Source organism: Cuculus canorus, chromosome 2 (assembly GCF_017976375.1).
Source record: "Cuculus canorus isolate bCucCan1 chromosome 2, bCucCan1.pri, whole genome shotgun sequence".
Lineage (NCBI taxonomy): Eukaryota > Metazoa > Chordata > Aves > Cuculiformes > Cuculidae > Cuculus > Cuculus canorus.
In genome coordinates this window covers 112,961,466-113,249,823 of record NC_071402.1, presented here as the reverse complement: position 1 = coordinate 113,249,823, position 288,358 = coordinate 112,961,466, and the positions used below count along the sequence as shown (strand labels likewise).

General features: G+C 39.8%; 3 protein-coding genes across 6 annotated transcripts; 1 reads left to right on the top strand and 2 right to left on the bottom strand.

The window, feature by feature from the left end:
- Positions 1-35,148: 35,148 nt before the first annotated feature.
- On the bottom strand, positions 35,149-39,701 carry EIF1B (eukaryotic translation initiation factor 1B). The gene is made up of 4 exons (XM_009571765.2): positions 39,544-39,701; positions 36,734-36,897; positions 36,144-36,245; positions 35,149-35,531 (listed from the first exon to the last, which is right to left on the bottom strand). The coding sequence occupies exons 1-4, from the start codon at positions 39,572-39,574 to the stop codon at positions 35,487-35,489; spliced, it is 342 nt and encodes a 113-aa protein (XP_009570060.1). The 5' UTR covers positions 39,575-39,701; the 3' UTR covers positions 35,149-35,486.
- Positions 39,702-53,482: 13,781 nt separating this feature from the next.
- On the top strand, positions 53,483-55,773 carry LOC104068841 (uncharacterized). Its single transcript, XM_009571766.2, has 2 exons — positions 53,483-53,732; positions 55,435-55,773. Exons 1-2 carry the CDS (start codon positions 53,483-53,485, stop codon positions 55,611-55,613), a joined length of 429 nt encoding a protein of 142 aa, XP_009570061.2. The 3' UTR covers positions 55,614-55,773.
- Positions 55,774-58,701: 2,928 nt separating this feature from the next.
- Positions 58,702-279,839, bottom strand: MYRIP (myosin VIIA and Rab interacting protein). 4 transcript variants are annotated; one of them, XM_054059793.1, is made up of 18 exons: positions 279,730-279,839; positions 262,888-263,037; positions 174,059-174,280; positions 112,473-112,609; positions 110,708-110,788; positions 110,013-110,110; positions 109,601-109,681; positions 107,958-108,107; positions 94,903-95,080; positions 90,393-91,042; positions 82,253-82,492; positions 73,234-73,284; positions 68,167-68,361; positions 63,329-63,490; positions 61,552-61,656; positions 61,396-61,456; positions 60,658-60,776; positions 58,702-60,150 (listed from the first exon to the last, which is right to left on the bottom strand). In XM_054059793.1, exons 2-18 carry the CDS (start codon positions 262,995-262,997, stop codon positions 60,118-60,120), a joined length of 2,673 nt encoding a protein of 890 aa, XP_053915768.1. In that variant the 5' UTR covers positions 262,998-263,037; positions 279,730-279,839; the 3' UTR covers positions 58,702-60,117. The 4 variants fall into 4 exon arrangements, with proteins under 4 accessions (XP_053915768.1, XP_053915767.1, XP_053915771.1 ...); XM_054059792.1 differs by lacking the exon at positions 279,730-279,839 and adding an exon at positions 277,904-278,177; XM_054059796.1 differs by lacking the exons at positions 61,552-61,656; positions 279,730-279,839 and adding an exon at positions 277,904-278,177.
- Positions 279,840-288,358: the final 8,519 nt, after the last annotated feature.

The following is a 288,358-nucleotide window of genomic DNA, read 5'->3' as shown; positions in this document are numbered from 1 at the left end:
TTTTTTTAATGTTGTTTAGACAAGAGAACTATACTCTGGAGGAGACTGTTGCATTTGTAAACGCAGCTTTGAAATGCTTTCACTGTAACAGATGACGCCGTGTATCACAAACATCAAAAGTACAATATTCTTTTTGTACTTGGCTGAAACTAATGAAATCTTTAAAATGCTATGGGGCATATCCACGTAGAAATATATTTGCCCTGAAACTGCAAGTCTGTAGAGCTTTCATATGCACATCTCATGCCAAGCCCTTCTGTCATGAAAAGCGGGTACCAGCATTTGTGCGTAAGCATGAGTGTGTGTTTGTGTGCTATGCTGGAGGGAAATGTCAATTCACACTTCTTAGTTTTCATATGACTTCGATAAACTCTTATGATCTCCTGCTCTTCCCTGTTAGTAAGTTGTCACAGAAAAGATATTTATTCAGTGCCAAATATAATTTCATTTTTGTGTCTTAAGGACATGTTTGTTGTTAATTTAAGGAGGAGTTTTATCATTCATCAGAGCTAGAATTTTGAGTTAGTATAAATTAGCTTAGAGCTTCTAAGATCTGTGGAAATGCAGTGCAACAGATCCGTGGCTCTTCAGTGTATGAATGCAGTGATGGAAAACTTATATTACGCGACGTAAAAAGAGAAAGAGCAAGAGAGGGGAGAGAGAAGAGTGAGGGAGAGAAGTTTTTTCCTAAGAGGCAAAAATTAATTTCCCAGTGTTCAAGATCTGGAAATAAGGAAATACTTGCATAATATTGAGTACCTGATTTTGAAAAAAAAAGTAGTTAGGAGAGTCCATCCTCATTCAGTAACTGGCTGAGGAAAGCAGATGCACAACATCTTGAGCTAGTAACTGAGAGGGCCTTTCTGGAAATATTCCCTTCAGATTAGCCAGAATGGAAATATAGCTCAGTCTCCAACTGCTTCTTCAGCTGTGAATCTTGTTACGATCCCTCTCACACTGAAAAATCTGTCACTGAGACCAGAGTAAGTCAACTTTTTTTATACTGCTCCACTGAAGCTATTTCCCTGGCTTACCTGAAGTCCAATTTTCAGGTGAATCTAAACAAATTTAGAGTTTCAGAAGAGTTATACAAAACTAAGTTCAGTGTTGTTTCCTCTTAAAATTAGGCCCTGCTGATGAATTGCATTTTGAGATTGTAAGTAGAGCTGAGAAGTACTGTACGATATTTTATTTGGAAGAGCCACTCTGTAGTAACTAAAATCTACTATAAGGAGGCATCGGCAAAAATAAATTTCCCATTAAATTTTCAAACCCAAATAAGATTCAACACTCTTGAATGTGTCATTCCATCATTTCTAAAATGTAAAAATTGCTGGGTTTCCAAATCAAAAAGTTTTCATCTTGAAATGTAAGGTACTTCAAACTTAAAACTTGCAAAATTAATATTTATTCAGTTGGCCTACACTGTCATTTTACTTTGGTTTTAAGTTCATTAAAAACTTTTAAGAGTTGAAGTTTCACCTGATTTGTGTCAGGAACATTTTTGTTCACCAATAAGCTTTTGTAGAAGGGGCTTACTTCTTCCTCTATTGCTGTAATGATTAGCTCATCTGTTCAAATAAAACTCAGAGCTTGCCTCATCTGTTGGAAATTTATGAATTGACGAAGCTCTCCTAATACTTCTTATGCATCTATCTTCCCTTCCAGTGCATTAGAGAAAAGGGAGAGGGCTCCATTATAAATACAACCAATTTGTCTCCTAGGCATTAAAGAAAAGCAGTAAAATTCAGAGTTGTTTGGCCGGTTTCACTCTTTGCTTACCCCCTCAGCTCTGTCTATTGGCAGATCCTCTGAGTAGCAGGTGGTACTGGTAAAATGTGCTCTCCATATGTTCTCCTGTAAACTGGGCCCAGCAGAGTGATAGCTACGTTTCTAAGCATTTGGCTTTGACCCGTCCTGCATCCATCCCCAGTTGTATAATTTCCTATGTAATTGCAAGGCGATAGTATGTAGCCTTGAGATCATTTTAGATGGAGCAGCCTCCTTGTTCCTGAGATGATGTTTCCATATTTATGTGGCCAGTATTCGTACTCTTCATTTTAAGCAATTGCCTTGTTACTATGCCCTGATGAGCCTTTCCTGTTGCCATTGTAGCCTTGAAACTGCAAGTGCTGCAGGCAGTAAGCAGCAGGGTTTGATTAATCCAAATTCCATTTTCACATTATTGAACAAGGATGGAGCAAAAGGAATGCTCTGCAACTGAGTGTCAAATATAGTTAGAAATATTGCAGCTATGGGGATGATAATATGGGTCATGCAGTAATTATTTTGAGCCAGGAATATATAGTAAGACCATATCAGAAATTTGTCAGAGAGCATTGCTTTAACTCATGGTTATATAAAAGCTCAGCGAGAAGGCCAGACTGCAAGGGAAGTCGCTTTTTGTCCATTGTTATATTAAAAATGTAATTTTCACCAAATCTATGTCAAGCTACAGGCTGTTAACACAACAGAGAGGACCGATAAATTTGGTGCAGAGCTCGGTATCAGAAGATCACTCAGTCTTCAGGCAAACAGGAAAACACTCAACTGCTGGCCATGAAGTACAGCCTTGGAGTAAAAATAAGACTAATACCCAGAAATAATGATGACCTTCAGAAATAACAATGGCAGCTTCATCCCTGCCTTTATTCCCATTTGCTACAGATTCATATGTGTTTGTGCTTTTGGTTTGTGATTCTTTGCTACATCAGTTTAATTCTGGATCTAATATTCTTCTAGATCTTTCTCTGTTGCCAGTATTGTAGCCTCATGCTTCCCATCTGCTCTTATGAGAAGTGAGGAGGTTTTGTTAGTGCCATTTCACAGGTGGCTATGAGGAGGGTGCTATTTCAAGAGGTAGCAAGATAATAAATGCACATGTGAAATAGAGAACAAAGTTTTATTTCTCTGATACATAAATTCCATGAATTTCCTCGTTTCCACGGAGTAAAGATCAAGTTATTTACTGGTATTGTCTGTGTCTTAAACATTGTCTGAGTGCAGGGCTGCAGTGCACCTGAGGGTATTTTCTGTAGCTCCTGGTCCAATGAGGGTGGCTGTCCTGCCACCACCACCACCTGATGACTTTCCTTTTCTTTCCTACCCACTACTTTATATCTCTTTCTAAGTTATCTTACTTTTTTTTTTTTTTTTTTCTTAGCACTGTGGTGTATCAGATCGAATCTGAGTTGTGTTTTTGCTCATCTAGCAACCTTGGCTGTGTTCAGGGTGTCAAATTGTGATCTGAGCAGACTGGGATCTGGTTTTGCAACTTAGGGAAGTTGGGACTCGGAGTGCATGTGAATATCTGGTTTGTTAGTTTGGCTGTGTCCAAAATAAACACTACATTTGAATTTACCCTGGGTGATTTGTCAGGCTCCGATTTGTGGATGGCCCTCCCTCTTTGACTGGGCAGGTTGGGTCAGCGGGCCTGAACACTAGTGGTGTTGGGAGTGAGCCCTGACACATGGGTAGGAAGAAAACAGTAGAAATAAATTCCAAACAACAACATTAATTTCAGCACAGTTCTGTCTAGAAATTGACTGGACTGAAATCCTGTTACGAAAATGCTTCAGTTCAGTCTTTAAACTTATGTATTTCCTGTGAAAACACTTGTTTATTTGGGACCCGTAGATTGTCCCAGAATTTTAACTAACTGTTGGAATGTCAAAATTGTTTTAAAATATGCTCTTTCATAAAACCTTTTCCCATTGACCATCTGCAGGGTAATTCTCTAAGCATAAACAAGAGCATGATGTGATTCTTCTTGCAAACTCATATCAAGGAATGTAAACAAAAGTTTGCCAAGTGTTCTACGCTGGCAGAGGAGCTCTTTGAAGAGAGAGCCATTTGATACAGTTCTCATAAGCACTGCTAAAGTCAAGCGCAGGCTAGACTAGTGTACACTCAGTTGTCAGGGCTGCATGCCTTGGATGTGAGTTTTGGACTGTACCAAGAAGGGTCTGGCAGAAAATGAGAGTGCAAGGGGCAGGGCAGATATGTTTGAGGAGCTGTTTCTGGAGGTCTACTCGGAGCAGGTCACACTCTTTTGGAGTGGAGCTAGGGCTGGCATTATGGATGAGAGCCCAGCTGTGCCTCAGGACCAGAAGATTGGCCAAGTCTTGTTTTGCACACTAGATGAGACTCAGCTGGTGCTGTCTTAGCCATCATGGCTAGTGCTGTGATTCTTCCTGTAACATTTTTCTTGCGATAAACAAGTAGAATAAACAAGTACATTGTGCAAAGAGGCTTGGGAATGCTGGGCAACTTTGGCCTTCATCACAGCAGCAGAGAGAGTAAGAAGCTGTTTTTCAGGGATAATATGTTGGCCTGAGTTTCCTTGTGTTTCCTGGCAGTATGCTTGGCAAAGGCACCCCACACTGCTAATTGGCTCCCCATCTATAAGTGGCCCAGCTTTCAATAACAGATTCCCCTTGTGCCAGCGCTTTACTAGGCTACCATCTGCATGGACTGGGGCATGGAACAGCATTGGTTGAGTACAGTTATTTCCTTTAGGCTTTATGTTCAGTTACTGCTGCCCATCAACTAAGTCAGGCATCAGCTTGCGCACTTATGAGTAATCACAGCACAGATCAGCAGCCAGCTTGTCTCTTTTTTACAGTATGACTTTTAAGTGTCTTATTTTCCTGTTGTTGGTAACTCCTTTTACCATTAATGGATTTTACAGCACATACTTTGCTTTGATCTGTACTGCAAGAGGGAGAATGAAGAAACTTTTAATAGGCACTGATATTGCTTGCTGTGTAGTGTATTTTATGGTTTTGCAATCTCTTCCTCTCATTCTTCAGCCCAGATTCAATATTAAAGCATCTGCTTATGTAGGGCAGGAATCCTGCTGAGTGATTGCCAGCAATCAGAACATTCAAACTCACATTGCTGTGCATGTGCACAGAAAGATCATGTCACACTTCTGCAGACGAACAGAACATCAGTATTTCTAGTAGTCTGCATCTACATCTCAGCAATAATGTTCCTTTAGCACAGGATTCGCTTGCTGCCTTTTTTTCCCCCCTATCTACCTGTGGAACTTCCTCAAGCATTTAAAACAAAACCCAAAGCAATGTCAGCTATGTGGGGACAGCAAGCACATGCGAGTGCTCAAGAGCAGTCAGCCTCCCTGAGGCTTATCAGTCTTGGTTGATTGCTGCTCCACATCACCATCACTGCCACAGTGCATTTCTTCCTCGAGGATTCGCTGAGTCCGAGCTGCTGCCTTTCCAGCCAAACGGCTCGTTTTTATCTGTCAGTTTTGGTGGCTTACAGTGACTCCCCTTAGCCACGGTATGATCATATGAATTGTTACTGGCAGGAAGGATGGGATAAGCGGGATAAGCAGGTTAAGGAGGGCAGGGGGTAATCTCTTACTGGCTGCAGTTGTAACTGGGAGAACAAGCTAAACCAGACCTTCGACAGTAGGTATCAAGGAACAAACCAGGGCTCTTAATTCATAAACATGGGCATGTATCAAATAGGAGTCCTGCATGCCTTCATGCACAGCTTGCTTTCCCACAGAATATGGAAGGAGGGCAACAATTAGTTGATGATGAATGCACCTCAAAAGCGACACACTTGTATTAAAACTGAACATATTCACTTTCCTGCCTTGTAGAAGCCTGGAAGTGTGCTGTGAGGGCTCACATTCAGTGGAATTTTCCACTGAGTTTATATACATATACATGCTGTATACTGCTGTGTTGCTGGCAAAACAGATGCAGGTATTACAGAACAAATGGCTTCCTTGATGCTCTAACAGTCAGTGAAAAAAATAAGGTGAAGTGATAAGAAATGTCTTATAAAGCCTGGCTATTGACAATGTTGTAAAATAGCATATGGTCTGGGAGTGAATGGCAGGGTATCACAAAAAACTATTTATCTGAGACCCCACTCATCAAGTTGAAATGGTATTTTTTTTTTTTTATTTCAATTTATTTTAAATTTTGTAGTCATTAGAATTGATATAATAGCAGTAAACACCACCACCTTCACCATCTGTGATGCTGTCAGCAGAGCGGCACTTGAATCTTGTATTTTTCTCTGTGCCAACCATCTGCAGATCTTTAACCTAGTGCAAGAGAAGTCACCTGAAGCTATCTGAGTATACTGGAGCATGATGTGCACTGTGTGGGAAACTGACTCCAGGTTAACACTAACCTACCTGACTGTCTTGTTCAAAACTCAGAGCTGTTAAAGAAAAATGGTCACCACAAGTACCCCTTCCTGTTTCAGTTGTGTTTTATGAATGAGAATTTCATTTAGGTTCCTGGCACCATGGAGATGTTAGGAACTGTGAAACCCAAGTACCTCCTTGCAGATTAATGCACATGTACACCAGACGGGGGAAGACAGACAGCACAATCCCTGTCCTTGCTTTTTGTCTGAAAAAATGGTTCCATAGTTAACGTGTTGGCTCTGATAATATCAATTTAATTTTATTTCTCAGGCATTACACAGCAAATCTGAGCCCACAGCCTGGAACATAGATTCCACCGGGCAGGTAGGCACATCTTAGAGTATTGCACCAGCTATATCATTTCTCCAGGCCTAGCACTTACATAATCAGAAGGTAAACTGGAATGAAAGGAGAAACTTTTGTATGAACTTACGGTGCATGTACGTCTTCCCACTTTTTTCTAAGTGCATGCAAAGATATCCACATACTTGCTTTATCATTAGGATCTCACAGACAGACCATCACTCGTACAGAGCTGGATAACTATTTACGGGGAACATCCAGGCTCTTCTAGGATGCTACTTATACCCTGCTCGGTAAGCCAGTCTCCAATTTGACTCTAGTCATATGCGAGCTTGCCGGTCTGAGAAGTAGTAATACAAAAGTGATACTTGTGAAATGATGTATCTGCTTTCTTGTGTCCAAAATTTGGCACAGGAAGGCAATTTAAAACTTGAGTGTCTTAAGAGAAGCCTACCTTCTAAAGCTACCTTGCACACAGAAAAGAAAGCAGACAGAAGGGAGCTCAACCCTTCTGTCTCCTGGTAATATAAACTTCACGTCTGAAGAAAGCTTTATCTTCCTTACAAAGGTCAGATTAACTAAAAAAGTGAAGTTTTAGTTTCTTAGATGAAGTTTCCTAGCAGAGTGCTTCAAACAGTGCATTTTTCTGTTCTATAATAGTCCATGTCTCTAAGCCCTAGCTCCCCCTCCCACTTTGCTACAGATATTGACTTTGTTTGGTGGATAAGAAATTGGTTGGATTGTCGTATTCAGAGAGTAGTGGTCAATGGCTCTATGTCCAGATGGATATAAGTGACAAGTGGTGTCCCTCAGGGGTCCATATGAGGAGCAGTGCTGTTTAATATCTTCATCAGTGATATTGACAGTGAGATTGAGTGCACCCTCAGCAAGTTTGCCTATGACACGAAGCTGACTGGTGCAGCTGCCACACTGGAAGGATGGGAGGTCATCCAGAGGGACCTGGATAGGTTGGAGAAGTAGGCCTCTGCGAACCTCATGAGGTTCAACAAGGCTAAGTGCAAGGTCCTACACCTGGGTTGGGGCAATCCGCGGTTTCAGTACAGGACGGGGGGTCATGTGATTGAGAGCAGCCCTGCAGAGAAGGACTTGGGGGTGCTGGTTGATGAGAAGCTCAAAGTGAGCCAGCAAGGTGCACTCGCAGCCCAGAAGGCCAAACGTATCCTGGGCTGCATCAAAAGAAGCGTGGTCAGCAGGGCGAGGAAGGTGATTCTCCCCCTCTATTCCTCTCTTGTGAGACCTCATCTGGAGTATTGTGTCCAGTTCTGGAATCCTCAACATAAGAAGGGTACAGAGCTGTTGGACTGCGTCCCGAGGAGGGCTACAAGGTATGATCAGAGGGCTGGAGCACGTCCCATACAAGGACAGGCTGACACAGTTGGGTTTGTTCAGCTTGGAGAAGAGAAGGCTCCGAGGAGAACTTATAGCAAACTTCCAGTACCTTAAGGGTCTACAAGAAAGCTGGGGAGGGACTCTTTACAAAGGCTTGTAGTGATAAGACTAGGGGGAATGGCTATAAATTGGAGAGGGGATTTATACTAGACATAAGGAGGAATTTCTTCACGATTAGGGTGTTGAGGCACTGGCACAGGTTGCCCAGGGAAGTTGTGGATGCCCCATCCCTGGAGGTGTTCAAGGCCAAGTTGGATGAGGTCTTGGGTTGCCTGATCTGGTGGGAGATGTCCTTGCCCCTGGAGGGTGGTTGGAATTATATGGTCTTTAAGGTTCCTTCCAACCCAAACCTTTCTATGATTCTATGAAAAAGCATGCTCTGCTTTTTCCTTATTGTTACCTTTATCAGCATTTTAATGCTTACTTTAAGTTCATTTTTCCTGCATTCCTTGCTGATAGCTGAAAAGATGATGCATCGTAAACACCAAAATCTCTGCTGCTAAGAGCTACTTTTGCATACTGAGTTTTATATGTGCAAAATCATGAGAGTGATCTACAGATTATAATATGTGAAAAGGAAAAGGAGTTTTCATTCCTTTATCTGTATTCTGTTTGCCCATTTTTGTGGTTTTTTGGGACAGAGAAAGGGTGTTTGGGTTCTTTTCCTGATGTCATGGACCAGGAATATTTTTAATAAGAAAACTTAAAAGTTCAGACAATTCTTAGACACCAAAGTAGGGCTTTAATTAGTATCTATACATATAATTTTTAGAGATTTTTTACATAATCTATATAGCTATCTCACATAATGCAGATACATATATTTTATTATGCATCTATCTATCTGTATATATGTATACCATAAGGCAGGCTGTGAAAATGTTATGAATCGGCAATGCTTGATATTCCATGCTGTGATTAGAAATGTAAACCAAAAAAGCTGTCAGATACTGTTTCGGTCTACCAGAATCAGTCTGTTGTTAATGCAGATCTCCCTACATTCAATCATCTTGAAGAGGCTCTTAAATTTTTTCTTTCAGCCATTCTTCAGTTAATTCCTTTGTATGATGAATGGCAATAGAGCCTTTAGCCCTCCTACAAAGAGCTGGTAATTCTGATGCCATGTTCAAGGTCTACAGCTTGCAGTTAATACGTGTAGAAAAGTATGATGTATAATGGCACAGATATGCAAGTACATCTGCAGGTATTATAGGAGCACAGATGAGCCAAAGGAAGAGTAATAGAATTTGACAAATGACAGAAGTGCCGCTGCATGAGTATATCCATCTCTAGGCTTTTTGCTATGTATTACTATGAGGGAAACAATCAGTGGAATAAAATACCCCTTGGATGAGTGTAATTTGGTAACAATTTGCAATGATGATAATGTGCTTTCCTAATTCAAAGACATTTGACAGAGATATCTTGACATTTTCATTACAGGAACTGTCAGAAATAATCTGGAAGAGGAGAAGAGTCTTATTGGAAAGTGCCTTCTTATCTTCAGTAACCTAATAATCTATAGTAGTAGGGTTGAATAATTTTTTATGATACAGCCTTTAATCATCTATCAATTACTACTTTTAATTACAGCTGAGCTGCTGAGATGTATAGAGACCTTCCTAGAGACAAAATGAACAGCTATAGCTCTTCTCTAAGTAGTGCACTATTGCCCAAGAGACAGCAATTCTGTTTCTCCAACACCACCTTCTTATGAATGAACTCATTGTGTTGAGCTCATTAGATGTAATGCAAAGATCTGGATTTGTCATAACACATATCCATGACAAACTGAATGAAGGTTACAACAGATGATTTTCTGGCTTTTCTACTTCACAGCTACTTGACTTTGCCCTTCAATGTCCCTAATCGGCTGCCTACACTAACAGCTCTAGATATACTTTCTAGATAATTATGAACGTCTACATAGTCCAGGATTTTTTTTTAAAACAATCAACCTGATACTGTTTGAGTCTCTGCCCCAGCGAGAAGGCAACACCTTGCCTGGGAGCCATGAAGGTCTGCTCAGGGCGAGGAGATCCTGGTGCTGAGCATTACCTCCCTCAGAAGCACCGTCCAGGTTGTCACATGTATATTGATCACTTGAACCATTTTGGATGGGTAAATACAAGTACACAACATTAATGCCAACAAGCTAAAATTTCATACTTATAGCCCACCAGCCACCTCAAGAAGACGCAGTTCTCCCTTCATTTCATACAACAAATTTGCTGTGTTCCCTGAAGGCCACCATGTCTTGCTGCTCCTCCATGGCCCTGTTTTCTGTGGGAGGGGTAACTTCAGAGTTCTTGTCTGTTAATAGCACAACACCAGCTTTACTGACCCTATGGGCTAGTACTGCAAGAGTCCAGCTGTTTATAAGAAGCAAGTAAATCAAAACTCAGTGTACTTCACATCAAATGAAACCTCCTTTTGTTCCACACTTTTCTCTATGTGTAGGGCTCTTCAGTCTTAAACAAAGATGCATAGAATGACCCTGCAAATAAGATCAGTGTAATTCAGATAATGAAATTAATCTATCAAGCCCTGGCTTTGTTTGTCACTTACCATCGCTGTAGTTTCTTTTTATCTTCAATTTTTTCTCCCCTTCATTATTTGTTATAAAGAGCTTTATTTAGAAGAAGAAATAGAAAGAAGATTTTATGCTTCCATTACTTAATGACGGACTTCTATCCTGGGGGAAAAATGGGCAAGAAGGATTCTAATGGCAGAGCGAAGTGAATTAAAGACCAAAAAATGCCTTAAATTTGGCTGATAGTTTATGACCTGATTTGCATAACTAGTTTTAATGACAGAGACTTCTTTCCTGCTTCTTTGTTAGGTTTGGGTTTTTTCCATCTCAAATTTAATTGCTTGTGTATTAATTTTCACAATTCTGGAGCCAGCATCCCTATAAGATCTAATTTAAGGACCGTATTTCCTTTTTGGAAAATAAAAGACTATTTCACAAAAAGAAGGAAAAATCAAGAACAAAGGCATCTTTGAAATAATATGCATATTTCTTCTCAGAACATCATTTCTTTTCTAGGGCTTCTTAGGATGGGGTACTCTCTTTTCAGGAGAATTACCTGAATACAATTTTCAGATGCTCACCAGGAAGCACCAAAGGCCAAAAGAGGCACAACAGCATTGCTCAAGCTTGCCTAAGTGGACCTGATACACAAGGGGTATCACTCGGTGGAGGGAATTTTACCCTGCTCCACTGCCTCACTGGCTGGTGTTCTATTGAAAGAGCCAGATAGCCTGCACACAGCTCTACTGTAGTAGCAACTAAATTATATGTGATCAGAGACGTCTTAATATATTGTATATGCAGTGTAGATACAGAATTGTATTTCCCAAACAAATAATTTTAGGCATAAGAGTCAGGTGCCAAAAAGTTCCTAACCTGGTTTTAGCAGTGTACGCTGTGTGCACTGCACTGCTGAGCTAATGCAAAAGAGCCATGCAGATGGCATAATGGGTTACCCACGTGAAAGTGGACCTACAAACACTGCACCATTGATTGACAAAGCTGCTGAGCACCATGTGAATGAGAACGTGGAAGACACAGGATTATTGCCAAGAGAGAGATCTGCTTTAATTCTCTGAGCAACGAGTACATCTACTACCAGTGAAGAACAGGGCTTGGGGCAAACTGCAGGTCTGCTGTACTTGTTGCCAAGCCTTTGCCCTTCCCCACTGCAAGATGGCAAGTGGGGCAAACTAGCTGGAGGGCTCAGCTGAAGGATAAACATCCTCTTTTCACCAAAGACAAGACAACAGTATTTACATCATATTTGACGTCACTTCCAAAATTTTCTCAACAATGTCTTTCCCATTTCTTCTTTATTTCTTCCCATTTTTACTAATAAAATTGTGCCAAATTTCCCTCATAAATGACTCCTGTGTATCTCGGTCTTCATTTTGTTACCTTCTTCCGTATAATTACAGCATCCAGCCTCCCTTCCCTCTTCTGGAAAAAATTAAAAGTAAAAATCACAAAAATCTTCCAAAAGTGAATATTTAAAAAAACCTTATTACTATAGAATGAAGCACATGTAAGACAAAGAAAGAATTGTAGGAAATGCACATTGCTTCTTAAAGATACTCTTAATGGAAAGAGAGAGTAGCTTATGGATGCTGGAGTGCTGGACCCTTTTGATTGCCAGAAAGGCATAGGACATGCCAGAAAGTGCTCAGTGGTGCTTGAAAAGAATGAGGAATTCTGTGTGATGAAGAGCCCTCATGGAGCTGCAGACATGTTAGAGCTGAAAGAAATGGAGTGTGGAGGCTTTTAGTTTCCAGCTGGTAAAAGCAGTGTCCACATGTAAACAGAGCTCTGAATCCAGCTGTGTTATGGACGAACCAGGGGTGATCACTTCTTTTCCTAAGGCTGCTTTCTCCTTGATTCCTAATTACTTCACTGGTGTAAAACAACCTGACTACATCACAGTTAATAAAGTGGTGCCTATTTGTACTGTAGTAGGCAATTTGCGTTAGCCTGAAACTAGTTTTTTTTTGTCAGGGAAGGCTTACCTCTTTCCCCAGCACTAATGGTAGCTGTGAAGTATTAGACACCTGAAGCACAAGGTGCTTGCACATCCTGTTACACCATGGGAGAACTTGTAAGTAAAAAAAGAGCAGAACAGGTCCCAGGACCCAAAGACATAAAATATGTTGCACCTGAGTCAAAGGAGGAAAAAACAAAAAGTATGATTCACAGTGCTAATCTTGGCTGGCAGGGCCTCTTCTGCTCTGCTGAGAAGCTACCTCAGAGAATGGTCTTCTGTGTGCCATTTGAAATCAAATCCAAGAGCAAATGCATGTTCCTGATAAGTGAAACCACTACACGTCTGGAAAGAGAATGAAAGCTAGTGACCTTTTAGTAATTTGTTTTCTGTGAGACTTAAAGAAGCTCCTGTTCTACCCTATAAAAATGTCTCTTGGTGGTTCTGGACTAAGGCCACTCCTTAACACAGACAGGAAAATATTATTTTCTCAAAATACTAGAGAAACTCCCTCCAGGATCAGATATTCACAAGAGAGTCCCTTCCAGAAAGCAACAAATTCCCTACTAAACACTTTTCTGAGTTTTATGGACACATTAGACTTTGGATGCTGCTGCTTCCATTTCTACTTCTATGTCCTGCTGGTTGGCCCAAACCCCCAGGGGTCTTGGCTCTGTTGTGTCACAGCTCTCCTTGCAGTAAACCCCAGCAAGAACTGGGACACTGCAGACCATACGTGTGTACCAAGATAGGTTGAGAGATGACTTATTTTTAGGTTGATCCATTATTTTCTGACAGTAACTGAGTGGAAATTCACACTCAAAAGTTAATCTTGAAAGGATGACTTTTTTTTGCAGAGCTGTGAAGACTGACTCACTCCTGCCATCCCTTCAGTCTCCAGCGTATGATGCAGAAGTGAAGTAGGAGAAGAAAGTGAATGTTGTCTTGCTTTTACGGTGATAGAAACATGGGCTGGTTTGTGACTTGGCTCTTTTCCTGAAAGTTTCTAGCATGAGATGGGAGACTGCAAGTAGCAAATCACAAATAGGTGGCTCCCAGCACATAGAACAGAAAGGTAGAGTATTTCTTGCTTTTACTTTCAGACAACTGCCCAAAATACATTGAGACCATAGAGTTCCCAAGGAAGAAAAAGAAAGACGACATCAACTGACTTTCACATGATCTTATACTAAATTTAGCATAGACTTACAAACATTACCATAAGAAAACTTTAGTCAAAGCATGTATACATAGATCCACCTTCTCCAAAAAACTCTTTTTCTCTCTTTAACTTTCCTGTAAATGCCACACCTGAGCTCCGCTGCCAAACGAATGCATCTGCTGGTGGAAACGCTCCCAGTTTTTTTAACTCATGTCTCACAGTGCAAGTGCCATTACTTCATTGAGACACCACATTGAAGCAACGCAACTGAAAGGAATACAGTTGCGTTGGAAAGTAGCTGCGTTTATCGCCATGAAAATGGGAGGAGCTGCATTATTCAGGCAATGGAGGGAGGCAAAGCAATTTAAAAGAGCTATTTGGAAGGGTTGATGCTTTTCTTTGCTTAGGTAACCTATTATTTTCACATCTACATACCAAAAAGGCAATTTTAATCTCTGACTGCAGGAAGAAAATTTGCTGGTGATGTGTGGAAATACTGTAGGTAATATTGGAAACAAAGAGCATTCTAACACAAATGCAAAAGGTATGAAACATGTCATGTTAAGGAATTTCTCCAAAAAAACATTAATAATGCTTTGCACATGAAAACGGGGTCCTTGAAAATTTTTCATCGGAAAAGTTTGGTTTAAAGTACAAGCCAATTATTCATAAAGGTTGTTACGCAGTGCAAAGTTTTCATAAAGTGTATTCTGGCAAAATGTATGGCCTTTCATCAAGAAGCAAAACCCAGATGAAATATACTTTTGTGTATTTTTCTGAAAACTAAGAGGTTGCTTTTGGAAACATGATGCCCAGTAGCTGTACATTTAAGGCCATCGATTCCATTTTTGTGTTCTGAGTAGGGTTATATCACCAGACTGAATCTTTCATTTACACTCCCGCAAGAAATAAGGTGGAAATGCAGGAAAGCTTAACAAACCTGCCCCAGAAAAAAAACAAGAACAATGTTTCAAGGATGACTTTCTTCTCATTAGAAATTCAATGAGTCGGAAGCATGTATACAGTAAGTAAATGAGGAATACAGCCACACAAGAGATGGTACACAAAAGCAAGCGATTATATCTTCTGTTACTTCACATTATAAACTCAACAGAAGGCCACCTCAACCTTTTCTAGAGTCACTCACCCAGCTAGGCTTCTCCAGTTCCAAATGGCAAACTTCATGGAAGACTTGGGTGCATCTCTGTAAGGGAATGTCAGTGTAAACAAGCATTTGTTTCTCTGGTGCTTGAAGCAAAGGCAACAAACAGAGGGGCTCGTTATGGAAATGTTACATCTAGGCAGTAAAATATTGCTCAGTGTAGAAAAATACAAACCAATAGGTTTCAGGAAGAAAAATGTTTGTTGCAAGGTATTCCAGTGGGAGGAGAAATGCACTAAAAGCAAGTGATATTAGAAATAAATGGGATGTAAACTGTGTGGTTATGTACTCCAGAAGAAATCCTAGCTTGGAGTGGCTGACAAAGACTACAAAGGGCTGTTGAGGATGATGATGAGTAAGAAGTCTGAAGAAATGAGGACTGAACTCTTATTTGAGGAATTGTAAAAAGCTAACAAGAAAATGAACACAAGAACTAAACTAAATCAGTGGCAAATCTGTGGAGAAAACAGTGATATCCTCAGGATTTCCCCTTTGCTAGTAGATACCTTCGAATAGGCAAAGGTCTCCAACTTCTTTACAGTGTTAGTAAACCATCCCAACCTACAGCCGCATGGTTGCTCTGGATTTAGCAGCTACCCTGTTTCACTGGGCTGTGGAGAAGACCCTGGTCCACTCCTGAAAAAAATACCTTGTTTTTTTTTAATGGTATTATAATACACTTGAACTCAGATCAACCATGGACTGACTATGTCTCATTTGTCCAGATGTATTTAAAGAGAGATTTCAAAATGCCAACAGAATTTAGTAAATTCTAAACAGTAGTGAAAGAATGCTCTTGAAAAGCATTTCAATGGCATGGCCTAAGAAGAGATTGAACAAGAGCAAGACCCTATGGTCAGTGAGGAAATACTGGGAAAAATACAATCTGAATTATGCATATAATATCAGATATCAATAAAGTACTGTACGACATAGTCCAGAGTGAGAAAAGAAATAAGAGCCTTCACTCTCTCACAGTGCCAAGATGTCCACTGCCATAGTAAAATGAAAGTGAGAAACAGATGCTAAAGTAGTGAGAAAAAACCATTCAGACAGCTTTCCTGTCAATACCATACAGTCTTTCCAAAAAGTCTGAGCAAATGGCTTGAATAAAATTAATAATCAGTTTTGATCAGAGGATGTTGCCATATTGTCTATCTATTTACGTATTTGCACACACTCACAGACAGCAATAGGGTATTAGTCAATGTTTTTATTCCTAATGTGTCTTATTTTTTTCTGGATTATGAAAGAGAAGTTAATATTTGATCTTATATCAATAATTCTCCCTATACTAAACATATAAAGGTTATTCTGGAAAACACATCCTGGCATGGTCACTATCTTACTGGAACGGTTTGTAGGAGAATTTCACTAGGTACCTAAAGAATTTCACTGCAGCTATGTGAATATGTGAATATACTAATGCCAAACCCTGTTATAGTTATTGTCATAGATGATGCTATGGACTGCATTTGAAATACCTGACTTACAAATTTAATGTGATTTCTTTAGGACTCTGTTTCACCATCATAGTAACTGATGGCATTGATTTCTTCCATCTGCCCCTGCTTATCTTAAGCTCATTCATTTTGCTTGCCTTATTGATTTTCATGTTCACTTCATACATTATCTCACCAGAAACTGGTAATGAATCAATGTGGCCTCCTAAAGATATGTTCTGTTAAAACCTTTTGGAAAGAGCCACTTACAGCCATCTATATTAAAATGCACTAAGCAGCTATTGTACACATATAAACAAGAGAAGACATCCTTGTCTCCACCCTACTCCTGAATGGAAAACCTGTACAGTCTTTCTATTGAATGCATGTATTTTTAAACACTTGCCATGATAATATGGACTTAAAAGGAAAACATTGGAGCAAGCTGAAGATACTTCAGTTGGAGTCCTTCAGCTTAAGTAATCATTTTCCAACCTTCTGCCCATAGGTTGTACGAATTCCTCTCAACTCCTTCTTTTCCCATAACTAATAATACTGGAAGCCCTTCAGAGCAGACACTAGTTCTCGTTCTCTGCTTACATAGCCCATAATGCACAGTTGTTATCAGAAAGAGTCCCATTAACAAGAAAGGGATATGGATACAGCTTTCTGCTATACAGAGACAGGTCTAGCTGAGGAAGGAAGACTTGTACTTGAAACTGCTCTTTGAAACTAGTCAGAATACTAACACAGGAATCTAATTTCCACTTTGAAGTGTTTTAAATTGGTACATGAGGTAAACATAACAACATCACAAATACCTTAAACTAACTGGCACCTCAGTGACAGAAAACAGTATGTTAAATTCAGGGATTTCTCCGAAGAGATTTCACGAGTTAAAAATTTACTTGTCTGAACAAAAGTAAATGATATGTGTGTATTCATTTTGGAGCACTCCAACATGAGAGCCAACACAATTTTTTTAGCATTTATATACAAAATGTAGAGTAATTACTGACAATAGTTGTGTGCCTTACTTACACAACTATCACACAAACTGTATCCTGTTCCACACTGAGACTGGGTTTGAGCAGAGACTTGTCACAGAGGCCCCAGGGCCATATAGAGCAGGTCAGAGGGACCTGAAGTCCCGGCTTTGTGTCAATCATCTGCTTTTCCCAAGGGATATTGTGCCAGCTGTATCATCTTTGGTTGTTCTGGCTATCCACTACAGGACTTCTTGCAGGGATTAAAAGTCAGTTTCTGTGACTGCATTTTCTGAGCAGCCTCCTGTGACTCAGAGTGTTTGGAAAGACTTTAAGGCTTGATTTGCAAAGGTTGAGAGCTCTCTCATTCTTATCTAATTCACTCAGGGCTAGACAGCTAAAGACTTTTCGTAACCCTGAAGAAATCATGAATGCATCAGTAACAAACTTGCACGACTTGCTTTCCTAGAAATCAGCAGCGTCTTAGTGTTTCACTGCCTCTTCCTGCTTGTGCTCTTCATCAGCACGTGCCATCCTAAACATGGACAGACAGATTAAAATTCATGATGAAGTATACAGAAAACAAACTGCCAGAGCTGAACTGAACATGTGAAACCTGTATGCAAACCCTTTGGAAACAAAGATCTGTGTAACTCTTCTGCCAGGATTTGGTTATGTAAGGTGCTGCTAAACTTCCCAACTCCCACAACACGCCTTTAAGTAGCATCCCTTGAGATCCTCAACAGGCACTTGGGAAGCTGGATCACATTGTCTGGGCTGAACAAATCCTCCCCACTCACGACGACCACCTGGAAGTCCTTGCTAGACTGCAAATCTCAAAGGGGTTCTTGAGCAAGGAATATAAATTCACTCAAAAATTAATTCATTAAAGCAGAAGGACTAAAACTCTTATTTCAAAGCAATATCAGGTAAACAAAAGAATAAAAATCTCCTATACTTATTTGCCTTTACAAGCCATTTTGACTTTAAAAAAGCCCAACCACCCAACCAACCAAACACCTCCCACTGCCCAAAACCCAACCAACCAAAAAAAAAACAAACCTCAAGAGGCACAACAAGGCTTACCAACATTGCAATTAAACTGTGACTTGACAACATTTGGCTTTGTTAGCTCTGCTGTGGCTAAATGAACAAATGGCTTATGTGATATTAAAAGATTTTTTTTTATCAGCTCAGAAGCCCTTCCCCATTTACAAGGCAGAGCATGTGGAGCATTTGCCTTTGTTTTGTTTGAGTGTTTCTGTTTTTCAAAGTCACAGTAAAGCTTTAACCAGTCAGCCCTACAGTAATATCTCTGGACCAGCTATCACCATGCTTCACAACTATGAGAGTAATTCAATAAGTATCTCTTTTATACAGTGCTGCAGGGAAATTTCAAGGACTCAACAGCTCCAGAGAACCCACACCAAAAACCCTAACATGTGAAATCTGACGTCATTCACACCCTGCATCTGCAGCAAATCGCTGCCAATAGTCAGTGACTACTTTAAAATATTCTCACAGTACTTAGAGATAGTTTTAGGAGGCTTAAATTAAAAGATCTCAGTTAAGAATTAGTCTGTGAAGGTCTCTTCGGTTATTGTTTTGGTGTGCTTACAATTTTGAGTTGTACAGGGTGCTCCACAGTGACCTGTGGACAGTGGCAGGTCTGTGAGATAACTCCTCCCTAAACAAGTCCCTCCACTGTGCTCTGGCATAATCCCATTTCTGCCTGACTGAGCTCCTGAGAAGCATAGTTTTTACTGCCATCTAAAGCCTGCATAATCTCCTGCTGGTACAGTGTATTAGACTAATGCCATTAGATTATTTGATTCTCCTGAAGCTACTTATCCACAGGAGTACACCTGCTTCATCGCAACCTGCCTGCTACATTGCAGGATTTAGCCAGTTAAATCCTGATTAGCTCTTCCCAGTGTCACCCAGTAGCCTGTTGTTCCCATAAATGTCAATGTCATGTATGACCACCAGCAAGTGCAGCTGGGCTAAATACACCAACTGCATTTTCTGAGACACCAGAGCCTGGAGGCTGGTTTTGCTGTTTTCTGGATCCAGTAGATGATGTTTCTTGCAGCAACAAGGAGCATCCAGGAGATGGGCTAGGAGAGGCTCAGCTCTAAGATAGCCTGTGGGTGTTTGCTTTGGGCAGTCCAGCTGTCAGTAGCACCTGCTGCCAAGCCTGGTGACCTGTCCCAGACCTTAATGGAGGTCTCATGCCTGAAGAACCCATGGGAGGATATTAAGAGTATTGCCACAGCTGTGTGGCACCTACTTCTTGCTGGCCTGGGCTGTAGGTTACACAATCCACAGGGCAACACCGTTGAGAGACCCTGACATCTGCTCAACACGCACATTTGAAGGGGCAAAGAAAATGTAATCAGGTACAGCCACCAAGGATGGTGGACCACAAAACCCTCAGCTTTGGCAAAGAGGAGGAATGGGTTCAGGTATGCAAAATATTGGCAACTGAATTCAGTCTGCCTGGATGGGACTGCCCAGGCACAGCAGTGTCCTTTAACTAGAGACCCCAAGTGCTTATTTCAGCCTTGTTTGCCAACACAACAGATTTACATGGCACTTAATCTCATTCTAATTGACCAGAACTGCTGATTTCGTTATAATTAAATTACAGTCTAATTTTACTTAGCTATAACTGATAGAGCACAAAGCTACAGAAATTAAACCACAACAAAAGGAAACTGCACTGTTAACACCGGCGTGAATATTAGATCGGAATTAGGCTGAAGATATGTGGCAGCAGACCACCATCACAGCCACTACTATTTATAGAAATGAATACTTCGGGACCAAAGGAATCTAAAATATTTTTTCTACTGTGTTTTTTTTTCTACATATGTCACACTAAATTAGAATTTGAATTTCAATTAAATGGGCAAAAGATGAGATTGTTGGATGACAGTCATTGTAGGCTCAGCTTTTCCAGATATGTTGATTGGATACTTGCTGTTGGGTTTGCTGGTGGGGCTGAAGTCAATACTTTTAATGACCATTTTCATACTGTCACATCTCTTCCCTCTTGCCAGGCCAACTATTTTATTAAGCATGTTGTAGAAAAATCAGCACATCGTGCAGATAAAAATCAAAGATGTTCATTGTGCAATTCCTAGAACTAGATCATTCAGTTCCCTTTCCACTTTAATCTTCTCTCTCTTTTGTATTAATGAACCTGAAATGGAAGTGGCTTTTTACATTCTTTGGCATTGTAGTGAAAGACACCATCACTTCAGCCCGTGCAAAAGCATGAGAAAAAAAACTCTGTTTAAGACTGGAAAGCAAATTCCTGGAGATTTCAGTTGTCATGACATGTTCTCCGTAGAGCATACACTTAACTAAAATAATTGTACATATGTATTTCCAAAAACTACTTCTCGTGGGGAACTGAAAAATTATATCAACTTATCTCCATACATAACAGGGACCACGGACTGCACCAGCAGTGTTAGCACTGGGGAATACTCCCTCTAAGTTCCATCCTTTCTGCTTTCTCTGCCACTGGCCCATAACTTCAAGCCTACATGGTGAAGTAAAGTTTAACACATGCCAATGACCGATATCTTTGTCCTTGTGGTACTGCAGTGGTGATAAGAGCACTACAGCTTTCACCTGGAAATAAATCCATAAGGGCAACTTCATCAGCTTCAACCATTGCTGAATTTAACTCATGGTAAAATGTGCACCTTTGCTCTTCTCTAGCATTTTTTTTTTTTTGAAGGGCAGGGTAGTTCACAAGCAGTTGTTTTCCCATTGATAAAACATACAATTTTCAACAACGAAGCTAAAATCCCAGGTATGCAGTGATATATGTGGCTAGGTCTTCTCAGGACAGCTAAAATGTAGAGTGATGCTTTGTTGGTTAGACTGAAAAAAACACCAAGAAGAAACCTCTTTTGGTCATTAGCCCTCCAGACTTCGGCCATGTTCCTCCAAAAGCCAGGCCATGGCAGGAGTGACTTCAGCCCAAGAGCTGAAGACTGGAAGCTGCAGGCATGTGCCATAAGATATATTCTCTTTTCACTAACCAACCCACGCAAGGTTAATGTGCAAAGAACTATTAATCTTCCTACAAACAGATAATTTTTCAGTTCATTAAACATTACTGCTGAACTACCAGGAGCTCTTCCTCAATTACTCACCTCTGAGAAAAGTGGCTCACAACGAAGTAGGAGCACAAAGAGATATTAAACTTTCTACTCCAACGAAATCTCACGCTGTGCAGGGTAATTTCTGTTATTATTTGCTTTCTTTGGTGGGAGTGGATAGAGGGACTGAGTGTGTCTACAGTGACGAGTTTTGTTAGAGCTGAAGAGATACATATTCATACAATCAAGCAAGCATCCATTTATGTTCCCAGAATTTGTGTGATGGGCAGAGCAGACCAGCCTCTTCCTTCAAACCCCTTCCATCATCTTGCTTGACTCTCACCCACCAGGAATATAAAAGAGCCAACCCTCTGCCTTTTCACCCAGCTCCGTTATTCCCTAGGAGACGTCTCTTGCAGACATGCAGGCCCTTTGCCTGAAGCCAGAGTCTGAATTTCAGGCCCTGGTACAGCACTGCAGCACTAGCAGGAGGTCACTTACGCACTCTGCTTTTGCTGCTGGAGAAGCACAGGAGGGTCAGGATCAAGGTTTGAAGGAGGCAGTAAGGAGAAGGCAATCAGATGAATACTGTGTTTCAGCAGATCCTTTCATAACACTCTAAAGGAAGGAGGAAAAGTTTCTAATAAGGCTGCTGTTTCTGTTAAGAGGAGAAGACATCGGGAATAAGTTGGGGAGGGATGACTGGTGCTGGTTAAGAAAGGACAAGTATCTTAGAAATTTGATAAAATGCAAAGGTACCTTTGAAAAATTTTAGGCCCTGTCAATCTGGGCTATGCATCCAGTTTTACTTGTAAAAAGTATTTGCTCAAAAATCTAAGTGATTTATGACTTTCAGATCTATCCCAAGGACACAACCCCCAGTAGAACTCCCTCTCATGACTCCAAGACAACTACCAGTGTCACAAAACCTCAGTTTTTCATTCAAACCAACAACTGACAGACCTAAGTACTTCTCTTACAAATAAGTTGATCAAGGAATTAATTTCCAACTAGGTCTCAATCGTCTAGGCCTCAGAATTACCCTTCTATTATGCAATACAAGTCAATCCAGGTCTTCAGGTGGGAGCAAAGTGCTTTAGTGCTGCTTTTTCCCCAGATGTCAAAATTGTTGTATGACTGCCATTCAGGAGAAAGGAATAATATTTAGATTTGTGTTCCTAGCTATGAATCCAGTTTTGAAACGCTTAGTCTTCATTCTGCATTCCAGAGGGCTGACAGTAAAATCATGTAGAGATGACATCTTGCTGAATTCAGTGAATAGACTCCAAAAGACCAGTTGATCCTGGTTTCTATGCTTTTCAGCATCATAACTTTCCCCAAAGGACACTCCTTTTCACGGTACCTGTTCACCAGGCTTGTTAGTGTCATGCAACAGTAAGATCCTGACTTCAAGAGAGCTGCAGAGTCCAAATTACAGCTGGTCTCTTTGCTGGGAATTTCTGTTAACTAAGTTGAAACCAGCCAGATCTTACCTAGCTAATGAGCAGCTAAGAGATCCACACTTCCAGTGAGGGACGGAGCTCACCTGTTTTAGGTAGTACATACTTGACTTCAGCAATGAAAGAGGGAGCTTACACAAAATGTTTAGATTGCTAAATTAGCTGAAATCTGGCCATCCCAAAATGTAACAGGACTTTTTTAAGTCCTTCCATTAAACTGACCCAAGCTAACCTATATAAACGTAATTCCAATCCCAAAAAGGTAATTGTTTTCTTACTGATATCTAGGCTGATGGGCTCGGTCCCTAAGTCTTATGAGAAGTCTTTGCCTGCAGCACTGTGCAATTCTCAAGTAATACTTACAGTTTTAATCTAGACCAGGAATGAAATTGTTAAGGATTACACTCTAATCTACCTGACCTACAAACTATTTGGTTTGGGATTCTGTATCTCGTGATCAATAAATTCCAGAATTAAGTGATATGTCTGCATATCCTTGCTTCCTAGGGAACATTTATGCTTCCCAAACAAAGAAGTCATTTCCAGTCTTCTGATTTTCTGAAAGAGGAGGCAAGGAGAGGATTAGTATAGCTTTGGGTCAAATAAAGAAGTACAGTTAGGAGCTTACAGTTCCACAGCAATCAGCACTCAAGCCGAGAGACTAGGAGACTCACAGGAGCCTGTCCTTAACCAATATTGGCAGTTCCCAAAAGGTGGCTGGTCATACGGGCCACAAGCATTTCTGAATGTCAAAGCCATCAGTGAAGTCAGTGAGAGAAGACTGACCCCTGAACCAGGATTTTGCTCATGCTTAACTTGCCACCTCTTAAATCACTCTTGGAAACAGCTAGGGACCATCTAAGGCCAATGCCATCAAACCCTGTAGTTTCAAAATTCTATTCTTAATCCCACATCCAATACCTACTTTCAAGCTACTTGGAGAGAACAGACACTATCTTGTGATGTTGTATGGTGTGTAGTATCACAGGTTCCTGGTCTGTGGGGTAACTCCCATCACTGTAATTAGTATGTTAATTCTGAGTAATAGTGACTGACAGTTTCAGTGGCACCATATCATTAGTAGATCTGTCTCGATCCTGAAATCACAGCTTCAGTTTCCTGTCTTTATCAGTAGTCCATTTTTTTCCACAGTACCAGTTTTAAGCTGTCAGTTACTTCCATGTCCTTTTTCTTTTTCCCTTTTCTCTTCTCTCTTTCTTTTTCTTTTTTCAAGTTACCGTTTTTAGCACCTTGTGCCGGGAGAGGTCAGTGCTCCTGCTGCAGGAACAATTGCCCGCTGGCCACGCTTGTGCAGCCATCATTATTCTGCAGAACTAAGTGTCCATGGTGTAACAGCATGCAGTAGGCTATGATTGCCACATCTGGGAGTGATGTTAATCAGAATGACCTGAACCACTACGCAAGTTCACAAGCCCCAAAAGGAAGAGGCAATAGGACATCTCAACCAGAAAAGTAAATTCCCGTTCTTCACGGATAACATTTCCATCAGCAGCTGAAACTTTCCACATATTTATAACCTTAGTGGAATTAATGTAGGCACAATACGGGGGAAAAAATAATTCAGTAGTGTCTTACACTGGACAAATACTATCAATTTATTTATTTGAAAGATTACCCACAGGGTATCAGGAAGTCCCCCCTCACGTAAGATGATGTTGTTAGGCTATGTTTTGAATGAGAGCTTGTTCTGCAATAGAACTGCATGGATGACAGCAGGGAGGCCTCCAGACTCAAGCTATTTGCTTCTGCTAGCTGTGGTTTGAGAGCTTACCAATAGTGAGATCAAGGCCTTCAGCAGCCATGAGCCCTCACAGCTGCAGGGTAGGACATTATTGTCATGGAGAGTACTCTCTGGTCTATGGGGGTTGAACCAGTCGACGTGCCAGAGATGGGTCAATTTCTGTTCTTCTCTCCCTGGGCTTGGGCTATACTCCTGCACACCAGCCTCAGCAAAGAAGGAGAAAACGTCTGTTCATCTTCAGGATCTCATTTGAAACGCCTCAGCCCAGAGCAGGTGACAAGTCAGAGAACCTGCAGCAGAGAGAGAGATGCAATGGACTTCACGTTGAGCTGGTCCAATGGCTGCAGCAAAAGCCATGGCTGCTTCCTTGAGCAAGGAATAGGCAGTGAATAGCCTAGTCCCTTCCTGCATGTCATGGACCCCAAAATACACGCAGGGTCTCTGTATCAGCCTGGAAGGGCTAACTTCTCCCCACACTCCCAAACCTGGTCTCTCACTGACGTCATTGCAGCTGTATCTGATTGGTTTTGTTAAAAAGTGAGGCTGACTGAAATGAGCTATAACATCATGGTGCGTACCACCACCAGACCTCAAGAGCATCAAATGCTGACACTAACACTGCCTGCTGAGCAAGTCCACGAGCATCTAAAATTCCCAAGTGAAGGCGTCAGCAACCCTGCTTTGACCAGAAAGTCATACACACTTTATTTTAGGAAAACAGGTTTTAAATTACCAACACATTTCTCTGAAGCCATAACGTGGCACATGTCTGTGCTATTTTCCAGTGTAGCACTGGTTGCAATCCAATGCCCATGAATTAGGCTCTCACTCGGTGCAATTCACCTCCCCATTATAACTGGCTCCAGAGTTTCAGAAACTCTGATCTCGCGGACACAGTGTACTTTCTAACCTTGTAATCTCATAAGTCATTGCACTGTTGCTGAAGCTTTGTTGTTGAAATAAAAAGGAAGGTTAATATACAAAAAGGAGGTTTCAGTTTTGCAAAGCTCCCTTTATTCACCTGAATCCTGTTAAGGTCAGAAGAAAGACTGCTTCTGACTCATAACAGCATTTGAATCAAGTTCTGAATTAGAAATGACGCTTTTTACAATTTCAGCTCAGGAAAGAAGTAGCTTCCTGAAAGATCATGTGGTGGCAACTTTCATCCTTTCTTAGCAAAAGTCCTAGAAGTGCTTTCCAACACTTACCAACATTTTCTGTTCTCTGATAGTTTTAATAAAAGCCAGCTATAAGTTTTGCTCCTACAGTTGTTAAAAATGAGGTTTAGCCTTTCTTTATGAACAAAATACCCACTGAAATCCCAAGTGCTGTGAGTGTTCGAGGAGCTCCTTAGAGTCTTGGAAACTACAGTGGACCCAGACATTATCCATACTCAGATCTTCCCAAACACAAAGTTCTAATCTCTAGAGGGGCCTTCCCTGACTTTTGCCACAGTTTTGAACAGTTTCTTTAACACCAGTTCCCTACAACATTTTTCTACAGGCAGCCGAGCCCAGCGTTGCAGTCACTCCCACTGCCCCCACACAGACATGCACCAAGCTCCTGTCCTCCACCTTGTTCCAGTAGATCCAACACCAGCACTTCTCCGAGCCTGCAAATTCAGAGAACTAAATGGACACGTGGTGACTCTTTAACCCCCAAAAGCAAGTAATTTCCTGCCAATTCACCTCCCAGAATTGGCTCACTGTCAGAGGGACAATGCTAGCTGGTAGAAACTGTGGAGAATGTACATAGGAAGGTCTGACTCTTTCCCCGACACCTTGTTGTTAGCTTTCATCTTCTAGGAAGCCATAGCTGTCACCTCCTGCCTCTCCCAATAGATTTCTTTCTTCTCTCTGAAGTGGTGTATTGGGACGGTCTTCCTTAACACCTCTTGCACAGGGCTCTGCAGTAAGCATTAGGTATGAGTCAATGATGTGCAGCCACAGTAGGAAAGGGGCAAATCCAAGGACAGATTTCAGATTCTCCCCCTCTTAGGCAGAAGACATTTGGGGGTACAGTTTCACACACGTGGGTTATGCCTGCAACCACCTGGGAATTTTACCAAATTTCCCCCTCTGCATTCCCACATCACTTTATAGTAATTTTTCCTGGCTTCAGTGTCATTATTTTCAGCATACACTGTCTTCCAGTGACATCTAGGGACACAGACTGGAAATAGCAAGCTGGCCATTTACATAAGTATGGTTTTAAAACAATTCAAGCTGATAAAACCGGTTTGTTTCATGGATAGCAATTACTTACCAATTATTTAATTGGAAATTACCACTGTTCAATTATTTAATTGCCTCTGAAAAAAAAAAAAAAAGAACTACCCTACCCTGCCCCAAGAAACTTAAAAAACACCTTCTTGTGGCAGAATTTGTATTTTTAAAAATCTTTTATTGTAATCTCCCAATACCTATTTGTAAAACTTCAATTATGCAACAGACACAAAGCTATAGACCTTCAACAAGCAAGTGGCTGGAAGGACAATTGCAATTAAATCAGGGGAAGAGCATCTCCTATGTTTTGCAGGCTTGATGCATCATACTCCCCAGGGCCTATTCCTCTGCTCATGTGCACTAGCATCAATTTCATAAAGTGACAACAGAGATATGGTACTGATTGACATAACATTTCACTGTTACAAAGAATGCAAGCAAGATGAAGACATCTCATTAGTAAAAGCAAAGGGCAAGAAAAGGGAAAATGTCATCATGAGGACAAAATCACTTCAGGGTCAAAAGAACAAGCAAGTTGCTTCCTGTAGGAGTATCTATCTACTATTTACTCATCACTATACTCGTTATATTTGCATGTCAGTTCTCTGGTCACCAATTGAAGAGTCGCTCTGCTTGGTATTTCACCTGCATAGGCCAATATGTGCTTTGACCTAGAGATCTTACCTGCAGGCCAGGACACAACTGATGGATGCAGTCAGTAGAACAGAGGGAATGGGGTCTCCATCTAGATGGCTTTGTAGGCTGGCTTGGTGTCAGACCTGAGTCTACTGTGTTTTGTTCCTGTATGAACGAAGTCAAAGTAGCAGCAAGTCTTCCCACTGCGCTTTTATTTCTTTATTGGAGTGGCAGGCAGGCTTCCTCCAGAGCGTAGGCAGGAACAGTAAAAAATGATTAGACAGAAAACACACTGTGTGCCTTCATAATACTTCACATCAAAGTTGCAGAAATGTATAGGCTGGCTCTTTTAAAACAGACTTTGTGTGACTGTACAATCTATATCTGCTCTGGATTTCTCCTGTAAATTTAGACTAATTCTTCACCACACATGAGAACGAAAGAACCCCATGCTAATTTATGCCTGGACCTTTGGAGAACCCTCAAAAATACCACGTCTTTGATGGTAGGAGGAAAGATAAAACATATTTGCAGAAGACAATATCAAGTGCTTATACATGTACCAGGGGCTTGTACATCCAAAATCAAAATATTTAATTCTGTTCATATGGAAAAACAGTGTGGAAAAGTTTGGGACAGAGGCAAACAGGTGTTTTTCCAAGATAATTTGGTCTGAGCACACAGACCTGTGCCAACTAAGGCCCAAATTTCATTGAACATGCAAAAACTGTCCAAAAGTAAAGGTCAAGTAAACTTTTGAAAGATAGAAGATGCTTTGCCAGTATCAGCTCTACAAGATGTCATCCTGAAAACATAATCAGTCCATTTCTATTAACTTCTGGGCAATCTCAGCAGCCAGAACCACCAGCACAGCTGGGCAGTGATGCACAGCTCGCACGTTCCCGGTGTCCACAAGAGCAGCACCAGTTGCAGCAGGCATTCTGAAAGCTCACACAACCTGTGCTGCTCCTTCTGCAAGGGAACTTGGGAGAAAACACTGCTTCACGGACGATTTAGGGCACTGAAATAAACACAGCAAGAACTCTTCTGGACAGGAAAGGTAACATAAGGGAGGCTTCAACTTTAATAATGTCTTTGCAGAAATATAACACCCAAATCATAAGCTTGGAAGATTCTCACATTGCCTCCTTATTTTTCAGCTCAGCACTGCTTTTAAAGCATTTCCAATACTTTCCCCCTGAAAACATACCTTAGCAACATGAATATTAGTAGCCTGAAATCAGAGACAGTTAATAAGATACTAGAAACTATGAGGGGATTAGAGATCTTCTATAATTTAGGTGACTGGGGAAAGGGTGCTCACAGAGTACAGAGAGCTAAGAATAGAGCCTAGACACAAACATTTCCAAGTAACACATCACCACCTTCTTTGCTTAACAGCCTGTAGAGCCTCGAGACAACTACATAAGTAGTATTACTGTTTTAAGCATATTTCTTCTGCATTCCTAATGCCTGTGGTCTCATCCAGCAATATGCAGCTGTTAGCAATGGGATGCTTTTGCTTTTCTGTACAAAATAGTGTCCTCGGATGCTCATTTGTTTCTTTCTGAATTGTCCTCTGTCTGAATGTTGACCTTGATGATTTCTGAAACTTTACAGGTTTGCTTGTTTGGTTTTTTTCCCCTGCAAATCTCTACAGTTGAAAAAGCAATTTTCCCTGCTCAGAGGGTCCTGAAGCTGTCAGGATACTCCTTTAATCAGACAGACAAAAAGTAATGAAAGGACTGCAGGGACAGACCCACAGCAGATGTCCATTTCTGTATGGTCAGATGACACCACATGATCAGAGTGCTCTGGTACTTTGAATTTATTGTCAGAGATCCAGCTGTGTTATCACTTTGAACTGCTATGAGAACCAGCTAAGACCTGGAAATCACACAGCTGCTCCTGTGCAGTGCAAACTGCAATGCAGCAGATGCTGCCATATCCAGACTTGCTGCAGGTGGAGGCAACCTGAAAGACGCTGCATTGCTCTACTTGGAAGCAAGACGCAGATATCACCTTCCCTCTCTCATTGTCTGCAGAAACCATTCTGTCTTCCATAGTGTGACTGAAGGATGATCTAGTTTCAGTGTCACTTAAGCCAGGACTGGAATTGACTTCTACTAGCAGGAGAAACAATACAATTTGCTGACCCAAACATGTATTCCCTCAGCATCTTTTAAAAACAGCATGCAAGGCAAGGGGAAGACTCCAGGCCCAGCCATTTTCAAATACAGCACTGTTCATGATATTTTTTATGATGTAAAACCACTATCAGATGATCAGAAAGTTCATCCATGCCACTGCAAAATCTTAAGGAAAGGGAAAGAGAGAAAGAGAGAAAGAGAGAAAGAGAGAAAGAGAGAAAGAGAGAAAGAGAGAAAGAGAGAAAGAGAGAGAGAAAGAAAGAGAGAAAGAGAAAGAAAGAAAGAAAGAAAGAAAGAAAGAAAGAAAGAAAGAAAGAAAGAAAGAAAGAAAGAAAGAAAGAAAGAAAGAAAGAAAGAAAGAAAGAAAACTCTTCTTTTCAGAATTCCCTATAACCTTTTTCATACTGACATCAATTATCTTGAACAATGCATAGATTAATTTACACATTACCAAGTGTTACCAAGTACAAATGTGTTGATAGCACCTACATCTGTTCTGGCATCTCTTGAGGTGTAGCCCATCATTCATCAGGAGGCAACTCCACCAATACAGTACCTAACTTTGTCAGAAAGCAGCTAAAGACTGCTTCCTCTACAATAGAGCTACTCTTCAGTAGATTTTGTTTCAGCAGGACTCTTGGGAAGACACCACTTCTAACCTTTCTTAACTCAGAACTATTCTCTGATTACACATCAATGCATTTGTCATCTTCCCGGTCTACCTAAAAGAGCAACCTTCCAGTTAAATTTGTGGGACAGGCTACCAAAACAGCTGCAGCGCCACCTCTTCTATGAGGTTAGTTGTCCCATCACAATATCTAAGGCTTGTCAGCCTATACTGCAGGAATAGCACCGTTTCCCTCTCCAGTTGAGAGAGTGACCATAAACACATCTGACAGCTAAATCCTGTGTTTCAGGAGCATAATCAGCCTACTTGCAACCACATCTGCAGAATTCAGCTACTCATAACTTGGAGAACAGATTCTGGATCATGGTTTTTTTTCAGCAAAATCATAGCAAAGATATTTTAAAATGGGAAAAAGCGTTTATTATATACACAAATACTTTTAATCACACCCCAAATTAATTTCAGAAATGTGCCGTGATTTCACAGATGCAAGACATTCTAAAATAGCTGAGATCAAACTTGAGCAGACAATACTGACTTCATCTTAAAACACTGTGCATTTTGCTTATTCATGACCCTCTTCTACCCAAAATAGCCAATATCACAATCTTGTTTTAGAGCTATGCTATCTCAGTACAAGATACAATATTTTTAAATTGGTCAGTACAGATCATGGCGGAAATCTAAAAGAAGAAATGTAACATTTCCTGAAGAAAACAAAGCTGATTATAAGAGGATCATGTACATTGCTACTAAATTACACTACTTCAATCTTCAACAAGTAACTCTCCTTTATAATAGCATAAAATTCCATTTGTTTTAGAAAGGCATACATAAAATAACATTGATACATTTTATTTCAAAAGACTTTGTAGTCTCGACTCTCTAGCAATACTCCAGTACAGGTTAAGACTTGTTCGTAAAGAGATCAATCACAGGAATGCCAAGTACAAATCCTCTTTTGAGTTTTTTTTTTTAATGTAAACTGGAAACAGCAGGCATGGAGCATCTGTACAGCAATCATAAAACAACCACGTAATTTTCTCTACTTCATCTCAAGAGCTTTTGATCTGGCAACTGAAAAATAACTTACATGTTGCTGTGCATGGGGGACACCTTCCTAACTAAACTGAGTAGGGATGTACTGGGAGTCATAGGAGGAAGGCAGATTCTTGATATTTAAATACACATGACCCTTTAAGAGGGTTCATTTCCCTAGTGGCAGCAGCACACTTAGAGGAATGCTCAGTGACACTGACAACCACTGAACACACCAAAAGTGACAGTAGCCTCTACTGTGTGCTAAAGTAATCTATAAAAAAGGCCTCCCACATTCTTTAACTGTCTCAATACCGATCTTGGACATAATGTCACATAATAAGAGAAATTACTGAGCCACTTTAAACATGGGTGTTACACATGGATCCTGAACACTACGGCCTTCCAGGAAGATTAAGGACAAGTTAATTGCTGACTGGAACTCAAGGTACATCTGCCCTATACTGTAAAATTAGAGTAGTACACTCTGTAACAGTGTGTAACATTAGATAACATCTTGCAAAAACTATGAACAGGGTATCACACTACAGAAGGGCTATCTGGCAGACCTGTAAAAACATATGCATCTTTAGGGCAACTGCATAACAATTATAAGCAGGATGGCAGAACAGGACAAAATGCTGAGGTCTGCTTAATTATTTATTTCAAATATTTAAAACTTAAGTCTCAACAACCCTTCACAGTTTTAAATTTTATAATGGCCCTAGATATATTTAGAAACCTAAATGCCAAGCTCTCAAGGAAGTTCAATTAGGATTCTTAAAAAAATACAGAAACAGCAATAACAATTTCATAGAGGTCTTCCAGACCATGAGAATCTTAAGTTAATGAAAACAGACTTCATACATGAACTTATTTCTTAAGGTGGTTTTGTTTGTGGGGTTCTCCCCTTCCTCCCTCAAAAAGTTCTCAAGAACAAAATGCTTTTCATGTAGGCTGTGAAAGAAGCTAGTGCACGAAGTAAGGTTTAAGCAAAGCCACTGAACCAGTGAATAGAATGCACACACAATCTAGGCACTTACTTTTCAAAGGTCCTTTCACTTGAGAAAATTACTCCTCATCTGTCCATAGTTGTGCTCTTTGTGCTTATCTCAAACACATGGTCAGATTTAGCAGACCACAGGTGAAGGTCGAGGGTGATAATTCACACAAGAGGAAGTAGGCAGCCAACAGACTTGAATTACTAAATCTCATCTTCTACAAGTAAGAACTGCTACCAGTGTTTGGGAAGTGATGGTTTCATTATTCATAACTCCATTAAGCGTAATAAATGTAGGTTCTGAACACACAATTCAATGACTTTATTTATGCATTACCTTACTCCAGCATATTAACTAAAACAGTCAGCTACAGCAGCTTAATATAACTATGCACAGCAAGGCTGTGAATTTGAAACAGCAGTTCCTACATCCAATTGCAGTTTGTGATTAAGCCTAGATTATCACTAAGAAGGCAATCCTAATTTGGAGATCTGAAGGACACAGACTTCACAATGTTCCAACTAAAAGAAGCCACCACTCCTTGCAGTCTGAGCTTGCTCAGTCTCAAGTCCTACCAGTGGGTTTTAGAAGCATTTTCTATTATTAGCTCCCCTTCACTGCCTTGGTAATCTTAGGCCACATACTTTATCATCATTTAACCTATTTTGGAAGGAATGGAAAGATTGAAACCTGCCTTCACTATTCATCACAGTCATTAAAACAGTTCTTTCCCAAAGTCTTTAATGTTTTTCAGCATTTTTGAAACACAGATGCATATTCCAAACAGGCTGAGCACTGACAAAGAAGTTTCAGCGTAAGATGACAAATATTAAATCGTGAAAGCCTTTCCTCTAGAACATGCAGAGAGGCTTTGGCTTCTAACAGGGCTAGTTACAACCTTATGAAGACTCTGTTCTAGTTAAAACAGTTTAAAGACACAAAATTCTGCTTTCCTTCTAGAAAGATTTGTTTGTTGCCACAACAAATCTCATCTATTTAAACTTCAGACGTGTTACTTCTTATTCCCTCTCTTTTTAAATTTGCCCTTCAAATGTCAAACACAAACAAGTCCACTAGAGCATAAAATCTAAGCCACAAATCAACCACGAGGTTCCTCCTGTCAGAAAGGGCTTTCAAATGAGAAAACCAAACGTTTATCTTATTTATTCTAAGCAGAATGACTATGGAGAAATGACTCAGGCTTAAGCAGTAAAAGTTAATGGAATGCCATCTAAAATGAAGACTGACTCAGAAACACATGAGACTTGCTAATCATTTGTTAATCTCCAATTCAATAAGCCACTAGAAGTACTCATGTAATACCAGTGAAACAGGAGAAGGTACTGCTTGTTTTTCCCCTAGGGCAGGAGAACAAGTTTTAAATGAGAACATCAGTTTTCCTGGCATTTGATAAAATGAAAATCACTGTTATGTACCCCCAAATTAATTAGTTTAGCCTCTATGAATCAGGACTAGGTAAGCTTGCAGTACTATGATTTTATTCTGCTAATGTGCAAGACTTGCATAACTTCGGATTTTCATTCTGTGTGCTGGTATTCCACGTTCTGCAGCATGCTTTCTCTCCTCCTCCTCCCAAACACATTATACCTTTACAGTATACAATCTTCTGGAACACTGTTTTTCTGGAACAGTTAAGATCTGTAATACCAGGCAGAATTTGTGGAGACTGAGAAACTGGACACTGAATTCTTACAGGTGGAATTGTCTAGACCAGACAGAGAAAAAAACGTCATACGAATGCTCTGTAGTGCTCCATTGTTGTTAGTGCCATAGAGGTTCATATCTGAATTCAGAAATCTTAAAAGGTTCATGAGTTAAAAACGAGCAATTCTGTATAGAAATGCAGGTCTGAACAGGAAACAAATTACAGGCACAGGTGATATTAAGTAAAAAGTTTTCCACATTTTTGTTGTTTGCTTAGGTAGTCATCAATTCTTTTTTTCTAAGTATTAATAAGTCTTAGCAGTAAAGAAATCTCTTTTTTCCTTTCCAGAAAATATGTGACATTATAAGAAGTTTTTTTAGCATTTCCCATTATTCTTATGGTTTCTCAGCTCAGCATGTTTTGAATTATTTCCGAGAGAATTTCTGTGTCTATCTCAAGGTAAGAACAGATCTGCATGTTTCACCAGATAATGTCATTTCCTTCTGTAAAGAGACATGTCTTAAAAGTAGAATTCCAAATACCTACAGCCAACTAGAACTTTATGAAAACCATGGTGGAAAAAAACTGTTATAACTTCAGATAACACTGGTGAACTGCCCATTAGGAAAGCAGACTATCAGCTTTCTGTAGTAACACCCAAACCCCACTGCAAACCCCTCCATATTAACTGTTAACCACAGCAAAACTTTTTACACCAGAAAAAAAAAAGGTTAGTGTAGAGCCTGTTCCCTTCCTTACTTCTGCAGCTAATCCTACCAGGTAATTAAAACATTCTGTGCACAAACATTAATACACAGTGGTGGCAGAAGCCAACTTGGTATCCTTCATCTTCACTCAGTTACAGACAAGATACAAAACCCCAGGCACTTCATTCAAATGTTTTGGGAGTACTATGCAAGACCTAGATGTTTAACATGTTCACAGTAATAGCAGCCTGAAGGAGTTCAGCTTATTTTAGTCTTCCTAAGTTTAACACCGCTATTTCATAGTCACTGCAGTAAGTTTTAGAGAAGATCAAGTTACTCCTTGGCAAACAAGTTGTTTTACCATGCTGCTACTAAGATACATCTACACAGGACTTGAAAGCTCTACTCTTACAGCTACAGGCTAAGATCGCATCAAGCAAATCTACTGATTAATTAACTAATCCATCACCATGTAGATTTTCTAGTTTACTCAATAAGCAGTGAGCTACTCTTGCCACAAAACAATTTAGCCATTCTTTAGAAAGCTACTTAAAACTTAAGCTAAAGCATTTCAGATATCCCAAAAAATATATGAATAAACTTTTATTTTCAAGCAACAACACACTACTTTTATACAACCCACACACTTAAGTCGGGTGTAGTAGTAAACTGAACAATCAAGACTAAAACATTTCCACTGGAAATGTGCTTAAGTTCGCAAGTGTCTTCATTACCACCTTACTGAAGTTTTTTTATGTGTTTCTAATTTACACACTACATGTTTCATCCACCCATGCAAGTCTGAATCAAATTTTAAGTGTTCAGGTAACAGGGAAGTCCATTCACTGCAGAGATTCATTTTCCACAGAAAAGGCAGGCTAAGCAAGACAAAATACTGCAGGGTTCTTCATCAGACTACGTGTATTTTAGAAACCATGAACTTTCAGCTGTTCTTCCTTAACAATGCCAATCTAAAGGAGAAAAGAAACATAGTTTAGTAAAGCTTACATGCTTAGGATATTGGTGATATCAAGTTACCACAATCTTATACTTTAATCAAAGAAACCGAAATACAGAATATACTCAATAAAGCAGTTTTCTAGTTACTAGAATAGTAGTTTTATAGTTACTAGTTTCCAGAATGGTTCTGGACCAAGCAGAACTGACTACACAAGAAAGATAATCTTATCAGACATCTGACTTGTTCTGTAGTCCTAGCACTTCTTCTTTGACAGTGAGAGGTCTCTGCACCATGATTTGCATCAGTAAGCTAGTGGTGTAATAGCTTCTTCCTTCTATAGTGTTTCCAGTCTCAAAATCATGGTTTGCATCAAACAATTTTACAAATTAAGAACTCATGTTGCACTGCCGGAGAACAAGTGGTGTGTTGTAGCAGGGTAAATGCATCCTACAGTGCCTTGATTCTTACCAGAGGTTCACTCATCCTGCAAGCATCATTTTGCTTTTTGGCTGAAAATACAAAGGAACTCTAGTGGACACCTTTAGCTTGTTAATTTCCATTAGTGTCACCTGTCACCCTACTGCTTCTAAAGAGGTTTAGATATTTATCTGCAGCCCCTCACCTCCAAGAGAAACTGGCATATGTTCTTCCTCTGGTCACCTTGAAGCTGGATTACTTCACCGTATTCAGGATGTTCAATCACAGTACCATTACAAGCAAATTTCTAGAAAGAGACACGTTCATATTGTAAGACATCTGATGTACATTATGATTTTACTTACTAAGTTTTTTCAGCTTTCAACTCCATGCTATTTTAAAATAAATATTTTCATCCTGGTGAAACTGAACATCTCTATTTTCAACAGCAATCCAGCTATGACAGAAGCAGGAATGCTAAAACAGTTCTGCTTTGAACTGGTATTATTCTTCACATCAACAAAGCCAGGTATCTGTGAAACTTTAATGAAACATTCAGAATATAGTTTATTTACTTCCTTACAGGAAAGGAATGTTTAACTTTTCAGCAAAAAATCAGTGTCACTAGATACTGACAGAAATTTTGAGAAAGACAGAGAAAGGGATCAACCTCAATACGAAAGTGATGTGCACTGGCAAGAACAAAATAAAACAAATATTCTGTTACTTAGTATTAAAAATGATGATACTCCTTTATATAATATCTTTACAATCAAATCAAATCAGCAACTTCACCTTTTTGAAAGCCTTCACAAGTTTCTTCTTGTCATAATCATCTGCAATTCCCTGAACAGTTGTTAGTGTTTTTCGTCCGTTTCGTTGCTGGATCCTTATATGAATGTAATCCTCAGTCCCTGCCGGGAGTAAGTCGTCACCCTTTGTTGCATCAGCAAAGGGGTCTGCAGGAGGAAAAAGATTCATGTAATTCCCACAATGGAGAATACCCAAGCTGAAAACTGACAAGTAAGTTTCTCACTGCACAAAGAGCTTTATTCAGGGGACAAGTATATGAGTATAAACAGTTTTCAGCTGAAGTATCAATTTACTTCAGTATTTCTTGGAAACTGTAAATCCTGAAGCTCGGAATCCTTAAGCTCAGAACCTGAAAACCTGGTTCCAAGAGAACATCAAGTGCATATAAGCTTTAGACAGCCACATGCATTTTAAGTGAAACACAAAAGTTGAATCTTTTATCGGATCAGCTGATAAGTACAGACAAATTAAAAAGCTTTCATACACACACTCCGTTACAGGTCCAGAACAGAAGAGTTATACAGTGACAACCATGACGCTACCAGCACATAAAGATATGAATGGAATTCTTGGCTACTAACGTAAACAAAACAGGGCAACAGACAGTAGCAGATGTCAGAGGCTGTCTGCAAACTAGCACCCCTCTGCCAGTCAGTACTTTTAGGCAAAAATCGCAACAACATAAAATTGAGGCTTTGACTATAGAAAGGTCATTCCTCACATTCTTCAAAGGATAATTGTATCTAGCACAGGTGAAACAAGAAGGCATTAAGAAATTATGTTATTCTCTGTTCTCCACAAAAACATATTTAACACTCAATCTATCAAGAAATCAGTTAGCCCTACAAGTTTCCTAATCAGTAGTTCCAAACAAATCTTGAGGTATGAAGTATACTTTAAGTATATATTTTTAATAAATCACAAGTAACATCTTGATACTAATCAAAATCATATGGAAGATGTCAATATTCAGAAAGCACAGGTTCCAACACCCACGCAAGGTACAATTACCCAAGCTTCTATCCAAAACTCAAACCTAAAAACAGTTATCAAGTGTTGTCATCCACTCAAAACAAATGCTCCAAGAGTAAAACTTCACCAGAAATAGGAACAGAAGTAGTTCAGCTGCAGACAGAATGACCCTTGTAGAAACAAGAATGACAAGAACTGAAAAAAAAAAAAGCACTGAAAGTATTATGAGGATGCAAGCACCACAGGAAGGAAGTACAGCCCTGGGAAGCTTAACTGGCTTTCTACCAAGGCATTTGCTAAATTATGCTGAACTTCACAGCTTGTGGGGTAACTAATAGAAATTTCAGTCAACAAAAAGGTGAGAGAAAAAAGGTAACTCGGGCATGGAAGATCACTTGACAGTGTTCAGGAGTCTAGGGTGGAGATATGACACTGCTGTAGATGTTAATATTGAATTACTTCAAACAAATCCTTTGGGCAGCACTCTCCTAAGCACAGGCAAGTTTATGGTGCTAGGCCATCATTCTGCACCTTCCTTATCTATAGGCAACAGAAGTGAGCAAGTTTAATACATTATACAATAACATTGTCCAGGCTTCCGGTCTCAGTTTTGTCTCTAATCTTCTGTACGTACAAGCCGTACGAGGAGGTTATGTTAGCCGCAGTCAGCCCTCAAACTGAAGGTGGAGAACCATGGCCCAGCAGTGTAAACTTCCCTGCAAAGACAAGAGGAACGACCCACAACTGGTACAGCTCAATCTATAGGTACAATAACCTCTTGCAGGGCATATATTGGGCTGTGGACATTGGTATGGCTAAGATGAGGCAGCAAATCAACGGGCAATTGGAATTGTGATGATTTACTTCCTAGTAGAGGATATAAAACCTAGACTCTCTAGATCACACAAAGATCACAACTTCAGGACTACTGAGTTGACGGAAAAGCCTGGTTTGGGGTGCTACTGGACAAAGCGCAGTATGGGCTGCCAAGAGCACTGCACACAACAGCACTGGTGAGGCCACACCTCAAATACAGAGTTCAGTTTGGGGCCCCTCACTGCAAGAGAGACACTGAGGTCCTGGAACTTGTCCACAGAAGAGCAACAGAGCTGGTTAAGGGGCTGGAGAACAAGACTTATGAGGAGCAGCTGAGAGAACTGGGGTTGTTTAGCCTGGAGAAGAGAAGGCTGAGGGGAGACCTTATCACTGTCTACAACTACCTGAAAGGAAGTTGCAGAGAGGTGGTGTCAGTCTCTCCTCCCCCAAGTGACAGGTGACAGGGCGAGGGGGAATGGTCTCAAGTTGTGCCAGGGGAGGTTTAGATTGGATATTAGGAAAAAATTATTCACTGGAAAGGTTATCAGGCACTGGCACAGGCTGCTCTGGGAGGTGGTTGAGTCACCATCCCTGGCGGCGTTTAAAAGACGAGCAGGTGAGGTGCTCAGGTATATGGTTTAGTGGCGGACAGGTACGGTTGGATTCGATGATCTTTTCCAACCAAACGATTCTACGATCTCCTACGTGAGGAATAATGAGAGCAAGCGGAGCGGGAGCCGCCTCTCCCACCCGCCGCCTCCCTGCTGCAGCCTCAGGGCACGTCCCGAGCCCGGTGCCGCGGGGAGGACAAGGACGAGCGGGCAGAGCCGCCTTTACAGCGCTGGGCACGGCAACAGCCGCTCGGGGCTCTCGGGAAGACGGAGGAGAGGGAGTGGGGGGATGCCGGGGCAGCAGCACGGAGAGCGGGCGATGCCGAGGGGCGAGGAAAGGACTGCGGGGAAGGAGGGTGGATCCCTGCGGCACACGGCGGTGCCGGCTCTTACCGAAGGATTGGAGGTTCTGGATAGAGGACATGCGACTCTGCGGCGGGAGGCTGGAGCTGCGGGGAAAAACCGGGCTCTCGCGTGTCGGGCTCCGCAGTGGCGGCGGGGGCGGGATCGGGGCGGGGTAACGAAAGCGGAGGGAAGGGGAGGGGGAGAGGGAGGCAGAGACAGAGGAAGGAGTAAAACGAGGCGAAAACGCCAAGATGAATGGAGGAGAGGTGACAGCCGCCGCCCCCGGGGCCGTTACCGGGCGCCGCTCGGCCGGGCACGTGACGAGGGTCACGTGCTGCCCCGCGGGGGTCATCATTGAAGGGGTTGGGTTGGAAGGGGCTTTAAAGCCCATCCAGTCCCAACCCAGCGCTGAAGGCAGGGGTACCTCCCGTCAGACCAGGCTGCTCAAAGCCCCGTCCAGCCTGGCCTTGGACACCTCGGGCACGTGGTGTGAATGTTGGGGCTGTCCTGTGCAGGGTGGGAGATGGACTCGATGGTACTTGAGGGTCCTGTCCGACTCAGGTCGTTCTGTGATTCTGAGACCTCCAGGGATGGGGATCCACAGCTTCCCTGGGCAGCCTGTGCCAGTGCCTCGCCACCGTCATGGTGAAGAATTTCTTCCCAATGAGAAATATAAATCTTCCCCTCTCCAGTTTAAAGTCATTCCTACTCATCCTGTCGCTCCATTCTCTTGTAAAACGTCCCTCCCCAGCTTTCCCGTAGCCTCTTCAGGTACTGGAAGGTCGATATAAGATCTCATCGGAGCCTTCTCCAGGCTGAACAACCCCAGCTCTCTCAGCCTGTCCCCATAATAGAAGTGCTCCAGCCTTCTGATCGTTTTATGGCCCTCCTCTGGACCTGCTCCAACAGTTCCATATCCTTCTCATGCTGGAGATTTCAGAACTGGATACAATACTCCAGTTGGTGTCTTACAAGAGCAGAATAAAGGGGGAGAATCACCTGCGCCTCTCGGCCGTGTGACACAGAGAGACCCACTGGGCTGAGGGTCTGCAGTGTCCACAGTGCCAGCACAGCACTGGGGCAGCAACTGGTGGATATGGGCGTATTCAGGGCAGACTGTGTTTGCGCCTCCCTGCCTTCCCCAAGGAGGGGTGACAGGCAGCTGGAAATGGCCAGCTCAGGAGCCTGGCTCCCCACAGGGGGTAGGGAAGAAGCAATACCGTCGAGTGTCTGAAGTGTTCTCCAAGCTGTCTGTCTAGCTTGGTTGCCTGCCCCAGGCTGCAGGGACAGCACCTTACTTGTGTGCCTCTGGTTTGGGTGGCCCTGTTTCCTGGGGTCTGTCTGCATGTTCCCAAGCTAATTGGCATTCCAAGTTGACTCCGAAGGAAGTGGGAGAATGCTTCCCTTTGCCACTCAAAAACATTAGGAAAAAAATCATCCCTTTGGCTTACCTCACTGGACGAAACTCTGCTCAACGCGCATGAATGTATTGGGGCCAGTTAGCACCCCACAAACTGCCTGCATCTCCTGTTTTGTTCGGGGGTCTGCATGCACACCCATCCTTTCAGGTGTGTGCAGCCAGCCAGGCAGAGCTGCTACATTCCCAGGGACCACCATGGCTGGCCAGCTGTGTTCCATTCCGGACACACCAGATACTGCCATCTGCATGGGGATTCTACATTCATTCGACAGCTGCCCACTCACTGTCACTCCTTTATGTTTGGGGAGGAGATCGTTGAATCGTAGAATGATTTGGCTTGGAAGGAACCTTAAAGATCACCAAGTTCCACACCTTCTGCTAGATCGGGTTGCTCAAAGCCTCATCCAACCTGGCCTTGCACACCTCCAGGGATGGGGCATCCATGACTTCTCTGGGCAACCCGTGCCAGTGCCTCACTGTCTTCACAGTAAAGAATTCTTCCTAATATCTAATCTAAAGCGTCCCTCTTTCAGCTTAAAACTATTACCCTTCGTCCTATCACTGTGCTCCTTGATAAACAGGAAAGTGTTATTGGGACTGCAATTGTAAGGGTTTACCTTTAAAAAGGTATGCTTGTGTTACAAAGCTTGCTAGTCCTTGGGAGGTGATTAATGGCTTTGCAGATGTACAATAACCTAGTTGCATTGGCACCACTACTACAGCCTATATTTCTTTTTTTTTTTTTTTTTTTTTTTTTTTTGGCTTTTATACTAAGCTTCAGCCTCTTAAATCAACGGGAAGTTTCTCTTCTGTGATCCAAGCCCTGGATCAGCACTGCAGTAGTTTTATGAATGTCAGCATGCATTGGCCTAAGAAAGTTTCTGGTCCTAGCACTTTGCAAAAAAGCTTTTGTTTTTCCCCTGGGGAAAGCAAGGCCATTTGCCATAGTACAAAACCTCCACTTACCCTTTGCTACTGTAGCTGGTGGAGACTTTCACTGCAGTGTGGGCTGTAGAGACGAGAGCTGTCTAACTTGTTCCTAAGCAGCTGCAAAATGCGCTATTGGGACAGGAATGGGAGGATGGGGAGATGATAATTACAGAGCTTAAGCCTGCTTCAGTCACAGAGGCATGCCAAAATGTGTGGATAAAGAATGAAGAGCTAGACACTGAGACACCTTCTGGGGAGATTGAGCAAGCTCAGGACACCCATCTTCAGGGATGTGTCCCTATGATGTCTCCAGCACCTCTCTCAGAACACTTGCATTACTACTAATGTAGGGAATTTTTGTCTCTGATATATTTTTGCAAACTCTACATCTCTGTGCAAAATTTTCTCTCCCATCATCATCCCATTAAACTTTTTCCCTGCAGCAGAGCAGGCCTGTCATCTCTTTTTTTTCCCTCAGTGACTGGGGTTTGTTACCTTGGCTGGGCCAGTACTGCTCTCTGTGGGACATTGTGATGAGCCAAAGTAGCAAAGGGATTCCAGCCAAAAAATAAGATCAAAGTTTAAAACCTCAGATCCACTCCATATGTATAATCCTGCTACAGTTGTGCTGGGGCAACTGAAGAGGGCAGAGGCTGGGGACAGGCCTGGCTATGGGTGAGTCTTCACACATGAAACCCAAGTCCAGTTCTGCAAGTTTAGATGAGTTCCCTGCTCACTGTGGCGGTTCTTGCACTTACTTTGAGTCTTCATGCATTTAAAATAATTTTGTGCTTCTAGTACTCACTGTAGGGTTATCCTGGGACTATGAGCTTGTTGGGCATCTATGGGATTTATTATACAGTTTACAGCCAAATGAGATGTGGTGTCTGGGAAAAAACAAAGCTCCTTTATAAGCTTTATAAGAAGATGTGACTTTGTTGTCCGTAAAATGAAACCACAATGAACATTTCTTAAGTGCACACCTTGACAACTGCAAAGGGAAAAGAAACAAATTCTAATTGCACAGTTTGGCATGCATTGGGCAGCAACTGAAACAAAAGCGGTGTCCAGCAAACTTTTTATTCCCTTGGCTGCCTGCCACAATAGCCACATCTGTTGGCATGACATCTCTGTGGGGCTGTGTCAATGCCAAGAGCTCTCCCTCTGCTGTCCTCCTTAGAGGGATCTGCAGGTCTACATGTTGTGTCCATCACTTAGGTTTGACACAAATTCTGTCTGTGCCACCGCCTTGCACCAAACTTTGGTCACTGTGGGCAGAGACAGGTGGTATCCTGCTGAAGATGTTCTTCTCTTGCTTTTGCCTCTTGACAGCTCTCCTGAGGTCCTCTGCCTCAAGAGTTCTTCCCATAGCTCTTGAGTAGCCACTTATGGCAGTAGACCCATGAAAGCTGTTTGCGAGGACTTACTGGTTGTGAGGACGTCCAGCCACTTATGGCAGTAGACCCATGAAAGCTGTTTGCGAGGACTTACTGGTTGTGAGGACGTCCAGCCACTTATGGCAGTAGACCCATGAAAGCTGTTTGTGAGGACTTACTGGTTGTGAGGAAGTCCAGCCACGGCAGACTGTGGAAAGGTGGGCCAAGCAGACATGGCACAGCAGCAAACAAAAAAGGTAGAAGCAGTTAAAATAGATGTAAAAACAAAGTGTAAGCAAGAGATGAAGTTGGCTTAGGCTGTTAAATTTTGGATTACACCTGATTGCCCTAGAGCTGAGGCTAGAATTAAACTAATTTGCTAATATCTATTACACATCAAGGTTTAAGCAATGGATTGGGAATAAGACTTTTGCCTATCCATGACTAATGTATAGCCTGGCAACAATTGTGCCAGAAAAGAACAACATCATCTCTAATGATCTTGATCATAGCTTCAAGCTATTAAAGTGTAATAGTTGCAAAACCTGGTTATGAATAGCAATTAGAATCATAGAATCATAGAATCACTAGGTTGGAAGGGACCCCACTGGATCATGGAGTCCAACCATTCCTAACACTCCCTAAACGATGCCCCTCAGCACCTCATTGACCCATCCCTTAAACACCTCCAGGGAAGGTGACTCAACCACCTCCCTGGGCAGCCTCTGCCAGTGCCCAATGACCCTTTCCACGAAAAATTTTTTCCTGATGTCCAGCCTGAACCTCCCCCGGCAGAGATTGAGGCCGTTCCCCCTTGTCCTGTCCCCTGTCACTTGGGAGAAGAGGCCAGCTCCCTCCACTCCACAACCTCCTTTCAGGTGGTTGTAGAGAGCAATAAGGTCACCCCTCAGCTTCCTCTTCTCCAGGCTAAACAACCCCAGCTCTCCCAGCCGCTCCTTGTAAGACTTGTTCTCCAGCCCCCTCACCAGCTTTGTTGCTCTTCTCTGGACACGCTCCAGGGCCTCAGCATCCTTCTTGTGCCCCAAGTGCAGGACCCGGCATTTGGCCTTGTTAAACCTCATGCCATTGGCCTCAGCCCAGCAGTCCAGCCTGTTCAGATCCCTTTGCAGAGCCTCCCTACCCTCCAGCAGATCCACACTTCTACCCAACTTAGTGTCATCTGCAAACTTGCTAAGGGTGCACTCAATGCCTTCATCCAGATCATTGATAAAGACATTGAACAGAGCTGGACCCAGTACTGAGCCCTGAGGAACCCCACTTGTGACTGGCCTCCAGCTGGAGTTAACTCCATTTACCACCACTCTCTGGGCCCGGCCATCCAACCAGTTTTCAACCCAGGAGAGTGTGCGCCTGTCCAGGCCAAAGGCAGACAGTTTCTGAAGCAGAATGCTGAGAGAAACTGTGTCAAAGGCTTTTCTGAAGTCCAAGAAGACTACATTCACAGCATTTCCCTCATCCAGTAGTCGAGTCACTTTGTCATAGAAGGCGATCAGGTTAGTTTGGCAAGATCTGCCTTTCATGAACGCGTTTTGACTGGGCCTGATCACCCGATTCTCTTGCATGTGCTTCATGATAGCACTCAAGATTACCTGCTCCATGACTTTCCCTGGCACTGAGGTGAGACTGACAGGCCTGTAGTTCCCTGGATCCTCCCTGCAACCCTTCTTGTAGATGGGCGCAACATTAGCCAGCCTCCAGTCCAGTGGAACTTCCCCAGTCAGCCAGGACCGCTGGAAGACGATGGAAAGGGGTTTGGAAAGGACATCTGCCACCTCCTTTAATACTCTTGAGTGGATCCCATCCGGCCCGATAGACTTGTGGGTGTCTAGCTGGACAAGCAAGTCTCTAACCACCTCCTCTTGGATCATGGGAGCTTCATTCTGCTCCTCTAACTCCTGGGTTTCTACACAGGGGGAACAACTTCCCTTACTATTAAAGACTGAGGCAAAGAAGACATTAAATACCTCAGCCTTGTCTTCATCCCTTGTCACTGATGTTCCTTCTGCATCCAATAGGGACTGAATAGTCTCCCTAGTCCTCCTTTTCTTGTTAATGTATTTATAGAAAGATTTTTTTATTATCTTTCACAGACTTAGCCGGTTTGATTTTCTAGAGATCACCTTGCTTGCCTTTTACTATATTTCAGTTAATCTATAAAGGTCTATGTGAATCATTAGAGGTTATTTATGACTGGATAAGCTGCAGGGATTAAAACCAGGGACTCACTCACGTGCAGATGAAAAATAGGACATTTTAAAGACCTAAAGTAACCTTTTGTAAAAATTGGCACTCTAGTGCAGAACTGCACCTTCACTGGGTACCCTCAGAAGTTCTTTGGCTGCCCTGTAGGAGGAAGACCTAATCCAGACTGGTGGGAGAAGCTTTGTTCTTCCAGAAAATTGCTGTGTTGGTAACATGGGCTGGGAATGCCATGAAAAAGACTTGCATCAGGTAAAAAAATGTCACTTACGTGGCAGGGGATAAAAGTCTGCTTTAATTTAGGATTCGGAATGACATCTGTCTTTTCTGTGTGCATGCAGAAGGCTGCCTTCAGCTGCTTTCAATCCCCTCTTAATAACTACAATGAACTACTTTATTTCCATTTCCTACGCAATTCTAATATATACTACTATTATTTTCATGTTCGGCACCATAATATTTTAATTTTTATTCCTTAGGAATGTCTACAAAGTCAAAAGATCTGTGAATTTAATTAAGAATTACTCCAGTAGGCTGATTCTACCTGGTCCTGCCTTACTGGAACATGGCAGGCACACGTGCTCACTGTCCTCTGCAACAGGTATGGAAACATGTGACAATTACTGCTTGAAGCACCCAGTGTTCAAAGAGCAGTTTAAGTTGCCTGAGAAAGTGATTGTGCATGAAATGTGCAAATAGCATGTAGCAGGACTGATTTGCATCCAGTATTCCAGCAATGCAGCTGCTCTATACACAAATTCTGCCTGACTCCAATGCTAGAAGCATGCCTTTGCTGGCCTAATTTTGACATCCTGAAAATCAAGTGCTGGAATAATGTGCTGGATGCTTGAGAAACAAGCAAATGTATTTCCATTCTTAATTTTTTTTCCTTGAACTCTAATCTTCCTTGCCTCTGCTTCATGGCTCTGCCTACAATATCCCAGCTGTGTTTGGAAGCTGTGCATCCTGAACTGCTGTGCAGAAGACTGACTGGTGGCTTTCTAGCAGGGAGGAAGAGTAACAAAAGTTTCAGCAGAAATCTTGCCTCTGTTGGCACTGTCAGCAGAATAGTTATGAATATGGCTGTAAGGATGCCAAGCTTTACGCTCATCTTTCCATCTGGGCTCTAATTTTGCTGCAAAGCTTCCACAGAGTGCTGAGGAAGGGTTTGGAGATAATGGCTGATGGCCTGAGCTGCCCAGCTGCTAAAGTTGTTTCAGAAAGCATGTACTAACTGGAAGAAGTGGGCAAGCCTGGAACTGTGCTGGTGGTAGACACCCAGATATGCAGTCTAAGACAAAAATCTGGGTTGTAGGCAGTTTGGTTTAGCTTCACTACATGGTCGGATTTAAAGAAATATGTGCTTTTGCTTGAAATCTGTGGGGGTTCATTCCTTGCTCAGCAATGGTTGAAAGTAAGAAGGTAATTTCCATGTTAACCACTAGATGGTCCTGTTTCTCAAAGAAAAAAAAATAATTCCAAATTAAAGCCAGTCCTGGCTTTGCTCTGAACCTGAATGTTAGTAGAGAACGGCGTCAGTGTAAAGCTACACGTAATTAACAGTCTTGTCTAGTTGCTTGAATTGACGTGGTTTTCTTAGTAGATTTGAATACAACTACTCATCAGTCCTCCAAACTCAATTGGTGCATACAGGGCCTCTTATCACAGATTTCCTAGTTAATACCAGTTAAGAATTTACAGCTCCAGACAGCACAGATGTGTTATCATTATTTCTTATTCAAGGACAAGCAAAACCAGAACAGCATTATATGTTTCATTTCATACACAAAAGTCATGCTCAACTCCAGTACGGAAGGCTGGGCAGACTCACAGCTGAGGCAGAGGTTCAACACAATGGTGCTTGCAAACTATTCACACGCTGGTATGTGAAACAATGAGGGTGGTGGGCTGGAAAAAATATATTTTAGGTTTCTCCACCCAACTGCATCACATGCCTTTGCTCTGGTGGTTTTCATGTTCTGTTTGTGGAGGGCTCCTAACAGCAAAAGAAATACAGCAAAAAAAAACCCCAAACAAACAGAACTTCGGGATTAGTTATAGGAGCCAGCTACATGGTAGAATTTGACATAAAAATTGTATTTCACTGCTGATCTCTGGTGCTGTCTTCCTGAAGACTATTCCTCTGGCAGGATCCCTCGTCCTCCTGGGTCACTCCAGACTCCTCCAGGAGGTACCTTCCCATTGCCACCATTCATCTTCCTCACCATTTTTTTTCCCAAGAACCTATCTCTCCTTAGCCTTGGGAAGTTGCTTTCCTTCCCACAGGCTATCACACCTATGTATCTGCTACATTCTAAGAAGCTTCATCCCACAGTACCTCCTTGGTCAACTGTCTCACCGAGACACTGAGACATTCCACCTAACAGCAGGCTGAGCCCCACTCTTGGTTCCTATAACTTACACAGGAATTTTACATGCAAGAGTCCTTGGTCATGTGTGAGGCAGGGGAGTGATGGAGTCCTGAGACCCTCCCATGAGCCGTCCACACAGAATGTGTGGGATGTGCCCAGCCTCTCACTCAAACACAGAAAAGGATGGAGGTTTTAACATGCAAACCTCTGCCCCTTCACTACAGACCAAGTTATCCTCTAAATGAGCTTCCTGGTTCACTCTTTCATGACCCCCTTTTCCCCAACAGCTCTTTCACAGTTCCTTCCAAGGCCGAGTGGCTTTCATGTTTCTGTGTTGTATGAGCTCACCTGCTTTCCTCAGCCAAAGCATAAGCCTTACTGTGAATGGGATAACAAAACAAAATAAAATTGCATCTGCCTGAAAAGACCCTGAGAAGTCAGGATGATTTCTGTGAAGCTTGTACTATGTACCTGTGTACATAGTACTCTGGTAGCAAAGTTGTGATCAGGTGGAAAGAAATCATAACTTACAGTCAATGAGGATGGAGTAAAACAGTGCTCTGATAGGAGAAATGCCTGATGAGGCTCATTTAAACAGACTGTCACATAGTTTATTTGTCTTCATTGCTTAGAGCGTTTTGTAGTAGCCTTTCACGAAGGTAGAATGACTGAAAACAAAAATGAAAAAATAAGTACTTGAAACTGGCAAGTGATTTGCGCAGAACCAATCCACGGACCTGGTCCTTCTTGCAGCACGCTGAGAGCTGTGAAGGCCTTGGCATGTTATTTTGTGGATGCTGAGAATTTACAGGTGTTCAAGAAGCAACTATGAAATAAAAAGGAATCCATTAAGGGCTTCCTACATTTGGCTTTGGAAGCCTCTGGACCACAAATCTCAGGGACCTGGGAGAATATTCCTGTGGGAAATGTCAAAATATGCTGACCTGGTTTTAGCCTCTTCCCTAAATCATCTCTGCTAGCCCCTGTCAAAACCAACATGCTGCAGTGGGTGGACCTCAGGCCTGAATGGAGGCAGCTGATTGTATGAGGGTATTTTAAATGCCGCCTCTGCTAACAACAATTGTTTTTTGTATGGCATATTATTTTGAAGATAAAATTTACCCCTAAGCAAACCACGTTAACACAAAGATGTTGCACAGTTTTATTTTATAAGGTAACTTCCCTGTAGGTGTCAATTGGTGAAAATGATCTGTGCTATTGAGAGGTCCACGTTGCAGTGCCAGCAAGACTAGAAAGAGTAAATAGGATAAAAATGGCTTTTACTTCCATTGAAGATGATAGGATCACTTAGCAAAACAGCAAAAAAAGACAGGGTCCTGCATATCCTGGAGAGAAAATGCCCTCACTCCAGCAATTGCCCACTAGAGATTGAGGAAGGATACCCACATTTTCTGGTCAAAATCAGTGTGAAGAACATAAGGGAAAAGATATATGATGCAAAACCATGAATGGTTCTTCTTACTGAAAGATACCCTCTCCATGCATACGCACAAAATTAGCACAGCTAAAACACAGACACACCCTGGTTCTTGGATGCAGATTGATTTTTAGGTAGGGAGCGTTTGCACAGTTCAAAGGGAACACGCTAAAAGGTGGTTGCAGAAGAAAGCATGTTATATTCGTTATTGATTGTGTTAGCTGTAGAAAGACCTTCTGTACTATCATGGACTTGAAGTGCTCTTCATATTTTGCTATTGTAATCCTGAGTAGTCTGATTAAACTTTTAAAAACTTGGATGAGGAGGACCTTTATTTTAGCTACTACTAGGTGAAAATTGGAGAATGGAAGACTGTATTTCAAGCTTCTTTACTATTGGTGCACAAACACAGGCCCATAGAGCAAACTATTACAAATAAATGAGAAATGTATTCTAATCTCCACAATTAGTGATCATATTCCTCACAGTGGTGGTGGTGTCATCTACTCAATGCCTGGGTACTGAGTGAGGGCAGGACCAGGCAAGATTTCAATCATGCTACCTTGTACAAATACCTCACAAGTTGCCTCTAGGAAAAAAATAGTGCAATTTCTTTTGGAAGGTGGCTGCAGTGATATAATGTAATTTATACTTTGAGGCTTTCCTAGCTGAAAGCATCTTTATAGGAAAACTAAACAACAGATTTAGTATTGAACTTCCACTTCATCCTAATGGAATTGTAGTATTTCCTATCTAGTCTCAGCTTACAGACCGGGTCATGCCTCAGAGACTTCTCTTCTCAGCACAGCTTTAAAAATTGTTTCTTCAGGTAATCGGTCTCACCAGGAGCTGAGCACAACCCTGTGTCTGCACTGATCTCTGCGAGACAGTCTGCAGTCTCCTGGCAGCCCAGTAACACTTCACATCTCAGCCTCTCTGCAGGATGGTGCCAAAGGAGTGGAACACCCACCAGTTCAACTGCTGCTCCTCTGCAAACCTGCACGGTAAACACTGTCTTAGCTATTAAAGCAGCAAGATCTATAACAGTAGGACTGTGATGACACAGTAGGCAAGAAGCAGTATTAAAAATAACTGCACAGAAGAGATGCCTATGGTAGAAATAAAATATTGCTGGAGATAGCAACCTCATGCAGACAAAATTTTCTCTGTCACAAAACTGGTAAGCGTCTGCTTAAGCACACTGCTGAATCACAACTGATTTCATCAGCTGCTTGGGTGCTTTGTTGCATTATGGCCTAAAACATACACGTGGGTGAGCTGGCTCCAGCTGTGGGTTAGGGGATGAGAGCTGCCATCAAGTAAGATCCCAAGTGAAAAGAGGAGGCGGGACAGCAGCAAGAAGAGCAAGGACTGGGAAGGGATGCATGGCCTGGCTGTGCCAACTTGCTGGCCCTGAGGGCTTCCTAATGTCCATCTCTTCTTTCTCCTCACACCTCATCCCCAGGTTTTGCCCCCCCACAGACATGTCCTTCAAACAGAGCATCTCAGCCAGGAGGTGTGGAGATCTGGGCTCTCCCATGTGGAAAGCGTGGCAGGTGGTACTGCTCTGGTTTGCCCATGTCCCCGCATCAAGAGAGAGAGGGACATGGCAGCAGCCCCCTCCCCTTTGCTCTCCTGGTGGGCTGGGGGTCTCAGCCAGGTGTCCTGCCAGGTCCCCCCCCCGGCACCATCTTCAGCTCCTTCTCCCTGCCCTGATCGATTGCTTTCTAATAGAGTCACAGGTCTCTTCTCCTCCCTTTGTAAATTTAAATATTGCTCACTAATACTGCTGACGTCCTCCTGGCCCACCTCTTGACTCCCCCTCCCCTTCAAGCCCACTTGCCTCCAATACAAAAGGCACAAGCCCCCAGCAGTCACTCCACTTCTGCTTGTAGCTGTGGCTACCTGAGGAACAGCTTTGGTGCAAACAGGTGAGTACCTTCCTCTGTCTGCTTCAGCGCTTGTCCTGACTTTCTTGCTGGATTTCCCTTTTTATTTCGGGCTTTGGCTTTTCTACCATAAACAGCTGAGCTCTGTGCTCAGTAACTTCTCACCAGTTTCTGCAGTAAAGACCACGCTGGGGCACTGTGGCTGAACCCACTGCTTTTGTGAGGCAGATCTAAAGATACTACTGTATCTTTAGTAATGGCTTTAAGGTGGTCCAACTTTCTTCTCTGATATCATGGAAATTGCCAGCCCACTGTCACAGATATTGCTCATCCAGAATTTAGGGACTCTTTCTCTTAGGGACCAAGCAGAAGTGGCAAGTTGACCAAGTTGGCAGTGGTGCTGACTTCTTGCTGAGGTCCAGGAGAATGATTATCCCTGAAACTTTTAATTGTGTCAAGTTTTGTTGAAACTAGTAAGGTTTTAAAACTTTTGGAGATCATTTAGTGGTTGGAAATGGGGGGCACATACAGACTGACTGTATGAGGTCTTGTTTTTTTTTTGATTTTCCCTTTGGAACAAAGCTGCAGAGCTGTGGACTAAGGCAGGTCTGGACATGAGGCGATCACAGACCATGTCCAAGCCCCATTATTCATCAGGGCTAAAGGAAAAGGTCTGTGAGTGCATAACCATGATTTTTTTGCTTATCCTGGAGTTAGAAATGTTCAGCATCATGCTTGGTCAACTTTGTGGCATTATCTGTGCCTCAGTCTCTTCCCATACAAGCAGGGTTGAGACAAGTAGCAGGAGGAAAAATTAGGGAGGATCGAAGGTACTGAGCCCCTTCATTATTTAGGGGTGGCATGTTACTTACTGAGGTGCAGTGGGAGCTATGTGCATCAAAGAACTCCTAGCCAGGTCAAGAGTATGAGCATAAAGTTCAATAAATAACAGCACTCTAGAAGGTGACTGGAATGGCTGACGTGAGCACAGGACCAGCTGGTAGAGACTGAGACGCAGCACTGTTTAGGAAAAAGGTTGTGCTAAAAGCTTTTCACTTTGGTTTTGTCTTTCATCAACAATGGGCTCAAGGCAAGCTGTTCCTTTTTGTCACTCAGTTCCCAGACAAACAAGACACAAAACCAGACAGCAAGTAAACTGGAAAATCTGTCAGCAACCCTGTAAGCACTCTGGAGAGATTGATCAAAACAGCTTCTTTTTGTCTAACTGAACTCAAGGCTTTGCTAAGCATGGAGCAATGAGAGGTACGCACCAGCTGAAAGCAAAGGCAGAATTCATCCCATGTAGTTTTATGTGCTAAAATCATTTAGGTCTGATTGTTCACTGCAGGGGCGAGGAAAACTTTCACTGCATTCAAGGGTTTAAGGAGCTTTAGATTTTGCATTTTAATGAAAAGCACAACCAGATTCTCCATGTGCTTTTGTTGTCTGTGAAGTGTGCTTGGGAACATCTTGCATCAGATTTTTGTTCCTGCTTTACTCCTGTTGAAGCGCAGTGCTTAGGCAGCAACAAGGGAAAAATCCCTCCCTTACACGGGGAGAAGCCTCTGTTTAGGTGTAGATGAGAGGGTTTCCTATAGCTCTGTAGCTGTATAGCTACTGTAAGTGATGCTTAAGCAAACAGGGCTCTGTATGCAGAGGCGCCAGGCTGCCTAATACAAAGGCAGACCTTGCGTGTTAGAATGTACCTAGCATGACAGCTTGCAGAGCTGCTGTGAGGAAGCTTGTCCAAAATGCTAGAGACAAGGTAACACTGAGACGGGGATACTTCACCTCCTGGATGCGATTTTCCAACTCAGCACCTTCTGTTCTGTATAGCCCTTCTCTCAGGGGTATTTCTCATCTGCTTGGGTCTGGACGCATTTACAGGTCAGGACATCTAACAGTGGAAACTGTAACTGGAAACAGTACATCTGCATGCTGGCTATGAAAGGATGAGCGAACAAGGGAGGAGCGTTCCCTTTCAGTAAGCCTTTCTAATGCATGTAGTTGTAAAACGATTGTATAAAATGCAGATGTTAGACATATTTTACAAGTGAGGAAGGGATGATGAGGTAGTGGCTAAAACACACTTTGGTGGCCAATACCAATGGTCATAGAGAGGCCCACACAAAGACAGTGGCAAGCTCAAGGCCAGGACACCCATGTCCTGTGAAGCTGTGCCAGGGGCTTTCATTGTCAGTGAGGAAACAATCAAGTTGCAAGACTTACCTCCATACATGGCTCATTGCATAGCCTTTGTCTTCAAACAAAAATACTCGCGACATCCCCAGCATCAGTGTTTCACAGAACTTAGTCACGAAATGGCTCTGATGGTTAGGAACATGCTGTCACAATTGACACCTTCTTTTACCTTGAGAACTCTAACTCATATGTGTTCCCCATGTTCACTTTTCTCCTCTCAGCCTTCCCACCACTGTTCCATCATGCGGCACCTGATCTCGTGGACACCACGTGCCCAGTGGTCACCCAGGCACTTAAAGCTGGTGGCTGTCTATGTGCTGGTGCTCTTGGTATCATTCAGCTTTGCTTCAGGACAGAGCAGACCATTTAAACATCAGATAGACAACAGAAGTAAGTATGAGTCTCACCTGGTGTAATGCGATGGATTCCCATAGGGTGAGCCCGCAGTCTCTGGTGCATTTGAGGGATAAAGGTCAGGCTGTCAGGCAAAATTCAGCAGCAAATCCATGTGGGTGTTTCTATGGTAAAATGGAGGTGTAGGGCCCTGTACTTTCAATTACAGTTGTAAGAGCATATACATAATTTAATTTCTTTCTCACAGCTCTTAATTAGTCAATCAAAATAGTATAATTTTTGATAAAATATTGAGGAGACACAAACATACAAAAGACTGACAATGTGAGGCAGTATACATTGAATATTTAAACATAAAATTTTCAGCTGTGTTCTGTGTAGTCCTGGAGTGGTTCACAATTACTTCTAGAATAATAAAAAAGCAAGGGCTAGAAGGCTAACTTTGCTTTACAGGCGTCTTCGTTTCTGTCTGGAACCGTGACTTGTCTGAAAGGTAAAATACAATTGGTTGAAGTGTTTCCATTTGGAGATGCTGTGAAGAACTGTGGCTGGCCAGGTGAAGGACAATACCATATTTCCCAAGTAAAAGCTAACACACAGTCCAAAAAATTTTTGAGAAAATATTTTTTGGGAGATCTCATCAGCCTTTGCTCCTTGCTGGAAGATAATTGTGGAAGAGCGGTAGGTGTGGGGAGTAAGGTGCATGAGGTTGCAGTGGCACACCTTACCCCTTTCAAAGAGAACTAGGGATATGGGGAGCATCAGTTTTTAGAGTAGCCATGTGAAAAAAATGAAATTACTTGGGCTGTGGTGGGCAGGAGGGTTGTTAAATACTGTGTGGAAAGACTTAGAAGATTTACTTAATGCAGAAATTCACAGCCAAAGTGGATTTCTTATTTTCTGTTTAAGCATCAAAATGCACAGGAGAAAATCCCGCTGCCTTGCCCAAGACTTGGATGATATCTAATATACTTAAATAAACATTCCCGTTCCTGACATTCACCTGGATTTAAAATGTTTTGGCATTTCCTTGGAGTGGCAACATCTCCAGCACTTTGTAGATTTTCCCTGTTCCTATATGTTAGTCTTTTAACATACAACTATACCCTTCTCCACACCTGCTTTAGAACTAAACTAGACTGTGAAAATAAGTCAAGCATAACTGTACTTCAGATGCATTAAAAGAAAAAAAAAATCTATGAGAAAAGCCTTCAAAGTGAACAAGAATTAGCTTTTTATGTTTACCTTTCACGCAGGAACCCCCTCTGCAATCCAGTGGATTTGTTAGCCTGCAGAAATACCATACCTGGTGCACACAGCAGAAATGGAGATTGAACAGTAGCACCCTCTGGACTTTATCTAAGAGAGGACAGTTTAAAAGTGGTGGTACAGGGAGCTACTATGGCCTTTCTGCATGTAGGCTTCATTGTAACCTCTTCCAAGGTTCAGATCGGTTTTAAATCATGCTGTGCCCTTCTGAACTTACGGGGACTTTGGCTTATGTTTGAATTGCATGTTGAAGCCCAGACGCATGAAAATTAATTTTGCATCTTCCTTTGGGCTTTACACATGGCAGGTGACCCTCAAAGGCACCAGAAAGCTGTGCGTCTGGCTGCAGCCTTTCCCCCCTTTCTTTGTCGCTGGGCTACAAATAAGGCATCTAACACCCTCAGTATGTTCAGGAAATGCTGCCTTTAAGTATGGTGGTGGATGCTTCCCTGACTGCTTTGAATTTCAGGTCCTGAGATTGATCCTTTTTGGTACGTGGGCCGTGGTGTTCGCCCTATCGGTCGGTTTGGGAAGAGGCAGATGAGAAGCAGCCGTGGCAGCCTGAGGCCTGTGAGCAGGCACCTGGATTTCATCTTGAATGCTTTGTGGGAACAAGAAGTGTCAGACACAGGAGACAATGACTGGTGATCCCTCTTCCTCGAAGTGGTGACTTAATATCAATTCTTTTAATTGTGCCCTCCCCTGCACCTCAGACCTCTGGTTCTGCTTTGGTCTAGAAATCCCTTGCTGCTCTTTCTGCTGCTTCTGCAAGTTTCTTCAAAAAGAAACATATCCAGGGTGCAGGTAAAAGACAATGCATGGACACTAGCACTGAGTGCCACCATAGCTTATAAAAATATTTCTTTGTCTTATATCCCCACCGATCTCCTGGTGCTGTTCACTGTAAAGTTAGGGTCACCCCCAAACCACGCAGCTTTTGTGCTGGGATTTAAACTCTGTAGTGTTAAGTGTATTGTGAAACTTTCCTGACGCATTTCAAAATCGATGGCTGTTGACATGTAAAAATAAAGAACAATGGTTGGAAGAAAGAAAAAAGGCTCTCACTAATTTCTAATGTACCTGCATTAATGGCATGAATGCTGGTGCTCTGTGTGTAGTTTTTTTATAGAAGGTTAATATCCATACCTTGAATGTATCTCTGAACTACCCACTGCCTCTTTATGATTCATCCTGTACTGCTGGAGAGATATTAATAAACAAAAAGGAGCTCCTATCAAAGATTAGTATTTTCTCCCTACTGAAGGAAAAAAAATAAAAAAAATTGGCTAATTAAACTCTTCAGAGTAGTTTTGTGCCTACTGCATGGAATCATGCACCATTATCCCAAAGGTGTAAGGGCCTTAACTAGCTGATTCTGTTTAAAACAATGTAGTTGTTTGTAAGTACCTCGCCTGATCAAGCTGAAGTCATTCTTTGAGGGTCACAAGCAATATACCATCTACTACATTAGTTCACATCAATAAGCTTGCGGTTGTGGCTCAATACTCATGTTTGCCATGGAAATTAAATTTGTCTCATTAATTTTATAAGACGTGTTATTTAAAGTATGTTTAATCTTGATTAATAACCATAACCAGCAATAATATTTGAATGCAGTTTAATCTATGGCTGGTATCCAAAAAAGATAGTTTACAATTTAGCTGAAGACTGATGGTTAAATCCAGGCCATGAATCATTCTGGAAAAGACAAATTAGAATGAGCTTGCTTTTCTAATTGTGCTTTGTTAAAATTTAATAGTTGACTTAGTCCTTGCAGATAATTTAACCCTTTTTTTCTCTCTGTGAATGGTCTGTCAGCAAGGGGTGGATTTTTATGACAATAAGGTAGTTACTCCTATTTATAGTACAACATGTAACACCCAAAGTGATACTTAAAACATGCTAGTTTAAATGAAAGCCTCCACGGGTGGCAAAATATGCTGATAAAGAAATGTTTTGACCAGAATTCATAGCACGTGACTCTGGAACTACAAGTAAGATTGTCAGCAAGGTTCATGCTCAGTCTGTTTTGTAGAGATTCCACTGAGAGTTACAGAAATTCTGCCTGAGAAATTGTTTGAGGTGGTCTCTCACCTAACAGACTTGACAGTTTGAAGAAGACTACTGATCAAATGTTCCTAACAGGATTCTTCCTACCCAAACCCCAGCAGAAAAAATCTGAGTTGAGTGTGTTCCTCCCCTCAAGTAAACCAAGGTAATTCTGCAGAGCTGTGAGTCTCCGAGGTTTAACAGGTCATTTGTGGACAGACAGTACCCGAGCTGTACGCGTGGCAGCGTGTTCTGCACACTTCCTGGCCAAAGCACACAAATCCAAACAACAGAGAAGAACTTTTGTGTTTTCTTTATGAATCAAGTCCTTGAAAAGGCATTCTTTTCATAAATTGCTTTTACTCTTTTATAATTTCTCTTGACAATAATTCTCGGTGAGTATGCAGATAACAACAACAAGGCAAGCTTAATATTCACTCAGACTTAATCAAATAGATCATATAGTCTTCATTTTACCCATCAAAATATTTTCATTTATAAAAATTAATCTAAATATAAATATTAACACTAAAGATTGAAATCACTCGATGACAAAATAATTCTTTGTGTGCTGTAACATATGCTTTTATGATTTTTTTGAAAACAGTAAATTATATCTTTGCACGTATTTGGCACAATAAACATTTGTAAAAATTCAAATGCCTTATAGCAGGTGGGATTGTTTCTTTTTTTTTTTCTTTTTTTTTTTTTTGCAATGCCTACACAGTACACATTTTTCTGTCAAAGAAGACTGAATATTTTAACATTGTAACACGATAATAGTTGTTTTTCATGCCTCTTAAGGAAAACAACCTATTCCAAACTTTGTTGGTTTGTTTAAATCACACTAACAGAACAAAAGCCAAAGAGTTATTCTATTAAAATTAGTCATTTCTGTATTGATGTTACATACACAATATTAGTTATTATTAATTAGACGAATATGTAGACCAACCACCGTTAATGACATTTCATAACACGCATACCTGCATAAACCAGAACCTGGGAATGTACCGTATACATACAAGAGAACAGCCAAGGAAGGGGGAGGAGACCGGATAACAAAAAAATTACTAGGCATCCTACTCTGTTTAATCTCCTTTACTGGACTGCATATATAAATAAAATCTATTTGTTTTATATATATATTTCTATATTAAACAGAGTGGGCCAAATTCTGCCCTCATATCTGTGCAAACCAATTCCAGAGAAGTTGTATTGTGTGAGAGTAAAAGAAAGGCATAATTTCACACAGAATAAATACATTGGGTCAGATCGTGGACAGATAGCAATTCCTCATAGGGGTGAAGCAACACTTATATATTCTAGCTGGGAAGATGGTTGTATTTATTCCAATGGTTCCTTACATGCAGCTGGACAAGAGTTTACTGACAAACTTGACGTCAAATGTGTGTGGCAGGCTTGGAGCTGGCACTGTTTTTCCAGCCGTTCCACCCAAGCTTCCCCACCCGCCCCCCTAAATCCAGCTGAGTCAGGAAATCTGCCCAGTGTTGCTCATATTTGCCCAACCATATACATTTCATGGCCTGGTGTCACAGGGGACTGCTTTGCTGTCGCATGACAGATAACTTGCAGCACTGTGCTGGTGGGTGTTTGCTGGGAGGGCAGGGAAAGGAGCAGCTCTCTCCCTTCCTGGTACCCACTGCTTTCAGGGAGCTTACACTCCTTAACGCTGAGGTGGAACTTGCCAGCCCATGGCCTTGTTCGTAGCACGTTTCACATCAACCTAGTCCGCATTTGGGTACCTGCTCTGCACTTTGTGTGGAAGATAAGGGATTCACTGGCTTATCACCTCCTCTACCTAACCTCCTTTGTATTCTTCAGAGCAAAAAGTACCATAAATTGACAAGGTCTTCCCTAAACAGGGTGAGACGTACACCCTGTAAGCAGCATCTTCCCTTCTGGGCATCTGCTTGAGGGCATTCTGGTTTGGCTCGCCTTTCAAAAGTCTCAAGAAACGCAGGAAGAAATTTTACTATTCACAATCCAATTCAGAGTGGTCTAATGGTAGTGGGGTGCGCATGGCACCAGTGCCAGGCCCCAGCTATTCCATATCAGCTACAGACTAATAAAGGAAGAAACATCTGGGCTACATTTTCCCTTTCCTCAGAAAAGCCAGGGAAGTGCAGAAGGGAATCTCTTGCAGGTTGCAGCCACTCTATAACCAGCCAGTCAGCAGAGGTTTCATCCACAATGCTTTTACATTCTTTTTCCAGTCTTAAAGATTTGTTCAGAACTGATTCTGAACTACAGCATGGTTGGACACTACCAAGCAGACAATGCTACTAAGAACAAGACATACAAAGGTGTGGGTTTTACAGCAGCATTGAGATATTTCCAAACACCAGGATCGTAACTCAGCAGACACGTGGTCCACATGTGCTGCCACCAGTTAACAGTTCAGCATGACACCCATGTTCCCCCTGCTGCCAAGAACAGAATACCTAGTTTTGGAGCTAGAACATTAACTCTGCCAAGTGTACCCTCAGTGAACAGAGAAACCTTTGCGCATCTCCTCCTACAAACCCTGTCAGAACTTCCACTGACTCACTAGGAGCAGAGCTAGGTACACTGATTCTCCACTCCCACCATGCAGCTGAAAAGCAGCATATACTGCACAGAGTTGTTCTTATTGCTTGACAAGATGGATGTCTACGTGAATGGTAGGAGGCCAGCAAATATGTATCACAGGTCTGCTTTGTTCTGTCTTTTTGCACAGAATATTGGCCTATAATTATGATTGACTCAGTCTACAAAAACATACTGAAGTTTAAAGACAACATACTTTAGTACAATCAATGGGGAGAAAAAGTGCATCTTAAAATGTGGAGCCTTGCTTTTGAAACTCAGCATCCTTTCAAGAGTCTTCTGAGAACTTTAAGGCAGAGTTTCCTATAGCAAACCACAATGCTGAAGACTTGGACAGCTTTCTCAGTGAGGTATCCAAACGAAGCCCTATAACTGAGGCATTGTGGGTTCTTGAGTGTCCATTTTCAGCTGGACAAACACAATGGCTGTTAAGTAAAGGCACTCTAGTGTACAGCCTTAGGCAGTGTGTTATTGGCAGTAGGGAATTGTAGGTTTAGTACATCACAGCAGATCCTATAGCAGGTTCCTAGAACAGAGAGGGACAGGAAATAAAAAACATGAGTAAACCATGAAACAAGCTTGCTGAAGCTGCTAGGGAGTCAGGCTCTTTCCTTTCTCACCTCCCCGCCTATTTTCCACATACTTAGCGGCAGACAGCATCAGGACTGTCAGCTTTTTAACTTGTCCTTCTGCCGCTGCTCTAGAAGAAATGATTGACAGCTGTGTGACGAAGCCCATTTGTTCAAACCCTGCAGAGCCTATGCATGGCCTATCTATGGAGACATGACAGTCAGAGCGCATTCACACAGACTGACATTCAGAACTGCACAGCAGCTACACTTTGGCATATGGTCAGACAGCTTCCAAGGATACTGGTCATGTTTGTTCAGAGCTGCCTCAGTGGTCCGTATTCTTTTAATTCAAACTACTAGAGAAGTTTTGTGAAGATGCTGAAATATAGCTCCTTATACAGATACCGCTCTCTATTTTCTGCTTTTAACAGTAGTTTTAAAAACATTTGTTATGAGTTTACCATTAAGTCCTTGGCAGTGCTTTTCCTCTCTTTAGTTCTTTGTGTTAGAGATCCTTGAAGCATGAAGTTTCTGTTAAATGTTCTGACAGTGGTAACTGGAGAACCATCTATTTTTTCACCTGGGAAAAATACAAAATCAAGACATTTTTCACATAACAGATGGAAGCAGATGTAACTATACTCCTGAAGAATTCCAGCTTCTAGAGAAATAAAACCTCCCCTAAGATATAAAAGAACGGCTGGATTTAATTTAAATGAAAACCAGCAGGCTGTGATACTCCAAATTTATTAAAGTTTACAGCCACGTCAATCAATGGAATTACACAAGAGTAAAACAAGAGGAATGCAAGGTGAAGCAGGCCCTAGAATTGTCAGATTCACATGAAATCATGTGACGCCGGCTTTCAGAAAGCAATGGTAGGTTGTGGAGTGTGGCAACTGGCTTTTGGTAGTTAAACACTGTGACAGCCGAGTGGCAGTACCACTGCTGCAGGACAAGTATTCAGCATTTCTCATTTGCTTTTCCCAGCCTTCTGCTTCTGCTCCTATTAATTTGCCACTGTCACAACTTCCATGGAAGGAGAAAGTGGTGATGCTTTTTAATGTGACAAATGGGTATTTAATGTAAAGCAAGTAAAATGGGAAATGGAGAGACTTCCCCTACTTTGCTGAACTGCACATTATAGTGAAGCTCATAGAGACTCTCTGTCTATAACGTATGTAACAACTTAAGTGCACCTTTTATCGGTGGAGCTGGAAGTTTTCTCCTCTGCTGTCTTGATGTGTCTATTGTATGCATCTGTAAACAACACATGTGCGTTACTCAACTTCAGCAAAGAAAAAGAGGCAAGATCTCCCCAATGTATTTTTGAATACTACATAATGTTCTGGCACCTGGTTTGTTTGCTTTTGATCCCGTTTCCTTGTCAAGCGAACACATGGAGCCACGTTCAAGCCTGCAACAGTGAGAGCTGATATTCTGCTCTCAATATCTGAAATCTTTAAAGAAAATAAAAGAGACAGACAGACAGATGGGGAGGGGGAAAAAGAAGTTTTAAAATTACTGTAGACGCCACTACTAAAATATAGCCCCCCACTCAAACTATCTTTAATCTGAAAATATAAACAAATGGCTAACTTCTTCAGCAATTTTGACACTCTCCTGTATTCTTTACTCCTGATGTTTAAAAGGGACTTAATTTATGAGTAAAGATGGAGTAAAAGAACAATCCAATCTACTCTGTGACTCTAAGAAAGAGGCATTTCCCTTTGAGGAAAATAAGAGAAAGGAGGAGAGAAAACCCTGCCTGCCATCTCCTAGTTACCTTTAGTTGCACAGTCCCAACTTCATTCAAGCTGTGTTTTTCAAAGGCTACACTGAAAGAATGACTTTGTGGGAAACATCTTGGAATTCAAAATTAATATCATGCACATGCAAAGTACCTCCTCCATCACAAAATCTAAACATATCATCTTAAATATTTATAATTTACCTGCATAAGTATGTTAAACACAAAAATACATAAATGCAGCTACATGCTATATAAAAACATTCAATGGAAAACAAATTGCTATGAAAAACAAAAAAACAAGAAAGCAAACATCTGTTGGCGAAGTAGGCTGACCCTGAGACTAGCAGAAAATATGTCAAAGAAATCAGACATATAACCCATCTCCTGATTCATGACGACACCTGAAGCTGTTTACACTGGTTAAGACCTTTCAGTTGGCCTCCTTGTCATCGTCCTTGAATAGCTGAAGCCTCTCTCTTCTTCACCTCTCACCCCCATGAACATATTGACCATAAAATAATGACCAAAGCCAACAGAATGTCACTGCCACTTTGCCGCCTAGTGTAGCAATGCACTTCTGACATCAGATCTTAGCTCAGTCCTAAATTAAGCATGATACCGCTACGTAAAATAACCAGTTACTTCCCATTAAAGCCTGGCAGAGCAGGTCAGAGTGCCTTGGTTGATACAGACTGCTCAGTGAGATCACTGGCAAAGAGTTGCTTGCAGTGTTATCCCCTTGAAGTCCGGCAGTGTTACCTTGTTCAGCTTCTAGCAGCAGATCACAATGTTCTTTTCTGAGCCCCAGACCTTCTGGAGCCTGCTAGAGACTAGATAGTAGCCCACAGGAGCAATTGCCTTTTGGCCAGGATGTGTGCTGCTTAGCGGCTAAACACCCAAGGCAGGCATGGAAGTACTAGACTCTGTTTGGCTCAGCGGTTGGCTGTCTTTGGCCTTTTTCCGTAGAACAGTACTAACACTGGCTTATTTTATAAAGTATCTTACCATCTGCTGATTAGATAAACTGTCTAAGACTGTATTTGCAGTCTGACAATAGCCATGTGTGTGACACAGAGCATACTGGGTGAGCTGCCTGGGAGCAAAACACAGGTTCGGTATTAATACTGTACTAAGAGGCTGTTGCACTCTTACGTCCGAAAACAAGCTGGGGGAGAGAAACAAACAAATACAGCACATCTGTCTGTGCCAAATTATGCATCTCAGTTAGGCTTTGCTCGACACCTATGATGCAGTCAGCATCCTTGGATCATGAGTTCACTGTGGTACAAGAGAATATTGAAAGTGAATGTGCAAACAAAAGGTAAGCTCTAGGTAAGACAGCATGAAAACTTCAGGTAGGGAAGAGCTGCTGTCCTTACCTGAAGCTCTGCGTGATGAACCTGAGCGGCTGCTGTGGCCACCTGATCCTCCAGGTCTGCCAGCTCAGATTCTTCTGTGACACTGTTGATTTTGCGTGCGGCGTCCTCCAAGTTGGTCAGCTGCCCCTCCAGCCCATACACCGTGCCAGCTGTCAGGTACACCTGCAGGGCCAGAGCAGGGAAAGCTGTCAGTGATTTCTGTTCTGTGGGCACGGAGGTTTGAGCAGGCTGCATCTTTCACAATGCCTTTGAGATTCTTTCCTTGCTAATCCAGTTCAGGGAAACCTACCCGGCAGAGGAAAGTCATGGGAGAATAATCTGAAAACACACATCCGTGAAGAGAAGGAAGGCGAGAGGTGGCTGAACTCCGAAGTTCATAAGTGCTACAATTGTATTCCTAAAGAGATTTGTTCCACATTCACAACCAAAAAAAAAAACCTCCTGAAAAGTTTGCTTTTTTATTTTTGCTACTCAATTGCATAACCCCCCCCTCAAAGTCTACAAGGGGAAGCCAACACATCGCATCTTATATGAGGCTGTGATTATTGAAACACTCCTAATGCCTTCTGGCAATCAAAACTCCGTAAGAATAACTTTTCAGTAGCATATAGTTAACTTCTTATAGACTAATTGTGCTTACATGTACAACAGTTTTCCATCCCATCCTGCTCTCATGTAAAGATACAGCAGCTAAAACCTTCCTGCCTCCTCACCCTTGGAGTCAACCTGTGGAGGATCAATAGACATATCTGGGCCACACAACAGAGAATAACAGACTTTATAATTTAGAGATCTTCCCTAAAATCAAATAACTTGCAATATTTTGACCCACTTAACAATACCTCTGATGGCTGCAGGTAAAGGTTTGATTTCCTAGTCAGTTCCTCGGAGCATAAATTAATGATACACTGTGTTTTATGTTTTTATTTTATTTCACAAAGAAATCTAAGGTACATGGCCAGATGTAGGGTGCTAGTTTATATAAAAAACGTAATTTTTGAGCATTAGCTTTTGATACCTGTGATTAAAATTGCGCAGACCTATGCACAATACTGTACCTTCTGCCTGTTTACTAGATATCCAAGAGATGATTTCCGTGAGACTGGTAACAGCACAGTGGAAATGAAATATATATTCTCATTTTCCCCATTTGCAGCCTCATCCACTGTAATAGCAGTAAAGACTGTGGTGCTAAAAAATTAGCATGAATTGAACATATTCTGTGGCTGACTTAATGGTTCAAGGGACAAGCAAACAGGAGCTGAACCAAATCCTTGAGCAGATACCTTCATTTCAGACCTGTTTTCTCCTCAAGTCATTTTATCTGTTCACAATTCCTAGATCATGCAGTCCTCTGACATAACAGGCATGAAAATAATGTCTGGCCATTCTGTGACTATGGATCAAAAGTGATGGAGAATAACTAGATTAAGATTTAAGTACGTGTTTATCTTTCATTTTTTAAATTATTGTTTCTTAATTGCTTTTTCAATTGTCTTTTTCCTTTGTTCCAGTTGTTTCAAACCATAAATGTATATATTTTTTTCATGTATGTGACTTTGCTAAGAAACAAATTCACTATTCATCTTACATGAACTGCATCTTGTAAGACCACAGTCTAACTGCAGGCATGAAATCTTTGAAAAATATACCTAGAAAAAATAAGTGATCTGATTTATCATCTTTGCTGAAGTACTTCGAGACACAACTGGGCCAGAGAGTTAATGTGCTGATTCAAATAGAAATGCTTCTACTTCTGTAGGTTTTAATTATTCTTTCAATTCATTTAAATGATACAACTTTGTAGTGCGACATACCACAGCCATTTCCAATTAAAGGGTGATTTTTGCAATTTCCTTATCACATCTAAAAGCTCAGAGAAAGAACAAAAAAAGGAACACTATGAACAGAAACATTGTTAGAAAGTTAAAAAAAAAAAAGATGCATTTAAATGCTGCATCAAAATTCTCTGTACAACAAGTTGTACTCTTCAAGAGGGGGAAGAAAATTGAACTGATAGAAAAACATGGGGAGGGAAGGTCATAAATGTTTTTGTAAATCAATTAGCACTTGCATTTGTTTTGGAACATTTTCCAGCTAGGTATAAAGAAAAGACTTTTCTAAAGAATATTCTCTTTACCTGAACAACTGTTGTGCTTCCATAAAGCAGTGGGTGCTTGTGGGTTTCCACTAAATTATGCCCTTACACATACATTCACATTCAGATTGTGGAGACTTATTTTACTACCATTTAGTTACAGACAGCTTTCACTAAAACCCAGCAAAATTTGTGCTGGTACAGGTGGCCCTAAATTTTCCCTACTGACGCATGCACAGTCCCCAAAATGTTAGAGAGCAAAAATGAATGAAGTGTCTATATGTGAGGTCCCATACAAAAACATGAGATTTTGCCTGTAACTGTTATTATTTAACAAATTAAGAAAATAAACGATGATCATCTTCAAAATAGTTCCCTTCTGAGTTAACACACAGCTGCATATGATGTTGCCAACGCTCAAAGCAATTTTGCACATCATTTTCTGAAAGGCTGTTGAAAATCTCCATCATTTTTTGCTTTCCTATCTTCCACCAACAGAAAATGGGTTCCTTTGAGCACTGACTTGATCTTTGACATCTCTTTGCCATAAGCCTCAGTGAAAGCCTAATTGAAAAGTTCTGCCATGGATTTCTTCAGTTTCACAAGAAATTTGATGTTGACTTGTTGTTCAGTCTGACACACTGACATTTTCTGACCAAGGGTAAGAAAACATCTGTATTTGAACACGTGTCCGCTCATATTGAGAGAAGCAATTGAGTTGAGCCGTGTTTCACCACAAGAGGCTAGAACATGTTCTATAACCATCTCTTTGTCTCTCCCCTTCCCGTCTTGGTTTCCGAGCTATAGAGCTAGTCTCATTTTTTAATTTTTTTTTTTTGTGTGTTGGACCTCATATACCCAGATCCTCTTCCAAAATTTGCTGCAAAGAGGATACACTGCATGCAGATATGCTGCCAGTTTCACTGGGAAAAGTTATGAGTTCCTAGATTTTTAATGGCTTTTTAGCTCTGCTATGGTGGTGAAATCTTGAAACCATGAGTTTTGCCATTTTCTTCAAATTCTGTGTGGAGCAAAGATGTAGTGTAGGGGCACAGTAAGGCTGAGCTGGATACCTCATGAATTATGCAGGGAATTGAGAGAAGCTAGACGAGGGATATGCTGCAAAGAGGGTAACACCATAGTACAAAATACTCTGCCTCAGTGCCCAGTCTCCACTCAGTGAGAAATGCTTGGCCCAAATGAATGACTAGGGGTCGTGGCACTACAGATGCCAAAACTCCACAAGGACAGGAGAGGTTGTTGCGAGTGTAACTGGGGAAAAAAATACACCTCAGATAGTTTACCACACAGTTCTCCACAGAAAAAATGCAGAAGAAACTGTCCCCCAATTGCTCTCTGTTCTTCTGAGGAATTTCTTGGTTCTTCTAAAGACATGGTCCAGCCTGGACTTGGATTTTTGTTCTATATTCACTCGCCTGACAAATGCATTCTGTGGTGCATGGACCTAGGATGCTCCAGTGTTTCACAGGGGAGAAAAATCTCCACTTACCCTTTTCTACTATTAAAAAAAAAAATATTCAAACTCAACTAGAAGTTGTCATGGGCATGCACATGTCATATAAGAATGAAACTGATATCATGGTACGCAGCATGAGGAAAGCACTTTGCTTGCCAAAGCTCAAGTTGTACCCCTGAGAGCAGCAACTGCTATGGGAAGCCTTTACCGTTCTGGAGAGGGTGATCTCTAAACTACTACATGTCCAGCACCTTGTGGACACATTCTCCTGTTCTGCCCTCCCAGGTCCACTGGGGAGGACTCCCAAGTCTAGTTCGGTTGTTTGCCCTGAGTTCCCTTCTCAGAAAGGAGGAGCAGGAACACCTCAGCTGGCACAGCAGGATGACTGGAAAGGCTGAGCGGAGGTGGGAAAGAGAGGTCTGGAGCTCAGGTTACGATCAGGAGCTCGTTGGGAAAGAGTGAAGGTGCTCTGATGAGAGTTGGTGGGTATCCTATTGGTGTGGGCAGGAGGAAAGGTCTGAGATGGAAAAGGTTTTGGAGCAGTTGAGGTTAGGAAGGGTAGGATCTAGTTTGGGAACCTCTGAAGCTAAGCAGGGCTGGGAGATCTGAACTCAGAAAATGAGTAATGAGAGGGACTGGGAAGTTGTGGGATTGGTAGGAGGGCTCTGGAGTCAGATAGGCACAGTGGCAGGAATGATTTGCATTGCCACAAATTATGTCCCCTCAGTCCCTATCCCCGGGGCTGTTGTGAAAGTGTGCTTCTGTGAAAGAAAATCATTTTACCCTCCAAAAGAGATTCTGTCTTTGAAAATTTTGTGGGGGCTAAACAAAAACAGGTTCTATTTTCTAGAATCAATCAGGATGTTGTAACGGGACAGCTGAGATTCCTTGAAGATCTTTAAAAGCTCTTAATGAACGGAAAAATCACCGAAATGTAATCAGTTAAACATGGGAAGAAGAGAAAATCGAAAGTTGCAAGTGTACCAACTCCATTAAGTGAATGCATCCAAATTTCCAAAGAGTACTGATTTCCCTCTATGAATCAGCATTATACTTTTCCTTGCAGTTTTAAATTACTCATTAATACAAAAAAACCCAACACAACAACACGGCTGAGTACCCCTTTGAAATAGTATTTTTGTTCTTTTTGAGTATTTAATAACCCCAAGTTAACTCTGAACATCCACTGACATTGGCTATGTGCTTACCCTTTCCAGCTGGCACACACACATGACACTTCCACATACTAATTCATGTTCTTACATTTTCTTCCAGTGTGGTGAGCTGCTCGTCGAGTCTGATGGGGTCCATCCCCAGTGGGAATGTCCCTCTTCCTCTGTCCTGAACATCAGTTGGGAAATCACACGGACCAGTGGATTCTGCTATCAGTTCTTCAGTGGCATTGATGACTTTCAGGACCTCTGTAGATATGTTGCAGAGAGAGACAGCAGAGTACTTCTGTTTTGTTACAAGAGTAGACAGAAAACAACAGCATTAAATTAGCACAGAGGGGTAATACGTAAAATCACCTTGCCAAGAGCTGTAGCTTTCAGCCATGCTAAAACAGCGTACCTGGCTAATCTACTTCTCTTTTTCTCCCTCTCTTTTTCACATATGTACAACGATAGGCAAAATAACACACACATGCAATTCTTCCACAACACCTTTGGACAGACAGTCCAAATCTTATCACCAGGGAGCATACAAACATCCAGTTTTAAAATCCAAGAGCTCTAGATAAGGCTATTTTTGCAATAGCATTTTAAACAGGTTTTAAAACACAAACTTCCTTTTTGGGTACTGTGAAACAGATGTGGAATCATATGTCTCCATATCGACTGGAGCTATCACAATGTAGCTGCAAAGTCAGAAAGCAATCTTCAGCAGCCCTATCAGGATGGCAGCTTACAAAGATATTTGCTGTGAAATATATGATAGCTCCAAAAAAGAAAGGTTGAGCTATAAGCATGTAAACACTTTTATGCTGATTTTTTTTTTAAATTTCAGTTTTATCTTTTGTGGGGTTTTTTTATATGTTTATGAAATAAATTATATCAAATACCAAGCAAAAGAATGCAGTTTTATCTTTCTTTCTTTCTTTCTTTCTCTCTCTCTCTCTTTCTTTCTTTCTTTCAACAACTGTAAGTCTTTTTATCAGTGTTTCTGATTTGTAATTTGTAATTAACTGTCCTGATTCTGTTGATTATGGCAGAGCTTTAAGCTCTTCAGAACAACTTCCTCTGATGGCAACAAAATTTCACCTGATGTACCCTCAAGTATCAAATTCAAACATCCAGGCTTGGATACTGAGCCACAGCTTGTTAAAGACAATACAAATACTGTCACTGAGTTTATGTGCAATACCTTTATTGTTCCTTTGCCTAAAAGAAAATGTGGGAAGTTTAAGCCTGTATTTAATTCATTCCTGCAGATACTTATAAATGTGAAGTATGGACCCACCCATCTGTAAATTTCTGCATAAACAAAATATCTGAGGAAACAGGCAGTCTTTGGATTCTATATAGTAAAACAGAGTGGATTAAAAATATCTATAAGGTATGAAAACACTGTATTAAATAATATGTCAGCTGGCCTCCCAGGCAGGATATAGGACAAATAACGTGCCTTTGCTTCACTCAAATTCTGGTGGGTTTAACTGGAAAACCTCTTTTATTATCTCTTCCCTGTAATTAGCTGGTCATTTTAATTTTAGGCAAGACTTTTACTGAAAAACTACTTTTTAAGCCACGTGTTATGTATCAATACATTAAGGCATCTTTAGCACTGTTACTTCTCTGAATTAGAAGAAATAATTAGATACATGAGATTAAAGAGAAGGAGAACAAAGTAAGTACAGTACGCTACCGCACACAGATCTTTAGCTTGTTAGGAGAGCCAACACAGCCCTGAACAAGCAGGCTTAGGACTCTCTTACTGAAAACAAATACTTGAACCCCATGAAGCGCCTACTGTTTTTTCCATTTCTTTTCACAAGTACCAATTAGGTTAAAAACAGATCAATAATCTTATAGGACAGCAGAAGAAATCAATGTTACTTTGTTTTATTATTTGCTTTCACAAGTACCTAATTCTTATTCTATTCTATGAGTAGCGAACAAAAAAGGGATAAAGGCCAGACTCTACATTTTCTTCATCATCTTCACTGATGTATGTTCCTCATTTCAAGAACTGTAGCCTCACTTCAGTGTTCATTATTTCTTAATTTTTTATTATCCTTTGTAGCTAATGATGGTTTTCTAAAAAAGGTTAAATTAAATTAGAAAATAGTGTTCTGGCACCAGAATATGAGAATACATATTGACATCTATTACAGTCCACCCACTGCAAAACAGGTTTTTTTTGTTTTGTTTCCCTATTATAGGAAGCCTCATGAAATCAAGATTTTAAGCAAAATACCCTACCTCCTCAACAGGTAATGGATAGAGGAAGAAAAGTTAAATGAGAAAGAAATGTGATTTTTAGCTTTTTTACAAATTTGAGGTAAGTTTGTAGTGCCAGATGCTGTTTGACTTTTAAAACCAAAGATTTGCTTCACATTAAATGTGGTGAAAAGAGAAAAAAAAAAAAAGATTTGCACAAAGCAGTTAGATGAATGTTGACAAAATGTTTGCATCAGTGAACATATCTCAATCCTACCCTGCAGGTATCTAGGGACAGGAGTTGCAATGTTATATCTTTTCTTTAAGCTTCTGAAGCATCCACTTTTATGGCACAACAAGGATACAGCACTAGAGTTTAAACACCATGAAGAAATAAATAGCAAACAAATGTGATTTTTCTTCACATATACCTGTAAAGTAGACCTCCCAAAACTCAAGAGCACAAGCAATATTTCAACAGATTTAAATCTAAAGTTGTGAAAGTTTTCTGCTAAAGGATATTGAGAACTCAGCTTTGCCTTGGGCTGCATTTTACGGAGAAGTAAGAAGAGATTCATGTCTGCCCAAAGGAGACATTAAATCAATATGTAGGTTGTTAAAGAGTTCTCAAATTGGAAAATCTGGATACTAAATTAATGTTTTTGCACATGTTATTACCTCTTTTTGAGGAACCGCAAAAAGCTGTTAAAACAGCTCATGTTCCAAAACGGTCAATTTGCAAACCTAGTGGATCACTTTAGATACAATTATTTAATATGTGTAAGGGAAAAGAAAAGAAAGAAAGAACAAAGAAAAAAAAAAGAAAGAAAAAAAAGATGAAAAATGTCCCGCTGCTGTAGTGCTTCAAATTCTGTTCCCTCTCCAACCACCCGTGTCAAACTGAGGAGTTATGAGGTTGTATAATAATCACCTAAAATTCACAGACACACACGTCCACCAAGTTCACCCTGATAGACAGACATTTCAAATTGCTATAAAGACCTCTTATCTGCCTAATTTATCTTCTCCTTGCAGGAAAGGTCATTGTTAACACCTGTCAGGGATTCAAAGAGACAGCTATCACGCCACAATGAAGTCTCTCCCATCTGTCTTGTCAAGCAAATCAAAGAACTAATATGGATATGATAGAAACTGAAAGCAATCACTATTACAAATATCTAGCATGGAAAAGCTAAGTGCAACCATTCTTCTCCAAAACACTAGAATGCAGTCTGATTTCAACTGAGCTTCCCTACTTCTGATTTAACACCACACCTCCCAAATGAAATCAATGCACCTGATCCAATGCACCAAGCTCAAATCTGCCTCTTCATCTCCCTACCCTGTAGCGAGTTCATCGTACAGCTTTGAGGAGGCCCTGAAAAGCCCACCAAAAGTCCTCCTTCACAGGCAAGCAAGATGTGGGACACTGGCCACGTCAGACTGTGGGATGAACAGAGCCATCAATGGCAGTCATCAACTCCAACCTTCAAAACATCTTTTGGCCTAAAAGTGAGCCCTAACCCCTTATTACCCCACAGACTGGGAAAGAAAGCTAAAGTTTACCTTTATGTTTGATGGAAGACAAATATATTATGATAAACCACGGTATTAAGGAATTACTCTTCAGTGCAAGTTTAAGACCTCCTGCCTTGACCTTAATATCTGTATCTTCATGTATGGGCATTCATTTAGAAAAACGAAGCTAAATCATCTTAAAGAGTCACCCATTATTCTACTGACATTCTCCAAAGTATGACACAGAGAAATACAGCTTCTCTTTTTGATTGTGCTAGGTAATTCTGTATATTAGATTTTTACTAACAAATTCGATCCACTCTCCTAATGTTGTTACAGATGTTACTCTCTAATGATTTGTAACACCTTATTTCTAGAGACAAGTTGCCTATAAACATGAGAAAAGAAGTTATTCTTCAAGAGGTGAAATATTGTGGTCCAAGTTGGAAATGGAAATATTTAAATTTTAAAATCCACACAAGATTTTGTAAGGACAGAATATAATGGACAGAGACTGATGATGTTACACAAATGAAAACTATTTTTTTTAAAAAATCATCCTTGACATTTTTACTAAAGAAAAACAAGATGATTAAATGGTGATTAAAATTCCAAACACAAAATTCATGTCTGAGACTAAGAGGAAAAAGTTGAGGAGGAGTCTTTTGCTGAATCAAACATTAACTTTTGACATGAAAAAAGTGATTCTTACATGTGACTGAGACAATGCTACAGAATTAACTTCTTTAACACTAGATACAACACACTAAAAATAGCATAAGAATAGCACAAAAATGAAAGTCTGTTTCAATATCCAATTCTCATAAGCTCAGACTCAAATAGCACAGAATATGAAATGTCTTTCTATCTAGACAAACGATAAGCAATAGATACTAACAGCAATGTGAGAAAGTGCCTATTCACTATGTACAATCTCTATAATGAATTAAGGGTTTTGTTTATTTTTTAAATTGGGAAGTTAGAGCCATTTTTGAAGACCACTATGGTCAGAAACTGCAAAAAACCCTATTGCTGAAATATAATTTTTTTCCCTTATACATTTATTAATATAGATCACTACATGAGAGTAGGAAGATCATGCACCTTATCTTTGTCTTCTGTTCTTCTTTAGTGACAAAACCAAATTCTCAGCACAAAGCCAAATAAGAGAGCCAGTCTGGTCCACATGTCTACTTCATGCGTATCACTCCCATTAAAACATGTGGCTAGTTGTGATTATAAAATAATTTTATGCATTATTGATTACTGATTTCAGCCAAAAGGTATGACTTTTCAGGCCTGATATTTCCAGAAAAACACTCTGAGTTTGAGAATTTTGCTTGGGGAACATGAAAACCCTCAATATCACTCTCTAGCATCTCTTACTATGTAAGAGATGTAAGAAGACGCAGACAAAACAAAGCATTCTCACCTGCTGCAATACAGAGGATAAAAACTGCAACTTTAAATGAAGATCAAAAGCCTTTTGTTTTTCGTAGATAGTGGGAAAGCAGTTAAATAAAAAGGCAGAAAAGTTACATTAACAGCTACAGATGTTAACATTTATATAGATTCAGACTTACAGAGCACTTTAGGATGAACAGCAAGGATAAAGAAACTAACAAACACAAAATATAATAAAATTTAAATTTTACATTTATTGCTAAAATATTTTAAACAGACCAATGCCTAATTTATTTTTGTTTGTGGGATTTAGGATAACAGATCGCATTAAAACAGGTACTGCAAATGACACATCATTTTAAAATTAAATAAAATTAATCAGATGGGAAATACCAATTTCCATCATCACAAAATAGCAACAGAAAAGACTTTAGCATCAGCGTTAAGAAAAAGAAAAGCCAGCTATTATGAGTTTTTTAGTCTACGTGATTGCAATTTCAACACTGACTATGTGTCTAGTTACAAAAGGGTCTGTCCTCACTTAATCCACAGTCAGATGGCTGTGTCTGAAAGACATGAGCATGATGTCAGCTCATGTCTGAAACACCTCAGCTAAGACATTTTGTGCCAAATCTTTTTCTCATGTTTGGTGCTGTCCCTCTCTTGGACTTCACTGTCCCAAAAGGAACAAGTAAAACCTTTCATACCACCGCTACCCAGCGTCAAGTCAGTATGCTTACCGCAATTCCCCCTTATTTACACAGGTCTATTGAAAGTAAACTGCCTGCTTTTGCCTTGAAGTAATGACACAACCACAGTTACCAAGTATCATCCAGCCAAGGAGCAGCATTTGCTTGAAACTCTTTCAGCTAGATCTGAAAGGGCTCATCTGTCACAGCCCAGTCTCCAGGCTGCTGACAAAAGAATACAAGAAAAGAGTGACTTTTTTGTTACAGTCTGTTTTACCCCCATTTTGCTCCAACAGCTTACACTGTTTTTCTGATTTTCTATACCTATCTGTAAAATAGCTTTTAACTTTTCTTCTGAAGTAAATAAATCCTTGGTGATCAGACAACTCAAAGAGATTCACACTGTGCGCATGGTGGACAGAGCTGGGTTGGGCATCCACGCACATCAATATCAAATCTGAGAGTGCAAAGATCTTGTTTACAAAGGTGCTGCATTCCCAGCTGAAATCTTGCTTATTCTACACTCCTCTGGTTGGATTCAACAGGGCTTTGATTCAGTTGCTTTAACACGGGCAGACAAGGTGCAATTTGAAACAGATGGAAGTATCTAAGGATTTTCAAACAACACTGCTGGGTACGACATGGACCTGAGAAATGCGTGTTTCCTCTGGATTAGCATCTTAAGGCCTTGTAGGATGCCCTAGGGCATCTCAGATGGACTATCTATGCCTGTACTTCTGCAACTGTATTGAGCCCAGAAAGTCCCAGAATTGGAGGAGCACAAACATCAATGCCTACTTTTTGAAAACCTTTCATAAATAAATGTTTATAGTGATGAAGAAACTATTTTGCTTGAAACTGAAGACTCAGATTTTGACAGAATAAACTCAGGATGAACTTAATTTTCCATATTAAGTATAATAAATAATAGTAGATACATGGGAAAAATCTCTTGATCTTGTCCAGCAAACTATCGAATCCTAACTTTAAAACTGAACATATATTTGACTACTTTGTTGAGCTGAGAACTTAAAACTTTGGATCCATTAGTTCAATGTGAAGATTAGTCTCATACCTCTTTTAGAATTAAAAAGCACTATTTTGCCTTCCTTAACCAAAATCTCTCTTCTCTGCTGTCATTGAAAATTATCTGCGTAGATTGGCTGCAGTTCATAAACGTTCAAGTTCATCTTTTACAATGACATTAAGTTTTAAATGTTGGAATTTGGAAGACTGCCCAGATAATTAACATCATAATAAAAGCCATGATCCATCAAACACAAGAATTATTCTGAGCATCTTGCATACCAAAAATGTGAAATAACCGATACACAAATATCTTCTGCGTTCTTAACCCAGGAAGATGCCATTGTATTACACTCTTCAATTTTATTAGCATAGTAGTTACAATGTAGTAAAGCTACTATACTTAAACCACTATTACATTTTCTTGCTTAAGTGAGTCATGGGGTTCTGGCTCCATTAGGAACTTTTACCCAGTCATTTCTAAAGCCTCCAGGCATATGAAGCTGGATGGCAGTTTCCCTGCCAAAATACCTGGAATTCCTCAGCAACATTTTCAGTTCATGGAGTTGCAAGATAACAATCACAAAACTTACTACACCATCTTCTGTGAGGACAGTACACGCACCAGCAAAACTGATTAACAGAAGCCCAGCCACCAAGAAGACATAGATTCTCTCTCGTTATTATAGCAATGTGGTTGTAACATCACAGCCGACCCTACTGTGATACTTTACGGGTCTGTGAAACACAGGAGGGATTCACTGCCCTGTGCATGTTCAACACCATTCCCCAGCTCCATCAGGGCCATAAGCATATGTCTGTCTAGTAACTAAATCCCATGAGCCCTCCCTTGCCTGACCTCCCTCACTAAGCTGCGGCTACACTCTTCATGGCCAGTCTCAGGCACAGCCACCAGCATACACCACACCTGGGAGCTGCCTGCCTCTTCTGCTGCAGTAACATGCACCCACACCCACATCTACTGGCTATTCTTCTAGCCTAATAGCAGTGCCAGGCAGATTTTCTAACATATATAAATCTCATTTTACCAATAGTTGAAAAGTGCTAATTTACATGGTGAAAAATGTAAGGTATACTCTCTTGGAACAAAGTATATAGGCTGCTGGAACAAATACACATGAAGACGATGCTTGTAGTACATACTTTCCCCAAAATAAAGCTTTATAAACCAAAACATGAATAAAATATTTCCAGAGAATGAAGGCATAAATATTTTACGGAAATAATCTTTGTGCTGTTGTTCATACTGTCAAGGAGCTTGTAGGTTTCAGTCAAGGAAGAGAATCTCACTGTACCACTTAAGAAACTTACTCACAGGTTGTCATTCAGAAAAGAACTACTGTGTGCCTAGTCATCTAACAACGTCAACAGAAAACAGTAGGGTTTAAACAAACTTACTAAGCTTGGCTATAAGAGTCTGAGCCAAAGTAAATGCATAGATTAAAGGAACTTCCTCAGGCACACACCATGTTGCATCAAGCTAATGTAAAGAGGAAAGTCAAAGTTACTACTGAAGTTTAACTCACTTGCTCATTTGTATATCTTAAGCAAGGAAGAGTATAAAGTAGAAGAAGACAAAGAACTACAACTAAGGTTTTAACAACTATTTCAGTAGTTATGCTTTGTAGGGTGATTTGCAAAAATGGCAGAGGCTATTCTGTTTTTATGACAGTATTCTACAGTTTCAGATAAAGTGGTCACAGCGTTAACCTGCATTCAAAATCCAGCCTGCATTAGGCACTCCAGAAATCACCTTCTAGAAAGTAATTCTGGGGTAGCCAATGAAATATGGACCTAGCCTATTCATCTTCATGAAAGCATTAAATGAGAAGGGGAGAGGATAGAGCAGAGCAAAAAGTAAATACATCCTATTTATCATGCTTACCACTTTTCACGATAAGTGTCATTAAGAAACTTTTACACTTTGCTTTTTTTCTTCAGTTATTTGATTAGGCTGTGGTTGAGGGGGAGTTGAATTATAAAAAAACCCTCATAATAGCAAAAACAAAAAAAGCAAGGCAAAAAGAACTGTGCAAATCTCTGTGCTAGTACAAGATGCTAACACAACAGCTGCAAAATCCAGTGTTTGCTTTGTCCACACCTGAAGTCTTGAGGGGCTGAAGGCTAACTCTAGCCTATGCATAGAGGACTCCATGGCTTTTCATTGTACTGCTGAGATTAGCAGGCTTTTCAGGGGTCTGCATACACCGAAACACCATGAAGTACTTATGTAGCTTAATAAGCATAAAATGTTATCTATAAATAAAAGTCTGTTGTAGGACAATAATTTAGAGAGCTGTGAATCTCTACAAGACCATTTTAGGCAATCATAAACTTAGAATGGCTGAAAAGGATTGTGCTGAAAGTCTAAGCAGATTTAAGTCTAAGGCACAAAATTAACTTATATAAATTAATACCTACGTAAATCCTCAAGTATTCCACATGAACTAAATAACTAAATCAAAGGTCAGCATTTTCAAACTTCTCTCTTGAAGGGCTACATGGAATTCAAGCACTTAGCTTGAGATGAGAACTGAGAACATATACATGCCAAACTTTAGCTAACTCCCCACTCAAGATGTTCCAATTCTTGTCATTGCTACAGATCTTAATATACTGACTACCTTTTTTAAAGTGTCAGCTCAACATGTGATTATTTGAGATTCCCAGCTTCAATTAAAAACAGACGTCCAGATTTTTAAAGGTGCAGGTATATAAAAGTCAGATTTTCATGAGCACCAGGTACATAATTTTCAGTCATCCAATAAACAATACACGTCTTTTTAAAAGTTATTCAGGTATATTGTAACTAGAAATTCCCTGTGATTTGAGGTTGCTAATGTGTTCCCGAATAAGCTTGAGAATACAAGACTAGAGGCTACCAAAGTCAAGCAGCATGGCTAGAATATAAGCAAGATGGCTAAACCATAGTATTTAATTTGTGTTGAGGAGCTCAAAGCAGATTGTAGGCAACTGAGCTCTCATTTTAATGCATCTGTATACCTAATTTGAAACTTGATGGCCAGGTCAGAAGTCTGGGAGAGAATCTTAAATGCCAGTCCAAAAGATCCGCAAATCCCTACACAAGCATTCTCAAAAAAACAGGTTTCTTAAAGAAACAGCATCCTGGGCCGTGTGGCTTTTAAGGCATCTAAAATTAACAGTTCCCTGAAAATGTTTTCTATGCTTATCTCCACTGAGACATGCCACCTACTCATCTTAAAGTTATTCCCTGTTTTCTGACTTTAGCTATATCTTCTTATTTTAGGTTACCATAGCCCCAGCTGGCATTATACACTGTCATCTTCAGTATTTCATTGTAAGATGTTGGTCAGCCACTTTTCCAAAGAGAAGGCACATGTCAGAAGATTTTAAATCACCTTTAAGGACAACTGTCAAGAACAGGAATTAAAGCAGCCTGTTTGTTTCTCCAAAGCCAGAGAAAGTTCTGCTATCAATTCTGCTGAAGTCATGACCATGAATAGTTGAGGGATATTTTGGTTTCTTTATTATAGACAGGAAGAATATATAGTCCAATCATGCATGACTAAGACTAAGACTTCTTTTCATCCAAAACCAACAAAGAATTAGGAACTCCAAGGATTCCCTTTTTGCTGAACACAGTGCACTTCTTATTTTTTTAAACCTAAGGAAATCTTACTGAGGGAAAAAAATACTAATCTTTGCATCATTTGAAATCACAGACATACAACTGTTGAATAAATAATAAAATTAGAGGAGGAAAAAGCAACTCATTACTTTGTAGATGCATGCGGATGAATAAATACACCACAACACATACATCTCCCATTTCCTGTGCTCAGGTCACCATATAGGAGTATTTCAGAAAGTTTTATTCGCAGCCTTTAATTCTGGATGTTAACTGCATCACATTATACCATAGCTAGCCTATATGTCCCTGTTGAATAATTTGATATCGCTGGTTCATCTTTATAAACCAAAGACAAGCTCAACTGAACACTACTAACAAGCACTGGCGATAAAGCTTTTGATTTGATTTGATTTCATTTGATTTCATTTCCTTAGAAAGGTTGTGTATACATCATGGAGGTATTTACACTGCTGTTCATGGCTAAATAACTCAGAAGCAGAGAGTCACAGAATACTTAAGTTTGGGAAGAATCTCTGGAGATCACTTAGTCCAGTCTCGCTGCTCGAATCAGGGTTGACTAGATCAGGTTATCCAGGGCTGTGTCCAATCAAGTTTGATTATCTTCAAGGACATATATTTTACACATCTAGGAAATCTATTCCAGCATTTGACCACCCTCACAGTGAAAAGGCTTTCCACATATAGATGGAATTTCTCATATTTCATTTTGTGCCTACTGCTTCTTGGCCTGTTACTGGACATGTGTGAAAAAAATCTGATTCCCACTTCTTTCCAGTCTTCCCTTCTGCTCCCAACAGTATTTATACACATTGAAGAGAACCTATCTGAGTCTTGTCTTCTCTAGGCTAGGCAGTCTCATCTCTCTCAGCCTCTCCTCATATGATAGATGCCCCAATCTTTTAATCACCTCTTTCACTGGACTCACTCCAGCATGTTCATGTGTCCATTGTACCGGGGAGCCCATAACAGGGCACAGCACTCCAGAACTGGCCTCACCAGTACTGAATAGAGGAAAATAATCCCTTCTCTTAGTCCATTGGGTGCTGGTGACTTCTTTTCTGCATGCACGTTGCTAGGTTCTGTCAGTCCATTTCTCCAGCTTGCCAAGGTCCTCTGAATGACAACAGAACCATCTCATGTATCAATCACTCCTCTAAATTTAGGGTACACTCTTATTGTCTCTGTCAATAATGAAGATGTGAAACAGTACCGGTCCTGGTATTGACCAATGGGGTACACCACTAGGGACTGGCCTCCAGCTGGATTTCAACCCTCTGATCGCAACCCTTTTTCCAGAGGGCCTTAACAGACTGGAGAAGTGGGCCTGTGAGAACCTCATGAGGTTCAACAAGGCCAAGTGCAAGGTCTTCAGCTGGGTCAGGGCAAGCCCCGTTTTCAGTACACGATGGGAGGATGATGTGATTGAGAGCTGCCCTGCAAAGAAAGACTTGAGGGTGCTGGTCAATGAGAAGCTCAACATGAGCCGGCAATGTGCGCTCGCAGACCAGAAGGCCAACCGTATCCTGGGCTGCATCAAAAGAAGTGTGGCCAGCAGGTTGATGGAAGCGATTCTGCCCCTCTATTCCACTCTTGTGAGACCTCATCTGGACTACTGTGTCCAGTTCTGGAATCCCCCAACGTAAGAAGCATATGGAGCTGTTGGAACGGGTCCAGAGGAAGGCTACAAAGATGACTGGAGGGGTGGAGCATCTTCCCTACCAGGACAGGCTGAGAGACTTGGGCTTGTTCAGCCTGGAGAAGAGAAGGCTCAGAGGAGATCTTATAGTGACCTTCCAGTACTTGAAAGGGGCCTACAAGAAAACTGGAGAGGGGCTATTCATAAAGGCTTGTGGGGATAAGGTATTAACTGGAGAGGGGCAGATTTAGATTAGACTTTAGGATGAATTTCTTCACCATGAGAGTGGGGAGGCCCTGGAACAGGTTGCCTAGAGCAGTGGAGGCTACCCCATCCCTGGAGGTATTCAAGGCCAGGTTGGACGGGGCCTTGGGCAGCCTGATCTAGTGGGATGTCCCTGCCCATGGCAGGGAGGTTGGAACTAGATGATCTTTAAGGTCCCTTCGAACCCTAACTATTCTATGATTCTATGATTCTTTTTGCCCAGCTTCAGGAAACTGTCACTCCACCTCACTGTCTACTTATCCAATCCTTACTTGCTCAATTTGTCTGTGAGGATGTTATATGAGCAGTGTTGAAAGCCTTGTTAAACTCAAAATAAACAACATTCAGTGCTGTGAATGCCCCAAGGTACCATGATCTTCCAAAGATGACCAACAGTGGCCTCAGGATGACAAAAGCCAACTCCCTCAGCTCTGGTGAGTGCATCCCTTCAGGTGCCATGCATGTGTATATATGTCCAATTTGTTGAAATATTTGCTAATCTGATCCTCCTCTGCCAAGGGTAAATCTTCACTGCTCCAGACATCCCCACAGGCTTCAGGGGCCTGGGAGTCTTGGGTGCAAATCTGATCTGTAAAACTGAGGTGAAAACAAGGCTTTGTAACTTCGTCTTTTCCATGTCATCTATTGCCAGGTCACTACAGTACTGAGCCCCGCTTTTCCTCATCTGCCTTTTGCTGATGATATATCTGTAGAAGTCTTTCTTATTCCTTTTGTGTCCTTCACTAAGTTAAACTCCAGGTGAGCAATGACTTTTCTGACAACATTCCTTCACACTTAGACAGCATCCTATTGTCCACCTGGGTCACTTGATCCTCCTTCCACCTCCCAGTGTATTAGTTCTTTAAAGCATCTGAACAAAACACCTTTCAAATGATAAAGAACAGATTTCCTCTAGAGAGTTGTCCACAAACTCTGTCAAAGCTGAGCTGCTGTGCAGACAAGAATCGAAGGGGTGAGTCAAGACACACAGCAGAGAAGAATGAGTTTAAGCGGATGTAAGGGATAAGAAGGCTAGACTGGCAAGGGGCAGTGCTGGGCTTCTACGGCACCAAAATTCAAGTACACCTCATAGTCTGAAGAGAAATTCAGAGGTAGAAAGGGAAGAAGGCATGTGGTAAGTCCTGTGCAGTGACATTAAAATCAAACATCTGACTGTAAGGGTGAAATTGCACAAACAGAGGATCTCATACATTATTAGAACTGACACTGGATTTCAGTTTCACTAGAATACTCACAGAGGCCTATTAGTTGACAGAGTAACAGGATTGGAAACCTTTAAAGCACAAAATATTCCAATAGAGAGGCAAAAGAAGAGTCTAATAACTCTTGGAAGACATTGGAATGAACTCCATGATACTGAAAGTAGAGGAGCAAAAAACCAGACTGAAAAAACCCACTTAACCCACCTGGATAACAAGGAGGAAAAAAGGACAACTGGATATGTTTTTATATAAAAACATATAAGCCAATTCTCAGTCAGTATAAACTGATATAGTTCCATTAATACCAGCCGAATGTTTATTACACAAGCTAAGCTCACTGATTTGAATTGATGCTGTTGTCTCACAGGAAGGAACACACACCTTAACTGAAGTTTTATCTGCACGAGTGTTGCAGCCTCAGACCCAGTGTAAAGGACCCTGTTGTTTTGGGGGTTTTTTTTGAGCAAATATAAGTAATTTTCTAACCACAAGTTTCTCTTTCTGGATTCTCACTTGTACAATATCAGCCCCACTGCTTTACAATGACCACTTACCTTCTTTAATTCTTCCTGAATGCTTCTGCCATTTTCCTCTGAGGACAAACTCTCCTGTTGGTTTTCAGGTTCTGTTCTAGGTTCTGGCTCTTGTTCTTCACCAGAAGATGTTTCCTTCTCACTCATTTTAGCAGCAAGCTGAAATAACCTGGATTTAAGCTCCTCTCCCATAAGGTCAGGCTTGATGTTATGATGCTGATCCTCACTGCTTATATCTGTTTCTGATAAATCATCAAAATCCTATAATGAAATTAGAAGAACAGTATAATTACTGCATAAGTAAAGAAAAAAACCAGCTTCCTAGAAAAGAATAGGTATGAGCACTCCGCAGGGAAGCTAGAAAGAAAGCACATTAAGCGTGCTGATAAAAAAATACCACGCCTTTGAAGAGGAATGCCAGTAAAACCTCTTGGATTATATTTATCCTTCCTGCTTGTTTTTACATCATGTAAAAGGGAACTATCAAAATCATTATGTATCTCTGTGCAACTAAGGAAAGAAAAGCCTAAATGGCACTTACCATTCCAAGCACTGCCATCACTCTCAGGCACAGTACAGGCAAAGAAAGTGAAGCGTGGGAATGAAATAACTTGGGATCTCAAAGTTGTGACCAGCTTGCAGTTGAAAGCTGCACTCAAGTTTCCTGACTATTGGTCTTAAGCATTAACCAGGTTTTTCTTAAAGACTACTGGAAACAAGTTTTGGAAGAACTCTCTATTATTACATTATGATGTTTAAGATTTTCTGCTTTCTTAATTATTTGCACAGGAGGATCTTTTACAGTGAAGATTATTTTTCAAACACCAACCTCCTTGGAATAAATCCAGTCTTTAGGAGCACCTTCTTTTCCTACCCTTGGGACCTTAATGGTGGGAAGAAGTCAGAGGCTCAGTTAAGTATGGTAGGTACTGCAGATTCAACCATGACAAGCTCCTTACTTTGGTGGCTGCATGGAAGAAAGAAAAATCCCCAGGGTGCCTGCTGAACATGTAACGATGTGGAAAGGGGGCTTTTTCTTTTTTCTTCTCAGCCGTTGCAGGAAAACCTGAAAATATCTGATGCTTATGCCAAAAGCTAATGTCTAGAGATAAATACCAACGTATTTTCTGGATCTTTGCTGCCTGATTAGGACCCAGTACTCCCTGGTTTCCACTACAGTCCATGAAGAGACACAGGCATCTCCCAGAGTAACCCACTCCACCTACAGCATCAACTGCCTTCTGGAAATGCTTTTCTCTCCCTGCTGACTGCTAAGAGAGAGCTCAGAATAGTCAGATGCCTTGTTCAGTGCTTCAGTCAAGTGCATAAAATAAGGTGGAATTAGGTGGTTTTAAAAGTAAGAATCCTTTGAAATGGAGCATAATCATGACAAAACAATCCAGAAGGAGGCTATAAATAATGCAGCCTGGGACCAAGAAGTGGTAAGCACATTGCAGGCAGGTCTAAGAGGATGATTTGGAGCAATTCTCCGGAAGTTATTCTGATTTGCCTTATGCTCTCCTACTGTGACAGGATCAGACACTGCTGGAGAGATTACAAGCTGTGTTCTTTCTACCATTCATTTAGAAATACATAAACAGGAGATTTGCTTTGCACTGTTACTCTCTCTGCAGCAGCAGCAGTATTTATGCATGGACCAATTACCTCCAGTGCTCACAGGAAACGTTAACTCTGACAGCTCTCTCACATATCCTAACTGCCAAACTGCTTTTAATGCATTGACGCATAATGTCAGTTCTCATTTCTGCAACATTAAATGGTACTATGTAGTATCTAGCATTTTCACACTTTTTGGGACAATTTTTGCCTGCAGTTACCTGTGAAGCAGTTACACAGCTAAATTATTGCTCTATAGCTCACCTTCAGGATGCAGAATGCCCTTTGGGAAAATTAGGATTTTAGAAGTACATGATTAGCTATAATAGAAGAGAAACCACAGGTTTACGTTGAAATTCATTCATTTCCCAAACAATCAGCTTTTGCAGAATGAAAATCCTTTTCTGCCAAATTGAAATTGTTCTGAATAGGATCAAGAACAATATTCAAATCAGTGTGTTTCCACTTTAGTTTTATAACACATTATAATATGCTTTTATGTGCATTTAGAAGACTGGTGTCATTGCACCTTTTTAATTAAAAATCTTTATTTATCATAATGGTACTTCCTCAAATTGTAACGAGATTTTTTTCAGACACATCCTGCATGTCTTTCAACAAATACTCACATATCACTAAACAATTAAAAAGAAACCTGAAAGTTGTTGTTGAATCGATCAGTTCGTCATTTTGTACCCAGGAAAGAAATAATCATAATTTACGAGATTTTCAGGGTAGAAAGCATGGCTAAACTGTGCACTCGTGTTTTAAGATAACACGTTTAGTGGAGATACATCTCATTAAACTTGAGCTATTTACAGTTAGGTACCTAGTCTAAGCTAATTACTAGAATTCCTCTTTACCTGGGTTATCTCCATTTATTTAATGGCACCTCCAAAACCCTACTCTCATCTACCAAAACATGTAGTTTAAGATTGCAAGACTTGCTAGCAAGCCCTGAAAGCTCTGCACCATGGGTATGGGTTTCCTCTAGCAGCATTCAGGCAGGAACAGTACAGTTCACAATGGGCTTAAGTCTACAAGGGAGGGAAAGAAATCCCATTCTATGCAGGCATTTGAGCAGATCAAGCCTGTAAAGACAAAAGTTTGCTATTCTTGTTTAAATAAGCTGACAAGTATGTGTATAAAATTTAATGGAGCAGTGAGGAGGTGTGCAATCCAGAGGAGTGTGTTTTCCCATGTTTCTATCTAACTGCTGTACCATGAAGTACCGACATAGTTCATCTTGCAGGGAGACATGTATAGAGGGTTCTTACATATAAATGCTGAACGCAGGTGGAGGGAAGGCAGGCAGGAAGGAGATATTCCTCTTTTTGCAGAAGCAAGCTGCTATGTTACCTTAGCTGCGTGTCACACCATTACCGAAATGTTCCCAATTCTAGCTTAAGCTTCAACACATGAAAAGGAATTTTCCTAACTCGTGGGCTGGGAAACTTAAAGAGCTTTTTCCTACGTTTGCCAGCACAGGGGAAAGCCATGAGCTACCTTGGCATCCCTAGAGGTTTATTCCACAGTAGGTAAATTTGCGTTATGAATACACATAATTTCTTGGGGCAGGACTCACCTTGAGAGTACTGATTTTATTACAGCTGGATTCAAGTATGTCTATTATCCATCTTTCTGCTTTCCAACCTCCTTACAATGAGCAGGTGGAGTATTTACGTTTCCAAGAGCTGCTAGTTCCTGCTTACACACAGAGATAATGATATCCTGTAACACTACACTTTGTGGTTTCTGTTACTGGTAGGCTACTAGGCTTGTGTGTTGAGCCTTCAGATGGTAACAATGAACTATTTGTGAGGAGATGATACCTCTTTCATGGATTAACAGACTAAAAAGAGCACTAGAAGCCATGACAACAATAAAAAATATTAAATACACTGGAAGGTACTATTATTATTATTTATTTAATAGATGCTATCTTAAACTTAATTATTCTTTACTGTTCACACGTTGTCTCTGTCTGGTAAGTTTAATGAAATCTTTGTGTTTGTATAAACCTTTGTGTAAATTCCCATTTACTGCAACACAATACTAACATCTGCAAACAAGAATAAAGGGCTACCACTTTATCTGAAAATAAGAGCTTCAGCGAGGGCCTGGCAGACTAACACTGCCACAAATCTAGTCTCACTAGAAGAAAATCAAGTGTTTCTAATGCAAATGTAAGTCCTTCAGCAGACAATGAACCAGGGAACACACCTTTCATCAGGCATACTGTCCAAATCCTTGCATGCAAATTGCTGATAACTCAATATAATCCTAGCAAACTAAAAAAAAAAAAGTACCTAAATAATGCAAGTAAGCAAAGTAATGGCTTGGAGGCTTCAGAACCAAATCCACGCTATACTACAAACTCTTGAAAGAAACTTCCATTCATATAGATAAACACAAAATCAGAAGAGAAAATCAGGAGAAGACAGAATCTCTGAGGTTTGCAGGCAGTTTCTCAGTCAGAGCCCGTGCAATTTCTGGGCAGCTATTCTCAATAAATACACCCCAAGCGCCATCCCGTGGGGACTGGCAGTCCAACAGTGCTCACTCTGTACCTGGCTGCAGGGCAGGAGGGCTGTAATTAACAGGTGGGGACTCCTGATCAAAGAAGCAAACTCCTAATGAGGGCATTTCCCTTATTTTGAAGTAATTAAGCCACTCCACTTTCCATCAGGAATATAAGAATTGCAGCTACACTAAGCAACATCTCCTCTACTCAAAAAGATAATGAAAGCTAATATATCAATATTATTAATAATATGCATTAATATTACTAATAATAAGGAAAGCTGACAGAGAATGGTGGCTTGACTGGAAATGCCTGGTAAAAAGATGTAACTTGAAAACTAATGATCATTAAAAACCAGGTTGCACTTCCCAATTCAGAATCCCCAGGAATATAACTCCTACGTGTTATATAAGCAACTGGGTTATCAGAATTTATTACAGTAAGACATCAGTTTTATTGGTATATTTTTTTATGTTCCTTTCTAGTTGCTTCTTGATCATATTTACATAATTTCTATAGGCAACTCAGTGAAGTAGGTTGTTCTTTTACCTATCATAAAGTGACAAAATTTCTTCCCAAATACAGTATATCTGTACTGGAGAGGGACAGATTTAAGCTTGATATAAGGAAGAATTTCTTCACAATGAGAGTGGTGAGACACTGGCAAAGGTTCCCCAAGGAAGCTGTGGATGCCCCATCCCTGGAGGTGTTCAAGGCCAGGTTGGATGGGGCCTTGGCCAGCCTGGTCTAGTGTGATGTTCCTGCCCATCGCAGGGGGGTTGGAACTGGATGATCTTTAAGGTCTCTTCCAACCCAAACTATTATTCTCTGATTCCATGATTCTATCTCGATGCCTGTTTTCAGGTTTCCCTTTATAAGTCACTCCAGACTTCACACAATGAATACTCTCACAGTCACAAAGTCATCATTCAGTGATGAGCCTAAAAGCAGTTTTAAAAAACTGCCACAGCATTATCGTAATCTAGGTACCGGCTCTTGGTTTAAAAAATGCCTAATTTTTAATTGAAATTCAGTTGTGAATTATGAAACTATTGCAATTGTCCCAGAATGCTACAATGCTTACAATTCTCTAGACTTGGAGCAGGGAGAGAGCAAAGGGCCTGATTTAATTTCACTGTGAGCCTCTGAGAACAGCAAACAAGAAAACAACCCACGCTATTTGAAATTTTGAAAAAGAAACCCCAACTTTTAGACTGCTAAACTGAAATCCTGTTGTATTATGCTGATGAAAACGTAACAGTAAACAAATTATCATGTTATTGTCACAATGCAGCATAATAATGTTATTATTACAATTCAACAAAATCAGGAAAAAATGTTTCTCCACCACAGTTTACACACAGTCAGTTGTTTGCTGTTTAATGTATAGATGCAACACGGTTTAGAAGCGAATTTTTTATAGTTTCTGCAAATTCTGTATAACGTCAGTACATGAAAATCTACAACTGATTTAAGACCCCACAATGAAACTTCCTTTAGTTTATGGTCTCTGCAGTTCTCTGTGCACCTACAAAATCATTCTGTACAAACTATTTACATACAGGGCTCTCTCAGCTGCAGCCTCAACCATTTTATCAAGATCAATACCTTACTCCGGGGATTATATGAAATTTTAACATCCCTTTAATCTCATTTATCTCAGCAATATAGATGATGTCTGGCTAATTTATTTTCATACCTCAAATCATGATCATTTTAATTGCTTCCTAGAACTGTTCAACCATGCAACACCCTTGCTATTACATAAACTGCAGTAGCCAGTCCATTCCTGCTCCTATTAGTACTTGTGTACCAGGGGCTGGAGTAGCTATTCTCTGAATATGGGCACCAAATGTCAAATCAGCCACCAGGGTGTGTGTCCAAACACAAACTAAATGTATGCAAACCCACTCACACACAAATTTCCTATCAAGAATTTAATTTCTTTGAAGACAGTGGTGTGATTTGGAGGCAGCGTGCCTCTGCCTGCCCCACTGTGGCTGACGGAGCAAGGGAGCAGAAACAGTCTCTTTTAGTCTGAAGGGTAAAATGAAGAGGAAGGGGGTTCAGAATACCAAACCTTGCATTTTGAACACAACAGAGAGGTATAAGCAGCATTTAAGAAACAAAACAACTCATAAGAGTTGAAAGAACAATAATTTTCTGTACCAGTTTGCACTTTGAAGCACACACTAAGCTGCCAAAGGGTGCTGCCACATCATGTCTGGAAGCACCATGCCTTTCTGACCTCCAGTGGACGAACAGAGGGGAAGTTTAGACTTGATATTTTTTGAAAAAATTCTTCACAGAAAGGATTTTCAAACACTGGAACAGGCTGCCCGGGGAAGTGGTTGAATCACCATCCCTGGAGGTATTTAAAAGACCTGTAGATGTGGTGCTTGGGAACATGGTTTAGTGGTGAATTTGGCAGGGTTAGGTTAAGGGCTGAAGTTGATGACCTTATAAGTCTTTTCCAACCTAACTGATTCTATCATTCTATAATGTCCCCAGGACCTCCCCTGTGAGCTCTGATCCTCTATACTCTGCAGAACAGTAGTAACTAGAATGCCACAACATTAATAGAGACACACAGAGAATGTGCACAAATACACAAAGCCAGAAAGGAAAATGTAGAAGTCTGTGCACAAAATATGGTCTTTGTGCAGTCCCTAGAAAGTCCCAAAATTCTTCTTGATGTTCTAAGTAATTATTAATGGTCACTGACACGTTATTAGAGCACATTATCATGCATAAGTCCCCTTCAACAACTGTAAATTATAAATGTATGAGGACATGGTTACATAGGAATCAGTACAAAACACCCACATTTGTCTCCTAAGAGCAGATGGAATAGATACAAAATTAAAAATGGTTTACCCGGCATTAAAAATGTGCTGAAATCCTAGAATCCTAATCTTGGTTGATGATGAGCTGTACTGATGTCTTTCAATGGGAAATATAGGCTAGTAGCATTAGTGAAGAAAAACAATTCTAGGCATCCTAAAATTGCTCAGATGGCTTCAAAGATTGCATCAGGTTGCTTGTAGTTAGAGGCGTAGGGAGAAGACAGCTTAGCTCCTTACTTCAGGCTTACCATTACTCTACTGCAGCAATGACGTAACTACAGGATTTGAGAGGTAGGACATGGAAAATGAAACTGGACCAGGGGTCAGTATCCTCCTCATCCAGCTGGGAAGTTAGTTAGAAGTGTGTCTACATTGCTAAAAATGTTTCAGGGACAACTGCATCCCTTACGTAACATTAGTCTTAGGCCTGGAGAAACTCCAGATGGACTTCCTTGCTTTCAGGTTATCTCACACTTCTTGTTAAAAGAAACGTTTGTGGCGTGTTTTGCTGTCTTCAAGTTGTATGATCAGTTATTTCAAGTTTGACCTGTTATATTCTGTTTATTTTGTCTTCTTGTTTTGTTTTTGTTTTGGCTTTTTTAATCAAATGAAAAATTATTAAATGGAATTAGTTTGTAAACACTTATCCTAACACACCAGAAGTCATAATCAAGTAGCCAATTAAGAGAAGACATCAATTGGACCATATTTCTCAAATAGCCCTTTCTGAATACCTACTGCTCATTAGCTTTCTCCTTGATAAGAACGTTTGCAAACAACACATAGAAAATTCCCAGGCATACGAGTTATTTCTTATTCTATGAACAAAGGAGTTAAAAAAACCACAAACACAATGCAACCAAACAGGTGATTAGTCAACATTTGTTAGCTGTTGGCAAAGTCTGAGAGTTTCTTTTTAAGACCACTGTATTTTACAGCATTAACAACGCCATTTTTCAGATGGAAGTAGTATATCTGAGAAAGAGGCAAAGCCTGTTCATAGTCTATGTAACACTTTACCTTTGCTTCTTCTCAGTTCTGAGACATGAGGAGGATAAAGCTTGCAAGAACACTCTACCTCCCACTCACAATTCACATGTTATTGCCAGAATAGCCTAATTAGTTTTGCCCAGCTCTTTTTGAGATAACATTCAGTAAGCTCCAACACAATTACCTGACTTAAATTCATCTTGTTGGGTTTTGTGCAATTTTTTCCTTCACATAATTCTTCAGAAATTGCTTTATTCTTCCTCCACCTTCTTGATCTCTTTTCTAAATCATAATGGACTTCTTCAGTCTCACTGCTGTCTGAATACTCCAAGCTGGTTGCCTGTGGATTGAAATTTACATCCAGTTCTCCGTGGAAATGTTTTTTTTCCACTCTAGGTATATCACTTAGAGTCCTGCTTTGTAACCAGAGAAGTTTGTTAGGTTCCTTAGCTTCCTGGGAAGAGTTTACTGAAGATGTTTCAGAATCAGAAAACAGTGTCTCAGTATTGGTGTATAACCCAGAGGAAGGCGAGGTCACTGCCTGGTACTGGTCATTGCCATAAACCCATTCAGTACCATGTTGGGAATTGGGATAATAGAAATCATCTGGTAATTGTCGAGGTTTCCGACGCAGCTTGTTCAAGGCCACATTCCAATCATAGTCATCCTCGCTGTCTGAGCCCATCTCATCATAGGCAGACACAATGCTGGATTCATTCTCCAAAGCTTCGAAGACCTGACTCTTTGGTTTGGCGAGCATTCGAGGACGAGGCAAAGTGACATTCTGCAAAGCTACCCAGTTTCCATCAGTGCTTTGAAAAACAGGAGGCGGATCTATGAAAACAGAATAAGAACAATTATTGCTATGCAATCACAGTATGAAAGGCTCATTTTACCTGCCAGTTTGTGATCAATCGGCCACAAATTGGAGGGTTCAACAAAACGAATGAAGAAATGCAGGTGTTGCTGCTACATGAATTCTCTCATGTTGTCAATCGTGCTGCTGCGCTCCTTTTAATCAGAAGCTGCCACTTAAAGACACAGAGATGACTGTTTAAAATGTGAGAGTACTTGGACCAAAGGTTTTTTTCTGAAAAGAATTATTAGGAAAGGCTGAGACCACATCAGTACACAAACATGTATGCATCTTGTGTTTTGCAAATGTCTTGATTCTGTGTGCAGTTCCCTGTCCCTCATCTTGAAAAGGAAAGATGGAAAAAAGGATCAGAAAAGAACAACAAAGTTTGCACCAGGTTCTGAATGGCTTCCGTTCAAGGAATGATTAAGTAAGCCAGAGCTCTTATGTCTATAGGAGAGAAGACTGGGAAAATACACACTAAAACAGACAAGGGAATCTCTTCCAATCTAACTACTAGAGCAATAGAAGTTACTGAAGTCAAGGCTCAAAGCAAATAAAAGAAAGAGGTGGTATGCAATGGGTACAAGGCCTATGGAGCTTCTTGCCTATGGGTGTTATAGATGCTAGAAATTAATCTGGGATAAAACAGAGATAGCTATGGACATGGAAGATAAATCCACTGAGGTTTACTAAATACAGAAAACCAATTCTAGCTGAGATAGTCATTAAGCTGAAAGTTCTGGAGTTTTACAGCCTACTCAGGGGTAACATGGTTTGGGTTGGAAGGGATTTTTACAAATGATCTAATCCCATTCCTCTACAGTGAGCAGGGACATCTTCCATTAGATCAAGGCTGCTCAGAGTGCCATTCAATCTGACCTTGAATGTTTCCAGGAATGGAGCTTCTACCACCACTTTGGGCAACCTGTTCCAGTGTTTCACCACCCTCAGCATAAAAACCTCTCCCTAACACCTAGCCCAAACTCCTCATCTTTTAGTTTAAAACCATTACCTTTTGTTCTGTTGCTACATAGCCTGCTAAAGAGTTTTTCCCCATCTTTCTTACAAGCTTCCTTTAAGTATGGAAAAGCTGCAATAAGGTCTCCGCGGAGTCTTCTCTCCTGCAAGCTGAACAACCCCAACTCTCTCAGCCTCTCTTCACAGGGAAGGTGTTCCAGGCCTTTGATCATATTAGTGGCCCTCCTCTAGACATACTCCAACAGGTTCATGTCCCTCTTGTGCCGAGGGCTCCAGAGCTGGATGCAGTATTCCAGGTGTGGTCTCACCTGGAAGAGGGGCAGAATCACCTCCCTTGACCTGCTGGCAACGCTTCTCCTACATGCTTTCTCCTAGTCATAGAATCATAGGATGGTTTGAGTTGGAAGGGACCTTAAAGATAATCTAATTCCATCCTCCCTGCCATGGGCAGGGACACCTCCCACTAGATCAGGCTCCTCAAGGCCCCATCCAATGTGGCCTTGAACACCTCCAGGGATGGGGCAGCCACAACTTCCCTAGGCAACCTGTGCCACTGCTTCACCACTCTCATTGTGAAGAATTTCCTCCTTATGTTTAGTCTATGTGCCCCACTTCAGTTTATAGCTATTCCCCTTAGTCCTACCACTAAATGCCTTTGTAAAAAGTCCCTCCCCAGCTTTCTTGTAGCACCTTCAGGTACTGGAAGGCTGTTATAAGTTCTCCTTGGAGCCTTCTCTTCTCCAGGCTGAACAACGCCAACTCTCTCATCCTGTCCTCATAGCAGAGGTGCTCCATTCCTCTGATCATCTTGTGGAAAGGAAAGCCAATAAGAACTTTATATTCAGAAAGCTGACTCAGTTTTATCCCAGCTTCAAGTAATATCAGATATTCCCTTGCTGATTTTCCAAACCAAAGTCACTTACTTGAAAGAGCAGACTTTGCACACAATTCTTTGGGTATGTGGTATAATTTATTTAAGTGAAAACAGATACAACAAGTGTCATTGTGAAACTATCGGTAAAGGGGGAAAGAGCACTGATTCATTATTTAGCTCTTGAGTCATCATTTAGACCAGTGCAAACTGTAATCAAAATGAATTGTGAACTGCTTTTTGGCTACATGACTAAAAAGCCCTCTTATGTTATGACTCCAAATTGGCTGAAATTTCTTTTGTTTTCTATATCCTAATACAGAGCTGCTTACTACTGCATGGGTGAGATCATACTTACATAAATTAGCACAATTATGTATTTACTATAAGCTTAACAGGCACCACAATTTCATCATAAATGTAGTTCTTAGACAGAAAAAGCAGAACAAATCCTCTGAGTAGAGCACCTGAAAGAAAACTTGGTCAATTTGTCATCCTGCTATGGTTAAGCAGTTGTTAAGTACTAAATTGCTCAACAGTTGAATTCAATGGGATTGAAGTGGGTTCTTAAATTTAAGCACCCAATTAACTGCTTTACAGAAAACAGGCCTTCAACTAAAATGCCCAGGAGAACAACAGTTCTGACAAGGGGTTGAATGAGCAGTTTACAAAGTAATGCCTACTTAGTTAAACCAGATTTTAGTACTACTTTACTATCACTCTCTTTTGGAGGGGAAGAGGGGTATTGATGCTGGCTAATTTTCAGTCTCATAGGTTATCAACTGTCCTTACAGGTAAACTAATAAAATTAACAGGCAGCCTCCACCCCTGGATCCCATTACATCCAAACACATATTTTGACTGATTCTGTTTGCCAGTGCCTACTGAACGAGCTGTGGGAGTTACAGCATCAGTAAACTTACCCTACAAAAGAAAAGTTTTCCACTTGTTTATCTGCATTAACTGATTTGCTGCAGAGGTCTGATGGGCTCTACATCCGTTAGAAGAGAAGAAACAGGAACAAGGAGACTCTGTTGTTGACAGACAACAGCAGCAGGTGTGCTAGCTTTGCTGTTCCCCACCACCTGGAGCCAGAGGCTTCTGTTCAGGGAGCAATTCAGCCCTTCCCCTTGTTTACCTGTGGGGATGAAAACTAACCAACCTGTCTGTGCTACACTCCTGTGGTCTTATGAGTACTACTGCCAGAACAAGACAGGCAACGGGACCCTCTCAAGAGCAGGAGCCACCTTCTTCAATGATAGCCTGTACTTATGTCAGCTTGAAGTAAGCAGGGAATTGCATTCTATCCGTGGGTGCTGATTCAGGAATGGGGTTGACTTAGGAAACTGACCATCCATTATCCATATTCGCATCCACAGTTAATGCATGGAAAGACAGAGGACAGATGTAAGGAAACTGCCGGTTTGTGAAGTTCCTACTCATACAGCTTCCTCAAACTTGTGTGGAGGGAGCAGTTAATAGGGCTGCACCAAGCACTACATTGGGTGAATTCATCAGGATTGAAAACACAGGTGCAATAGGTTATCCTAAACTGTTTGGCTCACCACGTAACCTCATGAGCAGTTAACTTGTGCAACAGAAAAGAGACTGTGAACAGCTGCAGACTCCTTCAGCTGGAGGTCAGATAACCAGGTGACAAAGCAGGGCCCTTAGGCTCTTACACCTTAGAAGTTCTGAAATGCCTCCAAATTAGATGCCTGATGTTTCCCAACAGTCCAAAATAAACTCCTCAAAGGCCCAAAGTTTGAATCTTTTTCTTGGAAAAAAACAATGGCAAGATAAACAAAGACATAGATAGCCAAATGAAATCTTGACACTCAGCATCATCAGACATTTTCACTTGTGACCCCTGCAAGCACAAAGGTCAGCAGAAATTGCCTAGAGAAGGCTCTTGCTTTAAGTCATATTTAATCCACAGATGAGTGAGAACAAAAAAAGAATCATATTCGTACTAGAAATATTTACTTGTTTCATTTAGCCTGTCCACACTCTTCCAGCTGGGTAATGCAGAGAGCTTGTGTTCCTTCTGTTTCTTAAATTGATCTTTTTGCTGCTTCCAAAGAGCCTCAGTCACAGATGATGCAGGGTCTAGTCCTTTACTGGGCATATCTTCACTAGCCAAGGAGAATGCAGACTGAGACCTCTGTGGGAATAAAAATCAAAGAGCATGATTTAAAAATAGAAATACTTAATTATCAAACTCGTGATCATAGTTAATATGAGTATTCAGTTACCTATGGAAGCGTGTGACATGCTAGCACCCAGAAATGGAACTTAATGTGTTCAAAAGAATTGTTTCAGTGCTAGATTGCTTATTTATGTGCATTTCCGATGCTAATCAAGGAGGTAGGAAATTGTTTATACTACCATGAGCCAGATGGAAAGAAATAATTAAGGTGAAGTTGTTAGGAATGTACTTGGTGAGGACTAATATCTAAATGCTTCAACTCAAGCTAGCCAGAAAGAGATCCCACTGTGGTGAGACATGATGATCTATTGTTGGCTCAACAGGCCATCTGGTGTAACAATTTGCAGAAGTTAAAAATTAAAAAAAAGCAAACAAACAGCCTGTTCTCCAGAAATAGATGTGGAACTCAACTGATTTTAAAACAGAATTCTGTTGTTTGCTAGGACATACATATCACACAATATGCTGGGCAGTTCGATGCAGTCTTGCTAATGAAGTCAATGTGGGCTACAATTGCACATCTATCTGTTTCTAGGAGAGTCACATTCCAAGTCAAAAAGAAGTAAAAAACTATTGTGATTGTTCATGAGCCCTGACTATTACTAAGAGGAAGGGGTTTTGCTTTGCATCCACACAAATAGATCAGGCAGTTCAGACTTAGGCACTTGGACCAGCAACAGAAGTCAGATTTAAGTTTGGCTATATTTTCAAAACCTGAAAGCTGGTAGTGTTCTGCTGACGTCAGGAGAGTTCACTCTCACATATCAAATCACAAGTGTAATTCTAGAAACAACATTACAGCAGCTTGAGTCAAGTTTTAACATTTGGCTGACACTATTTTGTTGCAGCACAATTATCTTTTTTTTAAAAGTAATAACTTTGCTTTTGATGACAGCATGTGCTTAGGAAGCCTGAATGGCAGAAGAGACCACTTTTTCAAACCACAGTCAGCTTTTACCACTCAAACCCTCTGTCTTGGCCTTCATAACAGAGTCAGTAAAAGACTGCCTGTATACACCAGGGTTTCATTAAGAAGTATGCTTTCAAGTGGCTCAGCTTCTTTAAGCAGGCACTCTCAAATCTTTGTACATTTTAACTGATGTTCAAATTACAAATAATTAACTAAAACTGTTAATCTCAAAAGGGCCAGTCTTTGCCTGTATCAGAGCTCTGCTTTGCACTGGTGCAGATGAGGAAAAGGATAACTTGACGTTCAGCTCTTTTCAAGTCCCTTCAGTTCCCAGGACAGCATAAATGTTGCTGGGAGTCCAGATGCCTTGAAAGCAACACACACCACTTATCTGCCTGCACCTCCTTCCATCTGAAATGCTCCTCTGTGGGAACAGTGTACCATGCCAGAAGATTTAATTAACTGCATATCTTGCTGTAGCCTTGGCTCAGCAGTGTGATTTCATAACAGAATCAGTAAAAAGAAACCCAACCAAGCACCAGGGATTAGTTTGGCTTCCGAACTCTGGAGAACCAAATATTTTCTGTAACTGCAATGACTGGTTAACTTGGTTAATCTTGTCCATGCAAAGACACAGGTCCTAATGTGGTGCACTGGAGCATTTCCTTTCAAATTCAGTGACATGAACTACTAAAAATAAGCTAATTCTACTGTATAATTTTATTATAGGGAAACTTGAGATGAGTCACTTTCATGAACCAGCTATATTCAAGTGTATATCTAGGCTGTTTCAAACCTCAGACTAGGTCATCAGCTGACCAGGATCATCTGAGTCTTCCTCAACTCCTTAACCCTGTAAAAAGGTTAATAATTTAACACAGTATAGACAGGCACATAAATTGTTTTTCTATAGGAATTTGCTCATGAACTTTGATTTTTGTACTGCCAGAATATATGAACAATATAAATAATTCTGTTACAACTTTGCAGCAAGTTTTAACTGTTCTGTGGCTCACTTCACTTTGTTGTAAAGAAAAACTACTGAACTTCCCATCAGGTCCAGTTCACGCCTGCTATACATCTGCCATATAGTCCGATACCTTTCTGTTAAAGTTGTTACACACTGAAAGTTGTTGTGGCCATCACATTTTCACAGTACCAAAAATATCCCCCCAGGGTTTATTCTTTATCCACATATATGGCAAACACAGAAAGGTAACAGAGGCCGAAGAACCCAGAAGAACTAATATCCTACAATTTCATCACTAGTATCTGTGTTCCCTTGTGTAAAGAATTGAACTGTAAGGAGAAAAGAAAATATCAGGAAAGAACCGTAAGTAGTCTGCTCAATGATAACCTGGGCTCAGATAATGATAGTAATGTGTCTTTTCTTATGTAAAATCTGCAGTTTCTGCAACTTGTGAGGTGTTTTGTTTAAATGGCAGCCTCTCACCTGCCTACTCGCTGTTTTGTAAACATCACAGTAAAGGCTGCATCACAGTGATGGCAGTGTCTGCACCTAACTCTCAACTCATATGAGACTCACCAGCTGCTTAGCCCTCAAAGCTTGGAACTCGGCACAGGCTGTGAAACCCACTGAAGTAGCTGAGCAAATCCTGCCTTCAGACCCTACAGCAACACTGCTATGAACACTGCCTCAGCCATTTAAAGATAGCTTGGGAGCATCCGCACTGTAGGGCAGATAGATACATCCTTCGGAAGGACTAGAAGATACACTATAGCTTGAAGGATGTTAAAAAGGAGAAAATAAGCATGGAGGCCCTGATGGGCAAAAAGCACTGAAAAACAAGGGAACACAGAAAAGAAAGTAGACACAGATCCTTGTGGTATAGCAGCCTAGGGCCTCAAATAATCTTATCTAAATCAAGCTGATCCTTTTAAATTGTGTGCTGAAACCTTTCAGTGAAGGTCAGGGAGAAACTGCTCTCCGCTGCTTCTGTCAGCTGTCTTTGGAGAGCAGGAAATAGATAGGAACTACTCCTAATTTCCAGGTAAATTCCTCCAAACACAGCAAGGGAAAAAAGGTATCTTCAAAGCTTGGCTTGAGGCCATCCTCATACTTTTCTACACCTTATATGAATCTTTGATGAAATCTGTTTTGGACTGCTCTGTTAAAAGTACCACCTTTTCTCACTGAAGATGGTTCAATGTCACAGAAAGATCAAGGAGAAAAAGTAATGCCAAACTAGAATACCTTGACTGCACCTCTGCATTCCAGCCTCTGCTGGAAGAGGCCGTTGAACTACTTTTGACTACTGCTTTTGTAGTTCTGGATAGTTCTTGTATATGGAGAGATTTAAATGATCAAGAAGTGATAACATTCTAATAACCTTCAATTAAAAAGAGCTTAAATGCTCAAAAAGCTATAAAAGCAGAGGATTAGGTTATTTCTTGTTCTAAAAGCTAATTTTACATAGGGATGGTAGGACAAGTGGTAGAATTGTGTTTCACTCAGACAAGTACAGATAGAGAGAAAGCATAAATATTAATCCCTGACAGAGTTCAAGTCACCGGTGCAACCACAGGAAACCCTGTCAATGATACAAAAAAGGACTGTCAATAGCCAAGCCTGTTGTAGGAACAGGACAGAAGCATGTCCTGGCATGAGAAAAATCTGTCTACATCAGCATAAATATGCCCATTTTTTTCAGAGCACAAAAGCAAATGTTTATTCATAAGTTTATCTCCAATCAATCACTGGCCTGACTGATGACTCTATCTGAAGAGCAAATAACTGAGACATCCTTGTGTTGCTTTTGCAATTAAGAGCAAACTAGAAAGTTAGTTATTTGGTGTGAGGTTATACAGCAAAAGCTCTAATCTTGGTTGGCACTTTTGCATCAACTTCAGCTCAGCTGGCATCACGAGCTCAACAGCCCCGCAGCTACAGCATGGGGTTAGGCATGGGCTCCAAACCTACGTACATGCCTGCTCATGCTGCTGACTTCACTGCCTCACTCACCTGTGGCAGGGCAGTGGAAGTACACATTACTGTGCTGCATTTGTGCCTCCCTTCATCACAGAGATCTGTAGATCTGTAGATCTCTGTGATGTTCACAAGGCACATTTTGCCCTAGTAGACATTTGTATAGAAAGCAAAATACAAAACAAGGGAATAGGACTGAGAAACCTACCTAGGGGCTGGAGATCCATGCAGTTTGCCTCTGCATGGATGCAGAGAAGTCCTAGAGATAAGGCCAGCTACGCCAATAGTCTCTTGGGTTTGTTCACATTGGAACAAGGGATATCTGCCAACCAAATGGAGGAGTCATGTCCCTGACTCTTTACCAATTGCCTACAAAACTTAGACAGCAAAAAGATCTCAGTGCACAAGAGGCAATTCACTTTATTTTCCAAAAGTATTCAAGTAATACAGCAGCCTAAATATGATTTTCACAAGGAAGCAGGAATGAAGGAGCTTTTTGTCCTGATTTATAAAGACATGAGAGGTCAAGAAGATTCTTCCCTCACAGCTAAAGCTACTGGCACCTTTTCTCACCAGAAATTCTGTTTTCTTAGCAAAAAAAACCCTGTCAGCCAGGTGTTATTTTAGGTGTATTTATTTGTGATGAATTACAAAGCCCTGTATGTTTGCAGCCAGACACTAAGGTATTGCAACTGTTTCTGCAATAAATTAGCACATCAGCAGATGGCATTGCAACCCAACAGGTCATTTCTTATGGTCATGCACTCACTCCTCCCTCTGAGCACACCGAATTGCTGTGCAGTATAGCACAGCTTGCAAAATATAATTACAGTATTGACATGCATTTCCAAACATTTTAGTTAGAAGAGCTCCCCCCACCGAATCCTGCCTACTGGCATCTGCTGTGAGATGTTTGTTTCAAAAAGAAATTCCAGACTCATTATTATTCACTTCATTTAAAACCCTCTTCAGGGGATTTCTGCTGCATAGTTATAATGTCTGGATGGAACTCAGCCTTCATCTTGTACTGGGCTAGCAATAAAATGAATAATTTTTGCATGTGCGGTCCTGCTTCACTGCTGCCCTTCAAATTAAAAAAAAAAAAAGGCAATGTAGTTTCTGAAGATTAATGAAGAAAGGAGTAAAAAAAATAATCACATACAGTGCTTACTATATAAATAAATATTCCATCTTCTATCTACAGTAATTTACAAGTTCATGCTTCTGAACACTGAATAAATAAAACCAAAAACAAGCAGTCAAAGCCAGAGACAACTTCTTATAAAGCACACTTAAAAACAGTTTAATGTTGATAATCTACAGATTCTTTACCTTGAGTCACTCTCTCACATGTATGCATATTGTTTAGAGTAACGATATATAAGATTTTTGCTCTACATTCTTCCTCAAAAGATGAAAGGGTATGGGTAAATTCTTTTTTCTCCTAAAGAGAAGCCAAAACAGTAATTTAAAATAGATCCCAAAAGCAACTGACTGAACTTTGCAAAGGATACTCTAGACAATGCATGCTTTCCTCCTCACTTCCCTCCTATTCCACCCTGTTTCTTTGGCCTGGTTTAACTACTGTAACTGCAGTTTATTCTGTACTCATTTAGAGGGGATAAAGGACTCTCACAACTTCGGAAGAGGCTGACAATCCCGGGTGCTACAAGGATAAAGCAGCTGCAGGTGCCCTTGCAGACACTGGGACCTCAACAGCAGGGCTGAGAGCAGGGATGGCAGCTCTGCATGTGAGCAGCAGAGTCCTGTGCTGTGCAAGCTCTGAGCTGTGGGGCAGCTGTTACTATGGGCTTTGAAGATTAACTTGTTTATTCAGGGAAGCAGCCTAGAATTGACAGCACAAACACAGGCGACTTAGATGCAACCTTATCCTTCCCCTCTCCTTATCCACAAATTCTACTCCTACGACTGTTAGCAGTGCAGCAAAATCTCTCGCCTGCTTCTCATCTGTGCACTATGAATACAATCAATGCACAGAGAGAACCAGCAGGTCTCATCCACCAGAGCAAATAGAGTAGCAGTTCCTAAGCATCAATATCTAATGCACCTTTTGGTAAGTAAACTCCCACATCAAGGAAACTCTATGAGCTTGCAAACGGTGCCACTCCACCACAGCCTATTTATCTCTGGAAATGATTTTCACTCTGCTCAAATGTATGCAGTCCAGACATTTAGCAGTGGGAGTGAAATACCAAGGGTTTCAAGCATCTGTTCCTTAGATAATCTTGTATGTGGTGAAGTATCTGTTAACAACCGCATGGCTTCTGAAAGAGGGCAAGAAAAGACAGATGAATGGGAGATTTTCACACTCAATCGAAAGAAAACTCCCTTCTTCACATCCTGACCTAAACCCTAGTTAGGATATCCCAGCCATCAGGGCAAATCCTTGAACAGACTGGGAGAAAGTAAAGATGATGGCTCCCTCTCCTGCAAAAGCCTTAGAGCTGCCAGGGTCAGCCCAAGCTGGTTTCCTGTTCACTAGTGAGGCAGATGTAGCCCAGTTGCATTCTGGATGGGTTTGCCATCCTCCTACCTGCCTCTCAGGCACCTGGTCCCTTTGGAAGCATTGTCCCTTTAAAAGGAGTACAAATATAATGATCAGTTCATCAGGAATGGGACCATCAGCAGTATTAATTGCACAGCTCTATAATAATATGTAAAGCCACATTTGGGCCTGCATTCATTTCGGTTCAGTTTCGATTAGCTGACCGTGAGGACCCAGAGACAGGTTGCAAGGGAGAAAGGGAGAAGATCATTCCCCAATAAACCTATTGCTGAGCATTCAACTGTCTCTACAGATCATCACATAGAAGCATAACCCACAGTGTTTGAGGGACTTGCCCCAAATAATAAGCGAGCTCCACACGTGAAAATGCTATTGCTTCGGCTGCAAAGGATTTACAAGGAATTTGAAAGCTAGTACTAACCGATATTTAAGTACTGGTTCCAGCAAATGGGTACAAACATCCTTTTATTGTACTTATGGGGATAAGAATTTAGGGAAGTGCTAGGAGCATAAAATAATGCATTTCAATCAATGTAATGGTTTTACTTGAACAAGTCTATAGAAGTTTGTGGTAAAGCAATTGTTAGATGACAAGAACAGAGGGCAGATGTATCAATGCAACTGTAATCTAAGCAGTGCCTTTACAGGTACCCTGTTAGTATTTCTCACACGTCTATTCTACTATTTCTCAAGTCTAATTGCAGCCTCACACATGAACACCTATTTTTTTCTAACAGAATACTCTTTACGGAACATAATAATTTTTTTCATTAATTTCCATGTTGCTCAGGGCCCTGCACAAACTTCGATGAACCACTTTGACCTCTGTCTCCAGAGCTGTGCTCAGCACTTGCCTATCAGAGAGAATCACTACATCTCCTACTCCAACACCCACTCGACAGAGGAAGCCTTAAGTGTTCTGTGTTTATTTGCTTCTCGCTGTGACAATATACAAGTGCTTTTCCAACTCAAAGTGTACAGTTCTTTCCCATTCTGTGCAGAGAAGACAGTGCTGCAGTTGGCTGCTTCTGGAAGGAAACAAGACAGTAAACAACCCATCAGGATCCAGCTGATGGATTTCTAGATAAATGCACACCTGCCTCACTGAAAGTAGGTCCCAGCAATACACTTTGTGCAACCTTCTGATTCCAGCTCACATATAAAAGCTAGAAGCTCTATCTTCTCTATGATGCTACACATTTATTAGACATAAACATGCTGTTTCTGATAAGAGTCATTGACAGGTAAGCAGTGATGTCAGATGACATCAACTACCTACAGTGTTATCACCTCTCTTATCTGCAGCAGCTCTCCTACTGTGTTGTTTGACTGCTAAACATGATTCCTTCTCAAAAAGGTTTTCTTCAAATATTTGTTTGGGACAAATCTACAAAGGCATAAAGCACCTGCAAAACCTCCAGGGATTTCCAAAGCAGTGTTGGACCTCAGGCTTGTGGAACGTTCCTTCACAAAATAAATCAAAGGGTGGAAAAAAAAGGAAAAAAAAAAAACCCCAAACCCAACTGTTAGTACACTGTGGACCTTATAATTAGCTTAACCAGTAAATTTCTGCTTCCCCTGAGGTGCATCGTAATGTGTATTTAATGAAATACTCCTTTTCCCTATACCCCTAGCTGTTTTATATACTATAAATTATGGATGAGTTTCTGTTTATATATGCAATTTTTTAGCTGTAAAATAAAGACCACTAATACAGCACTTAGAACACACCAGGATGCCTGCATTCCACCAGTGTTTAAATGGGATACAATATGCCAAACTGGTTGTTTGCTCTCACTGGCAGTGACTTATGTGTGTGTGTGGTGGGAGGAATGGACTGAGAGAGCAGAGAAGCATCCACCCATTGCTCTAAACTACACCTGTCTCAACAGTGCACAGCCTTTGCTTATTAGTAGTGAGAAACAGATGGTGCCATCCATCTCTCTTCATGAGATAAGGAAATAAAACTTTCAGCCTTGTATCACTATTTTTAGCATGAGAAAGAGATCTCAAAGAAACCTAAGAGGAAAAAAGGAAAGACAGTATTTACAGCTGCTACCACACCATAGTACTGCAGTTAAACAATCAATAACATATTTCAGGGAGAAATCATTTAAGAGAGTGAGAAAGAGAGAGAGAGAGAGAGAGCGCACACGCGTGTGTGAGAGAGAGAGTGTGTGTGTGAGAGAGAGTGTGAGGGAGTGAGGGAGTGATTTTGCAGGTCTCAGGCATTTGGGTCTCTTGGAATTGTGCTGTCCCCAGCTTACACATCTGAAGTTCTCTGCATACAGCATTTACTACATAATCCAAAGAGGCAGTATAATTTTATAGAATCATAGAATGGTTTGAGTTGGAAGGGACCTTAAAGATAATCTAATTCCTACCCGCAATGCCACGGGCAGGGACACCTCCCACTAGATCAGGCTCCTCAAGGCCCCATTCAATGTGGCCTTGAACACCTCCAGTGATGGGGCAGCCACAACTTCCCTGGGCAACCTGTGCCAGTGCCTCACCACTCTCATTGTGAAGAATTTCCTCCTTATGTTTAGTCTATGTGCCCCCCTCCAGTTTGTAGCTATTACCCTTAGTCCTATCACTAAATGCCTTTGTAAAAAGCCCCTCCCCAGCTTTCTTGTACACCCCTTCATGTACTGGAAGGTTGTTATAAGTTTTCCTTGGAGCCTTCTCTTCTCCAGGCTGAACAAGCCCAACTCTCTCATCCTGTCCTCATAGCAGAGGTGCTCCATTCCTCTGATCACCTTTGTAGCCCTCCTCTGGACCTGTTCCAACAGTTCCATATCCTTCTTACGTTGAGGATTCCAGAACTGGACACAATACTCCAGATGGGGTCTCATAAGAGTAGAATAGAGAGGCAGTTTCACCTCCCTTGACCTGCTGGCCACATTTCTTTTGATGCAGTCCAGGATATGGTTGGCCTTCTGGGCTGCCAGCGCACATTGCTGGCTCATGTTGAGCTTCTCATTGACCAGCACCCTCAAGTCCTTCTCTGCAGGTCTGCTCTCAATCACATCATCCCCCATCCCGTAATGAAACTGCAGATTGCCCTGACCCAGGTGTAGGACCTTGCACTTGGCCTTGTTGAACCTCATGAGGTTCTCACAGCCCATTTCTCCAGTTTGTCTAGATTGGTAGTTCCCAGGGTTACCTTTTCTACCCTTTTTAAAAATGGGGATGATGTTACCCTTCTTCTAGTCACCAGGGACTTCTCCTGACTGCCATGAATTTTCAAATATTATGGAGAGTGGCTTGGCATTCACATCAGTGAATTCTCTCAGGTCTCTGGGATGCATCTCATCAGATCCCATAGACTTATAGATCCTCGGGTGGTCTTATTTAATGATGATTTCAAAACTAGTGATTTTGGATGAGCAGGGAGGTAAGGCAGGGCTTTCACAGCCCACCGGAAGTTTCCAGCTGATATGGATGAGCTGCACAGAAATAGCTCCGATGAAAAGAAAAATTGCTTGGCAATTATAACCCCACAGGTATATCTGGAATTATTGCAGCTCCTTCCCACATTGTAAGCAAGTAACTGGTAATGAAATCTAATGCAATAATAAACACAGGTTTCTAATGGCTGGTGTTACTGTATGCGACTGTGCTAAGTAACCATATGTCACTAGCTTTATTGTGCTAGTGAAACCACGTGTATTATCTACTTGACGGAAGACAAATAGAAATATTTGCTCCAAGATAAATTTCCAGTTTAAAATTATGAAATCTTAACTGCCTTAAGATTTGTCTCTTACCTCTCTTTCTTCTACACGTCTGTCTTTCTGTTAATCATGTTTCTTCTTCCCTTTTTAAATCTCTCCTGCTTCTCCTTGCTCAAGTATTAATTGTTTGCCAGGTAACAAAGTCTTAAACAGAGGAAGCTCCACTTAGATAATCCTTACTGGGAAACAGGTTTATGTACATAACTCAAACTCAGTAACAGTCAACCCAGGTAGCTTTTACAGAAAAAAAAAAAATGCATGCTTTCCTTTTTTTTCTTCCCTTGGGTTTGTGGTGTCCTCACAGTCTGCCTACAAAAACCCTGGTTGCACTAGGAAATTCTGCCCTAATAAACCTGTTGCAAGAGCCCCCTGGTTAGCTGTGGCATGTACTAATAAGAAACGGTTTTTATTGTAACTGGCAGAGCTCTGCTCAAAGCCAACTAAGCCAACATACACAGCTTTACAGTAGGATGTCTCCACAAATGAGGAATTTGTGAGTTTTAGGTCAATATAATGTTATCAGTTATGAAATACAAAAAGTTCTTGAAGTCAACACTGTGAAGATATGCTGTTACAAGCTCAGATTCAAGAATTCCAAAGTCCACCTGGACTAAGGAGCTTTACCTGGAAAGGGCATATGCCATATGCCCTCTCTTCCAGCTTTTGTAGAACCTACGTTTTGTTTTGTAATGAAAAAAAAAATACCATAATTCTTTTGGCAGAAAAGGTAACTTTCTCAAAGGACATAGAGAGGAGAAACTGATGCAATTTAGTCCTCCAAATCTGCTGACAGATGCACGCTTACCATTAATAGCTGAATGAAAGCAAAGCTGAATGGAAATCATTTCCAGCAAAAGGAATTTAGGTTGTTCCACTGCTGCTGATGAGAATCAAGTAGGCTGTAACTGGTCTTCATTTCCTCTTTACAAATTGACTTTCAGTACACGTTCCAGCAGACCCTTAGTTAGAGCTTCTATCACTTTGCCTCTGCTAGCCTAACAGGCTAACATAGCTGCCACTATATTAGCTACGGGAGCAACAGGATCTATGTCACCTTTCCAAGAGTGTCTGATCATGCTAAGAAAATTACCTGCTATTCAAAGCAAAGCAATAATAAAGACATACAAAATTCAAAGAACAGAAGAAAACAACAAAACAACCCTAGCGAAGCAAAAGGCAGAAACTGAATTTATGGGAGGGGAAGAGATACCAAACCAGATGGCCACATTAATTCACATTCTTTAATGCACTGTGGGAAGACAATTAGACAAAATGGTGTCAAATGTGGTGGAAGACTCTGTAAAGAGGTGGAAAGTCATTATACAGCCCTTTACACATCTAGATCTCTAGTACTGACTGATTGCTGCAGAAGTTTTAAAGCTGATCATTGTGGCTTTTCTCACCTTAGCATGACATTTCTGCTCCTCTGGTACTTTCCACAAAGCCAACTATTTCTTAAACCAATGAGCCTCCCTCTGGCAAAAATTTGGGATTCAAACTTGTTATTTCAGAACAGAATTTCAAAATGTGTTGAGTTCAAGCTTAACTCTCCAAATGTAGAAGAGCAGCAGGCTTCTGGTAACTGAGGATTTGAACATCATGTTCCACTAGGTCCTTTGTCCCTAAACTCCAGAAAGAAAACTCATTGGAGTCACACACAAATTTAACTCTCCCTGTCCTGGCTCTTACGTTCCACAAGCAAGTTGTCTATGAGCTAGAGAGCACAGCACTTGAACACACTCATCCTAACTTGTGATCACTTGGTTTACAGCAGCAGCTTAAAGGTATTACTCCTTCAATTTGTAAATAAGTGGGGTATGACAACATGAGTCTATATCTTAGCGATTCTGGCCCACAGTCTTACATTCTGGCATAAGTGTCTTTTCACTGATGGTGTAAACTGACAAACTTAGCTGGGAACTAAGGCACAGCAAACGTTCAATTCCATTGGCTGTGCTCAGTGGGGGAGAGTTGGTTACTAGCATAGCAGCAGGACACTTGGGAACAGTAGCTTAAACCACTGTATCAAAATGCACTGGAACTCATCTGTCACTGTCCTCCCTCTCCAATTGTGAAACAGCCTGTCCAAGCCTATGCTGCTTATTTTCACTTCTCTCCTCTTGCTGCTCTTCTTAAAACGTTGCTAATGCAGCTTGTCAGATTTTCTTCAGCTTTACAGGAGGAGCTAAAGGCACTGTGTTGAGAAATAAGTGAAAGAAGGGAGTAATACTCTTCAGTGTAAGACATAAATAGCACTCTGCAGTTGGGTTTAGTTTTTTGTTGTTACTAATGGTTGTTTTCTTTAAGATGGCTAAGGAGAAGAACAAACATTACAGAAATCTAACATTGTACAAAAGAAACATAACATTCGGCAAAAATTCAAATAAAAGCTAAGTGAGCATAAAACCTATTTTAAGGAATAAACACTGAGGCACTGAGTCCTGTTAGCATTCAAATCAAGCAGTGAGATTGCTTGTATCACAAACTGAGTCCTCCCCAACACACTCACCAATACAACACCATGTCTGTGATGTGATCATGGCTCACTAGGAAGGCATGCAACTGAGCAACAGTTTGTCTAGACACAGGTTTAATGCTTGATTTTTGCAAGTCTCTATGTACCACTCCAGACAGTAAGTATACTTATCTACGATTTCAGTCTTTCAGGTTTGTGCAGCAGAAAACATCATTAATTGTGCTAAGTCACTCACCCACAATGTGTAGGACCCCCTGCGGCTCCCTGGAAAAGTCAGCATACTCTGATCTGAGACAGCAACAGACGCTAGGCCACTGCTCCTAGATGGTGGCCATTCAAGGTCAGCCTCAGCCTGCTCTGTTTTGCTTTTTTGCTTCTTTATAATCTGTAAGGTAGGGAGACAGGGGGTGGGAGATGAGAAGAAAAAGTGCTTCGAAAACACTGTCTGAGTTGTATGGAGAAAAGGTACATTAGCCCTCTCTCAAGGCAAACCACCTAGGAACAACTTAGAGTTTCCTTCTGCTTTTGCTCCAGTTCATGCAAGGATGATTCTGACAACCTGCATGCATTTCTCATCTGAAATCATACTGCTTGCAAGTGCATAAGCATCAATAAAATAAATCATAATCAGTGCCTGTAGGAAAATCAGATGTGAATTAAATGAACATGGAAAACCGTTCCTACAGTAACACTTCAAAGATTAGCAGCATCTAAGTGTCACGTATTTCCTCAGACTAGAATGTTTGCAAAGAAACATAAAACTCTAGTTATGGGAGAGTTAAAAAGGCTGACTTAAGAGAGAGAGACCAAATAGACTATCTGTCTCCCTACAGTACCAGATTATATCCTGCTACATTTAATTTCCACAACTTTTCTGACTCCAATTTAAAATATCTACAAAATATTATCCTAAGGAATAAAAGATCTTGTTAGGCAGCTTTTGACAAAAGTAATAGCAATTCAAGCTTGGCTGAGATAGGCTCTGGATTATCAAAGACCTGATAAGAAGAATTAATCTTCTAACATCCCTATTAAAAAAGAAGGCAGATTGTTTTCCATTGAGCTGCTGCTCTTCTGGCTTTTCTTGATAGCCTTACAAGTAATATGTTCCTCTTGTGGTACGTGATCCCATACACAGATGTGGCAATTAGCTTAGTTCATATGGAGGGAGACTAACTTAGCAGAGTGGTTACTTTAACTGATCATGTGTGCTCAGCAGCATTCTGTACATGCTCATCTCGCCTTGCTCCAGACTGTCCAGACAAACTCAAAGGATATTTGTTTCCACTACTTCTCCATTTTAGTATTGCATCAGCGCTAGCTATGAGTTTTGCAGAAATGAGCTTTCTGGAAAAAGCCACAAAAAACAGACACAGGGCGTTCTGTGATTTCTTGTGTGTGTCTCTCTCACAACATCATTAACAGAATTCTATTTTAATGATAGATGTTTTCTTTGTATGTGTTACAGTAGAGTTGATACGATCATAAGCCTTTATCAAAAAGTTGGTATGATCAATACTTTATGTTGGAAAACTTTGTGCCTTTTAGGAAGTCCAGTACAGTTGTAAATTTCCATTGAGCAGAGGCCTCCGCTTCTAAGCAAGAACATCATAGATCTGAAGGAGAGGTACCTCTCAGCTCCAAGGGTGTAGGTCATCAGTTTAGGCATTGGATTAAGCTTAATTTTAAACTGATATCTCTGTCAGCTGTAGCTTATTAAGCCTAACTGTGATAGTTGAAGTTGCAACTTGTCATTTGCTCTGTACTTTCTACATTGGTGTTATTCTTTTTGCTGTTAGCAGAGTCAGAGCTCACCGGACTACAGGATTGTGTTTTGGCTATCAAACAAGCTAAGGAAAAAACGCATGCATACCATACCTTCTGCACGATGGTTGTGGCCAACTCTTCTATGAGGTCCTCCTTGTGTTCCTGCAAGTAACAAGCCTCGTTCTGCTTGTCCTGCATGAAAACGGGTATCTGTAGTTGCTAAAATAACACAAAACCCACCTTTCCACAGAAATGGTATAGATCAGGAAATGGGTAATATGCCCTAGTGACACTGTGGGAAGAAATTACAGGCAGTTATACTGCATGTCACTTTTGAAATGTAACATGCATCTGGGATACAAGTTCATAAAAACCATACCAAATTCTTAAGGTATGGCACAAGACAGTCACTACTTCTTTATGATATTTTCTTTTGTATTTAACTTGGTTTTGTACTGTTACGCAAATTAAAAGAAACCTAGTTTTTCTATTTAAATTAATACTTTTTTTGGGAAAATGTTACCAGGCTGTCACTGTAGGTCTCTGCCTTAGAAATGGCTTCTTCCACTGCTTCCTCTGCAACACGTAAGGCCACAGCAAGGGTATCCATCATGCTGTGTCCTAGGTGAAGAATAAGATAAAAACACCATGTTCTTTATATATGTACATATATAACATATATGTTATAATTGCATAATAAGCTCCAAAATTCAGACTTATATTCTGGACATATATTAAAATCTTAGGTTGTCCCTGACAAAGTTAATTTCTTCAGAGAAATTTGTTTTGCTCTCTATGTTACTTCTTAAATGTAAATACTGAATAGAATAAACCACAATATTTCCATGTTGCTTATTTTACAATCCAGCAAAATAGTTAGGAGGAAATCATAGGAAGGAAGCTTATAAACTTCCTATAAACACCAAAAGAATACAAGAAAGAGAATGAAAAAAGTATGTGAGCATAGGAAAGGAAACGTGAGAGAAGTAACAAAACCTGATAAGTAAGAAAATCACACCAGAATGAATGTATATTAGCTGTAAAACTGAAGCAAGACATCCCAGCATGGTGTGCAAAGAACTTTTGGTATCTTGCCAGATGTTTCAGCTAAAAGATTGTTGGATCTGTGAACAAGACTTGCCAGCACGCTAGGCTATTTGTCCAGTAATTCGAAGCATAAGGCCCACGTTTTAACCAAATGAGCTTTTAGCAGCATACCTTCTGTCTGTCGGTAGAACGTAGAGTCACTGCCACAAATGCTTCCTTCATTTTCAAAGCTTCCTTCAAAAAAACCTCCTTCTGCTCAAAAAAAGACAGTACAAGACAGTGCTGCACATTAATACTAGAAGTATCCATTAGCAGCAGAGGCATTAACAGATTAGAATATTCATTCAAGATACGGTGGCAGTGCACACAAAGAGAGATAACTGGAAAATTCCTAGTAACTTTTGTATAAACCATGATTGTAGCAGCTTTTGTACAAAACCTTACTGCTTTTATACAAAACACCTCTCATTCATTTTGCATGGAGAAAATTAATTGTACAGTAAAAGAAAGAGGAAGAAGCTGCTACAAATAGAAGTTACGTGGTAGAAGTTAAGTACAGGGAATTTGCCTTTAATATGACATTTGGGACTGAAATAGATCCTACATTTTAAAGGGCAATGCTGTATAAATAAGCCAAATCCCAGACATGTATACTAGTATTTATCTTCAAAGGGAACAAAAGGTTTACCTAAAAGTGACATGGAGAGCAGAAGAAAGTTAGCAATGACATTTAGACTCAAAGGCCATCCTTAGAAAGGTCTCACAGAGAGCGCACATGCAACTGCAACTCATCATTGCATTGTTCACACTTCAATTCAAGGACAAATTCAGTGAGAGTACAGCTTAAGTAAAGGCAACACATCGTATTAAAGTTCTGAAGGATCCATTCATATGGTTTTTAATTCCTTTGTCTCCCTTCAGGCTTGACTGACACAGATTTTTTGGTCTTCATACACATTTGTTCTCAACTGTTAAGAAATCTTCTCTAGAAGAATTGATTTGATACCAATAAAGCAAACAGACTAATAAATCAGAATTCAATGCATAGGTCACTTTTCCTTAGAAGCTTTTATGCCAATATACATAAGATACACCCAAAATTTTCACTCAGGACCAGACAGTCCCCTACCATCCTATACAATTTCAGAAAAAGACACAGTAAAAACTACAGAAAAATAAAATTTCTGTACAAATTTCAAAATAATTAAATTAGGAAAGGATCTGGTCCAATAAAGCCAATGAAATTTCAAACATTCAGCTACCTGTGTTTTGCGTAATTTGCTAAACTTACCAGTATGACATCAAGCACCATTTATTCTTACCCATTTTATATCTCCAGTTACTCTTCTTTATGAGGTCATGCATTGTAACACCATAGTTACAGATGAATTGTGCATGTTTTAAAAGGGGAATTGCCAATACTTAATTGGCATCTTCTAAACATTTACAAACATCAATACAGAAATCAGATGTGCCAGTTTCAGATCCTTAAGTATGCAAAATTCTAAGAGAGGACAACCTAAGGTTTTGGATACTTGGATACTGAATGTATCCTACATGAACCAAGCTTTGCTTCAAACAACACAGAAATGTGCTCTTAAGGCCAAATGTTGAATGCTAAATTATTTTCTCATCCATTGACAACTCAGAACTGTGATAAATTTTGAAAAACAGGCTAAAATATAAACTGCAATTTACTTTACAGACTGAAGATAACAGTTCTTCTGTATCAGTGTCATAATTAAGATTAAATATCCTTTGAATTTCTAAATAGCTCTTTCGACACTTCTTCTCTCTCTCCACTGAAGTATTTCTTTTTTTTTTTTTTTACAAAAAGAAAGTGTTAAAAAAACCCCTTTTTGGACATCATCTCAAGATTTCCAATGTGTGTGTTAAAGTAGATAAAGTAATAAGAAATCAACATAGTTCTTCTTACCTATTACATCAGGACAAACTCCGCTCTCCAGCCTGTGTTTCTTGTATAAATTCTTCAGGACTTTGGCACTTCCAAAACACTTAAAGCGGCTTTTGACATTATTATAGTACCAATCCAGAGACTGGGTCCTTAGGAGCCTAAAACAGAAAAAAACCCCAATGTATTTGGAATTATGCTACCACAAATAAACCTAAACAGTTTACCATCCTTCTACGTAAAAAAATATCTTTCAGGCCTCAAAGGATAAACATCATCACAATTTCTGAATGCTTCTTTAATGTTTGCACTTTGAAAGTGTCCAGTATACTGATGTAAAAAATGAACCAAACAAAAATGTAACCCATGAGCAAACATATATTTCACATTACTCAAGGTTTTATTTGATTTTGCTGCTGTCAAAAGAGGTGCTTTTATTTAGGGGAAACCAATAGAGTACAATAAGCCTAATTAGAGGACCTCAAAGCAGAATGAGCAAAGAACAGCAGGCAGACAAATATTTTGGGGAGGAAGGACACACAACTGCAGCTTGGTTTTCTACCTTCAACAGTCAGCATCACTGACATCAATAATTCCTTTTTTTCCCTAGAGCTCATATAATTTTATAAAGCCATGAGATATCGTCCAGCTCTGTATTCTTTTCCACGTTGGCAGCGGGCTCTTGCTCCACCTGTTACTTCAGCAGCGGGTAGAGAGAACCTGCACCACGTTCCCAGGCAACACAGCCACAGGTTACTGCAGGGTAATGCACAGCGGACCTATACGATTCTAACTGAGGATGTCACTAGAGATGGGGATCCTAGGGTTCCACCTATAAATTAAAGCTGACTTTCCCAAAAGTTTCCAGGAAGGAGAAACAAGTCTGAGACATTGAACATGAACTAATCCTGCATGTTTGCTTCCCTGTTTGAGCCCATTTGTTCCTCAGCACATTGCCACAGTAGTTTATTTTTAATTAATATAATTTACTGCACCTATATTGCCCAAATCAAGATATTTTTATCAGAAATGAAAACATTTCATATAAAAGTTTTTAGCATAGGTTGCAAAGTAATTTCTGTTTTGAAATAATTATAAAAATCAGAGTCATGGAACTAAAAGCCCTATGAAACTTAATAATTAATCAAAAAGATGATTCTTAACACCAAAATTGTAGAAAACAAAAACCTAAGGTTAAGAAATGATGTTACTATCAGGAGTGCTGGACACTGAGCAATTTCAGACTTGAAGACATTTAGATAATTGAATTAAGGTTTTTAAACCTGGGGCTGTTAGTGAAAAACAAAATTAAGTGAAAACCCCACTGTACCCTTTAGATTTTCCTTCAGAGACTCTGGACTTCTCTTCATAAACTGTGAAGCAAGAGACAATCCACAATTTTTGTTTAACACACGCCATTTCATAAGCAAATAAAATCTCACTTATGGAGAGAATAGCAATGTGTTTCTTACTCAGCACTGAATCTTGGGAGATAACAAACATATACGCTGAGTCTAGGGTTTCAACTAAATGCTTCTACTCTAGCTCTGAATTTTTTGTATTTCAATATATTGCTATAAAGGATTATCTATTTCATGTAAGTAGAACATCATGATATAGTCCACTTCCCTGTCACCACTGGGAAGCATTTAGTAGCAAACACCAGCAGTGAGAAATTAAAAATAAAAATCAATGAAGCCCATCGTATTCAAACTGTGAACTCTTAAAGTTACATTAGTTGCTCTGCTGAAGACAACTGAACAAAAAGCACGTAATGTAACAGAAGCACAATTTTTCTGTATGCTATGGCAGCAATTAGATGCAGGATAATGTATGAATATTAGCCCTTTATTATCTATTTCCACAGCAATATCCCAAGCCTAACGATGGTTTGCAGGAGGCTGATTTGTTTGAATATTCACCATTCTACAAATATCACTAATACATGACAAGGGCAAAAATCCTTTTTGTCTGGAAAATGCCCTCACACACAGTGCACAGATGATTGACATCTGATGAAATACAAGTGGCTGGTCATAGAGCACGAGCAATGAGAAGCACGCCTTCGTCTGTCTACGAAGTACATGATTTCTGAATTCCTATAGTGCTGCCACCATGAAATCAGTTACAATGACCATCCAAGTCCTGACCCACAAACCAGGGCTTGGCTGCTGGCACAGTGATGAATCCATGAATGGTGGTAAATTTCTCTTCCAAATCTTCAATTCTTTGGTGTTTTGAGAATCTTCCTTCTTTGTGGGTAGGAACCATTTGTTCTCATGGAAACTGCGTCAGAAAGAAACAAGCACTGTGTTTTCTGCTTGCTCAATTTGATTCACTTTTGCCCACCGACTTTCTACAGGTGATGGGAGAGCAAGATTCCAGTCAACAGCAAGGAGTCACAATCATTATGATGGACAAAACTGAGTCTGCATGACTTGGTTGGAAGTGGCTTAGCAGGCAGTACTGGCTTGGAAGGATACTCTTCTTCCCAGGGAACACAGTATTCTCCACGCTGTTCACAAAATAGTGTCATAGCACTATCACCACTGGTGGACTCACACTGCTGCAAGAGAGACATTGCTTTAGGGCACTGAGGATCCCTACCAGCTACCGTAGCATGTTTACCAAGCAACTTCAGCTCCACTGGCTCAAAATGCCAAAGTTATTGAAGTCATCTTATTTGAAGCCAAGCAGACCCAGTTCTTAGTATTCAGACTGAATGACAAGGTACCAAAAGCAGAAAGTCCACCTATATCATTGTACAAAGTATATGAGTTAAGACAGTTGTGAATGCTGACCTGACAACTTGGGAAAAACAAAAGAGATGGGATCTATTGCAAGCCAGTTTCCCCATCTTTTTTCCCCCATGCTTCCATGTTTTTTTCGGTTTGATCAACACTGTTTGTGTAAAAAGAGAAAGCTGACAGCACTGTTCTTTTAATGAGGTGAGGCACTGCTTTGCGACTAACATAATTTTAGAGACAGGCTTTGTATTTGTAATAACATTTTCCATCTGTGAACTTCGGAAGAGTCAAAAGTATAGTAGATTATAGATCTCAAAGTAACATGGAAAGGAGAGATGCTTGCCTCTTTGTATTAGCTAATCTGGTATAAACACAAGGATCGGGATTTTTTTTTCAAATTTCCCCATTGCTGCAGGATTAACACTTCGTGAGTAATCTAATCATCTCATGCTTCTCATGCATTGGAGAGCTACCGACAACTCCAAATCTACGCCTCTGTCCTGCATACATTTTATAGCAGATTACAATGCCTCCTCTAAAGCTTTCCAGCCTTTAGCTTTCAAATAAATCACAATGTCCCTGCTGGTTCCTCCTGCAGTGAAAGGATTTGGAGAAGAGAGTAGTTCTCTTATAGATACTAAAATAAAGGACTCACTCAAAAGAGAAATAAGAGCATTTTCCGCTTTATTTCAGAATCCTTTAACGTTGACCTGTATTTTAAAGCTGTAATCTGCAGAAGAGGTTCACCAGTCCAGAATAATGAAAGACTATGACAGCACTGGCATTAAATCATTAAAATGAAACACTTTCCTTATTAGCTGTAATAGTAAGTGTGCAAGTTTTCTCCGTGAAATGAAAGTTCGCACTTAAGGGATATTAGTAGTATGTATTTTAAAGATGCAAGAATGGATGAAGCCTTTTCTCTCTGTTTCTGTGCCATAAAGACTGCTATGTCTTTATTGCTAAATACCCTTAAATGCTAAGGACATTATTCATGTTACACAATATTGCCATGGAGCTGGGTTGCATTTTGATATGCTTTTGGCAGAGGGGAATACTGTGATTTTAAAAATACTGTCTTGTGAGAAAGTGTGAAAGCTAGGCAGACACCTTTGATTTAATAACATTAAAATTTAAATGAGAATTGTAAAGCTTCCATCTTTTTTTCCTAGTGCAGCAATATATTTGCCTTAATGAAGCAGCCCTGTAAGAGCAACGGATAAGCCCATTAAAATCTTTACAAGTGGGTTTTGCTGCATTTCTCACCTGCAGCACCCAAATACTCAATTTTTAGCCATTTCCTAAGGAAAAAAAATGTACACCATCTGTGCTGGGAAGTGAGGACATGAACCCTCTCTCCTTGTTAGTGATGACCACAAAAAAAACATGTAAAAGAGACTACTCTCACATGTAATTACAAGTATTCACTACTTAACACAGAAGAGGCTGTTACATGACTGATTTATCACTTCTATCTCCTAAGAAGTTGTGAGGTTTTATTTGGTCTAAAGGTAATATGCAGTTTCAGTAATAAATTTTCTCTAAAAGGTAATACCAACTTAATGTTCATGACCTCAATCTCTACTCACTAACAAACTAAACTATACGGAAGCATTTTATAACAAAAGCATTTCTTCCATGAACTTTGAGAGAAGTTTTCTCACACAAGAACCTGTCACCTACAGAAACTAGACTGCAGATCAATAGGTCAGTAGGTGCTTCTGTAAATTTAAATTATTTAAATGAATTTAAATTATTTAAATGTCAGAGAGCATACATAATCACCCGGAGTTTCCTTGCTGTTTACTTGCATTGGAAACTGAAGACTCCTCCTCAGCTGTTCACTGCCACCTCACTGCAACTTCCATACCTTTGTGCCTACGTCCAGGCCAGTATACTCTTCTATACTCTCAATCTGACTCCAAAATCAGAGCCACAGACTTCATCTGCCCATCAAGAACTGTACAAATGGTTACACCAAACAACCCATACTTCTGAGCTCACCTCCATATATATATTGTGTAATGTTAGACAGGAGTTTCATGCCACCCTGGTAGAGCCTCTTATGTTCACTAGAGGTGAAGGCATCCTCTGGAGCCCCAGCTGCAAGCTGAGCCTCTTGAGGTTGATTCCTCTCCCCTCATCCATAACCTTTGCTATCGTTCTACTGGAACTATGGGAGTAATGCTGTAAGTGAAATCATACTATCTATCGCCCCCCTGCAGCCCCACTGATTCTGTCATTGTTCCACAATGTGTTAAGATATTGCAAACCTGACTTATGATCCTTAGGTATATAATGACAGTGTAAGAATCATAGAGTAATATCTTTAAATAGAATTTTTATGCTTCCTTTTGATAGGAAAAGATGCTCCTTTAAATACTCATTTATTCTGTCTAAACTTCTTAAACTCATTCCCATCCCATCACACCACCAACACACACCACACCACAGCCCCCCCCCCCCAGTTAGTTCAGCATTACCACTGCATTTACGTTTACTACAGACTTACAGACTGGTTGCAACATTTGTTATGACCTCAGTTTCTCAGTTTTATATCTTACTTGTGAGATATTCCCCATCGTACATACATTGTAAACCAGGAAATAATAAAAAAGGACTTAGTAGTAGATCCTCTAAATTCATGTCCATCATAAAAAAGACCTTCATTAAACAACTGATTAATATACTTGAATGGGCATTAGCCCTACTCAGCCCTAAATAAAACAGTTACTAAAAATAACTTTCATCTGGGAGGTGAAAAGGATGAAAAAAAAGGCTTTAAAAATTGCTACCCTGTCCTTCTGCTGTGCCCATGCCCTAGTATAATGTTCAACCTCAGGTCACCAAGATCAGCATTTTGCAATTGGCTAGATCACTCAAGAAGGGAGCTGCTTTAAATTTTCCTTTTTACTTCTGTGGGCATGACTTTTTTTTTTTTTTTTTTAAATTAAGTAATGAAAATTTTAAAAGCCAAACAAGCTAATTTCTGAAATACAGGACAATCCACAGATCAGAACTGCTGCTCTATGGAAGTCTGCAAAATGCAACACAACCACATCAAACTAAAGTAGTACATAGAAGTTTAAATTTTCAGTGGAAAAGCTTTCACTCTTTCACTTTCTTTTCACTCTTTCGAAGCACTCCCAAGGCACCTTGAACTGCCTGAATGCTCAGTTATGAGTGAAGAGATGGAGGGGTTGGGAGTCAGGGGAAGATTACCTGCTAAGCTATACCCAGAGCCAGGACACAAGTAGATAGGAGCCGTCCAAAGCCAACTTGCTTCACTATGCAGACAGAGGCAGAGGCATGCTGGGTTAAATATTCTTGTCTTTAATCATGATATTCCCGCACAGCCAGGTGACCGGTTCTGTAGGACTGACATCCTCGAAGCCTTGCCCTTCCTGGAGAGCTCTATGTCCATCACCCTCTGGCTGCATTGGTGCCATACTGCCCATTAGTTCTCCGGAAAACTCCAGCTAATCCAGATTACGCTGTGTCAGGCACACTGTCTGCCACAGGCCTCCTGGTGTGGGCTCTCTCCCTGCGCTGGTCTCACAAAGAACATAAAGCTCAAGGCACTTGTTTCCATTTCTAAACACTGAGTGGCCTCAGCCTAGCACTAGGAGAAACAATTAAGATTTAGTCTGTCACTTCTTATTTACTCCGTTTTAGAGTAAAATTGCTTCAAACTCAACTGAAATCTGTCTCTGCCAATAGCAAAATTTACTTTTTCCCTTGGGCTGATGTTTTAGATCTTGTAAGGCACTGTCCTTTATAAACTGTAGAATTAGAGCATTTCAGTTCCTTTCAGTTTCAATGAAATCAGACATACTTTCAGGTTCAAGAATGCAAATTCACCTTTGTTCCCTTTGCGGAAAATCATTACTACAGCACACAAACATCGCACACATGAATATCCTGGCAATGCTCAGTTTGCTAAAAACTCTGACTTAAAAAAAAAAAAAATCAATTGAGAAAGTTAACCCCCTGAAGCTCTGAACAGGAAATTCTGTACATCCACCTTTGACCATGCTCATATCATTCCAAGACGGGGCTTATATTTCCTTGATTGTTTTGCACACATACCCTGCCTGTGGAAGGCAGTTGTTTGCACCTCAAGAATACTTCCCTCACAGTCTTTAAGTTGAAATCCTGTTTATTTTCTAGTAGCATTCTGCAGATCACCCATCACTTAAGAAGTGCTGCTCTAGAAAACTTCTTTCTCCAATTATCCACAGCAGAGAGCTGCACCCAAATGACACAGCAATATGCGAAAGCATGGCACACTGATCTGTGCAGGTGCATGATGGATGCTATGCTCAGTGGTCAGCAAAATCCAAGTGACAGCAGAGGAGAGACTGTCTCACGTCAAAGCATCTATTCCAAAACGAAAACTACCCAACTCAATGAAAACACCATCTGTCTTTCCCACAAGCGGAACAAAACAACTGTCTGTGTTCCTCACAGTGAAAACATGACTTTCCTGTGCCAGTAGAAATGAGCCTTGCCCAGTAATCACACTGCTGTCTACAGCATGTTAATTATTCAGAGACCTCAACCTACAGTATTGTACTATATAAGGCATTTCCTAAAAATATGCATATTCCCAACCATTCACTGAGAAATTCACTGCAACAGTTCTGGCCTATAAATTCCAACATGGAGCACCATACAAGAAATAATAAAGTAAGGTTAGCACAGAGAAAAGAAAGGATTTTTTTTTCCCCAAGAGATAGCTGTATGTGCAATCCTCAAATTTGCTTACTCTCTCTTTGAAATCACAGTCAAGAAGTTAGATGTGGGAGGAAGACAGAGTAAGTTTTCTACAGAAAAATAGATATACATTCTGAAAGGAATAATGAGTTCACTAATCCTGATTACTGAGGGAAGTACTAAAGTGCCTACCACATGGCCCCTTTGAACCAAGCCTCGGTGACTTCCAGAGGGAAATGACAGGGATTGCTCACTGCAGCACAAGTCAAAATGCAGCAATCGCAGTAATATTATGCAGTAGGCCACAGTAAGTGATTTGTTGACTCATAAAAATAAGATCAGGAGCCATACTTGTCAAAATAAAAGGTTCACCTAGTCTCTTAGTCTGTATCTGGCCACCAGCAGATGCTAGAGGACAGACTAAGAGATGACAGGAAAAGTGCAAGCATGGAGTGACCCTACCCTCAATACACTATGCACTTGTCAGCTCAGGACTCTGTGTTTGACACTATGACAGACCATCATCAAAGGACACTCTTACACAGACTCATTTTCGATAAATTTGGCTATACCTAACCTAAATCTAGACATGCTTTTGGCCTCCTCAAAGCACTCTGATGATAAAGTCCACAACTACATGCCATACAGTTGCATTTGTGACCAATGCTTCCTGTGGTAGCTCAATCATCTAATCTATATTGAAAGGAGATTGCTGATTTTTAAACATCAAATTCATTTTTTGAAAGTAATCAGTATGTAAGAAAACAGAAATAGAACATCTGTCTTTATCAGTCTTTTTGAAAACAAGAATGGAGAAGGTATAGGTGATCCTCTTAATAAAATAACAGACTTAATTGATACCTTTTTAATAAAGAAAAAAGAAAAAAACCCCAATTATTTGCCATTTGTAACCCCTGTACTAGCAAAGCAACATTCCTTGCAGATCACATCAAAACTGCAGACAAACGTTTGCATGCATTTGCTGACAAACATTACATGGAGTAATTAAACACTGATCATATGCAGTGACAATTAACTTGGTGTATGGATTGGGTTTGCTCAGTGGTATATTGTCATCCTCCAGAACTGACAAGTTCAGCTGAAGTCAGGCCCATGAGACACAACAGGTCTAGAACTGAGGTGAATACACCTGTAAACTCAGCCACATTCCAATGATGGTTCCTGTAACCCAGCTGGAGCATTCGCACCCTCAAATTCCATACCTGACATACCATCTCTGGATCATATTTACACCCTTTTGCCATTTATACCTACCTGTGCTGCCATCTAACAATAGATTTTGACTTTCCCAGCACTATGTGGGAAAGTCACCTCCACCCCTAAATCCTCTTTTCTTTTTTCATAGTCATCTGCATACTTCACTTACTTTTCCTATGAAGCTATTTGGGTCTTCTCTGAATTTTATGGTCTTCCAATAACATTTCCCCAGAATTAAAGGGGTTCCTTTGACAGAAGCTTATTACAGCCAGACACCTTCCTTTTAAGATTTCTGCAAATGATAAGATTTGAACAAAGGATGCCTGAATATAGGTCAGGTTCAGTGGGTTTTGCATATCATCTTGAGTCAATCTTCTCATGTGAAAATGGTCAGGCTAAAAAAGTCTTCTGGCTTAACTTGAGCTCAAAAACATCATTGTCTTTTGTGAATGAAGGCTGTGACTGCAAATTTGGTGAGGACCATTTTCAGGTCTGTGGATAAGGTACACTTTAAAAATTCGCTCAATAATCAGGATTAGGTAAACTTGTTATTCCTTTCAGAAAGAATATTTAGCTTTTCTGTATAAAATTTACTCTACCTTCTACAGAAGGTTAGTATTCTGCAGCAGGTGAGGAAAATACTGAGTCAATACAAGGTATAACCGGAGTTACAGTTTGATTCTCTGGCAGGAAAACACAAATAAGGGTAGAATATATCAGCATTTAACAGATCTATTTTGCACTGTATTTTCACTGTGAGGTTGTATGTCAGGAACCCCTGGGTCGCAAATAAATGCATATTTGGCATCTTAACCCAACCTACTGTTCCCAGGAAGCATGTTGTGGTTTAGGGTAACTCAAGTGAAAATAAGGATTGTGCAGCAGTTATAAAAGCCAATATTTAAAAAGAGGAAGGTTTTCAAACCCAGTGCTCTACTGTAATTTAGCTGACTGTAAACACCAGGGGTGAAATCACAACCGTGGAGAGTTAACAGCAGTTAAAGCAATGACCTAAGAAGGGGCAGGACCTCTCTTCAGGTATCTACCAGCAGTAAAAGATGGGAGAAGCCATATCCAATATAGCTCCTGACAGCATCTCAGCAAGAGCTAATAAGCTTTTACCACAAAAACATGTTTATAAGGATGTTTGCCATACCTTACAGCCATTAGTGAATATTCTTTCTCCATTTTCGCTTTGTAAAACGAACATCAATGACTGACGCTGATTTGTTCAGAGCTGACTTCTGAACCTAAAAGTTGAAAAGGCTGCATTGCAGGGGAACTTGCAGAGAGCTTGCAGTACAAGTTACTGCTGCTTTCAAGACACTTTGGCAGAGCCTTAGGCCATGAAAGAAATGGGATCACATGAATGATGTGATCTCTCTCTTGCCCTCACACAGGATGAGGAATACCTAGATCACTCCCAGAAGATATACAGCTAGCCTGTTCTTAATGACTGCTGACGCTGCAGAGCTCCCACAGCCATCCATTCCAGTGCTTTCCTATCCTAATGTTGAAAACCTTTTTGAACATTAAGCCAAATCTTCCTTGCTTCTATTTAAACAAGACAGTTAAAGGAGTTTGCTCTGTCCTCTTTTTTTTTTATTTTTTTTAAAAATTATTTTTAAAGGCTAAAGAATCTTGTTTCATCCCTGATCATATTTTCTAGCCATATGATCACTCTCACTGTTTTGTTTTGGGTTTTTTTTCCCTTGGAAAAGGAGAAAAAGACTCGAATGGTCTATATCTTTGTTTAAATTCAGATTCCAGAACTGGTAATTTGAGGCCTTACTAGTACTCTTTCAAGAAAGCCAAATGTACCTGTCAGGAGATGACTTCGCACAGTGCACACCCTATGGATGAGATCCTATTGAAAGCACCAGATATGCCATGATGATGTAGAATCAGGGCTATGTAACACTATGTGACATAACTCTCAAAGCCTTGCTGAGACTTACAGTGTAGAAACTATGAATTTTTCAAAACCAAAGATATTTTTAACTAAGTCAAGGTATATTCACTCCACCTTTTCTATAAACTGACAATTACCTAGATGCCACTTGCATAAATGAGTTTTAAAGTGTATCTCCTCACTTGTGACCAGATATGACAATGGGCTAAGATGCATTTTGTGGGAGAAATCCAGGCATTCACCTGCTACATGTTCACATCAATCAGTAAATAACTCTTCTGGATAAGAAAACCATGAAGGCTGTCATTCAGAAGATTACTTACAGTCATATCTGTACCACTTCCAGCCCACCTAATGGAAAGTCCACCTCTATTAATTTTACTTCACCTTTCATTCCTAACCTGGTCTGTAACAAGCCTCAAAAATTACTGCAGGCACTGTGGATCACTTAGTGGCCAAAGCTGGTCTATAGCCCTCATCTCAGTGGTGTGAATGGAGCCCAAGAACTTGTGATCTTCTTTTCTCAGCCCTTCTAGGTGCTTCATTTTACGCTGGAAAACCACTTCCTCAACACACTGCCAATTTTTTTCCTCTTAAAACTTTCATTTATATGTGTATCTTTATATGGCCAATTAATAGCACTTGTCAACACCAATGAAGATTAAATAAGCAGCCACTGGATATAAACTGAAACAAGTCCAAATTCAAATGCCTGTTTAAAAATTGGAACACTCCAATGTTGCCAAAATGGAGCATCCCGCATTTTTACTTCAAAGTGCCTTTTATAAGGGTATTTTAAATTACAGAATACATTCATGACATTTGTATATGATCTATTTTATGACATAAAAAATATACAACCCAAAATGTCACCACTGAAATGAATCTTTCCCCTTTAAGCAAAAGGAAATAATTTACCTTATCTGAATCCATTTTCCTCCAGAAATTTAATTTCATGTGAAATCTTGGGGTTTTTTTTTTCTATCTTAATTAGTAGAAAAATACATTTTCTGTATTTCAGTACTTTTCAAAAGGAAGAAATTCCATATTCTGGTCATTTTGTACTGGATGTTATTTCAGGCATATCACAAGAATTAACTGATACTGCATCACTAGTGAATTTATGACACTCAAATGCACAGAACATGCTGAAGCAAAATAAAAATAAACAAGAATCAAAGCAAGTTATTATAGCTACACTGAACACGAATCTACTGTCTTTTACTGTCATATTTGTTTCTACTTGCTACAATACATCCATGTCATTTTTACTTCAGATTTCTGAAAGGATACAGGTAAAAAGAACAAAAATCCACACTGATAGTACCTCAAAATGAATAAATTCTGCCATTTTTCTTAGGAAACAAATCTAGCAAGAGATATTAGTAAATTCTCAATTGGAGAGGCATTAATATCCTGCTGGTCTATTAGTACAAGTTTATTCTTTGCATCTAGCCACTAAAGTGAAGGAAAATCCACACAGAAAACTCCTGTAAAAAAAATTCAGAATGCAGAGAGCAACATCAAGACATTCTCAGGAACATTTGGTCATTGGACTTTGCGTTAATGCTAATGAGCCGAAAGTATTTGCAGTCGAAATACAACTGAACATAAATGGCTATGAATAAATGCACCATTCACCCATATAAGAAATGTTTTCCATTACCACAGCAGATATCAAAGGAAACAACAGAACATAAAGCCACTTTAATTAGTTACCCAAATTACCTAAGTGAAGCCTTTTCTTTCTGGAAACTTCATTTTTAATCCACAGATTCTCGAAAAACAGCTGAACAACAAAAAAAGGTGAGGTCAATGAAGCATAAAAATTTTCACAAAAGAGATATAAACTCCACTCCATCAGAAAAAAATACCAGAGGATAAACCATGAAAATTAATTCTGTAATCCTGATTAGAAAAATACGCAGGAGTTTTAATATAGAGCTCAAGAACGCCAAAAAGACAACAATCCTCCGCTTTAAGGTCTGTTTCTGCTTTTGTATCAGGAGAAAGCTGTGAACAAACAGCTGTGAAATGCCAGTAAAGAAGAGAAGAATCATCACCACACACAATCAAAAATAAAGTTTGGCTCATTTCAAGATTATTTAAAAAACAGAAAGGGGAAAAAAAATAGAAGGAAGAATTCAAACAAGCCAAAACCCTTAAAACTTTCTTGCGGAGTGAAGAGATGTAATTTCTGTTCCCATCTTTCGTACTGGTTATCTCACTCTGCAAGTCCAACTAGGCTGCTCTTTTTTCTTCCGGGAGCTGTGCACACGCCTTTCTGAGATGATACATATTTGTAGCTTTGCAACTCCACAAGCCACTGAACAGCTTAAGAAACATATCGTTCATCCGGAGGCACTGCCATTTTATCCAGCAGGAGCATGACAACTGCAAATCCAAGTCCATGCAGGTCCCTAGCTGGGAGGTGTAAGAAATATATTTCCATGTTACCCACCCACATATTGTGGTAAGAGGAGTGCGACAAGAGTGGTGCTGTACTCCCCAGAGACCTGAAGTGGTTCAGAGGTTTATCTAGCAGTTAAAGCAAGGAGATTTCCTTGAATTACAGTGGAAAATGGGCTAGATGGGGAACAGCTGGCCAGCCCCAGAAGGTCCTCTCAAGTCAACTGGACCTCATAGCTCTTCCCAGCATGGGCCGAGGGCAAATAAGGACTGAATGAGGGTATCTGATGCTGTGCAACGTTACTCTACTGCTGTATGCAAGTGAGCACTCTTAGCACACAGTGTGTGCTTCCTTAGTTCCTTACCATTCTATTTCTGCTTTTGCAGAAAATGAGCCTTCTGCATGCTGTGCTACTTACAGGTGGAGCTCTCTTTGATTAAGCAATAAAAATGCACAGGATATGCTTTTTTTTCCCCGTCTTCTTTTTTTTTTTTTTTCAATAATTTGGGTTTTTTTTTCAAATCAACTTTATAGTCACTGCATTTAAAATGGTGGGGTTTTCCCTGTTGCATGGGAAATATTTTTAGTTGGCAGCTTTATTGTGCAAGCTGTCCAGCAGTCTGACAAAAGCTAAATTCCAGCTTACGGCACAAAACCGTAGGAAAAACTCCAAAGCCTTTACAAATTATACAAATGAGACTTTAATCCCAGCTGGCCTCACTAACGGGGACTCTACATCTGGGCACATATACAAATGTACTTTTCATATGGATTTTCAGCTATTTGAATAATGAAAAACACAAAAATCCCCCAACCTCTATTTTTGTAAATACTTGTATTACAATAATAAAAAACAAACAGCCGTGCAAGCACAGATTAGCCGGACTGTCAGAGAAATACAGCTGTTTCTCAAAACTGGACCCAACACATGCAGAGCTCTTCTGTAAAACTGATTTGCTTTCCAGAGGAGGATTCGCTTCTTTAACAAACAGAAAGCTTCAAAGCCAAACAAACCCCGTGTCTTCTCCAGGGCAAGCTTATTCCCATCTGCACAAGGCAGGGGGTATCCTCATAAAGCCACTCATTTGTGATAAGATGTGTGCGTCTGTGTGCGATATCAGCAAGTTTGATCAAGAGCAACCAATAAGAATGGAAGGAACCAGATGAAAGAGTGTATGAACAGGAGGGGTGGAAACAGACAGGCAAAGCTACCTGGGTCATGCACAGAGATGACAGTGTGCGATGGGTCTTTATGCTGGCTTTCAACTACTGGTAGTAAGTGGAGTGCAAACATTACAGGTCATCTCAGCTATGTCCACAACACTTATTTGAGAAGAGCACCTATGTCACTCACAGAAGAAATGAACATCCAGGATTCTCAAGTTCCCATTAAACTGGAACGAAAACATGGTAGCCAAAGGATGGATATTACTTGACTGAGATGTCTGTTCTTGCTTGAATTGCTAGAACTACTAGGAGGGCAGGGAGGTGATTCATGGCAGCCAGCATGGCTTCACCAGGGGCAAGTCCTGTCTGACAAACTTGGTGGCTTTCTATGATGGAGTAACCGCAGTAGTGGACACAGGTAAAACGATGGATGTGATCTATCTAGACTTCTGAAAGGCCTTTGACACAGCCCCACACAGCATCCTTCTCTCTAAATTGGAGAGACGTGGATTTGATGGGTGGATGGTAAGGTGGATAAGAAACTGGTTGGATGGTCGTGTTCAGAGAGTAGTGATCAATGGCTCAAAGTCCAGATGGAGATCTGTGACAAGTGGTGTCCCTCAGGGGTCCGTACTGGGACCAGTGCTGTTTAATATCTTTATAAATGATATTGACAGCGAGATTGAGTGCACCCTCAGCAAGTTTGCCGATGACACCAAGCTGAGTGGCATAGTTGCCACACTGGAAGGATGGGATGTAATCCAGAGGGATCTGGACTGGCTGGAGAAGTGGGCCTGTGAGAACCTCATGAGGTTCAACAAGGCCAAGTGTAAGGTCCTGCACCTGGGTGGGGGCAAGCCCCGTTTTCAGTACATGATGGGGGATGACATGATTGAGAGCAGCCCTGCAGAGAAGGACTTCCGGGTGCTGGTCAATGAGAAGCTCAACATGAGCCAGCAATGTGCGCTCGCAGACCAGAAGGCCAACCGTATCCTGGGCTGCATCAAAAGAAGTGTGGCCAGCAGGTCGATAGAAGTGATTCTGCCCCTCTACTCCTCTCTTGGGAGACCTCGTCTGGACTACTGTGTCCAGTTCTGGAATCCTCAATGTAATAAGGATATGGAGCTGTTGGAACAGGTCCAGAGGAGGGCTACAAAGATGATCAGAGGGCTGGAGCACCTTCTCTATGAGGGCAGGCTGAGAGACTTGGGCCTGTTCAGCCTGGAGAAGAGAAAGCTCAGAGGAGATCTTAAAGCAACCTTCCAGTACCTGAAGGGGGTGTACAGGAAAGCTGGAGAGGGGCTATTCATAAAGTCTTGTGGGGATAGGACGGGGGGGAATGGGTATAAACTGGAGAGGGGCAGATTTGACTGGACATTAGGAAGAATTTCTTCACTATGAGAGTGGTGAGACACTGGCACAGGTTGCCCAGTGAGGTTGTGGCTGCCCCATCCCTGGAGGTGTTCAAGGCCAGGTTGGATGGGGCCTTGGGCATTCTGATCTAGTGGGATGTCCCTGCCCATGGCAGGGAGGTTGGAACCAGATGACCTTTATGGTCCCTTCCAACCCTAACTATACTATGATACTATGATACTGTGATACTACAATTTCCAGCGAAGCAGTCTGATTGTACTGTAGACTGCTAGTGTTGCTTGTGGTTCAGGCAGTGTGGATCGGAGACAGAGAGGGGTGTGTATGACTGCCCTTCTGTGCATCTAACGTGGATGCCTAAAGACCAAATTAAAATGTTTGTTCTTTCTGCACGCACAGAGTACTTTTGTCAGAGGGCTGTAAGTAACTCTCCTGCTACCTCTGTTCCCTTTTCTTGCCATTCCTTTTTCTCTGTTCTTTGTTTTCCTTGGAAAATAGGATGGTAGGACAAGTGATTTGCTTGCATTGCTGAAGACAAATTTGGAGAGTACTAGGGTAGGATGGCAGTAGAAGGCAGCGCATTAAGAATGCCCTCAGTGTATGTGCTGCTCTGTTAATGTACTGACCTTTTAAGAGGTCAAGCTACAAGAAATTACCAGTCCTTGCCCAGCAGATCCAGGGATATGAAAAAGCCTATTACATATAATGCTAAAATATTATCACTTACTCTGTGCTATTCTGTATTTGCCCTGTTACAAAGATAGTACAGGGGCTAAAATAATTTCCATTACACAGGTACCCACGGAAAAATAATTTAATGACCATTTTTTAAGGATAGTGTTATGGATAGTGCAAACATATTTTCAACCAAAAAGAAGTTTAAAAATTGTTTTGGACACAGAAAAACATTAAAAGAATCATAAAATTGAGACACAGAACAGATTAGTCTCCAAGAAGACAGATAAGTCTATATGGAGTCAGACAGATAGACTAAATCCAGTAGCTGTGTAATGGAAAGTAGAATGAAAAAATCAATTATCTTTCAATTATCTTGATATGAACAAAAGTATATATATTGACTAGTCAAGGGTGTAAATATATATTGACTACTGAACTGTTCATTTATTTATCATAAAACTTCATTCAAAAAAATACCTTTCTCATTTTCTTCAGAAGTTCAGTTTTGAAAAGGAGTAGAGACCCCAGTGGTAGAAACACAGGGGATGCAGGGAAATCAAACAAAAATCAGGAAAAAAAAATTTGACTTGAGTTTCAAGATATATATATTAAAAAAAAAATAAAATCATTCTTCTCTCCCAGTCCCCAGAAGTAAGAGGTTGTACCAATAGGAAGCATTAAGAACACCTACTTACTTTCAGCATACCAAAGAAAACAACAAAAGGATCTACATTCATGGACTTTTGACTCCTAGGATGAATAATACCCTGAATAATGACAGGTTAGTTATGCTGCTTTAAAATATTTGAGGTTTGTACATCTAATCCATCTACAATATTAGTTAAATAACTAAGACAACTTGAGATGATAATATTAAATACTCTGCAAGCTGCAACAATGGGATTATTTATTAAGTGTACCTAACATAAAATCACAGGCAAAAAGAAAAGATATTTTCCAGAAAAGGTCTAGAAACAGTTAAAAACCAAAAAATTCTTTAGTAAATAGTAACAGAAGTATTTTTCAAATTACAGCCAACTACGAACTCCTGTGGTACAATCTACAATCCAGCTCCTAATTTTTGGTCAGATTAATGCTTTAAGAGACAAAGTGCCATAATTCTACAGTAGGTGAAGAAGCTAATAAAACGTTATTACATACACTCTATTTTATGCTTCATTTTTATATGGATTTTTACGACTCTTCACAATCAGTAAGAATATACTCTGTATCACAGTTATTTAAAACGTTATTAGTTCATCTGCAATAATGCCATTATCCTAAAGAAATTAAGATCTTTGTTAGGAAGCCAAATAAAATCTCAACTAGTCAATAGAAGAAATGGCCAAATGTTCTTTAAATCCATGTTAGAGGTGAAAAACTGAGACACCAAAAGGCTTGCTTCCATTTACTTTGGAAATCTAGCATGCAGAGAAAGGAATTCGGGTATCTTGACTCTAAAGCCTGTGGTTTTGACTCAAGTTGGCCCCTCTCCTCTCTGAGGTATTAAATATTTGCCATAAACCTCTGTTTTTATACCTGCAATTTGTTCAAATTAAACATTTTAGACTAAATACTTGTGCCAAAGAGAAAAGGAAACCAACATCTCAAAATCAATATGCATGAAGAACTGTGAGTGAGATCAAAGGGTCGAATAAGGCAGTGTGACACTGCATGCAATCCTCTTCTAAATCCACTAGACAAGCAGCGTATCTGAACTTGGAAACAGCCTGTAGATGAAGATTTTGCGGATTGTTTTGTTAGGATACATGGCAAGAATTAAAAGTGGCTGAATACACGATGACAGATGCAAATCTTGAAAAGTGATCATATGCATTAAGCCTATTTAGCACTACTTGTACTACAGCAGCTACAACTACTTAGCTCAGAAATCTATCAGAGAAATAAGACGTCCACATTTTACAGCCAATGAGCCATAAACACATATCGTACAACTCAGCCAACTCCTGCTGTGCAAAACCCTCTTCCAGGCTTGCACTCCCCATGGCCCAAGCACTGTCTTTACAGCAACCTACATGGCCACACCCAAGGGCTCAGTCATATCTCCTCAGGCTGCCTCATTCGGGAAAGACCCAGGAGCACAATTATCAACAGGGCAACTTCTTTTAGAAATACTTTTGACCAGTAAGATCAAAAATGCTCTGCATTTACTTAGACATCACAGGAGTCAGTTTAGCTTAGCGGAATGCTTTGAGTTTTATTCCTTGTGTTAAAGATCAGCACTCCAAGTTTGGGTTTACTGAATGTTATTGAAACCTAGGCTCACTGGAGAGCTCCACAAAGGAGGTAGCGGGCGAAAAAAGAGAATTTCTTCCTCTCCAATATCATCCTCAGATCCAGTGTCCCCTCTGAATACACCTGTAGCACATTATTTTGCGTAAAACCTTACAGAACAGTGCTTGATCCTATTAGAAAATAATAAATGAAGAAATGCACAAACTGCCGTGTATCTGTGACAGCCAAGTGTATCCACCACAATACCGGTAAAAACATGCTCAGAAAATTAACACCAGGGCTCTGATTTAACTTTCATATTATCATGCAAATTCACAAACTGGCCACTATAAGACACTCATCAATATGAGGATAGCAAGGCCACCAAGAAAAAAGAAATGATAGCACAGATAGTGTCGTATCAGGCTGTATGGTAGGGAAAGGGATTGGAATATCCACTTCTATTCTAAACAGTCTTTCAGACACCCATATCTATGCTGCAAGACACAGGGAGGGAGCATACAGCCATGCAGCACCAGACACGTGCGTATGTTGTGCAACACCACCTTCGGATCATAGCAGGTCAACATATGCTGATTTGGAGCTACAGAAGCCTTGCATTCAAGACTCCTCTGTCTGCCAAGCCAAACTACTGCAGCTATTATCACAACACTTCAGCTGGGTTATGCCCAAATTACCCCTCACTCAGGCTCTGCGCTTACTGGTTACTTAGAACAATGATGAAACTTAACTGGTAGAGGATCAAGTTTCTTCACGAGGAAACTAATTTCTGTTAACCAAACCTCTGATAGCAAGGGAGCAATATGTTGCTGTCTTTGGATTTGAGTCACTTCAGTAGGAGGACAGGGAGGATGAAGAGAATATTGAAAGCTTTTTCAACATTAAGTCTTCAAACACATCATAACCCAATTTGTATGGATGCCAGCCACTCCTTTTGGCAGACTGCATGATGTCTTGTTGTATTCTACAGCCAATTTGTTGACTCTAATTAGCAATTTGGGAATAGAGTAAGAAGAAAAGACAAATAAAGAACTGAGTGCATAGTGCTCTATAGCGGGATGCACACTCTTTCATTATAACTTTTTTCAATGTAGCTGAACATAAGCTGCATCCAGCTGTTTCTTCAAAATCAGCCATGGGTGTAAGTAGTTCCATATTATATTGTGACTCTAGTTGGGTAAATATTTGGTCCTTTCTCTGCAAATGTCACTTGTGATTTCCATTGGACTCCAACATTCAGCCTAGCTGGTGAAACCAGGCATCAAGGAACATTTTTTTTTGTTTAAATTTTTCTTACTCTCTCTTATACTTCATGTTTCAACTTAATATCAACAACCTGGGCCTCTCCAAATTATTCAGTCCCAAAACACACTGGTAGAACACTCTCATGCATAAACCAGCTATTCAGTGTGGTTCAAAACAGAGAGGAAATCCAAGTTCAGCAAGTTTCTTTGCTCCTCTAAAAAAACTTCATATCCCAGGATTTTCACCTTCTTTTCTAGTAGCAAATGAAACACACTACTGGTGTCCACACACTAAATGACCATAAAAGATACTTACAAAACCTTTATATTCTCTCACACGAACCACCGCATTTATGTTACTACGTTCTCTGACATGAACCACCAAAGCATTTGTATTAAATATCTCCAGAATCCCTAGGATTTTAACAGATTAATTGTTTAAGGTGAGAAAATAGAAGGGAAAAGAGAAAAGACTGATGATTAAGCAAAGAAAAGACAAAAAGCATGTCTGACTACTCTTTCCCTTGTATGCAGGCCTCCTTCAGGGATCTTTAGACACAAAGTCCCAACACCAGATGTAATCTTTTCTGGAATTTGCTGTACACTATCCATAAGCCTTTCCTTCACAAACAGAAATTTTGGGCCCTTGTGCCTAATTTTTCATACTTGGAGAGATTAATTTTTCTTACAGCCAGAAAACCGAGAGTTCATCACCTCTCTTCAGGTATATAGCTGGGTGCAGGGACTTGCACTGCCTGCAAATGGCCTGTTTTGGCTAAAAGGGAAGAAAGAGCCAAAGTCATCTGAGGTTCTCCGCTGGCTTCCAATGGAATGAACTTCCAGCCTGCAGCTATGACTCTCTCCTGAAGATTCCCCCAAGCCCTGCCAGTCTGGGCTCAGGCAGCATCTCACTGTGGGAATACCAGCCCGCTCTGTGATTGCTCCTCCAATGTCCATCAACCCATCCTCCTTGCTGTCTTCACTGTTTAGAGGCACACTACTGTGACACACGTTAAAAGTATAAATAGAACAACTCTCCTTGCTTTCACCACTGTGTTGTCCCTTTCCTCAAAACTCTCAGTTTTTGTTTTTCATAAAGACAGTTGCTATCATGGCTTTTATTGCTAACTAAGTACAGAGCACTTCAGGAGCACAGGTGGCTACAAGAGATCCATCTCTGACGGAGCAACTTTTCATCATTTCTTTCTCAACAAAAACAAGTATATATTAAATAGCTGCCTATAACAGAAAAGGAGAGTGAGTTAAAAATTTGAAATGGTTTTAGTGAGAACTGCCATTAAAATGTCACAAACAGCTATGAGAGTTCTCACACAGCATTGATGAGGACATTTAAAACCACAGAGAATGCACAAGTAATAAGATCTTCAATTATACGCGTTATAGTAACTGTTCAAGTCTGCATTTTGAAAATATTGCACATTCCTAGTTAGATGACATTTCATTTTGAAACCCTAACTCAGGACTGTTAGGCATGCATATCTGGCTGCTAACTCATTTGTATCTCCTTCAGGAACAAAGAGTTCCCAAGGGGCACGATATTCATATTGAAACATTCAAATTTATAAGATCACAGTAGGATCAGACACAGAATACTCACAACTCTTGAGCAATTAAGAGCCTATATAATTACTGTGAGCAGAGTTTTTCTCTTTTCTCCTAACTTTTTCCTTTGCTCTCTCCTTATAGTTCTGGTAGAGCAATAGCCTCACCAGCATGCAGCAGCACTCAAGCCAGGCACAGGCTAACACATCCACTGGACACTGCAGCTGCATCTCTTGGGCCAGCTCACCGACTTTTGGCATGCCCAGCAGGTGACTGGTGATGGTTGGCTGGCATACAGCAACGAGGCAGTAGTCAGATGGTCAATCTAATCAGGCAGGCTGCCCATTTTGGCCATCAAGCCTAGACTCAAGTCTAATACACACAACAACTCTCACCGAGCCTGCCAGCCAAACAGGTTATGAACAATGAAAGAGCTGTGGTCTTGCGGTGGGTACAAGACAGGGGACATAAGACAGTATTGGAGGTGTAAACATAAGGAAGTATGATAGATGCCACCCAAACTGGCTTGCTTTTGCTTGTTGAACATCCCTGCTCTAAAATATTTAGGGCAAACCAAGCTATACATTTTTACTATTTTTCAGTGTCACCACAAGCTACTGCGATGTTTTAAACTATTGCAAAAGATAGGAATATAACAAACATCCCTTCCCCTAGGGAGAAAACACAGTGAGTGTCACTAACAATCACCTAAGTCTTAGGAAATTTTGCATGCCATTATGTGCCTGCTCTCAAAGCTCTGATACTATGTAAAAACCTTACTTTTGTTTAGGAGATAACAAAGAAAATGGGTTTGCTGTGCAAGCTAGAAACAAGATCTAAAAGTCTGACTTGGAAAAAAAAAAACACTTGGAAAGCTATGCATTACTTTATGCAATCTAGGGATTTCCTTCAAGGCCCAACTCATAATGGGTAACACTTCCAGCTGGTTCTGGTTCCAATCCTGACAGCAAGACTGACATGCTCTCACTGATGGGCGGGTAAAAGTGTGACACAGCTCCTGGAGACACAATGCCAAAGGGGCGATAAAAGTGGTTTGGATTCATCTGTACTCCATTTCAGCCTCCATCCTCTCACCATCTGTGATCGGATTCTTTTGCAGTCCACATCTCAGAAAGGGGTGTCCAAAAATCCCCAATCCTCCCTCAAAACAAAATCCCCACTTGAAGTCTCATTTCTGTGCATTAAACCCACTATGCTAAATTCATATCAACACTTCAGCCCACCAACACCCCAAGCCTAGCAAACCCTAGTATAATTAAATGCCGCCTCCCACCTTGGCTTCAGCAGCTGATTCTTCTGAGTCTGCCTGGCTCTCGCTTTGCATTTACTGATACTCTCCTTAGCGATAAAATTTTAAAGCAAACATAAAAATGCAAAGATTACCTGATTCCAAACATTTTCCTCCACTTAAGGAGCCACTTAAATTTTTCCACTTAAGACTTCAGGTCTTGGACAATAATCAGCAGGTTGCTGTTGCCCCTGGGTATGCTGGTGTGAGAGTTAATTGAGGGTGGTGGCCAAGGAAACCAGCCACCCACCGTCCACTTCAGCCTGCTGGAACAGAATGGCCCTCAATGTCAGCATGTCGGTAGTGATCTTGAGAAATGCGAGATGAGGAAAAAAGCTACTGCAGGTAGCCAAGAACCAAACAGATTTTATGTGAGTGTGGTGAAACCGTGCATCAAATTAAAATGGTCAGCAAAGATGAAAAGGTAAAAGACACTGAAAACTTTTTCCTCATTCTTTTGAGAGAAAAGTGGATTGATTGCGCTTGGTACAGCAATAAATCTGCCAACTATAACATATTCAAAACATTATACAATCCGAAGATTTTTGTGGATTAAGGTTTTTCATAAATTTACATACAAAGAGTGTCTTTGAGAAGCTCTTTACATAGACATACTGTATGAATACTTGCAGAAAGAGAACTAGCATGGGAAACAATGTGCATATCTATTTAGTTAAACAAGAGGTCAGAGAGGACTACCAGAGATACATCTAGGTTAATGATTGCCTCAATTTGTTCAATGTTATTTCCATGCTTTATGTCAAAGTTCAGCCAGACAGTTCAGAACCTCATTAGGACCATTATTATTTCATGATATTTGATAGGAAGTGGTATGTAACAGTAGCTTCTGAATTAACTTCTAAATTCTCAGCTGACTCTCTTGCATAATTTGTCAGGCACTTGTGGTTTCAATAATCAATAGTAGATAAAACAAAGGTACAATGGTTTGACTTTAAGATACAAAGTGGGATTCTTATTTATATATAGGCCCAACGAAGGTTAATGAGTCATAAATATGCAGCATGTAAAACTAGAAATGTTCTGTGTTACAGATAACCCTCTTCCCCAAGCACTAAAAGACTGTAAATACATGTAACAGATAATATTAAAAGTGTTTATGCTAACGTGTACCTTAGGACTAAGCAACACGATCACAAGATTGCACGCACTGACATCTCACACATTTGAGCTAGCCCTAGAATGCTTTTTAAGACTAATTCAGTATTGGATATAGGGAAAAATGGAAGATTAACCAAAATGTTGTGAGAGGAGTATAACAGACAACTTAATATTAAGTAATTTTTCTCTACTCTACTTTCCATTGCAATCAGAATTCAAGAGCTCGCCAGTTTACAGAAGTTATATACAGGCAAAAATTAAATATTGAATTTGAAGTAGGATAACTGCACCACTGAAGAAAATTTTCAGAGCATTTGTTATGAAGATGCTTCTTACAACAGGAATAAATCTCTGCTGTAGAAGAGACAAAGCATTTGGAAAGGAACCTGTAAGATTCCTGTCGAAGAAAAATCATGGTTTAAAGTCTTTTAATTAAAAGGCATTTCTGATATGAAATTTGTCCATGTTTTGCTATTCACAAAGCTCAGGTAGTTGAAGTAGATGGTTTAGTTTTATTTTTTAATATAGCTGTTTTCTAGAATCCTTAGGATTTATGCCCAAAACAAGTAGTTACTTTTCTTCATCAGGAAGTACTATCGAAAGTCAGGATGAAGAAATGTTCCAACAAAAAAACCTACATGTAGGTTTATCCTCTTTGTTCTGCATTAACATCTTTGTTAGCACTGACACTCTTTTAAATTTATCTTGGTGTTATTATGGATTTCTAGAATCGCATGGTATTCCTCCCCTGCCTCAGGAACGGTGAGAAGATGCTGCTGTAAGTGCAAAATTCACTTGGACTTTTATTGGATTCTTTGATGATTAATAATACACAAAAAGCTTCTGTGTAGGAAGGGAAAAGTGACCATCAAATCACAAATTCCCAGGGCTGCCAGTAATACAGATCTCAGAGAAGGACCTTCTCCAGAAAACATGTTAAAATCTATGTTGGGTGGCAGCAACTACTCAAAAAGGCACTTAGATCTGCAATGAAGGTACATGGCTATAATTACTCTTTATATTCATATATGTAACCCAGAAATAAGGGTGAGTCCTTAGCTTACAGTACAAGTTCTAATGAATTCTTTATCAGTTAGTACAGTACCTTCTTTTTACTACAAGAAACATCCATTAATAAATCACTAACCATAACACTAATTTTCAACTTCAGAACAAGATAAGTGACATGAACAATCGTGCATTTGATGATGACTTTTCTGTTTCAAATGAAGTTGCCTTTGCAGTGAAGTGATGCTGCTGCTCTCCCTTTGTCTCAGATACACCACTTCTCCTCCCTTTTAGCCTCAGGCTTGCCTATTCTTCTCTTTTGCTCCCTTTCTCTTTTACAGCTGCTAAACCTGGGTTCCCCTGAGGACTGTGTTCACCACAGCTACTGGTCAGACCAGTACAGAAAGAGCTGCTGTCCAAGAGCCTGCATGTCTCACTGGGAGTAGCAAACTAGCCCAGGACCTGAAGAAGAAGTGGGGAAAACTCACTCACTAGGCACAGCTGATGCACATTCCCTGGAAACCTGGCATCACTGATGACTAGGCACCCTCAGTGCCACTGATGGACCACCCAGTCCAAACCAGAGCAATATTCCAGAAGGCGTGCAATTTCAGGAGAAATCAGAAATGCTCCAGTGGATAATTTCTGCACCTAAACACACACTCTTCAGACCTGAGGTACTATGCAGAGATGACACAAACAACAGGTTCTTGCTTTTCACTTTGCTCATGCTGTCCATCAAGAGGGCAAAAACTTAACTGTGTTTTATTTCAGATGCACATGTTAGTAGCTCAGCTTGTCCAGCAAGCCTTCCCCTGTAGTACTTAAACAGCAGCCTCGTTGTTTGTGTAGGACTGTTCCTACAGAAATAAAAAAATTACAAATGCATTCACACTGAGCATTGAAGGCAATTTTGCACTATAGGACATCAGGCAGAAGCTGAATCCTCCAAGAGCCAGAGCTCCCATAAAGTCATGGGAGAGGAGAGATTCTGGGTTACAAATGCTCTGCACTGAACACTGCGCAGTACAGCACAGGCACACTACCTTATTTCTAGATAAAGCAGCAGATAAATCATTTGCATGCTCTTTTTAGCCTTCAAGACATACATAATGCTTTAGTAACATCAACACAACCCAAAAGGCCAGTGTCACACTTAAAGAAACAGACATGCTGACAGTGAAAAAATATTTGGGTTTAAATTCACCAGTGTCCTCAAATAATGATAAAAAAAAAGGGGCAAATTTAGAGGAACTGGACCTCAACTCTACTGTAACTCTACTGACTGGTACTGGGAGTGAAAAAGGTTTTTCTATAAGATTAATAACATCAGCACAGGCAGGAAACCACCCTTGGCAGGGCAAACCTCATCTCAGTTTCTTGACTTGTACATTGACAGGCACAAGTACATTTGTTTTAACGCTGCTGATGTAATAGATTTATGAGCGTGCGGTCATGCAGCTGAAAGGGGTATGGAGACATTGCTCACATCTACATATCTCTGCCAAACAGGACAACATATCACCAGCTGCAGTGGCACCATAGGTCACTATTTCACAGGAAGAAGGAGATCCACAGTCCTTCCATCTATTACCCTTTCCTACATCTATCATGTAGTCATCTGGCATTTTCCAAAAAAAGTGAGCCAGCAGGTGCTAACAGAGGGAAGAAGTGGAGAAGTGTGTACCTGCACGTGACCCTCTGTCTTGCAAACATCGTGTTGCCTCTGCAGGAGCCTGGCCAAGTCATTCACCAGCTCTGTATGACTTCTTGGCATAACAGGGTAAGGAGGGGGCACACAAGCGAATCCACTAAAAATGAGTCAGACAGTCTTTATCAAATGACTCAGAATAACAAGTGAATAACAGGGATTATGAAAGTACAGACACTGTTGTGTGAGGACATTCATACAACTTGTGTTCCCCACTGACGGAAGAAGTAAATGAACTGAGGACTATTGATAACGCATGATTCCTATCTCACTGCCTGCAGTACAATTTAGAGGATGCTTCCAGAGATAGTCTGAACCAGAGATAAAAAGTGACATGAGACAGCTGCGAAAGAAAGAGAAACAGAAAAAGTTGATTTTTTAAATTTTTGTGTGTGTGTGTGTGTGCGCACTATTTCCCCTAGAGAAACAGAAACTGACTGCTAACGGCTTATCAAATGGGGCTCACTCTTCTAGTAAGTAGTAGTACTGCTTACACCCCCAGAGAAATGAAGAAATTTTCTGCACGACTAAGGCTGTCTGGAAGCGTATCTCCTCAAAGTCACACATGTATCACCTGACGCTATGTAACAACTTTCTACACCAGACAGACAGCAGCTGTCATGAACATCAACTGAAACCCAGACCAGTACTTTGCACAGAGCCCAAGGTAAATCCACAAATGCAAATCATTATTATAACGACGCAACAGCTAAATGGGATTAAGTCTTACAGTCTGGCACCAGACCATCACCTAGTCCTAATTCTAGGAGAACACCAATACTGACAATGCCCAAGGCTTCTACAGTACTCTTTAGTCTGCAGATCCAAAAGCATGCTGTGTTAGTGTGCAAAATCCTACCTGTGTTTTACAGATGGGATAGAAGTTTTAAGCACAGGGAGAAGTTGCAGTGGTAGTTAACATCTCTTGCACATGGGTCACACAAGTAAAATGGTCAGTCACTGGTCACACAGAAGAATACAAGTCACCACAAACCTTCAGAATTTCAAAACACATCAGCTGTCGGTGCACTTGCCTTGCATTTCTCATGTTTGACAAAACCAAATTCCTTCAAATTCAAAGTATTTCAGGGTCAAGTGATAAACATACTGAGTGATCAAAGAACTAACAATAAATAGTTCAGATTAAAAGATGACTCAGGTGAGCAGAGGGGCAACATTACCATCTTGCAACATGGAACAGAACAAGCCTCATGAAGCAGCAGCATTGTGTGTCACTGACGTATATAAAACCTCTGGCATCTGCTTTGTCTCTGTATGGAAATCTCTTCAGAAGTGGATGGTGCTGCACTCACCGACCTTGATTTTCCATCAGGAAGGAAGCTAGTGTTTTAAGTACACACATTCTCCTAGCTTATTTTGCACAAATTCCTCAGTTGGACAACCCCAGGAAGAGCTCTGCTTTGAATGCAAGATTTCCAGTGAACTATGTGTCACATTGGCAAAATTCTGGTAGATTTAGTACTTTGTAGTATGACACAATACTAAAAGAATGCCTTAACCTTTCCTCAGAAAGGTAACTTTATGTATAAAGTTCATAAGCACTTTTAGCCACTAAAGATCTCTTTGCACTTCACATAATAGTATGATAAACCTTCTGTCATTGCTAAAAACCTATTTAATTAACTGCCTTTTGTCTAGCTAGCTCAGGCATTCTTCATTGCAGTCCAGGCTACAGAAATTATACCTAAGATTCAACAGACTTTATCAAAATGTTGTTCTCCTTTGGCTTAAAGCATTTTGATAGAGGTTCTTTTTCACAAAATAGTTGTGATTTATTTGTTAGTTCGTGAGTCTAAGCAGAGGACATATCGGTTTTCTAAGCTATTCTTCCCCAAAAGAGATACTACATTCTTTTCATTAAGAAATTATGACCGAAGTAGGTCAAAAGCCAAAGTAAAGCAAAAGCAGCTCGAATGACACTAAAAAGACAACATATATGACAGGCTCATTAGAAGCAGTATCGTAACAGCCTCTGGCCTGGACAGGCGCACACTCTCCTGGGTTGAAAACTGGTTGGATGGCCGGGCCCAGAGAGTGGTGGTCAATGGAGTTAACTCCAGCTGGAGGCCAGTCACAAGTGGAGTTCCTCAGGGCTCAGTACTGGGTCCAGCTCTGTTCAATGTCTTTATCAATGACCTGGATGAAGGCATCGAGTGCACCCTTAGCAAGTTTGCAGATGACACTAAGCTGGGAGGAAGTGTCGATCTGCTGGAGGGTAGGGAGGCTCTGCAGAGGGATCTGAACAGGCTGGACTGCTGGGCCGAGACCAATGGGATGAGGTTTAACAAGGCCAAATGCTGGGTCCTGCACTTGGGGCACAACAACCCTATGCAGCGCTACAGACTGGGGGAAGAATGGTTGGAGAGCTGCACGGAAGAGAAGGACCTGGGGGTGCTGGTTGACAGCCGACTGAACATGAGCCAGCAGTGTGCCCAGGTGGCCAAGAAGGCCAACGGCATCTTGGCTTGTATCAGAAATGGGGTCACCAGCAGGTCCAGGGAGGTTATTCTCCCTCTGTACTCAGCACTGGTGAGACCGCACCTTGAATACTGTGTTCAGTTCTGGACCCCTCACCATAAGAAGGATGTTGAGGCTCTGGAGCGTGTCCAGAGAAGAGCAACAAAGCTGGTGAGGGGGCTGGAGAACAAGTCTTATGAGGAGCGGCTGAGAGAGCTGGGGTTGTTTAGCCTGGAGAAGAGGAGGCTAAGGGGAGACCTTATTACTCTCTACAACTACCTGAAAGGAGGTTGTGGAGAGGAGGGAGCTGGCCTCTTCTCCCAAGTGACAGGGGACAGGACTAGAGGGAATGGCCTGAAGCTCTGCCAGGGGAGGTTCAGGTTGGATATCACAAAAAAATTCTTCACAGTAAGAGTCATTGGGTACTGGAACAGGCTGCCCAGGGAGGTGGTCGAGTCGCCTTCCCTGGAGGTGTTTAAGGAACGGGTGGATGAAGTGCTTAGGGACATGGTTTAGGGAGTGTTAGGAATGGTTGGACTCGATGATCCAATGGGTCCTTTCCAACCTTGTGATTCTGTGATTCTGTGATTCTGTAAGAAAGTTAAAAATAACTTTCTCTGGCCTAATGACAGAATCACATTTGCTTAAAAACTGCAAATCTAGTGTCCATCCCTGATGTGATATTAAGAACAGCAACACTCCCGCCTCCCCCAAAACACCCACAGGCTTATAGGCTGACACAGCAGATGAATTTTCTGGACCCTGCCCTCTCTTTTACCCAGGGCTAATTGTAACACCACCACCACTTCCTTCTTCTTACATTAATTACATGCAAGGTAATAAAATACTGCAATACAGAGGCCATACAAAAATCAAACAGAATCATTATGCATTGTAATTTCTCTTTAAATCTTATCGTCATTTGTTTTGGTAGCTAATATAACAAGTAGCATGAAAATCTCAGCATCAGTTTTCTCCTTAAACCTACTTGTTTTCTTCAGAATTTGCCTGAGCTCTGTCTTTATTTCTTCCAGTCTGGTTGAGTTACTGAGCTACCGTAACTTTGTGGCTCAATTAGGATCATAAGCTCTGCAATTTCAAAAAAAATGCTAAATCCTGGACACTGGGCAGAAAAACAGCAGAAATACCTCATCAACTCCCATTCATGTTTTAAAATCCATCAACATGTTACAGGTTTCCCACACTGGGTCTGTTTGGGAGTTACAAACCGGTCTTCTGAAATCACAAGCACACAACATAGCCGGTTAGGATTTCTTCTGAATTGCCTGAACACCTTGCAAGAGCACTGCAAAACACCACAGGGACCTGTCCAAGAGCACTTCAAAACTTCACGCAATCTGTATGCATTGAAGCAATGTCCATGAAACAGAAGCGCAGCACTAGCTTTAAGCTCAGTTTGCACCACTTTGCATTTCCTTGATTCCTCATGTTTAACGGATTCTGTGTCTCTTTGGAAAGATTCATTCTCAGGCATATTTAAAGGGTATTAATGTTTGCTTCCAGAAAGCAAACGCACTTGCACGTTGTTTCACAGAGCAAATGTCACTTTTGACAGTTATCAAGTCTTCTTTCTCTGAATTGCACTGTAGAGTTCACTGGCCTCCAGCAAAACTCGAAGCTGTTCCTAAGCAACTTTTGAAAGCACTTCTAGAAAAATGATAGCAAAAAATTCTTCACCAAAACACCTAAGCCCCAACTTTCTCCTGAGCTAACACCAAGGAAAAGCACCAAAATCATACCACACAAATACAGAAAATCACAATGAGAAGCAACACATATTATAGACTATATCTCTTAGCAACACTGGGACACTGGTTCTTCTCAAATTCAAGAAAAAAGGTTCTGAATCTACAAAATGCATCCCAGAGTAATGCATCTGATCACAGTTGCTCATCTTTGTCAGTATGATGAGCTCACACTCTGAGCTGAAATTACTACACGCATTAAGAATAAGAAAATCGATCAAAAAGTATATACTGACATAGAAAATTTAGAAATAATCTTTAAATAAGATTTCCTCTGGCCAAATTCTAATTTTTATTTGAAACTATTAAGTTTTCTTCATTCCTAGAATTCCAAAATATCATCCTACAGTTCAATTCAATTAGAGCAGTTTTTCTAGACAATAGTTTTTAAAATGAAAAAAATATTTTTCAGATATTGAAAAAGAATAATTTGTCATTAATGTCAAGTGCTTTGGGCTTTCTCTGTTTGTTCAGTTTTTTCTTACTGAATATTTTATCTTTTACCATTTCTCTTGATGCTGTACTTTTACCATGTTTCTCTTATGCTATTGGAAAAGTGAGGAAGTGAAGATTTAAAATAAAATTGCTCATGATGGTCAAACACCTTTCCAAATCTCTGTGTATTCTGAAGGTTCTCTTTGTCATCAAGTTTTCTACAGTTAGATTTTTCACTTTAAAAGCACAACTGTGATTTCTTCTTCATAATAAAGGGTATATACTGTTCAGTTGTATCCCCAAAGGTGTTCTGGATGTAGGTGAACTAACAGCATCATTTCCTACTGTAGCCTCTCAGGTTTCTTTTAAGCTCACAGTTGAAGATCTGCATTTAACCTTTCCCAGTTTTTCTGCCTCTCTTTTTTTCTAAAAAAACCCCAACCTTTGAGTAGAAGGTGAGTAAACTATAACCCAAGAGCAAATAGTGTCACAAAAATTTCATTTATTTTTCAGGGAAACAAAGGCTTTTCCAGTAGTCACTGGCTATTTAGAGACTTGTAGCATTTGGCTGTCAGACACAATTCCCATCATTTGCTCCAAACTAGCTTCCTAGAAAACTAAAGGTTTCTGTCACCTTCCCTTTGAAATTCAAACCCTACTTGTAAGCTTTAACTATTTCAGACTTACAACGTCTTTTCAGGATCCAGCTGAAACACACGCTCCCTCCGTACTCGGCACTGGTGAGACTGCACCTCGAATACTGTGTTCAGTTCTGAGCCCCTCACCACAAGAAGGATGTTGAGGCTCTGGAGCGTGTCCAGAGAAGAGCAACAAAGCTGGTGAAGGGGCTGGAGAACAAGTCTTATGAGGAGCGGCTGAAAGGGCTGGGGTTGTTTAGCCTTGAGAAGAGGACGCTGAGGGGTGACCTCATTGCTGTCTACAACTACCTGAAAGGAGGTTGTGGAGAGGAGGGAGCTGGCCTCTTCTCCCAAGTGACAGGGGACAGGACAAGGGGGAATGGCCTCAATCTCTGCCAGGGGAGGTTCAGCTGGACATCAGGAAAAAATTTTTCACGGAAAAGGTCATTGGGCACTGGCAGAGGCTGCCCAGGGCGGGGTTGAGTCACCTTCCCTGGAGGTGTTTAAGGGACAGGTGGATGAGTTGCCGAGGGGCATGGTTCAGGGATGGTTAGGAATGGTTGGACTCGATGATACAGTGGGTCCTTTCCAACCTAGTGATTCTATGATTCCTTCTTTCTAGTCTCTGGATGAAGAGCGGGTGAATTCACCTTTACCTGTTCAGAAGCTAAAAATACAACTTTAGGAGGACTCAAACTCAACTGTTTCACAGAGTCAATTGTCTTTCTAGGGCATTTTACTTCCATTAAGAGATCAAACAATTTTTTAGTTACCTCAATAGTCTGTATGAACAGGACGAGGATCACTTTGACTAAGTGACCTTAGTAAGAACTATACCTCCGCAGGAATAAGTTAGGGTCAATTTAATAAGTTTGATGAAGCTTGTGTCAGGAAAGAAGCCTGAATTACATGCAGGCAGCATCAGGTATGCAAATGCAGTATTATCTCTAACTCTGAACAATGATTTCTTCCAGGGAAGCCCAACTTAAATTGCAGTGGTGGGAGATACTATTACCCACTTTTACAAAAGAGAAAATAAGGACACGGGGCTAAAGTGGATGCATGCTAGATTTTGCACTTGCAAAATTACAGACCTCATTTAGCAGCTTGTTATCAGCTCAATCAAGTTGCTTCCTAATACTTTTTGTGTCTTATTTTAACTGTGATTTTAATCTAGCTGGGTTCTTAAATTAAAAAACTAAAACCAAATATCCACAAATCTTTATAATTGGAAAGAGATAATTCTTCTGTGATCAGAAGTGCTACTGCCTTACATATATTTCATGGTCAGAGGATAGTGGAAAAATTCAAGATTGATTATAATTAGTGTCATATTTTGCCCAGATTTTTAAAATTCTGTCTTAGTGTCTGAATGAATTCTACATTTTTGTTGTAAAAGTTCCTTATTCTTCTTAACATTTGGAACACTGAGGCCATGCCAGTATATGGTACTTGTTTCCTGCTCAGGAGCCTTCTATAGCAACAAAGACTTCTGAGCCCTGCTTGTGACAAAAATCATTAATTGTTACAAAATTCATTTTTTTTTTTCAGTGTCCAAATTAGGAGCTTATTTCCTGCTCACACGAAAATTCCCTGGAAAGAACGCGAACAAACAAAATCAAAATCCCTCAGTTTACCCAAGGAAAGCTCTTTAGAGAAATCGAGTGACTAAAAATATTCAGCCTCATTATTCTGCCAAAGGGAAGGAAATGTCAGCAGGGTCATTGAGACTGAAAAATGAAAATCCATTTTCATGTCATTCTTTCATGTACTTAATGTATTTTTACCTTTTCATCTATGTAGCCACATACTGTAGTTGGAATATAGCCCTCAACAGGGACTTCATGGTGCAAATGGTAAACATTTGCACTTCTGAAAGTAGTGGACTTTAATGGTTAAAATGAGGCCATTAATAGGGATGTCAGTGCAGTGGTGCATTTCTGGCATCATCAATCTCATCCTAACAGAAACTAACAAAGTGACTGAAATGCTTTTGACTGTTTATGATTAACTTTTCTTACATTGTGAGATAGTGTACTACAATACATCAAAGCACCACCAAAATGGGATTTGTGACTAATCAGTGAGATATTTCACACCTAAGCTCGGTGCAGGAGGGACCTTTGCGTTCTGTATAATCCATAAACTTGACTGGAGCAAGACAACAAAGCTAATTGTATTCTTGGCATCGTTCTTCAGTGAGTGCTAGAAGTGTCTATTCTCCATTTCTTTAAATTTATTATCCAGCTCCGATAAATGAAATTAATTAACAGGTTTTCATCTTGTCAACTGTTGGGAAATGGCTATAATGCATGACATAAAATTTCATATCTAGGCTCGTGGACGGGTTGTTTTTACACCACTAGAATCCACCATCAGAACAACTGCTTTTCTGTATCTTTTTCTCATTCATAGATAGAGAGAGGTAAAAGTAGGCATGAATTATATTTTGCTGTATGAACACACACAAAATAGTTTGCTCTTTGTATGAACAATGAGCATCTTCTAATATATAGAAAAAAATCTTGTATTTATTTACTTGTTTGTATATAGTGAAAAGATTGTTTTGTCAGTTGGAGACATACTGCAGAACCTCACTGAAGGTAGCCTGTAAAATGCATTTTAAGTTTCTCATGACATAAACATTTTCTTCTTGACAAGAATTCACTAGTTTAAAAAGGTATACAACAGGATATGGCCCTCTATGATTTTACTTATTGAGGCTTCCAGTTGTTCAGTGCTTACATGAATGGGAAAGCATAAGAAAACCCCCAAATATTTCTGATATTTCTTTCCAGACAACAGCAATGTGTTCAAATATCACTTCCAATTCAACATCTTTAAAACAACACTTCTGTCATTTGTTATTTTACCAGTATTCAAAGATTATTTATATCAGTCACTGTCTTTGAAATACAATTCTAGGATGGGGCAACTGTGTCAATTTTAAGATTTCCAAGCAGATATTCTTTCGATTCAAATAAATTCTTTCCTAAATTAATGCATAAGCCACAAATTCACCTTTAGTTATTGTAATTCCCTGATAATATTCTTATGATCACCGGATAATAGAGATTGTTACTGGGAAACTAATAATAATTAGTAACTTTTGAGAATTTGCAACTGAGTTTGAGAGTTTATAATTATATTATTATATTATTCTGGCAGGGCCAGAAGTCCAGATTCCCCTCCAAGGGGAAATGTCAGCACTTGGAGTGAAGACCCTGCGTTCTTTCCCTCTCCTCATTGGCATTCTTCAGAAATTATACCCAGAAACCTGCCAAGATCTTTAAGGCTTCCCAGGAATGAAGGCTCAACAAGGAAAGCTTTATCCAAGAAACAGAGGACAGGCCCATATGCTACTTAGATGATGGTGAGGGACAGGATGGTACCATAGGGATGACCAACCTGACTACTGGCAACGGGGTCATTATGCTTTGCACACAACCAAACGTGAAGGACAGGCTTTTACAAGTCACTGAGAGAGAAAGAAAGGAGCATGTGGAAAGGAGTGTGTGGAAAGGAGTGCTCAGCACCTAGCAGAGCTGAGCCCCAAAGGCACCTTGCCCACACTCCACACTACAAAGAATTTCCAAGGCACTTCCAGGGTAAATACACGCTCATAACTTACCAGCATTGAATCTGTCCCCTTTGTTTTACATATTACTCTGCTTTATCTTTGCCTCCTCCCCATAGCATTACACATCCCCTTTTGTTCTTTACAGCACCTAATGTTCCCTTGACAACTCAGCTCTTCAGAAAGTATGTCAATGCATGCAATTAAAACATCCGAAACCTGGTGCACCTGCAGAGCTACTTGAAAAGTGCAACAAAGACAACATTTTTAGTTGTACCTGGTGCTACATCCTTGCATTTAGTTTCTTGTTTGAGAGGGATATTTTTTAGTACCCAGCCATATATTGTATGAGCCATGGAAGTCAGAACAATGCTCTATTGGGAATGCTAAGTATTACTTTACTGAAAACTTGGGGAAGAGAGTGAGGAAGGAGTCCCTGGCTGGCAGGTTGTTCCAAACTCCCATACTTTGCTTGTGGCTCCCACCGAAAAGCCTAAAATTCATGTGGATGAACAAGAGGACCTCTCATACTTTCAAGCAGCCCTTCCACTGATAACCTAGGCATACAAAGACACAGCTGCTTTCCTGTTCACTCCCTCAGCCTTCCTCTGCTGCTGGGCACTCTCTAGCACTTCATGTATATTTTTCCATTACAAGGGCCTTCCCTGCTAATTGCAGAAGTGTTAGCAGGGACGGGAGAAATGTCTCGTTAGCCTCCTGGCAAAGGAGGGAGTCAGGTCAGAATAGTTTTCTCAAACTGGATATCAAGGGAGAAAAGCCTACAGAAATTTTTATTATTATAAAAACCTGGGATCCCAGGTCTAAAGTTTCTTTAACATCAGGGATCTTCGCAGCTACTTTTTCTACTGACAGCCAGAGCTATGCTATCTGTTGTTTCCAGAATTACAAATAACTAACAGTTATCCACATGGCCCTATTTTTTATGAACAGTACAGAGAAACTGATGGGCACAGAGAGCAGATCATCTTCATAGCAGAGACAGCAGAGATGGGAACAACTTAACAGGAACAATGAGCTCAAGGTGCAGTCTCTAACGGCATGCCCTGTATCAGTTTTAATTGACTGTACTTGCGATAGAGACATTACATCCTTTAGAACTGTATTTACAGAAGAACAAGATTATGTTTCACTGTGCCCAAAATGGTTGGTTAGTTTAATCTGCCTAACTTCTTTTTTTACTCTCCATCCCACAACGAAAATAAATATCCAAGAATTCAAAGCTCTGCAGCTGGCAAAACAGAATACAGAAGAGAGAGTTATCCTCCCATCACCTATGCTTAAGTACATGCAGTGTAATAATGTTCCAGCTTCTGCACATTTCAGAAGCTGTGATTCTCCCTACATTAGTGGGATAACATATCACTGCTCCATCATCACAACACAGATGCTGTGATACATCTGGTAAGACTTCACGTTGACGCTTGTAAACCCTGTGTTATGACTGCAGCAGTAGAAAACAGTGTTTAATGTTAATGCTGCTTTCCTGGAATACAGTTAAAAGGCATTAAGAGAGAACATCTTTAGGAGTACTATAGAATCTTTGTCAAAACACTGTCAAGATAAAAAATATATGTAATGCTGAAGGAAATGTGTCCTATCTCTGTTACAGAGAACACTATGGATCATGAAAGCAGATCATTATATCAATTGGCAGTTTACTTTGCATCAGTGAGCTCTCAGAATATTTATCTGTCCAAGGCAACTACTGCTATGATTGTGTCCACTTCCTGATGCAGCCACGCAGCACTGCTTTACTTGGGATTTCAGCAGTGCCAGTAAACATTGAGTAAACATCTATATTTACTGACAAATTTAACAAGTAAAACTATTCATGTAAGCCTCTCCGTTGCCAAATTTTTTTTAAGTCTGCATTTTGTGTCTAAGCTATTTCAAAATATCTTTTTAAGTCATTACAAATGTAAGAATAAATCAAAACATCTTTAGGAAAAACAGAGCTCCCCCTAGCTAATCCAGATAAATATTGTGCAGAGATACATTTGTCACAAGTTCAAAAACTGAAACTTAAAATTTTTGTCATGTTTGCTGCATCTCAGCAGCCAACATTGAAAGGTACTCCCAATCCTATGATTAAATCACACACTAATGTTTAGAACTGAACGAACTGCATTGCAAGGACAGTGATGCACAACACAAGGAATGAAGTCATCTCATTGTAATATCATGCACGACAAAAATATGAGTATCATCATCATGAATAATAAGAAATGAAGCAATAAGCAGATTTACCTGGAGTAGTTACTGTGTTCTACTGCTGATCTCTTTCATACTCCTTTCAGGATAAACATCTCTAAAGTATATTTCCCGCTTTGTACTAATATTTTATTCATGACATGTGTGTTCTTTCTTCATTATTAAGTAAAGAACTGTAAGGTTTTGAGATGAAAGGCAGAGGGAGGGTGGAACAGAAATCCCCCCATTCCCAGCTCTCACAACTGAACTCTAATGATGCAGGTGGACAGAAGGATTCTGCTGAAGGGAAGGCGCAGTGCATGCAGCTCCTCTCAGCAGTGCTGCTCTCCCCAGCAAATGCAGCTCACTCACGGTGGAACAGCCTGCAGTAGAATAACAAGAGAATTTCTCAAGTGCTACTGTAAGCGAAGGAGGGGGTGTGAGGGAAAGCAAGGAAAGAAAATGCTTGGGAGTCTGCTTCTCTCTACAGCTAAGGCATGCTGTATGTCCCTCTTTCACTGAGGTCTTGTGAGGATAGGTACACCAAAGATTTCGTGGCTCTGACATACTGTGTGAGATCCAACACAGATGGCTGGTTAAAATAACCAAGGTTAGGGAATGCGAAATATTAAGTTTCCAATAGCAACATCAATACCTCCCTGTTGTAGTTCCTGTAATGTGATGTACATTTTGAGACAAACAGCAATATTGTGAGAGATAACATATTTGGCCTGAAATCTAGCTGCAAAATCAGTCTTGCTCTACTACCCCTCCTCAAGACTCATTTGCCACTTTCAAAATTTCATTTGAATTTACAGACACCATCTTCCCCACCGTATTCCTTAATATTTTTCTCTCCTCTGATGGTGAACGAGCAACTAAAATATTAACCCTTGCAGGTACTTAGATAGCTGTTTCCAGTCATTGTTGGATGGTAACTAAAGTGATTATACAGATGAAAAACTCTTTTGCATGTACAAACTGCTAGCAAATCCACACAGTTTATGCACTTCAAATAAGAAAATAGGACTTTTTTTCAGATGTGTCCAGTGTTAATCCAGCCATCATGAAACCGGAGCATAAAAGACCTGCTGAGCATCACGCTTTGTGCACTAGCACTTTTCATCCTGCATCCCCTCCTGTGGCTCCCCAGCAGCTCTAGCAGCTGAGCTGATGTTCAGCAGGCAGTGCTGGCCCTTCCCTCTGGTCCCATGCACCAGCTCACTGAGGCCAGATCCTAGGCATCCCCCACTTGTAATCTCACAGTGAGCCCCAGCACGTGACAGCAAACAGCACCTTTTGCCTTAAACAACAGGAGCTGAAATTTTTACTTTTATACATTTCTTACTAGCAGATGGCAGATTTTTTTTAAGGAACTAACTCTTAATACAGCCTCTTGTCCTCGCTGACTTTGATTACAAGCTCTAAGCAATATGAACCCAGTTATTCTCCCTCACCCACCCTTCTTAAACCAACAATATTATTTACAATTAGTTGTTTTTAAAAAGCATTGTTCTGCTAGTAGTATTCACAACAACATAGTAATGATTATACCTTGTAATCTAGTAATAATAACTCAGAGAAGTTTCTCTCGAGGAGAATTTTCATCCCCATGTAGTTTATATATGCTAATTTCTATGCAAATTAAGAACTCACTGACACATCCTATTACTTGCCCATTTTGAACATGTATTTGGTGAAATCATCACACTCATATTATGCTTCAGAAGAAGAACATGTCCCAGCCTGTATTGTTGCTACGACAAGGTATGGATCCATCCACAGGAACATATCCTCCACTCTGGGAGGTGGGTGTTCACTATCATTAAAATGGCATGGACAGTGGGTGGCAGCAGGTTATCACTTCTTTCCTACGTTATGTAATTAGTACTGTCAATCCCAGTCTCTTAAAAACTCAGAGTTAAATAAAATAGAACAAATTGATGTATTTTTGTTTATTGCTTCAATATTCTATCCTTCAAGATTCATGTTTTCTTTTCTAAAGAGATGAGCTTCATAACTAGTTTTTTAAAGATGATAAAGCCTGAGCTTTCCATCACTGTGGAAACTGAAGCTTTAAGAGAAATCACAACAAGATCCATAACAAAATCACGACTGCCAGCAACCTCATACAGCATGTGAAGAAGAAACCCCTTAACAATATCACGTTGTCACTAAACACAAACTGCCAACAACGTACCAGGAAGGAACGGCAAGTAATGTAAATTAGACTATGAGTGCCATGTCAGAGTACGACATTGCCCAGCTGGGACACTCCTGGATGGGAAAGGGGAAGGGGCTCATACTTCTGAAGGAGAGACAAATGTCAGCTCAACAGGCAGTACCATATGTGCTGCACTGCAGAACCTGCTCTGGTAAGAGCTGTGTCAAAAAGGCAAATGCAGTTGCTGAGGAACTTTAAAAACAAGAGTACTCCCTCAAGGCTGAATGCAGAGAGCTCTAATGAGTCAGGATTGGCAAAATCATGAGCTCATGACATTTATGTGCTGCTTACCTTTCCAACTGCTAGTTAACAGTGGGTATCCTGGTTTGCTTTTGTGTGCAAACCCAGTACACGGCTCCAACCAGCCTAAATGAGGACAATATTGACTATTCTCTAGCTTACGTTGCGTAGGTCTGGACCTCCAACAAAATGCAACGTCTTCAGTGATTCCGGACTCCAAAAAGCAATAGAGACAAACCAGCCAGGGACACAGGGACTCATCTACTCCAAATCTGCTACATTGCTGCAGGCCTGAGCATAGCTTACCTGGCAGATACGCAGAGCTGGCTGATTGACAGACCATGCACCAGGAAGGCACATCTCACTCCTGGGACACCCCCACGAATGCAGGTCATGCCACAGTCCTGGGTGCACGACACCAGTGTCATAGTGCAGATCTAAGTCCTGGAGATGTAATGGGTCTAACACATCAAAAAGAGGACAGCCTCATTGTTATATCTCCCTGTTGTACATTATTAGCACAAAAGACAGAAACATCCATCCCTTTGTGATGATTAGGCTCCTCTGATCTGTAATCAGAGATGAGTGGTCAAACTGATGTGAATCACTACTGTTACAGAGCTGGAGACCCCAGGGCCTCCAAAAAAACCCAGGGAACAGTACAAACAAGAAGCCTTCCTTGCCTAGGGGAGCTAATCATCTAAATGAAAAAGACAGGCAGGGAGTAGGAGGGGAAGCAGAAGCATGGAGAGGTGAAAGTGATTTGCCTAAGGCCACATAGCCAGTCCCGAGCAAACCAAAAATAGAGGATGACCTCCTTGATTGTCAGCCCATTGTTCTCTCCACTAGACTGAATCTCCCATGGTGGATGTGACATTAAATTGGTATTTCTGTTTTGTTGCTGTCATTTCAAAAATAAAGCATGACGGCAATGTCTCTGTACTGAGCGGCTGTAATTGAGGCCACAGAAGCATTTTTAGAAAAAAATACCATGGAGAACAATATCGAGGCCCTGGACAGAGAGTCCGGACAACACATTCCGATTACCAGCTACTCCTCTGCCATTAAAAACAAGGGTTACTGCCATTTTGAAGGCTCTCAGTATGAACGCCTTTACTAGAGCAAACCCTGGACAAGAAGTGCAGCTGAGGAATGCAGATAAGGGCATCCACCATTAGGAACTGCGGAAGGATCTGGCCCTGCAGAGGGGTTAATAGCACAAGAGGATTTAGGAATATAAGAGTGTCTGCAATAGCTCTGAACCTGGCAGGGTAAATTCTCCCATGCGGGACTGTGGCTACCTAACATGGACTATTGCTGATAACTTCTCAAGATCCTGGCTCCTCTGTACATCACTCCAAGCTGCAGGGAGGGCACTTGTCCTTTTAAAACACATACTCCTTAAATGTCACTTTAAAATGCAGCAAAGTTTTCTGGAAGAGCTATATGTATGTTTATAAAGGCTAGACCATGATAACTCCAGGCATCGCAAACGCAAACCAAGACTTCCATCAGTGCATACCTGAAGCAGTTTTTCAGAAAACCCTGAAGAGCATATGACACAGTGCTTGGAGGCTTCTGCAGGAAAATGCGCCACATATGCTGTCTTCATGGAAAAGGAAGAGGAATTCAATTACCTGCATTCTGACGAAAGGACAACTTATACCAAGAGCATCAATATTTTATCCTATTCTATTCACTGAGAACAAAACCGCACAGTTTTTTTTCAGTTATGTTTTCAAACACAGCTCCTTGGTATTATATATACAACCTTGGTCTGCCAGACTGGAAGACAGCAAATGTCACTTTGGTCTTCGAGAAGGGCAGGAAGGCAGATAAAGGGAAGTACAGGCTGGTCAGCCTCACCTCAGTCCCTAGGAAGGTGATGGCATAAAAGCATTTCCAAACCCATGAAAGACAAAAAGGTTATCAGGAGTAGTCAGCATGAAGTTACAAAGAGGAAATCGTGCTTGTCCAACCTCATTGTCTTCTACAATGAGATGACTGCCTTGGTGGACAAGCGGAAACTGGTAGATACTGTTTACCTTAACTTCAGTAAAATTTTGATGCTCTCTCCTGTAAGACTATCATAGTCAAGCTGACAAAGCACAGATTAGTTAAGTGGACAGTGAGGTAAGTGAAAAAACATCTGAATGGCTGGGCCCACAGAGGTGCGATCAATGGCAGAAGTCCAGTTGGAGGCTAACTACTAATGGGGTACCCCAGGGGTCAATACTGGGACCATTACTGTTCAAAATCTCATTGATCACCTGAACAACGGAATGAAGTGCGCCCTCAGTAAATTTGCAGATGATGCAAGACTGAGGGGAGAGGCTGAGACACCAGATTGTTGTGCTGTCATTCAGAGGGTCTTTAATGGGCTGGAGAACTGTGCAGAGAGGAACCTTATGAACTTCAACAAAGTGTAATGCGAGAGAAATTACACTCTCCTGGGGAGAAAATAATCCTAATCACCAGTACAGACTGACAGCTGGTTGGCTGGAAAGGAGCTTTGCTGAGAGAGACCTTGGTGGTCCTGGTGGAAAAGCAGCTGACCATGAGCCTGCAACACATTCCTTCAGAAAAAAAAAGATCAAACAGCATCCTGGGCTGCATTAGGAAGAATATTACCAGCAGGTCAAGGAAGGTGATCCTTCCTCTCAACTCAGGATCGATGCAGATGCATCTGGAGTGCTGTGTCCACTTCTGGGCTCCTCAGTACAAGAAATATATGGACTTACTGGAACCAGTACAGGGCAAGGCCACAAAGATGATTAAGCAACTGGAACATCTATGGAAGATGAGCAGCTAGGAGAGGTGAGACTTTTTATATGGGAGAAAAGAAGGCTTAGGGGTATGTTACTAATGTGTATAAACATTTGATGTGAGGGAATGAAAAAGAGGGAACTAGATTCCACTCAGTAATGTCCAGTGATAGGCCAAGAGGCAATGGACACAAAGGAAAGCACACCAAATTCTATCTAATCACAGGAAAACACCTTTTTCCACTTTGAAAATGGTGAAATAGTAGAACAGGTTACCCAGACAGATTACGGAGTCTCCCTCCCTGGACATATTAAAAACCTGACTGGACATTTCCCTGGAAAACCTGCTCTAACTGATTCTGCTTAAGCAATGGGGCTGGACAAGATGAGATCGCATCCAATCTCAATGATTCTGTGAACTGCTGGTGCTTCAGGACACAAAACCCACTATTTGCCTGCAATTACCAAACCACAATTAGTGCAGGTGTATGCAAATATCTCACCGAGGTTTCTTGGTGTGCTTTCTCTCCTACTACCAGCAGATCACGTCAAATTAAAAAATTCAATGCTAGTCTTCAGTGTGACAAGTAATTAATTCCTTAATAAGCAGTGCTAATTCACCTTTATAATCTTGTGTCCTTTTGACAGCTGCTGTGCATATTCCACCACTTTTAACCTTCTGGCACATGAACTGCTCTAATTCACCTTATTTCCACTAAAAGTCAAAATGCAGAAATTAGCTCAAATTGAAGGCACGTACATAACTCTGATTTCATTATAGAAAGCAGAAGATATTACTTTAACAGATATAATCAAGTCTGGCACTAAAAAGAAAGACATTACCCATGAAACAAGGGTAAAACAAAGCAATTTGTAAAGATTTTGCATCTATTAATACAGATACAGACTCACATTCAAACATTGCCAAAATACAATACTTTAAGTAAAAGAAGGAAAAGAGGTAAATGCTTCATTTACCAATGTTTAAAGCCTTGTAACTTTCTTAAGAAATAAGCTGAAAATTTCGACACATTATTAAGTAAAGATATTTAGGACTTACTCCTCTCTTGGGAAAAAAGGCTAAGAAAGCTATTTTTCTGAAGTAGTAAAAATTCCACTATTCATGCACTGACTTGATCAAGAAGCTAAGAATTCTAGCTGTCTGTAATAAGGATTTATTTTTGCCTGTTTCTAGGATATTAAAATACAAAACATATTTGAAGGTAGATGGCAGAATCAGTTTCATAATTCCACATATCCACATTTCCTACACAATTTGGGAATGGAATTCTTTTCGATAATACAGGAAGACACAGAATAATGTCAGAAGTTCAATTACACAAAACAATTATGTGGACTGTAACTTCCTAAATGAAATGAGCTACAGATAAGGAATTTCAGAATTGTGTACACAAACTGTTCTTTACTCCGAGGAAGAACTGCATCTTTCCATATATTTGGGTAATACCTATCAGTTCATAGGTGCTATTAGAAAATAATAATAGAATAAGTATCACCAGTTGCAACCACTTTCATGAGACTCCTCATTTAAATCATCAGAGAATTAAAAAGATTTACTTCATTGGAAAAAATAAATTTCCATGTGTATAGCTACTTGCTGCATACTCAATATTTTTGAATGCGTATTCTGCAGCTACGCTTGACTCTCCTCTTAAAAATTTAAGACATTAACATTCCTAAATATATACAAAGAACTTGGTAAGATTTTAGAGAATTAGTTATAGTAATTTAAAAGCAGTTCTTATACAATTACTTAGAACCCCTGTACTTCTGAAATACAGTTCTGAAAGAGCAGTTTCTGGGGTCTGAAAATTAGGATAGAGAGACTGGAGAAGAGATGTCGTACTTGCTATTACTGCAGCAATCCAAACAAGTTATGAGTTCTCATTTCTTGTTTGGACTTTATCCATTTAAAACCAACATCTACATCCAAATCCCCAAGATTCATACTTGAACTGTGACAGCAGGACAGCAGCAGAAAGAAGACACACTCCCATCCCCCACCCCTCAACTAAAGGGTTGGTCTGTTTGGCTTTTTTTTTCAAAGAATCTGCCTAGAGTGAAAAAGAATACATCTTGCAAGCTAAAATATTTACTTCTTTATTATGATGACAGTGTTGGTATAGGAACTTCTTAAAATTCAACAGTCAGACACTAAAACCTGTGGCTATGACAACCCAGGCTTCCTCTTGTAATCCTCACAGTAGGGTGATATTTCAGAACACAACATTGTCAAACTATAGTTAAAAAAAAGAAAGCTCAGGAAATTTCTGTAGTGTAATTCCATGGAGCAAAAAACTTTAAAAACCATAATAAGGTGGCAAAGTTTAAAAAAGCAGAATTTTGAAACAGCTGAAGTTCATACCACAGATCAGTAGTAAAGTCAGAAAGCTGAAGTTGTGGTTTCCCTTCTGCATGCTCAAAAATCCACCCTGCAGTTAAGTAGCGCATGGATTTTAGTTCAGTATAGTTCAAATTCTCAAATCTGCAGAATCCACACAATTTGCCACTTTCAGGCCAATAATGTTGTGAAACGAAAGAAAACAAGTAAGAGATTTGCCACACACCCACCCCCCCCCCCCCAAAAAAAAAAAACCAAAAAAACCCTAGTTAGCACAGGAACAGGTATACTTGCTTACATGAAAATACACTTCTTAGGATCTCTGGATATGCAGTGCTCTGTTGGAACAGTTGTTTCCAGCAAAACAAAACCACAGTCAGACTAGGCAGAAACCAAATCTGCCAGCAAGATGGGAGAAATTTGGGTGACTGGTTTAAGATTTCATAGTACTACATCCCACAGGGTTTTAACATAACTAAGTATACTCTGTTCTATCTGTAAGGGAACTGTTTTGCCCGGTATCATAGGAAATTATTAAAAAGATGATCACAACTGTATATTCTTCTGCTAGAGGAAAGCATGTGCAAGAAGGTCTAAATTTTCATATCTTCCTCTACACAAACTCCTGTGTAAGAACGACCAGTAGCCGTTCTGTGGTGTACTTCCAACAAAATTAATTGCAACACCCTTGAGGACAAAAGACTAAAACCTTTCATAGGAAACAAGAACCGGAAGATAGGAAACTTGCTCATGCAAACAAAAGGCTCTTACATAAGATAACTTCTCCTAAGCAAGGTAAACATCTCATTTGCAAGCTCAGCATAGAAAGGCAACTTTCTAACTTGCCATTAGAATCAGAACAACTGAAGGAAAAGACTGTGAAGGACAGAAATATGGTGGAAAATGTCTATGGTTTACAGATTATTTAAATGAAGGTTCTCTTTCCCCCAGTAATCTGCAGATTTTAGCAACTGGCATTTTAAAAAAAGAAAAAGGTTAACTTCACTGAGGTTTCTTCTTCCAAGAGAAGTATCAAATGTAAAGGAATGGTGCAACAACTTAAAACAGATTTTGACACTGTTGCAGTTCCCATCTGTCTTTGTTCTGCTAGAAAATTCACTGTTCTTCTAGGTGCAATATTTAAAGAGGCCTTTGAGAAATTGAATTAAAGGTTTTTTGCAATTACATTATTAAATACAATGGTTCCAGAATAGTCAACAAACATGCCTGCAAGTTGAAGAACTACGGTTCAGATATCGTGTTCGATCATTATTTAAAATGATTATATGTTGTACATAAATTGCATTAAAATCACTCCTTTGGGCCTGGAAATAGTTTAAATATGCATTTATGCAAGACATGTTACATTAAGTAACGCTGACATGAAGCTTCCATGTTAGCTCCCATGATTTATGAAAAGGGTTTTGGAATATGTATGGAATAATTGTTTTAAAACTATGTTTCATACATACAGATACATATACACAAGTATTTATTGTTCTAAATTATTACATAATGGTACTATAAACATGAAGAAAGAATCCTATTAATGTATTTCCACGTAAGGGCAATATCAATCTTCTGGTCTTTGATTAAACTTCCTCAGAAAAAATTATTAAAATGATAGGCGAGACAATCAAAATTAAAAGAGAAGTTGGCAATACTTTTAATTTAAACTTGCAATACGGTCCACTGTTTGCAATGTCACCTTTAAAGCCAGAAGAGCCAATATCTCCCACTACTAAATTTTCCCTTTTGCGGTTAGAACTTAATTGATCATCAGGAGCAGTAAAAGGATCCTGAGTTCAGCCTGGCTTGAAATAACAAGAGGAGCCAGCCTCACACTGTCAAATAAACCATGCTGGAACAACTCCCAGCTCTCTGTTGATTAAGGTTATAACTTGATTTTCAGGCTTTAAAGGAAACTTTCCAGGGAGCTGGGAAGAAGGAAGCAAACCACCCTCCACAACTGAAGAAAACCAACACTACAATTTGCTATTGCATATCACGCAGTATTTCTGCAGCAAGTCCATCAGTATTCATGCCCTACCATGCCCGACTACAAAAAATCAAGTACCAGGAGACACCCCCCCTGCACAGTAAAGCCTGCAGTCTGGCAACACGGGGAACAATCTATGAGACAAAAATTGAATCTGCTGATCTACCAGAGCCTTGACGGATGTTCCTACCCAGAGCACATGGATGGCTCCACTGCAGCAACGCACTCCAAGCCAAATGAGCAGCACTAGCTCTTCCTGCCTCATTGACCAGTGCTGTAGGTAGGAGATCGTATTTTATACCTGTATACAAACTCACCACCAATGGGAAAGAAAACCTTCACACTACCATTAAAAAAAAAAGTATTTTGACCTTTACAGATGAGAAACATGGATGTTTTCATAGAGCACATCTTACAACCCTGAATAAATTCCTAATCCTTACTACGTGAATGGAAATGACAGGAAAAAGTGCTCGTAACTGAAACAAGGCTCTTACTTCTGCTGTTTCCCAGCACCTGATGGTGCCTTAATGCTTTATCAGCAAATGAAACTGCATTGCAAAAACTGGCAGAATTACAATAGAAAGTGATACAGCTGCAAGACAGTAGAATACCCTTGTATGGTGGCTCCCTTGCTACAATCAGCTCCTTAAGTGTAGGGAAAGGTAAACATACCCTGCAACGCAGTTAGTTTCTAAGCGCAAAGGGAGTACAATGATCAGAATAAAGATTTATTAGCATCATTATAAAAACTCATAGTAAGGAATGAAATACTATAATCAGTGGTAGGAAGCATGTTCTTATTAAGCTAGCTAATTACACTGTTCTCATGAGGTGGGCAGGTAAGGTCTGAAGGATAGCGCAAACTGGCTTGTAATTTACTGCTACACTTAAGATTACCTGACACATCTTCATCTGTTCACTGCTTTGAGAAATCTGAGCTCTTGAGTTGTGTTGCGGTGGCAATTTGCCTTACATTAAACATTTCAAATAAAATATCAAAGTTGTTCTGCAATTTCTAAGGACGAAGCTAAAGAACAACATGCTTTTCACATATTTGAGAACACTTATCTCACAATATTTTCTTCAAGATTCTTCACTGTTGAATGTGGTGGAGGACAATTTCTGAAACAGACAGGGAAGTCTGTGTGTCTTCACGAAAAGTCAAAAAGTTTGGCAAAAGTATGTGATGCTGAGAGACCGTAGTGAAGTTTACAGTGACCTAGCAGAGTTGTGTGACTTTGCTAACACACTCTATATGAAAAAAACCCCACTCACTACATGCTCACTGAAGCACAGGCTCTTGAGAAGGCAGGAGTTGAGCCTGAGTCATCTGCTGTTGACAGAACCCTGAGAAACAAACTGACAAAGCATCCCGTTTTTCCTCTCAAGCTGCCTCCCAAGGGGTAACCACCTCTCACCTTGAGTGCCAAAGACCTGCAAGGTCTGCTGAAACGTGCTGACTTTGCTAAAGAGGCATGCGAGTCTCAGTCTAGTAGCACATGAGGAAGAAGGGGTTTGGGTTGTTTTTTTCTTTGCAGAAGGAATACAGAAGCTGTGACTCCTGTGTAGGAAGGTAAGCTGTGCCTCTAGGGCAATTTTTGGCTTATTAACCACACTACTCTCAGCTTCCGAAACAAACAAAGTAAGTGTTTAATCTTCTAGATAGTCCTTTTTTCACTCCTGCCATGGACCACAATAAGGAAGATGTGCTGTGGGCAAACCAGTAAGAAATTGCAGACTGAAAAAAATTTATAAGGCACGTCTGAGTTATCACCTCACAGTCTTAATCGTTGCGATGCATACCTTTCATGTGCTCACCATTGCAGCTTAAATGCTCTTTAAATATCTTTGTGTGTCACTGAGAGCTTAGAGCATTAGATCGTCTTTAACCAATCCCAGTGACTCCATTTTTCTAGCACTCAAGTTTCTACAGAATGTTAAAAATATTTTTTGAGAAATTGAAAAGCAAAAAAGACAACTAGAGCACTACTGATGCAAAGAATAAATCTACTGTATTAGCTGATAAAACATAATGGCAGTAAAAATATCCAGCACCCTAACTTCATCTTTTCTCAATAACAACCAACTCTTCTATGTCAAGGTAAAACTAGCAAAAGGCAAAACAGAAAATTGAAATATTCCCATGGAAATGTTTGACACCAGAGATAAATGGAAGTGTAAGCACAAAAGCATAAAGAAAGTAATCACTCTGAAGAGTACATTTTACATTCTTCTTTGCATGCAGTTACTTGCCTGTTCATTTGCCTTGGTTTTCTCAGTACCTGGACTACTATTTGCAAGTTGGAATTCCTAGTATTTTTAATGGGAAATGAACTACCAAAACTGTCTCAAAACTCATAGGATTGTTTTCCACTGTTATAATTTCATCGCTTGGTTTTCGTTTTTAAGCCCATTTCAGTCTTGCATTGCAATCAAGAGTCTGTAACAGCAAACTTGTGAAAAAAAGTTTGTGACAGTGAAAAATGATATTGATTCCCTGCTGATAAAGAAACTTTCAACTACAGAGAATGGCAGAAAAATCATGACCTAAGAGTAAATTCTCCAAATATACCACAAGGTTTCAGTGATTTAGTGAAATGGGAAGTCTGAACAGCTTGCCCTGTTCTGTTATTAAGCTGTATTATGGACATAAATTATTTTTAAATTAAATTAAATTCAAATTAGTCAAGACACTTATAGAGTTTTCAGAATATTTACTTCAACCCCCTAAATATATTTGTTAATCCTAGGAGTAATAAAAACTATCCGTTCCTGCTTCAAATATTATGAAAGCACAAACAATACTAGCATAATAACATGAAGTAACACTTCACAGGTATGTTAATGAATATTTATTTACATAAACATGAGCCGGCAATCTGTGCTTGCAGCCCAGAAAGTCAACTGAATCCTGGGCTGCATCAAAAGAAGTGTGGCCAGCGGGTTGAGGGATTCTGCCCCTCTATTCTGCTCCTGGAGTATTGTGTCCAGTTATGGAATCCCCAACATAAGAAGGATATGAAACTGTTGGAATGGGTCCAACAAAGGGAGGGCTACAAAGATGATCAGAGGAGTGGAGCGTCTCTGCTATGAGGACAAGCTGGGAGTGTTTGGGTTGTTCAGCCTGGAGAAGAGAAGGCTCCAAGGAGAACTTACAGCAGCCTCCCAGTAGCTGAAGAGGCTACAGGAAAGTTGGGGAGGGACTGTTTATGAGGGCATGGAGTGATAGGAAAAGAGGCAATGGCTTTAAACTGGAGGGGGGAAGACTTTAATCAGATTAGACATTAGGAAGAATTTCTTCACAATGAGAGTGGTGAGGCACTGGCACAGGTTGCCCAGGGAAGCTGTGGCTGCCCCATCTCTGGAGGTATTCAAGGCCAGATTGGATGGGGCCTTGAGCAGCCTGGTCTAGTGGGAGGTGTCCCTGCCCATGGCAGGGAGGTTGGAATTAGATGATCTTTAAGGTCTCTTCCAACCTAAAACATCATATGATTCTATAAACTAAACTGGGACCACATTATTACATTAGACATAGGCATGCTGATTCTGAAAGGCAGATTTAGTTTCAAGGTGTGTTTTTTCCCTCTGAGAACACCACTGTGGGTTTTTAAATACTCCAAATTAGCGTTTTTTGTGTTCTTCTTGTAAAGAGGCCAAACAGGTTGTAAATACACAGAAAAACCATTTAGACATGGTGATTTTATACATAAGTAGATTCTTGGCATCAAATGAAATAGAACTTAAAAGAGCTTCTTGCAGAGGCTTTGTCTAAATCAGTTAAAAGCCTGTAAGTATTTTGCAATTTTTCAATGTAAACTTATGGGAAATTGTGATAATATAATAGTAGAAAGCTAGGCAGCTCTAGCTCATGGGAGGAGCTTGTTATTACCTTGGGAAAAAAAATTCTATTGCAAATCCACACAGACTAACTTAGCAATTTGTTTAAAGAAAAAAAAAAAAAAACGTGGGATGGTACAGCTACCTGTCATAGGAAAAAGAAAGCTCATTTAAATCTTTATGTCAGCTTGAATTAATTTATTTTAGACCCGTGGCAATATCCCATGACACTGCAGATTTTTAATTATTAGGCATAAAAGCAGCAGTCTTAATAAATCCCAACAGTAAGGATAACAGCAGAATCATTTTGCTTTCTGCACACTCTCCGAGGCAGTAACTGCTACATTTATTGTGAGGGCAATGTTCAGATCAGAGATGAATCTGTAGAAGCATCTGGAGACAATTATTCAGCAAGAATTAAAAGCAGAACAGACCTGAGAGATTTGTGTCTGAAAGGAAGAAGTCTTTCAGCACTGGAAAAGGCACTCCACCAAAGCAGAGGCTCTGAAGGTTTGCTGGATGGGTTTTGGTACCACAAAACATTTTACCCCATGTAGGAAGATGGTGCACTAGTGAAAGCCAGTCATTTTAAATGAGGGAAGAAGAGGAAATTTTCCACTCATCTTATATAAATGTCAAATAGGGAAAAAAGCCAAGTAACCAATATGTTGCTTTTCCAATGGGATTAGGAAAAGTCACATCGCAGAGAAGCAATAAAGAGATGTAGCACCTGGTTCCCCACCTCAATCTCTTTAGATTTGCCAGAATCTTTTCTACCACAAGGAAAAGACATTTTTAGCTAAAGGAAACTTTCAGAAAGTCCTGGTAAGGCAGTTATGCTTTCTGGCTTTGATTAACAGAAACTTTCCACTACTGAGGAAATCCTAACTAATACAGAGTCCCAATTCAGAGCATTCTCGTAAGAAGCTAATTCTTTCCCACATGATATTATTTTTTTCCTTGCAAAACAAATAACAGATTTTTGAAGGTTCCATCTATACTGCTTAAATAACGATTTCCTCAGTATGCAGAGCACCTCTGCAGAGTGATCCAGATCTTACAAATGAAGCACATAATTCACTTTGCCACATGCTGATTTTATCTTTCATAGGCTATAAACAGTGGAAAATTGTAACACGCAGGACAAAACACATTAGATATATGTTACCTCACTATATTTTTACAATTGCTGCTAAAAGGAAATTACTTACAGAATCCCAATTGTCACTAACATTAAGCTCTTATTTGTGCACCTCGTCCACCAGATGAATCTTCTTCGTAATCTTCACCTGCTGGCCCCCAAAGAAAGGATGGCAGGTGCTGCTCTTTGTATTTGTACACCCATAGCTGATTTTATGAACAGAATTTGCATGATTTAAGAAAGCCCATCACAGCAGACCAGGTTACTTGTGAAAAATCTCATTAGAAGAGAACACTTAGAGTTTACTACATCAGCTGCTGGGTTTCAAACACATCAGCTGGCCTCAGACATCCTAACCAGTGTAGTAATTAGGACACCTGACAATTCTAATCTATGTGATGAACTAGGAGAAGCACCAGGTTTAGATTTTTGTCTCACTATTAAAAAAAATTATTAAAACCATGAAATCTAGTATCTAAAGACAGCTACTACGGAGGAGGTGTTTCCCTCCACTAAATGCAAGGCTTTATTTTAGTTTTGCTTTTTTTCCTGATCAAGATTTCCCATCTGCTGTGCTATCAACTAAGAGAATTTGCCAGAGAGCTCTCCTCAGATTTCACTTGACAATCATTTGGAGAGGAAAGGCTGCTTTTCCCACAGTTTTCTCTCAGGTTCAATTGCACTGCCTTGACCACAGAAAAACCACACCATTGCAGTAACAGCAGTAATGAACTTTTAAAAGTCTGTGGGGCTTTTGGACCTCATGGCAGAAACCCCAGATCCGTGTCCTCACCACCCCACAGTTCTTCCACGTTATAGGACAAAGGGATGCAAATTCTGAGTCATCTTCATGCCTTTCTGACTGTGAAACTACCTTTGGGTTACTCCATCCTCCAGAAAAACAGACTAACTTACACTTTTCTTTCTTGGAAAGCCCTTCTTCAAACTCATATTCTAGCCAAGAATGGGCAGGCTGCAGAACATATATAGACACACAATAAGGCTAGCAGGGAAAAGTAGATCAGTCAGTGACACCTGATTTCTGATAGATGAGACAAGTCTCTGTACTGATCCTTCCACAGGATTCAGAAGGAGAAAAACTTTAAAATGTCTCACCTAGTTAGCGGGATGGTATATCTGTGGTTGTTTATTAATTTACTCAGTAAAATTATCAGACCCTGGAGCCCTCCAAAACCCCAATTTCCCATATGGAGCCTGTCACATCAATGTTTTTTATTCAGACACTCCAGGACTGTATGACCTCAAGTAAAAATATGTTTATACAACCCCACATGAACATGATTTATCAAGGTAGGGATTATGCCTCTCATAATGGAGGAAAAATGGGAAAGGCAGGGTGATCTTCTCAACACCAGATGGTGAACAAGTTATGAGTAGGAAGCAGAATCCAAGTCTGCCTCCTACTTCCTCACCTGATTAATTCTGTCACCTACAGAGTAATAAAAAAGTTTATTTCCTCCAGGTACTATAAAAAATAACTATCTACAACTCCTTTTATGTATCTGTTAGGTAGAATATGGAGATACATGAAGAAAAGATTCTTTTCCTCTGTAGCAGAACCTGTGTATTCATTTCTACCTTTATACATACATTAAAGCTGTGTTTTTATTTGAAATTCTTCTGCCCTTCATAAACTACCCAAAGACATTTGAAATGCACAGAATAAGCAGCAGCAATCATCCAGGAAAATGGAAGTGTCCAAAGAATTTTGGAAGCCAAGATGATGTCTTTATAACCTAAATGAAAAGTGTGCAAGTATCAGACAGCTCATGAGATTCAGCACAATTCAGAAGCCTGGCTTTGTCTATCAGATGCATACACTCATTTTCTATTTTAAAACATAATTCTGAGAACTAACACTTTTCAGCTTAAGTACTGCTGGAACAGCAACTTCCATTGTGGTACAGAAAAGATATAAGAAGGTACAGTACATTTATGCCCCTTTTAAAAACCAGAGCAGTACATTTGAACTGAGAGAAGCAGAATCTTTGTGTGACAAGAATTAACAAAGCCCATGTAAAGGCCAAACCACATTCTGTAAGGTGCCCTGTTATATGAAGTGAGAGAGTTCAGAAGCGGTGCTTATCTGTAATTGCATTCTGCTAGCACCCCCACCAGCTGTGCCCAAGATTCAGGCAGACTTTAGAGGCAGTCCTTCCCTGAAAAGCTCTATACCGAAACGTAAAGAAATTGTCATCGTCGTCTATTCTATATGACCAAAAAGGAACTGGGTCATGCAAAGTTTAACCCAGCTGCCCTTAGATACACATGATCTGAAGGAAAGCTGGGAGCCAAGCCCCGACTTTCAGAATTTCAAGGCAGTAACCTCCCCACATGATTCTCTAATATCAGTAACTGGTGCATCTGAGCAACTGCAGCTATGGGATGGACACTGTCAAACTCGGTGCAAGCCTTCAAGAGTTGATGTATATGCTCATTTAACACAATGCTCAGCATGACTTCAATAGTCAGCAGATTTAAATAAAGCGCTCCAAAGAGCCTGCAGGACTGCAGTCCTGGTGAGCTCAGATCGAAGAGGATTTCTGTCCCAAAACTCCTTCCTTAACTTTTTTCACATCCAGATTAGAGTAGATTACTATTCCTGTAGATAGCCCAAGCCCACCACCCGAGAAGTTCATTTGGCATCCATTAATCTTGTATCAAAATTAGCTATCGCTGGAAACAAGCATCACAAAAAGTAATACTGTCTCTAAAATGAGCTCACCAAAACACAGAGCTTGGGATTTATCTCCTTGTTTTCCTCAGTTCTTATTTGCTAAGAAAAGCCGTGAAAAAACTTTGAGCATTCAATGTTAAGGTATCTACAGTCACCTAAAGAGCAGACAGTGTATGGCCAGGGGAAGGTTGTGGACGTCAAACTGCTGCTTACAACCACCTCACAGGAGGATTTAAAGAAGGCAGCACCAGACTCTCCTCAGAGGTGCACAGAGAGGGACAAGAGATTGGATGAGCACAAGGACATGAGAAATTCTGATTAAATACGCAGAAACACTTTCTCGCCGTGAAGGTGGTTAGAAACTGGCACAGGAGTCCTGAAAGACCGTGGGAACTGCATTCTTAAAGGCCTTCAAAACTCCACTGGAAAAGCCTCAAGTAACCTACTCCCCCAGTCCTTCTGGATCTTCAGAGGTCCCTTCCAACATGAATTATTCTGGGACCTCAATGCCAGAGACTACCCTAAGGAGCAGGCATACATGCAAGCTTAGCTGCATCCCACACCTGCTAACAGTCCTCAAGCTCGGTCAGCTTGCAGCAGTGCTGCTGTTGCCAGCCCTGCAAAATCTTCTGTGAATCCCTTGCCGTTTCCCTTTGGACCTCCCTTATCACCGGAGATACACCAGTTGCCCTGAAAGGCCCCAGCCACTACAGCACCAGGAGCAGGTGAGTGGCAGAACCCCCTTGACATGAAGGAGGAAAACATCATATAACTTTCCTGGCTGACTGTCCTATTTATTGTTTTTTTTCAATCTATTCGTGCAACAGGCATATATTAAAGTCATAGCGAGACGGCGGTGAAGCTAGAGGTCTGGTTTTGCTAGGGCTGATTATATTAAGCACTGGGATATGGTAGTGTATGGTGTGAGAGGCAGGTGTCTGTCAGACAATTTGCAAATTACATACTGGAAGTGTTGTTCAGGATCCTGAATGTTACCCTCTAGTATTACTAATCCTTTATGCAGATACGTACTATTTAATTGCCAGTTGGGAATTACGATGACACGTTACGTGACTAATTTTTCAAACTATAATCGTGCTATTCCCCCCCACCCTCCTCCTTCTACTTTTCCTGTCAATCTCCTTTCGCTCTACTTCGTTGCTGTTTCTCTTGCAAGAAACACCTTCTCTGGTAGCAAGTGGAAACCTTTGGAAGTGAATAATGGGGTTATTTAAATGTACTGCACAGAATGGACTCAAAGAACTACACTTTCACAAGCCTCAAAACCAACCCTCGCTACACAAATGCTGTGTAATACTCCTTTGAAAGCTGGTGTTTCCCAAGAATATTCAATCTCTATAATTTCCCCGATGCGAAAAATAACCGCTATTGACACACTATGTTAGGGAATAATAGAGACACTTGTTAAGTATGTTTTCTGTGTGAGTGGTCTAGTTTCTAAACTCAGCAAAACACTTTCAGGGAGCAACATTCTAAAATATTAACCTCAAATTCCCTTACCTCCAATAGCACTTGGATTCTAGAAGCAAAACACAAGAAAGCATTTTGACATAGATCATGGAGCCTAAGCCTTAAAGGCATCAGTTGCAATGTTTGGGTTTTTTTAAACATGTAACAGAATTACTTCCCCTAAAAAATGAATAGCTGAGGATTTCTGAAGCACAGGAGATACAGGGATTTGTAATGTAGTTCACAGTGGGTACTTCTTCACAGTACAACACACTACAGTTATTTTTTCCCTCTCAGGAGAATTTCCAAAAGCATTTTGTGATGAGAAATACACACTGCCATCACACACAGAAGTCTAGCTACAGGGTTTGCAGGACTGGGGAAACTAGTCATAGATTTCTTCCTTGCCCCTGAAAGTTATTAATTCACTTCTTACCTTGCCAGAGATTTAAAGCGCTTTTGACAATTGCAACTACCCGAGATACAAAGAACCTAAAACGTCCCCTAGATTATGAAGTCCTGCAAACACATCAATGAGACAAAATTACAGCTGTGACTACTGATATCCTCTATCACGTAAGCATTAATTCAAGTTTCCATACTCCAAACACCATTCCACAAGCCACTACGTTGACCAGCCAGGAAAAAACAGAAGCATAAAACAAATGTGTCATCAACAAACTGTAGACAATGTGAACTGTGACGTGTTCATTACCCTACTAACCTCACACACAACCTCAGAGTGTGACAGATGATGGAAAATAATATTTCTTAATTAAATGAACAAACTCTTTCATTCACCACTAATTATCTTTTGTTCTCCCTGTTTGACCACCAAGAACCCTACATCTTCCCCGACCGCCACCAACCCAGCGTAGTGGCTGTTGTGGTCCATAGCCCTCCATGTCTGCTCCTACAACAGGAGTCAGTGATAGGGTGCAGAGCACGTGAAGTCCCAGTTACAGAATTGATGCAAATGAAATTCTTCCCTAAACACTGCTTGATACTTAGGATTTCATATTTCAGCTACTCTAAGGGATGATGTTCTCACTCACCTCTTAAGTGTCCACACTTGAAGAATATCGTGTATTTTTATTAGCTTTCAATGTGTTACCTTCACTGAAAGACCCTCAGCTTTTGCAAGACTGAAAGGCTAAATAAGTCTCATCTATAATTTGTATGTTGGTTATTATGTAGAAACATTGTGTTATATCCTTTCATACTCCGCTCCTCCCTATTCAGCAGTCCCAATATTTTTGCACACTATTTACATAATATTTATTCCTACTAGGGAAAATGTTTGGCAAGTTCTCTTATTATGACTTGCTGAAGGTAGGTGAGGACAAACACAGGCAAGCATTTCTTTATTAACACTGAAAATAAAGCAGTGGTATAGTATTCTCATTCATTCCCTACAAGAATCCAAGCACTTTTCTGTGCTGTGCAACACACAAAGGAAAGGTTTTAACTATGCTGAATGATGCAAAACTTGTATAATAACAGTACATTAATAATACTTAGCACTTCATAGCCATAGCATTTCACTTTTTAACCACTGACCTCCAAGAGCTCAGCATCATTAAATCCATTCTGCACATGAGGAAACCTAAGACATGAAAACTTCCCCAAGGTCACTTGGAAATCAGGCAAACAGCTAAAAATGGAATCCAGGGCTCCTAAAACACAGATTAGTCCTCCAGGCACTCAGCCACACACTCACTTCCAAGGCCACTTAAAGCTAGAAAAGATGGCCTAATTAGCACTTGTATTTAGCCATTTTAATAGACCATTCTTTCCTACGCTCTTCTAATTCCATTTTTAGATACTCTTCTTAAAGCTGAGTGCAGCATTCCAGTCTGCTGTGTGTTATGCAAGTACAGCCTCATCCTGTCTAGCAGAATTTAAATTCTTCACAGTGCTTACTTCAGAAATAATTAAGACAGATCAGGATAGCAAAAAAAAACCCAGCAGAGATCAACCTGCCAAAGCAACCGGTTTCACATTTCTCTCTCCTCCTCCTACGTCTAGGGAACAACTGAACAAACCAAAGATTGTTCCTGGCTCTTGTGCAAAATCCAAGCTATTGCTCTTGCTTTTCATGGGTACTGTAAGCAAAAGGATATGGTGGCTGTGATCCACTGTGACACTTAAGCAAAGTAAGATGAAGGAGATCAAGAGACAGGATGTAAAATAGAGTTAATGGTGGGAGAAGGATGAGGAAGAAAATTGGAATGGAGAAGCAGGCATTTTTAGAAGGAATTGCATCAATTTCTACAAGGACATACAACTGAAGAAAATAATTTTCACTGCTATTTCCTTAAAATTGGTAAATCCCTTAAGTACAATATGAATGAGAACATTCAGAGGTCTTTTTAAAAGCAGAACAAGATCCTTATGGGTCCAAAGAAAACAACACACACATGGCAGAGCTAAAACACTATTTTCTGCTATGCCATGCTGCAAGTGAATGTTCCTATCCAATTCTATCTCTGAAGGAAAAACACATTTCCTGGCATTCTCATGACAAAATCACAGTTCTCAAGTTCTGTAGAAGTTCTCTTGAATGTCAGACAAAGACCTCAGACAGCAGAAATATGCAACTCTCAAAAGGCACACACTAAGTTCCAAGCTGTGGCTGAGGCAGATTACTTAAAAGATATTTCAGCTTCCTTTTACCAGATGGTTTTAGCCTCCTTGCAGGCAAAACAGGATTGCCAAGCAGCACTATACCTTCATTAGCTTTCCACAACTAAGTCCTGAAACCAACTGTTTTGTTACAGCTGAATGCATCAGCAAATACAAGGTTTAGTGGTTAACTAGGAACACTTCTTTTTCTCAAGTACCATCCCAAGGTTTTGCCAAATTTTAGTGGGTTTTTTGTTGGTTCCCCCTCCCTCCCCAGTAGAGACTGGAAAGAGATTTACACAAAAACTTACATCAGCTAAGCTGAAAAGATGTATCTTTTGGCAGGCTAAAATCACAACTAAAATCAATATTACCATGTTTCCCAAAAAATGTGGTCTGTTCTGATGACATTAATGGACATTAGAGTGAATAGGCCCTCCAAGCAAAACTGTACGAAATAGAAAGATTTTAGTTAGGACTGTTCCTGGGGCTGGCAAAGCTCAGATGTATTTGAAGAGGTGTTCTGTCTGCTCACTGAGCCTAGATTTTTATTTTCTGTTGTGATTTTCATGTACTTTTCCATTTCAACCAAACTCTTTCTGCACAGCAGAGAATTACAACATTGACTCTAGTAGAATTAAGCAAAAAGATACAAAAAAGGGGAGAAAAAAGGAGAACAACCTGAAAATGCCGTTCTCTAAGATATTTCTGGCTCATTATCTATTGCGCAGTAAGATGTGCAGAGAAGCAGCAGCTAAACAGAAAACCACCTCCACTGTTTGTGCTATCTTATTACAGGAAAAAAATAAGAGACATAAGAAGAGGAGCTGAGGAGGAGCAGAAGAGCACAGTCCGTGCTCTACCTTAGAGATAGGTCACCCAGAAAGCAACAGGAACTCAAAACAGACTGTGGTGTTTCCCCTCTGTATTTTTCCCCGGAAGAAATACTGACAGTTAATCACAAAAAATCCATGCCACCCCTCCAAAATCAAAAAAGCCCCCACCAAACCAAAACACCTCAGCAATCCCTGAGAAATGCCAGGCACTGCTCCTCCTACAGTGATTTCTAAGTCACCCAGTCCAATCAATAAATCAGATCATAAAATGATTAGCAGTAGCGTTGGTTAATTTATTCACTGAAAAATAACTGTGCCTCAAGTCTCATAAATAAAGAAAATGTTTATAACTAAGTTACAGGTGGATGACTCTAAGGGCTGAACAGGATTGTGGGAAAAGCACTGACTTCAAGGGTCAGAAACAGCGTTTTTATATTACAGCTAAAGATTTTTCTTCCGAAATGAAATTCCTCTGAGACTGTTTCTGGTGGAGTCAGCAAAAACTTACATGCAGTTCATCAGCATTCCTAAACCTGTCTGCCTGTTTTGCTGTGCACATGGGTGAACGCAGGAGTAGTGGAAGAAAGAGATGTAATATGAAACGGTTGAATGACTAAAGTAGAAATATGCACCGGCTCCACAGCTCTCTGTGTGGCTGCAAAACATACTCCTGTCGTTCTTCTGCCTCCTCACTAGGGGAAGGGTGTGTGTGCAGGTTTTCCAAGGCAAAAGGCAGAGAAGGAGAAAGTGCCCTGGATAACACAACCTCCTTTGGGTTCAAAAACTGGCATTTGAAAACATTAAATCATTCCTATGGGATCTCTGATTTTAGGGCCCTATGGCAAAGGGCACACACTTCATTCACAGAAACTATGCAAAAGCTTAAATTCCAAGTAGGTATTGATGGGAAACAGGTGGGAGAAGCAAGTCTTTGGTGAGCACAGGAATATCACACAGCATTGGAAAGGGACCCGGCTCTTGTCTCCATCCTGCGTTCTACACTAGATTGGAAGATAAAGAATAAATAACCATCTTTATCACATTTGCTCAGCTGTTTTGGTCACCAATGTTCAAAATGAAATTATGAGGAATTGGGCTATTTCGTCCACTGTTCTCGTTTTGTGGTACTACACCACCACAGCTAAGGCTACTTTTGGAACCTCGTCTACAATACAGACAAGAAGGACTACCAGAGTCATCCGTCACAGAATGCCCCCTTTGCTGCCGTTAGGTGTTTGCATGGATTTGCTTTGTTTTTCTGGTGCCATCTTTAAATGTGTTGTCTATGTTAGCCTCAAAAGGGTGAGATAGTAAATCCCCAATACCCTCTATAAATAGAAGCCTGGCAGTATTTTCTTAACAGATGTTAAGTATTATAACAGATTGCACTGCTATTTTCTCTGGTTATTTGCCAAAGTAAGCCCAAAGCATCCCCACCAATAAACTGACATTTAGGAAAGCACTCAACACCGCAGTCACAGCTGAATGATCTATTCACCAATATTCTTTCTTCCACTTCCCACCCATCAGTGGGATTTGCTGCAAAATGATTAGCTGCATTAACACCATCTGCACTCAGGTTCCATTAGTAACCCAGGCATTTCAGGACATCCCAGCCCTGCTCAAGCAAAGTCCAATTACTGATTGCTGATTCATCAGCCCAGCTAAGCAAGCCTGGAAAATGCAACAGGTAACCAAACACTCTCGGAACAAATTAACCTCTACAAAAAGCAGGCACGTCACACCTCAGGGACAAATCAACCTCTACATGAAAAGGTACTTCATGTCCTATCCTGCCAGTGTTAACTACTGACAGGGAAAAGCTCAAATTGGGCCACAGCTGCTTTACACAGGCTGCTGAACAACAGGCCCTTACCTTGCTTGCTGGCAGACACTGCAGATCCAAGCCTTCTCCTTCTTCTGGTAAGAGCTACAGCTCTTGCAGATGTTGTACTTGCAGTCTTGGCATTGTCGCTTGCTGTTGATAAGAAATGTGAAAGGCGAACAGCAGCGAATACAGCAGTGCTCGTTGAACTTCTGCTGCTTGGAAAGGATGCTACACTTGTTACCTTCTTCATCCAACTTCTGCTTCATTTCACTGGAATGACAAGCAAAAGAACAAAAAAATAAACAAAATTTCAATGGGAAATATCCTCTTTGCCTTTCTCCTCATTCCTTACCTTCATGTTACACTCTTCAAATAAATTTTGCAGGGGTGAAATAAATGTCATAAATGCATATTCTGAATCCAGAATTGGGAAGCAAAAACTCCTATATTCCCTGACCCATTTAGACTCTCTGAGTCACAAGCCAGGGCAAACAATCTCCCTTTACTCAGCTCCAGCAAGACAGCCCTCAAGAGCCAGGCTGCTACCGCAGCAGGTACTCCAGCTCTGCAAATCCATAGCGTTATCTGAGAATTCAAGGCTGCTTTCAGAACACTTTACAAATCAAAAATCAGTCTATGGAAGTCAAAAGGTTTGGTGCACAGTAATAAAGAGTCCTACTGATCAACAGTTCTGAAAACAAAAGTGTTACGTTTGCTTTGCTCTGACCCATGGGGTCATATTATTCACAATAACTCCAGTTTGTCAAGCAAGGTTAATCACAGGCTTCATTTCAGAGAGGTTTGGATATTTCACTAGTTAGGACCAATTCTGAGCCAACTGTTTGTCAAAATGATTGTATATGCCCTAAAGTTTTCTGCATTCCAGCATCAAGCCTGGAATGCTAAAAAGACAGGTGTTACTGGGCTATACATTTTATACCTCTTCCTATTCTAAGGGACGGGTGGACAAGGTGCTGAGTGGCATGGTTTCGGGAGTGTTAGGAATGGTTGGACTCGATGACCCAGTGGGTCCCTTCCAACCTAGTGATTCTATGATTCTATTTGCTATTTCTGCTTCAGATTCATAACTCAAAATAAAAACAGCCTATTTTATGAAAGTCTGACAGGTCAATTCTAAACCTCAAGTCTAAAAGGCAATTAAGGCAGTGGTCTACAGCATACAATTTTTGAACTTGCCTATATATCATATTTAACTATATTCCAGATACATACCTTTTGTAAATTTAAAACTTTAAAAAAATGTGTGTTCCTGCTGTTTGCCCCCTGTACAAAGGTTTGGCTATCTTAGACCAGCTGCTCAAATCCATGTAAATACTCTTTGGAATTTCAAGTAAATAATCTTTCCTAATTATTTTTCTCCAGATGGCAAATTTTACTTGATTTTCAACATTTTTACAGAATGTTAAAGGTGAAAAAGGCAAGAGAATACAATGTACAACAGGAAATGCCTGAACTACACAAGTCAAACTGGCTTCCTTGGGTAAACTGATAGAACTATCCCACAGATTAAATGGGATGGTTAGATTATTTTGACTTATTCCCATTCCTTTGTCCTACCATGGAACCATGTGGACATTCTTTATAGAGTAGTAGGAGAAGAAATGAGCTGTTCCCCATGCTGTTCCTCCATCCACAGCAAGCATCCTCCTCTGTAGTACTGGAGTGAGATAGAGCAATGGTTCTGCAGAGGAGGTTAAGCAGATACACTGGGTCCCAAGAGGGAAGCTGGTGAAGGCAAGGACTGTATAATACAAGGAAGATTTCCGGCACAGAGAAGAAGCATCAGCAGTCCAACATGCTGCAATCTTTGATTCAGGCTGAAGACCCCAAGCAGTGAGTGCTGGCCTCCTCATAAAATGAGAACAGCTAAGGAGTTGAGGTCAGGATGAGCAGTGAAAGGAGATAGTTTGTGCTCACGTAGCTGTATTATCCTCCAGAATTAGTAACACGGATATTTTGTACTATCAGCCTGCACACTCAACACTGGCATCCTCAGTGGCATTTTGAACTCTCGTTAGGGCTGTTATGCATGACAGCAACATAAACCACAGAAGCAAAGCCACCTAAGATAATGCTCACACAATATAAAAAAACCCAGGCAGTTTCATTCACAACACAAGCCTTTTCATCAGTGCAGGCATTAATTACATCTCTCTCCTTTGCCTGGCTGCCAACATTCATTATAGTGGTAGAACCTTAATGTCATTAAGACATCTGCCTCACTGTTAAATAGGACTAGAACTGGCCAACAGGTTAAAAAAGTCAATAGGATAAGGCTGGTAGAGAGCAAGAATGGCAGAAAAAGCCTCACTTCCACAGGAAATCAGGCAGAACAGAAAAGAAAGTGATGCACCTCCCTCTCATGGCTGTAACAAATTAAGGCTCTCATGCACTACCTGCTAAAGGTTATTCTAGTTTCCATCAGGAGTCAAATGGGAAAAAGGGACTGTCAACAGGACTCGTCAGCTGAAGGCAAAAGGCACGTCTCCACACTATTTCCTCGGAAATAAACTATGGGTTTCCTATGAAGGTGAAGTGCTGGCACAACACTGGTAGGCAACTGAATTTGCCTGGTTTAAGGAAAATTACACAGTCAAAGGGAAAAGTAGGCTCTGGATTATTCTCAGCAATACAGAGAAAACTTCACTTGCACATGCCTTCGGCTGCATGATTACCGTGAAGTGAGCAGGATGATTAATGTTAGCTCCAGTTTCAATACACTGAGAAAGTCTGTAGTGCTGGAACTCAGACAGTACGAGTCGAAGTTCAAGTCATCCAAAGTTATAGTCTCAGACTTTACCTTCAGGATTTTCGAATGGCTTGGTGCAAGATGATTCTAACAATGGTTTAAGGAAGGGACTGCAGCCAACAACACTGATTCTCTCATGCAGTGAAACTCAGTTCCAGAAGGTTGACAGTCAGTTATGCAGAAGCTGACTTTTTCTAAGAGGCAGGTCAAACCACATGGACGTGGCAAACATTCCTCCTTCCCTTCCTCTCCATGCAACACTGTCCCTCAACAAAAGACAGATGAGGAGGATGGGATAGAGAAAAGAGGGAGGTTGTGTGCGCACTCGTGCACTTACTGCTCTCATCATTACTTCCCCAAGGGGAGAATGTAACATATTTATACATAATATATATACCTATAAATGTATGTGCAAATAAAACAAACAACAAAAAAGACTCTACACAAAAAAAATTCCCATTTGAGAAAATGACAGAAGAATGGAAACCACAACTGACAGAATTTATTCACGTCACTTAAGTCACAAATAACAGCACTCAGCTATTACAATTATGTGTAACACAGTAATAAGGATCTGCAGAGAAGAGAACTCCTGCTGTTTGAATGAGTCTAAGATTGGATTTTACTTTCTTTTTCAAGTGGCTGCATTTCACTGATTGCCTATAAATACAAAAGCAGCAAAGAATACTCAAGAGATACCCAACACATCTGTCACCAAGACTAATTCTGTCACAAAACATTTTTTTTTTCACTATCAGTTCCAAAATTTACAGATGCATAGTCAGATTTTTCCAGAGGTTTGCATAATTCACCTGCAACAGTTTGCAGAATAAATATACAATTAACTTCAGTCAGCGTTCCGGGTGATAAACTCCTGGCATGTAATCCCACACAAAGTCAGGTTAGGAATACTTCCCAGCATAATGCTTGGGATGTAGGTTTTGCTAATATATTCTGAGGGTGAATAGACCTCTTCACCCACTACATTTTTTGTTGCCTTTATTTATTTTTTTTTTTAAACTTAAGCAGATTTCATTATCATGGTTTATTTATTTTTTCATGTTTTAGAGGATTTTAACTGAATTTGCAGGTATGATATTCTTTCTGCCTTGCTGGTTTGGTACAGTGGTTTGCAAATGATACAGTAGGTTAGGTATTCTGTTATGACAAAGAGAGGTACTGCACAGCACACTGCAAGGGAGGACACCGCGGGAAAGTGGCTGGTGAGTTGAGCAGACATGCAGCACATCTCATTGCACGACTGCCCTTCAACAGCTGGGCAACAGCCCCTCTGAAATACTTTATCTGGTAAGTAATTTTTGGACTCTATGAATTGGCAGCCCCTTCTGTTTCTGCAAATAACATTGCTTCAGATTTGTAAATACAGGAAAAACCTGGAAAACTGAAGCTACAGGATTGTTTTCCTTTCTCTTCACCACCACCAATTTACAGAGTGATTTGTCCAAAGCCACCAGCTTTTTATATCCTTCAGTTTATCTGCTGTACAATAGCAGTAACAGTAAAAATCACAATGGCAATAACAAACTTGTTTGACCTAAATACATACAGAACACATCTTTAGTGACCACATAGTCTTCTCCAGTTGCTGTAAGCAATATATTTACAACTAATATTCACAGCAAATGACCCTCAACTTTTTACAAGACCCGACTGCCTTATCTAGATAAAATTCTGCTTTAAGTCACTTGTACATTATACAGCTAATTCAGTTCCTACTTATTAGCAAGTAGGATAAGATGCATTCAGTGCAGGGCTGTAACACGAAATGCTCTGTTGACACTCTGGACCAGCCTATTCTGGTGGGATAAAACATGATTGAGGCATTTTCTCTGAGTGGTTGTGACACCCTCAGCTTCAAAAACCGTCTGACAGGTTCAACATAATTCTTCAAATATTTGCCTGAACAGTGCCTTCTCCCCTAGTAAGTTTACATAAAACAACTGGTTATCGTATATAATTGCTCCTCCTGAATACAGAAATACAAGCTTGTTTGAAAAAAGCTTTTTTTGCCTCCCACCCCCCCAAAACCTCTTTTATATGAGTTAACTCTTTTTTTTTTTTTTAACTGGCAGTGTGATAAGGGTACCTGTTGTTTCTCAGAGCTACAGTTTGATATTCACAAAGTCCAATGGCTGCAATAATTCTATATTTTAATAAGTGAAACTAATACTAGATGGCCCTGCACACTTCCCACCAGGAGGCAATACTGTGATTACATACTCATGGGCTGGGGGAAGTAGAGCTATAACATCAAACTACAAAGTCAACAACAATATACATGTTGGCAACTTGCCACAGTAAGATAATACGGTGACGTTTAAAAAAAGCTGGAAGGTAGCCTGTGATGTTTTTGAGAAACAGGCTAAAGAAAAGTCACTGCCACATGTATAAGGCTTGGATGATCAAACTCCAAGTCTCCCTATTGCAGAGTGTCAATGAAAGGGAGTTCATAAAACAGCAGAACTGAAATCTGTATTAGAACAAAAAAGCAAAGATGACATATCTGTTTTCCATACAATAAGGAGAACAATTCCTTATGGAAACCTGACAGTTGGCTTGATTCACTCAGTGACTTGGACAGCAGAGATACCATGCCTTTTTTTCCCAACAGATTAGTTGTTGAAACATTTGCACGGGATGTGGAAGATTAATTTGGGTCTCTCTTCTCTTTGAAGGAGGCTTAACATCTTCACTACTACCAACTTAGACATCCCTCAAGCATTTTTCTTCCTCTTTGGTAAGATTACCATTAAGTTGTTTACAAATAATTACTGGAGCACAGAACAAGACAGAAGCATAATCAAGCAGTCAAGGCATTCACAAGGCCAGTACAACTTGTTTTAGTCTTGCCTTAAGAAAAAGTTCCACAGACATCACTGACGGTTAGCACACCCCTCTGGGAGGTTGGAGACAAAGTGAGGGTGTGCCCAGAGAGTTTTGTTTGAATCCAGCTTTGGGAAGACAATCCAATTACCCTGTAAAAAGTAGCCTCATACAGAGGTATTTATGGGAAAGCAATGGGACCGCTACCACTGGCAGCAGCAGAGTCAGTCCTTTGGAAAGGATACAACATATATTAGTCAGCTACAATGCAACATGCCAAGCTCCAGAACAGAGTCTGTATAAGAAACTCTGTCTGCCAGGCTCCCCAAAAGCCAGCTCTCTGCTCTTCTCTGACGGAATGTCTCCAATTATTGGGTTGTGGCCAGTTCACACTTGGCTCACACCAGTCTCCATTTCACACTGTCCAGTTTAAAGGCAAAGTCCAGCCGAGGAGCTTCCCATTTGCTCTGTTCTTTCTTGGATGATAGACAAATACAATTTTTCCTACTGTTTAACCACCTTTTATCTTCCCCAGTAGAGTAGAGCTTAAATCTATTCTAGTTGCCTGCACAGGAACAGAGGAAAATAGAGGGACAATGTTCCTAGGAGTTACAGAAAAAATCCCATTTCCTTCACATCACTCCCTCCTGCTGAAAAGAGGAGCAGCACTTTGACCAGAAGTTATCAAAGACAGCCAGAAACTTTCTCCTTTAGTACAACAGAGGAGAGCTTCTGTTTCCAGTTGTCTTAATTCAAATTACATTTCTTTTATCCTCTTGGCCCTGGAAACTTTTGTCCTTTAAGGACTAGTGAGCAGGCAGCATACACCACAAAGTGCTTTTCTTAGAGGAGCAGTCTTCTGCTCAGTTGTGTAGCTGGTTGTCTCTCTGCATTTGTTTGCAATATCTTACTCCTCTGACTAGATTCGGAGTGGTCCATAAAGATGACCACTTTGCCTTAAAACTGGTTTTAATCTTACCTTGACCACTGTTAAGAGCCTTTAAGACACTATTTCCCTCCACAGAAGAGAATGCTTTTAGATGCTCTCTTTGGTCAGGCGCCCTTCGTATGCACCCACATGTACAAGGCACAAAGACATTTCACTTAGCACAAGATCCGGATTTCTACATAGTCTGGGGAACAGGAAAACAGGTGATGTACTGGTTTGCAGCCTTTGAGAGAAGCCATTTCCACTAGCTGCACCTTGTGGTTTTCTACTCCCACAATCAGTCCAAGTCTCACTGGTTGGGACTGGTTTCCTTGGGATACTTCCTGATCTTTCAGATCAGCCGAAACTACAAGTTCTATCAATGGTCTCAAAGCTACAGTGTTGGAGGACAAAGGGCTTTTCCTAATCAGAGGCCAAAGAAAACACAGTATTCCCGTCTCTGCTCTCCTTAGAGCTGCCAGATATGCACCAAATACTGGGGTGGGGGTAATCCTCCTTTCCTTTAATCTGTGCAGAATCTGACAGTCTCTTACTCTTTGGCTACTAGCCCAATGACGAGTCACAAGCTGACTGCAACTGAGATTTCTTTCATTCATTTGTTTTCATTGTTATGTTCAAGGTCCCAGGTTGTGACTAGTAGCAGTTGTTCCCACCTCTGCCCCTTTTTTTTCCCTCTCCTTCTCCTGACTGCCCCTCTCCCCAGCAGCTGATCAACTAGGTTAGTGCAAAGCTACTAAATTTAGGGAAAACACTCACCAAAGGTTTACAGATCCTCTCCAATCCTTGCCCAGGAATTAATTAGCCAGAGTTGCCAAGGAGATGTGCTCACCATTTCATCCCTTCCACGCTTACTGTGACACAGAAGTGTGACACAGTGCAAAAAGAGATGACAGGGTCACATATGTTTTCTCCCACTATAAAAAGTAAGAACCAAATACTCTCAGTAGGCATTTGCCTCCACAATAATTTACTCTTCAAGTGTTCAGTGCTCAATTCTTTTAGCTGCCTCTTATTCTCAGGCAGTTATTCTTCTCCATCAGGACAGGCGTCTAGCACAACTCCCTGGTCCCAGGCAGTTCTACGTAATTACCACACAGGCCTTTCATTTCTCCTATGTCTTTGCTACATTGTCCCTGGTGAAAGTCTGCATGCCTTTCTTTAAAAAAAAAGTAGAGCACACGATGGTACTGTGTCCCTTCACAGCAAATGTGCTATCTCAAAGTGATGGCTTTTTATTCTAGGCTCCTGTCAACACAGTCACAATTGTGCCCTGTGCTATATTTAACACTTAGTACATCTATTAGTATTCTACACACTGCTGGTGCTGTCGTAAAGCCATGCTAGTACACATGCAAACATGCTGCTTGCAGTTAGGGACCCTCCAAGGAGCACACACCGCTTTAATCTGTGCAGAGGGATATTGATCCACCAGCAGTAGCTGACTTCCAGGGAGGACTAGACAGCAGGGAGTGCACCATAAATGGGAATAATTAAAGTAATATAAAAAAAAACCAAATCAAAACACAATGTCTTCAGGGAAAGATGGGAGAATGAGACATCTCAGCATTCAAGCACTAGGAGGCTCACAAATAGTTAAAGTTACTTGTATCAAAAATCAGTAAGATGAATATTTCACAGTCCAATTACTTCAACTGCAGTAGCATTCTTTCATCTAAGATCTTGCAAGCATCTCTTAAGGATTTTTTTCTCTTCGGCTTTTCATTTCTATAAAATTAAATTTCTATAAAATTAGCGGGTATTCCTACCAAAACTCACTTTTAAACTTTTATTTCTCTCCCTTTTCAAAAGGAGGAGTAAACACTGATGGTGCTGCATATATGCTAACTGACGATCTTGTCCCATACATTATTTACAACTGTTGTCAAAGTCTTACCCTTTTGTCGCTTTACTTAAAAGGCCTGTGATGACATCCTGTTGCCCTTAAAAATCTATGCTAAGGATTCAGCAACTACAGTGCATTCAAACTGAGCCCTATGTCCACTGCACACACCATGTGGCTACCAAAGGTATGAACCCTGTCAAGAAAACAGTAACAGAAGCAAACACATGAAAGGTGAGCTGACAGACATTCAATTTCAATACCACCACAGGTCTCATAGGATAGCAAAGTCTTTAGGAGTTTAGGATAACCTGAACTGAACACAAAAGCAATTTAAGTGAGGTACGAGAGTAAAAACCTATTTCAGTATTTTCTTAAACAAAGTATCTCCTTTGCAACAACAATATGGAGACTGAATGGGCACCATATTACACTACTGACACACTCTGTCTGCCTCAACTGATGTTCCTTGGAGCTGAACAAATTAACAATAAAAGACGGATGTATAACATACTTTTAAAATATACAGTTGTTCTACAACTTGGGACAGCACTGCAAAAAATAATCAGGTACCTGCATAAAGTATCATTGAGTCTGGGGACAATCTCCTTCTAAAACCAAAGAAATATAGCACAATGCAAACACTGTTGGGTGGGTTTGTTATTCAGTTTGGGTTGGGGGAGGTGGGTGTTGTTACATTTGCAAACACTTCTGATAATGGAAAAAGAATCGAAGTAACATCTTCATGTTTCTTATTAAAACCATAAAATAAATATTGTGAAGACCTGTGGAAGTTTTGTGCTAATGACAATTGAACCAATTACCCTGCTGACAGAACCAGAAAATTGCCAACATACTCAACACTTGCTGTTTTCTAAAAAACACATATCAGGCACTGCATTTGCTAGAGAGAGAACAGATTCAGTCAGCAATAAGATAAGCTCATTCCAGACCAGTACCTTGCTTGTCGTACCTTAATCTGTTAACAATTTCATGCTCAGATGAAGCTGTTTCATAAAATGAATGATTTTTTGCTGTGTTACTCTATAGACACTGCACTAGTGGCTCTTAAGGGAAAGTCTCCTTTACTGTTGCTGGCACAAGCACTGTCAATCAATGTCTATCATAAGCTGGAAGTGACTTATCATAAGCTGGAAGTGACTGACATATCAGATTGTAGATAAATGAAATAAACAATATATTGGTATAATTTGAAATTCCTTCTTCTCACTTTGTAAACCCATAAATCGTCAAGAGACATTGTATTTAACCCCATTTTCTTTTGCCAGGTGGGATATCACAGGAGCACAGATTGTGCACCACATTTAAGTGATAGGCTTTGAAATCTTCCGTGGGCAAGTAGAGCAGCAAGGGAGAAGCAGGTCTTAAATTATAAAGCAGGTATTTTGGGGACCTGTAGGGACATCAGAAATGTCCGCAAGAAAGCTGCAATGATCTTCTCCAAGCAGCAGTGCTGCAAGTATGGACTCCTTTGCCCTCCTGTTCTAATACTGCCACATGGAACATATGAAAATAAATCTGGCTTTTGACATACTTTTTCCTCACTCCTCATTCTCTTCTGCCCTCCTATCTCAGTTTGAGACAGCTCTGCAGCCTGGTACGGTGTTCTGAGGTGAAATACTTCACTAGTATTGGGGACAGCACTTCCACTGCAGGTGCAGAACCTTCCAGGTAAATCCTGGGTTTTACCAATTAAATGAGAAGGGCCAAAAGGTATGCAATACATCACTGCAAGTGATCAAAAGCTAAAAAGTTTTCTCCCTTCCTCACTATTACATTCAAACTGAACCACTGACCACTACTAAGCCTAAGCTTCCAGCCAGTTTTCATTCACTTTATAATTTCACCTATCCATGCCATAGTCCCAGAAAGTGACTACAAAATAGCAAACTTTGATTATTTATTTTAGCATTTTGTGACACCTTCCTCTTAGATTAGAAACAATACTTCAGGGTGTGCTACCCTAACAGACATCCTAAAAACCTAGCAAAACATCATTACAGTTTTACCACCTTTCTTACACGCCCTCCTCGATTTTTGACTTCCTACATTTGATAGCAATTTATAGCCATATAAACATTCCTCCCAATCTGATTTCCTCTCAATAAAAGTCATTTTTCTCTCCCTGAAACATATTTCTCACTGTCTGTCCACTGTTTTCCTATAACTAACATGTCTATGCTTCCTCCTTCTTTTTATCCAATTACAGTAGAATTTTATTTTATCTTTCAATTTCCTTCCCAAATAATACCAAGTGAAAAAAAATAGTTTAACACAGTTAATTCCCTGGTTCATCTAATTTTAAAGGGATGAAAACTGAATTCCTGGCTATATCGTCCAATTTTGTCTGCCTCAGAGTATTCCACAGAATCATAGAATTGTTAGGGTTGGAAGTGACCCTTAGAGGCCATCCAGTCCAACCGCCGTGCAATGAGCAGGGGTATATTCAACTAGATCAGGTTCTATTATAATTATCTCTTCTACTACAATTATGTACAATACATTCTTTACACAACTGGTAGCATGTATGATTCTACCTTTCTCAAGAATTTGCACTAGGCTCAGTGTTGTTACTGAGTTACTATTATTTACTTCCCTTATAATGAGAAAATGAAGGGAGCCTTCCTTGACCCTTCCCATAGAACATGCAGCAGAATCAACAAGAACAGGCAGCAGAATAAAAAGCAGAGCTCACTGAGGAAGCAGATTTCATAGCCTGAGAAGTCATAGCATCAGAGGACTGCGCATGTGTTATTAGAGGAACCAGCAAAAAGACACTCATTCCACTTCACATACACTTGAGATGAGTAATGCTTCATACATGACGGCCATCTGCCTGACGAAGTTGACTTTCCAACTTGCCTGTCTTGACCACTGCCTTCCCAGGAGAGTGGCTGCCACTCCAGAACCCAGGTGGGATGGGAACAATGCCACGTCCTGCACAAGCATGTGGAAACTTGCCCTGTGTCCTCACACGTCAATGTCCACTCAGTATTTCTCCACTTCCTGAGACAACCCCAGAAGTCCTACCTAATGTGCCTCAAGAAGAAAGCAGAAGGCATCACCAAATGCTCTAGGCCATTCTGGTAATAGAGGGTTGTTTCAGGCGAAACACCTATGCTGCTAACTGCATCACTTAACTGTGTACTTCAACAGGTTCTGCATGGACATAGCTCCTACAGTCCCCTTCCCTAGTCCAGCTCCTCTTATGCTTCTCATGCTCCTAATGTGTAGTAAGTACTGCTCTTAAGTCTTCTGCACAGACTCTGCAATTCAAGCAGCTTAAAAATTGCAAGCCCTGCAACTCCTAACAATCAACAAAATACACGTCAAGAAATAGCAGCTTCATATTTTAGTAAATTTAAGCTTGTAAATAATGGGGGGGTTTAGGTATAGAAAAAGTTTGCAATATCCATACAGGTTGTGTTTGTTATAAAGACAAAGACTTATAAGCTTAAAATTACAACATACCTCTATTGTACACAAGACATTTTTTTGGCAGACAAAATAAATCCGTTGTCACAGAATGCGTTTTATATTTAACATGATATAATGCCCCACTGTGTTTCATATCAACAATATTAATATCTTCTGGAAGCAGTATCACGTTGCTTATTGCAAATCAGACAAATCTCTCTGAATGAGCAGGAAAATATAGACAGCACCTCCACCTCTCCACTTAAACACACATACTTAAGGTAGTTCTTTAAAAGGTATTGGTATATGGTATCGCTACAGTAACACCCGTATTTAACAAGGATAAAATCTTCATTTAACACTATTACAATATTTCAGACATCTCTCACAGTTCGTGTTCTTGCCTTAATACAAAAGCTTTTTATTATCAGAATGTTTCTGCAAATTTAATAACATACAGCTATTTTAACAGTTAAGGAATATGCAGCAATAGAATGAAAGGAAATTAGCGAGTAAACATAAAAAATATAGAAAGATAATAATCTGGAATTTATTTAGAAAATAAAGGTCCTTTTTATTTTGCAGCTGCCTTTACAGTCACAACTATGTAGCTTTACTCTGTGTGTGTGTGTAAGAATGCATGTGCACACATATAGATAAACTGCTTTATTCAATATCCCTGCAAGTGAAGGCTGGAATCTCACGCACCTAGTATTGTCCACAGCCCATCCCCATGGAATGTAGTACTAAGCACTGTCCTTGAAAAGGCAATTCAGCTACAGAAGAGGAAACGCAGACAGGTTACCAGACTAGTGGGATACTAAGGAACTAGTGATAAATTAAAAGTCCTCTTGTGCAGATGCTCCCACAGTTCTCTGTACGCCAGTAATTCTTCCTCAGCCCTTGACAGTATGCCTCACACAGGACACAGAAGGCTACATAAAGTGAACTTTCCAAAAGAGGAAAAATGATACAGAGGAACAGGAGAATCCTGCATTTTTTATTCCTCCTGTAAGTCTATGTGCACTCTCTGCTTCTTCCAAATCTATTAATCTGAAACACAGCATATGTACTTCAGCAAGACATTTTTGGTGAATGGTAAGAACAATTGAAATAACCCAGAAACTTTTGAAAATGGAAATTCATCTATTCCAGCAACTAGGATTCACAAATATTTTCAGAAAGATGATTAGGTGGTAATTATTTGGAAAAGATGGAATGATTTTTCTATGTTCTACACCCTTTTTAAAATTATGTGGTTTGATTTTTTTTAAATGTTAAGTTTCGTTCTAACTTGTTCCTAATAAAAGAGTTGCACATACTATTATTCAGTTCTTCTGTGGATACTGCCATTCAGGTATCTGATGCTTTCCTCTCTGCTCTCCCTCACACATTTTCTCTCTCCGAAAGCAGCAGATGGAAGAGATCTCATTTGTGTGGAGTTACGTCACAGACCCCAGACTTGGTTCACGTATGTTGTGCAGACCCTCCGGCTGTTTCTGAATTTGCAGATAATTCAACATACCAAGAGCAGATTAGTAGAATGAACTATACAGTGCTGAAGGCCTACACCTACACAGTACGTGGTTCAGCAAGTTTGCTTCAGGGAAGATAGTCTGATTCTCCGGGCAAAATATTCCCATCTTGCACATGGTTTGAACCCATCTCAAGGTGTCATTCATTGGTCCAGAGACCCATCTGTTCAACAGGGGAAGTTGATAACCAAACAAAGCACATTTGGTGAGCACTTGGAGATAAGTTTTGGCTTAGTTTCTTCCAGAAGGAATTTAGCTTGTGCACACCAAAACCAACCTGTGATGTAAACTTTGGTGTGAAAAATGAGGATCGGTAGGTTTGCTCCAAAACTGTCCTACTGCTTTAAACTGAAATGCAAATGTAAATGCAATCTCTCCCAACAAAGGTACCTGAAGTAGAGCATTTTTGATTAACAGGTCTGTACAGCATCATCTACTGAGTTTGGAAAATCGCTGTGATACCTGCCACATACATAGCCATTGCTCACACGCAGCTAAGGTTTTTTATACATTTCCACAGCTGCCTTGCTGAGAGTTAACAGAGATGCACAATGCTCATTTACAGAGAGATGCAAGAAGCAAGATGTAGTTTCTGATTAGGAATTCTTTCTATTTAAAAACAAAAAAAACCCAAACAAACTGGCGCGCAAAACTTGCACGTGGGCTTTTGACAATATTCTTTGAAACAGCATTAGAGTATCCTACGCCTGCTTGATGTGTTTCAAGACATATCCTGGACTGCTATACTTAAAATCTGCCTTTATAAAGCACTACCAAGAGGATCCTAATTTGCACCCACTCATTTGAAATACCTTTGAACTTAACTGATCTAATTCTCCATAGCATTGCATCAGTTCATGCCAGTGTCACTCCACAAATCCCATCATCACTGTGGTATAGTAAGAGGGATAGGGTAATGGAACAAGTAGCTAAAGAGAAGTACAAAAGCTACACCTTTTGTAGCTACAGCTTGAAATGCTACCAGAAGATGGTCAGGCTGTCAGCCTTTATTCAGTAGTAGAAAATGGGTACAGGAAACGGGAAAACACAGTCATTTTCTAAGGCTTTTCTGCTGCCATGCAGACTCTGTGCTTCAGCCAAATCCTCCTTCCCTCATCACACTTCCAAATGAAACCAAAGCCCTTGCCTTTTTGGTAAACGTAGCTTAGATTTACCTTCCAGGCTTAGTTACTGTACTTACAGCATGTGGGCAGTGGGCTAACAGCAAACAGTCCTCTCTTAAATCTCTCTCTGTAGAACTGCATCTGCCAATGTGTGTCTTTCAGAGATTTAAATACATCAAAAAGATGCAGGTCACCAGAACCAAAAGTCAAGCAGTTATCCCCACAAGTAGGGTGAAAGAAGTATGCAGTCGAGAACCAGTTGCTGGCAAATCAGCAGCCGCTTATCTTCAGTCAGGAGTATGAAAAATACAGGCAAACACCGAGACAGCAAGATGATGGTTTTACTAACATATGGGGCTACACGTTTTTTTTACCCAATTCTGTACTATGCTCCTAGACCTCTTTCAAACGACCGCTCTAGGCCAAGGGTGCAAATTTCAGTCACTATGTCAGTATGTGGAAGTCACACATAAAAAGGAATATTTTAGCACTGAACAATAAAACACAAAATCCCCTAAAAATCTTGATTGATAGCCAATTATTTTTACTGAGAAAAACAATTGCACATATTCTTGCCTAAAGCAAAAAGCTTATTACATACAACATTTTTGAGAGCTCTAAAACACAGACTGGAATGCATCAATACTTATAACCAAGGAGTCTCTCCTTGAGCAAAGAAACAAAAATCTTTAGAGGAATTCAGTGCACTGGTTTTATATAAGTAACTATAAAAAGCAGCAAAAACAAAAACTTAGGGTACAATCAATACTTCACACAGCAAAGCAAAGTTTTGCCTCAAAAAACAGAGGCAGGCTTGAGAAGAGCTGTTAATTTATAACAATCATTAACTGAAATCAGCAAACAATTAAAGCAAACCATTTCTCTTTCTGCTATACGGGCAAAGCACACACAGGCTGTAAAACACACAATCAATGATGAAGAAGGCTGTTTAATCTGAAATATTTCCTCCTTGCTGGAAATACTGAAGTTATGAAGATCCCCTTCAATTGCAGTTCAGCTCATTTTCTTAAAAGTGCCAACACAGAGTCTGTGTCCAGGAATAGTGGGACAGACTACAATCAGTTACACACAGTAGTTAGAAAATTGATAGAATAAGCTCAAGTAATACTTGATAAATAAATAATTATAGTGATACTGCAAAAGCAAGCAGCAGTTTCAGAGATTTGTTGGTTGTACAGTGTCCAGCTAAGTCCCAGGACACCAGCAAGCAAAGCAACAAAAATCCCAGTAACCTTATTAGGTTTGGTCATCTACACTCTGTTCACTATGAATTTTTCAGGATTACTTTTGCATGTTTTCGATCTAGGCAAGTCTAAAAGAAAACACCAAAAAAACCACAAATGCTCAACTTTTGCAAGTTATTTTCTGCATTAATATTAAAATAATTTTTATTCAAATTCTTTTAATTGATTCAATACCACATCTCTGTGTCAAGGTCAATACAGGTATACAGATACATGTGAATATCAAATCATACCTTTATAGGCACTGCATATAACTTGAGCTGGATAATTAAGGTCAGAATTGTGGCTCCTAAGTTATGGTATGTAGAATGACAGGTACTTCAAAAGGAGCTTATTTTTTAGCGATGGCTTAGCTCTTCTTGAAAATCAGGTCTGTTAAATTTTTTTCTGTCTCACTCTCTCCTCAATTTGTGCTGACCTCAGCTGGATGCCAAGTGCTCGCCAAAGCTGCTCTATCACTCCCACTTCTCAGCTGAGCGGGAGAAAGAAAATATTTTGAAAGACTTGTAGGTTGAGATAAGAACAGGGAGAGACCACTTACCAATTACTGTCAGGGGCAAAATAGATTTGACTTGGGAAAATTATTTTAATTTATTACCAACTAAATCACAGTAGGATAATGAAAACTAAAACCTAAAACTTAAAATGCCTTCCCTCTACCTCTCCCTTCTTCCGAGGTTCAACTTTACTCCTAATTTTCTCTACCTCCTCCCCCCACAGCAGCTCAAGAGAATGGAAAATGAGGGTTGCAGTCAGTTGCAATGACTAACAGGCTAAGCCTTGGCCACCAGCAGGTCCATCTTGGAGCTGGTGGCATTGGCTCTATTGGACACGGGAGAAGCTTCCAGCAGCTTCTCACAGAAGCTATCCCTGTAGCTCCCCCACCAAAACCTTGCCATGCAAGGTTTGAGAGATCCAAAAGCATAGATCACAGAATCATAGAATGGTTTGGGCTGTAAATGACCTTAAAAATTATCTTGTTCCAAACCACTTGCCATGGGCATGGACACCTCCCAACAGACAAAGTTGCTCAAAGCCTCATCCAGCTGTGCCTTGAACACCTCCAGGGATGGGGCATCCACGACTTCTCTAGGGTACTCTCTGCCGGGTCTGTAACTGTGCTTGGGATTGCCCTGGCCCAGGTGCAAGACCTTGCACTTTGCCTTGTTGGACTTGATGAGGTTCACACAGGCCCAACTCTCAAGCCTGTCAAGGTCCCTCTGGATGGCATCCCTTCCCTCCAATTTGTTGACAGTGCCACACAACTCAGTTTCATTGGCAAACTTGTTGAAGGTGCATTCAATCGCATTGCCCATATGTCCAACAAAGATGTTAAACAACATCCATCCCAGTACCGACCCCTGTGGAACGTCACTTGTCACCCATCTCCACTTGGACATTGAGCCATTGATCACAACTCTTTCAGTGCAACAATCCAGCCAGTTCCTTATCCACTGAGTGGTCCATTCAACAGATCCATGACTCTCAAATTTATGGACAAGAACGTTGTGCAGGACACTGTCAAGTACTATGCGCAAGTCCAGGTAGATGATGTGAGTTACTCTTCTGTTATCCACTAATGCTGTAGCCCTATCGTAGAAGGCCATAAAACTTGTCAGACATGATTTGCCCTTACTGAACCCATGCTGGCTGTCAAGTAGAGCTTTTCACCCTGTACTGTTATTTGGTAAAATGTCAGCTTTTGTCACATCCCATTAAAATGGGTTATATTCAACACACTATATTTCAGCCAGAATATCTGCACTTTCTTTCTGTATCAAAAGTATAACACAAATATTCAAGTAAAAGAAAATGCTGCACTGAAGTAAACAATTTTCTTTAGACTGCCTCTACTGTTTATAGCTCAGAAGTTTCTTCAGAATCTAACTCTTCAAGGACTTCAACTTATTCAAAATCCTTAATGATAAAATATTTATTTACAACGGGGTAGAAATCCCCAGATTTATTATTTAATCAGAAAAACATAAAGAGAAGTTTGTAGAAGACAGAAAAAACACACATGCAGTAAGAAAAACAGCAAGCTACGGAAACTGGATAAACATTTTAAAATGCATTATGTGCCTGTTACATTTGTGTGCATTCAATTATAATAACCAAAATCTCAAACAAATCCCTGAGAGCATGCAAGTATTTTATCTAAGGAAGTCTTATGATCTGTTCAGTGGAGCACAAGCAACTCGGATACTGACTTCCAGGTTTTCTCTACTGAAAAAAAAAATATTCAATAATATTAAAAACACGTCATCTAAATTTAATTAGGGTCCAAATCCTCACATCAAAGACTGATGGGGCCTTTGCCTTTCATTGGAAAGACCATAATTCAAGCCATTCTGCATAACCTACAACAATTCGGTCTGCGAGCAGGTGACCTAAGATGAGTGGTGTCAGTATTTACTCCAGTACCTTAATATTACAACAATACATTATATATGGCAAGCACAACATAATTTGCCACTTTGAAGAAATTAAAGAAGGTAAGAGTAATGGCATTTAGTTTAATTCAGAGGCTGTGAATTTCTAAGATGTCTCTGACATCTCAGCACCAACTATCCTGGAGTGTACTATTCTATCAAGCTATTGAAAGTGCATGTCTTAGGGTAATAGTATAATTCAGAAGCTAAAGCCATCTAAGTTTCCTTCAAGTCAGTGAAAATATTACCCTCCAGCAGAAGGGAAGCTCTTTCTCCCGCTTGGACATGTGTTCATAACAAAACACACTATTTAAGGTTCAACATTTACTCAGGATATCCTTCCCAGAGCACCAACATTTTACTTGATTAACTGTTTTGCAATGCCTTCTACTTTCTTTCATTGCCCTGCATGTTTGCAGGTCATCAGCGAACAGTATGTATCTTGTAACACTGATGAAAGAAACAACTTCCCACGCCAAAAATACCCCCATCATTAACTATAATGGTACAAAAGCAAGTGTCCAAACGAAGTTTAATTCCTTGTTTCAGCAACAGGACCAAATCACAGCAAAGCATCAAATCTGCCTTTAGAAGCAGATAATTGGCTACGTAGCCTTTGACAGCCCTATTACCTCACACTACAAATCCTCGAGACAGCATACAGCCTTAGCTAGGAGGAGCAGGGTGCTGAACTGTCAACTCAGAAAAACGGTCCTTCCACTATATCTGATGTGAGAAAAAATTCAAAGCAATACATTACTAGTCTCAAACATATTCTTCTGAAAGATTAAGGGGATGCTGTGCCTTCCCAAAGGCCAGGGTAGGTAGCCCTCTGCTGTCTCTCCACTCACAAGAGCAAGGGAAACTTCAAGGGAGAAGCTGTTTTAACTGTTATTTTTCCATATTATGGCTACTTGCTATTACTCCTCTTCTCTCTGTTTCCCCTTCCTGTTTTTCTACTGTCTGCTAATGCAGCAATCCATCCCATAATGGATGCAAGCACTGACTACACACACACTGTTCCCATGTGGGGCTTTGTGCTAGCGCATCCAGAAGGGAAGTCATGGCAACTGATGCATTTCTGAGCGCATCAATATCACTTCAGAGATGCATGCCCAGTAACGTTTGCTGCATCTTACATTAGACCAAGATTTCCATTTCACATTTCTAGTTGTTCCTAATAGAAAAGGAGCCATGAAGGTGTCACTGCAGTATTGCCCTCTGGAAAGAAATTTCACCATCACAAAATGCTTGTTCACTCAAATATCATTAAAAGTATACCACCTCTGTTACCTTTTTCATGCATAAGAATCTTAAACCTGATTCCTAACAATTATCCCACATTTTGCATCATTAAGTGACAGCAAAATTCTGGTCTGGCTTTTTTCTCAGAACAGAAATTAATTTTGGATTCCTGAAAATTGTTAATTTAAGTGGAAATCAAAGCAAAAAAAAAATTGTTTATCTTTTGCAGGAAAATTCTCAACCTGAGTTAATTAAAAACCATCTGCCTCCCTTAAGGGTTTCATCATTCTTCTGAGTACCAGTGCACCGCTTTTGATTGGTTCTAGAACACCTGGCATTGTTAATTGTCTGCCAGACACCAAAGAATTCATTATATTGCAAAGGTGTCAGATCCCATGGCATAGAAATTAATCATATATAAAAAATCTCTAATATACATCTATGATAAACCATACCTTTTCCATGCCAGTCCAAACCCATTCTTCAAAAGCAGATGATGTACAGATGACTTACTGTACATAGTGCTTTTGCTGCTGTTATTCAGTAATGCTATTTTCTCTCTTCCTCGGGTTGTCTAAATGGCTCTCAGAAATAGGATTTTTCATACATATCAAGCTTGAATGACTTTTAAACAACTTAAAAATGAGGTTTTCCAACTTAATTTTAGTAAACTGCTTAAACAACAGCTAACAATCTATCTCAACAGCTTCTTCTTCATTCAGCCTTCATTTAATCTCAGAATTAAATTTCACCCATCTTATTCTATTGAAACGTACATAATCAAAATCTGCTATCAGCATTACAATAATTTGTCAAGGCTGCATCTTAGGCTGTCTGTAACAAACTTTGAAGCTTACGTATACATTCATCTTTCCTCATTATGATCAGGGTACCTGCTCTGCCTGTTCTTTGTATTCCTTCTTTTTATTCTTTCATATTTCAGTTGAATGACTAACAGTTGTGAAGTGATGAACTTCAGCCTCGGAAAATAAACTCCAAGATGGACTATGGTCCATTTAACACTTCGGTTATATGTCTGACCAGATTGGCAGGAGTTACTGAAACGAAGGTTTATTTGAAACTTCCCTGCCTCTTCCTCTCTGTAGAAATAGTCTTATTCTTGAAAGAGTGAAAGTTGCTATTATACTGAGCAGTTGTCATGTGGAATTTTGTTACTTGTCTGTTTGAAAATCAAAAAAAATCTGAACCTCAGTATTATTTGGAAAATTAATTCCCTAGCTCAACTATGCAAAAATAATTGGATTTATTTAGAGTAAATTTGATGATGGTACAATTGGTATCAAAAGGAAGTGCAAGAGTGCTTAATTCTATACCGCATATCTTCCGTACTTCCACTGTATCCTCTCTTGCCTTTTCTGCAAGGCAAACTCTTTCACTCATATTTCTTTTAACAAGAAAGCTGCTAATGAAAGCTTTCATTACTATCTATTAGCTCCTTTTCTGATCAGAAGCAATGACTATTTCAGGCAAGAAGGCACCTTCAATTCTCAAAGTAGAATTGCAGCACCCTCAGTGCTATCTTCCATCTTAATTTCTTGCATCCTCTAGTACTTACTTTCCATGGGTTCAATTTTGGCTGAGGCATCTTCCTACCTGACTATTTCCCATGAGTTTAACTCAGTACAGTACACCTGGCTAGGTTCCATTCCTCTATCCAGGTACTACTGCCCAACATCTGTCAAAAGGGCAAAAGGAAGAAAAATAAATTTAAAAAAAAAAAAAAGAAGAAAAATAATCCCAATCCAGTCAGAGCCTGAAATAAAACCTTTACCTACATCCTTGCAGACACCTTTGACTTCACGTAATCTAAAACTTTCTGCTACTTCTGAACATCTTGCCATTCATTTCCAAGTCATCGTTTAATAAGTCAAGTCCTTTAATATGAAGTCTCACATGCTTCTGAGCAAAGCTGAAAATTCAGTTTGTTCCTACTCCTTCCTTAATTTCAGCTGCAGCTTTCTAATCTATAATAATCCTTCATTTCTAACCTCTTGAAAACTTTATGACATTTTCTTCACCGTTTTTATGACTTTTTTTCAGAAGCGTTTGAAATAAAAAAAATCTTAATCTTACGGAGTTAGGTAGAGCAAATAGCAAAATTTGCTATTTTTCCTTCCTCTGGCACCTGGAGTTTGATATAAACTATAAATGTTATGCCTCCTGTTTTTTAGATCTTTAAACAAACACTAATGGATTTATTGAAATCAGAATATAATTCTGCATTCCATTAATAATACAATCCCCCAGACCGCTGGCTTTGTTCCTTCTTCATTTGTTAAATCGAGATAAGATTTATCAAACCCCTTTGTAAGCACCATAACACCTATAACTGAAAAGTGCTGTATGAGATATACATAATGGACACCTTTTGCTTTGTTCTTTGTTGCTACATTTAATGGCATTACAAATTTGAAAACATACTTTAATTTAAATGTACGGTAAGATGCTTCCAAATCTATTCTAATTCCTCATTTTATTAATACCTAACAAAAAAAATGAGTTTAGCATTGTTATTACACCAATAAAATGGCAGCATTCAAATAGTCCTCAAACAACAAAAATAAACATGAAACACTGTAATCTGTAGAAAATCATTTGAATTCCATAAAATATCAAAATATTTTGCTGGAAATGATGGCAAGATTATCTTCTAACCTATGAACAACTTCATTACATGTTTTGTTAAAAATTATTCATACGCCTAAGAAAACTTTATCCCCCTTAAAAATCAAAGATAAACTTATCCCATTCACATTTAAGCTTCTATACGAAAAAATGTTGCCATCAAAATTATGCTTAAACTTACTTTAAATTACTAAAGCTTTATTTTGAGACTCTAAAATAGCCCTAAATAATTTTCTACTTCCATAAAATCCTATTTGCAATCTAGTCACAAACCTTTCAACCTTTAGAAGCAAAATTAGCTACCAGGATTTGAATAAAGAAACAGGATAAAACCACTCTAATAGTCTTTGGGAATGGCTGAAATAACCTTCCAAAACATAATCACAAACTGGGCCTCAGATCATTGGATTAAAATATGAGTTTAATACTCAGTGGAGCAAGGTCCTTCTAAATGTTAAGGAGAAGAAAGAGAGCACAACCTCAAACTACAGCAATACAGACATTAGGCACATATCTTTGGAAGCAAAATGGTTCAAGAATCGCTTAGCTTTTGGACTTGTGGTAAAGACTATTAGAAAAATAAAATGGAAATCAGGTGTTTGGGCAACACCTAAATTTGAATAATCTCAACCTCAGCCTCACTGAAAAACAAAAAATCAGTAATAGCCTTGCCGGAAACATTACTTCCCAACATTAAGGTCAAAAAAAAAAAAAAAGCAATTCCAAATAGCCATTCGGCTATATCGTACACTAAAAGGACGATAATTGAAAAAAGAAAAAAGCACAAGCAAAGCTGACAACTGTGCCAAAGAAAACAAAATATCTCACATTTATACAGCAGTTATCATAGATGCTTTTTGTGCATCAATACCAATTAAATCACTTATCACACAGATGTGCGCTTCTTTTCATACAAAGTAGGGAATGAAAGTTGTGTGGAACTTCAGACAACTGAAGTAGTCTGGGAAAGATGCGTGGAATAAAATTCTGGACTTAAGCAACAAGGTAAATGCACTTGTGCACATGGCTGATCATTGCAGGCTACACTTCATACGTATATGGGAATAATATTAAACACTAAGAGCTACTCGTTGGTTTCTAAACATTAGGAAGAATTAGACTAGATTAGACTAGACTAGACATTAGGAAGAATTTCTTCACCATGAGAGTGGTGAGGCACTGGCACAGGTTGCCCAGGGAAGCTGTGGATGCCCCATCCCTGGAGGTGTTCAAGGCCAGGTTGGATGGGGCCTTGGACAGCCTGATCTGGTGGGAGGTGTCCCTGCTCATAGCAGAGGGGTTGGAACTGGATGATCTTTAAGGTTCCTTTCAACCCAAACTATTCTATGATTCCATGATTCTAAGTTGTAATTAGTTGTAATAGAGGGGGTTTGCCATTTATTCTGGAGTTAAAGCCCTGGGAAGGGAACAAGAAGAGGGATGGGGTAAGAAGTATTTCATGAGAGCAGCAGTTTGAAAAGCGATTTGTTTTAGTAACACAGACATGTCCTAAAAGCCTTGATGTAACAGCCAAGCTTATTTTGTGCTGCTAAAGAGGTGTAGTAGAGGTGTAGCAACTGAATTATGAGTTAACTATAAACATAAGAAATGATGGGAAGAGCTTTTCCAAGCAGCATAAGCCATAATAAATTCATTAGCTTCATGATTAGAGATGTTCAAATCATGGAGAGTGAGAAAACTATTTTTCATGCTTAAATGGAGGTTAAAATAATCAACCAGTCCTCACCTAACCATGAGCTGATAGGACATTAGCATCATTAGGCATGAGTTAGCAGTTACGAATTCAGCATAGAAACAAGAGAGTAATAGTAAGGCAGGGCTTTATTGGTGCGCATTGCTTACTGCACTGTGTTCATCAAATTGCAATGTAAACTCCTGAAATTCTTCTGTGAGGTAGAATTCACTTAACCATACCAAATAAGCCCTACAAATCACATATATTTCTGAAAAAAAAGACAGTTCAAACCAAATGCAAAGATCAGGACACTTGTAGTTCACCTAGCTTATTTCGCACTGCTGAATGAGTATTTTTGACATAGCGTTTGGAAAATTTCTGACTGGTATCACTTCTTCAACTTAGGACATTTCCAAGCATTTGATTGAAATAGGTATAATGGTTGTCTCTCGCTGCCTGAGAGTTTTCAGACTCTGGAAAAGGTGGGCAGCATCTTCACTCCCAGCCATGCAGAACGCTCTTTACTGCTGGCAGCAGGAAGGCTGCTTGCTCTTTCCAGGCTAGCCTGAAACACTGCAACCCACTTAAAACAGTCCCACAATCCCTTTTCAGGTTGCAACCAGCATTCTGAGAAGTGCTGCTCCCAATCTCTCTATCAAAAGCCATTCTGCATCTCTGATCATATTCGCCCTCCTTTGTGCCTTTTCAGCTCTATCAGTCTTATAGGTAAAGACCAGAATATACAAGTTGCTGACATACTATAAACTTAGCAAGTCTTATTCCTTTCACACCAATTCTTAAATGTTCTACTTGTATTTTTATCACCACCAACAGAGTTTGTTTACAAAAAGAAGGGATTGCTAGTGATGTCAAGACCTCCTTTCTCAACAGACCCACTGCTGCATATGTGTATTTAAGGGTATATATTACATATGGCAACACTGGTGTGTTTGTATAGGTGTACATGTGTTAAAAACCATTAACTCATCAACATTCAATCTCACATACCGCTTTGCTACCCCGTCACTAAGGATCAGAAGTCTCTTTGCAACTTCTCTCAATCAGCAAACCTGATACTCTCATCATTTCATCTTTTTCCAGAACACATTTTTTAAAAGAAATCCACTAATAATCACATACTAAGGAAAGTGATCATTTAGTCCTACTTTTTTCCCTGCCTCGTTTTTTAAAAATCAGCAATTAATCCATTAAATACATTCACTCTTATTGTTCAACAGCTTCATCTCCTGAAGAGATCCAATTGCGTGAATTCACTGAAAGCCTTTTTAGATCCAAGTGCAGTGCGGCAACTTGATAACCCTGATTCACATGCATCTTGGCTCCTTCAAGGCCCTCTACTTGATTTGCAAGGAGGGACTTTGCTCTCCAAAATCATATTGGTTACTCCCCAGTCTTACTAGTGTGAATACAACTATTTTCTTTACCAACTTTGTCATTCATTTAGCATAAAGTCAGTTTGACTGGTCAGCAGCTTCCTTGGTTCCTGCATCTCCTTTTAGGAATCAGCATCACATATCTAATCTGTCTATTTTCCTGGTACCAAGAACAATTTAGGAGACAGTTTTCATATCACAGTTCAATAATTCCACTGTCAAAGTTCCCGTGGAACCTGTGAGCAATCGCCATCTGGTCCTGAAGACTAATTTATCTTCCTTTTACTGATACAGTCTAAAACTTACTCTAACACTTCCAGTTACGGCAGCCCCTCATACAGTGAGAGACTGATGTGAAAACTCCCCTAAACTGTTGTGTTGCCCATCCCCACTCCCAAAAAAAGCCAATGAAAAAAAAATTTTCTGGCAGCTTTTAACTGACTTTCATCCTCCTGGAGTGCTTCTTTTCCATCTTTCTTTCTAGAAAACATACTCACTCAAAGACTCCCTGGAAAGCTTTCTCCTCCTGACATCTCTGCATAGTATTTTATTTTATTAACTTCTCTCTCCCCATTTTTAAGGAGTGCTTTAGCTGTCCCAATTCACTGGCAAGTTCTATCACCCACAATACAGAAAATCAAAGGAAATTATGGAAATTGAATTAATAAGCATCCCACAAGTAAACTTCACTTCCATTTCAAATCCTCGTTATCGGCTCCCTGCACGCTTTGATGACATTTGGCTAACACTGACAGCATCCTTATTGTCATGTGAATTGATAGGAATGGGAATGGCAGAGTTTACACCTCCAAAGCATCATTACAGCTTTTCTTTAAATTCAGCAAACACGACATGAATTAGATTGGTTCTAACCATGTTTTCCAAAAAGCGACTTGATTTTTTTCCTTCATGAAAGTAAATACTACCAAAGCTGTGGCCAAATGTTTGGCTCAGATTTTCAAAATCAAAGGGCATGTGCCTGTAGGAAATTCTTCTTATATGAAAATAATTACATTCCAATAAAATGCCAAAAGTATTTCAGAAATAAGTAATCTACTATCACTGACTTACAGAACGGCGCCATCACCTACACAGAAACTTTCAAATGATCAGATTAAATATGACCCTGTATTCATGGAACATTCTGAAGTCTTCCAGAGATGATGATAAGATGAATAATAGCAATAATGAACGATGCACTGCTATTTTTTCATTACTGAGTAATTCACTTTAGAAGTCATTAGGCAATTTCAGATTGTTCAAAATGAGATGTTGAGAGCTGCTGCTATTTTATTTTTAAGCTGCAGATTCCTGACTTCAGCCTGTAGTTACGCAATACTGTTAAAAGCAGATCCCTCTGGTTCCAAGAACAGTTTTACTGAGTATACAGCTAACTAAGAAAGAACCCAGGGGTTCTGGAAATGACATACTGCTGTTTATTGTTTATTATTTCTCCCATAAACCTTAACTTAATCACCATAACTGGTGATTATTTCACCAGTAAACCTTATTAACTGAGGTCCTGTACAACACCAAGAAAATAAAGACTGCAAGTGACACCCTGCTTGTGCTCTTGATTGTGTACCATAATAATCTGCTATATTACTCACTGCAGAAAATTAAATTAAAAACTTACTCTATGAATTTTTTCACCTGCCAACAAGGGAAAGAAGGCTGTTATATGAAAGAAGTTTATTTATATCAAAGATTATCATTAAGCATGGAAAGGCAAAAGATACTGCAATTACCATTTTATTGGCTTTCATTAGCAAAAGAAAAGAGCAAGACTATATATCACTACTAAGCATTCTATGACTTAATTTCGCAATGTTTACTCTGCTTTTTGAGCTTGCAAGCAAACAACATAGATATTTAATTTAATAGTCAAAGTATTCAATGTAAACTCAGTTACAATATCAGTTTCTGTTAAGCTAATCCATAACTGTAACGGTATAGGAGATTCCACCAGCCGCAGAGATCAAGAAAGGTCTCCTAGAAAATCTTCAATGGGCCTATGGTGCACACAACAGCCCATCAAACAAGGAGGGAGCCAGGGACCTTTGCATGTGATATGAGTTCTCAATGAAAACTCCCAGACCACCCTCCACAACAGAATTACCTCCATGGATCTACCTGATCTTCATTCAGACAAAGAACTGAAAAGCAAGGTTAAAACATAATCAGGGCTATCCTTCCTGAGCCTAAGCTCCTCCATCTCGCATCAACAAATTAAGCCCCTGTATGCTAAGGAACACTCCGCAAGCCAGTCAAAAGGTAGTTTTATTGTTACTTGGATCTCTACTTGTTCTGTGCAGGAAATACCATCTTCCACTACTTTTGCAAAATGGAACTTGAAACAGAATGTTCATTTCTGTATCTTCCTCAAAAGAATTCTGTTTAAAAGCTCATTTGTTAATGGTAAAGCACAAAAAACCCCCGTAAATTAACAACCCTACTACTGTGATGTAAACAATATAAAATTCTTCTGTGATAAAAGGAATTATATTAGAAATACAGACATTTTAATTGCAAACATCTGTGTAATCTCACAAAATGAAGGCAAAAACCCAGAAGAGTCACATGCAGCACAGCAGGACAGAACTGTTCCATTTGATCAGTATGGAAAATTACATGAATGCCAGAAAGACTGGACATATAAAGCAGCATCCAAGAAACTAGTACATTTACAAAACCAGTTCACTAACATCATCTTTCTAATACATCTTAGGGATGCTACAACACGACACTCCATCAGTGCGAATGAAAACTGTTTCTCAACTGCATTTTTGAATTCTTCATTTCTGAAGGAGCAGGCTTCAAGTCTGCAACAAACAGCTCCATCTACTGTCCCAGAAGCAAGAAAATAATTTTCCAAATCTTCATCTCCAGCCTGCGTTAAGTAAAATAGACCTCCTATAACCTCTCTTCCTTCCTGCACTTTTGTAATAAAGGGCTAGGTCTGAAAAACCTTAATAGCATAGCAAAAGAAGAAAAGAATCAGCCATACATTATCCCACTCCGAAGTTCTTCAGATCACATTTAGGTAGCTGAAGGTTCATCCCAGCCAGAAAAAAGCATAAGAAACCCACTGAGATGTAGAAGCTCCCACTCAGCTCCTGACATAGAGCCCTAGAAGAGAAAGAAAAGATGCTCCCCAGCAGGTCATGATTTCTTAATGTCTTGCAAGATTAGCTGCTTCTCATTGCCAGTGTCTGTCAGTGAGAAAAACACATCTGACTGGAAAACACTAAAGAACTACATAGGCCAAATCAAATCTTGATGTAGTCTGTTGTAATTTTTTTTCTGAATTTTGAACACGCAAGCTGCTGGAGTGCAAGAGGAGAGTATTGAGAAAAAGACAGCCAGCTTGAGCTCAAATCACCTACACTACTTGAAGAGCAACACTGTACCAACTCCTACCAAATTAAGAGGCAAAATTCACTTGATCAGTTCCTACACTCTCATGTTAGTTCAGCTGTTTTAATGCATTGATCAGATTTTTACTTGGCTTTGTTTTTGAGTGAAACTCTCCTTATAAACAAATCAACTACAAATTGAAAAGGAAAGGTTGTACTCCCTTTCTTTTCAAGTACTGGGAAAATATTTAAATACCAGTGATGTAGCGCTCAAAAATACAACTCAGGATATTTGAGATTATGCCCCAAACTATGGTTTAATACACATGATTCTTCAAAGGGTCTCCAAGCAGGGAAAAATAACAGTTTATTTAGCTTAGTGTTATAAAACCCGTAAGTCTCAAATTTTAAGTAACCAGTAACTTACTATATAGAAAATACTACTCAAATGCTGTATGGGACAGAAAGAGTTCTTACAGTTCAAATTAAACAAGTACAGAGCATCTCTAACTCCTACTGCAATCAGCAGGCTTTAAGCACCTTTGAAAAAAACAGAGCACACTAAAAATGTCCCTCTTGCCATCAAACAAATGCAACAACAAAACCACCTGCATGCGGGAAGATCACTCTGGCTGCATCTAGACACACATCCTAAGAAAGGCCAGAGTACAGTCTAATGAAATATCCAGACAGTTCTGTTAGAGCCTAGGGTGAGTTTCCCTAGGCTTCCACAATACAAGAATCACATCCAATTCAAAAAAGCACAATTCTGCTCTCCCCCAATTCTTTGCATGGCAATGGGGATACTTTAGAACGTGTTAAGGAAATTAAATTAATTTAGACCAATACACAGGCACAATGGGGATTTGGGCCATTAAAGAATACTTTATATATATAATAGCAGATACTTTAAATTCCACAATTCTGAACTTCAAAAAAAATCTCTTGTGAGACTTTTTCGTGTAAGAAATCTGTTGTGATACAGTGGAGATACTCTATGGCATTCACTGCTGAAAGCTTGTACAAATAGTCATTTGAGAATAACCATCACGAGTTCTCAACCTGGTCTACGTAGCCTAACTGCCTGGGAAAGGCCAGTCCACAGATCACTAACACTCTCCATGGCTAATGGTCCCTGACATTAGAAAGATATAACATATCATGATACAATCATCCTTTGCATCTTGGTATGTTTCAGAATACAGTAAAATACTGCTTGTACTTTGCAGGTTAAACAGTAAGAAAAAAAAATACAGCACAGAAGTCAGGTAAGAAAACACTGCCATTCATTTGGTACTGTGTATCTTAAAACATCATCTGGGTAATTTTCAATATCAAACATTTTACTACCTGGAGCCTTGGCTGCAATAACCTGCTACCTTGGCTGCTGCAGACGTATTAAGAATGAAATCATAATGTGAAACAAAAGAGATGAAACTAAATATTTCTTAAAGCATTCATAGATCTTCGTATTTCATTAAACTAAACTTTTGTGGCTGACAGAAAAAAGGATATTAAGAAAAGTATGTAGTTACAGTCAAAATCTAGTACTCTTCCTTCCCCAACTATTATAGCCAAACAGTATCTGTGAATCTTGTATTCACCCATACTTCTATTTTTTTTTTTGTTAAAAGAATGATTTTACTCAAAATTACAAACATGGATTTTCAAACAACTTGTTAACAATAGTTCTCTCACTTATCTTCAATGTTGTGCCTCCTGCACTTTGTCCTACTACAGAACAGGTGAATGAAAGGTGCTCTGAGCAATGGAAGAAAATATAATGCACTTCACATGACACACTAGGAGAGAAAATCCTACTTTTTGAGGATGTAAGTATCAGGGAAGTGGGCAGTCACCTCAGGTTATACATGAAGAATTATGGGAAATTGGGCAGGGAAGGGTCTATATGAGAACATTTAGTTCATACCTTTCCCCAAGGCAGAATCTCTTCCATCTACATAGCTCCTAGTGAATATTTCCTTATTCTTTAACGCTCTTAGAAATGGACATCCTGCTTCGTTGTGGGAAAACACTGCAAGGTCTTACTACCCTCAGTATTTAAGGGTGCTTCCCAACATGTACTCTTGCTTCATTTTAAACGTATTAATTCATATCCTATCACCAGCTATTTAGCCCCTATCTTATTCCAAGAATCTTTTTATTTATTTCCAACTCATTCTTTGGTGTATACTATACTCATTTGACCTAAGTGATGTTCCTCTGTATTACAGAGCTGCTGTTCAATAAGCATCCAGGCTAACATATATAGGAGCTGCACGCCTAATGAAGGACAGTTTCTACATCGTTCATAGTGTGTCAGAAGTGTTCAAATGGGGAGGATGCAAGAGGACATGGGAAGACCACACATGCTCATGTCTTCTGATTCAATACACTCTGACCTTCCTCCTTTTCATGTGACAGTTAAGGGACTATTCATCCCTTCCTGAGGAGTTCATGCAACTGCTTTTCACACCTTTCTAATTGTCAGCCAAAACAAGTTGCATATTTAAGAAAGTGTGTAAAGTAGGAGCTTGTACGGTATGTCTTATGAGATATTGCAAATTAAGTTTGATTGGGGAACTATCTGCTTCCTTTAAGTGTTACAATCAGGTCCATAACACACAAAACTTACCTCATACTGCCCTTTCTTTCTCTGCCACCCCACCCAAAGTTCACAATGGAAAGGGAAATGCACAATGGTCTGAGTCCACTTACTGACCATCTACAGGCTAGTAGTGCATGATAAACATATAATGAGGTTGGAATTAGGACAATTTAACCTCTTCGACTTAAGCATACATTATAGATGCATCAATGCTTAATAACAAGGTTAATCTTTTTAAAGGAAGACAAGCATGGACATGAGATGGTCTACTGGAAAACAATGACATAGTTTTAACAAAATTAAGAACTACATAAGTATTTTGAAATCCAACAAATCTTTCTATAACTAGACTTCATCACTTTTCTACTGTTCTACTACACCAACCATGAAATTAGCCTTTGTCCTGTTTTTAGGTACTCTAAGGATATTGCTTTCATTTTGTACTATGCACCCCGCTGACTTATTCCTTTGATCGTCTTTTGAGCACAGAATACAAACATTCCCTGGGTAGATCGCACAAACAGGGTTATTCTGAAGTAGCTGCATCCGAGCTGAAACCATAAGATGCAGATGCATAAGAGGTCACAGAATGCTCTGCTTAAGAGAAAGTACACGCAAAAGCTTACATCTAAGTAGAATGCAGTTTAGGGTTACCAAAGTGGGTAAGACCACCAACAAGGCATTGAATTGCTGCAGAAATGAATGCTGGGTGAAAATAGATAACACTGAAACACTACAATTTAAGACTGTGATGTGGTATCCATCTTACATTGATGGAGCACTCACAGCTACCTCCAGTCTCAAGTAGACACAAATAATAGCTTGAGGTCCCTCTAAAGCCTTGAGTTCCCACTCTTTCAAAATGATCAGATTTTTCAGGAAAGACGGTAGTATCTTAACGAATTAAAACCAGCAGTGTAGATGCATCCACATCACATTACTACGTTCATTCAACATCTCAAATTATCTTCAGAGGAAAGATCATTTCTTTGCTCTGTCTTGACCAAGGCTTTATGAGCAAATGAATAAACAAAGGCATAATTTGCACCAAAGCTGTTTAGAACATAGACAATTCTGAAAGAAGCAGCACAATTACAGTATTCCGCAAATTATAATTTAATACACAAATAAAGAGCCTTGCAGTAAGTCAGGCTGTGCATGGACTGAAGCAACATCTTTCCACTCGCACAGCTCTGGCAAAAAATGAATTGAAAACTCTTACTGAAAATAATTAAAGCCCAGAATGGTGTAGCATCAGAAACAGAGAAGACTGATGACAGGAAGTTGCAATCTATTTATGCTTTGTTAAGTACCTGACTTAGTACAGGTTACTCCTATTTACTTTGCACCTGTATTTCCCAAGAAAAATTCTTCTTTTCATCCTGGTCTGACATTGCCACGAAGAGCACAACTTTGGCAGGATTTTTCATATCACACCAACATGGAATTAGGCTTTAACATCCGTGTGGATGAAGAAAGCCTGTCTTTGATTCTTTGAAATTCATACTTCCCCATATCTCTTGTCTCCAGAGAAATAAAACTTCCTTTAATAGTCTAGATGCTGTCTGAATGTAGCAGCAAACTACACAATGTAAATCAAAACAAGTATTTTTTCCTTTTGATAGAGGTAAAACATCCAGCAATAAAGTGGTAAAGACTAAACGTTTTTCCTTTCTTCTTATGTGTATACATCTATAATTACTCATGACAGTTTCAATTAACTGAATTTCAACAAAGAAGGTCAAATCATAAAGGCTTAATTAATTTTATAAAAACTCAGCAGGATAAACTAAGATTTCCCTGGGGAGTTGGAGAACCTGAAAGGACTAATGTAGAACAAGAATAAGATGTGGTATCTTAAATTTATGGAGTTTTTTCATGCATTTTCATTCTGATCCAAACAGGCTAGAACCCATTTCAAATATCTGATTGAGTTCTAGTTACAAAGGGCGTTGAAAGATTATAGAGAAATATTCCTCACTTCATTTATCTTCACTTCCAAGTCAAGGGAAACTCAATCTTTCATCTGTGTATATACATAGGACAGAGTAGGACAGCTAGTGGGTTTTACCAACATTCAGTTTTCTAGTTTTACAATACAGGAGAGTTTACAGGTTCTGTAAACAAATGCCTGTATGAAATTTAGGCCTATTTGAAAAGAAAAAATAGCGAAGGAATATACTAGAAACCTATAGATCCATTTAAATTTTATTCTGAAAGATAATCTGGCTAATTCCAAGATATTCTTCTACCACTCTCATACAAACCTGATGAAAGAAACAAAGTACATCTGTAGCATGCACTGGCATGGTATGTACAACGCATACACCCATACATATAAAATTCTACCCATTCTGAATACAGAGAAAAGCTTGGGGGGAAACCAAATCTTATTAGGAAACTATACTCATTAAAATCTTGAGGCAATTAATAAAAATTTTCATGTTAACGTTTTATTTCAGAATTGCATGGTTTAGGATGTCTAGCGCTTAGGGCTGGCTGCCACAAAAGTGCATCTTTTGATATAACCTGCCACTGAATAAGGTGAGATAAAGACACAAAATTCATTGAGCAGTCACCTGTTATGCAGTGAGAGTGAATAGGATTAAACAATATATATATATGTAGTTCTACTTTCTAGGTAAAGGACACATAATAACCCATGCACACTAACTGTCCTGTCAACAGTCAGACAGAACAGTAATTATAATTAACAGCTTTTTTTCCCATTGAACGGATACACCACTCCTCCAACAAAAGGAAAATCGATTTTAATACAACAGAATAAATAACATGTCTTTGAAGCAGGGTAAAAAATAGTGCTTAAATAGCATGTCTTTGAAACAGGGTAAAAAAATAGTGCTTAAATAATAGCAGGATTCAGAATTTATTGTGGGGATTTCTGTTGTTGTTGATTTTTTCTTTAGACCAACCTCATATAATATTCCATATCCCAGGAATATGTATCTCAGCTCAAGGACATATATGTCTAGGCTCCACATCATCACTGAAAACAATCGCAGTTAGACTCTCAGAAAAACAAGACAGAACGGCATGCCCTCGTTGGATAAACATGCAGACATTCTTAATTGTCTTTAAAACACTATAAACTGTAGTGAATCACTTAAAAGTGCACAGATTACTCAAAATCCAGATATATCGGTATATAAAATTACACATGGCTTTTGCAGCTCTCAAACTTGCAGTCATTTGCTGAATGACCTCGCAACACGTAACATGATGAAACTGGTCATGCCATTATCAGACAAACATACAGTGCCATGAAATCCAAATACATAAATGTTATTGTCATACGGGAATAAATTAGATTACACAAAGCACTTCTGGTGAGCTTCAAACTTCTTTCATTTCAAATCATTTTGACAAAAAGTGAAGTCTCATTTTATTACCAACAACCACATAGTGGATACTCTCACCAACACCACCAAGGCAAAATAATGCATTTTCAAGAAATGCTATGCTTTACTTTTAAAATAAAGAAATAAGCCTTAGGGCTTGCATTAATCATCCCTCAGACACAGCTTTGCAGTGTTCTTTTATTAAATATCTCACAAGTATACACAAGCATCTTTTTATTTTTGAAAAAAATGTACTTTTATTAAAGGTATCCTCTTTTAATAAAAATACACTCTAATCCTTGTTCTCTGTTTTTTGGGGGCTGACAAAAGCAAACGCAGCTTGCCACTTCCATGCAAATTAGTAAAGAATCAAGAGCATTCGGGCAAAGAATATAAATCTCTTCTAGACATAAACCTCTTGCAATGTTGCTTATCTGAAGGACCATTAAAATGATTCTACTTATATAATCACACAGTTAGTGAGCCAAAAAATATCTTAAGCTACATTTGTGAAGACATAGAAGTGTGGAAATTTATCCAACTCAAAACAAAATGTAATGCTTTCCTGACAATCCCCTTAAATTCCTATACTAGAACGTTGCTTTAGAGAGACAGAAGTGCATTTAATAATCTCTGATGATGGCATGCATTTTTGCCCAATATCAAGGACAACAATCAGTTTAGAGACCCTCAATGGGCAAATATTAGAAATGGGGCACAACTGGGGCAGTGCTCAAGGTGACACTGACAGTGTCAAGCCTAAGATGCCTCAGCGCAGGATATTTATCTCCTACACACTCCCACACAATGTCTATGCTAACTTTTCTGATGCCTCTTCCCTCCAGACATGCAGAAGAGACCCACCCTTGCCCAACAGTTTTATCATTTTTCAGTGCTGAAGAGGTTACCCTGTCACATTCAGAAAGTCCTACCTGAATACATTTGGGCTGCAATCACATAACCTTTCTTAACCTTATTCTCCATCTATAAAATGGGGAGAGAGTCACTTTCCTAACATCATAGGAATAAACAGCAAAGGTTTCTCAGGTTCTCCAGTGCCACAAGATTTTGTCTCCCTTGAGTAAGGTATAAAACATCCCACTCAGACACATCTCACCGAGATTAAAAACTACATCAGAGGCAAGACAGAATGTAAAACAACTTTAAAGGCAAACACATACACTCACAGAATCAATTGTAAAATAGAAAACCTAATTAAACTATTATGGATCATAAGCATAAATGGTAAAATTCCCTAATATATAGATAGTAAAAAAATAACTTTTTAATTTTCCTGATTTTTTTTGTGTTTAGTAGCAGCTTATATGCTTTTTGCTCAATCACATTCTATTAATATGGCAAGGTTGATTCTGCACTGCCTTGCTTAGTAGCAGAGGTTTGTGCAACCAAAATAGAGTGCTGTTGCTGCATTTTGCTTTATCACTGAACACTTCAGGGCTTTCATCCTTTTGAACACATTGTGTAGATGCATATAAACAAGGAGGAAGGCTCAACAGTTCGACAGAGAATATCATTCACTGGCACTTAGATATCAAGCAACTTTGATTTTTCATGGAAATCTTCCATCCCTTGGATCAAGAATAATAGAACTTTTGAGCATGCAATACTAACATGTTTACCTTTGCTAATCAATGTAGCAGAAAAATGATCATGGAGTTAGCTAACTAATTACTACAATTAGATACTCAGTACCATAATATTCCACAAAAACTATGAAACATTATCAACAAAAACTATGAAGCATTATCACTGTCACATTATCACTATCATTAGTCCACTTAAGTGTTAGTGAAAGTGTATTGAACCTCATGTAAAATGTTATCTTAATAAGGCAAGCACGATAACCTGAATTTGGGATGTTGCATATTTTACATGGGGAGAGGCTGCGGGGCTGGAGGGAGGGAGTCACCATTATGCTCAATAATATCACAGAATCATAGAATAGTTTGGGTTGAAAGGGACCTTAAAGATCATCCAGTTCTAACTCCACGCCATCTCCCACTAGATCAGGCTGCCCAAGGCCACATCCAACCTGGCCTTGAACACCTCCATGGATGGAGCATCCACAACTTCCCTTGGCAACCTGTTCCTTATGTATAGTCTAAATCTGCCCCTCTCCAATTTATAGCCATTGATTCTAGTCCTATCACTACGAGCTTTTGTAAACAGACCCTTCCCAGCTTTCTTGTAGCCCCCTTCAGGTACTGGAAGGTCGCTATAACGTATCCTCAGAGACTTCTCTTCTCCAGGCTGAACCACCCCAACTCTCTCAGCCTGTCCTCATATGGGACAGCCCTCTGATCATCTTTGTAGCCCTCCTCTGGACCTGTTCCCACAGTTCCATATCCTTATATTGAGGATTCCAGAACTGGACACAATACTCCATATGTTCTCATATAGTTTAGATTACGGTTAGACTTCAGCTTTTTTGTTATGTTTAGATAACACAGTCTGCAATGAAAACTTAGCATTATGTTGCCATTCTTTTAATAACTGTGGAAAGAGAGATGGCTTGGAGGATGTACAGCTAATGTAATTATCACAGAAGATACAGACATGATGTCACATGGACTTTTCCATATACCTAAGTCCCAGTTTCTGTGTGTGTTTAATCTTAAGTTGTTTTCCTAAATTAATGTAATATCTGCTCAGCTTGGGAGACATTGCTTGGAATATTCCTGAATATCAACCCACAGAGCTGACCACTCCAAAAAGGGGAAAACAGAGACAAGGTAACATAAGGGTCTTAGATAGTGCAAGAGTGAACACAGTTGTAAAAAAAGGGAAGCCGAAGACTTTTAGGACTTAAGTTTGATTTCTCCAGTTGCCATTAACAAATCTTTTGCTTTCTTCCACAGAAAATATCCAAAAAGCTTAATAATTCAGAAGTTATTAACAACTTGAACAGAGGGAACAAAACTACAGAAATGGAATTACGTATATTCAACAGTGCTGACCTATTAGGTACATAATATGCATTTTTTAATATTTTTAATTACAATTCCATTCTCCAGGGTAATCAAAAAACCCACGAAAAACATATATCTGAAATATTTGCCTGAAAGAAGAGAATTAGAATTTTTAACCATAGAAAATGTTTCACATTCTTTCTACAATTGTTTAGCTATCCCACTGCCCTTCTCTATTACAGTTAACTACCATAAATTTTTGACATTTAGGGGCCAACTGTGAAAAGAATACAGTCTTGAAATTGAAGTTTAATATTTTTTTTTTTATTCTTGAATTCTTGATTTTCTGATTCACAAAGCTGTGCCACACACTAATCAGCCCAGAAAGGCCTGTTTGAAACTGCCTACTAACCCATACAATATTCATACCTTTTATTAAATAATGCACATTCTGTTGGCTTTAAAATCTTGCTCAATATGGGCAGTCTAGTACATCATTTTTTTTTTTTAATCAGACTGTGATACTCCCTCAGCTACTGCTTCTGCCTTGTTTTCTCAGCCTTAGGCATACAAGTGAAGGCTGTAGCTCAGCCTTCAAACCAAAGTTGAAGGAAAGAACGGCATTCAAGTACTCATAAGGAATACTCTTAAGAACAAAAAGGAAGAGCAATTATCATAGAGATAGATGAAAACTCCCCAAAGCGGTCCCAGGCAGGGAACACAAGGAAGCAGGCACAGAGCCGCTAAGCAGAGCTACTCCTGACTCTTTCAGTCCGCTGAGGCTTAACAGGTTCTGGGGCTGGCAGAAAAAGGAGAAAAACACTGAAATTGCTGGCTAAGAGCTTCTGCTTCTGGCATGCAAAGACACTCTGTGCTCCCCAACAAATTAGCCATGTTCCGCAACTGTCCAGGAGCCTTGGCCTGCTCAAGGGATGGATCACAAGGTTGTAAAAGCCGCTTAAGTGGCCTTTGTGTGTTGGCTGTTTCAGCTGACTAGACCTAAGGGGTGAGGAGCAGGAGGTATTAAACATGAGCTCCTTTTCTTCAGCAAGAGCCATGCACACAGTAATAGCCTCTCCCCTACAGAAAAGGAAGCCTGCAACCTGGGCTGGGGGCTAAGAGCTTAAATTCTGATGAAATCCCAGCAAGAGGCTCAGTGAGCAAAGGCAGTCTAAGCAAGCAGCCTCACTGGAGTTACTGCGGCCTTGGCCCAAGCAAAAGCAAAGTTCATGGCCAAACTCTGGTCGATTGGTGCTAGGGCTGCCCAGACCTGGCCCCCTTTCTCATGAGGGGGCAACATCCTGCTGGACTCTAGACCAAGCATACAGTGCCGAGTTCCTTCCAAGGTCTGCCAGCAGACTCCATCAACCATGACACATTGGGCACTGCTGCTACTCAGATATCCAATATGATAACAAGAAGCAGAACAAAGATCTGACCAAGAATCCACAGCACACTGCCTCATACCCAGAAAAACAGAAGAGAAAGAGCAAGCCCTCATTCCCATCCTAACACAAACCTACTAATGCTGTACAGCAAATGCTACCTACTATGTAGCCAATAGCAATGCGATATCTTGCCAAATGAGACACTGCATTAGAATTTAGACCACTCAATTTTGTTGCTTTTATAAAGAAATCTAGTAGGCTAACAGCATTTGATTCTGCTTTTCATGAGCATTTTCAGCATCCAGCTCACAACATTCATTATCTCTAACACTGAGGCCTCTTACAGATAGGGATATGCTGTACTAAGCACTATGCAAACATACAGTAAGAAACATTAACTCTGCCAGCGAGTGGTCCTGCCTGCTCTGCATAGTTAGGTAAAAAGCACTGAGAAACAAAGAGAATTAACTTGCCAAAAGTCACACAACTACTTGGTCACAGAGCTCACAATGTTCTCCCAAGCCCAGAGCTGCCTTGTTTCTAGGTCACGTTGTTCTCCTCTCACAGAGATTATCTTCCCCGAGGAAGGCGCATTATGAATGAAATAGGTGCGCCTAACACAAGCCCTGTAAGCATTTTAATGCCTAGCAGTACTTGGCAAACAGTTAGGATCCTCTGGCTCCAATAAACTTCTTCCCTAATGAAAAAAAGTTATTTCAACTTATGCTTGTGTCCTTATCTCTAAATCTATTGAGGAAGCAGCTCCTTTTCTGCTGTTTTCCAAGTCTCTTTGATCTTATAATTACGTATGTGCTGGTTGCTTGCCATTATAAAGAGTCTGAATAATGTATATTGGTACTCGATAGCTCCAAGTACACTACGTACCCAGGAAAAAGGAGTAGCTACTCCTTCCGTAACAGGAATCTTAGAAGTGGTTCAAAAAGCTTGAGAAAGAGGGATACATAAAGCTGCCCCATGGTGATTCCATGCTAGCTCCATGCCTGCACAGCCCTAAACCACATGGAGATGCACAGGGAAGAAACAAGCAAACAAGACAAGACGAAAAAGAGAAAGTGAGCACTGCCGCCCTGGAGCCCATCTCCTTTGCATCACTTCCAGTTTGGAGGTATCCCCAAAATGTGAGATGTGTTCTAATTTTGATGTCTCCCCATAATATTATGATTGCTGAAAAATAAGCCAGAAAAGTAGAAAGAATAGTGTGGTTTGGTTTGGAGATATTTTGGGTTTGGGTTTTTTTTACTTAGGACACAACATCAGCAGTTGCTGTAACTGTAGGAAAAGGCAAGAAGATGCAAGAAATCAGTAAGGTCATGTTATTCTCACAGCAGTCTACACTTTTCTAAGCGTAAAGGCAAAATCCCCACAGCTCCACAAACTAGACATACAACCTTATGGAAATCACTTCAGGTGACACTCAAAAATAATTGCATTTGTACTTAAAATGCTTGGGTGGCAAGGTATCAGTTCTGTTTTCATAAATTACAGTGATTAACTCCTGAGAACCACTGACCACAGGCACCTCGTGGATGTCTACACTTGGGCTGCTACATTGCCACTGCTATAGCAAAGCAAGTCTTATGTGGCCACCAGATGCAGTGTCCTACTTAACGCAACGCCTGCAATAATTCTAAACTGGAATAATTATTTACATATGTATACACACAGAAACCCATGCATGCAAGTGACCCAAAGATCATCAAATTAAAAGTATGCTGCTCTCAATTTTAAGCACCTGCTGAAGACGGGGCAGACAGTATGGCAGGACCAATGGACCTTGCCAAACACATACCTCATTCACCTGCTTTTCTCTTGTGTTGCTCAAAGGGAAGGACTTTGCAGGAGGATGGAGTGCCTTGCCATTCACAGGCCTGAAATCCCTTCTCACCCATGGAGCTTACCACTGCACTTCACCGTAAGACATGTCCAGACTTAAAGAACAAAAGCAGCTCCTCTTTGCCTGTCTTTACCTCTTCAACCGTAACAAAGCAAAATTTCCTAATGTCTTTCATTTTTAGGAAATTCTGCCCCTTTTGGCTGTACCGTATGCATTTGCTATTTCACCTTTTCCCTTGTACCACACATCTTGTAAGAGATGAGAGACCCACCAAATAACACTCTCATTGAATAGGTCTACACACCAGGACATATGGCAGATTAATCAAAAATACTCACTAGCTTTTATTCAGACAAGTGTATCCACTATACATTCACTTCAGACTTGAATTTAATTGCTTTTTTCTCTAAGTAGAGCTGATTGTATCCCTGCTATCAGTATGTGGTCCTATGGTCTTTAAGGGATATCTGCTATACAACAAAAACAGAGCGATAAATGCCCTTTCACTAGCACTGGAGCTATTGATCTCAAAATTAAGTTAAATCCCTGATAATACTTTACTTTCTAGTAACATTAAAATTAGTCTTCTCCCTATCTGCATCAGGTTAAGTGCTTCTCCATTTACAACAAAACCTGAATCACAGAATCACAAGGTTGGAAAGGACCCATTGGATCATCGAGTCCAACCATTCCTAACACTCCCTAAACCATGTCCCTAAGCACTTCATCCACCCGTTCCTTAAACACCTCCAGGGAAGGCGACTCGACCACCTCCCTGGGCAGCCTGTTCCAGTACCCAATGACTCTTACTGTGAAGAATTTTTTTCTGATATCCAACCTGAACCTCCCCTGATGGAGCTTCAGGCCATTCCCTCTTGTCCTGTCCCCTGTCACTTGGGAGAAGACGCCAGCTCCCTCCTCTCCACAACCTCCTTTCAGGTAGTTGTAGAGAGTAATAAGGTCTCCCCTCAGCCTCCTCTTCTCCAGGCTAAACAACCCCAGCTCTCTCAGCCGCTCCTCATAAGACTTATTCTCCAGCCCCCTCACCAGCTTTGTTGCTCTTCTCTGGACACGCTCCAGAGCCTCAACATCCTTCTTGTGGTGAGGGGTCCAGAACTGAACACAGTATTCGAGGTGCGGTCTCACCAGTGCCGAGTACAGAGGGAGAATAACCTCCCTGGACCTGCTGGTCACCCCATTTCTGATACAAGCCAAGATGCCGTTGGCCTTCTTGGCCACCTGGGCACACTGCTGGCTCATATTCAGTCGGCTGTCAACCAGCACCCCCAGGTCCTTCTCTTCCGTGCAGCTCTCCAGCCATTCTTCCCCCAGTCTGTAGCACTGCATAGGGTTGTTGTGCCCCAAGTGCAGGACCCGGCATTTGGCCTTGTTAAACCTCATGCCATTGGTCTCAGCCCAGCAGTCCAGCCTGTTCAGATCCCTTTGCAGAGCCTCCCTACCCTCCAGCAGATCGACACTTCCTCCCAGCTTAGTGTCATCTGCAAACTTGCTGAAGGACACCATAGTAGTGTTAGACAATTCCAGGAGAAAGATTTAAAAAAACCCATGTTGCTAAAATTAGAAAGCATTAAAATACTATTGTTTTCTAAATTATCAAAGCAAATGTTCAACATAACTCAGGTCTTTGCACACTGTAATGCTATATTAGAAATATATACAAAAACACAGAAGGACTCTGTTGGACCTATTTTGGCATGACAGTTTCCAAAAATAATCAAAGGGGTTTTATTATTACTAAAAGGTGGACCATTTTTTTCCCCCCAGATTTTTCTTTTTCTGCTTTCAATAAAACAGTTGGGGGGAGATGATGGGGAACATTTCCGCACAACTTGACCCAGACAATGCTGAATTTTCCAGACTTGAAAAAATCTGAAAATGACTACTCATCTTAGAGAAAGGGAAAAAAAATCTGCAACTAAAATAGGCACAAACTCTAAAAGGAAGCAATTCCTTTTAATTCCTTTCCATTTTAATAATCTTTGCACCAGTCTGGGGTTTTTTTTTATGTTTCATAGCTCACAACTAAATTCAGAACACGGAACAAACTGAAATATTAAACATTAATTTTCAAAATACCAACTGTCCTACTATCCTGGGAATTGGATTAAAATATTTTCTATGATAATATAAAAAGAAAAATGCTATGAGCCAAAAATCCAAAGGAAATATAGCTTTCATTTCTTGGTATATAAGCAATAAGCATTACATCACAAGTTTTTACATTCTAGGCTTGGCTATGTCTCATGTGCTTTTACATCCATTATGTGTCAGGTCTCTAAAGGATGCTTATTTGTGATGCTTTCATTAGGAAGGGTACAAATTTAGAAACACTAGAAATCTAAGATTCAGGATATGCACAATTCCACAAAGAAGTAGTGCAATTCAGGTCCTTGAAAAGAATGAGGTATGTAAAAATAGATACGAAACACAGACAGGCAAAATTGGCCACTTCTGTGAACAATCTCTGATGGAAATTCTTTGTACGCACATATAGCCCTTTAAACTGGTGGGAAAAAACCACTTTTTGGCCTCTCAACCAGTTACTGAAAGAATTTATTATTCACGCTTTTGAAGACCAAAGGACAGCATCATCATTATAGCAACACATTTCTCAGCTGTGTATTTTGCAGTCTGCTCCACACTGCAGAGAACACAATACCTTGTAAACGGATATTTCAGAATGATTAGGCAGAGGAAGGACAAGCTGTTGGCTTGGGCTATGGCTCAACACCAGAGGTAGTGACCTGCACTGTGGAAAGCTGACCTGACAAGTCACTTCTTGTCTTCTGGCCTCACCTGTACCCTGAATTCTACTTGGCTATCATACAGTCTCGAGGATGTGTAAAAGGTTACACAGACTCAAGTACCCAGATGCCATTGTAATTAAAGATTAAGTAAATATTAAAGTGAAGTCCATAGAAAATCTTGCCATTTATTAAAGGCATAAAGCCTTAATAGAAAATAAGAAAACGTACTAGAGGCACGGGTGCTATAAGAGAGGAGCTAAGTATCTGCACAAACGGCATGCAGCCAGCTCTTGACACTGGAAAAAAATAGCATCCCTGAATTTCCAGTCTGGGGCTATCTGCATCGATTCAAACTGTTCTCCTGGAACCCACAGCAGCCTCCAGCAAAACACCTATCATCTTCAGCAACAGAGAAAAAAAGGTGAGTCATCTGAAAATACAGAAAATGGCTCTTATTTCCAGAGGCTATCAGTGTTAAAGTGTCTGTTTTAAGGGAGTCATTTACAGACAAATGTGGTTGCATAATATTATTATATAGGAATCCTGATATAATTACCTATTAATTAAATCATACAGATGAGTTCAATTGTGCTTGCAGGCAAGCTAGCTTCTCCCAAATTATAACTAACTAAAATATTATTGAATAAGCACTACAGAAAGAAAATTATCTATGTTCACTGCTGCTACGTTTCCTTAGTCAAAAAGGTGATACTTCAATATCACATCATATTATTGAGTATAGTGATTTAGGAAGAAATCACCCATTGCAAAGCCATTTCCAAATACCTTACTGGCTTGCAGTAAAACTTACAAAATATACTGAATTCCTTCAAGAGAGAAAAATCTGAAAAAAAAAAAATTATCCGTAGACAGAGAGCATTTTTCTCTAAAAATTCTTCTGTGACAAAGGGATTACAAAGGAATTGTCCAGGTCTTCAATCTTTTTTGACCCAAAATATTTAGAGTTCTTTCATGGCAGGAGACAGATAGAGCTTTAGAAGAAAGCTGACCTTGTAGGACCTCGTAAGAGTTTTGAAATAGTTGGCATAATTTATGAAATCTGTATTTGATGCAAGGATGCAAACCAAGTACATCCATTCTTTGTTCTACATGATGAAGGTAATAGTGAACACAACGTGGTGTGAAAAGAATGGAAGGGTTTTGTGCTCTTTGCTACCAACATCGTGAAAGAAGGCAAAGTGGAGGAGGAAGGCCATCCAGGCTGGTATTACAAGTTATCTACTATTATACAAACTTGCCTATTACTGCCCCAATACACATTTTGAAGCCTCGTTGTATACTGAGGCAACATAAAAATCATAAAAAACTACCCAAAAACACTTAAAAGAATTTTGAAAGGTAAGAAAAAAGTACAAATAACTCTGTAGGAAGAATGATGTTTGAGGGCTACATAGTCCGTAAGATCTGGGCTCTCATCTTTTTTTAATGTGTTCAGAGGTGCTGTGAAAATGAGGAGACACTGAATGTTGATTCTGTTTTGGAGGATCAGATTTTAGTTAAACAAACATGGTGATGTGACTGCCAATAAGCACTTCCTACGATGACAGAGAACCCCACAGCGGAGCTCAGTCTCGCATCAGCTTCAACTAGCCATATTGCACTGTCGCACTTGGCCCTCGGAAGGCATTTAGACATTTAACTAAAGTAAATCAACGGATTTCCAAGAAACTCAAATAGTTCTAAAGGTGTGGGACCGACTGATTTCTCCAAGCTCACTCAGTGAAGTCTATACAGAAAACTCCAACCCTGATTACAAGATTTTCTCTTCCATATCTGCAAACCAGGCTGGATAAAGCTGATGCAGAGACCAAGGAGTTTTTTGTTGGAGTGAGGAACATGGTGGTGGTGGTGGAAACTACCTTACTAAATAATTCAGTGTCTCACCCATTTGAGTGAACACGGTGATGTAGCTTAGTCAGTCAAATTTTAGAACACAGTTTAGTAGTAGGCAACTCTGTTTCTAAAAGAAAAAAGAAATTGTGGCAACAGTTTTGTTATTCTACTATGTCCTATTTAAGTTCAATCAGCCTACAACAAAATTTAACCTAATCAGCAACCCTTATGTAATTTACAGTAACTGCACCTGCCAGAAAAAGTAGTTTTTACAAGATTTTATTACACTAAGAACCATCTGAGCTTTCCAACGGTCTTCAAAAAAGCTTCTCATTTAGCTCTTAATGAAAACCTTTCAAGGTTTTAGATGTCCTTTATAAAAACATTAAAAAAAAAGATCAATTCATCTATGTTGGATACTCTTGGCATAGCCAATGTAGATGCAAATCTGACTAACTGTAGACAAAGAGGAGCTGTTAATGGACCACTCAAAATGGCAAGATGTATCAAGTGGCACTGCAAGCTATTCCAGTCAGTCTTATTTAAGGAAGTAAGAATACACTTATTTGCAGATGACAAAAGCAGCCAGAAAAAAAACTCAAAATGATTGCAATTGTTGGTAAATTGCCTGAAAAAAAACTTCTGAAACTCAGTAAAGGACAAACCGTAGGCTGAAGATTTACACAGAAAGAATCAACTGTGCAAACACAGGATGAGGGTTGCAGTGGAGCAGTAGTGCTTTCAGGAGTAATTCTCCTGGGAAAGTATCAAATAAGGAATGTAAGGCAAGAGTGTTTTCAATACTGTTGCAAAAACATAAAGCACTGATAGATTAACAGCCTGAAAATCACTTGAAATCATCCCTTTAAACTGCTTTACATGGATAAGGTCTTAGTTGGGTTCATTAGACCGGGGTTAGGTACTCCTTTTCAATAAACTAGGGAGCAACTGAATAGAGTCAGCATCAGCAGCCAGAATGATCTAAGAACTAGAAATAAGGAATATAAGAAAGAAACACCTGCTTTGTAAAAATTAATCAGTCTAGGAAAAAACAGGCTGATTTCCTAAGGTCCCTTCTGTGTCCTTTTGGGGGACTGAGGGGAGGGTGGAGGAACACATCAATCAAACCAACCAGATCAGGGATACTAAGGAGGATCCTGATTTAAGGAGACTGTCATCTGTCAATAACATTTCCCTATTTAAAAATAGGAATTTTTTCACATTAACTCCTTTTAAAACAGCTGTGGTAGCAGCAGCATATAGACAAAGATGATATTTCCTAGCCCCCAACTTTCAAAATGTAATGTGAAAAAGCATGCTTATTTCTTGATAAATAACAGACTCGTTGCTTTAGAATGCATTCATCTTCACAATTAAAACTGCACCTTCAAACACATTTCATCACAATTTTTTTTCCCCAGGTATATTATGAAAGGCTATAATTTTTCAAGGTAAAAAAAAAAGGGAATTGTGAAATAAATGCAGCTGCTCCCTCCCCTGTCTTTTCATAGGCAAGGAACTCTCAGTTTTAAGGTATCTGAAGGATTTCTCCCCTAACCATATACTGACCTCTGCAACTGGGTTGCTTTCATTTCCAGCTTTCTAACACGAGCACACAAGTAAAGTCTTCATCTCACTCCAAAAATTAGCAGTTGAGCATTAGGATTCTGCATGTATGGAGGAAACAAAGATCAAACAGATGCAAAAAGCAAGTTGTCTTACTACTAGAGACAATGTTTCATGCTGAGGTAAATTGAGAAACCACTGGTAAATTTTGTCCAGTTTGCTGTCTGAACAGCCACACCAACCCTTGGGAGTCCTTCACAAAATCTGAATACAGTGAAAGAATGAAATTTGTATTTACATTTGAAAAGGAACCACCATTTTGAAAAGACAACATGAAATTTTTATAACTCATATTTCACACTATTTTAAATGCAGAGACATTTCAAACTAACAGAGGCAGTCTTACATGGCCACAAGATTTTTCCCTGTTTTTCAAATGCCACACTGAATAACTTCAATGCATTTTTCTTTCATTTCAGAGGGTTTGCATTCCGTATTATGAAGTGACACAATGTACAGCTGACCAATTTCAGATAACACTCCTGGACAGTTCAGAGTATATTAAAGGTTATGTTCTGAATCCCTTGGAATACTTGAGATTTCAAAGTATCCAAGCCTTCTAGGGTGATTGGACTCATCACTTAATACTCTAATGGCAGTTTTTGAATGGTTATAATATTTCCTCCAGCTAATGTAATAATCATACGTTTGCAGATGGATGGAGAATCAGATTAATTTAGATGTACTTTTTCCAACTTTTTCACTGTTCTCTTTGCAGTAATAAAATCTATCTCTACTTTAATCCAGACAAATGAAGCTTACTTTATTCCTAGAGCACATTACAGGTGCTGGAAAATAAAAAGAAAAAACTTCATTGGATACTGAAAAGCTAAATAAAAGGTGATTTCAAATTGTCAGACCAGTCCTTAATTTTCATTGCAACAGCTGTATTTGGAAATTTGTATTTTGGTGCATTTTGTCTTTGTAGTCTGCAGAGATCAAATGCTCTCACATAAATAACCTAGTTAGTGTAATGAAACAATCATATTTAGTTAGGATTCAAACGACACAGCAGCAGACTTACCTTGGAAGAGGCACATTTTGGAAACTGTCTACGTGCAGCTCTGATGAATCAAATCATAAAAATTCAGCACTCCACAATAATAAGTCTCTGCTATTTAATCTTTCTCTCTTGCACTGTTCTCTAATGAGCAATGCTGGAAGCCTCCCTAGAAAAATAGCAGGGACGAGAGCATATCCATTTGGAAGCTATTGCTTTTATGAACAATACAGAGCTCCTTCACGGAATAACCTATTTAATTTGAAATTCTTTATCCCAACATGCCTCTTCCTTAATAAATTATGCCCCTAAACACAGATAACTTCTAGCCATTGCTTTCAGTGTTTTAGAAACTTGATGGCACAAGGAAACCCAACTTCCACACTCTTAATTTATCCCTAATTTTGTGTCCTTAACTCTTTTCTCCGGTTCCAGCACAACTGCCAAGCATTTAATCAACAAAAAAGCATGTATATCCCTGCATTCATTGTCTTGTATATTACAAATTTGTCCATAGTCATTTATTTTTTCCATGTCAGAATAGACAAAATGATGGAGGCAAATCTTTCCTATCTCTCTGCATAGATAAAGACAGAATCAAATGAGGATTGCGATCTGCTGGAGTCCCTAGAATCAGCAACAATAATAAAAATACTGATATCTATATTATTTTCAAAGGGTTAAAAGGACAATATTCTTTCTAGGATCTGTGTCTACACTTTTGCAATACAAGACTATACTGGCAACTGCTACTTAAAGAACAGGAAAAATAAAAAGAAATGAGGGAGAGGGTTGTCCTCTTTTATATTTGCTTCTGAGAAAGGAATATGGATTTTACAGTTTATAAGAAAGGATCTGATCACTGAAAAAAATATTATTTAATAAATTGATAGTAAGATTTAAAAGACTATAAATAATATTGTGCTGACAGTTATTGTAAGGCGATAATATTTTTTTTATAGGCACATAAGTGCCAGAATAAACAAGTTATAAGCAGCCATGAAACAGACATCTAGCTTATCAAAAATATACCTATAGCATGGAAAACAAGCTACATATAACAGAAGCACCAGTCCTCTAGATCTTTATTAGAAAGCAACAAAGACAGTACAGATAGGCCACACAAAGAATACAGAAGCGATCAGCATCTTGGACCCATGCTTGTCACAGAAAATTCCTATCTAACACTAGGAGTCAGATACATGGTGGGCAGAGAGCACAGTGATACATTCATAGTAATCCAGTAAACACTAAAAGACAGATAAAATTATAATATATACAACTTTTGCAACATGGCCTACAGTTCTGAAGGCAGACAGAAAAGAAAGATTAGTTGCGGCACCTCAATCAGCTGATACAATGTGTGTATCTCTCCTCATACTGCCAAGAGACCAGGACCTACAAGTACCAGTCAAGGATGACGCTCAGGTTACAGGTTTAAACCGATGGTATGGATGACGAATTAATCCTCTACAATGAACAAGGTAGCAGAGGAGGCTGGGCATGCGAAGTCCAGGAGCATTACTTCAGCTACAAATAGGTAGTTAAGAGTCTCACAAGATTTTTGGTTGGTTTCTAGAGAGATGGGCCGAAGGTTGAGTTTGACACAACACCCAAGAAAGGTCCAGAGGAGAGATGGATCCTACAGTAAGACATACAGAATCAAAGACAGAGATATAGATCTTGTAGGATGAGCAAGAAAAGATGGAACCAGTAGTGGAAAAACCCCAAAAAAATAAAACAGAAATCCTCTAAAGCAAGTGCTAAAACAGTCACCCAGAAAAGACAACAAAGCCAGTTGCTCTCGACTTTGCTAAGATTTCAAGAGAAGAAGAAAATTCTCTGGTTCCAAAGACTACTGTGATTGCAAAGAAGTAGTTTAATTACTTTTGGGGGGAAACCAATAATCAGTCAGCATGGTAACCCTGTAGTCCTGCTATTTAAATTCCATTTTCCACATTTCACTGCATTCTTAATATATACTAGACTTCTAGAGTCAACATATTCACCACAATTATTGAAAGCTATTTAGGCAGGGGAACAGGGTGAAAGAACACCTGTTTAGGTTACTGGACAGAGCTGAGAGATAGCTGAAGATTTCTGTAGTACTGAGGTGCAGGAACCATCATCAAGCCAAAGAATGAATACAATTAATACCCCCAAATCTATCAAATGATGAAACAGCTAAAAGATTCCACAACAATTCCTCAACTTTTCAACTGAAGACTTGAGAACCCTTGTGTAGGTGACACAGATAATGAAAAGCGTTACTCTATAATAATAAAAAGAAGCAAATAACTATAAGTTCCACATTTAAAAGAAAAAAAAAAGCCAACCACAAAATAACCAAACAAACAAAATAAAACCCCAAAAGTCTAAAATACAAGCATGAGGTACAAAAAGGATAACATTAAAAAGCTTTCTCTCTTTTCTGAAGATGTTAGTTGTAGCACTAAAAGACAGTTTTAACCTTGAATTTTTCCAGTGGGTCTCAATCATGCCAATTAATATTTTTATCACATTAAAAGGTACATTAGAGGCATTTACAAGACTACATTTGAAGCACAAAGTAATAGTTATAAAGAAAGAGTTGGTAAAAAAAAAGCCAACATTAATACTCAAAAAGAAATTGCTTCATCCAAGCAACCAGTTTTTTTTTTTTATCTAACAAATAATGATTAAACATGTTATTTATTAATAATAAGAGGCAGGACAGCTTTACAGTTGACATTACAAGAGAAGGTCTGTTGAAGTAAACCACATGAAAAATTAATCCTCCCTAAACATCTCATTTAATACATCCATTTATACATTACATTAAACAGGCATGCACAGATCTCCGAGCCTGTGCTCATATTGTATCTCAGACTTCAGAAGACTCAGGGAAAAGAAAATGCTCAGAGGCAATCTGATTGCGTTTGACTGCTGCCTGGCCACTTATTTGCAAAAATAAACATACTTTGTAGGAGTCAGAGAATAATTAAGTGTCCAGATGCCCATTCAAGTCTTACCTTCTGGCAAGCCTGATCACACTCACACCATGTGCTACACGGGCACATTTCCACAAAGCTTGAGGCTAGGACAAATAACTCATTGCAAGAAAAGCGGCTGAGCAGAAGGCAACTACTTCGTCATTGCCCACTATATTTGAATTTGAACTTGTGATCTCAAGATGAAATGCTTCATACCCTAGCATCAGTGTACTCAAATTACTTAGTTCTTTAAACACAAGAACACTAAAGTAAATGGCAAAGGCTGGTGAAAAAAAAAAATTGTGGAAAAAGAGGTCTGTGAAATCACTGCCACAAAATTTGATACACTGTAATGTACTTTTCAGTTATTCTGTTCCTCTGCTGCTGATATTCTAATGATATCTGCTGCTCTCACCGTAGAGTAATATAGATGAGCAGAGGAACACATCCCCTTTTTCAGCTCAAAAGATTAAAGAGCAAATACACCTCATATTTTACTAATTATCACAAAGTACAATCCTGCACAATTAATTTTTTTCACATCACCGTATGGCTTTATTACTGGCAATTTAATTATTTGTCATTAGTTTTATTCTTAAAGAGTGAGATAACTATATAACATTCTAAACTCCTATATCTTGCAATAAACTTTAATAAGCCAGTGTTCCTAATTACAAAATGTTTTATGTAATTAAATCCCCCGAATGAGCAAACATGACATAGGTACACACACATCTGTATGTAACCGTCCTTTGACAGGCAACTGTATTACAATAGGATGTTGCCTTGTCCTCGAATGCAGAGGACACAAAGCAGGCTGTCACTGTTCATAGAGCAGTTTCTGCATATGTCGGCATGATTTTAGGGGAGATTGTCTTGAAGCTATTTTTAACTGCCTATCAAAAATAGTCCTGAATGAACTGGAGTAAATGGAAGCACAAGCCAGGGCAGTCAGCCTCAGAAGACATTCACTTTGGCCGTCCATTACAAAAGGCAGTACTGTTATTTCCCTCTCCCAGCCACGTTGTTCCCAACCACAAGGCAGAGAGAGGTTATCGCTGCTCAAAGAAGCACAAAATATGTTGTATTATAAATCGCACTTCCTATATATGTACATAATCCATTCCCAAGCACAACCATCATAAAGACTCGAGGAATTAGCCATGCACCAAACAGCTCATATAAGCTCATTTTCTCTATGCATGTGTCCACATGCAGAAAAACATGTTCACTTCGAAGTATTCATCCCTAGGAAAAAAAAAGCAAGCTTGCAAATCTCCCAAAAGGACTAGTAAAAGACTAATCACTGCTAGCAACCTTCCACAAACTGCGTAAATTCCAAAGTCATGTCTCAAAACACACACACAGAGCCCTGGCTCCAGCACAGGAAATATCATAGTGGGGTTTTCTCGGGAACGAGACTTTGTTGAATGAACATTGACTCCTTGGATAGGCTCTTTGACCCTAAATGCAGTAAAAACTACAGCAGCGGGGGGAGGAGGGGAGGGAGGGGAAAGTGCTTATTACAGTACACAGTGCATAGTAATAAAACAACAAAACAAAACAAAAAATACCAAGCCCCAAATATTTTGAGTTAACAGCAGTCCAAATAAACTGACCCAGCTAAAGAAGTAATAAGAAACAAAATAGAAGCCTTGGTTTCCGTAAGGACCATGGAAAATACCAGGACATTACAGAAAACAAGTACATTTGCATTCATTATCAAAATATTAATGAACTAAATCTGGAAGAAATGTTTCCTGTTAACTATAAAACAAATGGAACCAGGTCAAGAATTTGCCAAGCAAATTCTAATATCCACTCTTCAAAATTGACACTAATGAATTTCCACAATTGTGGAAACAGCTTCCTTTTTTCCTTTTTCGTAAACAGCATTTTGCATGCTGCAGTACTAAATCAATTTACAAGAAAATACTCTTATTTTAAAGGGCTTTTCATTATATGTTGAATTATTTACGTCTGTATTTTGTCACCAAAATCCTCCCAGATGTTTCACAACCTGCAGGATACATGCTTAAAACACATTCCAAGAATGCATCCCTTTGTGTTTATACTTGCTTTGAAATTTTCCTTCATTCCCAGATTTTAGGCTGCTCTAATTTATGCCATCTGTTAACAGCCAAAGACGATTTGCTATCTCAGCTATGAGAGCACCCGCTAACTCTCCGAATACTCTCATCACAGGGAGCTTGCACATTAATTGCTGGGCCAACTAACCTGGGCCAGTAGAGTAATGGAAGGCCCAATTAGCACAGGCAGCTACATAATCCAACACATAAGACCTAAACCAGCTAACTCGCATGAGATATGTCACTGGAAATATACACAAATTTGTTAGACTTCCAAGAGAAGCCAGAACTATCTGCTTGCAGAATGCTGGTTACCAGAAGCTAACTCATTACCTGCACTTCAGTGATCTTGGGGAAAATCCCGACCTTATGAGAGAGCATCTATTGGCGACACCTCAAAGGAAAGCTACGTGATTTTTTTCTCTCCTTGAAGAGTAAGGGAGGGTGCTCGTAGCTACCAACAACAGCTAAATCCTGAAAGAGTAGATTTCTCATTCCGCACCCTCTTTATAGTTTCTGTTTAAAGAAGCATAAGCTAATTAACCAAGACCGTTTCCTCTGTACAACACCACTGCAAGTCAGCAACTCAAGGCACTACTGAAATCAGTGTCTTAAGCAGGCCGCTGGTGCCCCAAACTCAACAGTCTTAGCAAGGAGAGGTTAAGGAGAGCGCAGGCTGCCCACTTGCCTTGAGTGCTGAGCATCAGTTTCAGAAATGGACACTAGTTGTGGTCTTTGTCCTTCTTTTCCGTATGTTCCTCTTGCGGGGTGTCTTAAGAGAGTTGGACTGTGCTCCAACAGTGGCAGCAGTCTCTCCACTCTCTGACCGCTAATTTCTTCCTCAAAAAGCATCAATTAGTATGCCTGTAATATTTTAACCCAAAGGCTTTAATTATATGATACAGAAATAACTAGATGTCATTATCACAACAAAAAATCAGTTCTGTAATTAACTGAATTCTTCTGTTGCTCTTCCTCCTTCTTAGAAAAAAGCATTACATAGATTTCATTTTCCCCAACCGGTGACTGGTTACTTTGTGATCAGGTTGATCAAGGCCTCAGTATTCAGGTATTTATTTAATAACCAAGTGTGCCAGAACTATAAAATAGTGTTAAAACCTTCACTTTTTGATTCTTATTTCTTATTTCGAATCCATTTAAATTCAGCACAACATAATACACCTAGTCCCAAAGGCGAAGTTTTTGAATTCTTGAAGAATAGGCATTGAATGAACTTACTGGAAAATTATTATAATTCATAGCCTTGCAGTGCACAAAAACAATGTCTTCTAATATCCCAAACTATATCACTAGAACCAGTACTACAGTAAACCCACTCTGGAGAGCCTAAAATTCATATTGCAGTTCAGGCAAGCAAACACTTGAATGCGATTATTTTACTCATGTGAAAACATGCATTAGAACTGAGCAAGGAAAGGCATTTCCACATCAGAGAAAATTCCCAAATCTGTTCTGGCCCCAGTACCAAAAGCAAATCAGAAATTTCAACTTATCCTCTGAAGGGGGTGAAAGAGTACATATGGAGGACAGTTCTACCATCGCTGGTCCTGAAAAAATAAAAATCACACTTGGCAGTACCCTGATTGTTAGATTACTGAGGAGTGAAAAGACAGAAATATATGCCAGAAAGTTTCTCATCCCTTGAGACAGGGAGATAGGAGAAAATGCTGCCCCATACCATCAGACCTATATCACACTCAATGCTCTGAGGTACATAATAATTTTTTGAAGGTTTATGGAATTTCAGCTAAAGACCATCAGAATTCACCAATCGGGTATTGACCCTGAAATAAAGTTAAAGCATGACAAAGAGTAAAATATGTGGTCCTAGAATTGATACTGTCTTTTCAAACTAAAATTTGAGTCAAGCATAAGTGCAGTTTGTTTCTTCTCCTTTAGAAAAGGAGACAAACTCGCTCCATTATTTATATTTAATCAATCATTTAAAGACACTCATTGTCTATTTATAATTCTAATGTTTAAATATAGTGCACTGATTGCTTCTTGTCTCTCTTTCAAGTACCACACAAAACATCTGGGAGTTTATTTTTGAAAAAAAAAAAAGTCAATAGAATCCATAAATGCAGAACTCAAGTGCTTCTTAATTGAGGACCATGACACTGGCGCACCTCCTGTAGTTAACAGGAGGTCCAATCTCTGTGTCCATTGGGGTCCGACCCCTCCAGTGGTCTCCAAGCACAGAGCAGCCCAGGAGAGGAAAGAAGCAGCCCTCAGGGAGCACACAAGGAGGGAGAGGAGAAGAAAGGAAAAATAGGGAGAGATTGTAACATCATGTTTGTAGCCTGCTGATGCCAGCTGCTTCTTTGTCCTCTTACTCCATCAGTTTTAATAATAATTCTACCTTAAGACATTTTGGGGAGGGGTATTTCAGCTATACTATCAAAAAAAAGGGATATCTGTCATCCCACACTTGTAAGAACAACAATATGTAGATATGGTTCTCTATTTCCAGGAAGATTTTTGAAGAAACTGCTACCTTTCTGGAGCTCCTACTTATATTTGGGATAGCCCTGCCACCAAAGGATCAGGCAATGACAACCAAACACAGAAGCAAGACTTGTGCTGGACAAGACTGGTCCAAGGCTGTCTCTAGCTGCCAGTGGGGGGGATAGCTCACCTCTGCTCAGCCCACCAGACCCTTCTCTTCACAGTCTCTTCCCCAGAGCTCTTCATATAGCTCTAGAGAGAGGTCTGCGAAGGTATCAGGAACCCACTTCTCTTGGGGATGGAGAAAACAGGCTCACATTTCCAACAATATTGTGTGTTGTTCTGATGCGGCTGCAGTGCTCTCTCCAAACACACAGGCATCCAGTTTCTTCATCAGTACCATTTCTTGCTGTTAGCTGTTCTTTTCTGTGCCTTTATAAGAACAAACCCCCCTCGCAATAATTAAAAGGCAGAAAGCAATTTCTTATTCTCACACTTCACACATTACAAACTCACCAATTCTCCCATGGGTTCATCACAGTAAAAACTGAATACGATGCCATCCATGCAGTCTGACATGTAACATACCTACACACACATAGTCCTCGCATCCTGAAGGCACTAAGGACTGCAAGAAATAAGCATAACAATGGTGGGGGTAGGAGGAGAAAGCCCCAGTTAAGACCACTTTTGCAAACAACTCAAATCCTGGCCTACTGTAAAAAAATATTGAAAGCCACAGCAATCATAGGGAACTTTTAAACAACGTAACACTTAACTCAGCCTACTCTCCAAATAAGAACCAGGTACAGTGAAAGGAATGCAAACAACAAATAAAACTGAACAAGACATTAAAAGTTCCTTGTCTCAGTTGAAAGTATCAGCTGAAATATGCCCACCTTTTCTAATCAAGTCGTTACTTTAAGGGTACTGCAAGAATCTCTCTTGGCCACAGTAAAGCATCCTCATATCCAGACAATCATCTCCACAGAGCATTTCAGGCCATCTCCACCCCAAGATTATGAAACAGGAGCTCATCTGGATGTTGGACACATAAAAACATAACTGATCTCCTAACATCTTAATAGGATAAAAAGGCCTCTATTAGATTAAAGCAGGTTCATAACTAAATACTGAGGCGAGGCGGTACATGGTGCTCTAGGAAATTGAGGATGCTGGGTACACTGTACGCTTAGCAGTTCTGCACATCCACCACAACAGTGCCCATCTCATAGGGGCATTCACCCTTCTTCCTGAGAGATGATAGAAGACATTAAATTCCCTCTAAAGGCTTTATGCCCATCCAATTTAATCGGAAAGATGGATTTCAAACCAGGTCACCAACCAGTTGCTCTCAATGCAGTAGTCGTGTACCAAAACATTGCTTCAGTAACTCCCATTCTGATCCCTGCTTTTCAGCCCTCCTGAAGCAGCGCATGTTATCTTTTACACTGAGTCACCCTCCCGAATGACTAGATCCCCATCATTATCTGCAGCAAACTGCCACTCAAGCAGCCCCTACTCCAGGGTACAGTCTGTGCAGCGTTCAAGATGTGAGCAGACGAGAATACAGAAAGTCAAAGCTACAAGAAATGAAGTTACACAAAAACAGGGGGTCACACATGGAGGGTAGGGAGATGTAAGAGGAGAATGAGTTAAATCCATTAATTTCTTCTCTCAAACTCTAAGATTGCATATTTGACTTAATATTCCATGTATTTTTCCAAATAAAACAATACTGTTCTTAACTGTTTATAACTTCATAACGATTTCGTATACTAAGAATTACTGCTGGCATAACATTCCAGATGGAGAAAAATGGATAACTATGTTGACCTGCAACTGAGTGAAAATATCAAGTAATTTCCTAGTTGAGGTTTTCTTTATTTCTCAGTGAGGTAAGCAACAATAGGAGGAAGGAAATGCTCAGGCATGACTTTTCTGAAGTCAGAAGCTGTTTTTGTAAGGCAGAATAGTACAATTAAAACCCAGGAAAACCACATGTAATTACAAGTCAAAAAGCTGAAAACCAAAACATTAGTAGTCTAAGAGACCAACAAAATACCAGAAACAACTAAAAGAAACCTACGTATATAAGGAGAAGTAGAAAAGTTAATTGAAATTTGACAAGGCATGAAAACACTAAGATAAAGGCATGTATTGAGTATTGAAAGGGTCTGTTTTTCTTTTACGAAATATGTCAGATTTTAACTTAAAAAGGAGAAACAAAAGAAATTACAGTCATTGTTTTTGAACAGCATTCATGTTTAATGAATATACTTTGGCAAGCCAGTGAGTTATCTGTTCAAATCAGCAGCTCATTAAACAAGACTACTTTAATTTCAAGGCCAGGTTGGATGGGGCCTTGGGTTGCCTGATTTAGTGGGATGTCCCTGCCCACGGCGGGTGGGGGGAACTAGATGATCTTTAAGGTCCCTTCCAACCGAAACTATTCTATGACTCTATGACCCTAACTGTTCTTAAAAAAACACTGCTTTTTTGTATTAAAAAGATTTATCAGTGGATAATGTTATTATTTCCAGACCATTTGAAAGATTACAGGGCACATATTGAAAGCTTCAGGAAGGGTAGAATGAAAATAAATATGAACTAATTTGGTCTTATTTACAGAAAAAAAGATGTTTAATTGGAAGGTGTTCACATTTATTAAGGAGAATGCAGCTCCTTATGCCATTTCAAACAGTAACGTTTTTTATGTCTGATATAAAGGCTAGATGATTCACACACATATACTCCTGCTTACTATTAGGTCTCTTTTAATTCTCTTTCAAAATAGACTTTCCATATTCTATAACAGGTATGTCAGCTAGACTGTCTTTCCATTTCCTTCTCTTCTTTAGTTTCCCAGCAACTAACTAATTGCTACCTTCTGGAGCAACTAATTAATCTAAATAAAACCAACAAAAATATCAACCAACATACTAAAAACTGAAATGACCACTTGGAAGTATGCTGAAGACACGTCATGCAAAAGCAAAACAATATCAAATGCAGACGGCCTAGACTTCAGACGAGACTGTGGCCCTTCTCAAGGAAAAGATGCAAACAAAGCAAAAGACATCTGAGCTTTTATCAGACTACAGCTAGCCATAAATACAGATCTGTTGATTTGGTATACGCTGTACAAAGCGGCACAACATTTTACAATTTTGCACATCACTAACATGCAGACTTCATCAATAACAAGGCCACAGATTTGGAAACAGGACTAAATAGTTTAAATTATTGTAAAACTTAAAAGGTGAAGTCTATAAAAAAAAAAATAAGGTTACAGTAAAACATATTACTGACCCAACAGCTGCCACAAAGATTAAAAAAAAGTGAAATGATTTGGACTTTGATGCAAACATAATCTGTAACACCTACACTACCGTGAAGAGCAAAGAGTCATTAGAAAATATAGGTACAGATGCAAGAAAATCTGCATTCAAAAGAAACACATTTCCTTTGTTCAAACTACAAAGCTATACAAAATTTGCATGATTATTTAATCCATGGTAATTTCCACAACTTGATTACTTGAGCAGCCAGTGTAGCAGGGGAGGTGAAGAGGGAAGAAGTTTTTGGACACACTGGGCTTTCTTCAGACTCCTCTGCTTAAGAATTGTCTCTCTTGGTGTAATAATAAAAAAAAAAAAATCCCTCTTCCTAAAGGCCTTATCTTCTTTTTTTCTGTAGACAATCTTGACTACACTACCAGTACAATCAGGTTAAGGACTTTGAAGGATGAAAGTCTTTGGTTTGTTCATTCACTTGCTCTTTTTAACCAACCCGTTTCCTCCCTATTCAACTGTGTGCTCTAACTCATCATTGATGCAAAATGTTGTATACAAAAGTCTACAGTCATCTTCTTTAATCCACTCAGGATTTTTAAAATCTATTTGATCTACCCACACACAGCTGCATTTTTTTTCTAAGCTGAAAAGTTTGTCCTCAGACAGAAAACATTCCATATGTTTGATCAAACAGAACAACCCTCCTGCACACTTACTACTGCTATAACATTTTAAAGATAACTATAATGTTAGGGAAGGACATACAGCGTTGACACATGGATGTGGTACAGATTTACATATCCACAAAAACCATGTTTTCTGATTTGTTCTCTATTCTTTTACTAGTATACTGTTGAGATCATAGAACAATAAGGTTGGAAAAAAACCTTTGAGATCATCACCTCCAACTGTATCTGTCCAATACTAAATCATATCCCTGAGCACCTCATCTACCCACCTTTTAAAACACCTCCAGGGATGGTGACTCAACCACCTTCGTGGGCAGCCTGTTCAAGTGCCTGATAACACTTTCTGTGAAGAAATTTTCCTAATATCCAATCTAAACTTTCCCTGATGCAGCATATTGCCATTCCCTCTTGTCCTATAAATTATCACCCGGGAGAAGAGACCAACACCCACCCCTCTGCAATCTCCTTTTAGGTAGTTGTAGACAGTGATAAGGTCTTCCCCCAGCTTCTTCTTCTCCAGGCTAAACAACCCCAGTTCCCTCAGCTGCCACTTGTAAGACTTGTTCTCCAGCCCCTTCACCAGATTCATTCTTCTCTGGATGCACTCCAGGACCTCAATGTCTTTCTTATAGTGAGGGACCCAAAACTGGACACAGTATTAGACATGCGGCCTCACCAGCGCTGAGCAGAGGTGGAGACTCACTTCCCTGGACCTGCTGGCCACACCATTTCTCATACAAGCCAGGATGTTACTGGCTTTCTTGACCATCTGGGCACACTGCTGGCTCATGCTCAGTCAGCTGTTGACCAACACCCCCACCAGCCTCCAGGTCTTTCTCTGCCAGTCAAGCTTTCCAGTCACTCTTCCCCAAGCCTGTAGCGTGGCACAGTGTTGTTCTGTCCCAGGTGCAGGACACGGCACTTGGCCTTGTTAAATCTCAACCCGCTGGCCTCAGCCCACTGATCCAGCCTGTTCAGCTCCCTCTGTAGAGCCTCTCTACCCTCCAGCAGACTGACACCTCCTCCCAGTTTAGTATTGTCTGCAAACTTGCTAAGGGTACATTTAATCCCTTCATCCAGGTTATTGATAAAGATATTGACCAGGACTGGACCCAACACCAAGCCCTGGGGCCACCACTTGTGTCTGGCCTGCAACTGGATTTAGCTCCATTTACCATGACTCTTCACGCCTGGTCGTCCAACCAGTTTTCCACACAAGAGAGTGTGCCTGTCTAGGCCACAGGCAGCCAGTTTCCTAAGCAGAACACTGCGAGAAATTCTGTCAAAGGCTTTACTGAAGTCCAGGTACATTACATCCACAGCCTTTCCCTCATCCGTCAAGCAGACCACTTTGTCATAGAAGGTGATCACGTTAGTTTGGCAAGACCTGCCTTCCAGACCCATGCTAAGTGGGCCTGATCATCCGGTTGTCCTGTATGTGCTGTGAAATGGAACCCAAGGTGACCTGTTCCATGACCTTCCCTGGCAATGAGGTCAGACTGACAGGTCCGTAGTTTCCTAGATCCTCTCTCCGGCCCTTCTTGTAAATGGATGTAACATCTGCCAGTCTCCAGTCCAATGGAACTTCTCCAGTCAGCCAGGACTGCTGGTAAATGATGGAAAGAGGTTTGGCAAGCACCTCCAGCAGCTCCTAATACCCTTGGATAAATCCCATCCGGCCCCATAGACTTATGACTGTCTAATTTGCCTAGCAGGTCTCTAACCATTTCATTTTGAATCAAGGGAGCTCTTCCTCCTTGTCTACTGGCTCATGAGGTTGAATGCCCAGGGAACATCTCACCTTATTGTTAAAGACTGAGAAAAAGAAGGCATTAAGCACCTCTGCCTTTCCTTTGATACTTTTAGATTTAGTAGTTCAGTACCACTGAGTAGTGAACCAGATCCTAAAACATTATTCATAAGTCCTTCTTTAATGGCCGCAGCTAATTTCCTAATTTAAAGGTAAAGGGTTTTTACTCTTCACCACGTACACTGCTTGCTACTCACCAAAATTTAATCTCAAGTGCATTTAATTACCAAAACCACAAGGTCCTTCAGAAGACTTCATAGTTGTTTTACATTCACAAGAATCTTTTTCCATAACGTGGAAAGTGACACACTGCAACCTTCTCTCTAATACTTCAGTGGGGGAAACGCTCTTGATTTATTCAGACTGGACTCCAATGAAAAAAATATTTAACATAGCTGTGCTGCAATCACCTATCTACCAGTAATGCCTCCTTTTCATCCTAATTATCAGCTTTGCTAACTCCCTGTCAAACTTGTTTCTTGCTAATTATGTATTTATTATTATTAGCTGCTATGCACTCACAACTTTGCCTTTGATTTTTTTTTTTTGTCGTTTTAACTTTAAAATGTCAGACTGTACATTCTTTTTTATTTTATCCCATGGACACTGCTTTCAATTTTTGAAGCATGTCTTTTTTATTTCAAACAGATCTTTCATTCTGCTTTTAGATGCTTTCTTGTCTTTTCAGACTATTTCCTTTAACCGGTAGGACGCAGTCTCTGCCTTTCAAAGTTATTCATCTTGACTCCAAGCACCTTCCCTTTTAGCTGTTACCTTTACTTTTTGGTTTTTTTTTTTTACATTAAAATCCTTTTTGTGACTCAAAACACTAGACAAAAGGAAACAAAAGGAGGTACAGCAGTGTGCCACCGCCTCCTCCATTGAAATCACTCTGCAAACAAGGAAAGGCTTTTCTATTCAGTAGCCATCGTTACCTGTTCTCGGGCAAGAAACACATAAGATCTAGTCCGAAAACTGAAAAGGGTTAAAATGTCATGGACACTGTTCAGTTAGTGACATAAATATGAAGACAAAATTTGCTTAATCTTACCACTGAATGCAAGTTAAGCGTAATTGCCTACTTATATCACAACAATTCCAGGACCACATACCAACTTGTCTTCACAATGTAAAACTTTTCTATGTTTAATTAAGAAAGATTACTGGAAATGCCAAGCACTTTTTTTTTTTTCCTGTTTCCCCATACGCAAAGAAAGAATTTGATGTTCTGTTCCCTTACAGCTAAGTTTGCTAAGTCATCCCCTCTAAAGAACAGAATAAAATTATTACAGAACGGGAGTCACTGAATGGAAAAACAAACAAAACAAGCAAGCCAAACATATGCAGGCTTGGTACTGTTTGGCCAAATCAGGGGCAATATATTTTCAACACCTTAATAGTTTAGGTTACTTATTAAAGGTTTCAAACCATATACATATTGTTATTACTTAAATCTCCATTTTTATGCAAATACAGAGTTTGGAAGCCTCTTACTTGTTCACCCTTCTTAATGCTACTTCTTTGGTGATCTCTAGGGCTCAGTCTTGCCACAAACTCCATCCAAATACTTGTCAGACATAAATAGCGCTGTTAAAACATAAAAGTCTGAGCTCCCAAAAGACAGTTCCTCTGACACTCCATGGAACACAAACGCTTTTTTGCCAAGAAAAGATAAATAATCTTAAGTTAAAAAGCCCAGTAGCCCAGTTGAAACACAGCAGGTTAGCAAGAAATAATGAAACTAACAGTAAACAACTCCTCCCAACTGAAACTCAAAGAATGCATTTTCATTTTCTTTTGATAACAGCTTTTGCAGTAGAGTTGTGAGACACTATGCATTAGTATTTCAGGATGACTTCCTGACAGTCAGTCTCATGTAAGTGATTATTTTCATTTTGAGAAAACTGGTTATATGAATTAGAAGCTATTTGAGCTAAAATTCTGGGGCTCAATAAATAAAAAAAGCCAGTGTAGACTTGTCAATATTACAGTAACATGTGCCTAAGGTACTTTTAAAACACGTTTTAAAATTCTGTTCCCTATAAATAAAATTGGAATGACTACCAACAATTAATTTGGCCTAAATCCAACTTATATTAATGTTCTGAATCATGCAAATATTTTTCACAATTGGTTGCTTTGAAGAGGATTTTGTTGTCGCATGCATAGGATTAGGATGTCACGTTGGAAGTGATCAGGATTGGATGGATTTATAAGAAACATTGATCCTGCTTTTATGGGAAGGACACAAGCATATTTTTTCATATACATTCTAGGATGCGGTGGCAGGAATCTTTTATAGTAAATATTTTATTATTGTGTTTTTTTAAATAAAAATTTTAATAAGTACAGAACAAAACACAAATAGAAGGTAACAAGAATATACCACTACTGAAAAGCTCAGCGTAGCACAGAAAACCAAACTTCCCAAATCCTACTTCTGCAATCAGTTCACTGAAAGTTCACACAGGGCTGTGCCTACAAAGATGCCCCTTGATTTAATCCTCACGTAACCATACATGGCATACCAGAGCAAACCAAATCAGCGCAGGGCCTCTTTCACACCTACCCTTACACGTGCAATTGAAAAGAAACAAGCATTCAGCTGAATCAAAAGCACTCATACCTCTCTGTCTACAACTCAACTAGTCCCCAAGAAATTGTGTAAACACGAAGGTTCTTGTTTAAAGGGGCCAAATAGTTTCAGTTGGTTAGAGATTTGCTCTGTCTTGTCTTCTCAAAGCTACTAGTAAGTTTGTTATTAGAGACACTTCTAGAAATGGACTGACATTTTTTTGTTCTTATAATATGAGAACTTACATATAAAAACCTTTGAAGACTAAAGAAATGCTGGGAGGTATCAAGGCCTGCATGCCCTGTCCCATTCCCTCCCCACCCCCTACTTAGTACATTTTTCTTTGAAATTAAGTCCCCAGTAAATGGAAAAAAAAAGGGGGCAAACTGGGATCTGGCAGTTTTCTTTTTTCCTCAGTCATTTTCATACATAATGCAGTCATTTATTAATTAAAACAGCACCTTTCTTCAAGGACTGCTCCCCCATATCATCCCTCCTGAAAAGTCAGCCTGCCTGCACATCCTCACTGGAGCTGTATCATGTCACTGGGACTGGCTTTCCAGAGATGGACAACACAAGTCATTCTTCTGACACCTAATGCGACTGGTTGGTATTCCCCTTTTCTGAAGGGAAGAAAACAAAGCAAAACCTTACAGGAGACTGAGATATTGCTACAGGTAAACTATGTCACCCATTAGCTACCACATACAAAAATGCCAGTAACTGTCCAGTTCTGGGCTCCCAATACAAGAGAGAGATGGACATACAGGAGGGAGTTCAGCAAAGGATCGCTAAGACCAGAGCTTCTGTCCTATGAGGAAAGGCTGAGAGAGCTGGGATGGCTCCGCCTGGAGAAGAGAAGGCTCAGGAGGATCTTGTCAATGTGTATAGATAATTGAAGGGAGAATACAAAAGGGGTGAAGTCAGGCTGTTTTCAGTGGTGCACAGTGACAGGATGAGAGGGGATGAGCACAACACAGGATACTCCCCTAGAACATCTCCCCAGGAAACACCTCTTTACCATGGAGTTGACTAAGCACTGGCACAGGCTGCCCAGGGAAGTTGCAATTTCCCATATAAAGATATGGTACATATCTCCATACATTTTTGGAGATATTCAAAAGCCATCTGGACATAGTCCTGAGCAACTGACTCTAGGTGGTCCTGCTTGAGCAGGGGGGGCGGACAAGATGACCTCCAGAGGTCCCTTCCAACACTTCAACCATACTGTAATTCTGTGAACATCAACTAAGTAAGAAAGCTCTATTGCAATTTATCTTTTCCAGAATAAACCACACTCTAAACTGCACATACTGTTCAAACTTCAGCAATCTTATTAAACGCTGAGCTGTAGCTCCCATCAATACAGCACTCTTTAGAAACTGGCTCAGTATGTACAGATTGGTAAAATTCTGAAGAATTATAACTATTGGATCAATATTTTAATTAAAAATGTATGAATTTACATTTCAGAATTACTTTTAGCAGTAATAAGGCAAAAAGTCTCCAAATTAAATATAAATCACAGTGGTTAATAAGCCTTTAGTAGTGTTAATTAATAAGATAATACAATAGAATATGGAGTTATCATGGGACAATCATTACTCATGGAAAAAATAATGGAACAAGAAGAGACATACATCAAAAATGAAAGGACACAAAGACTGGGTTGTTCTCAAAATGAGACCCTGAACTGGACAAACAGCACAAAGACAAAGCTTTAATACAGCACTTTGACGCATCCTCTAATACAATAACTCTAATGCATCAATTTTCATGTAAACTTCATCTGAACAGAACAATCTGAAGTGTGCAGCTTTAAATATCATTGGGTTTTCTCCATTGTAAATTGAAAGTCATCAATTATTAACCTTTTATGGCATAACAATCTAGAAACAAAAATATGAAAGCATATTCCCTGATGCCCCTAAGCATTCAATCAAATTTTTAGAAGAGCTGCACAGCAGTTCTAGTGCACGACTTCACGTAAAATGAATCACTAATCAGTCTGACTACCCAAAACACGTTGCTTAGGCTCAAATCCACCAGCTATTATCTACCTTCATTTGTACAGGATAAATTACAAGTGCTCTCCAATTATAATGTCCAAGACTTGGGGGAAACGAACAAACAAACAAACCAAAAAAAAAACTATAAACATTTGTGAAACCACAGATTATATGCAACTCAAACTTTCACACCTCTCCCGAGCCTGACAGCATCACAGAATCCAGCTCTTCACAGTTTTGCTGTCATAACCGTCATCTGCTGTGCAGGCACTATGTGCTTTCACCTCTCAGCGAAAGAATCAGAGCTAGGGAGACTTAGTACTTCTCTTAATGAGACAGGACTAGGTAGCATCTCTGGGTTCATTTACTGAGCACAATGCATGGAAAAGATAATGAAAAAAATTCTTCCCAACAATGGAATTTATTTTTACTTCCAATTAAAAGCAAATGAGAACTTCATCACAAAAATATATCATCACAGCATATCATGCTTGCAGTTAAACAAGTATCAGGAAATACCCGAGTTCATACAGAGTGTGTCATAAATTAATTCTACATTGTAAGTCAGCTTTTAATTACATTATCTCATGCCACAATTTCGAGATGCTCTTGAGATCTCCCACAGATACAGAGTCCTGAAAACCTTCAGGGTATTTTTGACTGATACTACCAGTATGAAGCCTTCAAGATTTTCCACGCTGTTGTCAGAAGCCATTGCTATCAGAAGTCTGATAGAGCTCTGCTACAGGGCAGAGTAATGTATGTATATAAGCACCACGATATCAGCTTTGCTTACAAGAGAGGTGTTACAAACACTCATTAGTTTAAAAAGGTAGTCTGAGCCTGAACTAAAAGGTTTCCTCAAAGGGCCTTAGAAAGAACCTTGGACCTCTTAAGCCGGCTAACCAATCCATGCTGTCATCACTTAATTATTTAACCTAATACAAATCGAAAACCTATAATATCAGTTATTGCTCATGACCAGTGCCTCAGGAGCATGAACAACCTGAATCTAATAAATAAGTATTTTTTCTGTGTTATATGAAGAAAATTATGTTTATTAAAACCAATCTAGCCTTTATGAATAATACACATCAGCTTCAGACAGACCAAAAGAAGAGTTACTCACCACAAAATTACTTCTAAAAAGCAAAAAAAGGAACATTTTTACTCAACTGATCTGCTTCCTGATACTTTCAGTCAGGAAGAAATCCATTCACTTCCATAGTAATAAAAGGCCATAAAAGAGAAGTTATTCTTGTCTAGCCAGGCATGCTAAGAAGAAGCACAAGCCACTGTGATGTCCTTCTGCTGCCAGAGCTGGGCAGTGGTGCAGCCATTATTGTCCCACCTACTACAATGCTCAAGGGAAGAGTTTCTGCAGGACACTGTACTCAAAGGGACCTATCACTTGGGTATTCCTACCACATAAGCAAGATACAAATGATGCTGTGAAACGAGACAGAGATCAGGGGGATCACACAATCAGGCTTGACTTGAGATCTAGAAACAAATTTATCCACAATCAAGAAGATAAGAGATTCAATGCCTGAAAACAATGGGAAATAAACCCTACTCTATGCACAGGTGACTGGCAGCTACACCCTAAGCAACTGCCTTGGGAGCAGTAGCATAAACTGGGCTGCTGTTGTATCTTCACAAGGGGCTTCACAACCTGACAAGAAAAGTTTGAGGAAACCCAGATGAGCCAAATGTTCATTCTTCCCTTCATTTAAAGAAGCTGAAATTTTTTAAAAAGGTCAGATAATATTCCTACTAGATGTGTATGAATATTAAATGCCCATCAAATAAATTGCTGTATCTCTGCCTGCTGTGAAATACTGCAGCACTCACTTCAAGTTAAGAGAAAGACTGCAAATTATTTTGACAGTCTTTACTACGCTTTAAGGCATTTCCCAAACATTAAAAAATTACAGGTTCAAAATTTAGTGGAAGACTATGAAAAAAATTCAAAACTTGTGTCCTCTATCTATTGCTCAGTAACAGCTGCTCTTCCAACTCTGGATTCCGATTATGTTCTATACAGATACTCATACCAAGGTCAGCAGCTTTGCAGAGAACCTGTCCCAAGCAGATTTTAGAGGAACAACATATATACTTACGGACAAACTGTCACTTGTAATATATCTGTTCTGAAAGCAGGATCTGGATGCTTCAGGTACACAGGCATCAGTTAAGCACGACATGTCAAACCCAGAAAACATTGTACTCAAAAGCTATTAGCTGAGGGCGGAGGCTGTCAAACATAGATAAGGCACCCCTGGAAGTGTTAAGATTTTATCAATATTTTGATCAAACAATGCTGGAAACCAGCTGGGAGCAAACCTGTGGATATGTGCCAGAAAATAACTTCAATCCTTACTAACAACATAAAAAACATAATAAGTGACAACATATTAAACTGAAGAACAAATAACATTAAGCTTGAATAAATTTTCTTCACATGCACATACCGCTTTCCTTTTTGAAGTGACCACCACAATTAATAGGTAAAGGACAAGTTTAATGCAATGACCAACTCCAGCTGTGAGAAGTCTGATAAAAATCTCATTCAGATCAGAAATATCTATGCATAAAAATGCTCCCCAAAACATACAGCATCTTAGAATTTTAGACTTCTTTAAAACAGACCATAAAGGATATTATTCTAAGGCTGACTTCTTTTAGCATTTCCATTATTCAGAAAACTAGACAGCAGGTTGATGAAGGGAAGGTTAAAAGTGAAAAAAAAATATTCAATACACAAATTCTTGAATGAGACAATGTAAGAAGTCATCATGGTAGCAAACTAGAATGGAACTCAGAGTAGCAAAACAGACAGTGCAAATTAATATCCAGTTCAAAGTTACACACATCTTCAACCTAAAACCCCACCAAAAAAAAAAATCACATTTTATATGATTACTATCCCAACTTTTTGTTTCAAATCTTCTATTAAGCCTATCAAAAATAGGCGCACATTATGTTCCAGAGGGATAAATCTGTATCCAACACCAACCTGACTTGCCTCGTTTTCTCTACTGTAGCCTAACACAGGAAAACTTATTTGTCCTTTGACCATTATCTCAAAGAAATTGTTCCAACTTGACAAGCTTTCTCTTTCTGCCAGGAGGCTCCACTCCAACTTTTATTTATGTATTTTATTAACTGAATAAACTTCCTTCACTTGGAAGGTGGCAATGCAAGCAGAAAATACTTGTTTATATAGTATTTCATTAAGTTAAAAATAGAGCTGATAGTTCATTGACATAACTCTTTAACATATATAAGTAATAAAACCCTCAAGTTTAAAAACACCGGACCCATTGTTACAGTGTGCAAACACCACCAGCCAAGGGCAGCAACAATAGTCCTTTTATGCTCTGCTGAGAAGGATTAAAGCTGACAAATCTCCATGGGTGCACAGTTCCAGAGAGCTTGTGTCTTCAAGATTAAACCTTTGTCTTTTATTAACACTACAAAGAGCAAGAACAAGCCTCTGTTAAACCAGATACACAAGCTTATTTCAAGAAATGCCAAAGTTCTAACTAAAATTCATGAGGCTAAAATAAAACCCAACACATTCTTAGGAAGGCTCAGGCTGGAGAACAGGTCACTGTATCCAGCTAATCCCTTGCTAAGTAAAGGTCTCTTTCCAGCCACAGTCTTTGTACTCATAGAAACATGCAGCTTTCCTCAGGTTGAGTATGTGCTCTGTTAAGCTTGCAAGTCTATTAGAAAATGATCAGCATTATTTCCCAGGGTGCTTATACTGGTCCCTAGCTTCTCCTCTATCTACATCAATCCTGCCCAGTTTCAAATTCTTGTATGAAGGGTCAGTAACCAGATGGGAGACCTCCAGGAAGGTGCGCAGTTCAAAACCAGGTAGGGCTGCCGGTTTCAGAGCAGGATCAAAGACCCACAAGAGCAGACCAGTTCCTCTGCCCCACACACGCCTGAGGCAGGGCAAAGTTAAAACCAGTTCTGGATAGGTGCAAGAAACATGGAAGCTAACAGCACAACTAACTTAAAATGAAATGCAACACTGTGGATGCTGTGCTAGAGCTGCCCTTCAGCTCTAGTGAGAAAAGTACATCTAGCTCCTGGACAGGCTCAACCCTACCTCTTAACTCATGCCAAAAGGCACAGGAAAGAAGAGATTCAAACACGCAAGTAAGTGGTGCAGAGACACCACTTTACACACAGATTAATCGAGAACAGGTAAGAACTGGATATACAGTGCAAAAAGGCTTTTCAGAGGAGCTTCACAGTGAGATCAGCTGAGAGATTTGAGGACAAAGCAGCACTGCTGCAATAGCAATCCAAAACCATTCATGGAAATAAGAGCAATTATGCTAGCATTTCAGAAGCGTGAAGGTTGTGTTTGTCCCGTGACACACTGCCATTCCAGTAACTACAAAACTCTCTCAGCACACTTTTTACAGGAAAAGGTACAATCAGAAATCTGGTTTAAGAATCAGTTGTGGGGGTGGGGAAAACAAACAGCACACTCAACTAGGAGTAAGCTTAATTCCCCCCAAACAAAGCAACCTTTCTGACCTCCCTCAGACCAATGCCTCTGTCAGCTATGGTCCCTCCAGTACTATTAAATCCATTACAGGGGATTTTTATAGAACTCAAATAACCCTGAAAGATCCTACATTTATCCCCATTAGGTATGTGTGAGTCGTGTTTCAAAAAGAGACCACTGTACCATACTTGGCAGCTTAATATACTGGAACCAATTTATCACTGTGCTACTGCAGTTGTGGTAAGTTCACCAAATTAAAAGACTTCCCTGGTAAGCTGTAAAGGTCTGTCCTTCCACCTGAATGAGCAGCTTACAGTTGTCAAAGTGAATTATATTAAAGCAACCAACATAAGACTGCATATACTACTTACAATAATAAACATTTTTAGAAACATTACTCATGTTTTAGTGTTTACATTCAGAGGAGACATTCACTTTTACTAGATCAGGAATAAGTTATTTAAAGCTGTGATGCTTTTCAAGTTCTACAAGAAGAAGCTGAGACAAATACAAAGTGGGAAAGTTACGTTATATTTTTATTGTATTTTTTTTTCCCAAAGTGTTTCTGAAGGGCTGCGAAAAAGCTAAGTCCTGCTTGCCTAAAGACAAGTCCAATAGTGTACACCTCCAAATACTCCAAAGGACAGAAAATGTCTTTTTGGTTATGTGTATTTTGGGTTTTGGGGGGTGTTGTGCTTGGTTGGGTTTTTTTAACCACGCACAGTAGAGAACGCTATTCTTGAGCTTAAAAAGTAAGATTAATAACTCTTGTCTTCCAAAATGCAAATAAAGGCAAATTTGCATCTATCATTTTAACCAGAGTTCTCTGAGAAATTATTTACTGGAGGGTGGGTTGTATTTTTAATATCAGGGTTGACAATAAGTGATTTAACGTCTCTCTTACATACAATTACAGGGAAGCACAATTTATATTAAAGCAAGCGGTTGGTTCTCTGTTGCAGGCTCTCCTAGGTGCTTTGCACATGTTTTTGTTACATTGCATCTATACTGGAGCACAATAAGAAACACAGTGGATTTGCTTGACCCCAGAAACACTCTAGTCCTGTACTGCCTGGGAGCTGATAAGCCCTGCAGGGACTGATCAGTCCCTTTCAGTCTGAAGACTCTGGGTTGGCTTGGTAGGACCTTGGTACTACTGCATTGCCTTACTGACCACGGTCTCTACCAGCTGTACTGCCCAGAGCTGGTACTGCCTAAGCAAGAGGTACAAACAAAAGCATGCTGATGGTGTTATAGATTATGGCCCACAGCTTCCAGTCAATGCAACCAATGAACTGGTCTGTAAGGAAAAAGAAAAACCTTGGAAGGAAGTCAGTACATCTGGCAGTTAATGCAAGAAAGGCCTCTCTTCTACAGGTGTTTTTGCAACTTCCCGCCACTAGGCAGGCAGGTAGGTGACAAGCAGACTCTCTCATCTCTTCATTACTGAGAATAATTTACCCAAATCATCTATGTTCTACTCTCTTCAGTTCCTAATTAATGAAACAATACCAGACCAGCTGGCAAGAAGTAGAAGATGCAACTGAGCAAATGGACCTTTGTTTTGTACCTGAACAGTGGCTTGGCCGAGGAGGTTGATCCCTCTCCTCCTTCTATCAAGCTGGAAAACTGGCCATGGCAATGCTTCAACAACTTTCAAGTGGACGCCTGTCCCTTGCCAGAACAGCGAGAGCATTTCACCTACGTTGCTTAAAACCATTTATTATATATAAGCAGATAAACTTATTCAAATATTAATTTGCTGATGAGGATAAAGACTTCAGCCATCTAAAGGTCCCTTCAGATGAGCAATAAAGCTTTTACAGTATTATCCCGTAGCTAGGCAAGTACCCTTATAGATTTATTTAAAAGGTGACAACAACTACGCAGAATGCTGAACCACTGCCTCAATGTCAGATGTCAATACTATATATTTCATATCTATATGAAATAACTATATTTCATTGCTATGTTTGGTAAGTAAACAACAAACAGATCTGTTACCAAATTTGTTAACAAAGAGGTATAGTGGACTGGAGATACAAACATTATATTTGCCCAAAGAACAAAACAGAAGAGAACATGGTAGTATCATCCTTACATACCAGGGAAAGAGAGAGAAGAAAAAGGAAGGAGGAGCACGTTCTCCTTCGTTCTACAAAAACAGGAAAAAAAGAGGGAAATAAAATGTACATCCTCATCCTCTTACAAACCCAAACACAGGATATTTTTTTTTATAGCCTAAATATAATCAAACAGTAAGAATGTATATCAGAAATTCCTAAGGAATATACATTCTGAGGCACTTTCAACTGTAAGTCACCACTTGCAACTTTCTCTACAGCAATTTACTGCATGGTATATAGACAAACATTTTATTGCAGATTACAAATAATATCAATCACAGAATAAATCAGTGTTCAGAAAAAAACATGAAAGACAAAAGCTAAACATATTTCACATATTTGCTTACCAAATCCTTGTTATGAAACCAGAAATTAAAAAAAAAAAAAAAAACCAAAAAAACAACTCGTCCAAAGTATTCACAGTACAATCTGCAATGTCAGATGGCTCTTGACTTTTTTGTTTCTTGCACGACACAAACACTAGCAGGCAAAGTCCTTCAAAGCTTACTTCACTGTTACTATTTTAATACCAAACTCACCTTTTGCAATAAAAGCTAATGACACATTATCCATAAATGCTAGTGGAAGCCAGCTAAAGCAGGGGAGTATTGTCCACTATATGCATGTTTGCAATCAACTAATTTCTGCCTTTCAAAGAACAATTTAGTTCTTTATTGCTAACATTCAAGTGACAATTGTAAATGGATGGGGCAAAAGACAAATAGCCATAATTCCAATTCACTAACTATTAAAGATCTAGATCTATAATGAAAGCTAAAGACCTTTACGTGAAAGGCTCATTTTAGCTAACAGCCACAGAAATGGTATTTCCTTTGTATCTAACCTATAGAAACTAAAAATATTAAAACAATTCTACGTAACGGGGCTTAAATGAAAGGCTCAATATGCCTAAAGTTTTAACATTTGAAGTGTTAGCACCGCAGGGACAGGTTTGCAGGATGATGATTCAAGAAACATTAACTTGAACTGAAACGTAACTCTCCTCTGTTTTTTTTTTTCTTACGATGCAGACTCTCTCTCAGCGAGTATTTGAAGTCATACTTGTTAGATGAAAATCGGTATATAATTTCTTGTTCCTCAGAAGCCCTGAAGATACAACACTGACAAAACGACATTACTCACAACCATGCAACCCTACTAGTGATGAAAAGGCTGCCCAAGCAACACTTCCCATCCCACCAGTACTGCTGGGACTTCCTCAGGGCAGTAAGGCATGAAATTGAAAGAACTCGGCTCAACGTTTGCAGCAGTGCTAAAGTTTGCAGAGTTATTATTAAGGGGTTAGAGAACACATTTCACAATAGAACACCAAGAAGCAGTAAATATGGGACTTTAAATAAGCATTTTTACATTTAAGTTTTTTAAGCCAGGTGTACATTAAAGAGTCTCATTCAGTCAATTATGATCATATCTGCTGCACCTTGCTAAACTGCAGTCAGTCAAAGGCCATGAAACTACCTCCCTCACTTCCCAAAGATAGGGCAGACAGATTTGAGCACCTGTTCTGGCTTCACAGAGAAGAGCTTCAGGACCACATCTCATATTATCTGTGCACACACAAAGACACTAATTTCAGTGAGAAGAGCTTTTTCCCCCCCTACCACATGTTTCATGAGCCAAAGAAGAGGCAGGATTCTAAGAGTACCATGACAAGCTCAGTGCCAGCCGAGACCTTCCCCGCACAAGGAGAAAGTTCCTACAGCAACCATGGTCTATACAACAGCGAGGATCACTGCAGTGCCAAAGGCAGCTGGGTTCTGATAGTCAGGAAACATTAAGGCTTTTCTGCTTTAATGGCAGCTGCTCATAATACAAGTTCCCTCTCAGATGGCCACTCTGCTACGCTCCCTGTCCAGTCAGTTTTTGGGGTACTTCCACCAAGTTTTGCAAAATATAGAGGCCAAATGGAACTCCTGCCAAATAACTTCTGCCAGGAAGTATCATCAGCTTTTTTACAACCTATCATCAGGGCTAAGCATGAGCTTCGTTTACAAATAATCTTTTCATTGCCTTTTCTGACATCAATAACAGAAAAAGCAATCTTATAACCCAAATGTTCTGTAATAAACACCACTGTGTGGTTTGTTATGGCCATAGAAAAAGTTTTACTGTCTCAAACTTCAAAGCTGTGACAGTATGCGCAATCTTCAAAACATTTGCTTATCAATTAAAGCAAACCTTAAATATTTTTCTAGGAAGCGCATCATGTGTGATCAAACCAAATGAGTCAGTAAACAATAGCTCACAAGACAGGTAGCAAAATGAACATTTAGCATAATTTAAACCTTTGCAAAGCACTGAAATACTTAGAAACAAACAAGAAGGACAAAAGAAAAAAGAAGACCCTTACAATATGCATCGGTATGTATTAGTAGAGCAAGCTATTCAGCATTCACAAAAACATCCTCCATTGAAATTCTATCTAGAGAAATAAGCTCCCTAAATTCAAAATCTTCTAAAAAATATAAAAGTCATAATTATAAATTTAATATATTCAAACATAAGGTATCTGGTGATGTTTTAGTCAGAACATTGCGATATTCAAATATAACTACTCCTAACTCGTGACATATTTTCTAATCACAAGTATCTGTGGAGGATGTTTGTTTTTCCAAGACTGGCAGCATATAAAAAGATACAGTGCTTGTGATTTCTGCTACCCAATTTCTGACTGCTTCATGAAAGTTATTATCCATTAACATCTCTTTGGCAAGCTGTTTCGGTCTCAAGTTTTGCTACATTAGGCATCTAGAATGATAGGTAGGAGACAGGAATAGAATCCCGAAATGTAAAGACCTAAATGATAGGTAGGAGACAGGAATAGAATCTCAAAATGTAAAGACCTAAATATATACACGTCTTAGAGTTATATATACACATCTTAGAGTTGTAGAGCCTTGCTGTTTGGCTTATTTTTCAGAAAGACAGAGACTAAGTCTCAATTTTAAAGCCTTTGTGCTAACTGCTGTTACCTAAAACAAAGTCACTTGTTTGAAGAATACTGAAGAGGAGTTTTGTTCATGCAAAGCCAATTGAGCTAGATTTGTAAATCATAGTAGAAGCAGCCAAATCATGAGAACATAAGCAGGATAAAGTGAACATCAGCATTTTATTTCACCGGTAACGGTAGCTTCTGTGGTATTTTTTCTTCTTCCTCTTCTCTTCCTATTTTCCCTTGTCTCAGATATTCCCAAGTACCATTACAAAGTCTTCTAAAATGCTGAAGCAAGTGAATCAAAGGAAAATCTCACCACACTAAGTTAAATGTTGATAAATCAAACATATGCCTGAAATGCTCTGCCAAATTTCTGAGATGACTGTTCTGTGGTAAACATTGGTATTAGAAGATGTTTTTACTGAATGAAAAAAGCATCATAACTGTTTCCAAAATGCCTGCCCGTTCACATACACTACCATTATGCACTGCTGAATTACTCATCACATTAATGGTAATTAATGCCAACGTTAATAATTGATGCTAAAGCAGCAATAACTGAGATATCAAGATAACATATATAAGCTCATTACTTCTGCTTAAAGATATGACATGAGACAGTCACATTCTCCTTTTGCAACAGTATCCTCTTCACCAATTTATTCAAAGTAGGTGTTGTTTGGCTTGGACTGTTTGCCTAGAAGACCATTTTAATGTAGAGACCTGCTGTTGGGGATTTCCTGCTCAACAGTCCACAAGACTGTTTAACTGCTGAATCCCAACAGTTCCGATTGCCATTCATAGCAGAAGTCACTACTGTGTTCAAGGTGTACCTTACTTAACACAGACATTATCAAACATGGAACTGGGGGGAGGGAGGGTTTAAAACAACCTCTGCTATCATAAAAAGTGCCGATGCTATCAAGTTAGCCAGGGAAATTTACTCTTGAAAAGTGCACAAAGTGAATTTCTGTTTTCAAGTGATGATGGAGTTGCTGTCCTTTCTTTTATGAAATCAAGTCTTAAGTTGATTAAATGGGGTGCTGCATCTTTCTACATTACTGAAGGGCAGGAAGGCTTTGCTCGAAAGTGCCTGGAACAACTTCTTCAATTGATTAAAGACAAATGAAATTTGAGAGAACTGCTGGCCAGTAGAACAGTTTGTTGTAGACTGCATTAAGGACTAGAACAATATTTGGTTTGATTAGAAAGAAAAATTGTTTCCTTTTGTGCTATTAATACTTATTTTCTGTTCTCATTTTTATTCAGAGTGCAACAAGATAAAAATACCAGCCTGGAACTAAATTAATTAGAGTTTGGCAAACAAAGATTGTAAAGGTTATTTCTCCTTAGACCCACTGCAAAATATTAAAAGCCTTCCAGCAGTTTGTTACAGACAACTGATGTGATCCAAGCCAAGAAAACACGCGTTAGAGCTGGCTGACAGAACTGCCATCCAAAAGACTCAAATGTTTTACACTATTCCAAACACACAAGTGTTACTTCAATCTAAAGTGTCTGGCCCCCCTGAAATTGGGCCATATAGGTGTTATAATCTAGTTTTTTAAGTCTCCAGTTTGCACCTTTGGTCAGCTATCAGTCTAGCCCGTATTAATGGCAAATATGAAGGTATTTGTTTGACTTTTTATAAAACCTCTTATACCTAAGGCTATCTTCATATAATTTCCCACCTGCTCTGGCACTTTGAAAGCACACTTTGCCAATGTTGGTTGTGCTTAGTAGTTAGTATTCTAGTATATAATATACTATTAACGTATTATAATATACTATAATACAGTATAAGTAAATAATAATCATCATCAAAGTTTATAGAGAAAAATCAATGAAAGTCCAGATGGCAGAAGGAAAAAAAAAAAAATATCAGGCCACTCTTGAGATACAGACAGATCACCAGTCCTGGACTAGTACATAAAAAATGAACTCTTGAGAAGCTTAACTTAAAGCTACACAGATTCACCACCTACCATATAACAAAACTGTCAGTTCACAGATCGTACTGGCTAACTAGGTTTTATGTCAGCATTAAAGAACTGTTCTCAAAGATCGAAATGTGTAAAATATGAAAGGTAAAAATTACAAAGTCACAGTAATTTTAATTAGAGTTATTTTTTTATATGTAGATGATCAATTAGCTATACATTAAACACAATTTCACGTTCCACTCATGCACTAAATGCAGCTGCATGTAATAATATAAGAGTGATAAAACAACTGGCAATATTTATGGGGCACGTAGAAACTTCAAATAGTATCTTATGGCACAGAACAGATTTCTTCACTAGTGACAACATTACTTAGATTACAGCCTCCTTACAGAAGATATTCCATACTCGTCATACAAGTATTTGACTATTTTCCTATTAGTCCACAATCTGCTAAAATAAAGTTTTCAAGAGATGGAATCACAGGTGACAGCTCACCATCAGCTGAAGACACACTGATTGAAAAGACAGTTTAATTCTTTTCTATGACAAAGGTAATGGAAGATAGCCGCAGGATTGCCTCCAGGATGACTGACAGCCTAGATGCACTTACAAAGAAACCTTCAAAATTAACCACATTTTCAACATTCCTACTAGAAGAACACAAGCTTATTTTATTTTTCTTATACAGGAAAGGGAATAAAAACTGCCAAAGTCAAAACAGAACCAAAAAACTCATCACCTCCCACAGGCTCAAGAATTATGTAAAAACCATAGGACCGCAGTAGCAATGGTAAGGTACTGCCCTCCCATTAATGCCAGGTCTGCTGTCACGACACAATAAACCCTGCCCTCCCAATGTTACGCTCAGAGCAAAATGGACAAGTTCATCATGCTTTCATGAAAACTGAGGGGAGAAAAGGAAGAGATATCCCCAGTGCATTATCAGCCACCTTTACTGATGAACTCTACAGTAGCCAACAGGGATATCAGAGAGATATTGTATGTCTCACACCAAAGTGTTTCTGCATAGTAGAAAAATTTGATTAAATCCCTGCCACCTCCAACCTTTATATGGAGACGGATATCTTTTTCTTCATGGAATCTGGATAGCAGTCAACAGTAATAGTAAAACTGTGTTACTCATTCTGAATTTTACTAAGTACCATAGAACAAAAAGAAAAAAAAAAAAAAGAAAGTATGTTTGATTTCAGCTGCTTTCAGGAGAACTTTAACTCTTAACAGTAACAACTAGGAGAATCAAAGGATCAATGCAATAAAGGAAAACAGGCATAAGCAAATTTATTGACCAATTATAATATATCCTAATCAAAAATAAAGGAAGAGGCTGTTACATAGCATTCTCTGGTGTGCATTTCAAAGATTTGCTCTAATCTCAGACACAAAGCCAAATATACACCAACTGCAAATAGAGGCAGACACAGAGCCAAATAGACACCAGCTGCAAATAAAGCCAATAGGAGATTAACAACTTACCCTAAGTTCAATTACAGTGAACAGTATTACTCTGTAGTAACTGTCCATATGCTAGCTTCTACCCTTAAGCAAACATAAAGCTCCTTACCATACCCCTCAAGGGTAAACTGCAATTATCTCACATTTATCATAGGGTAAGATCATATACTTGGGTAGCACTCATTACAGCAATACTTTGTGGTATATTAACTTGCATACCACTCTCAGATGAGATACAGAGGCTGATAATGTTTGCACGCCTAAGAAATTTAAAATGCAAAACTTAACATGTTAATTTATACTACTACTTTATTACTAATATTTTTGCAAGGGTAACAAAAGCAAATCCATTTTATTTCACATATGCAACCAACAAACGTTAGAAAAAATGTTACAGTTAGAAACTATCTCAAAAGACATTTCAGAAACACCACTTTGGAAGTCTTGAAAAAGTTTTTGTGACATCTTTGGAATTATCTCTTTTCCTTTAGTTGAAAACATTCACCTATTTCATTTAGAATGAAAAATGCTGAGAATTTTGCCATCTGTTAAACAAAAATCAGCCATACATGTCTCAATTTGGTCAGCTCCGTTCCCTTCCAAAAGTTGTCTGACAACTCACTTTGAACTCACCATTAACATAGAACATGCTTATAAACACTAAAAACTGAGCTCCCTTGTAGGTATATGTCATGGCATTTCTGGAAAGTAAGCAGATCAAAGTTTGTAATGGTTCACTTTAGAATGAAGTAGAATAGTGAAGAATCTGGCATAAGTTTTACAAAACCTTAACTTACAAATTAACTCTCCTTTCATGAACTTCTCACGACAGAGGTTCCTAAGAACTGGTATCCCATTTAGCACAGTTCATTCCTCTGGCACAGCTTTAAGTAGGAAGCTGCACATGACAAGTAAGAGTTCTGGAGAATCTGAAGGTATTAGGCAAATAAAAATTCACCATGGTAATCTCTTAAGATTCACCTTCACTATTGCTGATTCAATAGTTTGAGGCAGATCCTGTGACACACTCCCTAGGCTTCAGCACAGTGAACAAAACACTCATTTCACTCTTTCTAATTTTCACTCTTTCAGTTCTTCAAAGGCTTCAGTAAGGAAGTATTAGCAATTCTTCAAAATGCACCTTATTATAACCAAAAACACGAACAGTAGGAGATAGCTCCATACCAATTACAGTGCACAAAAGCAACTCAACTTCGTGGTGGCCCTCTTCCACTTTGCCATCTTCCTATGCTGCTACTTAGAGCTGGTTTTGTTTCTGCTCTCATGCGAGGGCACAGGAGCTGGCCACAAAAAAGGCCAGGGAGACTTCATCATCTATGAAGAACATAGATAATGGAGATCCTTTAAGTAAGTAAAGGGAAAGAATATCCTTGATTCACCAACAATATTTCCTCTTGAAATAATAAGATCAGCAATTCCAATTTCCAGTCAATATTATCTTCCTTAAATCTAGTATCTCTGAAATACTGTAATACTTTTTAAAAGAATGGTTATAGCTTTGTAAGTAGAAGCAGAAGCCTCTTCCTTTTGCAGACATTACTATTGCTTAAATGTGTACTTTTCAACTTCCACAATGTTTCTGGAAAAAGTATTAAGTCAGATTTCAAAAGGAAATGACAACTCATATTTAAGACTGACAAACTTCATAATAAGCAGTATCTCCTAGTTTTGTGAAAATCAAAGGTGCATCTGTTTAAGATAGGAAGCCATACACCTTCAGACAGATCCATCCAGACCGATGCAGCCGAGGACAGGTCTACAGCATGTTGCTATAGAAACTCACAGTAAAACCATTCCCATCATCAAAAAAAAAAAACAACCCACATTTTTAATATAACATTTTTTCCAAAACTGCAAGATTTTGCACATATAATGAACATTGTATGGGAAATGCATTTAGAGCATGCCTGTACTGTAAACTCTAAAATGAAGACTGTTCCCCAAATAAGTTACATTATTTAACATTTCTTCTCATTTATTTACATATTTTACCATAAGTTAGGAAGTACTACAGTTTGTACTACTGTAGTAACACCTGATTAGAGAAACCAACATTAAGGTAGACTTAGGCATGGGTAGGTGACAGACACACAGTAGAACGTCCCAAAAACTTTTAATGTGGTGTTTGCTGAGATCTAGCTAACCTCTACAGAATTAAAAACTCTGAATTAGTGAGGCAGTGGGGGACAGAACTCAAGAGGTCTATGCGGTTCATCCTCATGCCCAATGCAAGATCCAGACACTTTGATGGCACTCACATTGAGCCTCAAATGCCCTGTCTTAAAACATGTAACACAGATTCTACAATTTCTCCAGCAACCTCCTCCCAATATCATGGCATGAACATCTGTGCATTTTTCCCATTAATTAACATTGAGCTTTAATAAAGAGTTTTTTGATAAAATAATCGAGTAACATATTTAACAAGATTAGTATCTCTTTACTCTAGAAAAAGGTGAAGCATGTCCTCCTCAAAACACACCTAAGATTTAATATTTTCAGCAACTATTTTCAGCGAGACTAAATTGTACAGACAGCAGTACATAAGAGAACAGCCTTTCCCCGCACTGCAGGGCTAGCTTAGCAAAAAGGAGAGTGTGCCTAGTGATAATGAATAGCTATAATGTAAAATCAATATTTAATCTCCGATTTCTTGTGTATGTAGAGTCTAAGCTGTTAAATGCGACTTGTAGGAGTAATATTCCCCTTTTTGCTAAACTATGGCTGTTAATTTGATTAGTCATAACCCACGATGAAGACCAAATTACCACATAAAAGCCTGCAATAAGTTTTATAACATCTCTGCAACATCATACTGCTTCCATAATTAAATACTTACCCACAAGTCATGCAAGTTTGGCACAGCATACGTGGGCTGTACTTCAGCTACATCTCCCATGGCCTGCCCAGTATTGAAAACATTAACTGAGACATTTCTTTGTATACAAATTTCTCTAATGTTCCCTATAATTAGGCTTCTTCTTTTTGCACCTTTTCATAGGCATAATCTCTCATGCTTCTCGGTGCTTGGTTCACTAGCACTTCCTCTCAGTTGAAACTTTATTTATACACACATTTTAAAAGAGCCAAAACTCACATCTGGAATTGCCTGTATTAAAACACTTGGCACAATATTCAAGAATGACAGTTTTGGGAATGAGGTCCTGCATTTGCCAAGTAACTTGTCGATAAGTTCCATCCATGCTTTCTCTCTAGCATCTACATGGCATTCACATAACAAGGACAGTCATGGTGAGATCCCATTGTAGTCATAACTATGCACAAGCAAGATGCACAGAATTGGTTTTATAGGCACCTAAACATAAGCTGCTCTTTGGAAGTACCCTGGCTTTTTCCCCTCAATTATGCAAAACAAGTTTGGACCCAAACCCATAACAAACAGCTGAAAGGTCTTTGCTTCTAATGACAGATTCTTTCCAGCGCCCCGACTCCTCTCTCGTAAAGCATAAACTAGGTCCTAACCTCCAGTTAACCGCAATCACTTTCTGTGATTATAGAAGGAGCACAGACCACTGCTGAGTCAGCAGAACCTACACACTAACTTTGCACCAGGGCTGTCAGGTGTCAGAGCAGGGAGTTTGAGACAAATTAAAGAAAGAAGGAGTAAACACAGTAAACTGCACATGAAGTGAGATATTGTATCATTGCTGAGATACTCACTTCCTTGTCTAATTCCAAAGAAAGTATTAGTTGATAGCAAGCAGTATGCTTGGATCGATGTTTCTTGAAACCAGCGACATGTTTCTAAATGCATTTTAAAGTGCATCCTTGCTGACTCTGCAGCCAAAACAACCATTTGCTACCTGGCTTTCATGCGGAATTCATCCATGTCACTAACTATTTTTTGATGAGCAACTTGTACTGACCTGAGAATATGGCTAAGGAGTTACCCCTGACATTAAACACTGCTGTTGAGAGACACCTACATAGTATCAGTGTAAAACATCCAGTACACAGCTAAAGTTAACTGACAACTCTTAATCATGATAGCCTGTAGAAGATAGGAAACAGGTTTCACGGCATCTTAGAACATTATGTAACAAAATTGGCGATAATATATTAAGGTAGATGTCTTGCTCTTAGTCTTGTTAATGAATCCTTACATCCAGGAAACAGCTGCACTGCCCTATATATATTTTTAATTTTATGTCTTACAAATCTAAGCAGTAGCAAAATAACATACAAAGTTGCATCTGTGACATTGGTAAATCATTCGCTGCACACAAAAATAAGTTTACACAGACCAGCGCTAAACTTGTAACACTTCAACAGAGCCTTGCACTGGAGAAGTGGGCAGCTGTGTTAACTTGGCAATCACAAAGAACACCTTTCTCAGAGAAGGAGTAAACCACTCTAAGACCTTTTATTGCAGGAAAAGAATAAATGTGCCAGGACAAACCACAAAAAAGTGCTAGTAGCTATTCTCATTGGCATACTGTGGCTTTACTCGCAAGCCTGATGGGCAGAAGAAAGAATATGAAGTGGTATGTTACAGCTTCCTTCTCTGGATCCGTTCAGGAGTTAATGAACAGGCACAAGAACCAGAACAGCGCCTATCTGTGACAAAAAAAATAAAATAATAAAATAGAGTAATGGATAGGAATGCTCCTTGTGCTCTTCTCACATTGTTCATCAGCGTGAAGGGCAGGCAGGCTGACCTTATGAAATCACTTCAAGCAACAAGATATCGATCAAAAGTTCATCTCCTGGAACCCTGAAGCTAGTGGACATGATGAGACCAATCTCCTGTTCCTTTCGTACTAGAAAAACGGCTTTAAAATTGCTTTGTTTGGGAAGAGGAGAAGAGAAAACAGACAGGGGGGTTTGGTTGTTTTTTTTTTTCCTTGATTTAATGTATTTGATACAAGCCTGCCACAGTAAGGAAGAACAAGAATGGACATCTTACCCAAATGTCTGGCTTGGCATTTTGCCAGTTTGATATCACTCACACAGACAATATTTTGATTAACAGGGGCTGGAAGGAGTTTAATATTTTATCCACTACAAGACCTATGACACATACTGTGAATATACTGAAGTTTACTATAGTCTGACAAGAAAAAGTGTTAAACTGGTTTCTGAGTTTTGTCAGGTATAAGAATTTTTCTTAAGAAACCTCCTCATGAATCTACTCATTCTGCAATGGGCTACAAAGCAAAAGGAAGAGAAAGAAGAAAATAGGCAAAAGCAAGTCTCTTAATTTAAGTCATTTCACTGTCTCCTACACAAGGGTCTATTCTAGTCCCTTGCTAATTCTTTGCCTAGAAGAAAATCAGAACAACTAGAGAAGAGAGGGTCCTCCAGTGAGCATACACCTCAATTTTTCTGCAAATAAAGTGCTGCTGGAGATCGGATCATGAATCGCTGCAGTTTGTCTTTACAACTGAAAATGCAACTGCATATAAAAAGACAGCAAAGCTGATATTCACCAACTCAGCTATGAAGGACACAACTTCAGGCAAGACTTTGATATTTCTGCCTGTTAGTGGTAGTCGACTCTCAACGCTTCCATTGTGCTGCTCCAGGGATCCCACATAATTATATTAAGCATTAACGTGTTATGATCACATGTTCATGTGGTACCAGAAGTTCAGTAATTTTTCCTTGTAAATACATTCTCCCAGGTGATTAAGAGCAGCAGTTGAAACAAGAGAACCATGTCCCCTGCAAAGAAACTTTTTTCATCCCTGCTCAATGCACGTCTAAGGTTTACCACTAAAACATCACCATACAAATGGCTGATTCGGCATTCATGATGGTGATGGAAATTTTGTTAGCCAGTGGTCATCGGAAGATGTCTTGAGGCACTTAGGCTGTGGCCTCCTGAAGTAAAGTAGCTGCTGACAGATAAAGCATCTGCTCTGCTGGCAGCTGATCAGCACCAAACCCATTCTGCCTGCCCATTTCCCCACTCTGACTTCTCTTTCTTTGCAGTTGTTCTGGATGTTAAAGTATCAGAACAGCCATCTTTTAACCTGTCCACACGGCTAAAATATAACAAGTTGGGAACATCTACTACAATAAGATGATCCATCAACTTTTTATTTTCCTGTAAAATAATTTCGCTTATTTAAAACACACTGACTTCTCAGCATTTCTGACCTGAAACAAATGGACAAGCACATTTTTGTCCAGAGAGGTGGTGGAATTTCCATCCCTGGCAACATTCAAGGTGAGGTTGGATGGGGCTCTGAGCAACCTGATCTAGTTGAAGATGTTCCTGCTCACTGCAGGTGTTTCAACTAGATGGCCATCACGGTTCCAACCAATCTAAACCATTCTATGATTCTATTATTTATAAACATGGTGATAACCTCAAAACAAAACCAAAGGGGGAACTGATCTTGCCCGCAGCAGAGGAGAAGAAACAGTGGTGCAATTAGATAGTCTGAAAAATTCAAAACACATGCAGTAATTGAAAACAAATAAAATGCAGTATTGCCTTTCACATATCTGTTTATGTAGAGGCCTGTCTCACAAACACACATTAGAACTTGTAAGCCATTTCTTTAAAAGTATTAAAAAAAAAAGCCAAAAACAAACAAACAAAAAAAAAACCAAAACCCAAAAAAACCAAAACTGCAGATATGACAAAATTATAGACAGCAAAATGTTAAAAAGTTCATCGCTCAAAATGGTCCATCACTGACATTCTGCAGATGCATAAAGCCTGAAATTCAACATTAAGGAAATAAACCTGTCTATGAGAAAACAAACAACTAGTGCATCCAGTTAACTTGCTCAAAAAGCCAGCTGTGGTCACTAATGTGCCAGTAAGCCAGAGCCAGCCAGCAGAGCTTTGGTGGCAGAGGTGACGTACACAAGACTGTACTGCCTTAGCTCTGAGCACACATGCCAAGAAACTTAAACTGATCACCTCCCTAATTATGCTGGATCCGCCTAGTTTCACTGCTTCAACTGGTTCACAGAAAACCAAGCCCATCCATTAACAATTTTGGACTACAATTGTGTTACAATTTTAGCCTCAGTGATTCCGAATGATTACACTAAGGACAGAGCAAATAAAAATGTAACACTACTGCCAAAGAATAGAACCAACACATCATCAAAATAGAAAGATTATGAGTGAACAAGCAACAAAGAACAGTAAATATTACTAATCTGATATCAGGCTGAGAGCCACAGCACAAAAAGAAACTGAACCAATATTAAGCAGTACGGCATAGTAAATCAACCACATTAATCACTGAGTATTTACATATGGTTATCATATTGTTATCTTACTATTTTCAGCCAAATGATTTTTTTCACAAAATGTACAAGAGCAGCCTGTCTGATAACACTAACAAAGGAGAAAGGTTTAGAGAAGCACTGCTAAAGATTCTCACTGCAGAAAGATTAAAAACAGCATTGCAGCAGAAAATGAAGATGATCGGTATGGCTCTTCTCCACACATTCATTATGCCATTTTGTTTACAGAGTATAGAAAAATAAATTAACATGTAACAACTGCAGTATTGTAAAAGACATTGCTACATTAGCTCTAAAACGGTTGCCATTTTACTCTACTCTCTGTTCTAGTTTGGGCTAAACCGTGACAGTATCTCAAAAATATTTATTAGGAGTGAAGATAATTCATTTCTTGTAGTAAGTTACTTAACCCTTCATTGTCATTAGCAAGCAAAGTTGAAAACATCAAGTTTTTTTAGGTTTCATTTCCACTATATCAGGGAACAATATGTCATGTATTCCTTAAGTAGTTCTTGATCCTTAGAAATAATTGCTACCAATAGAAATAATCCCAGAGAGATACTGGTGAAATGGCTATTTATATCTTTGTGTGGGGGAAAAAAAAAAAACAACCAAAAAAAAAACTATCTATGTTATGAAGAATTATACAGAAATCTTATTTTAAGAAAGTATCACACATGAAAGCTTCAACGCCATCCAAAGACTAATGATGCTACCTGAAATTAAGTACAGGAAGAAAAAATTACCTTCAGATATAACTTAATTTTATATTTATCGACAGAAGTCTAGTATACAATATACACATGCGAGTTCTTTCATTTAAAAAAAGACAACACTTCTAAAGTGAAATTATACTGTAGACTTTACCAGTTGATAATGTTCTAAAAAACCAATGCAACAGAACGAAGAACATCAAAGGAGACACAATGTCCTTTCTTACAGGCTGAAAAAAAAAATCTAATCTATAGCAAGGTATAAGTTTCTTATATGATTACATTTTCTATTACATAGTAAGAGAAAAAGATGAAAAGATGTGTTGCTACATCCTTCCTATTAACTCTGCATGCTTTCAAAACTCCAGGAGCCCCCCGCCCCCCCCCCCCCAAAAAAAAGGTCAGCTTTTAAGTCAGAAGTAAGCATTAAACTTCATTGGCAGTCTTTAGTGTCATTAAAAATCCTTAAATTTGGATCCTAAATATCAGCCTATATTTCAGAACTTTGACTTTATCAGCACAACTCATTATTTGCATCACTTTAACATACTTTAATACTAGCAAAAGGCATGAACTACACTCAAGAGAAAAAAAAAAATCACATACTCATACATAAGCTGAGTTGAGACTATGTTTCTCTCACCTTCCAGTATCTTACCTCCCTTCTTACACCAGTTTTCTACTTATGGTCACTCAATTATCAAGTCTCAGGTAAAACTTCAGCAGCAAAATGGTAAAACACAGAAAACAGCAGAAGTAGTTTATCCAGGCTTTCTAACCAATTTTCTGTGGGCATGCCTTGCATTCTCCCCGCCTCCTCCTCTCGCTATAGGATCTAATTGTACAGAATAGGGAAGACGCCCCAGCATTTCTAAACTGTGGTATGCTTGCATGTGGTATGTATGCAATCACATTAAAAAAAAGCTAGAGAAAGCCCCTATGCTCATCCTCAAACTGTTTCTAGAACCTCTTGGCTTTGTTGTGAAAGACTATGAAAAATAATCAGTACAATCCAGCCTTTCCTCCCTGCGGCAAGCTTGTGGTACCAATCCAAGCAAGAACTTGCACAGCATGACAAAACTGAATTAGTCCTGTCTTACAAGCCTTCTTTCTTGTTCCTAGTGTTCCAAGTAATTTCAGGAAATAGTAACAGAAAACTGACAGAGACAGGATTCCTCTCGGTTCCAACTGCACGCAATATATACACCTGGTTTTCCTTTTATTTCAGTCATCTTCCTGCTCTGCTAACTCAGCTTGATGCTGAAGAGATAAAGAAACAGATCATATCTGTGATACTAGCAGTATGGTAAGAGAGCATGCATTTGCCAACTATAGATATAAATATTAGACTATTCTAAAGAATAAATAATGATGTGTTCAAAGAAGTTAATAACAAACACAGACATAACAATCCACGGAAATACTGTCAAAACTACTAGAAAAACAATGCATCTACCAATTGAGATCTCTGTCAGTAGCCCTTCTTGTCATACACTAAAGTTCCTGGGCTAAGAAATTATCTTCCAACAAGTTGCATTTGTTTTCTTCTGGGTTGTTTCTGCTTGCAATCACTTTGTACACAGATCACTGAAAACAAAGTTAGCTTCTCAATACAAGGGATAAAAAGTTCCACTAATTATTTTGGGAGAAAGAAATCGTTTGAACTTCTTCACCTTCACATGTCTGCACACAGACAAGTTTCTGAATAAAGAGAAGGAAATGACTACAAACAGCAAAAACTTGTCTTAAAATAAACTTCTGTTTCTGTTGAAGTCAGCCACTGCTTAAGCCTCTACCCTGGTGACATAGAGCAATGATTTAAAGACCACTGTTGTGGTTTAGGCCAGGACAGACTAAACACAAAAATGAATTATCACTCAATAACTGAATTCCCATGGAAGAGTTTAGATATCTATTGCATTTGTGACAGGAATGATTATTAATGCATAGAACACCCCAGAAGAGCTGTGTTCACTGGTTTTCCCCCAAATCAGTTTGCAATAATCTAAAGAGACCAATATTTTTAATCATGTTTTTTCTTCGTACCTCAGCCTTTCTTCTTCTTTCTTGCGAAGGCTGAAATCTCGCTGAACCACCTGAAGCACATGCTCTGCTTCTTCATCAGTCAAGCCAGAAAGATCCAGTTTTCTCCCCATTATATACTCTGTCTTGGATATGAATAACTATTAGGAGTATCTGAAATCAGAAACAGAAAAACATTCAAAATAAATTGAAAGCACTGATATATTTCCCAAGTGCGTTGAAATCACAGGCACATGTGCCCAACAAAAACAGCTGCTGCCATAAACATCAGAGAAGAAAAATACCCATTTCAGAATTAGTTTTCAAGTTCCATTCACTGAAAACAATCGTCCCAAACTTAAAAAAAAAGAAATGCAATAGATAGGTTATTTGAGATATTAAAAAATATTGAGTGGAGACCTCAGTGTTACCATCAACAAGAAACGCATTGAACAAAAGTCAAATCAGTTCTAGATATTTCTAAAGATCTTCTGCCATGAGTTTGCAAAACAATCCCTGAGACCACGTACAAACCAAGAGCATACTCTCCTCTAACACTCAAAAATATTTTGTAATACCAACTAAGAAAACAGGAATTACTTTAAAACACCATAAAAAGTAAGCATATACAATTCAAATACATTTCCCAGAGTGATTGGATAGATTTAAATGTCACACGACATCATTTTCCCTTTCTGTGAATGACAATGGAAGAGATATAGTAGTAGTCAATGTAATATGCGAATTGAAGGTACTATAAAGTTTAAAGTAGAGTTTGCTCCATTTATTTAATTAATGAATTTTCATCAATTTGTTCTTACTACTTCTACTGATTTAGTTGAATTCCAGTAAATTCAGCTATCAGTATTAATTTCTGTAATTTGATTTATGTAATTATTTGGGCAATCATAAATGTGTCCATCTCCAAATTAAGTTATGGTTCCAGAAACATCACACACAGTCTTTGCAGCTCCGTTATAAGCTCCCAGCAACTCATGTCTTTAATTAAAGACATGAAACTTCTTACATTATATGAAAAAGGCAACTATTACTGTCTATGCCTAACACTGCTATGGCATACAATGAAGTGCTCCAAATAGTATAGCAAGAAGCAGTGGGGGAGTATGAGGGGGGTGGCGTCAGGGAATCAGCTTTATTTTCTAAACATAACAATTCATTCATTACTTAGAGGATGACAGATGATGTGGTTGACCGGTTTTTGTTTGAGTTCTGGGGTTTTTTAATACAACATTTTCTTCCTCTAATCATATGGTTACAGTTCTTCAAACAGGAAAAAACAACACATGGAAACAGAATACTACTTATTTATTCTATTTTGGTTGGGCTATCAGCAAAGTTTAGAATAGACTCTTCATTCAGGGAAGTAACACTTAAAAACAAGCAGATGAGAGAGAAACTTAAGTGAAATCAAGATGACAAGATCCCTCCAGTGAGAAACGTGCTCACCATACTGCTAACAAAGGTTGCAGTGGAAGAGCATGTTTTGGCTTGGCGCTTTGGATTACTAAGGAAGTTGAATAGGAACACCAACAACGAGTTAAAGGTTATAAAAATGTACTTCTAATTAAAAATACTGTGATTCTTGCATAAAAACAGTGCCACAGAAACAAAGAACTGTACGTAGTCTTCACTAATCCCTCTTGCAAGGCCAAAAATATATGTCAAAATTCACGACTGGCTAAAATATAGCGAGGAACAACTGGCAAGATTTTCTTCCATTCTCTGCTCCCCCACTCCCCTGCATAAATATCGCAGGTCAAAGGCAGAACAAGGAGAGCCCTGGGAAAAGTTCTTCCCTTCCGACTTTGGAATACTTGTTTGGCTCTTCCCACGCAAAGCACTTCAGTACACAGGCCTTTCTGACTTTCTAAAAGCATGGACGGGCTTTACTACAGAACAGCCACATCTGCAGGGAAGTAAGCATGACTTTTCCAAGTAACTTTTCTCATGCTTATACACTTTATGGATTAAATACAGGTTAAAAAATAAAAGGAAGTAAAACTATTTTAAGCAATTAATTTTAAGCAATTGCTTGAACTATTGCTTAAAACTATTTTAAGCAACTACCTCCATGGTAGGGCTACACTTGTCTCCGAGACACAAGATGATGAAGATACTAGGAGAATAAAGACACCGTTCCAGTTTTTCTTGAGCATCAAGTTGACAACTGTAATTAACATCATCATAATAAGTTCTCCCTTCAGATCTTCATCAAAACATTTTTGGAAACTTTGTCAAAATTAATGCTGTTGACCAACCTGATCTCCTTCCATGACCAGATGACCTGCCTGCCTGATGAGGGAAAGGCTGTGGAAGTTACTTACCTTGACTTCAGCAAAGCCTTTGATACAGTTTCCCACAGTATTATCCTGGAGAAACTGGCTGCTTGTGGCTTAGACAGGTGTACTCCTTGCTAGGTAAAAAAAAATGGCTGGATGGTCAAGCCCAGAGAATTGTTAAAAGAGTTAAACCCAGCTGGCAGTCGGTCACAAGGGGTGTTCCCTGGGGATCAGTATTGGGGCCAGTCTTGTTTATCAATAACCTGGATAACGGGATTGAGTGCACCCTCAGGAAGTTTGCAGACAACACCAAATTGGTCAGGAGTATTGATCTGCTCGAGGGTAGGCTCTGCAGAGGAATCTGGACAGGCTGGATCAATGGGCCCAGGTAAATTGCATGAGGTTTAACAAGGCCAAGTGCCAGGTCCAGTCATGACAACCCTATGCAACATCACAGGCTTAGGGAAGAGTGGCAGGAGAGCTGCCTGGTGGAAAAGGACCTGTTCAGCTGGCTGAACACAAGGCAGCAATGTGCATAAGTGGCCAAGAAGGCCAAGAGCATCCTGGCTTGTACCAAAAATGGTGTGGCTAGCAGGAGCAAGGAAGCGACCATGTCAATATATTCAGCCCTAATGAGGCTGCACAGCAAGTACTGTGTTCAGTTTTGGGCCTCTCACTGCAAGGATGCTGAAGTGACGGAGCATGTCGAGAGAAGGGCAACAAAGCTGGTAAAGGGTCTGGAGCACAAGTCTATGAGGAACAGCTGAGGGAACTGGGGTTGCTTAGCCTGGAGAAAACGAAGCTGAGGGGAGGCCTTATCGCTCTCTACAACTATCTGAAAGGAGGTTGCAGTGAGGTTGGTGTTGCTCTCTTCTCCCAAGTAACAAGAGGATGAGAGGAAATGGCACAGAGTTGCACCATGGGAGGTTTATATTGGATATTAGGAAAAAATTCTTTACTGAATGAGTGGTGAAGCATTGGAACAGACTGTCCAGGGAAGAGGTGGAGTCTCCTTCCCTGGAGGTGTGCAAAAAAACGTGCAGACGTGGCACTTCAGGACATGTTTTAGTAGGCATAGTGGTGTTGGGTTGACGGTTGGACTCAATCTTGGAGCTCTTTTCCAATCTTAATTCTATGAAATAGCAGTGTTAGGATTCCAGTTGCACTCTATGATCTTAAAGTCTTTTCCAACCTAGATATTTCTGTGATTCTGTTTTTTCACATATATAACCCGTGGTCTATCGTACAAAGAAAATTATCCCTTTGATTCAGTCACTACTGCTGACTGTAGGCATATATTAGAAGAAGGGAATTTATTCCTAAAATCCGGAGGTAAGCAGGTAACCCTGCTACCGCCAATTTATTTTTTAGGTCAGCAAAAGCTTAATTTCAAGCCTTAGAATCACCAGCGCCTTTAATGCTTGATTCTCATGTGGTTTATTTACCTGTAAGACTCAGTCTGCATTCCAATATTCCATTAACCTTTAGGGAATGCATGTGTTTTTTCCCAGGAAGTAATTTTTCATCATTTTGCTAAATCACCTCTGATCTGGGAGTACCACGGCAGTTTATAAATATTTATAAACAATGCTCAAATGTCTTCTTTTCCAGGAGGTCCAGATCATGTGTTTTGGAAATATAGAAAGGCAAATCCTCTAGAGGAGGTGCAACAAGCTACGTTTAAAAAAAAATAACATCAGAGCAGTTTCTCAGCCTAAAATAACTCCTGGCCTCAACTGAAATAACTTACATGAGGCTGTTCAGATGTTTACCTTCATAAGTAATACTTCTTCACTAAGTCTCAAACCGAATGCAAAATTTAAGCTTTCAGAGACATTATAAGGAATAATATCATTCCCTAGAAAACTTTTGCTCAACAAATTAACACATTCTAAGAGGAAAGCCTAGGCTTACAATACATGACTAGATATTGTTTGAGTAATACTCTAATCACTATACTTACTACAGTCTGTTAAAATCTAATTAAAACTTCCACATAACAAACATTTCTTGAATATAGCCTTTAAGAAAACAAACAAAAAACCCACCAAAGCAAACATAAAACCCCTACAGAACAACATTAAAACGAAAGGCTTTTCAAGAACTGCAAGCAAATCTTCTGAATTTTAAAACGGACAAGAGCATCAACACAAAAAATGAGGGCAAGAAGCATATTTCCTGGTCACTCATATGACAGCTAAGCTGTTTGGACTTGCATTCTCAGCAGAAGATTAGCATTAAAGGAGGGTGGGAAGAAAGCCAACTAGTACCAACTAACATTTAAAACAGATTCTCTGCCTGACAAAGAGCCGCATTATAAATTTAATTATGCAAGTGGTCACACTGAGTGTTGTACAAAACAGACATCTTAGTTTTATCCTGTAGCAAAGAAATCCGCGCTGGCAAGGCTGTGTGTGGAGTGCTGCATCAAGGCCACAAAGATGATTAAGGGACTGGAGCATCTTTCAAAGGGGAGATATTGAGAGCACTGCCAGGGATGTGGGGGGAAAGCTATTCAGTGTGGAATAGGTCTCAATCTGGAAGAGATCTCTCCAGTACCTTGGCACTGCAAACAAGAATATACTACAATTCTTTCCATTTCTAGGGAAATGTTTGAGGTTTCATCTGTTTCCACAACACAGCTATTTGTAACTGAAGGATTTCATATAGAATAACCTTCCCTCACATAGTCTCAGCTTCAGCCATGAAACTAAACACCAGAGCTGTACTATTCTGTTCTGCTACTCTACCACTTCTAGTATTTTCCAGGAAGAAAACTAAGAAGGAAAAAAATCCTCCAGTAATTATATCTTTGATTCTGTTGCCAACCAACTCATCTTTACCTACTTCAGCAGACTGTGAAGACCTAAATAATCCTGTTCGATCTGTCTTGTCATTATAGTTTGGCATTTGACCAACTTTTGCTGAAGTCTTTTGGTAGCTTAAGAAATTCTTTGTGTAATCTTATTTGTGAACATTTTGCCCTCTTAAACCATACAACAAGACAGTCATCTTCCTAAGCCAAAAAAAAGGAAGACAAGGGCTTTGTCCACAGCTGAGCTCCTTCACCACACCTCATATATATTTTAAAAAAAGTTTTGTTTAATGAATGTTCACAAGAAGTGATCACATTGGCAGCACAAGGTCATTAACTATATTTTTTAATGTAAATATAAATTTTATAGTGTCACACACATTATTTGGTGACAAAAATAAGGTCTGAGTGTTGAAACTGTAAAGGAGATTCCTTGTGTTTCAAATGTGAATGGAACAGAATTCAGACAAAAAAAAAAATTAAGGAACATTACTGTCAAAGTCCAAAGTCATTCCTACTACAAGTAGCACATGATTAAGACTAAAATAAGGCATAAACAAACACAAGTTTCTTGATTTTTTTTAAACTCCAAGAAAGTCTAGAAACTCTAGTAAACAACATTGTGCATATTCTTTCTTTTCCACTGGAAATAAACTAATGTTCTAAAATAACAAGAGGGAAAATACAGGCGATCCAAAGCCAACTCTTTGGATGAAAAGTCACACACAGCCCAACTGACTTCAGCATGAGAACTTGTAACTAGCATGCCGTATTTTAAATGAGATGCAAGACAAAATCTCAGACAGAATGTTATTCATTGTACCCACAGTGATTTTAACTGAGATTTAACTGCACATATTTCCCGTCTGCAACCAAAACAGAAAATTATCTTCCTTTCAGCGTTGTATTAATTTTAGGTGAGATTTATTTAGCAAATCAAACAGCTTGCAAGTTCCTGAGCAAAGTTAGGTATGTTTCACTAGCGAGTGTGGCTTGTGAAGCAGCAGGTTTTATAAAAGAATCATGAAATTAATTTAGTTTCTTCTGGAAGAAATGTTCCTTGTTAAGGCAAGTTCCTACAATAACGATGTGTACTTCTTGTCTAGAAGAGCTCTGGGACATACTACATCAAAAGAAACGTGGCCAGCAGGTTGAAGTAAGAGATTCTGTCCCTCTGCTCTTGTGCAACCTCACCTAGAACACTGCGTTCATTTCTGGAGTCCTCAAGCACGGGAAGGACATGGATCTTAGAGTAAGTTCAGAGGAAGCCATGAAGACCATCAGAGGGCTGGAGCACCTCCCATACAACGACAAGCTGAGAGAGCTGGGCTTGTTCAGCCTAGAGAAGAGAAGGCTCTGTGGAGACCTTATAGCGACCTTCCAGTACTTAAAGGGAGCTTATATCAAACATGAGTTGTCACTCTTTATCATGAAGTGCAATAACAGGATAAGGGGTAGCAGTTTTAAGCTGAAAGAGGGGAGATTTACATTAGCTATTAGGAAGAATTTTTTTTCCTGTGAGAGTGGTGAGGCACTGGAACAGTTTGCCCAGAAAAGTCGTGGATTCCCCATCTGTGGAGGAGTACAGGGCCAGGTTGGATGGGGCTTTGAGCAGCCTGGTCTGGTGGAAGTTGTCCCTGCTCATGGCAAGGGGTTTAAAACTGGGTGATCTTTAAGGTCCCTTCCAACCCAAACCATTCTATGATTCTATACTATAATGGGGAAAACTGTAAATCTTAAAAGGACAAAGGTTATCAACGCATGGTTTTAAATTTTAATCAATTTAGGAAATAAACAGGAGTTTCACAGTCTTCCTGCTTCTATATTTTACATTATTTTAAGTAATGAATATGAAACAGCAGAAACAGAAAAGCTCCATTAAACTCACGTTTTATTTAAAAAAGAATGGGATTTCTCACTTAATGATGGCACTTTTCCAGAGGCAGAACACAGCATATTAAACTGCTTCTAAAAAATAGAATCAATTGTATTTACATAGCAAAAAAATTTTATTTTTATAAAAAAATAAAGATTACACTGGAGGACTTAATTTCTGTTATCTACCTTTGACGGATTAGAAAAAAATGTCATAGTAAAGAAAATCTTAATAATAAATCATATCATTTTGTACCTATGCATCTGGCCTACAGCTGATACACAAGCATAAATCCCAGTGGGAATTCAAAATGTAACACAAAAGCCAAATTCATTGACCAGAATAATCTTCCCACTGGTAACAGTGAACTCCTAGAGAAAAGGCTTAACTAGAATATGGCCTTACAGCTCCTAAATACCGTAAGTCAGCTGGCATATACCGTTAGCACGCATTTCACTAGCATTGGCTTCCTAGCTACTCTATCCTCTCATTTTACTTCAGTCTCATCTTCCATTGTTTGTGTTGAATTTAGGCAAGTCATGTTTAGCTCTATTTTCTCTGTTTAGTAGCAACTGTCTTACGGAAGAATGCGTAGTCGAGTGATGCATCTGACAGTATTCCTACTGTGTGAGACTGACTGTTACTGTTCCCAAAATGAGGAAGACAGCTTGGAGAGAAAGACAAAACCGGAGCAGTATTGCGCTGACACACCACTTTACTTTGGATGACTGGTGTCTCTTCCACGTGCCTTCAATCTAAAGCATGAAATGCAGCTTATTACTGCAACAGGCTGTCAACAGCCCCAAGATGAACCATCACAGGTCAGGAAGAAAGCCAGCAAATACACTTAGGGCATGCAACTGATCCCAAATAGCCCAACATAGTCAGAGATTTGTATGCCTGTGACCTTAAGGCTGCAAAGGCTTCACTTTGCATGCTCAGCTTGCAGTGGGGCTCAGAGCTTCCTGCTGTGTACTGAGGCTCCCTGCACAAAGAGAGCAGCAGCCACTGAACAGTCATGTCCCCTCCTCCACCTTCCCATCAAAACCAAAACCAGAACACACCCGGTAAATCACTCTTCACACTGTACTTTCTAAGCTTGAGCCAGCATGAAGAAAATACTAAACAAAAAACTCGCTTGCATTCCTACCTCTCTCCTCAGTGTTAGCTCAAGAGTGAAAAATACGTTCTAAAACACAATACAATACTGCAAATATACATTCACCCACCTGTGTTGCACTACACATACCACATCCTTCTCCTGAGACCTTTGTCAGTCTCAGCATTTCACAATCTATGGCCCTCAAATGAACTACTCAGAGTGAAGAGAGATGAAGGAAAAGGCAAACCTTTCTCTGTCCCTTCAAAGACTCGATGGCAGTTTCTGTTTCATTTTAAGATGCAGAGAGAGAAAGGAACATTCACTTCATCTATGAAGCAGCCTAATATGTGCACACTTTCTGTGTAAGCATCAGGTTCAACACCACTTTAAGCCTGGAAAAGCTCAAATATTTATCTCCCTCCTTGTGGAAGAGCATATAAGAGCACACAACTCAGGATATTCCTGTGCAGATGCCTAATTTCAGATGCCAACATCCCACTTCCTACATGGCCTGAAGAAACTGAATAATACAGGTGGTCTACTGCTATATGAGCTGTGAAGCAGCATGTGACAACTTTTAGAAGTTAAATGTCTTACCCAGTACCACAGCAGTCACTGTTTTTAAGAACACCTAAAGAGAAGCATCCTAGAGATAGCATTCAACAAAACCAAGAAAACATACATCCAAGTATATTTGCAAGTTCAGGATGCCAAAGCATTACTACTGCATAAAGCAGTGCCAAGGCTTCTCATCCAAGCTATTCATAACTTTAAATCTGGGGAGGAAGACATTGAGAGGAAAAGTGAAGCTTTTGTAAAAATCTCAAATAGCCCTGGAAGCCCAAAACATTTTACACCTGCATATAAATTTAATTTTGCATTTGAATAATACAGGCAAAAAGGGTTATGATAAATTAAGAATCTCATCACAACTTTAAAGCCATATTGCAAACAACCCATGCAAACTACAAAAGTAAACAGTTAAGTTAATTGCTTGACTGCCACCAAAACATCCACAATATAAATCCAACCAATATGCAAACACATCACAGGCATATTTTAAATTTCCTACAGAATGAAATGGATTTTTCCCCCACAACATATGTTGCACTTATTGACATCCTGCACCTCTCTTACTAAATATAACCCATCAGCATATCCTTACATCTGATCCAACAACTAGCCTTTGACTGAGAGAATATTTCTGCAGGACTAGGACAGAGACAGAAACTCTACTTCTAGAGGTAAGAAAATGCTTCCAACAGCAGTCGCCGCAATGAAGTAATATTCTCTAGTGCTGCTAGATGTGAAACAAATTTAATACAGCAAATCATTGCTAACTCAACCCCCTGACGGAAAACCCCACTGCAAGTTACTAAATTTCATAGATTAGCAAGTAAATGAACACAATAAAAAACCAAAAATAATGTCAGAAGACTGCCTTCTGCATTCACTGACACCTGCAGAGTGCTTCCAAGCCTTATTTATGCCAGAACAAGTAAGAATCCTAAGAGATAGAGTAGTAAGGAGACACATCCGTTAACACATATCATTTCACTGAGACTTAGTGATGAACTGTAGTTGGTTGACACACAACTTTTGCCCCATGCATGGAAACAAGAGTTTCAGAAGTAGTTTGTCTTTAACAAGTATTTATCTAAACAATTCAAGTGACATAAAGCAAGCCTAAAACAGAGTCAGAGCTGTAGAAAGCTTCTGAAAATGAAATTAGGAGCTGGGTTAATCTGTCAAGTGGGGTAGTTCATGTATTAGTTTGTGGACATCAGGACCTACTCTAGACTGTGTTTAGAAGAGGCTCTGCTTTGGACCTGAGCTTGGCTACGTTATTTTTTTTATACTGACACCGCACACCATGGGGATAATCTAAGCTCCTGCCAACAAACCAAAACCTGAAGTTCTGGATCCAAGTTTATACAAACAAGGAACATTTACATTCAAGCACAAGACACGGGCACTTTCTGAAGTTCAAAGGTCAATTTTACTGTTGGGTTTTGACTGCTGGCTCACTCATATTTGGATCCAAACTGGAATATTCTCACAGCTCCTTTAGTTTAAACTAAGGAACCAAAGCAATTCATCCTCTTACAGGTTTAGAGAATCATCCAGCCAGCACAGACTCCTTTTTGAGTTCCATAGAAACTATTATTCATCAACTTAATCAAGTTAAGCCACCATCTTCAAGAACCAGCTAGGACTCCATTGTACCTTATTAACTTTTTTTTTTTTTAATGAACTTCACTGTACTAGGGCCCACTCTTGAAGATCAAAGTAGTATTACCAGTCCACTGAAATAGAACACTCCTTTGATGAGCCTACATGAAGAGTATCAGCTATACCAAGAAAATTCCTGTTTCTAGTCCTTTACACATCAGCTTATCCCAATTTTTAGATTTTTATTATCAATTATAAGAGGTCTTCTGGACCTTGGTACAGCACTGACACCAACATAACCCCTGCAAATGAAAGTACAATCTTAGGTATTCTTCACCTACCATGACTACATAGGTGATATTTTCACAGAGGAGATGCAATTCACTTAATCACATGTGGAACCAGAGTTCATGGCATGTCATGCATTGATTCCCCTTTTCTTAATTTGTGAAACTATCTTGGAACAGGAATCTGAAGCCTCATCATTAAATATCAAAAGAGAAGTCGGGGGTGGAATAATCACGCTGATCTTCTCCTCAAGGTGAACCGTTTTCTTCTCATTTGGGACTCAACTCATGACTTTTGTGCTTGCAGTGATTAACTTAGGGACAACTTGTGGCACTGCCTTTTAGATCAAGCCCAGCTGAGACTATAAAAACCAAGATCACCAAATTACACCTCTTAGAATCCTCCCGAATATCTTTCAATTATTTTAAGACCTGGTGTCCCTCTAATTTACACACTACGCTTTAACTTAAATCCAACTCATAGTCTGTCAAACAAATGTCAAAGCACATATGACAGCTAGATGCAAGCATTGAGATAACTTTCAGAAAGGTACACCAAGCACTCCTCGGGATGACCACTGAGAGGCAGACGGATCAGTTCTCTTAAGGGGAGAACAAAAAAGAATCAACCTCTTGCAAGATTAAGAATGGTTAGGAAAATAGATTCACTCTGCAACTTGAAGCATCTCAGGACAGTGTTAGCTACATCTCCGTCAACAGCGCTTAATGATATGCCGAACATCCATATTGCAGCAATTAGTGATAACGGCACATACCAGCACTTTTCTGTTTGGATTGTCCTGTGACACAACACCCTGTTCACAGAGTGCAAAAGGGACAGAAGAAAACCACACCAAAATGACCTTCTGTATCATAAGTAATGCCCAATAAGCAAAGAAGCTCTTCTAATATTAGTTACAGAAGAGATAAAACTCCTCATAAGAAGAACAGAACAGAAAATTTACTCCTCGAGTTGTAAACATGTTTTGCTTGCTTTCTTTTCCAGAAGGAAAACAACTGATTATGCACTGTCTTCCTCCAAAAACAGACAACAGCAGAGACCCATATTATTCTGCATGGAGAAGGGTGGATGGTGTTGAGGAGGAGACTGTTTAGTTATCGAAAAGCCTCAAAGATTTCAGTCTGTTGCCCAACTTCAAGATTCATTACAGACAGTGAGAATGCCATGGACTTCAACAGCCTTTGAACAAGGCTCTGCACTTCAGACTGCTATCATAAGAGACTACATCTCAATTTCTACAGTAAATTACCTCAGCACCTTTTAAACAGACTTGATACAGAAACTATGGCTGCATAAAGTCACTTATCTGTTTATTTTTCTCTACCAATAAGCTACGTATGTTTCCGAGTCCAAAAGGAGAAGATTTTTTTAACTGCTGTGCAGCAGAACTTGAGCTTAGGTCTTCAGCAGTAGGACAGGCTAGAGTTTCCCTTACCACCTGCCAGCCGGCACCAGCAAAACTCAGGAAGACTACTTAATTGATTACCATGAGTCAACTTGAGACAATGCCATTTTAAGTGTCTCATCTTCAAGATTAATCTCTGCAGTGGTTAGGTCCTCCACTTCAATAGCCGGTATTTTATTTGGAGATGTACTTTGCCTTGAAGAATGTGGAATTAATTTCCTACGATAATGCTTTATACGCTAAAACAACCTGTAAATAGCAATAACTGCAATAATCTGAATATCAATCACCAACACTAGTTTTTCTTTTATGATCATTAATTGGTCAATAGGTAAATAAAGCCTATAGATAATAGGAAGTAACAAGAGATCATTTCCTTTACCCACCTCATAAACTAATGAGCCAGTAAACATCTGCAAGATACAGGTTTTTGTTAATATAACATCCTTTAAAAAAAAAAAAAAAGACAAGAAAATTGCTCTGCCGTTGAAATCTAATACACATTAGCCTGGAAATTTAATGTGTTCCTATTCCCAGAAGAGTATACTAAGATCTAAAAATTTTTCATTATTGCAATAATGTTGATATTAGCTTTTGACCAGTCAAGCCACTGCAGTTCTTATACTCTGTTCATCTAGGCTAAAGCTGCCAAGTGATTCATTGAACTGCTTTCCACCACAGTATGCCAGATATTTTCATTTCCAAGACTTAGAATATCTGACATACAAGGGCTCTTCCTCTTGGGTCTGTGTAAATTCACATGAAGTTTGGAGACGGGCATCTTTACCCAGTCTCAGAGAGATACATAAAAATAAAACTCGGCTTGAAATCTTGCCAAATTACACTGTATTTAGCCCTTCTACCAAACACCCTGTTTATGCCACGTAGAAAAGTTCAGGTTTCTTCAGTAATTTGAGCAATGGTATGGAGTGCTTCACTCCATATTGTAACATAACAGGTATCTTCCCCTTAAGTCCAATAAGCTCCTTTGGAAAGTAAACTGCCATAAACCTCCAAGCACAAGAAACCTGAGGCTGGTTTACTTTCCCTCTGTCAGTGGTTCACATGTGATCCAGAAGCCTTTATTATCTCTAAAAAATTATCTACTAAATAACCTACGTGGATCCAAAAGGCAAGTGAATAAAGCACTCCACAGTAAGGCTGGATTAACCCACTCAGACTATGGAAGGACTTTTCTCAAAGGGAATAAGTTGTCCCTATGGTTTCCATGGAACTACATTCAACTATTTTCTTTCAGCTTGTCCAGCTTCCCAAGGGCAAGTTAAGGTGGTTTATGCTGCCAAACAGCAGTTTCCAGTCTGATAACAATAGAGCATATTAATGTCGGCAGCAACACAAAGGAGTTGCATTTTCATACAGATGCACTGTTTATGCACAACAGTGCATTAAGTATACACAGCTTTTCTTCAGCATCACCCATGCATAGTTTAGGGATTGTTTTTTCTTTGTTTAAGTACAAGTTCTTCAAGTGTTCTGTTTACTACAACTGTTAAGTGAGAAAGTTGAGTTCCTCCTGTGTTCATACACTCAGGTACACCCTATATAATCCAAAAGCCCGGTTTAGCAATCAGTTCTAGCACACTCAGCTGCTGCATTCATCAGGTTAGGGTAGAAGCAGGAAACAAACTCAGGAAAACAAATTAAAGTTTTAGCTTAGCTTTCCTGATCTAGATGGTACTGGTTCAGATGAGGGCAGTTTGTTAAAAGCATGAGGCTGTCTGAAAGGACAATACTGTGTTCCTTCCAGCAGCAGCAGGTTCAAGATGCAAGGCCTGTTACGCAGGGCAGTGCTCTTCTTTAAGTACCTCTCATCTTAGTGTGGGCTACTGGGGTGGAATTCACATCTGGGAGTTCTCACTGATAATTAACGTATCACAGATGCTGAAAATCATTCTCTCTTGCTTGCAATTGCTATATGCATTTTTATGCATTTTACTAAGTTATCTGACAAATTCCATAGAAAGGCTACAGAATTGCCCAACACAGTTTTGGATGCTTAGACATAATACAATCCAGTACCTGCGTAACAATGGTTAAGGCAGTAACCTGAGGGATTACACACAAGATACAGCACCTCCTGCTTTTCACACCGCTCTGTTCACTTTCTAAAGCTGGAAGTAAGCAGCAAGCATTACTGCCTGACACTTAACTGCAGGGACAAAGTCAGTGGTCCACAATGCAGCTCATGGGGAACCACTATGACCACTAAAAAGCAACTATAAAAACCTGTCTAGCTTGATGCCAGTTCCCTCAAAGTCAGAAAAATGTCTGTTAATATGAGAACTAAACTATCTTTCCTTCTTTTACCTCTCTAGCCTTCCACAAAAGGGCTATCAGAGGAAGGAGTAAAAGCCTTTATTGCTGAAATCCTTGCTGTGCCTGTTCTAAGAAACTCTAGGCTTCATAGCAAGACAGCTACCCACGTATTCAGAAAAGCAGGAAACAGTAAAATGGTAGATATACAGCAAAAACCCACCTAGCTTGCTAGATACCGTTAACATAGCTGCAAACACATTCGTGCACTCTAAGGCATTTTATCATCTAATTTGGTTACACTCGCCTAAAACCCCAAACCCCGGCACAACACACGCTCCTACTTAATTAGATTCCCTAAGAAAAGTCAGCCCGAGCCATATGGTACGTTCCACAGCAGTTACGATAAACTGACCTTGATACTAGGCAAACGCACGCTGCTTCTTGTCTGAGGCATAAATTTACAAGTGCGGCGGCGTGGCGGGATGCTCCCTCGGAAAAGGGGGCAGAGGCAGCACCACGACCAAACCCTTGCGTGGAAGTTGACCAAGAGTAAAACACTATAATAATGATGATGATTACGATGACGATAATAATAATAACAGGAATGATGATGATGCACTGCAGTGACGGTGCTCAAGTAACCACGCCGTAAGCGGAACGCTACAAAGCCACTCAGACACCTGGTCGGTGATTAAAAGCAGCCAAATATCGTCCCCCCGCAGCTCATCCCCCACTCCGGCAGACGAAGCCGCTGCCGCAGGACCCTCCTCCTCCCCGTGCTCACCCTGGGGCGAAGGCTGCACCGAAAGAGCTGTGGGGCAGCAACTTTCCGCAAAGCCGGGGGTTCGGGCAGAGCCACCGGAGAGCGGCTGCGTCGCTCACGCAAAGGAGGAGCGAGCGGACACCTGCGAGGAGCAGCCACCTGGCACAGGCGAGCCGCTCCGCACCGGCCAGCGCACGACGAGAGCTCGAGGCTGCAGCTGCTGCTCCTGCAAACGATGCTGCTGAGGATGGTGATGATAATACCGCTAATGCTGTTGCTGCTGCCTCCCGCCCGGGCGCTGCTGCGGCTGCAGCCCCCACCGCGCACCGGCACCTGCCCGGGCGCCGCCGCCCAATGGGCGAGGAGAGGCGGGGCCAGAGGCGGGGCTGGCGCGGGGATGGGGGGGGGGGGTATGCTCGATGCCGTGGCCCCAAAGGGGCTGTGACCACCCCCCCTCCGAGCCCTTACTTGTGTCCCTGCTGCTGTCACACGCCGGGGAGGGAACATGTGCTGCGCGACTGCGCGATGCTGCGGGTGCGAGGGAGAAGAAAAGAGGCCGGTGGATGCAAACGGGCAGGAATTGCATCCCTGCACATGGATGCAGCGCAACGAAGGTGTGGCCTGGCCAGTTATTCAAGTCATCAGTGAGTCACCGCGGGGATCTGCCCCTGTCCCTGCGGGCTGTGCAGTATCAGGCTAATTGGTTGGGACTAGGTGATCTTTATGGTCCCTTCCAACCCAAACTATTCTATAATCCTAATTACTTTTTTTGCATGGAGTTATTTTTCATCCCTTTTTTGTTTGGTTTGGTTTTTTTTTTCATGCTTGTTTAACTTCGGTTTAAAATAGCTGCAGCTCTTCACTGCAAGGTAGGGGTTTATTTGATCTCGCTTTGTCAAGATAGATGTATTCCATAAATCTTGGCAGTTTTTCAAAGAAAATATTTCCTAGGAGGATATTTTTGTTTGCATTAATTTTTGTGGCATTACAAATACGCTGGTTTATCCAACATTGACTTCTCCACTTGTCGATGTTAGTGAAATGGGTGCCACTCTGTGAGGCAGACACTGGGTTTATTTCAAAAGTATAAGTAAAAGAAAGAAAGAAGCAAACCCCAAACTTGAGGAAGCATTCTGCATCAAATATTATTTTGTATTTCCCAAACACACCTACAGGTAAGTACATGTCTGGGTATTTCCCAAGCAGAAGAAACTTGTTACTTCTTTAAATAAAAGCAAGGAAAAGAAGGCTTTCAACAGTAACATTTTTAGACATTAGGAAGAATTTCTTCCTGATGAGGGTGGTGACGCACTGGCACAGGTTGCTCAGGGAAGTTGTGGCTGCCTCGTCCCTGGAGGTGTTCAAGGCCAGGCTGGATGGGGCTTTGAGCATCCTGACCCAGTGGGAGGTGTCCCTGCCCATGGCAGGGAAGTTGGATCTGGGTGATCTTTATGGTCCCTTCCAACCCATTCTATGATTCTATGATTTGTCAAGAGCAACATGACATGGTGACAAATTGGGAACTGACTAAAATGACAGGTCTCTCCCTGCCTATGTTAGGAGAGTAATTAATAACACAGACAAAGCATTTTTAATAATTGAAAAGATATCTGGGTAGAAACCCCTCTCTAATCTCATGGTTGTTGCTGAATCCCTGAAAGAAGAACAAGTTTTAAGATCAGCCATCCATATCACTTAGACATAGCACTTATGATTATGCAAGTGTGAGATCAAACAAGCAAAACTGTGCCCCTGCTCCTCACACTCAAGCTAATAAGCTGATACTCAGTTGACTTCAGCAATAATGTTTTGCACTTGCCTGAATATCATACACAGAGAGTTTTTACCTTTGCAATAATTCCCATTCTTCTCCACTGGAGACGAAGTGTTGGACTCATGGCTCTTTTGTTCCACACCAGTACAATAATCAGTATACTTTTACTCTGCAACAATTCTCCATGGGGTACGCATTAACTTATGGCACATTTAAACCAGCCATTAACAGCTGATGGAGTGCGGCTAAAAGAAGAGAAAGAAATAAAACAATGCACAAGTGGAGAAATACTATAACAGACTTATGGATAGTGTGTTGGACTTTTCTATTTGTCTGCATCTGCTCTCCACCTGTTGAATGTCCTGTTTGTCTTCACCTACTGGTTTTGGAGTCTCACCTCAAAGGAAATCAACTTCTTTCCATCCACAGTTAGTATTTTGTGGTTGATGCCACTCACAGTAAAAAAAAACCCACCCTGACTAAAATCTTTATTTCACCCCTATAGTGAAAACTGTAAGGCACAGATGGATGAAACTGAGATATGCCAGGCTTTCCCAGGAATAACATATGACATGGGCATTGAATAGTTAAAGTAAGTATCTAAGTAAGGAGGAGGAATAAAAACAAGTCTCAGGAAGAGAAACTCTGCAGCCAAAGATGAGATTCAGGTAAACATAATCTTCCTGGCCGCCTTCACACCCAGCACCTGGTCACTGCAGAGAGAAGCGGGGCACCAAGGTGTGCAAGGGATACTGGCAACAGTGGGGCAGGCATCAGCGAAAGGGGAATGCTCTGTATACTCACTTCCTATGGCTCTGAAAATTCCAGGCCTCCTTATATTCACAAGAGAGTTGGGATAAACTGCACACTGTGCAATCTTTCAGTGACAACAACCTCAGTATGGAGAGAACCAGAAAAGAAGTCAGATCGCCAGTATGGATCCGTAGTACAGCAACTGTTCTGCCGCATGGTGCTAAATAAGCTGTAGCATGCAAAAAACTTCTAAAAAATAGATAGCAGATCTAGTAATAATGGGGTGCAGGACAGGAAAATAGGTGTTTCATTGGTGGCAAGCTTTTCACAGCACAGCATTTTTCATAAAGGAAAATTCATCCAAATGTAGACTGAAATAAGCAGGCAGGTTTTACGTGGAAAGCTCAGTGCTAAATCCAGCGGTGGCATAAGTTACACGTGGCTACAGGGCTGCAGTGGCCAATGGGTGACTCCTCAGCCTGTCCCCAAGCTGTGCTGGGTGATCAGCCAGGTGCACTTGGGCAAGGAGAAGAGGAGAGGTTGAGTGCCAAGGCCTGTGGGAACCTGCCTTAGCCTCACATTGGGCAACCCAGGTAGGGTTGTCCCACCCTGCAATGAACTATGATTGTCACAAAACCTGCAAATAAATTGATATTGAGGGACATAAAGTTTGCGCTGGTTTGGTATCCCTCAAAGGATATAAAGTGGGATGCAGAGAAATGGTGTTAGCCAATGCACTCCGTCACTCTTGCTTACATAAGGGGCTTTGTTGACTATCTCTGATCACTCCAGGAAGGACTTTGTGAAGTTTGTTTTCCAAGTGTCCCAACCTTCTAGACAAAGGTAGGGGGTTTTAGTAAGGAAATTGGATATGCAAATGTGGGCAGTACCTGCTGGAAAGACACAAGTCACTCTTTTGGCCACAAGCACCATATAGGAATTTATTCCAGTCTATTGCTATATCAGGACAGAAAATAAAGACAATAATAAGTAATTAAGTCTCTCTTGCTTTCAATAGATCTGTTAAGACCTCAGAGTAGTTCCACAAAATGTAGTGAACAATAATTTGGTTGTAATAACTTGGAATTCATTGTAACCTTATACCTTAGGTTCTCAAAGATCTTCATAATTATGAATTATCTTATAAAGTGTGTATGCAAAACGTGGCATATTATGATAATTCAGTTAACTTCAGTTAGGTAATTCATAGCCCGTAAGCAAATAGGAAAGAAGTGAAAGAGCTGAGAAGAATGGACAATTTTTTTAATAATACTTGATATGTACAGCATACAATGTGACATAGCATTTTGCCACAACTTTTCTTCAGAGATTTCAACAGCCAGGTTCCCTGCCCTGCAAGCCTCATGCTGTAAAGATGAGCTTTGACAAATGTTAAGTGTGAAAAGAGAAAAAGGAAAGCTGAGAGAAAACAAAATCAGGATATGTATATATATGTTAGTAAAGGAGACAGCTTGAAGAAATTTGCTATTTAACTAGCAGTAGAACTTAAATGAGCTAACACTTTGAAAGGAACAAACACACTGAATTCTCACAACTGGGAGGGAAACACCAGCAGACAAAATGTAACTGATGCAATAAAAAATATTTGTTGCAACCAGTGGTGGGATGGCAAGAGGGGGAGGTGGTGTCTTCTTTTGTTTTTGTTGGGGGGGGGGGTTGTTGTGTTTTGTTTTGTTTGGTTCGTGGTCAGATAAAAGGTAACAACAGGAATATGAGCTTGTAAAAGAGATGGCAGAGTAAAAAAAATAGAGTGTGTATATATATATGTGGTGGTAAAGGTTGCCCATGATTACTGGGAAGAACAGTCAGAATGGGAATAGAAGTTTCAAAAGTGAGTGTGATGGAGACTATGCCAGTGTTACTGCAGATTTCTTCATTTATACCAGGTGCATAAATCCAAGCTTGAAGGTGCTGCTGGCTCTTTTACTGCTCTTCGCTTATGCTTCCCACCAGATGCATAAAGACAAGATTCATTCCTACCTTTCTGCAAGTAAAAAGAAATTCCTAAAAAGTGTGGTGAGTTCTCCAGTTTCCCTGAAGGATGAGCTTCATTTTGTGACGGCGGCTGAAACAAATAAGGCACTTGTCCTTTGTTCCCAGGGTTTCTGAATCTTTTTCTCCACTTTGCCCCACCTTTCATGTAATAACTGCATTGCTCATCAGTCTGAGGACAAGCAGCAGCACCAGGGATGTGATCCGCTGAAGTTTTTCTTTAGAGGTTCATTTACGTCCTGTGTAGAGTGGCACTGAGGGTGTGGGAGCATCTTTTGTATGGTTCAGCACTGCTCTGTTCTTAACCAATTTAAACAAATGAGAAAAAGCTGTGTGGTGCCCAGGGGAGGAATAAGAAAAAAATCAAACATGTAAGTCCCCGCCTGAACAGGAACATGCACATGTTAAGTCAGCTTCAACTTCACAGATTCAAGTGCTGAATAAACAGGAGCAAGTGTTGGTTTAGTTCTTGTTCTCTTGTGTTCAGTGGTATTTCTTTCAGTCTCTTTCTTTGTATCAGAATCAACAGGTGGGCTTAAAACAAACCCATCTAAACCAACTTCACCTGCAGTTGCTTTTAGAGTTGTTCTTTTTGATTTTACTGGTTCACTTCTCTGGTACTGTCAGGAATTGATCATTTGCTTCTAAGCATAACTTTTACTTAACACCTCTGATGCTTAGAGCCAGACTACATTAAAGTAGGTAGTTTTCTGTAGTAAGACCCATTAACTGTTTTTCTTATTCAAATAAATTGAGCTTTTTCATTATTTGAAATTATTGAAAATTAAATTTTAGAAGCTGTCATCAACCCAACTGCCTTGGGCTAAGGCTGACAAATGCAGGTGATCGTGTCGGGATCTTCCCACCTTATTGTAACACTATACAGACAAAATATCCTCAGATGCAAGGGTATAAATTATACAGTTCTCTGCAGATTTCAAGCACAATCACAGCACTAATGTAACAAATCCTCATGAACTTAAAAATCCTAGGCAGTACAAAAATAATGAATACCTTTAAGCAAGATTAGTCAAAATTAAAATACTTTACATTAACTGCTACATATTTAGTATGCCTTGAATAGTTTTCAGAAATGCTATTTTTGAAAGAGGCCCTAATCCTGACAGTAATTTCTGCATGGAAATAAGGTCAAGAAAACCACCTGAGTAGACTTTTCCAATATCTTATTTGGAGAATATAGGATTTAACCACTTTTGAGATACCTAGAAAAGGTGAACTTGCTCACTTTTTTCCCTTTTCAGGGAAAAGGGGGAAAAATATATAAAAATATATATTTATTATATATGTAAAAAGGTACATTTTCATCCATAAAAGTATGTACACATTTACAAAACTTTTATGAAGCCATCTTACATCTAAGTCCGTATCTCTGTGGTATTCATCTGTTCAGAATCAGTACCACATGACTGAGGGAAAAAAATGGATGTTGTGAACAGCAAAAGCACCCTGTGATGGTGGGGCAAGCTCTTTGCAAAGGACAGTCTAGTTCATAAACATCTCGGAAGCAGGGAAGCAGACCATATTAATTAGACACACTGACCAATAAGATTTATCCAGGCTTAGAAGTAACAGATGTCCTGAGAAACTAGTCTCCATAGTACATCTAGCAGAGATGGACATTAGAAGAAATATTATGGAGCAAAAAGTATTTGCAACATGACTTTTTAATCAAAGTAATTTTTCTGTTCCAAAAGACAAAGCTTAGAGACCAGTTAAAAGAAGGTTGCCTGCCAGCACCCCTTTCCAGAAAAGAACTGAGTCAAATTATGATGAAAATAGATGTGCCAGATGCTGGCACATCTAATCATGTTATTGTTTGACGTATTATTGCACAACATCTCACATTCTTTGATTATGCTCAGTACACTTTGAGCTGTGCTCTGTACAAGTTCAATGAAAATACATTGTGCCTGTTTCAAAGCGCTTACCCCATGAATGCACTAATTCCTCTCTCTAGATTTTCTATAATCAGTTTGTTCCTTGGTGTTTTCTCACACGCAAAGTAAAATTCTTCTTATTTAATTAACCCTCAAAAGAGCATGGGAGGTACTGGAGCAGGATTATATCTGCCACAAGAGGTACCTGCCAAAATGACTGTAGCTTTATGCAAATCAAATCCTCCAGGGATTGTCCCAAATCCACCAAGTTTCTTCTTTATACATCTGCCTTGGGACTTCACATCAGCCATTTTACTTTTCCATCTTGTTCTAAAGATATGGAGTCTGACGGGAATGTGTCATTTCTTTTGCCTTTGCTCGTCCTCGTTGAGAGCTGCAGGCACTGCACGGATGCACTCTTCTGTAAGACCAGGATCAGCCTTGCAAGGCCTATTCCGCACCTCCTTCTGCCCTGCCCAAATTAAACAACATCTTATTGCAAACTAGGCTTCAAAAGTTTCTCACTTTTATATTTCTTATGAGAAATATCTTCCCAGTTTTGAAACTGGAGTGTATCAGCCCTCCAGTAGACCCAGGAACAGATGACATACGCCTTCTTTCTCTGCTCGGCTCTGAAACTCTGAGCTCTCAGACTAACAGGGTGTGTCGCTCCAGACAAATATTTATATACCAAACTTCATTTCCTTATGCAAGTTCCTGGTGAATGTACAAAAATACAGTGACCGCAATTTAAAAACCTGAAATACTCACATCTATTAATTAAGAATTTAAAGGGAGAGACTGGTCTCTAATTGCACAGCTCAAACTGTTCCTTTTCCTGTGGGTGCCTATTATTATTGTTCTCCTCAGTGGCATCTCTGCTGTAGGCCATGGTGTAATGAAGAAAGCTGAGTAAATAGTGCATGTAAGAAATCTGTGAATCATTAACAAAGTCATTAAAACAATTATAGGTGATTTGTACTGAAATAAGTTCTAATACAGAGAATGTTAGTCTTTTTGTGCACAGGCAGCCTGTAGTACCAGAAATAGAAAGCTCTGCAGCCAAGCCTTAATCAAATAGCCTTTCTGATAAAAAGACCCTTTCTTTTCCAAAGTCCATTTTGGAGGCTCTCAGTTGTTTTCTCATGGGGGATTATTCTTATGCCTCAGCTGTTTACCGATGACACAGCTCCTTGACAGGAAAGATGCCCATGACCCCCATGGCAGGGCTCAGCGGGGCTGATAGGCTGGTTGATCTCGAGAGCACATATTGCACCCTGATTGTAGAACAAATATAAAGTTGCAGACTGACATTTATTTACTTTAAATACACCTAGATATGAGCACAGATATCAATAGCCTTCCTGGACAGGTGAATTTTCCGCGTGTCAGTACCAACATGCTGCACACGTACTATCACATACCCTGTAACAATTTGCTGTTGTTTGGATGCTCCCAGTGTACAAACCCACTGAGATCAGGCCTCCATAAAGGTACAGTTTAGCTGCCACAGCCACCACTGCTCAATGGCTTGACTTCTAGAACAGCAGATGCCCCACAGTTTTTACTGGGGAAATTCAGCCCTTTTTATTTCAGGGCTCCTGGTTCTGTAACTTTATGTCCCTGTACCTGAAGAATGAAGCTGGAGTGATCCTGCAGTGCTCTCTGACATGCAGCTCCATTCCTATTCCCATGCCTCATGCAGAAAAGTGAGGAATTCTCTATCCTTTAATTTAACTACCTTAGGTGAAGGTCATTAATTTTTCTTTTCCTGTGAGTCTTATGGAATGTAATCCTTGAAAATAAACAAACCCATTATGATTATGTAGTGCTGGGTAGAAGAGAAGAGCCAATAAGGTTTCCACAGCAACTATTAGTGGTGACATAGTGTACATCGTAAGTGTTATGTGACTTTATTACTTCTAAACCATTCAATGGTCTATATTAAACAACATTAACAGGAATAGACAGAGTTACGGTTTTAATACCAAATCCCAGTTGATGTACTTGATGTAAATAGCTTTACTGCAAGCTATAATTCTTTCCAAAAAAAACCAAAAAACAAATAGAACAGCAAATAAATTGTCAGGCCAATGCCGCTGTAAGACTCTTTATACCTGAGGTTCATTTGTTTCACTTGCAGCTATATTCCACCTTTCTTGCAATTTAATCTTACCTCTACTGGATGCATAAACATATGTTTAAAAAACAAAATCTCCTTATCAAGTCTTGAACAATTGAAAAGTTTTCTACCCTTCAAGGCATTACCAAGGCTCTTCGCTTAGTGGAAGGGAGTATTTGCCAATGGAGAAGTGAAAGGGGGGTGCAAAGGGATAAGTTGAGAAGATTCAGTATCCCTGTAGCCCCAAGACACAGCTTTATCTGTGAAGGGAGATTCTCTGAATGCAAGATGGTAAGGTTAAGGATGAATTCTCTATAAGGAGCAAGACAGAAATCCACAGGATTTTACAAGCTGCGTGAATAATGAAAGTAAAATTATTTCAGTCTGTTGAGAATGTCCAATTCAGGAGCAGGACATTTGCACCAGCTTCTCTGCTCAGCTCTAGCACCAAACATCCTTTCCTACTTTTAGAGAAAATTATGAAGGACCAGATGCACGCGTTTGTGGAAGCTGGTATCTCAAATCTAGAACAAATCTGGGTCTCAGGAAAGGGCAAAAGAGAAATAACATATTAAGTATATTGGTGGACTGTGTTTGATTGTTAATGGAGGGATCCATTCTCCTAGTCTTCCCTGGAGCATTCAGTACTCAAGATCATGAAAAAATATAAAAGCACTCTGCTTTCTTCAAGCTTTTCTCAGTGTTTGGTATGATTTGCATTTTAAAATAAGAGCACTCAGACCCAGACACTTTGCACTGCATTCTGCAGACACCATGCGCAGGAGAGAAAAAACTCCACATTGGAGATGTCAGTCACATCCTTTTCTACAAGAAAATTAGAAGAGACTGTGTGATGAGAACAATATCTGAATCTCTATCAGAGAGACTACATCAGAGAGACTACATTTGAAAGAGTGGCACCAATAAGGTGAGTCTCAAACAACCTCATTCAGTCTTTGGGTGTGATTACTTTGGTAGTTCTTCTCTTAACTGCCCATTCCTTGTCTTGCAGGGTTTGAATGTTAAAATTATTCTACCTCTCCCAGCCTGTACTGTGCCAGATATATTATGGATGAGACCAATAATTTCAAGACAGAAATAATTTTTTTAAGAAATATGGGCCAATTGCCTTCCAAAAGTTTTATGCAGCTATGTTTATTATTTTGCTTACTATCATGGTTTTATTATTTTGAAGATTTTTGAATGGTGTCCTATGACATTACACCTCACACGCCCATGCAGAACTTACTTGAGTTACTGCAAGTATTTCATGTGTAGAATTAGTTACTTTTTACCTAGCCAAATATTCAAGTGTAGTTTTCAGGTACTGACTACTAAAACTCTGATTCTCAAAGTAAATATCCTTTTTTCCTTGTCAGGATAGGAAAATATAACATATACCTACTATTCATTAACTTCTTAATAAATGGAATGATAAGGAATATTAGCAAAGAACCTAGCAGCAAATGGAACAACTATTCTTGCACCCTAATTATGGAGATGAAATGGATTTTTCTCCACTATAAATCTCCATGAAAACCACTAATTTATGTCTTTGGCCTGCTTTCTCCCTCTACTGGTCTGAACCAGAAACTTTCCTATATGAAATTTCAAGATCTTCTGTGTTAAAATCTGACCTTTGTATTTGTAATACGGCAAAGAAAACACGATGCCTCTGATGATGGACAAGGGCAATAGAAATCTTCAATGATCTGGACATATTTATGCTATTTCTTCCTGAAATACCTCCTCTTTGTAGGGATTTGAGCTTGAATAGTCATGTGATAGCACGAGAGTTAATCACAAATCGATCATCCTGAATCTCACTCAAGTTATGAGTGTGAGTTACTGTTTGAAGCTTGCTCTCTGCTAAGCAAAACGGAACACGGGAATTGCCATTTTAAACAGATCATAAT

Bases quoted from the DNA above. Each gene is read 5' to 3' on its own strand.
- EIF1B (XM_009571765.2), bottom strand. From the start codon at position 39,574: ATGTCCTCTATCCAGAACCTCCAATCCTTCG. The intron at 36,898-39,543 runs GTAAGAGCCGGC...TTCCTCCTGCAG, and splicing joins CCAGAACCTCCAATCCTTCG to ACCCCTTTGCTGATGCAACA. The intron at 36,246-36,733 runs GTGAAGTTGCTG...GTCTCTTTCTAG, and splicing joins TTGTGAAGGCTTTCAAAAAG to AAATTTGCTTGTAATGGTAC.
- LOC104068841 (XM_009571766.2), top strand. From the start codon at position 53,483: ATGCTGTCACAATTGACACCTTCTTTTACCTTGAGAACTCTAACTCAT. The intron at 53,733-55,434 runs GTAAGTATGAGT...TTTGAATTTCAG, and splicing joins ACATCAGATAGACAACAGAA to GTCCTGAGATTGATCCTTTT.
- MYRIP (XM_054059793.1), bottom strand. From the start codon at position 262,997: ATGGGGAGAAAACTGGATCTTTCTGGCTTGACTGATGAAGAAGCAGAG. The intron at 108,108-109,600 runs GTATGGTATGCA...CCTACCTTACAG, and splicing joins CCACAACCATCGTGCAGAAG to ATTATAAAGAAGCAAAAAAG. The intron at 82,493-90,392 runs GTAATTGTGTTG...ATTTCATTATAG, and splicing joins ACAAGATGAATTTAAGTCAG to GATTTTGATGATTTATCAGA.